General features: G+C 39.9%; 5 protein-coding genes across 6 annotated transcripts; 2 read left to right on the forward strand and 3 right to left on the reverse strand.

Moving 5' to 3' along the window:
- Nucleotides 1–108,297: 108,297 nt before the first annotated feature.
- Nucleotides 108,298–115,185, reverse strand: LSM3 (LSM3 homolog, U6 small nuclear RNA and mRNA degradation associated). The gene is made up of 4 exons (XM_014067077.2): nucleotides 115,038–115,185; nucleotides 112,987–113,097; nucleotides 110,855–110,950; nucleotides 108,298–108,972 (listed from the first exon to the last, which is right to left on the reverse strand). The coding sequence occupies exons 1-4, from the start codon at nucleotides 115,056–115,058 to the stop codon at nucleotides 108,892–108,894; spliced, it is 309 nt and encodes a 102-aa protein (XP_013922552.1). The 5' UTR covers nucleotides 115,059–115,185; the 3' UTR covers nucleotides 108,298–108,891.
- Nucleotides 115,186–116,248: 1,063 nt separating this feature from the next.
- On the forward strand, nucleotides 116,249–137,596 carry XPC (XPC complex subunit, DNA damage recognition and repair factor). Of its 2 annotated transcripts, XM_087708952.1 has the most exons (16): nucleotides 116,251–116,668; nucleotides 117,647–117,839; nucleotides 119,614–119,729; nucleotides 122,047–122,161; nucleotides 123,889–123,973; nucleotides 126,173–126,330; nucleotides 126,570–126,684; nucleotides 128,182–128,271; nucleotides 129,417–130,316; nucleotides 130,928–131,088; nucleotides 131,971–132,052; nucleotides 132,588–132,722; nucleotides 132,831–133,000; nucleotides 134,251–134,344; nucleotides 135,457–135,546; nucleotides 136,281–137,596. In XM_087708952.1, the coding sequence occupies exons 1-16, from the start codon at nucleotides 116,548–116,550 to the stop codon at nucleotides 136,488–136,490; spliced, it is 2,835 nt and encodes a 944-aa protein (XP_087565078.1). In that variant the 5' UTR covers nucleotides 116,251–116,547; the 3' UTR covers nucleotides 136,491–137,596. The 2 variants fall into 2 exon arrangements, with proteins under 2 accessions (XP_087565079.1, XP_087565078.1); XM_087708953.1 differs by lacking the exons at nucleotides 135,457–135,546; nucleotides 136,281–137,596 and having other exon boundaries at nucleotides 116,249–116,668; nucleotides 134,256–134,344.
- Nucleotides 137,597–139,589: 1,993 nt separating this feature from the next.
- Nucleotides 139,590–155,893, reverse strand: TMEM43 (transmembrane protein 43). Its single transcript, XM_087708954.1, has 12 exons — nucleotides 155,736–155,893; nucleotides 152,538–152,690; nucleotides 151,132–151,266; nucleotides 150,385–150,479; nucleotides 147,881–147,930; nucleotides 146,634–146,703; nucleotides 145,851–145,921; nucleotides 144,824–144,945; nucleotides 144,578–144,652; nucleotides 144,373–144,474; nucleotides 143,241–143,358; nucleotides 139,590–142,270 (listed from the first exon to the last, which is right to left on the reverse strand). The coding sequence occupies exons 2-12, from the start codon at nucleotides 152,676–152,678 to the stop codon at nucleotides 142,068–142,070; spliced, it is 1,182 nt and encodes a 393-aa protein (XP_087565080.1). The 5' UTR covers nucleotides 152,679–152,690; nucleotides 155,736–155,893; the 3' UTR covers nucleotides 139,590–142,067.
- Nucleotides 155,894–156,384: 491 nt separating this feature from the next.
- On the forward strand, nucleotides 156,385–170,503 carry CHCHD4 (coiled-coil-helix-coiled-coil-helix domain containing 4). Its single transcript, XM_087708955.1, has 3 exons — nucleotides 156,385–156,535; nucleotides 160,973–161,071; nucleotides 169,457–170,503. The coding sequence occupies exons 1-3, from the start codon at nucleotides 156,514–156,516 to the stop codon at nucleotides 169,750–169,752; spliced, it is 417 nt and encodes a 138-aa protein (XP_087565081.1). The 5' UTR covers nucleotides 156,385–156,513; the 3' UTR covers nucleotides 169,753–170,503.
- A 1,345-nt stretch (nucleotides 170,504–171,848) lies between these two features.
- LOC106552329 (netrin-4) lies at nucleotides 171,849–243,465 on the reverse strand. Its single transcript, XM_087708956.1, has 10 exons — nucleotides 242,832–243,465; nucleotides 231,404–231,936; nucleotides 209,729–209,992; nucleotides 195,535–195,661; nucleotides 194,006–194,194; nucleotides 185,178–185,391; nucleotides 183,399–183,535; nucleotides 181,260–181,328; nucleotides 176,719–176,889; nucleotides 171,849–173,994 (listed from the first exon to the last, which is right to left on the reverse strand). The coding sequence occupies exons 1-10, from the start codon at nucleotides 242,917–242,919 to the stop codon at nucleotides 173,858–173,860; spliced, it is 1,929 nt and encodes a 642-aa protein (XP_087565082.1). The 5' UTR covers nucleotides 242,920–243,465; the 3' UTR covers nucleotides 171,849–173,857.
- Between the last annotated feature and the right edge of the window lie 328 nt (nucleotides 243,466–243,793).

Here is a 243,793-nt window from a genome sequence, read left to right on the forward strand (position 1 = left end):
TATTAGCAGCTAAGGAGGCTACACAAGTGCTCTGAACACGATTCTACTTTGAATTTTAATTTATAATGAATGCTGAAATCAGCATAGTCTACTCTGAATAATAAGAGGAGTTTCCCTTATCCTTTTATGTTAATTCCTCTAGTTGTTCTTGGTTGAAGGGAGGGGAATCACTCAATTCACTATGTCAATTCAAGGGCCAGTAACTACATTTGCACACTAGTCAAAGCTTTGGTTTTAATCTTGTTGGGTCTTTTTGCTTATGCATATCTAGCTTGCTTGGTAAGTTTATGGTTTGGTGTATTTTGGTGTAGAGAGACATGGTGGTGCAGTGGTTAGAATGTAGTACTGCAGGTTGACTCTGCTCACTGTCAAGATTTCGATTCTGAGTGGCTCAAGGTTGACTCAGCCTTCCATCCTTCCAAATTCAGTAAAATAAGGACCCAGATTGTTGGGGGCAATATGCTGACTTTGTAAACCACTTAGAGGGGGCTGTAAAGCACTGTGAAGTGATATATAAGTCTAAGTCAGGAATGTCAAACTCAAGGCCTGGCCTGCCTGAAGGACACCTCTGGAAACAACAAAGGACCAACCTGTGGTGTCTCTGCTGGTGAAAATGGAGCTTGGGTGGCCCTCCTGAGCTCTATTTTTACTGGCAGAGGGTTGCAGGAGGCCATCGCAGCCAAAAACTGAGCTTAGGAGCCCGTTTTCACTGGGAGAGCACTCGAGCCACCAGAGGCACCCCAGACACAAGTGATATCGAGCTGGCCATGCCCACCCTGGCTCCCCAAGGTAAAACAGAACCCTGATGCAGCTCTCAATGAAATTGAGTTTGACACCCCTGGTCTAAGTGCTATTGCTATTGCTGTTTTGAATGCTTAGAATTCAATAGCCAAGTTGAGGCTATTACATGAATGTAGTTTTCTTGAAGACCTGGCAGAGAAGGAGCAGAATAGAACACATTAAAAAATCTGTTGTTGGATGTGTTTTTTCACTGTTACCCTATAGCTGTGATGGCAAATCTATTGCATGCATGCCACAGTTGCCTTTGGAGCCCTCTCTGTGGGCACGTGAGCCATCACCCCAGCTCAGCTCCACCATGCATGCATGCATGCCTCCCGCCAGCCAACTGGTTTTCAGATCTCTGCCACGCATGTGGGGGGGTGCATGTGGGAGATGTGAGCTAATGCGTGGGGCAGAGAGCAAGTGCGCATGCACAGGGTCACGCACATGGATGGGGGATGGGGTGCATAGGGGGTCGGGTGCACATGAGGGGGTGAGGGAGTGTGGGATTGGGGTGCACACGGGGGGGTCACCTGTGCATATGTAGTGGCAGGGCACATGGGGGGGTCACATACATATTGCATTATGGGTGTATGTGTGTGCTATCATACACATGGGCGCTTTCACCATGCCATGACAAAAAGGTTAGTCATCACTGCCCTATAGAGTAATGCACTATTTTCTCCCTCCCCCCCTCTCTCTTTCTCTCTCTCTCTCTCTCACGCACAGACACACACACACACACACACACACACACACACACACACACACACACAGAGTATATTCTATATATATTTGGGGCAGTCACACTCTAACACAGTCCCAAATACCTTGAGTTATTTATAAAAGTAATAAAGATGGAATAATAAATAAATAAGATAATCCCCCCCCCCTGTACTGAACAACATGGAATCTTTAGTCCAGCACACATAAAACACATCGGTTGGCACAGGTTGTTTTAACAGTAATTTATTCAGAGATTATCTTCATCTTAGAGTTCCTGTTCACTAGGACTGTACAGCTTTCACCCCTCCCTCCCCCCTGCCTCCTACGGTGCTTGTTTTTCCAAGAGTCATTTGTGTGAGAGACAAGTATGAGGAGTTTGGTATGTTGAGGTCAGTGCTGGATTTCTTGGTATGAAACAATGATGCTGATAGAGCCTGAAATTCCAACTTGTTTACGTAGAAAAAGCAAATCTCCTGAGCTTTCCTTTATGTCAACACTGAGTTTTCCACCGGGGACTATGCAACACATAAGGTGTTGGCACAAACTGCTTGATAAAAGAGGTGTTAGCACGTGCTGCTCAAGATGACCATATCTCATAAGCCCTTATCCAGAAACATTAGAGATGCCGGTTTTTCACCAACCTACCACCTGTCAGCTCATATTGTTGGATGGCAGGTTTTATCATCCCCTATTAAGTCCGGTCACAATTGTTGGCCTGGATGAGTTGTAATTCAGCTAAATCTAAAAGGTGCCAAAAGACAAACACCCCCTACTTCCAAATTATCCAGAAAGCCTCATCGGTGGTAAACTCTACCCACTATACACAGCTGTCTTGTACCTGGAAAGAATGGAAGGAGGTAGGGGAGGTAGAACTAATGTCCTTACTACTGTATATCTCCCCCCCCCCCGATATATACACTAATTATGCTGAAGAAGATCATATTAATGTGAACTCTTGTATGGTTTTCCCATGTTGCATACAGTCTTTGGATGTAACCTAAGAATTTCTTAAAAGAAATGTTAGAAGAGAAGATCAAGCAACAAAAATGTATCTGAGGAATGTAAATGATTGTGATTGCTCAAACAATTAATATTCCATTTAGTACAGATTATAAAGGGGAAGCGGCGGCTCAGTGGCTAAGACACTGAGCTTGTCAATCAGAAAGATCGGTAATTCGGCAGTCGAATCCCTAGCACTGCATAACAAAGTGAGTTCCTGTTACTTGTCCCAGCTTCTGCCAAACTAGCAGTTCAAAAGCATGATGCAAGTAGGAAAATAGGAATCACCTTTGTTGGGAAGGTAACAGTGTTCCATGCAACTTTGACATTTAGTCATGCTGGCCACATGACCACGGAGATATCTTCAGACAGCGCTGGCTCTTTGGCTTTGAAACAGAGATGAGCACAGCCCCCTAGAGTCGGGAATGATTAGCACACATGTGTGAGGAGAACTTTTATCTTTACCTTACAGATTATAAATTGATACCCGGTTTTGTTTAATGGGGGCAAAACTTCAGATAACGCAAAGCTAGCAGGTGCACAATAGTGGCTAATGTCTAAAGGTCAAAATAACAGTGACATCACCTAATGCTACCACTAATAGCACTAGGCATGCATTTTCCATTGAACACGCCAGGGATTGTACCCAGACAAGGATGTTTGTTTAACAAGGAAAAATTCTTAAAATTAGAATCTGTAGGGAAAAAAACCTGAATCATGGATTTTGTTCTTAATTGTTTGCTCTGTTAATTGTAGTAAACCGATATCCTCAGCTTAAGAACCCAGGGTCTATATAATTGCAATACTTGTATTAGGCCAATGCAAACTTCACAAGATAACATTCAAACTTTCAAATTCTGAGTCATCTGGGAAATAAAGTAAAAGGAAGAACAGGGAAGAGAAACAATCAGCTGAGGAAACCATGCAATCCTCATTTAGGTTTCCACCAGAAAGTTAGGGAAGGTGCAGTGTTGGGATTCAGCCAGTTCATACCTATTCGGGAGAACAGATAGTTAGCTTTCTAAGCAGTTCAGAGAACTGGTTGTTGGAAGAAATCTCATTTTGTTTTGTTTTTTCACTTTACAGGGCTAATTCTGTAAGGAAGGCAGGAAGGAAACATTCTGGTGTTGTTTCTAGCCTAATCTTTATTGCCCTGCTTACAGAAACTGCCTCTCCACTTAATCCTTATTACATTGTAACAGCTAAGGCAAAGCACCCATCGACGTGAGTGATGTTGAGTTGGCCACGCCCATCCAGTCACATGACCACTGAGCCACATCTACCCAGGTGTTCATTAGGGCAGAGAACCAATTGTTAAATGATTTGAATCCCACCACTGGGAAGGTGTATTGCAAACTTAGAAAGATGGTTCTCTTCTCAAGACTGAAGGCAGAGTTTTCAAGTTCAGCATAATTCTTGGTGACTTAGTGGTCACCCACATGTGACTGTCTTGGCAGAGTTACAGTTTGAGAGTTTGCCTTCTGGGTGGGTAGTCCTAGGATATTCTGGCAATTTCCTATCCAAGTACTGATCAGGCCTGGCCTCACTTAACTTTCAGACCTAGATAAGATTGGCCAGGTGCTTTGAAAAGGAGGGTGGGGCAGAAAATGCAAGAAGTTAGGTCCCGTTGCAAGAGGACTGCATCACACACACGCCATCTGTTTGACCATCAGTCTATTTAAACAAGTTAGACTTTATATGCACACTTTTTTTCCCTCCCTCCTACACATACTAAGTGGGAGCAACTTGCAGAAATAGGAAGTACTCCAGCTTGATCTAAATATTGAAATATTTAAGATTCCCTAAAGAAAGCTATGGATAGCTTTAAAAAAGTGTTAATAAGAAATATAAATATTAAGTAATTAATAGGAACACAACTATGTATATATTTAGTTAATATATTTCTACTCTGCTGCAATTATTATTTTTTAAAAAACCTCCTGGCAGCTTATATAGAGTAAATGTTGCAGTTAAAACTTCTGTGGTACAATCTATCAACCTGAAATCATAAGTTTAAAAATATAGCCATAAAAGTAATTAAGCAAAAGCCAAATCGAGGGGAAAAACCCGTACAATGATAACAGCAAATCAGGGAGATGCTCTTTCAAAGGCTCAGTTTTCAGAAATATTAGAAAAATTAACAAGGAGGCAGCCATCCCAATTTCTAAAGAGAGGATATTCCACAACATTGTCATTGTCATGGATAAGCATTCCATAATTTATTTACTTATTTTGTATTTTTCAGAACTAACTCCCTTTTCTGCATTATATCCAATCCTTGTGTGTTTTTTTTCTTTCTCTTCCTTCTTCTGCTGCTTTGCAAGTTACAAAACTCGCCTTATGCATCTTATGAAAATGGCCTCCCTGTTGCTAGGCAGTGTCTGACCTGGGATTTGTTGGTGGAAGCAAGTTGCCTTTGACATTTTGCCCCACTGATAACCCAGAGCTAAAGCAAATTTCATGTCTTTAGGCTCCAATGCATCAACAGTGTTGAGATAGTAGCATTTGAACAGCAACACAATAGCCTATGTCAAACTCGCGGCCTGTGGGCTGGATGCATCATTGGCTGGCTATGGCCTGGTTTAATGAAAGTGGGGGAATTTGCAATATGTGACATGATGTTGCTGTGATGACCTGGGTTTGACACCCTTGGCCTAACACAATGCAATTCCACAAAATCAATCTATTATGCTTCTGTCAGGGATGACTAAGACAAGAAATACTATACAAAAGTAGTATGTAAGAGAGGGTGGAAGGGAGGGAGAGGGAGGGAGGGAGGGAGGGAGGGAGGGAGGGAGAGAGAGAGAGAGAGAGAGAGAGAGAGAGAGAGAGAGAGAGAGAGAGAGAGAGAGAGAGAGAGAGAGAGAGAGAACAAACTTAAATGTCCTAGCAAGTTAATATTTACCAAGCCAGATCGCAGCATGATCATGTCATTAGATCATTTTGTAATGGCTGGAATGAATGCTAGAATTGATTATTCTACCACTATCAGCAATGGTGGGTTTCAATTTTTTTTAGACCCTCTTATGTAGGTGTGGCCTGTTTTGGGGGAGTGGCTTGGTGGTCATGTGACCGGGTGGGGTGACTTGGCAGTCATGTGACTGGGTGGGAGTGATTTGGCAGTCATGTGACTGGATGGGTGTGGCCAACTTGCAAAATGTGGTGAAACTCACTTAACAACGCTCTTGCTTAGCAACCAAAATGTTGGCTCAGGAACTCTGGCATTTGAAGCACGCAATTCTTAAAGCTGTCAAGTTACAAGACCCTTGCACCCCTAACCCTTTAGAAAAAACATCCTAGAGATGTTCAAACTTGACAGCTTTAAGACTTGTGGACTTCAACTCCCAGAATTCCTTAATTAGCATGGCAGGTTGGGGAATTCTGGAAGTTGAAGTCTGTACATCTTAAAGTTGCCAAGGTTGAGAAACACTGCTCTAAATGTAGCCACTTTAAGTGTGAATGTTTGGAGATGGAAGGGATTAGGAGGGCTAACTACTCTGCTATCCCCTCAATTTAATCTTACAAAAGCCTCCAGGTTAAGATAACCTTTCTTGTCATGTGTTTACAGTGAGCACACTGGCTGGCACCTATTAAAATTGAAATGGTGTTGTTTGCTCTCAAGAGAAAGTATACATCTACTTTGAAAGAGCCAAAGCCAAGGTCATTTCCACATTGCTTAAGAGTGAACACACTAATTGTGGAGCCTGATGAAAGAAGCCACGCACACAGGTAAACAAGAAGGAGCGGTGTTAATGAAGGCAGCGAATAGCAATATAGCAATAGCAGTTAGACTTATATACCGCTTCATAGGGCTTTCAGCCCTCTCTAAGCGGTTTACAGAGTCAGCATATTGCCCCCACAGTCTGGGTCCTCATTTTACCCACCTCGGAAGGATGGAAGGCTGAATCAACCTTGAGCCGGTGAGATTTGAACCGCTGAACTGCAGATAGCAGTCAGCTGAAGTGGCCTGCAGTACTGCACCCTAACCACTGCGCCACCTCGGCTCATGTCAGCGAAAAGGCGCAGCCACCAGAACTGAGAAACGGGGAAGGTGGGGACGGATATAAACAAAAGAAAAGGCTTCTTAGTTGCCGTTCACCTTTTCTTCTCAGCCCTCAAGGGGCTTCCATCAAGCAACGACAAGGGGCTGTCCTAAAAATAGGAAATTGACTCTTTCGGTTTGACCCTCGTCATTCACACATCCATGCAGCCCACGGTCACTTCCAAGAGGCTGCGCCCAAGTGAGCCAGAAGGAAAAGCCGCACCTACCCCCAAGCACCCTCGACTCTCACCCACCCCCATTCCCCCTGAGGTTTTCACACCTGTTGCCCCAAGGAAAACCTTTCAGCTCTGGCCAAGCGGTGGCAGGGCCCTCTCCCGGCCGGGCTCTTCCCCCTCTCTCTCTTCATGTTGATGACGTTGCCTCAGCTGCCAGGTGCGGACAGACAGAGATAGCCAGAGCAGCACCGAGGCGGCCCGTGCAGGAGAAAGAGTGAGCGAGCAATGGAAGATCAGACAGCCTGATCCTCCCTCGCTCGCTCGCTTGCTCGCTCACTCACTCGCCGGGAAGTGCGGAGAAGAGCGCGAAGTCCAGCGAATGCAGGAAGGTTCTCTGCATTCTGGGAAGCCTGGGGAGCACTGAGAACCTTCCTGCCTCCGCTGGTCTTCACACTTTTCTCCGTGCATTTCTCGCAATAGACATCCAGAAGCAGCTTTTAATGGGGCTTGGCTTCCAGCCTGACAGCCCCCGCTGCTTCTGGACATCTATTGCAGTCACAAAGAGCGCGTTGAGAAGAGTGCAAAGTCCAGTGGAGGCAGGAAGGTTCTCGGCACTCCCCAGGCTTCTCAGAGCACCGAGAACCTTTCTGCCTCCACTGCACTTCGCACTTTTCTCTGTGCACTCCTTGCGACTGCAATAGACGTCCAGAAGCAGCTTTTGGGGCTAATGGGGCTTGGTTTCCAGCCTGACAGCCCCCGCCTCCCACTGCTGCCCACCCCTTTTCGGCCATGTGGCATATGCCAGCCCACAGCTTTCATGAGGGAAGGCCTGAAGGCCTTCCCACGTGAAGGTCGTGGGCTGGCCTACACTAGCTTCCTGCCTCCGCCGCCCCCACACCCCTTTTGGCCACACAGCATATGCCAGCACATGGCCTGAAGACCTTCCCTCATGAAAGCTGCTGGCTGGCGTACTCTAGCCTCCCGCTGCCATTGCTGCCCCCCCCCCTCACGCTTAGTTGCTTACCTGAGGGAAGCAGCAAGATGCTGGAAGGCGAAGCGAAGCAAAGGGAGGACTCGATCAGCAAGCGCGATGCGACAGCTGCTCCGGAACAAGAAAGACTCTTTTCAAAAGAGGAATGTTGACTGTTGGCGCCACGCTTTTAAGCGGTTGTTAGAGGCAGCCAGGTCGACTTCAGCCAATCAGAGTGCATATAAGCGAGGGAATGAGTGAGCTGCGACGGAACAGGCGGGGCGAGCAAGCGGGCGACTTCCGTGTCTACCGGTGGAACCTCTTCTGACCGGTATGGTAGATTTATGGAAGCTCTTCTACCGAACCGGTTAGAACTGGCAGAAACCCATCCCTGACTATCAGAAGTAGTTCAAAGGGATTAAAGAAAGATAGAACAAACAAGACAAAGGCTGAGGATGCTTTCTTCTAGCTCTGTCACATTCTTTCTTTCAACACTTTGCCTTTACAGAGCTAAAAAAGCTTCTTGAATGAGAAGCAGAACGTCTTCAAAGAAAAATGAGAAAGTCGAGTTGCCTCTTGAAAAAGCACCTTTGGGACAACCATGACCTGGATGACTGAGAATCTCCATAGAAACTTTGCCCAATCACTTCTCACTCCTTCCTTTGAACCATAAAAGAAAATGAGATGCTGGTGCTTTTCCTTGCTTCCCAGTTCCAAACAATGGAGCTCACAGGTCTGATGCACAGTTCTCTGTCATTATCCACTACTAGAAAACCTATGGGAGTTTGTGGACTTTGGCACAATATAGCTGATGTCAGTCACACTGAAGCCCTGGTGAAATCCCACAGGAAGCAAGTGAAGAAGCAGAGTTATGGATGATTTCTGCAGAATAATAATATCTGAGCTCAATGGGCCTTTCTTTCTAGCAACAAGCAAAGGATCTCACAATTAATCACAACATCCTTATATGGCCTTTGTTTCAATGAGAAGCTAGCCTTATTAATTTTTTACTGGCAAATAAACTGCTTTAAGTTGAAATAGGCATGCTCATTATGAGTAATGGAGTTTGCCCAGAACCTCCTCCTATGCCAGAATTTCATTATTGGATGAGAATTCAGAAAAGCTGGACTTGAAATTTTTCAGATAAGGAGATTGAGTTTCTCTAGTTTAATAAAAAGAAGGACTAAGGGTGACATGATAGCAGTGTTCCAATATCTATGGGGTTGCCACAAAGAAGAGGGAGTCAAACTATTCTCCAAGGCACCTGAGGGCAGAACAAGAAGCAATGGGTGGAAATTAATCAGGGAAAGAAGCAACCTAGAACTAAGGAGAAATTTCCTGACAGTTAGAACAATTAATCAGTGGAACAACTTGCCTCCAGAAGTTGTGAATGCTCCAACACTGGAAGTTTGTAAGAAGATGTTGGATAACCATTTGTCTGAAATGATATAGGCTTTCCTGCCTGAGCAGGAGGTTGAACTAGAAGACCTCCAAGGTCCCTTCCAACTCTGTTATTCTGTTCTGTTATTCTGTCATTGTAGCAGACAGGAAGATAATTGCTGAGTAAGAATACCTGTTGCTTGAAACCAACAAGGACTGTAACCATCTAGGCAGGATAGTATCAAAGGTTCCTGAATGTTGTTTATAGATTGCAATGTGTTTCATTTTTCATTATGCTTTTTAAAATGTATTTTTATCTATATATTTATCAAATTTGTTTGCTGCCCATCTCTCCTCCCTTACATAGGCAGGAATAGTTCTTGATCCCAAAGGAATGATGAAAGGAAAAAGAAAACATGACGTGATGGATTGTTTCTTCTAAACTCAGACAGAACATCTTTTCAGGCCTTACCATTGTACAAAATGAGGCATGTTTTTAAAGGCTGTTGTGGTAGCCTCTCCTCTGTTCTCCTTGTTCAACTGCTAGAGTTCCCCCATCAAAACCAGACAGGTGTCTCAAGTTGCTTGGAGAACCTGATCCCATCTCTCTTTTCTTCTTTAATTTCTATCCCTGCCTCTGTCAATATTTAAGAATAATTTCTTTAAGGTAAATCATGAGGAAAAGGTGCATCTGGAAGTTTTTCTCTGGCTTTTTATAACCTCGGAGGTGGGAAGCCAAAATTTAGAAAAGCCCTTTGCTAAAACTAGTTGTAAATTTTATTGAACTCTCAAGTGAAAGTTTTGCCCTTGCTTTTTCAGGCAATACAGCAATATGACAAAGGTTGGCTTGCAAGCATATTATTCTTGAGGCTTGGGGTATTTTCAAAGAAATCTGCCCAGTTACTGATTTACAGAAAAGGAATACATGGGAAAGAGAAAACAAGTAAGTCCTTCAAGGGCACAAATGTGTGCAATCAATGTGATAACCATTCTCTGGTGCTTTCTGTTGTACAATATTCTTCAGCTTGGATTCCTGCAATAAAGATTAATGCGCTGTTTGACACCACTGTAGGACCAGTTCCAGGGACCAATCCATTTCTTTGTGGAGAAGTATAAATATGTTCCTTGAACCCTCCAGACAGAAAGTTGTTGGATTAGTCATAGTTAGTCTTTGTTTAAAAAAAAAAAATAGCCCAAGGCTGTATTGTGGCAGCAAAACATCCAGTACAAAGTAGAGATGACTACAGAAATACAGAGTGACCATATCTGAATTTGTTCCTGAATAAGAAAGAAGCATTGACTCTAATTCTTAGTCTCAAAGACTAAAACAGTGTTTTTCAACCTTGGCTATTTAAAGGTGTATGGACTTTAACTCCCAGACTCCCTCAACCAGACATGTCTGAAGATTTAGAATTAACCTCTTCAGAAAGCTGGCTTGGCCTCTGAGATTATCTTGTGCTGTATGAAAATGATATATTTGGGAGAGAGACAACTGAGATGAGGCAACCAGACTTCTGGAACTACTAGCCATTGAATCTAGCATAATTTTATGTGCAACAACATAGACAGCATTGGTAATATCTGTCTCAACTCAGCCACAAAACCTGATTGGGGTGAGGATAGGGCTTAAGCAACCCACTCGCTCTCTCTGTATCTTCTGCAGCATGTTATTAATAAGCCAAGGTGGCGCAGTGGTTAAATGCAGCACTGCAGGCTACTGCTAGATCAGCAGGTCAGCGGTTCAAATCTCACCGGCTCAGGGTTGACTCAGCCTTCCATCCTTCCGAGGTGGGTAAAATGAGGACCCAGATTGTTGGGGGCAATATGCTGACTCTCTGTAAACCGCTTAGAGAGGCCTGAAAGGCCTATGAAGCGGTATATAAGTCTACTGCTATTGCTATATAATATCGGCCTACTTTGAAAGCTGTCATATTATCTCAGACAGTTTCAGATCCAATTCTTGTTAAAAAGCAAGAGAGCAGGCATAACCTTCTGTTGAAAATCCAGACTCAGAAAATTTTGCTGATAGTAACTGTGAACACATGAGACCAGTCTATAAACATGAGATTACCAACAAACACACAACATATAGTACATTCACCGTTATATTAAATGCTTAGGACTGAAAAAGTGAGTTCAAAATCTGGGAAGAGCTGGAGAAAAAATAATAATAAAGCCACCTCCAGACCAGCAGTCTGAAACAAGCTGGCTTGAACCCATGTTCATTTTAGCAGACCTCAGTGCTGCTATTGGTCTAGAAAGAATGTCCCATTCTCACTGCACAAAAGAAAGGGATAAAATGATGAATAGAATAACAGAGTTGGAAGGGACCTTGGAGGTCTTCTAGTCCAACCCCCTGCTTAGGCAGAAAACTCTACACTACATCAGAAAAATGGTTAACATCTTAAAAACTTAAAAACTTCCAGTGTTGCAGAATTCACAATGTCTTCAAGCAAGTTGTTCCACTGATTAATTGTTCTAACTGTCAGGAAATTTCTCCTTAGTTCTAAGTTGCTTCTCTCCTTGATTAGTTTCCACCCATTGCTTCTTGTTCTGCCCTTAGGTGCCTTGGAGAATAGTTTAACTCCCTCTTCTTTTTAGCAACCCCTGAGATATGGGAACACTGCTATCATGTCTCCCCTAGTCCTTCTTTCTATTAAACTAGACATACCCAGTTCCTGCAACCGTTCTTCATAGGTTTTAGTCTTCAGTCCCCTAATCATCTTTGTTGCTCTTTTCTGCACTCTTTCTAGAGTCTCCATATCTTTTTTACATCACGGTGACCAAAACTGGATGCAGTATTCCAAGTGTGGCCTTACCAAGCCATTATTATAAAGTGGTATTAACACTTCATGTGATCTTGATTCTATAGCTAACTGAGCCACCTGCCCACTGCTCTCCAACATTCACACATATTTCCCAGGATCTATGTTTATACACAACAGTGAGTAGTTTGTGAAAAAGAAAAAGAAAGAAAAAGAAAAAGAAAGAGGAGTGAGGAAAGTGATGCTTTGAGGGAACTGAATGGGGAGGTAGTTTTGAAAATATAAGCCCCCTGTGAATTGTGAAGATGGAATGATCACATATCACCAAATTTAAAATAGCACTTTTTCGAATAGCTCTGAACATGGATATATGTTGCTACCACCTTTGAGTTGGGAAGGAGAATAAAGAGACACAGGAAGAGGGTCTGAACTTATCTGGGATAAAGAAGGAAGCAGCGTGTGATGTCAAGCTTTGCAAGATGGGTATTACTGTGGCATTGCTCTCAAAGATTCACCTTTTGATACATGTGTTAACATTTTATGCCTGAGAAAAGAAATGGGGCTTCAGCCATTATGCTATGCCTGCTATTCTGCAGATTTAGACACTTTGCCTGCAGATGCTACTGAAGGGAAAGGAATGATGAACCAATCAATGCCAATAAAATATTATGGGAATATAGTCCCTTGCTGGATGGATTAAATTTGCCGATAACCTGGTAATGCAGATACTGTTAGACGCAAAGAATCAGGACCATTATTTAATTTGCAGCATAGAGGATTTATTATTCAAACCGATACACAGGTTTGTGTGTATTTAGTTGAATCTATTCAACTAAAGTTCAAATCTGAATCAGTGCTGGATAAGGGGCCACAGACTTCAAGGGGGGCTGGATTTGGATTGTTTATTGTGATGTAAGGACTCTAAGTTGATGACACATTTAACTCCACACCCCTAGCTCTGTTTGCTTTTCTTCTACAGATATCTATCTATCTATCTATCTATCTATCTATCTATCTATCTATCTATCTATCTATCTATCTATCTATCTATCTATCTATCATCTATCTATCTATCTATCTATCTATCTATCTATCATCTATCTACCTACCTACCTACCTACCTACCTACCTACCTACCTACCTACATACATACATACATACATACATACATTCTGTGAATAAACTGGAGTTGTATGTTTGTTATCTTAATTCCCTCTAAAGTGCACACTTTTGAAGGAAGTTGGATTCCTTAGATATTTATGGTACAGTAATAGAATATTCAAATTAGCTTCTTTTAAGCTTTTAACCTCTTTAAATGTTTAGCCTTAAGGAAGTGTTTGACTTATTCTAAAATACACCATCAGATTTTATGCTAAGAAAAAAAAATAGTTCAACAATACTCGAGGTGAAAATTAAGAATTCTCTACAAAGCCTTGGGCCTTTTGGCAGCCGAATCTACTTAGGAAGTTAAATGAACTGATCACAAAAACAGTTCCAGCCTTCAGCAGGAATTCAGAAACTATTACACTACAGGTTCACTGATCAATAGTTCATAATTGTCCATGGTGCTGGATGCTCTGGAAACTGTTAGAGCCTTACATACTATTGGCCAACATTGGGACAAATTCTATGTAAATAAAAGAAATCTTCCACTTTCAATCCATCACACCAATATATTCAGGTGGCAATAGAAAAGAATGTCTGTAGCTCAGGATTGAATTATGGAGTCCTTAGTGCTTCTTTAGTGTTATCTGAGCTTACCTGTTTCCTTGCAGACATTTCACTACCCAACTAGATAATATCCTCAGCGTGATGATAATTTTATCTTCAGTAGTTGCATAATGAAATATCTGCAAGCAAACAAACTCAAGAACTAGCAAGAATTCCACATATTCAAGTGAATGATGTGGGTTTGTTTTTAAAAAAATTATAATGTTAACTTGTCTTTCTAGACACTTGAGGCAGTCAGAGGAAAGCAGAATTTTTTCTGCATGCATAATTCATAGCAAGTAACAGAGAAGGGGTTAAAGAACTACCACATGTTCTTTCTCACTACAAGTCAAAACTCCTCATATACTTTGAGTGCACTTAGAATAACTAGCGAAAGAAAAAAGAGAAAATATACTCTGTTTTGAAACATTGTAGTTTGTGATTGATGTATTTGACAGATTCTTTTTAACCACAATATAAACATTTCTACCTTTAATACGTGGTCTGGCAGTTATTGACCTTGTTTTTTTACAGTTGTGAAACAGAATACAGTCATTGTGTTTGCTGACTTTTGCACACACTGGGGGTAAGAACATTGCTTCGTGACAGAACATTTATAACATCTCAATTTAGCAGATGCTGTCTTCACAAAAGAAAGCAGGGAGCAAGATAGTAAGGATCACTGATTTTGAAATCAACATGATCATATACTCTAGAATTTCAGGATATGGGACTGGTCCTCGGACCTATTAAGAGTTTGCTGTTATTCAACTTTTGTTTCAATAAATTGACTACTGCTGTTACTATGCAAAACATATGAGACATAGAAATAAGTTCAGATACAGATATAGTACCAACAAAATTCAATGTCCATTACAGGAAAAAAAGAATACTTGGGCAATTAACATTAGTTTCTTTCTGTTAACCGTGATTTATAGTCCAATAGTCCAAGACTTTACATAGAATAATGCTAAATCAAGCTGCTTCTGAGATAAAACATAGTACATAAGTGGAATTTAAATGAATCAAATCACAAGGTTCTTGGATTCTCAACTCTTAAAATCTAGTTGTAACAACAGGCATCTTCCATCAGAAACTAAGAACTTCTCTTTGTTATTAGAAGTATGTATGTATAAAGTTCAGGTCAATTGTGAATTGATCACATAGTTCAGAACTACAGGATTACAGAATTACCAAATAACAGAATTGGAAGGAACCTTGGAGGTCTTCTAGTCTTGAGGTCTCCAACCTTGGCAACTTTAAGACTTGTGAACTTCAACTCCCGTGTTGCTGGCTGAGGAATTCTGGGAGTTGAAGTCCACAAGTCTTAAAGTTGCCAAGGTTGGAGACCCCTCTAGTCCAACCCCAGCTTAAGCAGGAAACATGATATGTTTCTGGAGAAATGGCTCCCAATCTGTTCTTAAAATCCTCCAATGATGAAACACAAACCACTCTGGAGGCAAGCCATTCCACTAATTGTTCTCATTGACAGAAAATTCATAGATTCAATAAAACTATGTGGAGTTTAAAGAAAAGCTTATGTAAACAATATGACCCCCCCAAAAATTGGTACAAACCAAAGGTGGGTTGCTGCCAGTTCAGCCTGGATCAGCCGAACCATTAGTAGCAGTGGCAGGAGGCTCCGCTCACCCACCTGGACGCTTCTGCGCATAGCAGAAGGGTTGTGCATGCATGGGAGAGTGCGTGGAAGCACACCCAAACCTGTAGTAAAAAAATTGGCAACCCACTTCTAGTACAAACCTATGTATCATATCTACATGCTCATAATATAAAACATGGAGGAAACGAGAAGTGAAGCATATGGGCTTGTACATTAAATAGCTGGGACCATTGCATCAAAGACTGTATAAATACAAAACTTTCATAAGATCAAGTTTATGCTCTTTGGCAAGAGTAGAATATGCCTTTGTAAAGTAATATTATTAAAGTCCATGCTGACCTGTTATAGAAAGCATTTTGCATGCCAGGAAGAAGCAACCATTAAGCTGTTAACTTGATCAGGGAAAGGTCCCAGAATGCTTTGCAGGCAGAATGCTCAGTCTGAGGAGCTCCAGTTTTGAAAAAAAAGGATTAGGTAGCAGGTAATCAGAGGCGCTTGGCCAGGCAGCAAAAGGGAAATTTAAAGGATCACAGCTCAGTTAATTCTAGTGCATCCCAATCTGAATTTGCACTTCCAGAATTAATGTGAGGATCACACTTAGCTATCTACTGGCTTCTGTGTCCCTCAAATGTTCTGCCAGAGTTCTCTATGCAAAAAAGCAACCAATGCACAATTAAGTATGTATTTTTGGAGCATATATGTCCAAAATACTTATTTTTTAATGTAGATTTTAAAGATTTGGCAATTTAATGTGAAAGGGGGCCAGAAGATACTAGGAGTAAAGCAGGAGTGGGATTCTACCAATTCAGACCGGTTCAGACAAATTGGTAGCTCCAATGATCAGCTAGGAGTGAACTGATTTGCCCTGATGATCAGATGGGGCCACCCACCTGTGCTATTTTCCTACCGTTATCTTCTCAACTGATTTGCGCGGCTGAGCAGATTGCCGCGTGAATCAGCTGTGTTACCCCTCCGAAGCAGGGATGGATTCTGGCAGGCACTACTGCCAGTTTTCTCATGTGCACGCTTGATGCACACTGCATGCACATTATTATTACAATCATTCTGCGCATGTGCAGATGTGAAAAACAAGACGCCAATGATGCCAACCAGGGAACCAGTTCGGGGGTGTGGCAGGCCTGGGTCGCTGCCGGTTCCAGCAACCCAGGCTGCCAAACCACTAGCGGAACTGATCCGAACTGGTAGGAACCCACCACTGCTCCGAAGAAACCTGGAAGTGAAGATTTCTTCAAACTGCACACACGCGTGCACCAAATCACATGATCACTGAACCAGTTGTTAAACCGGGAGGATCCACCACTAGTAAAGACACTAGAAAGTAAAAGGAACCAGAAATAGACTTAAGCAGGGCATCCATATGGGAGGGTGTGGTGTCAAAAAAGTTGGCCCTAACAAAAGGGCATGACTTTGATTGATCACAGCTGTCAGCTTGGTTTTTTTTCCTCACACACATACAGTCATGGACACCTGTGAATTTAAGACAGCAACCCTATTCATGGGGACGTAGGCTTGTGTCCTTTACAATTACACCAATGATCCTTGAAAGAAGTCTTATATTTATAGCACCGAATCGTGAAGAAATATAATTTGGAGGTTACAAAATATTTTGCTGCCAGCTATTACACACTATTTCGTGAGGATGTCCTTGTGCTCCTTCTTGTTTATAATTCATTTCAAGGCTTAAAGTTCTCTGGGGATTTATACAACAGCAAACTCATGAGAAATAGAGAATAGTCAGGAATTTCTCCCAAAAGGAAAAGAAAATTCCAAAGAGCCACAGGCATTAAGTGAGTTTCTGTTGTAAATATGAACAAATCTAAACTACACAGCAAATGGATAATTTCAGGCAAAAAGTGTTGTTTATATTCAACCTTTCCAAGCTGAATATATTAAATTTCACCCCTTTGCTACTTTCTATGAAATTGGATCAGCCTTTTCATATTACAGCCTGTGGCTGAGAATATATTTATAGGAACTGCCCAAATGTAAACATTTCCTAGTTTGAAAAAGAGAGAAGGATCTCCTTTGGAGAAGCTTGTCAGCTTAACACAATCATTCACTCTCAAAGATGGCTTCTCAATAGCTTGTCTTTATTCATTGGTCCCCACTTCAACCAAAACATAATCACACCCTGACAACTCCTACTGGTCCTCCTGAGTCCTTGCTATTGCCCTTGTTTCATCCCCAGATCATGAATGAGATAGGCTTCAGTCATCACTATCAGTACCTGTATAAATACAGCTTCTTATTACAACATTGTCCAACAATGCTTTAAGGTGTTCAAAATCTATTAGAACTTTGCCGTTAATCACTGTGAATTCAAGGTAAGATAAAAAACAGAGGATGTGATCAGAGCAGAGGTGGGTTCCTACCAGTTCGGACTGGTTCAACCGAGTAGGTAGTAACTCGGCCTGCCACGCCCACAAACCAGTTCTATCAGCTGGACGATAAGTGCTGCCATCTTGTTTTTTTTTCCATTACTGTGCATGTGTGCAGGGCGCATCCCACAGCAAACTGGCAGTGGAAGCAACTGAAACCCACCCCTGGATCAGAGGTACATTTTGGGAGGACTAAGAGTTGCAGGCATGCCTCTCCCTTCTGATTACTGGCTAGACCTATTTCTCTCCCAGCATTTTCCCTCTCCTCTACACACACACACACACACACACACACACACACACACACGCACACACACACACACACTTCCATGCCTTACATCTCTTCCGGTACCATCTCCCACCTTCAGGTGTTTTCAACATCAACTTCTCTTTACTTTACCAACAAGGTAGAGGAGAGAAAACCTCATCTTCCATTTGGGGAAGAATAATGATGGGAGTTGTGGGGGCTTGTGCTTATTTGCTTGCTTACCTATATTAGAAATAAGACAACGCTTCCTGATAAGGTTCCACAGGAGTTCACTAATTGCATAAATACTGTCTTCCTCTAATCTCTCTTGGGTTATTTTGTCTCAGGCACATTCCCATGTCTGTGTCCATTTCACTTTATTTTAACTTGATAGACACTCCAAAGGGCCATAGACAAGCTAACTATCCAAGATTAATAAAATCCCAAAGTGAGGTCCTCACCATTTTGGCTTCAATGCCCTGAGTGTCAGATGTGTTCCTCTCTTCCTGGTACTATACAGTATATGTTTGGTACTATATAAGTTTCATGGGGAGCAAAAAGAGAGGAGTAAACCAGCCCCCCTGCTTCTCATGAGGGATAAGTTAGAGCATCATTCAGCAATGGCTTACACGAATGGAGGCACGATAGGCATGAGCAATGGGGACATTACAATTTAAGCCAACATTGTTTTGTGCCAGCCCAAGAAATGGCTAACACTTGATACCCTATCTGAGCCAATCCAAAAACTACTCCCTTCAGATTATATAAATCTTATTTTAGTAATGGGGGTGGAAGCTTAATGAACTTCTTGACTAGAATAATTGGCCTTGAGCTTGAGTGGTTGATGGATTTCCTTTGGTATATTTGTTTTAGGGATGTAGGTGTTCTTTTTCCAGATCTTTATTTTGCAGTATCTTTATATTATGCTATTTTTAATTATATCGTGTCCTACATGGTCCATGGAGTGGAAATAACTATTTATTTTATTTGGTTTTCTGTAGCTGTATAAAATTATTTGTATAAAATTGTAAGACAAGATACAATTATCAAAAAGATCTGTTGTCAGCATTCTGGAAAGACCCAACTCCAATGAAAAACTCAGAGACAGACATTTTCTCAAAGCTCCCATTTATTAGAGTAGGTATAAAGGCATATCTGGGAAAACCCAAATCTGAGATTTCCGGGTTTTTCATCAGTAAATCAAAAGTACAAACCCATCCCCTCCACCCATCAATCAATCACATGGTCCAATCCCAATCCGCCCCAACTCAATACATCACTTTAACCACTCCTCCTCCAGGTGCAAGAATACCATGACCAAAAAGAAGAATGCTATTGTATCTAACTACATCCCCTCTACTATATCCCCCCCTCCTAATTTCCCAAGGACAAGAATGTGGCAGGGTGCTAACTTCCGATGTTAATATGGCTTCCAAAGCTGACATCTATTTCCTAATGGAACTAACTTAGAAAGCTGTACATTTGGCAGAGACTCTACTGGGTGGGGGGGGAGAAGAATATTATTTTACCAGTTCAGTCTTCCAGTATAACCTGTCCCAATTTCATCTTCCACTGTGCCCTGGAGGGTCCACCAGCCTTTCAAAGTGGCTTCTCAGAAAGTATGAGGGGGGGGAGAGAAACGATGCAAATCACCTTCTTTCCAATGGGATTATCCTGTGAATGGAATTCTGGGTGCAATCCATTGGAAGGTACACCTGTCCAATCAATAGGGCATATATGCAAGAAAAATCAAAAGAAGTGAGAGCCAGAAGCCAAACTTCATGGGCTTGAGTAGTTTCTTTGGCCTGGAATAAATTAAACTGATTTATACAAAGTTCAGCATCATTTATTTGTGAAGTGTTTGTCTTCTCAGAGCTTAGCTGCTTGCTTGTAGACATTTCATTATTCAACTAGGTAATGTCCATTTTTCCTGACAACTCCCCCACCTTGTCTCATGGCCAAACAAAATGGAGTGACAAAACAATCTTTTCCCCATCTATCAGTCTGCCCAGTTCATCCAAAGTAACTTTTTCTCAAATTCAGCACTAGAGATTCTCAGGATTACCTGTGGGAGATTTTAGACAGACAATAGCCAATTAGAAGACTAATATAAAAAGCAGCCTTCCCCCTTTTAATAATGCCTCTATAAGGAGATGTGGCCTCTTTTTCAAAAGGCCTTATTTGCACCTCACAAACTGAAATTGAAGTACCCTGTTTCCCTGAAAATAAGACTTTCCCCGGATAATAAGCCCAATTGGGCTTTTGAGCACAAGCACTAAAATAAACCCTCCCCTGAAAATAAGCCCTCCCCTAAAATATTGCAACAGAGCAGCAGCCATGAAGTGACCATGCTCTCTGCGTCCTGATAATAAAATAATAAAAACCTCCCCGAAAATAAGGCCAAGCACTTATTTCGGTGGTCAAAAGAAAACAAAACCCTGTCTTATTTTGGGGAAAACACAGTAGGAACTTCAGTATCTGGTGATTGATCTATGTATATATATTAGGGATCTTTTTGCTGCTTATGGGGGGGGTGAGGTAATATAAGATAAGTAGGAAGAAATAGCAAATAGCAATTACTTGAATGAGTTGAAGATCATGATTATTACAAGTATAAGGAAGGAATACAAGATTGGCTTATTCAATCAAGGTTTGGTAAGATAATCAGTTATCAGTCTACTGGACTTTTGCTGATAATAAAAAAAATGACAAGTTTCTATAGACATTCTCAATCAATTTAGATTCTCAATCATTCAGAGCATGATTGCTAACCTTTTATAGAAATCATCCACCAATTTCCTCTCCATTTTCTCCTTTGCTGTTCTACAGCAGTGACACATGGATAATAGCAAATTATTTAGTTATTTTTGAAAAATGGCATTCAAGAGCTACAGTAGAAACATGTTGTTAACTTTAACCCCCTTATAGTTCCGGTTATTTGGGGGTTCTATGGTTTTAAGGTAACAATCTCAGCAGTGCAATATTTGAGGGATCTGTAGGGTGGAAAAATGGAGCTAAGGGTCATATGATCCCAGAAGTCATTTTTCCCTATCTTTCTTCTTAGTATTAAGATGGCCTTATGCTTCATTTTCCAAAGGTCAATCCTGTCAGGAGGTTAATGGAAGAGAATCTTTTTTTGTCCAAAGGGTTGCCCAGTTTGTAAGTGCTTCTGTATTTGTGTCAATGATAAACCAAATGGCGCCTGACTTGGATTGCCAGATGCTGAAACTGGCTTCAGGAGTATCTTGCATTATTGCCCTTAGTATAGAAGAAAATATCTGCTTTATGATGTGAGCATTGGAGAGAATATATCTCTCACTTCCTACCTTCCCATCCCATTGCAAAAATAACTTAAATGAAGAAAGCCTAAAATTAGCATTCAGTATGATCAGTTAAAAACTTTATTAAAATATGCAGTCTATTTTCCTTAGAGTACTGATGTCTAGTTCCTTAGTTAGTTTCCCCCTCCCCTACATTACAAATGAAATAGGGAAAGAAAAGGAAACTTTATTATTTTTAAAAAAGAAGGAAAAACAGAATCTAAGCAGTGTGCTGAAATGAGAGGGTTTTTTTTAGGAAGTGATATAAATAGAAGAGGAACATATTGATCATTTTTGTAAAAAAAACAAAAACCCTTAATAAACAAAATGCCTTTCCAAGTCCTGAGTATGAGAAAAGTTCAAAAACAGGGAGAAAGTGCAATGGATTCCAAAGCTGATGCTTTCAAAAATCATGTTGTGCTGTTTTATTTATTTATTTACTTGGGCCTTAGAAACTGGAGCATCTGGAAGAACTTAGTTTAAGACTATGGAAGACTTGATTCCAAATCTCTATTTAGCTCTTTTAAATACAGGGGTTGGAAAGAAATTATGCAAGTCTTCCCCCCCCAACTTCTACTCAATGCAAAATCCAACTTTTTTGCCTCTCTGGATTGAGACTTAGTCTATGACACTGGAGAAGGAGAATCAATCACTTCCCAAGAGCTAATTGCTACTTGAAACACTGTTACATAGCTCACACTATTGAAACCTTTCTTCCAATGTTAAGTTAACATCTGTTTCTTTACAATTTTAACCTCTTACTTCTGCTCCCCTTCAGCCACAGCAAATGTGAGGGCCTTCCAGTTGCTCTTTCACCAATATAAGCAAGTTCGGCTGTTTTATATATTCTTCATGGGACTGCATAGTGTTATCACCTGTATGCATGTTGGCCTAAGCTGTCTTATAAAGGAACCAAGGTGGGAACGCATGCTTTCTAAAGCAACAGCTCCCAATCATGGGTGGGTTCCAGAAGGCACTACTGTCGGTTCGCTCGTGTGTGCACCGTACACGCATACACAATGCTATTAAAATTGTTCTGCACATGTGCAGAACTGAAAAACATGATGGTGCCACCTACGGCGCTGCCTGGAGAACCAGTTTGGGGGCATGGCAGGCCTGGATTGCTTCCGGTTCCAGCGATCCAGGCTGCCAAACCATTACCAGTTTGGCTGAACTGGTCTGAACCGGTAAGAACCAGGCTGCCAATCTAGTGAAGATTTTATAGGGCAACTAGCTCACAATTCAAGAGGTATGGACTGAAGTCTTTTAAAAGCTAAAGTGAATTAAATTCCACTGTTTCAATGAGAAACAGATTGACTTATTGAACTTTTCACTGCAGCTGAAATCAGTAAAACTCATTAGTTGTAAAAAAAACACATTTCATAACATGAGTACCAAGTCTAGGTTGAAAAGTCTGGATTAACGTTAGATGGCAGCAAAGAGAAAGAGAAATGTTTATCTTTTGGTTTCTTCTAATAGTCAACTGGATGTTTACAGTGCAGATATGATAACCTTGTTCCAGATTGACTTCAAGAGGACTGAAGAGTGACTGGCTTTTTCTAAAGTCTACCCTATTTCTACACTGACCCTTCAGCCTTGTAGAAACAATGAGAAGTGTCATATAAAGCTTTCTTCTGCAATATTGCTCCATTCTCCCCAAAGGGTTTTGATGTCCCACAGAACATGAATGGAATTCTTGATGTCCCTGAAGGTGGAACCAGAATCTTTTCAAAGTGAAACACTCCACCTGTTTTCTCTCCTCAGAGACTCTTGTCATACTGAGCTGCCACAGGAATGATGAGCTGCTTAAAGGATCGGTTACCCATGGTAACCCTCTTCCTGATATCATAAAGCAGATGCTCTGTGGATCCCACTTAAGAGTTCATGTGACAAATGAATCAAGCGTGCAAGTAGGACAAAACCAGATTCCAGAGAGAGGTGGGGGGATCTCCTTATGTGCCCTCAGCCAAGAGTTCCTGTGATTACAGGAAAAGGCTCTTTATCAGGAGAGGTGGACTACATCTACTCAAGATCCCAGGTGCACAATAACTATTTCCTTACTGCCCAACTCATTGTATTTTCCATGGAGTTAGATTTTTGGTTTTCTATCACAATTGTTGACCAAATGAAAGATACCTACAAGAGAATGGTTTGACAGCCTGTACAGCGGATGCCTTCAGCCTATTCCCTTGACTGACTAATACGCCTACTCACAACAACTTTCCTCCCAGAAGGAAAACAAAACAACAATGTTCTTGCCTTAAGGAGCAAGTGTAGACAGACATCCCATCCGTGAAGGCTGGGGAAAGCTGATGTCTTTGGCAGGAGATTAAAATAACCCATTAAAATAAACTTGTGGGAGTCAGGACCAGAACCATGGAAAAATATCATCTGATGTAGAGGTTTAACTGTGATAACGAAGCTGTCTGTTTAAGCCTTGAGACTCCAGAATGTTATGGCAAAGTACTGTTATCTTCCATATAGCACCTGATTTTATGGACAAGCTAAGTCCCTTTCCTATCTCACAAGCTTCTGTCAGTCACCCATGCATAGCTTATATAGGCTCTTGTCCCTGGCTGGACCAAAAGATGAACCAACTCCTCAAAGAACCAAATATTGAGTAGGAATTTTTACTATTACCTTTAAGCTAATTATGTACCTCCAAGGTATGCTATTTATTCAATGTTCCATTGAATCTTTACTAACTCTCTCTGGGGGCATATGGGAAACTATTCTATTCTTCAAGAGAAAGAGTTTTTCTTTTTCTTTTTTTCCAAAGAAAAAACTCACCAGTAAAATTGATCCAAGCTGTAACACAATCTTTATGAAATGCCAATTATAAGTAACTATTGCTAATAGACTTAATTTGTGGGTCACCTTCGATAACAACAATAATACTCCCAAATGCAAGTAATGTTTTAAGACTTTGTACATGGAAGAGAAGGGAGACTTTTAATACACGTTGCATTCAAGAGCTATTTGCATTAGATACATCCATTGCTCGATAAAAATGGTTGTAAGCATAAGAAATAGACACCGGTCCATCATTTTCCAAATCTATAAGATGACAACTCCCAGAAACCTGAGTTGATTAGACTTTCAATTATGGATCACTTTGTCTGGAACAACTGCAAACTCTACTTGAGCAAAATTACAAGGCTCACAGATTCCTTCCTCTTGATCAACATTTGTCACCAGCAGTGGCTTTTGGGTTTTAGGCAGAAATCTTTGGGGGTGCTAGCCAAGATTTAATTGGAATTATCAGCATTATTTATTAAGAAAGAGCCTGGAAAGGAACCCATTATTAACTCTTCTGCTCTTCTGATGGGTTCAAAGCTGGAGCAATTCAGCTCTGAAAAATTGCATTTATTAACAACATTGCAACAATAATTTAATTCTGGCAACCAAGGCCCAGCATGGGTGTGACTTTCTTTCCCTTTATCTCATCAACACATGAGTCAGCTTGTGATATTGCTGATGGTGACAGGCTGTTTGATATTTTCTGCCAAAGGATTATATTCTTGAGGTGCTTACAAAACATTTTCTAATTATTTTTCCTTCTACCACACTGAACACTATTAATCAAGTGTTATTATTTCCCCAAACACATTGGATTGTAGCAATGGTACACTCTGCAGGAAATATGCTAAAAGGACTGGGCATTTTCCAAATTGAACCTGCAGGTAACTAAAACCAAAAGATTTTTTTTAAAGTATTCTCTTGTTCCTAGTAACAGTTTAAGCATTGATACAGAAAGAAAATTGGTTTTCTCAGCTGATTTATTCATGAGACTTCCATGCTCCTAAAGGTTAAACATCAAAACAACATGTAGGGAAAAACTGATTGACATTTACTGAAGGATTTATTTACCATTCTGCTGTTTAACAAGTGTAAGCATAAAGAAAAATGTAAGGCAATGCACTAGTTGGGTGGTGCACTTCATAAATTTTTAAATGTATTTTAACTTAAACATTTATATAATAATAATGAGCCATGGTGGTGCAGTGGTTAGAGTGCAGTACTGCAGGTTACTTCTGCTGACTGCCGGCTGCCTGCAATTTGGCAGTTCAAATCTCACCAGGTTCAAGGTTTACTCAGCCTTCCATCCTTCAGAGGTGGGTAAAATGAGGACCCAGGTTGTTGGGAGCAATATGCTGACTCTGTAAACTGCTTAGAGAGGGCTATAAAGCACTCTGAAGTGGTATATAAATCTAAGTGCTATTGCTATTGCTAATATATCTTCATACCAAAGTCTGGGTGGTTTCCAGTCAAGAGTCCAATTTCCTTAGGCTCGACCTGGTGCTTGAACGTAAGTGCTTTTATTGATGCAACTGTTTTTTCCCCTTGGTTAACCCACAATCCTGTTAACCTGGTAACTCAGATTGAAGCTGTTTCATTTTCTCTGTAATCAAAAGGATTTTAATTATTAAAGAGTGGCAGAAGTGGATATAGGCTGGCGATATCCATATCTGAACCATTATCCTTTCTATGTTTGTACGTTTATTATTAAAGTAGAAAATAATTCTACTCAAATTAAAGTTGGGTGGCTCTGTTTCAGATTGCCAGTTTTTTTTTTTTTTTGTAAATGTCTCAGTCATATTCAAAAATTTTATTCCTCAGATTTTAAGGGTTATTTTTCAATAGAAACTCTGTCAATACTGTTGAAAATATCAAAGCTCGAACAAACTTAAAAGGATGGTAAATAGCAATCGCAATCCTGCGCAATCGCAAGAGCCAAGGTGGCGCAGTGGTTAAATGCAGCACTGCAGGCTACTGCTAGATCAGCAGTTCAGCGGTTCAAATCCCACCGGCTCAGGGTTGACTCAGCCTTCCATCCTTCCGAGGTGGGTAAAATGAGGACCCAGATTGTTGGGGGCAATATGCTGACTCTCTGTAAACCGCTTAGAGAGGGCTGAAAGCCCTATGAAGCGGTATATAAGTCTACTGCTATTGCTATTGCTATTGCAATAGCAATAGCAATAGCAGTTAGACTTATATACCGCTTCATGGGGCTTTCAGCCCTCTCTAAGCGGTTTACAGAGTCAGCATATCATCCCCACAGTCTGGGTCCCCATTTCACCCACTTCAGAAGGATGGAAGGCTGAGTCAACCTTGAGCCGGTGAGATTAGAACCGCTGAAGTGCAGATAACAGTCAGCTGAAGTGGCCTGCAGTACTGCACCCTAACCACTGCGCCACCTCGGCTCTTCTATATACTATATAACATACCACTGTTCCCTCTAAGGTGCGCGCCTGCGCGGCCGCGCACATAAAAAGAAATCCCCGCGCAGAGGTTTCTAACTGCCGCGCAGAGATTTCCACCAAAGCAAACGTGGGGAAGTCCTTTGCAGGCGGCTAGAACTGGCCGCCCGCAAAGGACCTCCCCAGACTTGTTTTGATGAGCCGCCAGTCCTCTTGCTTCTTCTCCTTCACCAGCAAAGCTCCCGCTGGCTTCCCGGCCCATGGCAGTGGTGCCTCTCCCGAGTCTCCCTCCACGCGGAGCCCCTGAGCTGGCTCCCATGTTATCCCTCCCCCTTCCTCCTCTGCCGTGCTTTTGAGGCCGTGGGAGCTAGTAGGAAAGCGGCCGAGCCCTCCGCCGCTTTCCTACTAGCTCCCGCGGCCTCAAAAGCACGGCAGAGGAGGAAGGGGGAGGGATAACGCAGGAGCCAGCTCAGGGGCTCCGCGTGGAGGGAGAGACGCCAAAGCCATGGGCCGGGAAGCCAGCGGGAGCTTTGCTGGTGAAGGAGAAGAAGCAAGAGGACTGGCGGCTTTGAAATGCAACCCCTGCCTTGGTCCCGCCGGCCGCGGATTTGATTCGGCGTAAGTGGGGGCCGAACACATGTTGAGCCGACTTTGCGCAGTGAGGCGGAGTAATTCAACCCCCCCCCAAAGAACGTGTGTGTGTGTGTGTGTGTTTGTGTGAGAGAGAGAGAGAGAGAGAAACAGAGAGAGAGAGAGAATTGGATCAAAATTGGTGGCCAAAGGAGTGGAGGGAGGGAGGGAAGGAAGGAAGGAAGCCCTCCCCCTGTGAAAAAAACTGAAGATGGAGCAGTGAATGAATAAACCATAAAAGCAACAAACAGTTAATGCGTAAGTAAGCTGAGGAGGAAGTTCTCAACTAAGGAAGAAATATTAGAAAGAAATATAAAAAGCTCAATATGCCAAAACACTTATTTTAGTCTTCATTTAATTACTTGTATTGTAGTCTGATGTAACATCTTTTTAAAGTTAACGTTAGAAAAGATAGGGTACAAAACTTAAATAATAAAAAAATGTACATTCATTTTGAAAAATAAATGCAATACTTGATTAATTTCATATCTTTATTTAAAATAGTTTTGGCATGGCATATGATTTTATTGACTCAGTTGGAAATGATGTGGATGTTGTATCTGACTCTGAGGTATATATATTCTTAAGTAATATAACATATAGCATATTGTCCAAACTTGCTAGACTATTTAATTGATCTTACTACTTTAAAGGGGGAGAGTTTCATGATAAATTATTTTATTACATTTATGTTGCATTTATATATTATATTTATTACATTTATATTTCACATTATATATTTGTATTGTTATTTTAGTGTTTATTGTCAATTTTGATAGATATTATATTGATATATCAATACTGATTTTACTCATACTAAATAACAATTACTGCTATTATTTATCAGCATCAAATATTTACAGTTTTTAATATTGAGTTAGTCGTATTTTAGAATAATAGGATTATCTTTTAATAGGATAATTGGCAAAATCTAATTCACATGTGATGGTTTGCATTCCAAAGAATGTGAGAGGACAAGTTGCCTGCAAAATGCCAGGACCCAGGACCCTGTTGGTGCCATGTCTCTCTCTAGCCAGTCTAACAATGTAAAAGCTGAGCAGAGAGCCTTTTTTTTTTCAGGGTGAGCGGAAAAGTATAGTGTTTGAGTGGCACTTTTCATGTCTGGCATTCATCGGGCTGAAACCTCGCTCGCAATTGGCGCTTGACGCTTGGAATGTTGCGCAAATGTCCAGCAGACGCGACAGCAGTTCAAACTGTGGCTCTCTTAGGTGCTCAGGCATGAAACTGTGCCGCTCACACACTGTACTTTTCCGCTCACACTGAAAAAAAATTAGAGGGAACATTGTAACATACTATACTATATTATATACTATATAACATATCTTATAGTATTTTAGCTCAGAGATTACATACCATTAGTGATTAAGGTTTAAGTGCTGGTTTTTTAAGTTGCAAACAGGTCAGCACAGCTTCCAAGCAGTCAAGAAAAGGGTGGGCATTGGAACAAGGCCCCAGTGGCTCTCCACAAGATGGTGGGTGCTATCATCACTGAATATCAGAGGCCTATCCTTAGACCTTGGGCCCAAGATGGGTAGAGACCTTTCTTCCTGACATGTTTATAACCATGCAAATTGTATTTGTACAGTTTTCTTTTTTTAAGAATGCTTAACAAGAAGAAACTAGGGTGCCAAATTCAAAGCATATCCCAGAGAGGAATAAATGAATCATAGAATTGTTTTCTTTAACTGTACAAGTAAGTCATATATTTTTCTGCATCTAAGCAGAATCAGAATTGAAACAGAGGTCCATGCAATAAATAATACGGCGTATTATCAGCAAAGCCCTTCACTAGAAAGGGACATGTCTTCCTATAAGGTTTACTTACAAGTAAATGCTTTCAAGCAAAACATTGACACACCAGACATTTATCTCTGCAGGTGCTAGATGTTTTTGTATACTTTTTTCTAAGTCATAGCTAGAGGACTAGTGATCAAAGTAGCCTTTATCTTAAGTTATGTCCCCATTAGCACCTGATCAAGGGACAAACACGCTCTGGAAATCTTCTCATGCCGATATAACTTTCTGCACTAGGTAGCCCTATAATTCTGTCATGGAAGAGAAGCTTTTATAGTGCAATGCTATCTACCAAGAAAGCTGAATCTAATCTAAACTTAACCAGACTACCCTAACTTGCTCCAAAAACAGCATTCTTCTCTGGAACATCTCAGCCCAAGAAAAGATGGAATGCCAAGTCCCTAGGTCCCCATTGATTTCACATCTGAATCCAACCCACTGAATACCATGGAACTTCCTCCCACATACTGTAAGTGAGGAAAGGAATTCAGACTTAATTAAGTCAAGGTCTTCCCCCTCCCTCATTCCCACTGTATGAAAGGGGAAAGCAACCACAAACAATTCCTATTTTAGATGACAGTAAAGACAAATAGGAGGAAACTTGTAATTAAACCCCCCCCCATGGGAACAAAAAAATGACATGGGGGGGATTAAGAAATGTTATTGAAGGGGTAACTAAATAAGTATTCATCACTAATCCCTCAACTGTGCAACAGGGAGTAATAAAACAAGCAGGAGTTGCAAACAGGATTAGCAGCTCAGAAATACTAAAAAGACTGGAGAGCATTTGCCAGGTGCTTGGCATGAAACTGCAATTTAATGCAAACATGTGCCACAATATAGGAGTGGGAAAATTACAATAGGACAATATAAAAAACACTGGTTGGCAAAGTTAAGCAGAAGGAAGGGAAAGGGGAAAGAAATGTCCATCTGGTTAAGTTCCAAGCCAGGAGAAAGACACTGGAAACATGGAGGCTGATTGGAAAGATGATTTAATAATGAAGCAGAACCATATTTGGCTCCAGTGCAATTGAGATGGAGTTGAGAGTGGAGGTTTTTTAAATATCTTCTCTTGGGCTTTGCACTTGAGCTTCCTGTTCCTGTTCAAGAACATGTATTCTATTGGTTGTTGTCAGATTCCTATGGGTCATATAGGGGTTATGTAGGGGGCTCTATAGGCAAAAGAGGAAATCATACCAGAAAGATTCTATTTTGATCATCCAATGAGTCAGTCTGCCAATGAAGGCTAGGAAGATAACACCATCCTTCAAAGTTTTGAATAAAGAAAATGTCCCCCCTCATCTTCCATGAAGATCATTACATTTCAATCAACAGCCTGTGTGTGTGTGTAGAATGAGGCTGAGGAAAGGGAACTGGTAAACATAGAATTGTGATAATGTTCAGAAGGATGAGCAATAACTAGTGACAGCTTTTCTCCTCTCTCATATCTGTGTAGGCAGTTGCTGTGGGCATTGATGAGAGAGTCCATGCCCAGCTTGACTCTCTGGCTATTGCAAGCTGTACCATTGTGTGCTACGTGACACACACATTTTGTAAATACCTGTGGTCACTTTTTAGGACAGATCCTGTTCAAAGCAGACTCTAAATACACTCATATTTCCAAAGATGAATCTTGTGCTGTTTTAAAGCTTGCACATCTTTCCAACAAAGTATATTGTCATTATGTTTGCGATTACTTGACTCAACCAGCATCTTGAGGCATATCAAAAGCTGAGGCATCTGATAGTCTGTTCTGCTTCATCTCCTGTCTCACCTATTATAAGCATTTTGTTCTAATGTGCTAGAGGGAGGCAGAATGTTAATAGATTGTCTCCCGCTTTCATCTCTCCTGCACAGGGGAGGTCATTGATGAGCAAGTCATAAATTAAATAAAAGGAAAGAGAGATTGCAAGAGTGTTCAAAACAACTTGTCTGTTCTGATGGTTCACCATGAATCATGATGTTGGTAAAGACTGTTGGTCTCCACACAATTTGTGGTTATCGCAGGGTCAGTCTTCAGTGCTAGACCAAAGTCCCTGACCCCCTTTCAGAACTAAAGCTTCAGCACAAAAGGTTTAAATGACACATGGTCAGCAATGCTTGCTAAGCATGAGGTGGTGAAGAACAAATTTTTAAAAAAGGAAATAAAGAAAAGGCAGAAACTAGAATTCTCCATGGCTGTGAGTGCCTAACACATCATAGAATATGTTGCAGAATTTGGCAGTATATTCAAAATTAGGCAGAATTCAACCACTACATCTGCTAGTTTTATTAAAATATGTCCATATTCCCCAGGCCTTTTGATACATTAATCAACTGTATTATTACATGGCAGACTGGTAAATTAAGTTTCTGGTCTGAGAGTGGAATATCATCAAGGAACTGCTTAGCCGTGAATATTGTACTCAAGTCTATGTGTTTAACTTAATATTTTGCTCATCTCCAAGTCAAGATTAATTTGTACATGTAGTTTGAGCAGTTCAGATGAAAATTCATCCTTGGGCTAGCAACATTTCCAGTTCTTTTTTTCTTCCCAAGGCTCAAATTTCTTTTTGAGCATTTTTTAAAACATTTCATTGCAGTTGCTGCTTACTGGGTCAAAAATGCAGGAAAAGTGAGCATGGCCCTTAGACGTGGGCATGTTTACCAAGACAGATATGAAACTCAGATCAGCAGTTGTCATTTCAGACCCACATGAGAAATTAATGGCTGCTTTGGATTTCTGCTAAATCCTCCTTCCCCTACAAAAAAAAATATATTTTTTGATGCCCCCCTTTGGTCACACCCTTTCCTATTGGAATTTATAGTACAGTTTCAAAAGAATCAAGAAGATAAATACATGCAGGGTGCTTGCTCATCCTTTGACTCACATGCTATTCTTACTACTGGGAAGACCAATAAATGAACAAGGAAGCTCTTGGGTTTCACGCATCTCTTTTGGAAAGTGTTCAACCTTCAAGATCCCTTTCCGTAAGTAGAGCATGCTTAAAGCAGATGGACCGTCATCAATCTGTAAAGGCATTCAACAGAATGCAACCAATCAAAGCCTGAGGCAACTTATAGGGGTATGTCTTTTAGATGCATAATCCATAATGGATGGGTATATCTCAGCTTCTAGGGTTTCCTCTTCCTCAGCAGCTTTAATGTAGCTATGTATCTGAAACTAGGGAACTGTCAATCATCTCAATATTTCTGCACGGCTGTTGCGCTCTCTCATTTTACCCATGGATTTCCGAGCAACAAGATATGTACTAAACATATCTGTATAGTCAGGACCAATTACAGACCTAAGAAGCTAGGGTAAAATATTGAGATTTGCATCATGGACCTGCCTTAATGAGAACTTAGAATAATCTTATCTTGTAGTTTCATCTCTTATCAATAATTAATTTACTTATTGCACTTCCATATTTTCTTGCCTATTCAGGTCAGCCTGACACCAACATTTTAAGAAGCACCATATTTTTTTTTTACCTTCCATATAACTTTACTTAATTTGCATTTCTAACTTGCTCTGTCTTGACAGCAGATTTACACATGAATGATATCAAGATACTTCCTAAATGTGATTAGTATTCTTTCTCCTGCCCTGAAATTATATGCCTGATTTTATGTGACTTAACCATGGCCCCAGCAGCACACCAGATAGACATAACAGCAATTTAAAAAGACATTTAGAGAATAAACTTTACACATAAAAAAACCTACAGGAATTATTCTAAGAAGTAGTGGGCAAATAGCACATCTATAGAGAAACAACAAAGATGTAACAACTCTGGTATCTCTGGTGAATACCCCTGTCCACTGTGATAGATAGATGTGACCTCTGAAACCCTAAACAAAATCTAGGAATTCCTTTGATCCCCAGTGGGAGGACATGGTGCCTGGATAATATTTGTGGTGAAGTTCTCCATCATTTCCCCAGCCTCCTTCACTTTCTTTGGAGTTTAAAGGACTAGGTTCAAGCCTTAGTAGGCCTGATCTCTCCAATAAGGATTCTATTTTTCTCCCCTTGTCGTTTTAAATTAGGGTCTGCTGCAGAGCAAAACTCCTTTATCTTCACCTCCCAGAGTACAAGAGCCACAGTGTTGGATTGTTGTGACAGAAGGAGGGAGGGGGGAGGGAGGGAGGGAGGGAGGAAGGAAGGAAGGAAGGAAGCAAGGAAGCAAGGAAGCAAGGAAGCAAGCAAGGAAGGAAGGAGACATTATGCTCTCTTGGTCACTTGGTTATCACAATCCATCACCAAATATTCTAAGATTAATCAATGATATCAGGAAGCTTGATAGGAATATTAGAGTATGCTACTTTAACTCCACTGCAAATTAGTAGACATTACTACTAGGCAGTGATGATCCTTCTATATAATTCACTTTACTAATATGTTACTATATTAATGATAGGGTTTATTTGTTTGCAACAGGATTGTGGATTTTATACCAGTTTACCAACTAAAATGAAAAAAATAAATAAAACCCTCTAGGTTTTATTTCTTGCCTTTATTTCTTGCCTTTGTTTCTTACCACTGGCAATCAACATGATTGCAACTTCATATAACTTATTATCTGGAGAAGAGCAATCACTTCTTTCCCTGAAGAAAAAAAAAGGCTTCATCACCAAGAGAAGGTAAATGGCTGTGCAAATAATTACTATGACTTCCATTGTTGATTCAGAACATTGAATTGTTACTTTAAAAAAACCAGATTGGTTTTCAATTAAATGGGTTGAGCGGAATGTACATTTTATCTCTTATCTTTGGGTCTACAAAGGTAGAAACCTGTACTTAAATTTAGTAAAGTTAGAACTCCAGGAACTATTTTATTATGCTTTATTCATCTGACCTTCTAATCCAGGGGTATCCAACCTTGGCAACTTTAAGACTTGTGGATGTCAACCACTAGTATTCCTTAGCCTGGAATGCTGGCTGAGGAATTCTGGGAGTTGAAATCCACATGTCTTAAACTTGCCAAGGTTGGAGAGCCTTGTTCTAATCCTTACAGACTGTTTCACATGTGGAGAGAAAAATGGTCTGCCTTGCTTTCTGCTATAGCAAGGGTGCTCTCATGATACTAGCAGGGAAGCAGAGGTGGGTTCCTACCAGTTCGCACCTATTCGGTAAAACCGGTTCATCAAATCTACCAAACCAGTTAGAAGAGGTTCCACCAGTGGACCTGGAAAGCAAACCACACCTACAGAAGAGGTTCCAAAAAATTTTGAAACCCACCACTGGTCCTTGAATATGATTATTCTACACTATCATGCTCATATTTATAAAACTCTCAGTGCCTCTGTGAAAGGTAAGGATGACTACTGCGTTTGTGGTGCAATCAAAACATTGTGTGTGTTGAAGTTGTTTTAATGCAAACCAAAGATGCCTTTTAAAAAACAAGTTTACATCATATTCTTATGCATGCCAGTGCTGTGTGTGAAGTAATTTAAGGTAGTTCTGACAAGTGTTGTCGGCATCTTCATATCCGGTCACATGGGTGGCAAAGGAGGCCACACCCACAGAGTAGGTTTGAACAATTTTTGAAACCCACCACTGCAGGGAAGGCTTCAGAATATATGACTAAAATCCTACTAAAAATACATGGAACAGTCTATAGGGAACATACTTCTCTATTTGAATATACTGAAGGAATAAACTGGCTGGGACACATAGACATACAGTGCAATGGAATGTAGGCCTGCAGAAAACTAATTCTCAGATAGATGCGTAGAGTATTGCAGCCTAAATCACTCATCCGTTTCCCTTGGTATTGACTCAAAAGCCTCAAGATATCAAGGAAAGGGATGAGTCAGAAATTAATATTAGAACTAGCTTTGAACAAAACTTTGTAGATGTCAAAAATCAACAAAACTGGAAGAGTAAAAAAAACTGAATGTAGATTAAAGTATTATGAAATGAATGTAGGTCCTGCAGTTTGTAAATGAACATGAAATTTCCTATTTATCCAAAATAAAATCTAAAGTCAATGTTGCTGCTCCTGTATTCCTGAAAAAGATTATTCATTCAAAGAGGTTTCTATTAATGTGCCATCTTTGCCTCTTTCATCAAGTATACAATTCTTAGAGAAATGCTACAGTGTGATTGTACTGTTTCAAAGTTATGAGGTTAGGACAGAAAGGAGCACACTTTAATTCAGGACTCATTTCCCAAATAAGGAAGCCCAACTGCAAATACAGACCATTAACCCTTTCTCAAGAATTGGCATATACAACACAATATGTTACCATTCTCCACTCAGACCCAAACCTACAAGAAAGCTCCTTTTTCTTTCCCTTTGGTGCATTCAATGGAGCACTTTCAGACTTTTGCTGACCCCAAGCTGCACTGTCTGGGTCACCTTCTATGCTTCACCTCATTGTAGGCAATCACTTCTACTCCGGAGAATGGACAAAGCCCTCCAAGGTGACTTTTGAAACTATTTTTTATTTTTTTAATCAAAAGATGAAATCTGAGGTCCTTTTAAAAAAAATCAGATAGTTGGCCAAAGTTCTGTCAATTTCCACTTTTAGCTTAAGTGACAAGAATAATGGTACAGCTTGATGTTTTCTTTCTTCAAAAGTTCAGTGAAACAGTGGCCCTTCCTTCCTTCCTTCCTTCCTTCCTTCCTTCCTTCCTTCCTCCCTCCCTCCCTCCCTCCCTCTCTTCTCTCTCTCTCTCTCTTTCTCTCTCTCGTAAATGTTCTACTAGCTTACATTTTTGTTAGTCCACATGACAGGAATAACGGTAAAACTGTGGTGGTGTTTTTCATTCATTTCTTTTTTTTACTAGTCCACAACAGACACATCAGGAAGAAAAGAGTCCTGCATGACGCATCAGTAAATAGAGGCTCATTAAAAAAAAATCTATTGACAGAAATAGCATGTTCTCAAAAGCTCTTCCACATAATGGAAAGCAACACTAGTTTTTTATTGGCACAGGTGGGAGAGACAAAGAAGCAGTAATTCTCCCAGTCTATGTCCAGGGGTGGGCTTCAAAAATTTCAGCAATGGGTTCTCTGCCCGGTTGCTGGGTGGGTATGGCCATGGTGGGCATGGCCTAGTTGGCCTCCTGCACCACAACAGGGGAGCCATTTTTGCCTTCCCCGGGCTCTGGAGGCTTTCCTTGAGCCTCTGGAAGGGTGAAAACTGCCTTCCCTGGGCTCCAGAGGACCTCCAGAGGCCAGAAACGGGCACATTTCCAGCCTTCTGGAACTTCCGGGAGACCTGTTTTTCCCTCTCCCTGAGCCTCTGCGCAGGGTCTGCACTTACCTTCCACCCAAAATGGGCCATGTGGAGAGTCCTGGAAAGGGACGGGTGGGCGGGGCCAGCCAGGGGTAGGATTTGGAGATTCTCCGAACTGGCCATAACGTTAGCTACGGGTTCTCCCAAACCCAGACAAACCCATAGCAGCCCACCCCTTTCTATGTCCCTTGGTAGGCCTGGTCTGGACAGAATAGCCAAAGGAGGAGGGGTTAAACTCTACTAAAAGATACCTTAAACCAGATTCATTTCTAGCCAATTTACTTGCAGCTTAAGCCCAAATTCAGAAAAGTCTTAATCTCCATTCAAGGAAATGAATACATCAAGAAATTTGTCTATGAGGAGAACGCATCAGATATTTTTGATATATTTTTCAGCATTCAACCAGGGTGGACTTTTTATCTTTGATGTCAGTGTGAATGATACTGTATATTCATCATTTGTATTTGTACACATCATTTATTTTTAGTGCTTGATAGTTGTTTTGTTTTTTCTTTATTTTGTACTTTAACTTTGGATATAAAATTTAAAAAATGTAAAAAATAAATATGTCTGTGTTATAACTTTTCACACAGTACCAAGATATTTTTTGATACCACACTCTCGTATCTTGTACTCTGTGATCTGTACACAACCCCCAAAGGACACTACTTTAACTTTTTTTTCTGACTGTGTACAGGATAGACTATAAATAAAATCTCAATCAACAAAAATGAATCTGGGCTTAAGTTCACTGAACCTATTATTACCCATTATAATCAAGAGAAAGGCTGATCCTGAGTTAAGGGCGGACTAAGTTTAAATAATTTGGTGGCCATGATCCAACATATTCAGCTCATTTTTCCTGGAAGAAATCTTTTGAAAGACTTAAAACATCTCATTTGCCCATAGAAGACCAGCATTCAGGTTTTGTATAGCTCCAGTTGAAGTATGAGGTTGCGTTGATGGCAAAGCCTTTGTGTAAAAGCCTCCATTTGTTAGAACAAACAATGTAAAATATATAATATAGATGAACTAACTCAGTTTCTCTAAGTTTTATGTAAACAGAATAGCACTGCAAAGGAACGTACCTGTGCATAAAATATAATATGCTGCTAGGTTGATCACCTCTTTTTAATGACATCATTAATTCTATCCAACAATTCTATGACTTTTGCACTTCCTCGTGAAAGTTCACTCTTTCTTCATGTGTGTGTGTGTGTGTGTGTGTGTGTGTGTGTATTACAAAATGTGTGTGTGTGTTTGTTTTGCAACTCAACTCTCAATGTTCATACTGGACACTCCCTTTTTTATGCTGTCCACATTCATCCAGCAGTGATTTATTCTTGATTCTGTTCCAAACTCGATTCCTATTGCCTCTAAAGTACCTTTATGCTTCTCCTGACATACTGTCACTTCACTTTAACAAAATGGACATAAGTGTACACTTAAACATAGCTATTTCGCTATGGAGTCATGACTGATGTTCAGCGACTGAACAATAACAACAAAAAGCTGTTGGAGTCCTAAAAAGAAAAATACGAGCAAAGAGATAAGAAAATTGTGGATACTGACAACAAACTGAGCGTGGTTGGAAATGGCAAGAGCAGAATATGGAAAGGGAAGATAGATGGACTGGAATGATTTCAAAGTATATAAGAAGAAAAGAGGGAAAAATTGATGGTGGTAAGGAGAGAAATCTTGACAGAAGCACCAGTGATAACCAAAGACAAGCTGATAGAAGGAGCAGATAGAGGGTTTCGGGTTTTCATGAGATACGAAATGAACAACAACTTGTGAAGAGAAGTCCATACAAGATTTACCAAGAAAGTAATCAGAATACTAATGCTACAAATGGCAAAAGACATAAGACTGCACTATTACTGGAAAGATATATGTTGATGTAATGAAAGTGTATAATAAAGTTAAATTTAGAGTATTATGTATAAAATGAAATGATAATAGTTATAGTCAAATCAATGATTAATAATGATAATAATGCATATATATATATATATATATATATATATATATATATATATATATATATATATATATATATATATATATGCATTATTATCATTATATGTATAATGTATATATATATATATATATATATATATATATATATATATGTTTTCTGAGGTTTTCACGGGTATTGGTATGTAGGTCTCTAGTTGTTCAGGTTTTCTCCCGCGTAGAATTGGAGATGTCTTGGCAACGTTTCGACGAAGTCTCATTCTACTACTCCTGGAAACACCAAGCCTGAAGTAGCCTGAAGCAGCCTGAAGATGACGAATGAGACTTCGTCGAAACGTCGCCAAGACATCTCCAATTCTACGCGGGAGAAAACCCGAACAACTAGAGACATATGTATATGTATATGTATATGTATATGTATATGTATGTGTATGTGTATGTGTATGTGTATGTGTATGTGTATGTGTATGTGTGTGTGTGTATGTATGTATGTATGTGTATGTGTATATGTATGTATATATATATATATATATATATATATATATATATATATATATATATATATATATATACATTATACATATATATATAAAGTCACACACACACACACACACACACACACATATATATATATATATATATTAGTTTGACTATATGAAATTTTATATAAATTACAAATGGAGACTATAAGAGAAGGTTTAAAAGCTTTGTTATTAAATATAATCAATTTTTATTTAGAACATGTTATAAAGATGTAATGTTATTGGATGTTTTTAGGAAGATCTAGTGGAATGCCATTATATAATTTTACTTTAGATTTAGTATATTTCATATAAAAGGAGGTAAAAGCAACTATAGTCAAATGAAGGTGGAGGTACAATAATAGTAATATATATATCGCTGATAACGGATAAGAGCCTGTGGCCTAATGGCTAAGAAGTCTGCCTAGTATGCAATTTAGCCCAGGTTCAAATCCCAGTAAGGGTATGGCTAGCTGATGAGAGCTAAATAGCTTGAAATAGATCTATACTAGTCTCCCTTTATTTATCAGCACAAATAAAATAAAAACACACACACAGACACACACACACACACAGACACACATTATATATATATATATATATATATATATATATATATATATATATATATATATGTGTGTGTGTGTGTGTGTGTGTGTGTGTGTGTGTGTGTGTGTGTGTGTGTGTGTGTGTGTGTGTGTGTGTATGTGTTTTATATATATGATTTAAAAATATGTGATTTGATATGAATTGCAAGTGATGACTATGGAAGGGATGCACAGAAATTTTGTAACCAACTGACACACTTTCTATAATTTGTAATGGAAGATGCTTTTATGTTTTTTGTTTTTTTCTTCTGTCTGTATTGTTTGTTCAAAAAATAAAAAAAGTTTAAAAACAAAAACAAAAAGCTGTCTTTGCTCTTGAACAGATCACATGCCATCCTCTATCTTCCTACCAACACCTGCACATCTTAAAATTTCTCCATGCATTTTCCATCTTTAGTCAACCTTTTTCCTGTATACTGTATATAAAATCATTTATTTGCTCTAGTTTTTCAATATTGATGTAAAACTTGTGATTATTCACTTTATTTTTTTTGTGTGTTAAATACAATTGCCTTGCGTTTTGTACACTAAATCATTTATATGTTAATTTTCAGATTCCTAATCCTTGCTGCATCATACAATCTACCTAATGTTCACTACAAATCAAGTTGGGTCTGAAACAACAACACGGCATAAACCTGGGTGCAAAAGAAACATGTGCTTTCCCATTCCCAATCAATACATCTTTTTTATATATATAACATATTTTTTAATTTCCATTTTCACAACATACAATCACATGTATACTATACATAGCCAGTATCATATAGTAACAAATAATGATCACATCAGTTCCTCTTGTCATCAACACCCCACAAAAAATAAAAACCCATTATTATCTCTTCTGCTCTCCATACACCTCCCTCTTCTACCTCTCTCCTACTTCCTATCTTCCCTCCATCATCCCTTCCCACTCTACTTCCCCTTCCCCTCTCCCTCTCCTCTCCCTACGTTCCACTCCTCCCTATCCTCATCCTCGTCATCCTCCCCCCTCACCCTCTCTCCTATCCCTCTCTTCCCATCTTTCTCTCTACATTCCACTCCTCCTTATCCTCATCTTCCCCCCTCACCCTCTCCCCTCCCTCTCTTCCCATCTCCCCTCTATTTCCCACTCTTCCTCTCATTGGTGTATTTCCGCTTCTGAGCAAACTCCAATCTATGTTGATAGTATTTATAGTATCCATAACAATATGCTTAACATATCATAGTTTTAAAGAAAAAATAAGAGAAAACAGTATACATGTGCAATCATATTACATTAAAATCTAACACCCCTCGTAAAACCTCCCTCCCTCCTACCCTCCCCCCCAACCCCCCCCAGCCTTTCCTCCCCCGACTTCCCAGAACCCATACACGGTATAAATCTTTAACAAAAACAGTCTAAAATATATTGGAAAAAAGAGTAAAAAAAATTGATAACTTCTTTACATTGAGCTTAGCTCCTCCTTGCTAAACTAACTTTAAACAATTTATATCAGTCGTGGTGTTAATCATAAGCTATCTGGAATTTCTTAGTCCCGTATTTATTTTGAATATAATCAATCCGTTTTTCCCCATCTCGTTTATCCATATTTATTTTGTATATAATCAATCCAATCAATACATCTTTAACCCCACAACAAACATTCCCCTTTACCCATGAGTACATTAAACAATCAAGGGAATATCACAGATCATTTTCTATGCCAAAAGGAAATAATTCACTAGTATTGCCTTCCACTTTTAATGCTCCATGTGTCTGGATGTTATATTTGTGTGCATGGGTTTTTGCAGTGGAGGATGACTGGATGATAAGTGATATTATCTTTATAGACAGGTGTACAGTGTTGCAATGCAAGTGCAAAAGGGTTTGCATTGTAACATTACGGTTCAAGGTTCACCATCCTGGCATCATTGTGGCTTACTTACCCCTATTGTCTACTGATTTGCAAAAAATGTTCCTTTTGAAGAATCGTGCTATGGTAGCAAGCGAAGATAGATTGTAAATAATGTAAGTGGCTACCCTGAAAGGCTTCCCTGGTTGCCATGGCAGTAAGCTTGCCCTTCAAAAGCTTTCACATCCAAAGTTGACCAACTGCATTGGGAAAGACTTGTGTCCGGAAGCCTTGCCTTTCTGAAGGGTTGAGACTGTAGCAGCAGGATATTAAATTGTGGGGAATGAAGGGAGATCTGCTTTAAACAATGCATATGCTAGCACTGTTAGATGATTGCTATTTATGCTTCTACCAGATTCTATATACACAGTGCAGTGGACTGGTAACTCGGAGTATTATCCTGGTGAATTTGAAGAGCATAGATAAATTCCTCCTTTACTAACAGTACAGATTTAAAAAGAAAAAAAATGTGTTTTCTTCCTTATAGAAAATGATGGGGGAAAGGGGGAGAAGAATTGGAAGAGAGAGAGAGAGAGGGAGGGAGGGAGAGAGAGAGGGGGGCGGGTTGTGTTTGTGTACTGGAAATTGCTAGGAGGTTAGGATTTCTGCTGGCAGACTGCAAAGGAAGCTGGGAAAACCCCAGAGTTTCTCAGCTGGACTTGTTTCACCTGATGATTATGAGAAACCTAAAAGAAAAAGAAAGTAGGCACAAGTTTAAACAAATGACTAATTCATGCCACTCTATTGCTGAAGTCAGCTGATGGCTTTGCTTATTTATAAAATTGTTTCATTTGCATCACCTGCCAAGTTCCACCTCCAAAATGGTACTTGGAACTGGTTTCTGAATTGCAATCTTGCCTCCTCTTTCCCACTTCTGGTTGAGATTTAAGTATTAGTAGGATCGGATCAGTTACAATGTATGGCTGTGAAAGCTGGACCATAAGGAAGGCTGAGCGCCAAAGAATTGAGGCCTTTGAACTATGGTGCTAATGAAGACTCCTGCGAGTCCCTTGGAATGCAAGGCGATCAACCGGTCAGTCCTAGAGGAGAACAACCCTGACTGCTCTTTAGAAGGCCAGATCCTGAAGATGAAATTCAAATACTTTGGCCACCTAATGAGAAGAAAGGACTCACTGTAGAAGAGTCTAATGCTGTGAATGACTGAGGGCAAAAGAAAAAGGGGACCACAGACAACAAGGTGGCTGGATAGAGTCACTGAAGCAGTTAGCATGAGTTTAAATGGACTCCGAGGGATAGTAGAGGACAGGAATGCCTGGGGGAATATTGTCCATGGGGTCACGATGGATCGGACCCAACTTCGCAACTAACAACAACAAAGGATCAGATGCTTGAACACGGCAGCATTAACAAAGCATATGAAGTAGTAGACGTAGTTTAAAATAGTAAAGAACGTTTATCATTTCTGAACATTTTCAGAGCAAATCAAATTCAAGAGTCAAAGCAAAAATATTTTGGAAATCAAGCCTTCTGAAAGTTAGCAGCAGATGAGAAGCAAAATAGACTTGATAACAACCCATGCATAAATATTATACATGTAGAAAATTCAGCAAACTTGTTTAGTTCCACCTCATCCGTAAGTAATATGGAGATCTGAAATTAAACCTTTATCCTGCCACAATATCGTGCAAGGCTTTTAGGGGGACAATAACTCTTAGTTTGCCCCTTATGAGATCTCATAAATCCAATAAATGAGAATAATTTTAAGGTTGATTAGTATCTCTCCCTACAAAAGATAGTGGCCATTCAAGGAAGCAGCTGTGATTTCAGACATCCTCTCTGGAAACAATGTGAAGTGATATCCTCTCTTCCCCCCCCTCCCAATTCTGAAGAGTTAATATAGAAGGGCCATGAATAATTTTCTCTAACGTTCCCTTTGGCTGCAGATCAACTACTGTATATTTATGGCTCAGTACTTGGAATGAAGAGTTCCTGTTACCGAACTTTCCAAGGTTATCTAAAAGATACCCAGCTCCATTTTTAAACAGGAAAAACTCTTAACTCACTTAGTGATTCATTATATGAGGTTTATCATTTGACCAGGTTAATAAATGTGGGAAGCCTTTTTACCAAGCTGTTATAGAAATATGGTGAGTCCAGGATTTGGGGTTTATTTAATAGTATTTTTTTCATAGTTCTGCAGAGTTGGACTCAGACAAAACAAAAGAAACAATATGTTCTGTCATTTGTTTTTCTCTTCTTTATTAAACAGCAGTAATAATGAGACCATAACAATAGGGCAAGCAAATTATTATAGATATGAAGTCCATTTTTCAATTATTCACGTGAATTCTTCTTTATCTTGTTAAGTGAATTGAACTTTCCCCCCCAATTATTCCAGGTGATAAAAAAGTAAACCATTTCTTTCGTATTACCCTTCTAATTTTGAATTGTAATCTTTGCCTACACCTAGAAACACAGAAAGCTGCCCTTTATTCCCTTAATATGTTTTCTGCCCTATGTTTCTTTTGGAATTTTGCTGCGGGAGTTAAAAGTTCACCAAAAGTTCTTTATTCAGGAGGTATAAAAGGATTTACTTACCCCTGTGAATAGCTGCAAGTAGCTCCTTCCTTCCAATGTCACTTACCTGATTCCACTTTTCTCGGAAGGCCCAGGTCTACAGAAGGAATGATAGAGGACCTCTAGGCCTAGATACACAACTTTTGCCTGGTTCCATGTAGTCCTCAACTTACAGCCATTCATGTGACCATTCCAAAGTTACGGCACTAAAAAAGAGATCATTTTTCACACTTAACAACCACTGCAGCATGTGATCAAAATTTGGACGCTTGGCAACTGGCATATAATTATGGCAATAATAGTGTCCCTGGGTCGTACGATTAACTTTTGCGATATTTTGACAAGCAGAGTCATTGGGGAAGTTAGATTCATTCAACAACCATGTTACTAACTTAATCACTGCAGTGCTTAATCACTGTGGCAAAAAGGTTGTAAAATGGGGCAAAGTTCACTTAACAGCTGCCTTGCTTAGCAATGGGAATTTGGGGCTCAGTTGTGGTTACAAGTCAAAGACTGCCTCTACAGTCTTCCTATTCTATAGCATAGAGCAAGGGTGTCAAACTTGATTTCATTGAAGACCACATCAGGGTTGTGTTTGAACTCGGGCGGGGGGAGTAAGCATAGCCAGGGTGAGCATGGCCAGTTCGATGTCATTCATGTAATCAAAGGCCACTTTTGCTAGTAGTTTGTTTTGCTAGTATTATGCCAGCAAAAACATAGTTCAGAAGTAGCACATGTGCCCCTCCTGGGCTCCATTTTTGGCTGCAATGGCCTCCTACAGCCCTCTGCCAGGAAAAACATAGCTCGGGAGATGCACATGCGACCCTCCTGGGCTCCGTTTTCAGTTGCAATGACCTCCTGCAGCCCTCTGACAGCAAAAATATAGCTTGGGAGGGGTGTGCGCGGCCCTCATGGATTCTGTTTTCGGCTTTGACAGCCTCCTGCAGCCCTCTGCCAGTGAAAATGAAACTCAGGAGGACCGCGCATGGCCCTCCTGAGCTCCATTTTTGCTGGCAGAGGCACCACATGCCGGTTATTTGTTGTTTCCAGGGTGGCCCCATGAGTCATATCTATGCACCCCACAAACCAGATCTGACCTGCAGGCCTTCAGTTTGACACCCCTAGCATAGAGAACCCAGAAAGCATGGTCTGCAAGCTGTATCTAGCCTAATAATCCACTTACAAAGCCATCCCAAAATGGAAGAAATCCATTAAGCTTTGCAGAAGCTGAAGCACCCTCCTTTTCATTGTTTTAGAAACTTTAGAATATCAATCTCTCTAGCACCCATCCAATGTTTGCAGGTGACTGTCAAGCCAGTGGTGAAATTCAATTTTTTACTGCCGGTTCTGTGGGCGTGGCTTGGTGGGCGTGGCAGGGGAAGGATACTGCAAAATCTCCATCCCCACCACACTCTGGGGCCAGCCAGAGGTGGTATCTGCTGGTCCTCTGAACTACTCAAAATTTCCGCTACCAGTTCTCCAGAACCTGTCAGAACCTGCTGAATTTCACCCCTGCTTCAAGCCAATGAGAATCCTAGTGGATGTTGTGCTTTTTGGTTTTAATACAGCCATTATTTCCTAAAATAAATAGATGTGAGCAAACCTCCCCTTACCATGCATACAGTACACACACTTGGGGTTCATTATCTGCCATTGAGAGGAGCCTAATTTGTAATATGCATGTAGACAGCTGCACATCATTATGTAAACTTTTGATTTACAAATCTGTATTGCTCCGCCATTGCACCGTAGATGCATTTGCAAGGTTTGAAAAAAAAATTGAAATAACTCAAATGGCATTCACAGCTTCTTTTCCAGAAGCTGCAGCATTGTACTTCTGGCATGTGTGCTCCCACTATAAATACAAGTTGCAGGGCACTCATGCCCTTTCAAAGCTCTATTTCTCCCACAGTTATAGCTCTGTGCATTAGTGCGTGACATTTAATCATGTTAAAAACACAGAAACAATTGCACTTTTTTATTTTTAAAAAAAAGTGGCTTGGAAAGAAAGAAACAAGGCTGCTTTCAAATATGATACTATCCTGCATTGTACTTTGTAAATCCATAAGAAAACCCCAGGGGTATTGGCTAATAACTATTTTCTTAAAATTCTAGTGTACAAGTAATTTGACCCTGGGAATGAACTGGAAGGGAGGAAACATATCTTGAGACCCAATTTTAAATATGTAATGTTTAAAGGTAAATGCAAGGTTATCCACTTGATTTTGCTCAGTGCACTGCTTCTTCCAGTTTCTTGAGCAGCAGGAAATCCAGGGATAGTGTCATAATGTCCCATTACATATAGTATTTAGTGATATCCATTTTTATAGAGGAGGATGGGGAAGATGAGGAGGAGGAGGAGAAGGAAGAAGAAGAGGAGGAGGAGGAAGAGGAGGAGGAGGAGGAGAAGATGAAGATGGAGATGGAGGAGAAGGAGGAGGAGGAGAAGAAGAAGAAGAAAGAAGAAAGAAGAAAGAAGAAAGAAGAAGAAGAAGAAGAAGAAGAAGAAGAAGAAGAAGAAGAAGAAGAAGAAGAAGAAGAAGAAGAAGAAGAAGAAGAAGAAGAAGAAGAAGAATTATTCTATGCTGCCTACGTCCTGGGGATTCTGGGAGACACTATAAATATCTTTTATGGAGAAGCAGACAGATGTGAAGACTAACTGATGAAGCATTGTCGGGTTTCTCCCAAGAAAGCAATGTCTACCTGCAATCCCAGAAGATATAGAATTCCATTGAAATAAATGAGAGAAAATGAACCCAAAACATGCACAATCCAAGACAAAGAAATCATTCTTCAGACCCAAGTTCTCCCACTGTTGGCTGAGAGGGCATGGATGGTTCTTCTAGACCACACAATGCGACACGAGATTCCTACAACTAGCAATAAGAAGCCAATACTGGAGCAGAAGCTTTTATTCAGAAAATTGCCCCCCCCTCCCACATTTTTGTTTTTTGCATGGAGCTTTAAGGACCCTGCATTTCCCTCTCCAGCCCTCAGCACTTACATAGCACCCTATAAGCAAGGGCATAGCATCCAAAGGCTGGCTTTAATGTAGTTTTTAAAAATGCAGAAGTAAGTACATCAGGGTCAGCTGAGCAAATATTTTGGAATCAATCCTGTATTTTTTTTCTATAATGTATCAAAAATAACCTAGAGAGGAGTTTAAATATAGCACTTCTGAATTGCTCTTTCCAAGAACTGATGAGCTGTTTGTACATAAGAACTGCACAAGGTTAAGTAGCAAAATTAGCTACTTCTCTTAGGAAAGGTTGCTGCAAAATAAATATATAAAATAACATTCTAAGCGAGACATTAAGACTCACCCCTGGGTTATGGGACTGCTGTTCAGAGCCCTCCATTCTGCAAACAATGGTTTCAGGGAAATACAAGCTTCACTTTCAGAGCACAGGGTCAGAGATCAAGCCAAACAGATTATTTACATGTCTCAATCACTTCTAAAAAGAGTTTATTTCTTAGGAAGGGATGGAAAAGATGGTCCATAGTCTCCCATTAGCCATCTTTTTTTGTTATTGACTTTAGCAAAAGCACAATGACCACATTTATTCAAGCAAAGTTAGATTGCAAACCCATTTATCGGAGAGCAAATTGTGAGGTATATACTTATTTCTGTCAATTAACGGTTGGGTTTTGTGACATGCTATCCAATACATTTTCATCAAACATAATGGAAACATGCAACAAAATGAAAAATAAATTCTGTGGAATACATCAGTTCCTATTAAGCGATCGGAATAGATATGGATGGATCTAGACCGGGATGGATTTGAACTCCCAGAATTCTTAGGCCAACATGGCTGGCTGGGGAATTCTGGGAGTTGAAGTTCACTGGTCTTCTTCAGGACCTTCACAGGAATTGTCAAGTTTGAACACCTGTGATCAAGTCATATAGAAACACACTGGAAAAATAGCATTGAGAGAATAGTTGTAAAAATATTTACCAAGGGATCTCAGAATAACAGAGTTAGAAGGGACCTTCTTAGAAGGGAAGTCTTCAATTCCAACCACCTGCTCAAGCAGGAAACCTTATAATATTTCAGACAAATGGTTTTTCAATCACTTCTTAAAACCTCCAGTGTTCTTAAAACTTACAACTTCTCGGGGTAAGTTGTTTCATTGATTAATTGTTCTGTCAGGAAATTTCTCCTTAATTCTAGATTGCTTCTCTTCTTAATTAGTTTCCATCCATTGCCTCTTTCCTGCCTTCAGGTGCTTTGGAGAATAGGTTGACCTCCTCTTCTTTGTGGCAGCCTCTTAGATACTGGAATACTATCATGTCATTCCTAGTCCTTCTGCTTCATTAAATTAGACATACCCAATTCCTGGAACCTTTATATATTTTAACCTCCAGTCCCCTAATCATCTTTGTTACTCTTCTCTGTACTCTTTCTAGAGCAGGGTGTCAAACTTGCGTTGTCAGGGCATTGTCACATGATGTATTGTGACTTTTGCCCCCTTCATTAAACCGGGCATGGGCGTGGCCAGCACGTGACATTTCTGGCCCATGAGCCATGAGTTTGATAGCCCTGTTCTAGAATCTCACCATATTTTTTTATATTGTGGTGACAAAAACTGGATGCAATATTCCAGTGTGGTCTCACCAGAGCATTATAAAGTGGCACTAACATGTCATGTGATCTTTATTGTAGTACCTCTGTTAGTGCAATCTAGGACTTTTTTGGGTACATTGCTGGCTCATATTTAAATGCTTGTCCGCTAAAACTCCAAGATCTCTCTCACAGTTACTACTATTGAACCAGGTACTTGTGCCTATACTTTTTGGTTTTTCTTGCCTAACTTTAGAACCTTAGTTTTTTTCAGCATTAAGGTTCATTTTGTTAGATAGGGCCCAATGTTCAAGTCTGTCAAGATTCTTCTGCAGCTTGAGCCTATCTTCTAGAGTGTTGGCTATTTCTGCCAGCTTGGTGTCATCTGCAAATCGATGAGTTCCCCTTCTATCCTCTCATCTTTAAATCATCAATTATTTAGGGTATCCACTACATACTCTCCTCCACATAGATGTAGTTCCATTAAGGACTATACGTTGGTCATTTACTGTTGGTCATCCAGTTATGAATCAACCTGGTGGTGATTCTATCTAACCCATATTTTTGTATCTTACCAATTAGTAGGTTATCAAATAGTAGAGTCTATATTATTTATATCACCATTTTCAGTATGGAAACATTCCCTCTAAATCAGCTTCTTCAATCTAGTACCAGCCAGATGCATTGAAGTTAGCTCCCATCATCCCCTAGCCAGCATACCACTGTTCTATCTGGATTGAAGTACTCTGGATACTCTCTCATCCTGTGATTAACTTTGCATGAATCTCCTTAATTAATCACAATTCCACAGCATTTTCTAACCTTTTCTTTTCTCTGAAAATGCTGGGCTTAAATAATTCTACAATGCTGGGAGCTCTGTTTCCCCTGATTTGAGGAAATCATCAGATGGGGAGAGTCTGCAATAGACTATTAAGGCCACATAACATTAGCCCTAAATTATAGAAGATCAACATCTCATCTTAGGAGAGAACACCCCCCCCCCAAGACAACCACACACACTACTGTGAAGTAATGTAACAAAAATTGGAACAGCAGGAACCAACTAATTACCACAAACATACTGAAGGTGTGAAGACCCCACCTATCCATGCATGGCATCTTGGGAGTCCCCAGAAGGAAGATAAGATGTCAGTGTCAATACCAATGTCCTGATGAACAACCTAATAAATAATATTGGGAGCTGCCCAGGACTTTAAAGAAAAGGAGCAATCGTATTCATATGTGCATAAATCAACGTTGCAGCAGGAATAAAGAGAACTATACCAATATTTTTAAAAACACAATCATTTTAATTAATAGAGACATTTGTATACCACTTCCCATAAAAGGTGTTGAGACAAGCTGCAAAAAGAGAAACAATAACAAAATATCATTGTCAAATGAGTTCAGAGGTGAGTTCATGAGTTCATCAGGTCCTGACCAATTCTGAAGGACCAGTAGCAGAAATTTTGAGTAGTTCAGAGAACCAGTAAATACCGCCTCTGACTGGCCCCGTCCCCATCTTTCTCTGCCTTCCAAGTCCCAGCTGATCGGGAGGAAATGGGGATTTTGCAGTAACCTTCCCCTGGAGTGGGAGGGAATAGAGATTTTACAGTATCCTTCCGCTGCCATGCCCACCAAGCCACCCCCACAGAACCGGTAGTAAAAAAAATTGAATCCCACCACTGAATGATTTGAACTGAATCATATATGTTAAATGCAAGCAGAAGGTCTTTGTGAAAAGATAATTCTCCAACCAGTACCTCAATAATATAATGGTAGGTTTGCCTTGGATATCAGCAGAGACAGTCTCCCAATGAAAGCAGGCATATAACTATCCAGAGAATCTGCTGCAAATGATTGCAAAGAATATTCTCATCAGAATCTCACCAGTTCATTGACATGCTTTAAAATGAAACAGATGGGTTTTAGTAGGTACCCCAGTCCCAAATTACATAGAGCTTAATATTTCATTAACAAAATCTTGAACCTGACTTGATAGTGATTGAAAACCCCTATGGTTTCTTCAACAGAAGTGTAAGATGTATATAAAAAGATAAAAATGTGAAGTGAGATGTCATTTATTCTAGAAAGAAAAGCTTTGTGCAGTGTGATTTTCATCTGAGCCAACTGTGAATATCAGCTACAGCCTTCAAAGTGGCAGGTAACAAAAAACATGGGTCATTCCTTCTTTTTCTTGAACTGGATAGTGTATTAATAGCACACTGAGAAACCCTTTTCAAAATCAAGAAGGCTAGTCACGGGAGTATGAAGATAACTCTTCATCAAGGGAGCCTAGTTGCATTTAAAAGGTATGTTGTGATCAGTTCAGAAAAATAAAGTGTAAATTTCAACCTGTGACTTTAGATGACCATGAAAGCAAGGTGGGGTGGAATAATGAAAATAAAATAAAATAAATAAATAAATAAATATGAGGATGGAAGATTCTTCTATTTCTTCTCGAAGGCGCAGAATGAGCTTGATGGCCTGATCTTGAAAGAAACATCTGCCATCTATTGGCAGTGATTCATTCAAAATAAAAATAGAAAGGAAGACTAGCGCTCAAAGTTAATCTGGGAACATTGTCAATAATGCTGAAGTTTTTGCTTGTTTGCTTATTTATTAGATCCATATCTCCTTTGTCATTCAGGAACTCCAGGTTGGATTAAAAGAAAATTATTGGTCCAAAGCAACCAGGACCTTAGCTTCTACAAGTCAGGGTAGAATTTCAGCTGAGCCTCCTGGATGCCAGCCCAATACTGCACATTCACCGCTACACCACATGTGTGTGATTGCCTGATATAAATAGCACACATTGTGGCAATTGCTTTATGCACATGCTTAGAACCACACTTTTGTTGCTAAATTATTTGTGAAGACTCATTTTAACTTAAAGAAGCCAACCAAACCTGTTACCAAGACCAAGTCAAAGATCAAAAAATATGAACCTAATTTTTTATGAATTCACAAGAACCATTTTTAAAAGAAAAACTCAAAGTGCCAGAGTTGATCTCTGATCAATCTGTTTCCCATATTTTTTTAAAAAAAAACCTGTAGAAGCCTGCTAAATTTTCAAAATTGATGGAATACAGCATATATTCAGGTGTTAAAGACTTCCATCACTATCTGAAGAAACATAAAATTAAGAGAAAAATCAGAGATTATGAATATGGTCATCAAATTATAAATTTAATTATAAGGTTAATACCGTAAAAGACTTCATTGCATAAATTATGAAACTTATGATGTTGTAGAGTAGAAAGTGCTTGAAAATTATTTGCTAGTTCTCTTTAAAAAAATTTAGACACCATAGAAAGTTGAAAAGGCAATTGGTTTTAGTAAGAGAGACTACATGTTGTGTCTCTGCCTGTCACAGTTGAGATAAATAAATTTGCTGAATGGATATTCAGCAAACATTCCATCTGCATGCAATAGTATCCTTTTTAAATTCATGAGCAGAGCATCCATTCCTATCAATCACATGTAATTTTCACCTAGGTAATACAGAAATGGGGATATCATAGGCCAGGCATCCATGCCCAGTTAAGTGAAGGGGGGGAAAGTCACAATATGTCATGTGATGCCGCCATGACGACAAAAGTATACATACATACATACATACATACATACATACATACACATACATGTTAATCAAACTGCAGTCTTCATGCATGGCAAGGTATCTCTGCTTCTCAATTTATGGAAGTCTAAATATTTCCAATGGCATGAAATTAATGGGATTTCAGTGTGGCATTCATGACCTGTAACTTTTAATAAGAGATAATTACATCAAGTTTTGGTCATATCTAGATTATGCTAATCATTTTTGTTGGTGTCACCTGGAGGCTATCATGAGACCAACATGACAACTGAGATGTACCAGATAAAAATGTAAGAGCCTTATCAGTGTTTTATGAGATAAGGATATGTAACTATTTGTACTTGTTGAACAGATTTAGAAGAAAACCCATCTTTTTCCACGCGGTCATTATTTGAGATATGTTATCCTATGTAGCATATTATCCCACAGAGAAGGTTAAATAGAGACAGGGGAGACTTTCCCTTGGCTTATTTAATCCCACTTTCTTGCAGATTTGGAAGCATGAAGCAGCTCCACTAAGTCTTCTTACACCTTTTGTTCCTCTATGTGCTGGTCAATTTTTCACATTCAAGACATCTCACTAGACTTATCTGGAGTACAACTTAAAAGCATTTTGGCATACACAGAGTGGGGAGAAATCTTTGCTGCAAATGTTCAAGAGAAAAAGCTGCACCTTCTAATAACTCTTTAACAGGTGCAATGTATTTTTAGCTTTCCAAAGTGTCCCATTTAGATTTAGACTCATGAACAAATCCAGTATCTTAGGAGCAGAAGACAGTAGATCTACCACTAAGGCCAAACGAGAGATAGTTTGTTCTCCAACTCTGGGAAATACAGACAGGAAGATTCTCTAACAGTTTGTACATTCTGCCTGGGCCTTCTTCCAGTTTCTAGTGAAGGAAATTAGCACCCACCCCCCTCCTAGTAGAATGAAATATTCTAGGAAATATTAAAAAGGCAGAATATTATATTTCCTTGGATAACAAAAGGAGAAATATGTTTTAAAGACAAAGCAGCTCCCTGGAGGTCCCTGCCCCCACCTTCAGCTCCAGGGTGATGGGATTAAGACATGGCCCTCGTGATAGGATTAGCCCTCTGCCCATCTCACCATATGGCACCTGGGAAGATTACATCACCCAGCAAGGCTCAACTAAGCCTGGGATACAGACAGCCTACAAAGTTAGGTAAGATACCCACCCCATGGGAGCCTGACAACCAATCAGAATACAAGCTCAAATTCAAAGCCCAACAAAAGGTATAAATCAGTGGTGGGTTCCTAACTGGTTTACTACCGGTTCGCTGAGAGAGGGCATTTTGCGCAGAGAAGAGACCAGGGAACTGGTTCGGGGGTGTGGCAGGCCTGGTTCACTGCCGGTTCCAGCAATCCAGGCCACCAAACCACTACCAGTTCGTCCGAACCAGTCCGAACCAGTAGGAACCCACCACTGGTATAAATCTCTCTCACACACTCACCCTTTTTTGCCCAGGACCTCAAAACCATGTGGTCCTGTCCACCGTTAAACCCATATTTCCAAACAGCCACCATTGTTTCCAGTGTCTTTCTCCCCACTTGGAACTGAATCCAGATGGACATTTCTTCCAACACTAGATTCCCAGAAATCTCATCCAGCATTTAAGTCATTTTCCCAAACAAATCTGCTTTCAGGTTTGTCATGATAAAACCAAAGGATTTATTCCATATACAGAGTTTCCCTCAAATAAAATTACACAGGCGTGGGATTTCTATCAAGTCATCTACAGAAAGTCCTTTTAAAGTTTTGGGTGCTTTTTTTTTAAATTGAACAACAGTGAATGGTGTTATTTTTGTTACTTCAAAAATCAATTTATTTACAAGCTCAGTTCAGAGTCCTAGTTTCACTTAACATTGTCCGTGAAGAAAGCCTTTATTGTTTTCAGCAAGGGTGTGGAATTTATGACCTTTCAGACATGGCTGAGCTACAGTTTCCAGTAACACCAGCTTGCAATGATTAGAGAAGTAGGAAATTTTAGTTCAATAACATCTGGATGGCCATAGATCCTCTATCCCAGCTTAAGATCATAGTAAGTAAAGGGCTACCTCTTTCCATACATTTCTACCCACTCTTGAGAGTCTCCATCATGTGAAACTTCAATAGATGTTTACATATGCATGTACTTCTCTATTGAGAACTATCTCCCCTGATAGATCTACACATGGCTGTCCTTTTTCAATTCCACAAGCCTATTAGTGTGATTAGTTTCTTGTTTGCTACTCAGATGCACCTTGCCATTATAGCTGAGCTATTTTTATCTCCTTTGATTTTATTGCATGTTATTATGCTTTTGTTTTTAATCTGCACAACCTTGAACTGGGCAGCTAGTTACTCTTAATTTGTTTTTATGATACTGCAAATGAATTGGATGTGGGGTGTGTGGGTGTGTGGGTGGAGAGAGAGAGAGAGAGAGAGAGAGAGAGAGAGAGAGAGAGAGAGAGAGAGAGAGAGAGAGAGAGAGAGAGAGAGAGAGAGAGAGAGAGAGAGAATCTATGCTTCAAGAGAGAACATTCAAAATCCTTTCACCCCCTTGTGATAAACATGCCCCATCACACACTTTGCTATGTGATGGGTCATATTCTTAATATCTGCTGGGGACACAAACCCTGTCCATTGCCAATTTAATATTTACTTGTTTGTGAGTTGTGGAAGCCGGACCTTACTCTCTGCTCTAGTTGGAACATCCTCCTTCATGGGAAAGGCCCAGGAATGCTGCTATGCCCATATGAAACTCACAGGGCTTTTAGTTAAGGAAACAAACTCCAGGGCCAAAGCAGATCTGGCACCAAGTAGAAAAGAAACCTTTTCTGGCTTTTTGATAGACCTCCCAATGCTTTCCCAAGAGGTTCTGCTCTTGCAAGCATCCCATGGAAGCAACACCTTCCATTGCAACACATCTGGCAGAACATTTTGCTTTGGGATTTTGCTTTTTTCCCCTTTTCTCTTCTAGGAAGATAAGGAGCAGGTCTGCTTCTTTTATGCTGGAAGTTCTGGGAGGGATCAACTTGTGATTGGCTGGTTTGCATCCCTGGTATTCAACAATTGGTTTCAATTTGACTGTAGTGGAGTGGCTGATACAACTGGCTTTGAGCTACAGAGTCCCAGACGTTTGGGTGGCAATAGCAATAGCAGTAGACTTATATACCGCTTCATAGGCCTTTCAGGCCTCTCTAAGCGGTTTACAGAGAGTCAGCATATTGCCCCCAACAATCTGGGTCCTCATTTTACCCACCTCGGAAGGATGGAAGGCTGAGTCAACCCTGAGCCGGTGAGATTTGAACCGCTGACCTGCTGATCTAGCAGGAGCCTGCAGTGCTGCATTTAACCACTGCGCCACCTTGGCTCTGTAAACAGCATCTGTAAACTGCAGCTGGTGAAGGAACAAGGATGAATTGGAGATGAAACAGAGTATTTGGGAGCAAGTTGGAGATCAAACACATTGGGTGGGGCAGAACATTGCCTAACTTTATTTGCCCATATGTTCTTCCCATTCTGCAAAAGCAAAGCACCTGGAATGCAGGGAGCAGTGGTCCTTAAAGGATTTTCCCTTGGACAATGAGGAGGGAAGGGACATCATTGAGCCAGAAGCCATGTAGACAAGCCGAGGCATGCAGGGCCTTCATGTGACTTCAGTTCCTCTACAATCTGCATACTGTATGTGATTGTGTTAGCAACGTTTATCCTGCAGTTGTAATAGAGTCTGGTTATGTCACCGGGAAGCAACCCAAGCAAGCGTTCCTACTTCCTGACAACCATTCTGTATTTGTCATGACAAATGTGAAAATGTGCCATCATATTTATAACAGTGCATTTCACTTTGATCTCGCCCTACAGAAGGATTTTCTTTTGACATAGATTTCTAGGCCCAGCTGGCAGTAACCGATAGTAAATTAAAAGGATTGACATTTTATAGAGAGCTCCTGTCATCTTAAACTGATTTAAAATGTGACTCTCTCTAAGCATTGGTATATAAATAGGCTGTCCATTCCCTCCCTACTCACTTGTTGATAAATAAGGGCCAAATGTTTCAAGATTACTATCTGAACTGATCCTGATAAGGAACCAGGGTTGGGAAACATACATAATTGAATACAGTTGTCTGTACTTGGATTTTAAATTGCTTTACAATTCACTCCAGATGTATTCACAAAAACCCCAGGTTCTAATTTCCATTATCCCCCTCTTTAGGAAAAAACATTGGAATTTTGCTCTCTGGAGTAAGAGACACTGAAGGAAATGGCCCCCCTTCCTTCTACGGCTTTTATTCATCTGAAAAAACAGAGTAATATCCTCTCTCCTTCTATTTCTTTTACCAAATCTTGATCTCCACCCTTAATCCCATGACCTGGTATATCTTGCCTGTGTCCTAAAGTTCTTATCTTAAGGAATTAATGACCAGTGAATATAGCAACAGACTCCAGTATTAAATAGTTTTTTTAAAAGCTTTCCCTCACAGCATGTACTTGGCCTTAGTTTATCTTGAAAAAGTTAAGGAGGGTCAGATCTGGAAAGTATTTGACTGGGAAACTAACAGGAAATACTAGGGCTGTAAATTGGATTGGAAGAATGAAAAAAAAATCTTATTGGAAAAACAGAACGGAAAACCACTTTCATATTATTGCCCGTGCATCCATCTAGATATGTATCCATATATCCTGCAGGAGTGAAGGCTGCCTTGAAGTTGAGAGAGTCTTCAGCTCTTAGATGGAAGCAGCTTGTCAAAAGTGATGTAGGGAAGCTACATAACTTTTGACAAATTCCGGAGCCTGCTGCAACCGGTGAGGTGCAATGGGGCCGGGCGTCCACCACATGAACGCGCACAGCGTGCGCACATGCGTACTTACCATCTGCGACACTCCGCGATGTCTCCACAACGCTCCAGCTGCTTGGTGGAGCATTGTTCAAGCCCCATATGCTCCATGCGTGTGAGCGGAAGCCCTGAAGAGCTCAAATACAGGTAAGGAGGGTGGGTAGGCCCTCCGGAGCACCGTACCAGAATGGTACGCAGTGCTCCTGGGAGGCACCAGTACGCCCATACCGGGGCGTACCGGTCGTAACCCACCACTGCATTAGGGAGAATGGAAGATTCAGATGGGACCTCAATTGCAGAAATTGGGGGGGGGGAGGATGATGAGAAGCTGAACTGAATGAAATGTTGGTTGACAAAGTTGTGCCTTGAGGCCTGCTGTATGGTATTCTGTTCCTTTGTATAACTAAAAGGAAGTAGGATAATTTATAACCCTGTGTGTGGAATAGAAAGTTACAATTTTAACAATGCTCCTAAATTGTCATCTTCATATTTTTTTATTTCTTAAAAGTGAAATATATCAATGGTCCAAGTCTAAAGAAAATTCATAATTAGCTTACTCAATTTATTTAATTGCAATTTATATACAACTACTTTTGTTTAGATTGGTATTTTTTAATATATTACAAAACATGCATGAATCAGCAATAGAGATGGAAAGTATTTCATACTAAGCAACAATTCATGTAAATCTACATTAGTGTTACATCCTACTACTGTACGTATATGCTGTATAACAGATACCTCTGCTGAGTTGGGTGTTACAGTGAAATTTGATTTGCTTTCCATCATTTGTAAATATGAAAAAGCAAGCCAGACTAGCTCTTTACATAAGAAGGTTCTCTTCTCCTGTTAAAACTACATACTATATATACTATAAAAAGTATAATACTTTTTCAGGCTAAAATATACTGTAGAACAGGGTGTGAAACTTGATTTCATTGAGGGATGCATCAGGGTTGTATTTGACCTTGGGGGGGGCAGATGGGCATGGCTGGGGTGGGCATGGCCAGCTTGATGTTGCTCATGTCAGAAGGCACCTGTGATGGCCTAGGTGGGGCTAGGGGGATCCTCCTGACCTAGGAGGGGTGGATGGGCATGGCCAGGGTGGGAGTGGCCAGCTTGATGTTGCTCATGTCAGACGGTACTTGTGGTGGCCCAGGTGGGGCTATGGGGATCCTCCTGACCTGGGGGGGGTGGATGGGCATGGCCAAGGTGGGAGTGGTCAGCTTGATGTCGCTCATGTCAGAGGGCACCTGTGGTTGTCCAGACGGGCTGGAGGGATCTTCCTGACCTTGGGGCGGATGGGCATGGCTGGAGTGGGTATGGCCAGGTGGGGTAGCCAGCTTGATATCACTCATGTCAGGGGGACCTGTGGTGGCCCAAGCAGGCCTGGTGGAATCCTCCTGCAGCCCTCTGCCAGCAAAAATGGAGACCAGGACGGCTGCACGTGGCCCTCCAGAGCTCCATTTTTACTGGCAGAGGCAGCGCGGGCCAGTACGCTATTTCCAAAGTGGACCCGCGGGCCAGATCCAGCCCACAGGCCTTGAGTTTGATTCTCCTTCCCTAGAACAATGTTTCTCAACCTCAGCAACTTTAAGATGGGTGAATTTCAACATGCTGACTGGGGGAATTCTGGGAATTGAAGTCTACACATCTTAAAAGTTACTGAGATTGAGAAATGCTACTCTAGAATAACAGAGGACACAAAGCTTCTTTTAGGTCCAGGGAGAGCGCTAGATAGTAAAAAGTGGGTAGGATACAAAAATGCGCAGAGCCAGAATAAGCATTGAATTGGGTTTAATGAATTAAAGTTATCTGATTTTCATTTTGATATCATCACTCCTCCATTTAATAGCTTTAAATCATATTTTATGGAAACTTTGGGAGACATTTTGAGGGTCACAGTGAAAGCTGTATATAGTTTCAGGCCTTGAGCTAAAGAACCTCTGGCATAAATTGTATTAAGTTAGTTCTGTTCTATCAGGCTTTATGAACTTTACCATTAGTTGCCCTAGTAACAAGCTTCTAAAAATACATTTCTTACAAGAGTCATTCTTCTCAATTATTGTAGCAGGGTTTCTCGAAACCAGGCAGACAATGGTCGCTCTTAAAAGACAAGAGACCCACAGGAGAGGGTGGGTTTGAGAATTTTGGCACCCACATCCATTTGCTGGTATCCAACACATTCAATCAACTTCCCCAGGCTGATTTCTGAACAACAGGGGGGGAAATTGGCTGCCCTTGTGTAGGCACTGTTTGAATTCTTTGCTCTTTGTTTTCCCAGCCAGAATAGGCAAAACTTTGTGTTTCTAAGGTCCCAACATTGTCCTGTGTTTGGATTATACTGGAACAAACATCTTGCATCAGCCTTGGACAGAGATCATATAGCTTGTCATTGCCCATTGTACTTCCATAAACACAAACAGAAGAACAGAAATCACAAGAAGCCAGTTTAATACAGAGGAATTTTTATGCTCTTACTCAGAAGCGGATGCCATATTCTTGCCATGGAGTGAGATGTAAATCCAAATAAATTAACCCCAGTCCTTCCATCACTAGTCAGTGCCCAAAGAAGTGATTGTTGCACTATTGTCTCCTTTTGAATACAACACTACTGCCACTTTGGAAACTGTTCTTGAGTCTTGTAGTGCTAGGAATACGTTGGTAGTAATAAAAAAATATTAGACATCAGTCACTGCTATTAATTCATCCAATTGCCCAAATGCTTAAATCCAGGGGTGGGCTGTTGGGGCTTCGCAGGGGTTTGGGAGAACCTCTAGTAAGATTCTGTGCACTTCGGAGAACCCCCAATCCCACTCATGACTGTCGCCACCCACCCCTCTCCTCCCATGAGTCCCCATGTGGCCTGTTTTGGATGCAGGTAAGTGCAGGGTGCAGGCGAAGGCTCGGGGAGGGCAAAAAATGGGCCTACCAGAAGTTCAGGAAGGCCAGAAACGGGCCATTTCTGGCCTCCAAAGGGCCTCCAGAGCCTGGGGAAGCCATTTTCGCCCTGCCAGAGGCTTGAAAAAAGCCTCAGAGTCCAGGGGCAACACACACACACACACACACACACACACACACACACACCATGGTGCAGGAGACTGACTAGGCCATGCCCACCATGCCCATGCCCACCCAACAACTGGGCTGAGAACCCCTTGCTAAAATGTTTGAAGCCCACCCCTGCTTAAACCTGTCTTTCAAATGAAGCTCCCGTTCTAACTTACTTTCACTGATTTCAGAAGAAACACCTTTGTTTTGTTTTGCATATGATGAATTTTGTTAAAGGGGAGGGGGGGAATCCAAAGACTTTTTGTAGCAATATTAAATCTGCCAGAAGGATTCTAAGACTTAGGATCTTTACAGATTCTTTTATCCCTGCTTCTCACTGGGAGATAAAGAGGAAACCTTGTCAATGATTTGTTTTATTTAATATATGTGTGTTTGTATATACACTTCTATAAAAGGACTCAAACTAAGATTTTCAGATTATTTCCTATCCACCAGTGACCAAGTATGGATTTGCTTAGCTTCAGCAGTCTGACTTCATCAAACACTGTATCATTAGACCACCCACTGGCATTTTCACACGTTAAGTTCCTGGAGAGTATATGAGCCCTAGTGGCACAGTGGTTAGAGTGCTGTATTTGCAGGCTAATTCTGCCTACAATGTGGAGTTCAATCCTGACCAGCTCAAATGAGTCAGCCTTCCATCCTTCCGAGGTCAGTAAAAATGGGGGCCCAGATTTTGTGGGTGACTGATTCTGTAAACCGCTTAGAGAAGGCTGTAAAGAACTATGAAGTGGTACATAAGTCTTTGTCTTGTTGCTGTTGCTCTATAATTCTACTAAAAGTCGGGGGATGAAAATGGAATTACATGCTGACTTTCAAAATCTTTCTGGTACTTCAGGTACAGAAATGCTAGTTCAAAGGCAGAAGCACCCTTATCTCTAGAGATGCTTATTCTGAATTCTACCTTGAAGGCAAGTGCCTGCAATGGCTTTTTTTCCCCTCATACTATCGCTGTCCATAAATCCTAACACTGGGGGCATTTCCTAACATTGGGGTTTATGGGAAATTGGAATGCTTGCTTCAATCAACATTCACTTGTCACTGATCAGAAATCTGTTACTGGATTACCTGGTTTACTGTATTCAATTCCAAGCTATATTATGATCCTAGTGGATCTCAGGAGTATGTTGAAATATATATTATGTATATTTTGTGGGTAGTTTATTAATATTTGTTTATGTGTCATATGGCAGCTAACTGAACTGATTGCACTGAGTAAATTTTAGCTTAAGAAACATTTGTTCTAGATAATGGGGAAGCACTGACAGTATGTGACACCAAAGCAAACAAAAAGGTTGATTAAAATTTTTTAAAACTAACCAAATTTATTAGGATATAAGCTTTTGTGAGCAGCTGCCATAGAAATGTTGGCTAATCATGAAGGTACTGCCAGCCTGTGTATCTAAACTCTGCTTCAAGAAAACATTGGTTTCTAAATGTCCTTTTTTTATTTTAATGCTCATATGGGATGGTATGCTTTTTATGGCATATCATATAGAATGTGGTGTGAAACAACTAAAGCGATTACAATTACCGTTTCAAGGCTTTATCATTTTCTGGAGTTCAACTACATACTTGGGTGGGCCCAGCTTTGCAAATTCATTGAGAAAGCGCCAGTGTTATTCATCAACTGTTTGCTTGTGGTCTATATTAATTCTTCTGAGGAGTTGCCACTGAATAAAATTTCTGAAATAAATCTTTGGACTTGAAGAAAAACTAAACCAAATGTCCACATGATCATGAACGTGAGTTTTAGCACCACCTGCTGTTCTTTGGAGTGAATCTGGACAATGCCTCTCAGGATCCTATTTGACACTGCAAAAGAACATAGTTCCCTCAGATGTAGTTGTTATGACAGTACATTTTGATCTATGCTAGTTCTGTTTATCTGCTGTGCTAAAGATAAAGGTTTCCGCTGTCTGGTTGTGGATCTTCCACCCACTGGTTTTATTCCAGTGCTTTCTCTGTGTTGCATTCCTTGCAAATCCCATGTTGGTGTAGAGCAGAGGAGTCTTAGAAGGGCACATGTCTCTGCTGAAGCAGAGAGAGTAGAAGACGAGGAAACACCAGAGGAAAAAAATTGTGCTATCAGATTTGTATAATTGAAGTTTATTTCTGAAAGTCACAAGTTCACATGACTTCCCATCTGTTCAAAGATTGGCCAGAAAAGCCATAATAAATATGGCTAGTCACAAGCTCATCAAGTCTGGCAAAAACTTAAATGCAAGCAATACCTCCCCCCTCCCCAATGTCATTTACAAAGGAAGCAAAAGGCTTCATTTTATTTCAATAGTTTAAACTTTTATTGCAGAAACAGATTGAATCCATATTTCCAGTGTCTTTAATTTTTGGACATATGTATTGTAAGACAGCTAATTTATGATGTATCCTTTCACTAAAAACTAAAAGGTTACATCTGCTCCTTTTTGGCACAACTGATATTGAAAGACACATGCTATGATGCTATTCAGTGTAGCTATTGAGGGAAATCTCTATGTGAAATCACAGTAGTGAGCGTTACAGAGTACTTACAGATGTAATTATTACATTGCAGCAGCACATCACTTTCATTGTCCCGGTGAAGAACAAAAGGTAACCAAAGCCATGTCTATCTTGTGCCCAGGTCTGAAGCAAATCTTTCCCCCAAAAAATCTGCTCCTTAGATGGACTTGCAAAATGTCACCCAAATCATCTCACCAAACTCTATCCATCACTGTGCAAATGTAAACTATGTTACTTTTGAACTAGCTATCTGTTTTCTTAAAAGGAATGAGGGTAACACTGAATGACACTACTGAACATGAGTCTGCAGTTGCAATAAGATAGACAAACAAGCACATTTATTTGTAAACTTCCTCCTTAGATCCACAACTGTGATTAGTCACACTCATTCTTTGTTTTCTTCCTCTGTCATTGTAGGAGTGTCTTGGTTTATTTGTCCTGCAGCTCTTCAATTAATGAATATCTCCTCTGGGATCTATGAGGAACAAGAAGTCACTTCTTAATGTCCTCACTGCCTCTTCTGCAAGGAAAAACTCAGGTCTAACATGTGGCAACCACTATATATGTATGTATGTATGTATGTATGTATGTATGAATGTATATATGTGTGTGTGTGTGTGTGTATGTATATATATATGCTGTATTTGTGCTGATATATATATATATATATATATATATATATATATATATATATATATATATATATATATATATATATATATATATATATATATATATATATATATATATATATATATATATATATATATCCCAAGATATCCCTAGACAAACCCATGATCACCAGGGAGACCATGAACGTCTGAACTCCAGCAAACCCCACCTCTCCCCAGGACAATTAAACTGAAATATCCTAAGACTAATAGTGAAGAAGGCTTGTCCAATAACAAGAATTGGGAACTCAGGTAGGGCTATGACTAGGTATACCATATTATTTCTGAGACCCAATACAGGCATTTTCACCAGTTATCTGAGGAGCCAAGGCCTTATAAATGATTATCATCATGCTTCCTCTCTGATCACTTCATCAAAACTACTAGAGTGCCCAGAAACCTGGTAGATTACTCTCAGTCCCATCTTAACCCAATTTCATCATGGTGATGTAAGCTAGATCTCTGAACTCCCCTTTCATCATGATGTGGAAGAACAAAGTGTTATTGCACAGGGATTTGGTATTATTCAACAACAGCTTTAGGCTGTGGCACCTATAAATGCTGTCACCCAGCAAAAGGAATGAGATGTGAGCATCTGCACCAAATTGCTGCCCTCCATTTCCTGGAAGGAATGATGCTCCTTCCCCTGGCTTGCCAATGTGGAAACAAGCTGGTGCTTGTATAAATTCCCTCTATTCAGTCAACACACATCACCTATTATCTTCTACAACTACTGATTCATATACTTCTCTCCTCAACCTGCCTAATGTTTCCTCACTCCAAAGTATTTTAATAGCCCCCCACTTTATACGGATGGTGAGTGATATATATTTTTTAAAAAAAGAGTACGGATTAACCTGACATACAACACAAATTGTGCCGTTTAAAGTAGGAATATTATCCCCGAAAAATGATTTCTCTTATAATGCAAATCTCATCATTCACTCAATAAATTTTGGCATGAATTTTAAGTCCTGTCGTTTAGCATAACTGATAAATGGACAATACTGCAGACCTCAATGGTGTTATCCTGGCATAACATCAGGCATCTCTTTAAAATGCACTGTATAAGCCATCTGTCTTTTGTCTGTCAAAAACATATTCTTCCTTCACGCCCCATTTTCGGCCAACAGAATAACCTGATTTATTGCTTTTCCTGGCAGAGATACAATTTGGTATTATGGTTATAACTTCAGGAAGTCTGTGGCTATGGAAGGAACACTTTAGTGGCAAAACAAAGCAAAGTATGTTGGCCAACAAGAGTGGACATGTTTTTAACAGCTGTACAGTTTGAAAGGGAATGAAAAGAACCAGGGGGGGAAATAGAATGAAACTAAACTCAAGTATGAAATCTGATTCATTCTCAACTTCCTTTTGGCTTTTCTGCACACCATTTTCTCTAGCTACACAGCAGTTGTGACCTTTTCCCCCTGATCCACAGGGAACTTGAGATAAGACAAGTTGATAAACACATGTAAGATACTCTGGTTCATAACACACATTTCCCAAATAAAATAGTCACTGGGAACAGAAGCAGGGCTTGGAAATCTAAAATCTATGCTTTTCTTCTTGTTAAAAAAAGAGCTCTCCTGCTTGTTATCAGGCTCTGTACAAATAAAGCAAACTTGGGAAACAGGCTCCTGTCCCATGTTCTGCTAGTCCATATCAACACCTTCCCTCCCACAACATCCTCACAACTCCTACATTTCTCTCTCTCTCTCCTTCCTTCATCATCTCAGGCTTTGTCAAACAGTTCTTTCAATGCAAGCCAAATAAATATACACAGATGCAAGCTACATCTCCATGGAGAAGGTAGTAGATCAAGTTGACACAAATGATCTTGTGTGATGTCAGGAGTTTGAAAATCCAGCAGAATCCCTTTCCCTGTTTATTTGGCCCATTAGATTTCAGTTTCATCAACTGATTTGGAAGAGTGTAGCACCAAGTTACCTTTCAGATTTATACTTCTTGAACCTATGAACATTTTAACAGAGCAATCAAATTAAAAAGCATTGATTGAATACTTGATAGAAGTTCGACATTTCACCTTACATTTTATTATATGAATGTTTTTCTACAAATGGATAATTGCTTCAACGTAAGCCATTTAAAATATCTTCCATCAGGGAAGAAACTGCATTTTGCTGCCACTGAATTTCCAAACAGCATACATTGGTGAGACACTTTGCAAAGTCAATAACCTTTTTTAGAGGTGGGTTTCAAATTTTTTTTAGAACCTATTCTGTAGGTGTGGCCTGTTTTGTGGGAGTGGGTCAGCAGTCATGTGACTGGGTGGGAGCGGCTTGGCAGTTGTGTAACTGGGTGGGTGTAGCCAATTTGGAAAATGTAGTGAAACTCACTTAATAATGCTCTTGTTTAGCAACCAAATTTTTGGGCTCAATTGTGATCATAAGTTCTCTTTTTCTTTCTTTCTTTCTTTCTTTCTTTCTTTCTTTCCTTCCTTCCTTCTTTCTTTCTTGTGTGTCTCTCTCCCTCTTTCTTTCTTTCCACCCTTCCTTCCTTTCTCTTTCTTTTGTTCTTTTTCTTCTTCCTTCCTTCCTTTCTTCCTTTGTTCTTCCTTTTTTCTTTCTTGTGTCTCTCTTTCCCACTTTCTTTCTCTATCCTTCCTTCTTTTTCTTCCCCCCCCCCCTCAATCTCTCTTTCACACACGCACATCCCTTCCAGTTGGTGAAAATTTATATTTTGACAACTAGGAGGCTGGCAAATAAGCCACACTATTCATTTAAAACTAACCCTATCACCGTATGCACATTTAACTTGAGTGAGTGGGTTGGGGTGATTTTCATGAGGCAGAAGTGGGACTTGGCACTTGGTACCAAAGGCTTCACTCCCAAGACATCCCCGTCTTCTTTACCTATAGCTGTAAGCATTGAAAGCCTGAAAACACCACCCCCGCGCTTTCAGCATAAAAAGTGTAATGGTAGTTCTCAGGTTATGACCATTCATGAGGGCAAGCAGTTCCATGAATTGCATGGGGTATTGGGCCAATGGGCAGTGATGACTGGAAAGGAGAGACGTTTTGCTTTTGGGGCTCCTGCTCCACTCGGCTCCTGGGAGGGCTTAGGTGGTGGCGGCGGCGGCGGCAGCTCCCGGGGAGTGAAGTCATCATGGCCATTGTCTCCCCTGAGCTGTCCGCTGCATCTCTGAGGCACCTGTCACTTGCAGGAGGAGGAGGAGGAGCGTCATAATGCAGTGCCACCTTAAAGCAAAACCTCTGAGTAACTGGGAAAGAAAACCATGCTTGGAACTTGCCGAAAACAGCCAAAGAAGGAACAGGAGAGGAGGATTCGGCTGTTAGAAGAAGCCCACATGTTCTCTTCTCTTTGATAGCTGCCTGGTTTCCAATTGGGGGGGGGGGAAATCCATGCATTTTTCCTCCCTCTCTAATGCATGGATTTCTTCCACGCTCCTTTGGAAACCAGGCGGCTGTCAAAGAGCACACGCTGCGTGGGCTTCTCCCAACCGCCAAATCCTCTGCTCCGGCAAAGGAAGGGGTAGGTGGGGCAAGCCTGGTCCGGACAGGCGGGGCGAGACAGTGAGCTAGCGATGACCGGACAGGTGGGGACAGCGAATGGGAGGGGCAGGCCAGAGGACGGACCGTTCCGGTACAGCGCCTCCGGAAGCCCCGGTATGTGAAGGCATGCTAAATTCTTCGAACTGGTACACGCGTACCGGTGCGTACAAGCTGAAACCCACCTCTGACATTTTTACTATCCACCTACAATTTTAGCAAAAGGGAGAAGAAACAACAACAACAACCAGAACAAACCAAAGTCCAGTTGCTTTTTGAAAAAGCACATTTGGGACAATCATGACCTGGATGACTAAGAATCTCCCCAGGCATGGAGAAGATACTAGATTAAATAGCCACAAGGATCCATCTTGCCCTATTAATTTGGACACTTTTTATCTTGTACACCTATCAGTGGAAAGAATTCAGATGAGTGGAGACATGAAAAGCAGCTTACTAACTTGCATGCTAATGGAAGCTTGTCCCAGTCACCTGGAAAATGCTAAAATGTTTTGTATTGGGGGGTTGAAAAATTCTGGGTGTGCCTGACAGAATTCCTGAGAGTGCAAATCTAGCCTGATCGAAGTTTAACGAGGCATACAGAATAGTTCTTAAACTTATGACTAGTTGCTTAGAAACCATTCAAAGTTATGGTGGGCTGTTTACAACCCAGATTTGAAGCTCTGACAGACACATCTCCTTGCAGTCACATGACTTCAAGTATTTGGCAACACAGCCACACTTACAGCCATTTCCAGCATCCTGCAGCCACATGACTGCTCATCAGCTTATTTCCTGAAAACAGGCACTTCTGTTTTTCCACAGCGAGCCATTTATTCACTTACTGACTAGAGTCTTCATTTAATGACTGATGCAAAAAAATGTCATAAAATCTAGTTGATCATGTTTTATAACCATCAAGACTTACAACCCAGATGGGCAGGTTCCGTTACAGTTGTAATTCAAGGATTACTTGTATTTGATTACTGTAATCTCTCAGTGGATTGGTCAAGAAATCCATCCTTAGCAAGAGACTCCGAAGTGAAATATTCTCTGCACCTATTTAAGGAAAACTATTGTGCAGAAACCACATGTGACTTGGACAGAATAGTTCTTTTAAATCAAAAGGGGACCCAGGAATATATCAACAAGCCGGCATGTGCTTGTACCAAAGCTGGGCAGCAGTCTGGCTCCCTTTATCTCTTCTGCATCTTTCTTGACTAAATATCTCAGACAATCTCCAAATCTGGTCTTTCCTCAGTGGCTTAAGAAAGCTACCTTTCTGATGGGTGCTGACAACAGCATTGGTCATGCCAGGGTTCTTCTGAAAATGTTTGTTGCCAGGGCAACCGTTCTTCCATAATATTGTGCTCTCTCTCAAGAGCAACAGCTTGGTGTTTTTCTCTTGCTCTCACATACATGCGGTCCGCTGACGTAGGTAGTGGAAGCACTCCAAGTTCCATTCAGTGCACATCACCACATAAAAATTTCACACCAGTCTTCTTAAAGGTGCAATGTATGTCCTTTGCAGCAGTCAGGCTCAGCTTTAATTTGTGAGCGCAGTTCTGCACTTTAGTGGCCAGGTAAAAAAAAAAAAAATCGAGATATTTGCTGGTTTACAAGCTCGAATTTAACCCGTAAACTAATTAGTAGTTGTTCCGAGTCAAGCCAGTGCTTGCACAACACCAAAACCTAAATCTGTTTTATTCCAGCTTGTGTGAACTAGAAAAACCACACCCAGCTTGAATTGGCTTTCAGGTGTTTCAGCTTATACCAAGCCAGCTATGTGTGGGGCAGAAGGAGAAGCTGTACTGTACACAAACATCAATTTATTCTGTAAGGATTTTCAGCTTTCTGGCTTCTTGATCAACACATAAAAACCTAAAGATACACTTTCTCTCTCTTACAACTCACACATAAGCATAGGAAAGGGGAGAATGGCACAGGAACATGCCCACTGGTGCTGATATTCACACGTGCACACACACTAACTTCATCAGAGCTCTGTGATTGACATGTGTATAAAAAGGCTGTCGCAACGTAGAATTCTTCCTATCAAAAGGGATTCCATTAAGCAAGACTAGAATTTCTGTATGTCTAGCTTTTCCTCACAAGTACCAAGCATATAGCCACTGGTGGTGAAAAATAAAACATCAGCATAAAAAGTGTAATGGTAGTTCTCAGGTTATGACCATTGATTCAACAACTGTTTAAACTTACATGTGAAATGAATAGGAAGCACCAGGGGTGGGTTTCAAATTATTTTAGAACCGCTTCTGTAGGTGTGGCCTGCTTTGTGGGAGTGGCTTGCCAGCCATGTGACTGAGTGGGAGTGACTTGCCAGCCATGTGACTGTGTGGGCGTGGCCAACTTGTAAAATGTGGTGAAATTCACTTAACAACGTCCTTGCTTAGCAACCAAAATGTTGGCTCAGAAACTCTGGCATTTGAAGCCCGCAGGTCTTAAAGCTGTCAAGTTACAAGACCCTTGCACCCTTAACCCTTTAGAAAAAAACCCAGCGGTGTTCAAACTTGACAGGTTTAAGATTTGTGGACTTCAACTCCCAGAATTCCTCCTCTCGCTCTTCATCTTGATGATGTGCAGACGGGTGGGGGGAGGGAGCTGGAACCGGTTCTAAACGGCACTGTAGATTTGTGGAACCTCTTCTATAGAAGAGGTTAGAACTGGCAGGAACCCAGCCCTGGGAAGCACTATCATAACCAGCTTGGGCTCTGACATGGAATTTGAGAATTAGCATCCAGTTCCAGAGTTGCTGGACAAACTGCTGCCTGAGGAGCTGACGAGTTGTACCATGTGTAACTGGCTAATGAGGAAACACAGCTGCTGCCCATGAAGACAAGGAGACTGAACTACTACTTCTTCCCAGTGCAAGGGCTGGTCATGCAGAGAGGTGAGCAGAGCGAAGGTATTCTACAAGGCTCCTTCTGCATTTGGAAAGGACTTTACCCTTCCAAATAAGCAACACCGGAGAGCATTGAGCTCGAGCATCTCTGTTGACAAGAAGCATTTTGTTACTCAGACTCTGTGTACCTTGACTTCTGAGTTTGAACTATGTGACTCTGACTCTGGGCCTGGACCAGAGCTGACAACCCTGAACAACTTTTGGACACTTGGACTTCCCTTAACTATTCTTGTGCCTGCTGTTTTGGATTTGGAACTTTCTCAAGGCAAGCATGCTGGATTTGGAAGGACTTGAGTTCTCTACTGTGTGCCTTTTGTACTCCTATTTCCTTTACCGCTTGTTTATTTCTTTCACAAGCTCCTCAGTAAATTTGCAACCATAAGCCGGGTCAGATGATTGTGATTTCTGACATTCCCTGCTGGCTTCCCACAAGCAAAGTGGGGAAATCAACAGGAGACCACAAATTGCTTCTGCTCTTGCCATTTCCCCTCTCTCCCCTAAGCTTCATAACATCTGCCCACGAACCAGCCCAGCCTGCTGGCTGAGACTCTGCTTCTTCCTATTTAATGACTTGTGTGGTCCAGGACTATTGGATTGCCTTTGCTAAGCAATGTGGTCACATAATGTCATGTTTTATGATTATATTGCTTTAGCAACAGAAATTCCAGTCATAACTGGAGGACTATTGGAATAACTATCTAGTTCAATTCTGTTCTCCTAATTGATAAGGGGCACCGTTGAAGACTTCTTCAGTAGATGCCTGCTGTATTTATTTCCCCAGGATGAGCACTTATAGCAATGGAGCAACAGGATTCCTGAGTGCCTAGCTGTAGCAATTCCTTAATTCAAAAATCACTTAATACTTGTTGAAAGAGTGACCGCCTCTTTCCCTGTGGTAATGGTGACATTAAAAATATGTATTATTTCCATGAAGTACTAACCAGAAATGTTCCTTGCTTGCTTTCAGGGCTAAATTTATATTTGCTAGCCATCACGAGTGTGCTGTGATAGATTAATGCAAGTGATTGGCAAGTGAGAACTTTCCACTCCTGCATGTGGAATTAGAATTTGACAAACGAAGAAGATACAGCCATGAAATTAGAAAGGTTTAGTTATTTTCAAGGAAGTATAATAAATGTATATGTAACAAAGGTATGTCATTGAGGGAACACATAGAAAATTTCCCTTTAAACCAAATCCCACTGATTTTCTGTCCGCAAATCATCCCTGCTCCCCTCCAGTTATTCTCTAAGATGGGGGGGGGGGACAGAAAACAGTTTTAAGGCTGTTTATACAAGTAACAGCTGTAAACATCACTAGCCTGGATCTAACAGAAAGAGGGAGTGTCCAAATCACTAGAAAAAGTGTGCTAGTTATTCGTATTGTTAGAGAGGTGGAATATTATCAAGAAAATGAGTTGGGGATCTGTATCATTTATCACAAGACAGCAAGAGACCCCAGTACCATATAAAATATTAATGTTCATTCTCCTGCTTCAATTCTAGTTTTACAAAAGTTGTATTTAAGGAGTTATCTTCGGTGTCGTGAGTTTATGAGAGGCAATTTGTGATCTTTTTCTCTCTCTCTCCCTAACATTTCACCTAATTCTTTAGTCTCTTTTAAGTCAACTGTTCATGAAGGGTAGGGTGGTGACAGGGAATTAAATATTCAGTCAGGAAAGGCAATTTATCTTGCAGGTGGCTGATCTCAAAGAGAGATTCAAACCTGGAAATAAGGAGAAATTTTTTGACAGTAATCAACCAATGGAACCGCTTGCCTGCGGAAGTTATGGGAGCTTCATCACTGGAAGCTTTCAAGAAGAGACTAGACTGCCCTCTGTCAGAAATGGTGTAGGGTTTCCTGCTTGAGTGGAGGGTTGGACTAGATGACCTACAAGGTACCTTCCAACTCTGTTAATCTGCATCTGTAGCTCTTCCCCACTTTTTTCTTCCCTGACAATTTTTTTCAGAATAGGCTTGCCTTTGCTTTCTTCCTGCCAGAGAGTGATTGCCTACAGTCGTCCTTTGTGCCTCTGGCAGAGCTAAAGCTCACTGTCTCTCAGTTTCTAGCCTGATGCCCTTAATCATTCCACCCAATTGGCTTTCTTTTCTCCCCTTAGCCAAAAAAGAAAGGGAAAAAAATCTGACACATTCTTACAATTGACTACTGTTAATTATTGTTAATTAACATACTGTTAATGACTACTTTTACTTCAACTGCAATAAGACACGGGCTATCAATAGATACAAACTAAATGTAATCCGTTCTAATCTTGATTGCAGGAAAAACGATTTCGGCAACAGAGTAGGAAATGTGTATGTGGAACACCCTACCTGATCCTGTTGTTCGTTCCTCTAACCCCCCATACCTTTTACCTTAAGCTGTCTACCGTGGACCTTATGCGTTTCTTAAGAGGTCCCTAAGTGGGGCATGCAAAAGTGTAGCAGGATGCCTACTGTCCCTGTCCTACTGTACTCATTTATATGTTCTCCTTTTATGTGTTTATGGGTATGTTTTGCTTATTTATATCCATTTATTTGTGCCACTTTTTCATGTGTTTTTATACTTGTTTCCAAATTGTTGTTGACAAATAAATAAATAAAAACAAATAAATAAATTGCACAGTAACTCTCTTCCCTCTAGTGGCTTCTTGAGAGATATAAGCTGACCATGCAACTATCGGGTAACCAGGTAAGGCTGATCAGATGATGGTTCTGGGATGAAGACCTGGAAACTGGATAGAGTTGAAGACAGGTAAGACACCATCGTCTTCACCTACCTATGAACATTTTTATAGAAATAATTTTACCCTTTGCAAAAGAGGCAGAACAAGTAATGGACTCGCACAGATGTGACAGGAAGAATCTCTTCTGGCTTTCTGTGGGGCTATGCAGTAGAGGTAGTCATCAGCCTACAACCACAATTAAGCCCCAAAATGTATGTTGCTAAGTGAGAAATGTGTTAAATGAGCTTTTGTCCCATTTTACAACTTTTCTTGCCACATTTGTTTAGCGAATCACTGCAATTGTTAAATTAGTAGCACCATTGTTAAGTGAATCTGATTTTCCCATTGGCCTTGCTTGTTAGAAGGTTGCAAAAGATGATCACATGACCCACGGACCCCCCCGCAACCATCATAAATATGAAGCAATTGCGAAGTATCCGAATTTTGATCACATGACCATGGGGATGCTGTAATGGTCATAAGTGTGAAAAATGGTCATAAGTCACTTTTTCCAGTGCCGTTGTAACTTTGAACTGTCACTAAACGAACTGTTTTAAGTCCAGGATTACCTGTAGTTTTGTCTTTATTTTTGATTTTTGAATCTAAGAGCACTCCTAAGAGACAAACAAGTAAGAGGTTTCTCCTTTATAGAGAACAATTCCTTATCCAAAGGCCTATAGAATGTAAAAAGGGATGTGGTGGCTCAGTGGCTAAAATGCTGAGTTTGTTGATCAGAAGGTCAGCAGTTCAGTGGTTCAAATCCCTAGTGCCACATAACAGAGTGAGCTCCTGCTGCTTGTCCCAGCTTCTGCCAACCTAGCAATTCGAAAGCATGTAAAAATGCAAGTACTAAAATATGAACCACCTTTGGTAGGAAGGAAACAGTGTTCCATGCACCTTCAGCATTTAGTCATGCTGGCCTAATGACCATGGATATTTCTTTGGACAACGCTGGCTCTTCAGCTTTGAAACAGAGATGACCACCACCCCCTAGAGTCAGGAATGATTAGCACATATGTGTGAGGGGAACCTTTACCTTTCCTATAGAATGTCTGTTTCTATTGTGGCCGCCAGCGGCCAGAAAATCTGACAGCAGATTCAGACAGTGAGGAGGTTGGGGTGGAACATAGGTCAGTCCTGGGGACTGGGGAAGGCTCTGATGAGGACTCTGTATCAGAAGCAGAGGGGAGGGCTGGAGTCATATGCCAGTATTCAGCTGCCTTCAGAGTCAGACATCAGTGAGGCAGACGAACAGCTGGAGCCTGTTCCCAGTGTGTGCATGCACAGAGTTGCCAGATGAAGAGAACAGCTAAAGAAGAGGGGTCAACTTGGGAGTAAGGCCCCAGGGGAACAATGAATGGCCCCTTCCAGAGGAAATAAAAGAAGAGTGAAAAGGGAGTGGAGTTTTCAGGAGACAATTCACTTAATTGGTTTATGACTCTCCGAGTCTCCTCGCCAAGTTTTGCAGATATCGGCCTGTCAGCTCTCCAAACCTGATAAGGTCTGTGACTGTAAATCCTCCCTCGAAATACTTTGCTGGATGTGAATGAGCAGAATTCACAGCAAATTAATTAAAGGGTTTTTTGTCAGGACAAGAAGTTTGCTTCATGCTCTTGGGAAGCCTAGGTCAGAACAGTTTCTTATATACAAACAGAAAGTAGGGGTCTTGACATTTTCCACTTGACGTTCACATCTCAATAGGACACTGAGCAGGTACAAATCAGCCGCATATCTACATCATAGGTAAGGTGATGCTTATACCAAAGCATGTCCCTCTCAGTGATTTGCTTCGGCTTCCTTTCCTAGCGTCCATGCCCAATTCTAGGCATCCTGTAGCCTGGCAGAATGACCGTCTTCCCTGCTACGAACTTGAAATACTCAGGATGCTTATGTGAGGCTCAGCTTTTGCCAAGGGAGTCAGCAATTCCATTGCATAAGTTCCATAAATAATTTTCATTCATTTCAACCGTCTGGGCAGGGAAGAATGGCTACTACGTCTTTGTTCATTCCACCTGTCTCAGCAGGAAGGAATAGCCAGAATGTCTGGCTAGAAAGAAAAGAGGGCCGAAGGATTTGAAGAGAAGTGAAAGGAGGAGATGGAACGCTTTAGCCTGTGCCAGCTTCTTGCTGGATTTATTGTGCTGAGCTAGTTAGCCTTTGATTTCCTGGCTTCGTATCTTTCCATGACTTCTAGCATCTAGCTTTTCCCAGCAGGAACCTGTGCAAAAAAAAAAAAGAGTATTCATAAGCAGATCCGATCTTATGTTTCAGGGAAGGTGAAGAATAATAAAAGAAGCAATGATGACAAAACGCTGTGATGCAGAAACAGGATCAGAATGTCCCATTCAGAGCTTGGTACCTTATAGGCATGTAGAACTCAATGAACAAGGTAGATAGAAGGCCTCTTCTTTAATACTCCTCACCAAGATGGTGTTACTTCTTCTCTTATGCAAGTGCCAGATGTTGCCATACAAATGGGCTTCTTCTGCAACTAATGAGGGGCCTTTCTACTAGAGGGAGCATAGCAAATACCAGAATATCTCTTTGTGAGCAACCCTATCGCAAAGGTGCTTTTTTTTCAAGAGGCAACTGGACTTTCTTTGAAGATGTTTTGCTTCTCATCCAAGAAGCTTCTTCAGCTTTGACATGATAGTGGGGAATGGAAGGATTTATATCCTTGCAGATAGCTGGTCATTTGCATCTTTTAAGAGGATCGTCGAAGCATTTGCAGGCTTCTCTGCAGAAAATAGTTGCCTTCTGAAAAAGCACCTTTGGGACAACCATGACCTGGATGACTGAGAATCTCTACAGACTTTTTAGCTATACAATTTGAGATGAACACTCTTCGAATGGTGTGGGAGTAGGAATGGGTTTCCAGGAAAAAAAATTGCAAGCTACAGGAAGGAGGAGCACTACTTGGGTGACCCTGAGGGCACAGACAAGCCTCCAAGTGCTTCAATGATGCTAAAAGATTATGCTAAAAGAATGCAAATGACCAGCTGTCTGCAAGGAGTATAAATCCTTCCATTCCCCGCTTTCCTGTCAGAGCTGAAGAAGCTGCTTGGATGAGAAGGGAAACATCTTCAAAGAGAAACCAGAAAGTCCAGTTGCCTCTTGAAAAAAGCACCTTTGGGACAACCATGACCTGCATGACTGAGAATCTCCATCTCACCATTAATTCTCTTGAGGTTCCTATTCCTGTGCTCCCCACATCTAGCACAGGTTTGATAGAATTAAATAGGCGGTCTTAGACTCTCATCTTGGTAGCTTGGAAGGGAATTTCTCTGTATGGGATTTAAATGACAATGTGTCATTTCATTTGCTTATTCCAAGTAGGCAGTTATTTACTTATTTATCTATCAAATTTATGTACCACACCAAAGATGACTCAAGAATCAAAAACAACACAGCATAAACAAAAAAAATGTGCAACATAAAATAACTTATTCATACATTTTATAAATGCAAAAATACACATTATAGGAGAGGGAGGAAAAAAATAGTCGTTTCAACTGTGGAGCCATCTGAGCAGGTACCTGGGAACCTTGGACTCGATCACATAGCCTGGTCTTAAGGACTTTTTAGAATACCAAAAGGAATGGAGATAATTTAATTTCTAAATGAGTCTGCACATTGGATTTGCTCAATTGTGCTGGAAATGATAGTCACAAGTCTTATTCATGTAATGTCCTTGCTGAGAATAATCAGGGTTTGTCCTAATGCTCCTTTTGCAATCTCACACTTCCTAGCTTTTTAATCCTTAATTTTCCCCTTTTCATCACTGTAACATAGTAATGGAATACATACAGTGGTGAAATTCAAATTTTTTTTTACTACCGGTTCTATGGGCTTGACTTGGTGGGCGTGGTGTGGCTTGATGGGTGTAGCTTGGTGGGCGTGACAGGGGAATGATACTGCAAAATCTTCATTCCTACCCCACTCTGGGGTCAGCTAGAGGTGGCATTTGCCGGTTCTCTGAACTACTCAAAATTTCCACTACCGGTTCTCCAGAACCTGTCAGAACCTGCTGGATTTCACCCCTGAATGCGTGGATAACCTTGAGGAAGGGGGAGTGGAGATGCTGCCTAGCAAACAAGAGAGATAGAATCCTGCAATCATTCAATAGTGAAAGAAAGAGGCTTAGGAAAAACTCGACCTAATGGGGTCTAGCAATTAAAAATAGTGGACAGGAAATCTGGACTTTTTCACTTACAAGATTCTGTTAATGTAGCTTTACAATAAAGCAGATTTAGATCATCTAGTCATTTCTGTCTGGTTTACCCAGGAAGGCCAACATCTGCATTACCCAGGAAGAAAAACACATTCTCGGAACATACAAGCAAACACCTGTGTTTGGGTACCAACATTTCAAGCACATCCATGACTCCGCTTAGAGATAACTCTCTCTTGACCAGACTTTATTCTTTATTTTCCTTGGGTCCCCACCCCCTTTTAAATTCATAGATTTTTCAGTGGCTTTCACTCATTATTGGTGTTATTGTATTTCATCAATTTTACTGTGAACCGTTTTGAGTTGTGATTGCATGGCATGGGCATGGTTGTTGCAAGGAAAAATGGGAGAACGGAATGCTGTGTACCCCACTCTGAGCTTCTGAATAAAAGCTGTGATATATATCTGATAGATGGATAAATAGAGAATTTGTAATGTAACTGAACTTTCCACTATGGTTGCCAATGGAATACCAAGTTTCTTAATAATTTTGGGGCATTAATTGCATGCCAGCCCCTGAGGGTAGCTTCCCAAACATTATGTTTATGTAATACTGTGCTTGCTCTTCATCTGGCTTTAGTCTTTTAGACAGTACCCTGAAACTGCATGCATGATACAGTCATCTGGACTTAAACTCCCTTATTTATGTGTTTCAATCCATACCAGTTATACTTTACTACAATTTTTCTTTTAGTTCCCAGCATTCTCCCATCCAGCAACTTTCTCTATACTGTATAAGAAGAGATACTTTGCATCAGCAGTAGAATTAAATCACAAGACTTTCACATTGGGAATGTCTTGGAGAACCCTGCTGACATTTGTCGGTGGAAAGCAATATTTATAAAATTAAAAACAAATTCTGTAGAAAGTTGACTTCTTCCGTGCATATTTTTTTCATAACAAGACTGTCTGCCTCACATATTTCATTCTTGCACACAAAATTGCTATCTCCTTGCTTCGTCTCTCCAAGGACGGCATTGTGTTTTTTAATTTTATTTTCAATACTTTTATTATTTGCTGTAGATAAAAAGCACAATAAAAACATACAAGAATGATAAAGGAAAAGGAAAAGAAAGGAAAAACTTCATCCTCTTTTAGACTATGTAACATTATAAAGTAGCTCATTTTTTGTGCAAGAAATGAACAGTACTTTGACAATATTTATGTTATGTGTTATATGTAGATTAATAAAATCAAGAAACAAATGTTTGGTTGGCTCTGCATTACCGATTGTTTCCTCAAATATAGGACATCCAGCTATGACATAACAATGTTGTGGTGATTTAACATGTGGATGATATATACTCTTTAACACATTTTAGTTTGAAATACTTTTTGAAATAGCCTTGCATTTCCTGACCTTATCTCCTTCAGATGTTTTTATTTTCAACTATTATAATTGCCAGACACTATGCTTATGCTAGTTGGGGTAGATAATAAAATCTATTGTATCTAAAAAGTGCTAGAGTAAAGCAAAATAAAGCTATACGTTTCATAATTATTTCACGGAAGGAATGTTAACACTGAGATGTCCTCCTTCGTTGTCCAAAATGGCTTGTGCCTAATTTGTTCACAAATGTTCTCCATTATTATCATTTCTCAAATCTTCTTTAAACGATTGATTTTTAAACATGCATGTCCATATTTAATCTCTTACTTTCTGTCCAATTCACTTTCCCTAGTAAAATGAGCGCTGAGAACCATTGCAAATTCTGATTGACCCATCCGTAGTATGTGGTATTTATAGAATCCCAAACTTTGAATATGGGAATGGGGTCAGCCTGCACCTTCTGCATGAATCCAAAATAAGCATCCCCAAAAGATGGAGACTCTACTTGTATCCATTCAATGATATGGGGTCCACCACTTCTCTGTGTAATTGGCTCCATTGACAAACAGCTCTTAACATTTATTGAGACGCTATCTTCCCATGTCTTAATGTCATCCTCTTGCTGTTTATTTGTTCCACAACCATTGCCAGAGGCCAAAAATATGGAATAGGGAAATGGAACATTACAACATCAGAATGAGGTGTCAAGAGAGTTTACGTCTTAGTCATTTAATTTGCTTTAAGTGCTCCCAATTTCCCATCTCTCTCTTAATAGGAAAAAAAATAAAAGAATTCAAGCAGTGATTCCCTGAGCATACAGATAATTTACTCTGTATGATTTTATGATGTTGGGAATATGCTGCTTTGTAGCTTACAAACTGGTCTAAACATTGACAACAAAGTGATAAAAATCACTCTGAACGTTACTAAAACATCATTTTTCTTTTAACTTGCCAGGACAATTAATTTAATTACATGTGAACAGAATGGCAATGCTGATACTGATCTGTATAGTTAGCAATGCAGTATATCTTGAAACATTTTGAACATTCAGTTCTTATTCTTACCTTTTCTATTTCAGCAATAATTCATCTCTCTGTCCCTAAGGTCCCAGGACTGAACCTTTCATTACCCTTAGATCATTCAATAACTTGACAGTCAATAAGTAGCTTAACCTCCTGCAGCTGGGCTCCATGACAAAAAAAAATGCAGAATCCTGAGAGATATTTTAGCAAAGCTAATGATGACCATAAAACAACAATTTGTCAGCTCAAAGAGAACTTAATGAGATTTCTCTAGCATGGATTTAGGTTTGTTTTTTTAAAGAACAGAATAATGCAATTTAAGACTAAGTTAAAAGATAGATGGTATGTGTTCAATTGGCTCTTATTATAACTCCTAGATTTACACAGACTGACCAATCTTTGACTCCTAGTGTTGCTAAACGGTAGTCATGGAATCCTTCACCATACACCTTGGTGATATGGGCTGCTGAGAACTATAATTCAATCTTGCCACTGACACTACTGACTGGGAACTATGGAAGTTGTAATCTAATATATTGAAAGTGCTGAAAAAGAGATAGGAAAGGTTAGTCTACATAAAAGGTAGAGCGGAAGAAAGAGATATGTGAGGTTATTATGGTTGGTGGCTAACTTGTGGCTTTTATTATAAGGCTTGTCTCTTTTCATGTGAAATTGATACTCTGCTTGCTGGCTTGTTGTGGTCATCCCAAGTTGAAACTCTCCAATATTGAATGGTCAGATTTTTGCTGTTTATTAATGTTTGTTTTTTTCTAACAAAAGTCAGAGTAAGCATTTTGGATACACAAATCCTATCTTTGTTAAAAAGAACAAAGAAGAACAAAAATGAACAATGATTCTTTTTTGTCACTCCTTCCAAGACAGCACAGGAATGTTTGCATAGTATTCAGGTATTTTAATTATAAAAATGGTACAGATGATTTGCCTGAATAGGCAGCTAGTCTAGGTCAGTTGAATTATTACAAAGTGATGGGGAAGGCAGACAAAGAGGTTACTGAAACTTTACCTGAGTATGGAAGATAAAGAACAAGGGCTAGAGAAATTCTTTAATTTCAAAGTAACATGGGGAAGAGCAACCAACCAACCTGTCTTACATATAGCTTTTAAGATAAAGATAACACAGACACACACAGACAGAGATACACACACAGACACACACACACACACATGTCATACACTAATATTAGTCTCTCTCTCTCTCTCACACACACACACGTATGACTAACTGCCAATAATTTATGGAGGATGGCTAAGGGTACCCCCTCCTCCTCATTAATCTTTTACTCTTGTTCATCTTTTAATTTTGATTTCTTACTTTTAACTTGTAAATGTTAGCCTTATTTAAATTTATTTAAATTTATTCTTGTTTTTTATATTATTTTATTATATTATTTTATTATGTTATTTCCAAGTCACCCGGAGTCTCTTAGGTGAGACAGGCAGTGTAGAAATTTGATATAAATAAACAAACTTGACTGGAGGCTCAGGACCCTTAGAATAGCGCTGGATATTTTGCAGAGAAATTTGTTCTTTCTTGACACATCCTGGAAAGGAAGAAAGAAACTTGCTAACTTGTCTTTCACAGATTTTTTTTTGTAAAGGAAGAACTCTACTTCTAGCTAGCTTTTCTTCTCCTGGAAGAAAACATGTGGAAAAATATAATTAAAAAGCATAAGTGAATTAAGGTAGTTGACAACAGAACTCCCATTAATAGCCAGACTGTGACAATGACTTGGTTCCCTTATAATACTGAACTAAACTTCTCATTCCCATTTAATCTAGCATATTTGCTGGATCCAGCCAGTAACCTTAATGGCTGAGAGAGAATCTAATATGCAGGCCTTCCCATTCCCCCTGTACTTGATATTAGTACAAAATAGTATTATAACTGCTGTGAACCACTGTGAAATCCCCATTGAGATGTTAAGTGAATACTCCAGTCACCTTCATTCACACTCAGTGATGAACATATGACCACAGAGGAATAGGTACTAATCACATACTGAATAGAGGAAGGAGCCTCTTTAAGATGAAATTATGCAGATGAACATATTAGCTAATGAGTTTTTACATTATTCAACAAGGCTCCGCTGGGAATGACAGGCAGCAAAGCATTGGAGAGTTCTTCAAGTCATGTTGAGCATTCAAGAATCTGAGATCTAAATTGTTGCAGTTACAAAGATCATTTCCCACCTTACAGACCAGCACATGATATCGGTTTAGATATCAGCAATGGGACATGCCCAAATATGCCCACGGCAGAGGCATCCACAGGGAGCAGGGCTCAAATGATGTAAGCAACATCACACCATCATAACATAAGATCTTTCCCTTTCGTAGGTGTGTTGTGTTGTGATGACACATGCATGTTTGAAATTGTCAGCTCTTCAAAGTAAACCCAATCTGATAACAGACACCATAAGAAATATAATATTTTATTAACAACATAATTTTGAAGGGCCTACATTTCTCTTTACCTCTCTCCTAAATTAAATAAAATCTTCCTGTTTTTATGGGATGAATTCATATTTTCTTAATGCCTATTGTGTCTTTTCTGCATGGTTATCTTCATACTCCTCCACAGAAAGGGGCAGAGCCTCGTATGTACAAAAATAAAATTTGAATTATAATTAATGTGTAAATATTTTGCATGGAGTGCAACAGGCTTTGACTCAACCCAAGCAAGGATGAGTGGCTTTGGGCCTTCTGGTATCAAGGATGTTGTGTCTTTGGTTCTAGCTGGGCGGCACTGCCTTACTGCCAGTGAGCAATGTACTACTACTCCTAGAGTAACAGCTTCCTTTCTAACAAAACAGATGGCCATGGGTAAGAGGGTCTTTGCACACCTTTGAGTTGTGAACCAATTATGCCCATTCTTAGACTGGAAGGCCTTGCTTTTTGCTACCTCTGCCCTTGTGATACTCCATCTGGACCATGCAATGCTCTGTACATGGGGCTACATGAAGAACATTCAGAAACTTTAACTGATGCAAAATGTGGCAATATGGATCATCAATGGTGCTGTTTACTTGATATATGTTACACCATTACTTTGTGAGTTCTGTTGGTTGTAGTGTGCTTCTGAATGCTGGTTATCACCTTTAAAACTGTTCATGGCTTAGCACCAATCTCTCCCTAGTTGTTTCTTCCTATCTGATTCATTCTGATAGGATGGGATGCTCCAAATCCCATCAGCAATGGATCCCATTAGCCAGTGTCTACATGTCTCCTCCTACGTAGGAGATCTGCCTTTTCTGATGTGGTGCCTGCCCTATGGAATCACCTCCCCCTGGAGATTAGGTTGGTCCTCACCCACCTGGCCTTTTGTAAGGCCCTAAATACTGGAATCTGGGCCTGGGCCTGGGGCCCCAGGTGTGTGAAGAGATCTGTCTCCTGGCTATGTTAGCAACTGTCAATTCTAATGTCTTCCTCCGTTGCTATGTATTTTAATTTTTGTATTTCTGGTTGTAATTGTTTTTAATCTTATTTCAATATTGTCTGCTACCCAGAGTCACTTATTGAAATGGATAACTATACAAATTGATAAAACAAATGAATACATTTTCAACAGTTGTATTCAACTGCTGGAAATTTTCCTAACTTAGTGAAAATTTATGAGCTAGTCACTCTATTGTTCCACACAGCAGTTTGATAGTTGTAAAATGCTCGATCAATTTATGCGTGGAGGGCATAATTTGCTCTATTTTTGGAATGTCATGAAAAACACCAAATAATTGAGGCTTTCAAAATGATAGCTTTCAGCTAAGGTTGGCATATATAGCTGATACATTAAAACTTGAATACATATTTTGAAGGTCCAAGGAACACATCACTGTTTATTATGGTAGAAAGCAAGCATCTATGGCATAGCTCTAGTCTGAATTGGTTTTTGAAAAATTCTAAACTCTTCATTTGTCTCATTGAATCAAAACAGGTATAAACATTGTCCCAGGTTGGAGGTATGGCAAGGGATCCAGAATCTACTAGGGCTGTGATGGCGACTCTATGGCATGCATGCCCAAAATGGCACACAGATCCATGTCTCCTGGCATGCGCGGTGTCACCCATTCCTCTTCCAGGTTTCTTGAGTGCATGTGCACACAATGATCAGCTGCCCGTCGTGCATGCGCCAGTGCCGGAAACTGGAAGAGCTTGTTTGCCTGAGTGAGCATGTGCTCTGGCCAGCAGATTGTTATGCATGCAAGCACACCTGAAACCTGGAAGAATAGCTGGTGCACCAGAAACCAGAAGTTCCTTTTGGGCGTGCGCATGCACCCTGGGAAGCTCCTCTTCTGTGAGCACTCCCTTTTCGGCACTCAGTGCCTAAAAGGTTCGCCATCACTGTACTAGGGTTTTTCAAACTAATGTTTTGCTCAACTCCTCCAATGAAGCTGAAACTCTCCAGATGACACAAATAAAGAAAAATCTGATGAAATGTCCCTTGGGATGCCATCCCCAAAGTCTGAGGATTGCAGACTATGTTACTGTACACACAGAGCAACTGAAGATCATTCTTCTTTCAGAACCTGCCAGTTGCCAAGATGGTGAAGTGCAATCACTAGTTATCTTAGATAGAAAAGAGCTACATCTCATTTATGAGAAAAGGTTTCCTTTATCATTTTCTGGTGCCAAAAGATTTTTACTTTTAGGTACCAAGCCAAAATGGCTCCTTTTCTGAGGTGTCCTTGATGCTCTCTGAGCTTGGATGTTTTCTTGCAGACATTGAGGGAGTTCCCCAGGCAAGTATGAGCAAAGCAGCACAACAGGCAATGGTGTGCGTGTGTGCGGCTGGCGCATGGAACAGGGTGGCGGCACGTTCAAGAAGCAGAGCGGCTCTTCACTGCAAAAAGCCTGCAGCTGCCGCATCTGTCAGCGCAAGAAGCACCTCCGGGCGCATTGGAAAAAGAGGCTGCAGCTGCAGGCATCTCATGACAAGGGGGGGCGAGAGGTGGGCTGGTGGGGAGCCCAACAGCCATGGCTCAGCCATAGCTGGCTGCCAGAGAAGGCAAGCCATGTGAGGAAGGTAAGGACATGTCATGTGGAAAAGGGAGAGCAGGAGGCCTTTGACAGATTAGGCCAATAAGTAGAAGTAGAAATAGAATAGAAATTCATTTTTTTTTCCTTACCGGATTCTGTGGGCGTGGCTTGGTGGGGGGTGTCATGTGACTGAGTAGGTATGGCCATTAGTGACATCAAGTTGGCCACACCCTCTCAGTCACAGCCCCCCCACCAAGCCACGCCCACAGAACCGGTAGGGAAAAATGTGAATTTCTATTCTACTTTCATTATCTACCTGCCTCATCAGTGCTAGTAAGGAATGGGGTTTGTACTCAATTTATAAACTCCTTTTCTCTCCAGGGCTCTGGCAGTTTTGAAAGGCCCTGTTGATTTTACTTATATATTACATGTTTTGCTGTTGTATTACTGGGAATGTTAGCCTTACTTAACCTGGTACACCTTCCTGATGTTTTTGACAAAAACTAACATAATCCCCAGCTGGCGTATACTGGCTGGGAATTATGGAGCTGTGATATCATAGATTTTGGAGTTTGGCCAGAGGCTGATTTAAGCCACCCAACACATTTTGGAGAGCTGCACATATGCCTTTAAGCCTGCTGCAAAGATGAGTCAGCTGTAGGCAATGAGAGGACAGATGGCAATTCCCTAGGGAATAACAAATTTAATCCAGGAGTAATATCACACACATGAACAGCAGCATAAACCTTATGTTCTGGGGCAATGTTCTGTATTAAGATGATCCTCTCTGCCTTAAGCATGGATTTTGATTTTGATTTAGGGAAAAAGAAACACCATGAAAGACTTAAGGTATAAGTCAGAGCAACTCCTCTTTTGGACCTGTGGATTAAAAAAAAATATTGTCATGTTCATTTTGACTTTCTACATAGCAGATCCTATGTAGGAAGGCAGTGACCTATGTAGGATAGCAGTGACCTCTCAGAAGTTGTTGAAGTCCTATTCCTATTAGACAGGGGAATCATAGCTACTAGAAATTGCCGGAAACATCTGGAAGCCATTTAGCATTTCCAACCTGGCAACATACTCAATTCTTGATCAATTTGTTGCATCAATCACAGCATAAAAGGTGTCCCCTTAGAGGTTGGCATCATTAACTGCAAAGTGCTGTGTGCAAGCATGAAGGGGGCTGCCCAGTTCTAGGGTGCCTCACTTCTCCCTTTCTTTCCTTGCACCTTTGCCACTTCTCTACATTCAAGCAGTAACAAGTAAAATTCCATGGAGTAGTATTCTCCCTATGTCCCACAAGTTAGCCATAAAAAAGAATGAGTGCATGGGATGGGATAAGAAGATGGGTAGCCATTGAACCCACTCATCAAGAGGACTGAAATCAACTCAGATCTACTGTAGCCTCAGAAACATAAAGCTTCCTAGGTCCCCAGAGCCTCCTCTTACCATGAAGGCTGAAAATTGACAATGTGGCTGTCTGCAGTTTTGAGGCAGGAACATATTCTTAAAAATCTAAAAAGGTTTTGCAATACCCAACATCAAGACCTCCCAAGAGCCTGATAAACAAAGACAAAAATCCTGCTCATCAGCAGGATTACCTGTAGAGAATGCAACTTGATAGAGATATGCAAGGACTGCTTATTTATTTTATTTTGTATATCATCTGTCTGTCTGTCTGTCTGTCTGTCTGTCTGTCTGTCTGTCTGTCTATCTATCTATCTATCTATCTATCTATATCTACAGTGTCTGTTTGTTTGTTTGTCTATCTATCTATCTATCATCTATCTATCTATCTATCTATCTATCTATCTATCTATCTATCTATCTATCTATCTATCTATCTATCTATCATGTGTATCTACAGTATCTGCCTGTCTATCTATCATGTATCTATATATCTATCTATCATGCATATCTACAGTATCATACTCGCATATGAACTTACTGTAAGTGACATCCCATTCCTAATCCATAGGGTTCAATATGACATCAGTCCAGCTTTTGCAGCTATAACAGCTTCAACTGTTCTGGGAAGGCTGTCCACAAGCTTTAGGAGTGTGTTTATGGGAATTTTTGACCATTCAAACCGAGGAAATTTCATGACTGGATTTGTTGCACAGATGGCATCCTATCACAGTTCCATGTTGGAATTCACTGAGTTCCTGAGAGTGGCCCATTCTTTCACAAATGTTTGTAAAAACAGTCTGCATGCCTAGGTACTTGATTTTATACACCTGTGGCCATGGAAGTGATTGGAATACCTGATTCCGATTATTTGGATGGGTGAGCGAATACTTTTGGCAATATAGTGAATCTATCTATCATCTATCTATCTATCATGTATATCTACAGTATCTATATGTCTGTCTGTCTGTCTGTCTGTCTGTCTGTCTGCCTGCCTCCCTGCCTGCCTGCCTACCTACCTACCTACCTACCTACCTACCTACCTACCTATCTATCTATCTATCTATCTATCTATCTATCTATCTATCTATCTATCATCTATCTATCCTTATATTTCCAATGATGGAACTAGCTAAGAGTATTCAATATAACCAGGAACTCTGTTCTAAAGAAACAAACAATGAGTGGGAGGTCTCATCTACAGCTAAATAAAAAAATCTAGCATTTGAAAAGTGAAACTCAGCCAAAAGGGCTAAGGAAATACCTAACTGTTTGATATTCAAGATACAGTATATCAATTTGTTGATAGCTGCATTATATTATTGCTAACTTGGCATGACCTTGACAATATCTTCACCACCTCCATCTCTCTTATAATTAAAAGCAACCTATTGTTACTATAAATACTATAAATATGGGACAAGTCCCAGAAGTCATGTTGCTATGTAGCTACCAAAACATAAAGCAACTTTTCTCATACAAAGGCCACATAGAGACTTAGAAATGCATGGCTGGGTAAAATCAATAATTAAATACGACATTATTGATATGCAAATATATTTTACATTGAACATCCACATCTAAAAGTTAACATTACTACTGCCATCTATTTAACAGATTTTCCCTTCCATCCTATTTAAAATGATCATTTGCAGGCTGCTGGTGGAAGATTTCTAAGGGCCATGAATTGTTCAAAGATTGACCACCTCTAATGGAAAATTGAAAACAACCTCTCTCTTAACTGCCATGAAAAGTCATGGAGCCAAATTTTGCATGTGGCCCTTTGCCTCTTGTGAGAGAATATAATCTCCCACTTAAACCTTGTTAAAGGAAATATTTTAACAGCTCTTAATGCTAAAGAACATTCCACTTTAACCAAGATCTGAACTTTAAGATGCAGCCTTGTGGAAAATCTGCTTAGTATTAACAGTGGTCAAGGTTGGTGCCAACATTTCCCATGATTGAAAATCAAAGAAGAGAAGTGAATTTGATGTAGAAAAAAAAGGGGCATGTAAGCATTGAGACATTACACAGCACAGTTAGGGCAGGAGAACATTGGCTGTTATCAAACCACCCTATGCCCAGCCTAGGACAGATACACTCCAAATATCTTCCCCCACCCCACTTTTTTGCATCATTGAAATGTTTAGAGAATTAAGAGGCAAAATGAGTACTTTAAGCCTTCTGAATAAGGAGCCTATTCAAATCTAAAAAAAAATCTTGAAACTCTGTCTGAGTTAAAACTCCATCCAGTTTGCAGAGAGATTCTGACATGTTATGCAAAGCCTGAGGCAGCTGTCTTATTGACAGAAGTTGCTAATTGACAGGCGTCTCTTTGGGGTCTATGACAATTTGCCATGGCCAACTCACTGCACGACAACTCACTACGGCTAACTTGCTGCGGGACAAAAGTTACACTAATATCAAAGAAATGGTGGAATAGAATCATTAAAGAAAAAAATGCAAAAGGAGGAACAGAATGAAAAGTGAATGGCAAAAATTAAAATAATTTTTATTTATTTAAAATAATTAAATAGAATTGTTAAATTGTTCCACAGCACGTTGTCCCGCAGCGAGTTGGCTGTGGCGAGTTGGCCATGGTCAGTTGATCATGGTGAGTTGGCTACAGCAAAATGACTGTGGCAAGTTGTCCCATTCCCACCTCTTTGTTATGATTAAGTTGTACCACTTTTTAGTGCAGTGTTTCTCAACCTTGGCAACTCGAAGATGTCTGGACTTCAACTCCCAGAATTCCCCAGCCAGCAAATGCTGGCTGGGGAATTCTGGGAGTTGAAGTCCAGACATCTTCAAGTTGCCAAGGTTGAGAAACACTGTTCTAGTGGGTTGAAAAAAAGACTTTGTCAAAAATAGTTTTGGCATTAATCCGTCTCATTCAGTTTGATAAACAAGAATTCCTTTCTTTATTTTTTTTTTAAAGGCGGAGAACATTTCAATAAAATTCTCCTGAGTGAAATGCTTATATTTCCTTCTCTGTGGTTAAGGAACCTAAACATCCTGTCTTTCTCGTCTTATCATCTCATTAGCACTTTGCACCTCCTTGAACCCCTCATTGTGGCTGTGTCCCATTAAACCCTTTAAAAAGCTAGCCACAGGGAATGTGTCTTGTGAAGCTTTTTCAGGAGGGGCAGCCAGGGAGGCTGAAGGGTGGTAGAGCTTTCTCTGCCATTTTGTACCAATTCATAAGCTCAAGGGTACCATCAAAAGAAAATCTGTGGTGCTGTGGTGGCACAGTGGTTAAAATGCAGTACTGCAGGCTAATGCTGCCGACTGCCAGGGATTCGATTTTCACCAGCTGAAGATTGACTCAGCCTTCCATCCTTCCAAGGTCAGTAAAATGAGGACCCAGATTGTTGGGGGCAATAGGCAGACTATGTAAACTGCTGAAAGTGCACTATAAAGCATTGTGAAGCGGTGTATAAGTGCTGTTGCTAACTATAAACATTTTACAGAATCTAAATATGAGGGTTGTTTTTTTAAAAAAAAAAAAGAATCTAAAACATCAATCAAAGGCTTATTTACAGGGAAAGAAACATTCTAGGAAGCTGCAGGGTGGATTTTGATGCAATCCTTGTTGAAACTGCTCCTGGAAAGAGAAAAAAGCTGATTTTCCCAAGGTTCATGCCAGTCTTCTAGTCACAGTTCAAAGAAAGTCAGTTACATATTTGCAGCAGCCCAAATTTTAAAGTTTAGTCTAGTTGTAATGTAAGCTTTAGTCAACAAATAAAAAAAAATCCACATTGGACTGAAGCGGATAAATCATTAATTATGTGGACTGTAATTAAAGGAGCTACAAAAAGGAAGAAAAGTTAAGCCATGACAGTGAAATGTTAAAGATCTCAAGAATGAAACAGATACTGTGAAAAAAGGGTGAGGAGAGGAGAAGAAATCAAAAGTTCAATCCCAACAAATTGTGGAGCTCGTAAAGCTCTTTCCTACACACATAAATTTCATATTATCTTCATTTAGGCTCAGCCTCTTACATGCTTTTTATTATTATTACAGATAAGGAGGGATTATGTTGGGTCAGATCAGCCGGATGGCTTTGACCTGAAAATACATTTCCACATAAACAAGACCGGAGAAAACCCCTGTGTACACACAACACCCTTGTCAATAACCTCAGTGGCAACTCATTGAGGTCAACAGGGAAAGGCTGCAAACCTTTGGCCTGACAAATACAACCTGACTACAATATCTCTATTCTTTCCAGATATAGAGAGGGAATCACAAAATAAACATGTCACTGTCTGATTAAGCAATGTCTGGAGGTCAGAATTCTGTAAGTCAAATGGTTCTTGAACTTGGAGGCAATGCATGTCTCATCCAAAAGAGGACATTCAAGACTTCAGGACCCACCTGAGTGGAATGGAGAAAGTGGTGCTCCAATTCATTCAGATTTTTCTCCTACACTGTGATTAATTTATTCTAACATGTATATTTGACAATAGGAAGTTAAGATATATAGGCTGTGATCTGATTTTTTCCATAAATTTGGGATGTAGGAAAAGACTCCTGCAAAAAAACTGGATATAAAATGAAGGACAGGAGACTGGCTTTTCCCCATCCCAGAGACTTCAGATTTCATCACTACTAGTTAGGGATGAAAGGGACTGTTCTGTAGTTTAAGAACATTCAGAGAATTACAGATGCCCTCACTATTGCTAGAAAAGATCAAAGTGTAAATTCTATAATTAAAAACCACTGTCAGTGTATTGCAAATTGTCACATATTCTACAATGCAGATCTTATTACGTCTTTGATAATAAATCAGGTCAAGAAACTAGTCTGTAATTGCCACCAATAGTATGAATTTAACAAAAGAAAGGCTTCAATACCCTAGAAATTAAATACCACAAATGAAAGCAGAATTATCTCTCTGACCACATTTATAAAGTTTGAATATCTTTCTTTTTAATCTCTGTCATATTGCAAATATTTCTGTTCTTCCATTCTTGCCCCTTTGGCATCATCGCTCTGTAAAACTTTCCAAATACCATAAAAGAATGAACACTAATCAAGGAATGTAAGCAAAACATTTTCTATCATAGGTTCTACTTGATAATGTTGGCATTTCCCTCATAAGATACTGTCTTTGTTTTGGAAGCACACCTACAAAGTCTTACAACTGTCTTCTATCATGCTGGGATAAAGAAACTGGCTAAATGCCCTTTATTTTCTGAAATGAGGCCTCAAATATCAAGTCATTTTCATTTTCTTTTAAATGGTATTCTACACCATTTCCAGCAGAAATATAGTAAAATGACACCTTCAAAGTACACTGAGAGTTCAAGATCCTTTTGAAGAACTTTTAATTGGGATTTAAGGAGAACATTTTTTTCCTAACAGATTAAAATGTACAGTGGAGGCTGAACTTAAAAACAAAGATACTAAGTCTGCAAAATTTGGCAGAACAAAAGAGTTCCTTTTTTGGAAACCAAGCTCATTTAACACAATATTAAACAATTGTGTTTATCATTCCATGAATATCTAGACTGACAACAATTACAGACGGAGCCAGAGTTTCTGCTTCCTCTCCCCCCCCCTCACCCCCCAGCCTTCTAACTTTAAAGATTAAGTAACATTGTCCAATTTATTGTGGAAACATAAAACTTTAAAGAATCACAAGTCTGCAGAAAAATATTTTATAAGTCTCCTGAGATATGTGAGGCTTGGTGGTGGTGTTTTTTTGAGATCTCACTCTAGTAGCCATGGACAACCCACAGCTTTAAATATATTTTTTTCCTGCTTACTTACTTACATCCAGATTATAATTCTGTTCCATATGGAAATGGCTTGTTTCCATCATTTTCAGGAAGAAACACCAAAAACTGTAGTTAGTTCTAAAATGTAGTCATTACTTTCTAAAAAAATATCTGAAAGCCATTTCACACGCCCAGTTTGCATTCATTAGAGCCGTGATGACGAACCTATGGCACGCGTGCCACAGGTGGCACGTGGAACCATATCGGTGGGCACATGAGCTTAGCTCCAGTTTGCATGCGGGGGCTGGCCAGATGTTTTTCGGGCCTTCTGGGCCTACCAGAAATAAAAAAACAGGCTGGTTTTGGCCTCCAGGGGAGTGGGGAAGGCCGTTTTTGCCCTCCCCAAGCTCCTATAAAGGCTCTGGAGCCTGGGGAGAGCAAAAAACCTGTGTTCTGGTCTGACTGGAAGTCAGAAAATGGGCTGTTTCTTACCTCCAGAGGGCCTCCATGGGGTGAGGCTGTTTTTGCCCTCCCCAGGTTTCAAGAAAGCCATGCGCACATGCACGGGGTAGCAGGGAGGTCACACGTGCATGTGCAGGGGGCACAGCATGGGGGCGCATTAAATTATGGAGTTGGGAATGCACATGCTTTTGGCTCCCGAGGCAAAAAAAGGTTCGCCATCACTGCATTAGAGTCATATATTATAGACTTTGACTCCCCAAAGCTAATACTGTAGCAGTATCCCTGATTACCCATAAGCAACAGTTTTGCATATGATCTTATAGTCAACTTTTTAAAAAATGCTACTTCTGAACGTTGATCTGTTTTGCACTCTGCAAGAGATCATTTAAGCCTCACCATTATGATAAGCTGCTCCCAGTCAGGCTAAACCTCCTAATCTACCTAGCCAGAGAGTTCTTAGCACTTCTCCCTTTAATTCAGGTGTAGGGAAAATGGAAAAGAAAGTGCTTTGTGTTTTCCTTCTCAAAGCTCAGAAACACAGAATTTAACAAAGACTGTGTCTGCTCGTAAACGCACAACTGTTCTGTCTTGCACACAAGGCAGGTTTTATGATGAGTTTCTTGTTGAAGCAATGAAGCCAGATCTTTAGATGTAAAAACTTTACTAGGGAAAAAAAACTCAGAAAAACCAAAGGAAGACAACATTTACACAGAGAGAATTCTATGTAAAGTATGTGCTGTTAATTTAGTTAAAGCATTAACTAATTACTCACTGCCAGCTTGGATAAAATCTTGGGATTCGGCACACGTTCATTTTCATTGCAGAGAGGATTTTTAGAGAGAACATCTGAGTCTTCTGATGGTAAGTTTTTAGGAAGGCCCTTTTTCTTCCTCAATTACATAAAATGTACTTGGAAATTGGAAACCAGCCTCTATGGAGAGAATGAGTCTTGCTTTAGCCAGTCAAATAAAATATTCCACCAAGAAAGTAAGTCAGAAAATCATCTAGCACCTAAACCCTGTGATTGACTGATAAAACAAAATATTAATTCTTTCTGTTTTGGCCTTTCAGCATGATTTCTTTTGCTGTTGGAATAAGCCTCACGGCTTCTTATCAAGAAGTGATTTCACTTCTGGTGAAATCAAATCCCGTCAACTCAAACTGAGTGTTTTTGCAACTAGTTTTGATCACCATGATATAAAAGAGATGCAGAAGGAGACATGATAGCAGTTTCCCAATATCTAAATATCTAAAGGTCTGACATAGAAGAAGAGGCCAACCTATGCTCCAAAGCACCTGAAGGAAGAACAAAAGTCAATGGATGGAAATTAATGGAGAGAAGCAAACTGTAATTAAGGAGAAATTTACTGACTGTGAAAACAATTAATCAGTGGAATATCTTGCCTGCTGAAATTGTGGGTGCTCCATCACTATAAAAAGATGTTGAGAATCTAGAAAGAGTGCAGAGAAGAGCAACCAAGATGATTAGGGGGCTGGAGGCTAAAACATACAATGAACAGTTGTAGAAAACTAGGCATGGCTAGTCTATTGAAGAGAAGGACCATGGGAGACATGATAGCAGTGTTCCAATATTTGAGGGGCTGTCACAGAGAGGAGGGGGTCAAGCTATTCTCCATAATGGATGGAAACTGAACAAGGAGAGATTCAACCTGGAAATAAGGATAAATTTTCTGACAGTGAAAGCAATCAACCAATGGAACAGCTTGCTTTCAGAAGTTGTGGGAGCTTCATTACTGGAAGCTTTCAAGAAGAGACTGGACTGCCATCTGTCAGAAATGGTATATGGTCTGCTTCGGCAGCGGGCTGGACTAGATTACCTACAAGATCCCTTCCAACTCTGTTAATCTGTAAAGGAGGTTTTTAAGAAGAGATTGGACAACCATTTCTCTGAAATGGTTTAGGGTCTCCTGATTGAGCAGGCAATTGGACTAGATGACCTCCAACTCTGTTATTCTGTCTGTGTGTGAGCCAGTGGCCATCAGTAGGCGACCCTTGCTCAGGTCTTAAATGTTACTCTTTCAGAACAGAATACAGATAGGATAGGATTGAAATATTACACAAGGATAAGCCTATTAACTTGCTAACTACAATAAAGAGATAAAGGTACACATATTTAACTTGGAAAGGGTTGAAACAGAGCTTTCTAAATTCTGTACTATGGATCCGGATTAGCAGATTGAAAGAGTAAATACAGTTAGCTATTAAGTAAAATAAACATTCAGACAAAAATTCATTGTATGTGGCATAACATCAGGTAGCACAGCAAAGCCTCAAAACAGTTAACAAGTTTGCAGCAAGTGTCCTTAACTGTTCAGTCTGACTCTTGGTAAAAATTAGCTGTGAGAGTTAATTTCAAGGTATGGTCCTGGTTTCGCCCAACATTCCCCATCAGATATCTGTTCAAGTTTATCCCACCAGGCAGCTTTTTGAAACTGCAGACCGGGGGCATCAAACTCAAGGGCCCAGGCCCAGGGGCTGGATCCAGCATGTGGGGTGCTTAGATCTGGCCTACAGGCCATCCTGGAAACGATGAAGGACTGGCCCATGGTGCAGCCCTCCCAAGCTCCGTTTTCACTGGCAGAGGGTTGGAGGAGGGCCATCCCAGCCAAAAACTGAGCTTGGAAGCCCATTTTCACTGGCAGAGCACTTGGGCCTCTACATGCACCCCCCAGCACGAGTGATAGCATGCTGGCCATGATATCTGGCCACCCTGGCCATGCCCACCTTGGCCCTCTGAGGTCAAACACAACCCTGATGTGGCCCTCAATGAAATCGAGTTTGACACTCCTACTGCAGACTCTTGAGTATAATATCCCGAAGAGGCAGAAGTAGTCCGAAGAATGTCTTCAAGATGGGAGCCATTCATCTACTTCCCTTCCAAATTAAGGGTGTTTTTTTTTCTTCAAACTACCAGATCGTTTTCTGCACAGCTTGGCCTTTGCTATCCTCTCATCTAATGGTTTCCAGGGTGCAAAGGGGTGATGGTGGCAGTAATTCCTATCCCTTTTACTCTGTTTACTTCTCTGTTTACTGATATCTTCTCCATTCTCTCTTTTTTTTCCCTCACTACCTTCCCACAGCCTTCCCTTTTCTCTCTTGGTCAGCTGGTTTTCAGGCTTTACCCCTTCCCCCCAAATTCTCTGTCCTTCACCCTCCTAAATGCAAGACCCTGGGAACCTGTTTCTATATTAAGGAAATTGTATGTAGAACTTCTTTTTCCAATTTTTCCTCAAAAGAGAAGTTGTGTGAGGTAGGATCATGAGCTGGGAGAAAGGAGATTGGCTCAAAATAATAATTGTGAGTTTACAGGGCTGAGAGAACAGCCCTGGGTTGCCCTGGTCTAATATAGTAACTGGTCTAATATAGTAACCGACAAACTCCCCAGTCATATGAGTAATTTCTCCAAAGTCCCAACACTAATTACTTGTTCTAAATATTGAAGAGAAATCTCTCTCTCTAACAACATTAGAGAGAAGAGAATATTGAAGAGAAATCTCTCTCTCTAACAACATTAGACCAATCCTAGGACCCTTGCATAGGTGCCCAATCCGGGCCAGCAACTCTCAGGAGATTGGGAAATGATTCATCTGAAGGGACAAAGAATCATCAGATTCAATGAATAATTTGAATTCCTCACTGATGGCATTTATTTTAAATGTGGGAAGTGATACAGTTGGAAAACACACAGAAACAAAGCCTCATTGTAACCAGAATACATTTCTTATGACTTCGTCTGCTACCTTCCTGAAACTATGTTTACTTTTCTCTCTTGAGACCAACTGGAAGAGTCTGCCATAAATTCTAGCAGTGGTGGCAGTAATAGTCACCTTCAGTGAGACTGACATGTGAGTAGCCTGGAACATTAGCCATGCCACAGTACTTGAGGTTGCCACCAAGGATTTCAGAATGCAGCTGAAACTGGATTCCATTCATGTTTTTCATACTGGAGCTTTCATTCACCTCCTACACAACCCGGGGTGAATTCCAAAGCTATATTTGAAATATATTGGATATAAGTTGTAACCCGCATATCTTGCATGAGTTTTGCCTTGCATTTCAAGGCAACCAAGCCTTGCATTTCAAGGCAATCTTAAAGAAGCTCTCATTGGTTTTTTGCCAACTCTATTCAATATTGCCATCTTGTGGATTAAGCTAGGCACTGCCAAATAACTCAAGTTACTACAAGGTTTAACAAACAGTAGAAGTCTTCCATTGGATTCTACTTAATTCCTTCATCTTCTGAAAACTCAAACTGTTTTCTCAAATGAAGATTATTATTCATATTTGCACAGAGAGGTCATCACTGAACTATGCAGGTCTTAAAATAAAATGTGTAATTCTAGATCATTTCCTGATAAATCTAAATGTAAAATAATCTCAATAGTAAATGCTTAAAATTTCACAAGCTCTTACTTTTATATTATTATAAAAGTAATTTTCTAATTTGTTAAAAACCTACTCTCAGATTCTTCACATGCTGTAATATAATAGCGTAATAGTAGTTTTGTCAAAGATATTTCAAAACTAGTACAGTATTTGGCAAGAAAAACATCTTCCTGTTTTTGAGATGGGATGTTATTGTATCACTATAATCAAACGATTTAGCATGGAAAAGAGAATATTCTTGCAAGCCACAAGTCTGGTTAAAAATGGCACCAAACCAAACATTAATCCTGCAGACCACTTCAGAGAAATATATCATTTCAGAAAACCAGAACATCAGAGAAAAGCTCTATAATTTTAACTTGGGAAATTCATTTAAATCAAAAACAGGGGAAAGTATGCATTTCTGATAAACATTTGTAAAAGTTAGGAAAACTGTAGAAAAATGTATCGTTATAGTAGGATTGTTTAAGAGTACGGGTGATCCTTCACTTATAATTAGTTAGTTTACAAACCACTTAAGGCACAAATGGCCAGTTCAACTTAACATATTTTAGACACTTTATGGAAAGACCCAACTGCCTTAAGATGTCCATAATGCTGAGAAAGATGAGGGAAAGAGAAGAAATGAACATTCAGTAGCATCTAACTCCACTACTTTGAGCAGGTATAAAGCTCATCATCTTGTTCCCAGGATTTCTCCAGGGAAAATCAAGTTTTTTCATGATTATTCACAAGGAGTTTAACCTGTAGATCAGGTGATTCTGACCTTCATTTACCTCTGTGATCCTTCTCATAGTAAATGTTAGCTGGAAAAAAGTTGATTACTGTCTGTACTGTTTATTAATCTAAACTGTGTTGTATAAGGACTGTGGCCCCCTAGAAATGTGGCATGGACCACTGCCTCTGCCCCTAGCCCTGAGTGTTCAGCTGACGTTTGATTTTGGTGAACTGCTGCCTGTGTTACACAAAAACAGGCCAGGAGCTGGATTTCCTCACAGGCCATAGTTTGCTGACCCCTGGTGTAGCAATAGCAATAGCAATAGCAATAGCAATAGCAATAGCAATAGCAATAGCAGTTAGACTTATATACCGCTTCATAGGGCTTTCAGCCCTCTCTAAGCAGTTTACAGAGTCAGCATATTGTCCCCAACAACAATCTGGGTCCTCATTTTACCCACCTCGGAAGGATGGAAGGCTAAGTCAACCTTGAGCCGGTGAGATTTGAACAGCCGAACTGCAGAACTGCAGTCAGCTGAAGTAGCCTGCAGTGCTGCATTTAACCACTGCGCCAACTTGGCTCATGATGATAGATGATAGTGTATATAAAACCTGACACATGAAGGCACGATATAAAGTAACATATTTAACTTCCCAGACAGCCCTTAAGAAAAAGAAGATGGAAGAAGGAAGAAGGTGGACTGTATATATTGTACTGTATATATTACAGGTAGTCCTCAACTTACTATGACAATTGAGCCAAAAATTTCTGTTTGCTAAGTGAGGCAGTTAAGTGACTTTTGCCCCATTTTACCATCTTTCTTTCCACAGTTGTTAAGGGAATCCCTGCAGATAATTTAGTAGAATCTGGCTTCCCGATTGACTTTGCTTGTCAGAAGGTCACAAAATATGACCCCAGGATACTGCAACTGTCATAAATATGAGTCCATTGACAAGCATTTGAATTTTGATCCCATAACCATAGGGATGCTGCAACAGTCATAAGTGCAAAAAATTGTCATGTCACTTTTTTCCCAGTTGTAACAGTTGTAACTTTGAACCATCACTAAATGAACTGTTGTAAGTTGAGGACTACCTGCACTCTAAAAATATTCTTTGGGCATGTGATCTGAGAAGATGAACTAGGAAAAAAGGGGACAAGGTTGAAAGAAGGGGGAAAAGGGATAAAATAAATAAATTTGGTGGATAAGAACAGGATCAAACACTTACTGGACTATCATCCTTGGAAGAACACCAGATGTTTGGTGAGAATGGATGTTCCTTTTCTTCTTTTCCCTAGTCCCCATCTGAGTTTGCTTTCGTTGTCACATTGTTTCTTTTCTGTTTTTTGTTATTTCAATTTTTTAAAACATGTTTAACAATTAGCAGCTAAGACACCGAGCTTGTTGATCAGAAGGTCAGCAGTTCAGTGGTTCGAATCCCAGCGCTGCGTAACGGAGTGAGCTCCCGTTACTTGTCCCAACTTCTGCCAACCTAGCAGTTCAAAAGCATGTAAAAATGCAAGTAGAAAAATAGGGCCCACCTTTGGAAGGTAACAGCGCTCCGTGCACCTTCAGCGTTTAGTCATGCCAGCCACATGACTACGGAGACATCTTCAGACAGCGCTGGCTCTTTGGCTTTGAAACGGAGATGTGCACCACCCCCTAGAGTTGGGAATGACTAGCACATATGTGCGAGGGGAACCTTTACCTTTACCTTAAACCACCCAAAGTGGCTGAGAGTTGGGTACATATAAATTTGATTATTTATTTATTTATTTATTTAACAAATTTATATAGTTGCCCAAATCACACACCATGACTTCTGGCATCTTCAGCATTAAAATTTCGCAATGTAAGGACTCATAAACCCCACCAACACACCCACTCACCTCCAACAGCGACACAATCACACCAGCCAGTTCATCAGTTCCATATTATCTCAATCTCCATATCAAACAATTCAGGCCCATTGATAGAACCACGACTTCTGGTCCTTCCATAAAAGTATCAAGGTGGGCCCATTCTTACTTCTGACAGAATATTATTAAGAAGAGAAGGAGCCACTACAGAAAGGCCCTTTTCCCTTTGTCCCACTACATGTACTTCCCAAAAGATGGTCTGTAGAGCAGTGTTTTTCAATCTTTTTTGTGCAAAGGCACACTTTTTTCATGAAAAAAATCACGAGGCACACCACCATTAGAAAATGTTAAAAAAAATTAACTCTGTGCCTATATTGACTATATATAAAGTAATTTCCCACGGCACACCTTACACTATGTCATGGCACACTAGTGTGCCGCGGCACAGTGGTTGAAAAACACTGCTGTAGAGCACGCTTGTCTTTCTGCTCTGTGGGGCTGAGTAGATGTAAAAGGGGAGATATGATCCTTCAAATAATCTGGCCCCCAAGCAATGTAGGGCTTTAAAGGTGATAACCAGCACCTTGAATTGTACCTGGAAGCAAATTGGTAACCAATGTAACTCTATGCAAGCTGCTGCATTTTGAATCAAATAAAGCTTTATTATTATATTGCAAACAACTGAAGTGTTATTATCACCACATTATAATCAACTGAAACTTATTGTTATTATTATGAGAGGTAGATGACAAGCATCTGACCAACCAGTCACCAGAAATCAAAACTGACTTAATTCCACATAATTATTGCTTAGAATTTGCAGAATAAGATAAGGGTATTTGGATGTTTGTATAGAAAGCGTTCAGAAGCAAGTTCATGGAAGATCAAATAAAGTTTGGTTAGGGACACAAACTTATAATAGCATTAAATTTCCCCATGAGTCTAAACTATTTGAGTATTGTTCCAGTTTTCATCAGCATTCTGAACGCCAGAGTATGCCGGCATACCTATGGGATTAATAGCACTTGCTTTCTATCTGAATGGGGTATTCAAGGGTTAATTGATTTTTGTAAACATGACTCCCAAGAGTTTTACTAACCACTGTTTTGGAATATGCAAAGATTGCTTCCAGGAATCTAAATGAGGCTCCGTGCTGAGTGCGGCACCTGCAATATCATAGCTCTGAAGAAAACTAGGCCATATTCTGCTAATGTCTTTTTTTATAGGATTTTATTTTTTTTTTCTGCAGAGAAAACCCTGAGCTGTTTAACATGGGTGAATAAGTACATAATTTTTTTCAAAAGAGAAAGGCCATGCCAAGGATAATTATAAATTATAATCTCAACACACCCACAAATATTGTATTTGCTACTGGTTGAGCAGTATGTTTTTCATTTTTGGCAAATCCTAGGTAGTTTCAAGACAAGTTCTGGCGTGCAAAGAGGCAGATAATCATCCTGCCATTCATGCTATCTACCTCCTTGGCAACCCCAGGATGAAACCTTATCCCACATATCACAAGACCTTATCTTTTATATAATCTCCATAGGTCCTGCTCATGTGAGTCTGAATATGAGTGAATTTGAGGGATTTTATTAGTGAAATATAACCCTAAAATCTCCTAACAGTCTGTGGGAAGATCTTACTAACTCTAGCTAACCAACAGGGAGAATCATCTTACACAATCTCTTTTGTCATTTTATTTGCTCAATTAGCCCCTTAGAATTGGCAAACAGGAAAATGCCATTTGAGGACAACCTCATCAAGCATCCTAGAGTCTAGACATATCATGGTCCACAATTTTATCAGGGCCACAATGGGACTACCTCCCAGAGCTTGGAAATTCACTTAGATCCATAAGACCTACCGCAATGAGTCTTTTTACCCTACAGGGTTTTGAAACAGGCATTCGCCTCAGGTGAATTGGGGAGTGATCTGACCATGGCAAAGAATTCCTCCATTTTGAGACTGCAAACCAATTGCAGATGAGATGAAGTTTTATGCCTGTTGTGAAATGAATTGCAGATTACCTGCAATAAGCTCATGATTACAAGGAAGGCCATGAATACTGAGATCTCCTGAAGCAGCACTTCAAGACATGGAAATTGAAGTCCGCTAGCATCATAAATTGGAGATATGTTAAATGTAACTTTGTCATGAATTCCAAGAACTCAAGACTCTCTCCTACAACCAGGGAGGAAATATACAAGCTGTATCCCTAGCTCAATATTATATATAGGCACTGAGAAGCCTATAAATACTACAGTAGGACTCCAAATCACCAATGATCTGTCTGGAGACTATTGTTCCAATTTCTGTATAGTTAATGCTTATGTCCTATAGTTACTTGATTCAAAACTTTTAAGTGCATGGTAACAATCTTATCATCCTTCTTGCTGATGTGGGCAGAAATTTATGCTAAGACTTTTTATATTTACTGTCTCTCTGTCTGCAAAATGTATGGCTTTATCACCATCTATATTTATATACAACCCTATGTGTCTCTCATTATGTCCCATCTGGAACTTCCTTAAAGATAGGAGTTACTTCCCCATGGTCACTCAATTTGAGTTTTATAGCCAAAGAGTAACTGAGTAACTCATTTTTCCCCTTTGACACTAACACAATTATTACTCTACAATTGGCTCAGGTGACTATTTTAAACTAATATTAAGGTGTATTTTTTTCAACTAAAAGTAACTGACAGTTTATATATCAACACATTTTCAATGTTGTATATCTAGGCTTAACAAAATCTGTGACAGCATCAAAATTCAGAATAAGGTTTTATTACAGTAGTCAATTCTCTGATTCAATCTACACACGAGCTGAAACTTTAAAAAACTTGAGAATAGCCTTTTCCCCCCTCTGTGGGCATGAGAAAATCTAGCTGTATCTTCATTATAATTTTTGGATGATTCCTCATCCTAAAAATTCAGTGAACACAAACTCATTTGTCTTGATTGTTGCATTCTCAGGCAATTTATAAATATAAATTCTCCCATTTAAAAAAAAGTTAGTGGGTGAGGATTGGGCAGTAACAATGTACCTTTCAAATAAATTCACTTTCAGAATCTTTTTAATGTAAATGTTAAGTTTATTTCTCTAGATCAGTACAACGCCTATAAAGGATACCAGAGAGATAACCGATAAATATTCATTGTAGATGCATTTTCTAGATGCATTTTTGCCTCTTGATGAGAACTGAGATATTGTCAGAGATGTTGTTGCACCAACTGCCTTACATTATACACACACACACACACACACACACACACACACACACACACACACACACACACACACACACACGGATATATATATATATCCAACAAGCACAGCCCTAGCCCTTGGCTAAAACGTTGAGAAAAATTCAGGAAATTTTTGCTTACTTTTCAAATGTTCATTGAATCCTAATCAGATAAGACAGCTCTGGTCTTTGAGATGGGAATCCAGGATCTTTTCTGCTACATTGTACAAATAGCAGCTTAATTTATCCCCACAGGGCAATTCAGTAGGGAACACTGCAATAGAACTGCCTTGTACGGGATACCAATTTAGTCTAGGAAGCAGCAAGTCCAGATCCTGGATTTTAGCAGCATGGAGAGGAATTTCTTGCAGTAGGCAAGCAAAACAGCACCCAATGAAAAGCATAAAGAAGTAAAGCCATGGAACAGTGCAGGGATTTGCTTTGAAAAATCTGTTGTGATAAATCATTGGCGGGCAGGACAAATTCCCAAGACTTGAAATGCAGCAAAAGTTGCAATCTTAAAGCTGTAAGAAAATCTTTCCTGTCAAACAGGAACCACAATTACAAATACATGAAACACAAAGGAAGAGGTTTATTTTATGTGAAGGGGATGGAAAGAAGGCCACTTAAAATACCAGGAGTGATGGAGCAAATATTTGAATAGGTGCTTATGTCACAATTTAGACTAAAGACACCTTTCTTATATCAGAATTGATGCCATCATTGGCTTTACTCAAGCCCCAGGCCAAAATAGTGCCAAAATACTCCTCTTCCATTTCTATACTGAAAGCGTGATATTAGGTAGAACAGTTGAAAGTCCACTGAAAACACTTATATTGCAAGACACCATTCTTCCCTGCAAAGTTCAAAGCCAATCCCTCCTACATATTGTTTTGTATTCCTGATGCATCTCAGTAATATCCTCCAAAAAGTATGAACCATGACATTTGCTGGCAAAAGTCTTCACCCTTTCTAGCAATCCCTTGTGTTTCCTTCATTCACTTCTCCAGCTACTTCTCCACAGCTGTGAATATTTACAGTAACACTATTACAGGGAGGATAGTTAAAAAAACATCAAGTTTTAAGGTTACTCATTATATCTTTCTTGGGAAAGCCACTAGTATTTAGTGACCAAAAAGTAGTGTGTTCATTTAGCATTATTGCACAGAATGCTACAACATTACACTTGAGGCTGCATATCACGGCAGATACACAGACATACAGACACATCCTTTATAACTTTTATAAATAACTCAAGGGGGGAAACATCTCTAATACTCCTTCTTCCTGCTATTTTCCTCATCACAACCACCCTGTGAGGTGAGTTGGACTGAGAGAAAGCAACTGGTCCAAAGTCACAAGGCTGACTTCCATGCCAGAGGGGACTAGAACTCACAATCTCCTAGATTCTAGCTTGGTGCCTTAACCAGCAGCCCAAACTGGTTCTTAATTATGAAATAAAATGAAAATACTTAGCCAGTGGGTTATCTTATGATAAACATCAAGCGGTGTGCACATTTGCTGTGAGCAAAGCAAGCAGCACCATCTAGTGTTCAGGCAAGGGGATCTGTAAAACGGAAGTGAAATGGGGAATTCCTGAATAAATTACAAGGCAAATAGGATGGTCTGGAGAATAAGTTCTCATGGAAAGTTTAACCGGATTATCCCAAAAGCCTGACCAGGACATTTGCATGCTTATACTAAAACTCTAGACCATTCTGTCATTATTCTATCATTCCATCCCAATATACTAAAACAAAAGAATTAACTACTAACCAGTTTTGACTCCTTAGACATTTAATGTAAGGACTGTAAGAAGCCTGATGAAGGCTACTCACACTGGCTCACTTCACTACTTGATCCCCATATACACCTGCCTTTCAATACAAAATCCATGTACGAGTAGCAAGACTGTAGATACATCAGTAGCAGTTTCTGCAAAAAGGTACCGTAATTCCACAGTTACTTGCTCTGAGGTGCCATGTTTAATTTTAGGCACCATGTTTTAAGGCAAGTTGAAGGAATCTGGAACGTTGCTGCAAAGAAAGGCAACATGGATGACCAGGATACAACAAACTAAAATGAGAAACTAAGAATGTTAAGTAAATTTGATGCTGTATTGTGAAAGTGCCCAGGGCTTAAGATGTAATGATCTGAATTTAAGGAAGCCAGGTTTCGGTATTGTATTAGCTACATATCCATCAGAGTAGATAAGGTGGACATGTTCTAATGTTCCTACTCTTAAACATTGACATCTTGTAGGTCCTTGGAAGTGTGCCTCTTCCATGGCAGCCTCTACCCTATGGAACATCCTCCCTCCTGTTATCTGGCAGGCCTCTGCCCATCTATCCTTTCAGAGATGACTTAAAGATTGGCTCTTTCCCTAGGAGTTGAGATAGGGAGAGGCTAGGGTGGGATGAGACTGTGGAATAAGAAAAAACTGTGGGTATGGCTCCAGGTTTTTCTGGTTTTAGTTTTACTGTTGTTGGTTTTATATTGTTTTATTGGTTGCAAGCGGCCCAGAGTTGTTGTAAAACAGGCGGTTATGTGTTTTTAAAAAATTAAATTAAAAAACAACCTCATTTACTTTCAATACTTTACTTTGTTTTTTTCATTTAATTTTCCTTATATATAGCTTTATTATTTTGCTTTCTTTTAACATGTAGATTTTAATTATTTTAGGTAGGAATATATTAGATATTGCTTACATTTATCATTTGTACAGTACTATACATGTGTATATGTGGCACACACACACACACACCAGAATATACATGTATTTTGGATATATTCTGTTCATAAAAGGCAGTCAAGAAAATAGAACCCACCGGGGAGGGCAGAAAAGTAGTTGTCCTTTGCTGGATGGGTATAAGTATATAGCCAAAAATAATACATACGTCTTTAAAGCAGTGACCAATCAGTTACATCAACAATTCTACAGTATTGATCTGAGCCCAACCCTGAGTTAATGTTCTAACTCTTGTGTTGTACTGTATCTTCAAAAGCAAGGCAAAAGTAACCAGTACTGATTAAACATTGTCTGAGGTGGCATATTGTTTTACAGATGGCACGTGGCACCAGTAAGGTTAGCAAAAATCTCAGCAAATACCTCCTCAAAATGTTGGAAATGTGAATCAATACACGGAACATATTATTACTTATGATGGATTTGTGAGGAGGCTAAAAAGTATTGGAAAAGGATTAAAAATTGGCCAGAGTCAATAACAGGAGTCAAAATAGATTGGAAACCAGAAGTTTTTCTACTAGAATGACTGCGAAATATAAAAAAGAAATCCAGTATTTAATTTTACATATAATTACGGCGGTGAGGATTGCCTTTGCTCAGAAATGGAAAAAGAAATTAATACCAAACGAAGATGAAATAATAAGAAAGGTTATGGACTGTTCCGAAATGGACAAATTAACAAAAAAAATCTAGGGAAAAGAAGAATATTACCAGATATGGGATAAATGGTATAGGTGGATGGAGGAAAGAAACAAGGATCAATGAAGGAAGTCAATAAAACCCAAAGATAGTAGTTAAGGAGAATTAACACACACACACATACACACACACAGAGATATATATATATATGCACTCAAGAGAGTTTAAATATACTAGAGGTAATCACCCAATATAGCAGCTAGATGAGTAAAATAAGACGGTTAAAAATGGTGAAATGCAAATGAAAAATACTAGAAGGGGAAATAACATAAGGAGAATTGTATCGATTGGTAATTGTTATTAGAAAGAACAGGAAGTTCCTGTTCGTATTGTATTGTGTAAAAGTAGAGTAGGTCTAAGTTTGTGTGTGTGTGTATTTTGAATCTTTGTAAATAAATAAAAATATTTTTTTAAAAACATTTTCTGAGGTAACCAGAATTTGTGAAACACATTTCAATATTATTTATTACAGTACCTTGTTTTAAAACCATAGGAATCAAATGTTATTTAAAGCAACCAACCTGTGAGACAATAGGATCGAGATTCAAGCTTTTTTATTTTATAGATCTTATAAATAACTAGTATTGGTTCCCCTAGAAATAGTTACTTGTTTAAGAGACACAATTCCTCTGATCCATGGGTTACCAAGTGTTAATGAAAAAAATTGTGCTGATCAGGGTCAAGTTTAGTTTTGAGAGGACTTTGAATCCTATCAGGCTATGTTCAATAAGATTTCCATCACTAGCCTATCATAATCATAATCATAATCATGGTACATTAAAGAAAGAAACAGAGGCCAAAATCGAAAAATTCTCTGATGATGCCAAATGCAAACTTTGCAAAGAAGCTGATGAAACTGTTGATCACATACTCAGCTGCTGTAAAAAAATCACTGACTGATTATAAATTGCGGCACAATTGAGTAGCACAAATAATCCATTGGAATTTGTGCTAAAATTATAATATTAAAACAACAACAAACTGGTGGGAACATAAGCCTGAAAAAGTCACCGAAAATCAGATGGTCAAGATCTTGTGGGATTTCCGTATACAAACGGACAAAATACTGGCGCATAATACACCAGACATCACACTGGTTGAGAAAAATAAGGTCACAATCATAGACATCGCAATACCAGGTGATAGCAGGGTCGCCAAGAAGGAACATGAAAAAATCGCAAAACACCAGGACTTAAAAATCGAAATTCAACGACTATGGCACAAACCAGCAGTGGTAATTCCAGTGGTAATTGGCACACTGGGTGCTATTCCAAAAGCACTGGAATTACATTTAAAACAGTTAAAAATTGACAAAATCACCATCAGTCAAATGCAAAAAGCCACACTGCTTGGATCTGCACGCATATTACAAAAATACGTTACAGCGTCCTAAGCCCCTGTGTGGGGCCCGACTAGTAACCAATGCCAAATCCGGTGAAACAACTGGCCGCTGTGATACAATTGTATAATAATACATAAAAATGTATTATTATAGCAACAGCTGTTGTCTGGCCAAGACCTCCTGCTGAAGCCCACCAAATCATTCTATTCATCTAAATACTGTATATACTCCAGTTTAGAGAAAACAACTGTTAATTACACAAATCAAAGAAATAATGGTTTCTGGCCTACCTAGAAAACATGCCTTTTCGGCAGTTCTCCTTCGGTTAGTCACTGTCAGCTATTAATATATTTGCAGTTAGAAATTGCACATATGTATCCCACTGTACACATGTATGTACATTACTGAAGTAATTCCCCTCTGCGCTTTGGATATGTTCTTGTGGAAGCCTTTACTAACCATTTTCCTTCAATCATCATAAGCAAGTTGAATTCATTAGCAGATGCTGACATCTGTGTTGAGGCCAAATATGGTTATGAACAAATTTAAAGGAACCAATCCTCACACAAGTTGCTATAGATGTGCAAAACTCACCAATCCAGAATCATTCCATTCCCCATCTGGATTATGTTATCTTCCTCCATTGCCCAACCATCCATGCCATTCTGGGGATATTTGGGCAATTTTTGATAGTAAAGTCTAATTCCTCTGAATTAGAAGTGATTTGACATTTCTAACTGAAAACCAGGCTTATTTCATTCAGGATTCCCTGAACTATTTCTGAGGATTTCTGGAACAGTTTGGTTAAAAAGGGAACCAAACACCTCCAGAACATTCTGTTCCTGAAGTAGTAAATTTCACATATTTGTGGAAATGGCACTGCTCCACTTCAAAACTGTAACATTTATTCCTACAATTTTCTGTTCTTTAATTACTCGCCGATCTTAAGATGACTTTTAACATCACTGCTAAATTTGCAGACAATGTAGCAAAACATAATTGAAATTGCAAATAAATGCTAACTAACACCATATAATTATTTAGAATCTCAAAAACTTGAGAATTTAGCAAGATATTGTAGAAAATATCTTCAATTTATATTTCTGCAAGGTACTTCTCAATACCTGATCATTTAAATTGATTTTAAAAAACAAACAGGCAAATAGTCAATTAGTACAGATGACATTAAATTGGTGTATTGTTCGTCGGAGCCAAGGTTGATCCGCCACCCAGAAGAACCCATTTCTTTTCCCCTTAAGCGCGTCGGTCTTTCCCTGGCATGGAGACCGGGCAGAACAGCGTCTGGGTTGTGCCACCCGGCACTCTTCATGCACCTGCCGCTTTAGTAAGCACTCCTGAGCATGGGCGATGCCGGTGGAGGTGGATGGATTTAGGCAACCCTGTGAAAGGGTTGTTCGACTCCCAAAGGGGTCGCGATCCACAGATTGAGAACCGCTGATCTAGAGTCTCTCTTTTCTGTTAGGTAAGCGCAAAGCATACTTTTTTGGAGAAAAATGTTCTGCTTCTCCTCTAAACCATGCTAGGTTGATTATTCCAAGGTGCCTTTAGGTTTTTTAAAAACTGAACCATCTGAACCAGATTGCAGTGTTCTAAATGAAATAAGCCACTTTAGGGTGACCCTATGCCTTGAACACTGCAAATTGCATATATTTATTACTTTCCAGAAAATTGCTGACAATCTGAATGCCAGGACCGGCTTGCTGCAAGGAAATAATTTGCACATCTGTACTTAACACAATCAGAAATTTAATCTTTTGTCATCATTATTCTACTTAGTTTTTCAAATTCCACTTCCTTGGAAATAGAATCTGTTCAAAGCATTCATAATTTTCCTCCACTATCTACAATGAAAGGAGACACAAGTGGCTTATTCAGTTTCTCTATATTCTCATCTTCTTGCTTTTTTTCTGGTTTTTCTGGATCACTACGTGACATTTTAGCTAATTAAATTTACATATTTTGTATTCTTTATAACAACAGGTTCCCTATTTTTTCATTTCATATTTATTTTGTGCAACTTTAATTATTCTTCATTTGGAGACGACTTCCATTTTCTAATGTCAGTTTTATTTTCAAATGTTTCTTTATTAACTATACTGCAATTTCACTAACAATACTTCTTTCCATAATTTTATTAACAATAGATACAAACACATACAAATATTTTGTTCATATGAATATTGAATGGACTGCCTAACTTCTTAAGGTTATACTCTGGACAAAGTGTTACCTTTCTTAACCCAAAGTGTTACTAAGTTTGTTTTTTGTGGCTATTTTCCATTTAAATATAAATCAAATTTGATGGCATTTTATGTTTTTTTTTCCCCAGATGTTTTTAAACTATGAATTTCAACTGACAGGGAGAGTAGCATTTACCCAAACAGACAAAAATATTGATGCGTATGCGCTACATTGAATTGTAACAAGCATGAAGACTATTCATGGATACACGTATACAAAATAAGTGAATTGGTTTATTTAAAAATGTACACAGGGAACACAGGTATTAACTAAACAAGAAAATCCACTGATTTGATGACACTGAATTGCTCCAAGAGGAAGAAAAGAAATCAAATTTGCCAAATAAACATAAACTTTTGGAATACATAATCAGGATTGGGAATTCTCCTGTAAAATATTGGATAGTCCTAATACTTAGAGAGAGTGAGAGTTAATATCTTGGAAGTCCAATAACCCACAGTGACCTGCAGTGTCAGCCAACCCGCAGTGGAGGAGCAACCAATACAACTCCATCTCCTCTGACAAACAGCATTGGAATATTCCTCTTGGTAGACTGTGGAAAGAAAAAGCAACAAGGCTTAGACTACATTCAAGAATACCAAACAACCATTACCATATTCTCCTCTTCTCCTCTCTTTCCTTCCATTCCATTCCTATTAAACAGAACTAGTTCTATTTAAGATGGTCTGGTGCAGTGGTTCTCAACCTTCCCAATGCCGCGACCCTTTAATACAGTTCCTCAAGTTGTGGTGACCCCCAACCATAAAATAATTTTCGTTGCTACTTTGTAGCTGTAATTTTGCTACTGTTATGAATGAGTAATGTAAATATCTGATATGCAGGATGCATTTTCATTATTACAAATTGAACATAATTAAAGCATAGTGATTAATCTGCCAATCTTGGTTTGGGAGATCAGCCAGGCTGGGATTTTCCAGGATAAAACGACCTCCCTGTCTGCCTCCAGCAGCAGTTCGTGGTTTACATGAGTTTTACTTTATTAAGTTTACTTTTTTTATATTCCGTTCTCCCCACCCACCCAGTTCTTTTTCTTTCTTTCTTTTTCTTTCTTTCCTTCCATTCCTCCCTCCCTCCCTTTCTTTTCATTCCTCCCTTTTCTTCTTTCTTACTTTCTTTCCATTCCTCCATCCATTTTCTTCTTTCTTTCTCTTTCTTTCCTTCCATTCCTCCCTCCCTTTTCTTTATCTCTCTCTCTCTCTCTCCCTCTCTCTCTCTCTCTCTCTCTCTCTCTCATCATTACAACCAGGTGTGGGAGCACATAACGGTTAATTTGTGCGAGCAATCTATTTAACAGAAGTTGCCCTTTAAATGAGATTTTAAACAGAGGCTTAAGCTACATCAACCTGTGATTCCATCCCAAGTGGAATTCCTCAGGACGGAAGGAATGGGTGGGCAGGGCCTGTCCTCCCCTCCAGCATCTCCTGCCAACCCTTCCTGGGAGCCAACAGCCTCGGAGCTCAATTTAGCCCGGACAGGACAGGCAGCGGGGGCGGCAAAGTCAGTGTCCAGGCCCAAGGCGGCTCGAATCCCTGGATGCACCTGCCTGGGCGAGAGCCCATCCCGGCGGCTTGAATCCCTGGATGCACCTGCCTGGGCGAGAGCCATCCCGCCGGCTGAAGCAGGTGACCTGACTGCCTCGCCGGTCTCCTGCTCTCCGGGCCCCTTCAAGCCCTGTGCAGGCGGCTGGGCTGAAGCGGCACCACCGACCGCGCTCGCTTCGGACTTCAGTCGGAGCCAAGGCGGATCCGCCACCCAGAAGAACCCGGCTCTCTCCCCCTTAAGCGCCTCAGCCTTTCCCTGGCATGCAGACCAGGCGGGGCGGTGTCTGGGTTGTGCCCAGAGCCGGCTGTTTTGCCACCCGCTCTTCATACACCTGCCGCTTTAGGAAGTGCTCCTGAGCATGGGCGATGCTGATGGAGGTGGATGGTCTTAGGCAACCCCTGTGAAAGGGTTGTTCGACTCCTAAAGAGGTCGTGACCCATAGGTTTAGAACCGCTGGTCTAGTGGTTAAGGCACCAAGCAAGTAGCCTCAGTTCTAGTCCACCTTGGCCATGAAAGCTGAATGGGTGACTTTAGTTAAGTCACTCTCTATCAGCCCAACTCACCTCACAGAGTTGTTGTGGGGAAAATAGAAGGAAGGAATATTGTGTGTGTTTGTCACCTTATTTATTGGGGAAAAAATAAATGCAAGATATAACTAAATACAATTCATAATCTTGGAAACAAGATTCAATTAAAAAATTTTGCACAATGAATACCATGGTAGATATATTTAATTTTTCATTCAACATTGTTTTGAATTGAAATGTATTATACAATGATCTGATTAGTAAAGTGTAAGATAGTGCTTAAATTTATGCACCTTGCCCTTCTAATATTTAAACATTATTATCAGAGATATTAAAAATTCTCACCTTATAAATCTCTTCGTAAGTTTCTTCATCAATTTCTATTGTGGTCACAGTCTCTTCAACATCACCCAAAATCATATTTAAATGCTGGTCATATGCCTTTGAAATTGAAACAAGTTCATAAATATTGTTCTGGTGGCATCATTTATGTGGCACAAATAGAAAAATAATAAAATTCCAGCTTTAACATGTAGTAATTTGTTTTAATTTTCTAGTCTGCTGAACCTAACTCTTTTATCATGCAAATTGATTTCTACAGTTACATTCCATGCATAATTGTTGGAAGTATTATTATAATCAGACTGGATGATTCTTATATATATTGATGGCAATAGTGTAAAATCCAACAATCTTGAAAATTGTTTATTATAGAATGAAACCAATATTAAATGCTGATTTTTCTTTCCTGTCAGCTGTTTTTCTGTTCAATATATTTTATCAAAACTTTGATTTCTAAATCTATTGTAAGATAGCTCTTACATGATAATAGTTGTCAGGACTCTGTCCCTTTAGTGGAAATTATACATAATTCCCTTTAAAAGATGGCAAATTAAGTTATGGGAGTGTGCATCCAAGTCAAACTTAATTTCATATTTAAAAACAAGTTTGGCACAGAATTTTAATTTCAAGTTGGAAACCTTGTTTGGTTTATAATTCTGCATATGGACCTGTATTACATCCAAAATTTGGGTAGCTCTTAGCATAAGGATTTAATATAATAGCTTCTGTTTGAATTGTTAAATAAGCACTTGAATTCTTATTTTTGACAGATACTTTTACTAATATGTTGTTTTGACTCATGACTAATTATATTTAGCACTTTAGTTAATTATGGGATATAGATTTAATCTTAATGGTTTTCAGATCTTAAAAACAAGAGTCTTTAATATGCAGTTCTGATCTAATAATATCTCAAAATTGTAATGTTCATATTGTTGCAGTCTTTTCTATTTTTTGTTTTTCTTATTTTTATACTAGATTTCTCCTCAATATATTAAATATATATTGAAATAAATGTTCTGTGCATATAACACACATAGCCAAACTTTAATGAAAAGTTCACAAGCAGGAAACTAAGTGAACAGCATCCTTTTGTTCAGCCACTGGACAGTTCTGAACAATATTCACTGACCAGTTGCTAATACTATACCAATGAATAGAAAACCTAATGCTATAATTTATATACAATATATAATTTTATATATAATTTTATGCATTCACAAAGATGGATCTTGCTCAGGAGAGGCAGTCTAACTTAACAACCGAGATGAGTCCATACAGAAATATACTTTATGAATGTGATAAAGCTCATTCATTCTTTAATGCATGCATCAAATATAGACAAACCCATTTCAAACACCACTATGTGCCAAAAACATGGATATAAAAAGTTATGCATAATGATGGAGATAGAGGATAATCGCTAACACTTTGCAAAAGGTTTCTCTTGCTATACTGTCTAGATAAAACTGAATATACTTTCAACTCTTTTTCCACTGAAATAATACTGAGGGCCAGCATTTGAACTCCCTAAGTTTTCCTCTATGTCAGATATAATGCTGCTATAACAAAAAAACTTTAAACTTTGAACATCAACTACAACTAGATAAAGTAGTCCAGTTTTTAAAAGAAAAAATATTTTAACTACTGATGCAATTGCCTGAGAAAAGGGTAAAATACCACCCTACTCAATGAAAAACTACATGCTTGTTTTTGATATAGTATGACACATGGACACAGATCATTAATAAGCCATACATTGAATCTCTATTTGTTTTGCGAACTAATTGCAATTGTAGTGCAAGGCTGTGACTTTAAAAATGAAGATTCAAGATCTATGCATGTTTATAACTTGTTGGTACTCATATCAAAAGCTCTAACAAATCCAGAGATAGAACAGAAATAAAGATTTAGAAAGGAAAATAGAAATCAGGAATAGGCTAAACAAACCATAATTACTTTGACTCAGACACAGAGGCATTTCACCCCTTTATAACCACTTGCAAATGGGCCCTGGTTATAGCTATGTTTGGAGTGTGATTCTCAAAAGCCTCTTGCAGTCCTTGAGCTAAAAAATGTACAACTCTACTTTAAAATTTCAGTCCCTCTCCCCACTTCTATGTAATTTTACTTACATGTAACCTGCCTCGAAGTTCTCGGTCATTCCTCATTTTTACATAAATTCGTTCATCAAGACTAAGCCTGATGAGATCCAAAGGCTCTTCTACAGTGTTGGTAGTTTGTTGCTATAAAATATAAAAATTTAGAGATATACTTTAGCAAAGACACTTGAGACAATTTGTTCCAGTAGTTAAGGCTAAAAATGTGAAGATAATGAGAATTTTCACTTTAGGCATCAAAGCCAGCTGTGTGACTTTCAGCTGGTCATTCTCTCTCAGCCCAATCCACCTCATAAGGTTATTGTTGTGAGGAAAATAGGAGGATGGAGTATTAGATTTGTTTGTTACCTTGAATTGTTTATAAAAATCATAAAAGCAGGTTGTATATAAATAAATAGTAAATGTTGGCTACTGATACTCATTTCTTTCCAAAAAATCCTAATCTGAGGACAACTAATGTTTACTGAAATCAAATGGGAAGCAATTAAGTTATAGTTTGTAATATAATGTAGTGAAGTTTCATCAGCTGTCAGAGGGACAAGAATTCACTTGTGATGACTGGATCAATAGGAAAATGTAAGATTAGAGAAAACGTATACTGCTTCCCTCAACTTAATCCACATTAGTAATTGTTCAATATATTCATATTTGCTTTTGAAAAATCTTAGAAAAGACCACCTCTTTTTTAAACAAAAGACTGGATGTAAATTTCACTAGAAAAGACTTAGTCTATCTTGTCAAAGATTATAATAATGTCTATGTTTTGCTGGCAGTTTGAGTCAATGTCCTTCAAATAAAAGTATTACATATAATTGAATTTTTCTTTGACCATAATACTTATCAATCCCAAACAAAAAGAATATAGTGTCATATACTATTTTTCTGCTTTATATTTCAAGTTTATAATCTTATTTTCCAATATTGAAAAAGATCACTAATTTCAAGAGATAAAATAATTAAAAAGTTTCATATCAAGAAATGCTCATACAATTGAGATTTTATAGCCTAAGCTTTCCTACTTATAAACAGCATATCAATATGAACTTGCTACCCCTTCAACAAGTATAAGTTGAATAATTTTACACACAAAAGGCATTCAACAACTACACAAATATGTACACCCAGTTCATAGCAACACATTAGTGGTACACCTGCTTTGAAAAAAGATGCCTGTTAGGTTTAATCCAGGGGTTGCTCAAGATTTAAGGATCAATATAGCAATGGAATGATTAAAGGCAGTATTTCCTTAAACTTTCCCCCCTCAGGATCTCTTGCCACTTTTAAAAATTAGGGTTTGTATGGATTATATTTATCAATATTCACATCAAAAATTAAAACCGACACTTGGATAAGCAGCAAAACGTTTCAAACAAAAAAGAAAATTAGTCCAGTTGTCCTGACTCAGCTTCTAGTCTGGATGGCTGAGAATCCTTCATCAGCTTCTCACTATAGTCTGGTAAGTTTTTTAATATTTCATTATTTTTCTAAACAGAAAATTATTTCGATTTCGCGGACCCTCTGGGACGCCCAATTTTGAGAAAACACCGATTTAAGGCATTTGATCAGAAACCATGAAACAGCATTTCATCCACTGCAAAACCTTAATGTTGTCTTATGTTTGTATCAATTAAGGCTTTGAAAAAGGAAAGCAAAAGCAGATTATATAGTAGGAGTTGTGTCGGTATTTGAGATGAGCGGCCGTATAATCGATTAAATCAGAGGTCTTCAAACTTGGCAACTGTAAGACTTGTGGACTTCAACTCCCAAAATTCTCCAGCCAGCAGAGCCTGCTGGAGAATTCTGGGAGTTGAAGTCCACAAGTCTTACAGTTGCCAAGTTTGGGGACTCCTGAATTAAACAAACCTCAAGAGGCAGGTCGCTGAATGAAACACGAACGCGCACCAGGAACCGTTTACTGGGACTTTGCGAAATTCAAAGCGAGACTGGAAACTGGAGCTCTACTTAACCCCCACCCCCCCAGCTTTCCTACACTTTCCGCCTCAACGGGGTCAAATCCCTAGAAGATTCAGCGGCCGCCCAGCCGCCAAACCGGCCGTTTCACCCACCTGATCCACCTCGTCCGCCATTTTTTCAAAGGGAGACCGCTTTCTTCTCGCGAGATTTTAAATCACGCCCTGATACGGCGCTTCCGAACGTCTATAGCGGAGTATACATAAAGCTACGAAAATAGATGCTCGCGTAAACGTCCAGCTTCCGGGTTAGTTCATCGAAATCGCCGCTCTTTTTCTCTTTCCAGTACTGCATTTTTTTGTAAAAAAAACCAAAACTGCTCGGGTTGGACTGGACCGTATTTATATATCCCCCCCCCCCAACCTGAGCGATTTTAAGATGTCTGAGTTTCAATTCCTGGTCCATTTCAACGTTGCCCAGGTTGAGAAACGCTGGATTAGATTATCCCAAATGTGCTTTTTGTCTTTTTTGTCTTGTCTTTTTATGTACACTGAAAGCATATGCACCAAAAACAAATTCCTTGTATGTCCAATCACACTAGGCCAATAAAGAATTCTATTCTATTCTATTCTTTTTTAAGAGGCAACTGGACAAGCACCTTTGAGATAATACTAACCACGACCTGGATGACTGAGAATCTCCACAGACGCTGGGTTAGATGAACAGGCTGAATTCACACACATAAGCAAGGCTGGTGGAAAGCAAGCCGCCTCCCTCCGCGGTTTTCCTCAGCCCGTTCTTCAACGGGTCTCCCTTTGTTTGAACCGATTCAAAATCGCCCCATTTGAATGAATATTGATACATCAGGCGTGAAATGTGAGCGCTTTTACTCTTCGAGGGAGCCGAGAAATAAGCTTGAAGGAGCTTCCTCCGATTGCAAAGGAAAGACACAAAAACAGTCCCCACCCCACCCCACCCGGAACGCCATCGCTCTGCTAAACAAATAATTCCCTCACCAATGTCAAACCATTCACTAAGGCTGCATTACAATTACTATTAGTCTTCTCATCGTTCCTATCACCCATCTCCTCCCACTTATGGCTGCAGGACTGTAGCTTTGTTGCTTCTGTCCTTACGATTTTTATTGTTTCCTAATATGATTTGATTGCATATTTGTACCCTATGACTATCATTAAGGGTTGCACCTTATGATTCTTGATGAATGTATCTTGTCTTTTTATGTACACTGAGAGCATATGAACCAAAGACAAATTCCTTGTGTGTCCAATCATACTTAGCCAGTAAAGAATCCTACTCTATTCTACGCGAAGCGCAGCCAGTCAGCTGGATCTGGAGTAATACACCGATTCACACACCGGCGCAGCTTCCCCGGAGCCGCCGGCACGGAAGGGACGTCAAGGGAGGAGGCGCCACGGCAAGCCGGGAGCCTCCCGGCGTGGCTCTCTGTCTTGCTTGCCTCCTGCGAGAAGCGGGGAATAAGGAGGCGCGGCCGCCCTGCACTAAGCCCGAAAGCGACGCTTCGCTCTTCTTTGGCATCTTCGGGAGGCCGCCCGGTTTCTACCTCCTTAATTGCTGTTCTCTCCTTCGGGGCTCCGCCGCGCCTGGTGGGGTCGGGGTGTTTTCTGTCGCGGAATAGCGGCCGGGATGGTTGGGAAGCGTAAAGGGGTCTCGCAGGTGCAGCGGTCCTGCAAGAAAGTCAAGGGAGAGGATCCAGCCGCCGCCTCCGCTTCTTCCTCGGGTCTGAAAACTTGTGAGCAGCGAAACGGTAAAAAGACAAGTCAGATTTCGAGCAGGAGTAGGCTGGGAGCATCGGGGGTGATGGTTGGGGAGCTGGGGGGACAGCCTGGAAAGGAGTAAGTGTAATTAAAGGAGTTTTTTTTTCTGCTGTTCCTGGCAGATTCCATGCTTTCTTTCGTCTCTTATGGAATAGTAAGTTTCATTGCTCTTCCTCAGCGTTAGCAACTTGGATCGCTTCGGGCGGAATTCTCCCTTATGCAACACCTTATGTAAAAATGGTTAGAGAAAGTTCCCCAGTACTGTTGCTCAGCCCCTTTAAATCCCCCCCCCCCGCTTAAAATAAGTGTTTCTGCAGTTCCATGTTTAAGAGGCTTTTCTGGGGGTATGCACAATAAACCCAGATAGTAAAGTGTACTGTGGGGTACACAATGAAGTTGTGAATGAAGCTCGAGTTGTGTCACGTGATTAAAGCACACTTTGAATTGCGCTCTCCTTTGTAGTTACTGTTGTAGTTACATAAGTGCACAGTTCTTTGTCCGCCAATATATGTTTAGAAAATACTAAATGTTTCATGGAAAGGACCTTGTGTAATTACTCCCCCCCCCCCCAAGAGTGAAAACAAAGGCTGACTTCAGTTCTTTATTCTATCAGACTGGGATACAGCTTTCTGATTAGGTTATTGAGTTATGATGCCCTTGTTTTGTTAATGCCCCAAGGATATTCAGTAAACTTTAAGGAGAATAAAAGAAAGGTTTTGTCACTAATACAAATTTTTAAAGTTCATTTATAATGCTGAGTGTATTGAATTGAATAAAAAATATCTGCTTGTCTACACACTTAAGCAGAAGCATTTTAAGATAGTTTACAAAACCTTGCAGTTTAATTTTGAAAAGGTAATTGGAAATTGAGTGAGCTTTTTGCTTAAAAATGTTCCATTAAAAATCAATAATCTACTTTCCCCCCAGTAATTTCCCCCCCCCCCAATTTTCTCTATTTTTTGATACAGATCATTTGGAAGATGCAAAACCTGAGAAGAAAACTACGCCCAAATTGTCATCTGGAAAAAAGAGAGAAAAGGAGCAAGTCTCTCAGACACTTCAGAAAAATTCCAATGAAAAAAGACCAAAATCCAAAGTCAAGGAGGAAATGAATAGAAGTATAGAAAGCCAGGGGTTCCTTCCAAAAGCGGGGAAATGCAGGTGAGCAACTTTAAAGTTTTTTGGTAGACATTTTCAATATATACATACAAATTATTAGAATTAGAATTAGAATTAGAATTAGAATTAGAATAGAATAGAATGACAGAGTTGGAAGGAACCTTGGAGGTCTTCTAGTTCTCATGCAAGAAACCCTACACCATTTCAGACAAATGGTTATCCAACATCTTTAAACTTCCAGTGTTGGAGCATTCACAACTTCTGGAGGCAAGTTATTCCACTGATTAATTGTTCTAACTGTCAGGAAATTTCTTCTCAGTTCTAAGTTGCTTCTCTCCTTGGTTAGTTTCCACCCATTGCTTCTTGTCCTACCCTCAGGTGCTTTGGAGAATAGTTTGACTCCCTCTTCTTTGTGGCAACCCCTGAGATACTGGAACTCTGCTATTATCTCTCCCCTAGTCCTTTTTTTCCTTAAACTAGACATACCCAGTTCCTGCGACTGTTTTTCATATGTTTTAGCCTTCAGTCCCCTATTGAAAGAGTCAATTAAAAGTCCATTAAGGATACCTAGTGCAACCCTCTACTTAGTGTGGGAATCCAGAATAAATTTTAGTTTCTGCTTGAATATAGAAAACAGGACCCCAGCAGTGTGTTTTTGTTGTTGTTAAACTGCTTTTACTGTTTTTTTTTGGCATAAAAGTTGCCTAAAATGTAACCAGGATCTCATTTTTTTCTGGAATTATAGACCGCTAGAAAGATAGATAATAAAACAGCACTTGATATTCTGAAGAGGTATAGCATCTCTTCAAATACTTGGAAAGTGCCATTACATCCCCCCCTCAGTTGCCATTTTTCAGGACTAATGTACCTAGTCCCTTCAGTTGCTCCTCATAAGACATAATTTCTTATCACCTTATCATCTTTTCTCCCATTCTAATTTCCCTAAAAAATAGAATAATCCCTTAAAATGTATCCAGAACTGAACAGAGTACTTCAAAGCAGATTCTGACATATGCAAAATATACAGGTAGTCCTCAACCACCACAATTGAGCCCAAAATGTATGTTGTTAAGTGAGAAGTTTGTGAAGTGAGTTTTGTCCCAGTTTACGACTTTTCTTGACACATTTGTTAAGTGAGTCACTGCAGTTGTTAAATTAGTAACAGCTTTGTTAAATGAATCTGGCTGCTCCATTGACTTCACTTGTCAGACATTTGCAGAAGGTGATCACATGACACAGACACTGCAACTATCATAAATATGAATCAGTTCTCAAGCATCTGAATGTAAATCATGTGACCACAGGGATGCTGCTACAGTCATAACTGAAAAATGGTCATAAGTAACTTTTTTCAGAGCTGTTGTAAGTTCGAGTGGTCTTTAAATGAACTGTTGTAAGTTGAGGACTACCTGTATTGGAACTTTTATTTGCCAAAGTTGAAACTGCAGTGGTTTTTCACACTAAATGTTATCAAAGCAGATATCTCCTAATCTTATGCCTGTGAATTAGGTTTGTTTTTCCTAAGTGTAGAATACTGCATTTGTAACTATTAAATTTCATGCGGTTTTCTTCCCACTTAACCTGTGAAGATTCTTTGGAGGTCAGTTTATGTCTCCTGAAGCATTAGCTATCTCATCTGAATTTTGTACCTTTTTCCATTTTGCAATCACTATAAGGAATCTAGAGGTTTTTATTTTTTGCTTTGGTTACACGCACTTTGTTATGTTGTCTAAACTGTGAATCATATCAGGGAAAGCAAAGGAGAGTACACGAGACAAGACAAAAATCATAGTATATTTCTTTTTGAATTCAATAGTGGTTTGCAGAGAACTCCTTTAAAGAAAAAAACAAATGCAAAAAAAGAATTGATTATTACAAAGAAAGAGGAAGAGGAGGATGAGGAAAGTGAGGAAGAATGGGAAGATGTGGAAGGTAACACATTCTTCATTTTCTGCTATATGATCCATTTGTCTCATTTACTGATGGCTATTTTGGCTTCTTGTAGTTTATGCTTATTTTCATACTGAAGCCATCCAAAGATTATCACAGATCTATTGAATGTTGTGTTTCTTTTATGCCTGTCTGAGCCTGATTGACTGTTTTTAACAAAAAAAACCCAACCCTTTCTTCCAGATGTTGCAGAGTAACTAATTCAATAAGTAAACTATAGAGAACTATATTGTGGGATGCGCCATCGCATCCCACAATATAGTTCTCTATAATTTACTTATTGAATTAGTTACTCTGCAACATCTGGAAGAAAGGTTTTTAGTGACTAAAACACTGAGCTTGTCAATCAGAAAGGTCAGCAGTTCAGCAGTTCGAATCCCTAGTGCCACGTAATGGAGTGAGCTCCCGTTAACTTGCCCCAGCTTCTGTCAACCTAGCAGTTTGAAAGCACATTAAAAAAAATGCAAGTAGAAAAATAGGAACCACCTTTGGTTGGAAGGTAACAGCGTTCTGTGCGCCTTCGGCATTTAGTCATGCCGACCACATGACCACGGAGACGTCTTTGGACAGTGCTGGCTCTTCAACTTTAAAACGGAGATGAGCACTGCCCCCTGGAGTCAGGAACGAGTACACATTTGTGCGAGGGGAACCTTTACCTTTACCTATATTGTTTCTCCAGTTGCAAATCAGATGAAGGAACTATCTGGAAGTTGATGTTGCTGAAACTTTCATTTGGCATGTCAACCCTCTCTTTCACAAAGATCATCCTTAGCTACAAGTAATGAAAACATAGCACTGTTTTAAATAATAATTTTAAAGCAATTTTCTTTATTAAATTTAGAATTACGAGAGATGGGCGGTTAAAAAATGTGAAAAAGAAATAAAAATAATTTAGATCCCACCTTTTATTCAGGAGCTCAAGACAATCTGCATAGTGATTCCACCACCCATTTTTTCCCCTTAGAATAACCATTTTTTGATTTGTTTCCACTAGTTGTAGTTTATACGATCTAAGATGGTACAATAAATTGATTAATTAAAAATGAAAAAAGATGATATAAAGGGGAGGAAGCATGAAAAATGCATCAAAGTAGTCCTTAATCTATGACCACAATTGAAACCAGAATTTCCATTGCTAGGCAAGGTGATTGTTAAGCGAGTCGTATCTGATTTTATGACCTTTTTTGTCATAGTTAAGTGACTCAAGCAAATTTGGCTTCCCCCATTGACTTAACAGAAGCCAGCTGGGAAGGTCGCAAATGGTGATCACATGACCCGGGGAGAATGCAACTATTGTAAATAAATGTCATTTGTCAAGCACTCAAATTCTGATGACATGACCAAAGGGATGCTGCAACAGTCACATGTGACTGTAAGAACTGGTCATAAGTCACTATTTTCATGCTATTGCAACTTTGAATAGACAATAAACAAATCAAGGACTACTTATAGTAAGTTCATTCTGATGCTGAACTGTGCTTTAGTTTCTCCTCATAAAAATCCTTAGAAATCTAGAAATAAGTGAAAGATGAACCCATATTTTACGTACAACATTTCTATAATCATTATTTTTCATGCCGAACAATGTTGCTTAATAAAGGATTACCTCATGTAATAATGATTCTTTATGAGCTAGACATGGTTGGTGTTAGAACAGAAGGAAATAGCAATAGCACTTAGACTTATGTACTGCTTCACAGTGCTTTACAGCCCTCTGAAAGTGGTTTACCCATCAGCATATTGCCCACAACAATCTGGGTTCTCATTTTACCAACTTTGGAAGGATGGAAGGCTGAGTCAACCTTGAACTGGTGATAATTGAACCGCTGGCAGTCAGCAGTCAGCAGAATTAGCCTGCAATACTGCATTCTAACCACTGTGCCACCTTGGCTCATATATGCATTAAATACTAGTTTTCCAATGTAACATGGGTTATGTGCCATAACAGACATTTATAAATGTCTTCTCCAATTTGATGTCTTACATATATGTTGGAAATATAGCTTCCATCTAGCAAAGCCAGTAGTGTCCATTAGAGCACCTAGTTGGGGAAGAGTGACTCATAAAAGAATGTGATATTTGCCTGATTGATAGGCAAAATATTTGTTAGATGGATAGGCACACACTATTTAGCTTGTTGCCAAAACATGTGATTCAGAAATACTCATAAATTGTCATATTCTTATGCCTTTGTGTATCTTAATTTTCTGACATTGAAACCATATGGGAAGCAGCCCTGAACTGGAACTGTTCGATTCTGTTTGAAACACATTGGTTAGATTTAAACCTTTGTTTCCAGAAATTTGTGAACCTGAGATCGAGATGCTGAAAGAAGTTAAGGCACCAAAGCTTCCCAGCACAACTGTTGAGATAGAAATTGAAACACCTGAACAATCCAAGAAAAGAGAGAGAAGGTAAGCTAGACATGCATGTGGGGTGAGTCCCAATGGAGTTAGGAGGCCAATCAATTTAAAATAATTATAAATATTTAGGGTTTCACAATTAATTTGGCTTTTAGAGGGAAAGCGTCTATATAAAAAATATTCTGAGATTTTGCTATGATCTCTTTTTCCAATTTGGTCCCCAAGTTTTGTAAATACCTTTGCTATTTATAATTATGAATCTTGTGTGTTACATAGTTTTAAGATTAAGAAAAATTGGTTCTTCTTGCTTAGGATTTTGGTAACCTTCATTGATACTTTTTTTGTGTTGTCCTTATTTTTGGCTATTACAACCATACCTTGTTATATTTTGCTTTGCATTGTCTTGACATTTGACTAGAATTAGGATCGGAATTTTTGTTGCTTAGTGATGCATTTGTTAAGCGAGTCATCATATGGCAAGACCAAATTTTACAACCATTTTTACTGTGGCCATTAAGCAAATTTGGCTTCCCCAATTGATTTTTCTTGTCAGGAGCCAGCTGGGAAGGTCACAAATTATGATCATGTGGATGCAAGATGATGCAACAATTATACATGCGAGATGGTTGCCGAGCACCCAAATGGTGATCATGTGATCATGAGAGTGATGGGATGGTTGTTATTTTGAGGAGAGGTCATAAGTCGGTTTTGCCAAAGCTGTTGTAACTTCCAAGTGTTGTTAAACAGACAATTGTAAATCTAGGACTATCTGTAATTGACTCCTACGTCATTAGGAAGCAATTTACATATTGCCAAATAGAAGAAAGGAATTCACACAACCAGTAGTCACATATAGTGTATGGCAGTGGTGACGAACCTATGGCACGCATGCCAGAGGTTGTGTGCAGAGCCCTCTCTGTGGGAACGTGTGCCATCACCCCAGCCCAGCTCCATCGCATTTCTCCCACAGGGGGGAGAGAGGGAGGGAGGGAGAAAAAGAAAGGGAGGGGAAGAAAGGGGGGGAGGAAAGAGAGAAATAATATTTAAAAAGTTTTTCTTTTTTACTGTTGCTAAATGTAATATTTGAAAAGCAGAAAAAAATGAAGGGGCATAAAAGTGCATTTACCACATTTTTCTTAGAACAATTAGCTGAACTCTGCCTTGTTTATCATTATTTTAGGTAGTAAAACCTCATTATTCAGGTTAAATTGCCGTGTTGGCACTTTGCGATAAATAAGTGGGTTTTGGGTTGCAGTTTGGGCCCTTGGTCTCTAAAAAGTTTGCCATCACTGGTGTATAGCTTCTGACAAATTGTAATACGTTAAGTTATCCTTGCAGTTTCTTGCTATAAATGACTGCTCAAAATCTAGATTAGGGGTGGGGACTGTGCACTTTTAAAAGAATTATAGGAAATAGAGAACTGCTTTATGCACTTAATCAGAACTGTGATTTTTATTTTTCCTGGGGTTTTCTCGTTCTTTTCATGTATTTCTGGTGGATAAGATTCCCAGCAACCATTTTTGAAAGAGCTTCAGGAACAACAAAATGGCACTTATTTTGAAAGAGAGATCCTATATGTCATTATAACTTAGAGTCAGTTTGCTCTGGTGGTTAAGACACTAAGCTAGAAACTCACAGTATTGTTGTTATGGGAAAAAATAGGAGGAAGGAGTATTAAGTATAAGACATCTTGAGTTATTTCTAAAGATAATAAAGGCATGATGTAAATAAAATAATTAAATAGAACTCACTGATTTGGTTTACCTGAAATCTTGCAGAGAGAAACGGCAAGCTGAGTTTGAGATATATCTCCGTCGAATGGTGAAACGCTTCAGCAAAGAAGTCCGTGAAGATACCCATAAGGTTTGAACTTCAGGGTTAAGTTGTCAGAAAATTGGGAGACTTCTAGGGGCAAAGTTCATTATCTGAATTATGACATTTATCAATTTACCCTGGCAATTAAACCAATTGAATTTGAAGGTACTTTAGAGTTAGGACCATCTAACGGTGGTGCTATGGTGACGCAGTGGTTAGAATGCAGTACTCCAGGCTACTTCTGCTGACTGCCGGCTGCCAGCAGTTTGGCAGATCGAATCTCACCGGGCTCAAGGTTGACTCAGCCTTCCATCCTCCCGAGGTGGGTAAAATGAGGACCCAGATTGTTGGGGGCAATATGCTGACTCTGTAAACTGCATAGAGAAGTTTGTAAAGCACTGTAAAGTGGTAGATAAGTCTAAGTGCTATTGCTATTGCTATCTAATCAAGCCCCAGCTCAAGGCAAGACTTACAATGAAGTATGCCGTTAAAATATTCCTGATCAGTAATCTTCCATGCTCAGCATAATCACATTTCTGAAAAGTGATCTTATTGCTGTATGAATGTTTCACAACTATTTCAGCAGTTTTGAGCAGTTTTTACTATTGGAGGAACATTAACAGAGGAACATAAGAGAATCAGTTTGGTCTACTGGTTAAGGCACTAGGCTAGAATGCAGAGACCGTGAGATTAAAAATCTCACCTTAACCATGAAAGACAGCTGGGTGACTTTGAGACTGTCATTCTCTCTCAGCCCATCCCACCTCATAGGGTTGTTGTGGGGAAAATAGAAGGAGGAAGATGTATTGGATATGTTTGCCTCTTTGAGTTATTTGTAAAAATAATAAAGAGGGAATGCAAATAAATAAATAGTACACATCTATTGTATATGCGTTAGTAATGTCCAAAAAGTAATTCAATATATTTTTACCGGGAAAATAGCATCCTGAATTTTGGAAGGAGTTTAAAAAATGTTCCTGTGTATATAACAGTATTTTAAGTTAGCACTCAATAAACATAACTCAAGGGATTAATTACATTTACACATTTTGTAATAAAACTGAATTTTATTTGAAAAAACTGTTTAGTACAGCTGCTTTGCTCAGAGTGGCATATGATTTCTAAATGCAAATTTAAAACCACATTTTTGAATTCAACTGCCACATGCATCTTAAAAATAAACTTAGCAGTTAAAACACTAACAGATGTAAATACAGCCTCAAAAAGAAACCAACTGTCAAACTGATATTCAGTTAAAATTCAGCTATGTGACACTGGAAACATCATAACACTTGAGGCAGAGAATATTAACTTCCTGTAGTCTCTCACAATACATCATGATATAATTAGAAGAACACAGGAAAACCTTTTTTGATCTCAGCGCATACTATAACACTGCAAACTTAACAGGTGGGTTTTTTCCTGGAATATGTATTAGCTAAGAGCTGAGGGTTAAATTACCATCTACTATGCATACTAGAAGTTTATGAAATTGATATAAAAATATAAATGTATATAATCCAAGGAGAGAAGAGAAATAAGGCTATTTCACCCCTTGGTTGAAAACAAAACATTTACTCCAGTTGGTCATGAAAGAACTGTAACTCTACAAATGGTTTCCTAAATATCATTTTTGTGTCCTTTTTTCTTCCTCCTCTTCTTCTCCCTTCTCCTCAGTCTTGGAAAGTAGGGATGTGCAGTGTGAGAATTCAGAGCCACCACCAGGTTCCCAAAACCTTGGCCCTGGGAGCTTCTTCAAATGCTGCCATCCAATTCTAATATTTAATATAAAGGGGATAAGAAGAAATGGTTAAATGTATGAGGAGTAATGATGTTACTTATGATAATTAATTAATTATGTATACAATTGAGGTGTACATCTATTGTTTGCCCTCCCCCTGCCTATTTTGGGAGAGGTTAGCCTCAACATACCATCAAAAGCCCAAATGCGGGTCTTGTTTCATGAAATGATGATGGATGCCTAGACTAAAGAATGGAACAAGATATTTTTTTAACAGGAATTAACCAGTACAGTGCATGGATGATTGGGTGCTTAAAATGTATATTTCTTGTCGCTTCTCTGTCTTCTGTCAACCAGTGAGGAGGTGTGGGGGGAGCAGAGCTAGGCCCAACTGAATGGATCTGGCCTATATTGGCCTGTCCCTTGAATTGTAAAAATCACTTCAGTATCTCTGATGTACCCTAAAGCTGCTTGTTTCTTTAGAATCCATGTCCTTTTCCCAATAGGTTCACTTATTGTGCCTATTGGCCAATGGTTTCCATAGGAACAGGATCTGCCTTCAGCCAGATCTTCAAGCGATTGGCCTTTCTATCATTCCGATTTGCTTCACCAAAGACTCCGTAGATCGCATCAACCGTCTGTTTCTGTCAAATCTTGTGAATTGGTAAGGGTTTTTTTTCTTTTCCATTTCTTTTTTAATTGAATTTTGGGTCCAACAATGGAACATCTGGCTTTCTGTGACTATGATTAGTCCAAGAATAAGGAAGTAAGTGTGATGGAGTCTTCTTTTTAGTTTAACTGTAAGAATGAGATAGCTTCCCTACCGTCTATTCCAGCTCCCATGGGAGAGATAAATGACTGGGCAAATAAATAAATTACGGTTCTTTTGTTTTTAAAATAAAGGTTTTCTGCAACTTTCACTATTAACAATCAGCTCTCTGACAGTGAAGATTGGCAGGTGACTATAGAGAGGCGTTTTGCTGTCTATGCTGCACGAGATGAGGCGGAACTGGTGCAGGTAAGTGATAGAAGGCTTTCCAAAGCATGCTGGATTCCTGCTATGTTGTAATCATAATAAGGATAAAGTAAGGGAGGTAGAGGTTCTATTTTTCACATACAAAAAGAAAGACAGACCTCTGGAGATTTCTATACACATCTTGCTCCTTTAGCCATTGATGTCATCATTGGAAATTCTGTTTTTATGCTGAGTATAGCATACAAGGAATTTATCAGATAATATCTCAGGAGCTGCCACAAACAAGAGGGAGCGAAGCTATTCTCCAAAGTACCTCAGGATTGGACAAGAAGCAATGGGTGGAAACTAATCAACGAAAGAAACAACTTAGAACTGAGGAGAGACATTTCATGTCAGTTAGAACAATTAATCAGTGGAACAACTTTTCTCCAGAAGTTGTGAATGCTCCAACACAGGAAGTTTTTAAGAAGATGTTGGATAGTCATTTGTTTGAAGTGGTGTAGGGTTTCCTGCCTAAGCAGGGGGTTGGACTAGAAGACATCCAATGTCCTTCCCAACTATTATATTATTATATTAATATTATATTATATTAATATTATATTATTATATTATTATATTATTATATTATTATATTATTATATTATTATATTATTATATTATTATATTATTATATTATTATATTATTATATTATTATATTATTATATTATTATATTATTATATTATTATATTATTATATTATTATATTATTATATTATTATATTATTATATTATTATACATGTGTGAACCTGAGTGTATGCCTGTACACAGGTTCACCGACAAAAGGGCGAACGACAAAACCGCGCCCGACTAAACCGTGTCGCTGATGTCATCAACAGGGCAACAACAGCGCGGAAACAGAAGCACGCTGTAAACCCTAACCTAAACTTAACCCCTAAACCTAACCCCCCTAAACCTAAACCTAACCCTAACCCTTAACCTAACCCTAACCCTAAACCTAATCCTAACCCTTAACCTAACCCTAACCCTAACCCTTAACCTAACCCTAACCCTAACCCTAACCCTTAACCTAACCCTAAACCTAACCCTTAACCTAACCCTAAACCTAACCCTAAACCTAACCCTAACCCTAACCCTAAACCTAAACCTAACCGTTACCTTAAGTTGAATCGGCTTTCTTTCAACACGCTATTTAAAGCGCCCTTCTTTCTCCGCGCTGTCTGTTGTCACCGCGTTGATGACGTCAGCGACACGGTTTAGTCGGGCACGATTTTGTCTTTCGCCCTTTTGACGGGTCACGCTGTATACACACATACACAAATACACACACATTTGGCAGTTAGCATTCATGGCACTAGGAAAAAAGATTAAGGCTTCAATTGTTATAATTGTAGGGGAGGGGAACCTGCTTTACATATTATATACAAATTATATATTTGTTTGATTTAAAATGTTTGCAGCAATTGTCCTGTGGGCAAACAGTGTTAACAAGGAGAGGAGAGGTACAAAAATCAGATTCCAAACTTTTTTTCCCTAATAGATATTTTTACTTATTCTTCGAGCTCTGCATCTAATGTGCCGACTTGTATTGTCTTTACAACCCATTCCTCTCAAAGAGCCATCGGGGAAGGTAAGTAGGGCAAAATTGTTGCTATCTGGGTTTTTTTCCAGGAGCAGGTCCTTCGCAAACAACCTGAGACTTACTTTGTAATAAATCTGTTTGGTGTCTATTTTTAATATTTTTGCTTATGTTTATGGGTGGGCTTTGGTTTGTTTTCCTTAATTTCTTCATGTCTTTATTAATTTCTTATTATTCTGGGAATAAAGGAAAATTTCAGGTGTGCCCACCCCAATATATGCATTTAAGTTTATTTTAAAATGAGATAACCACAGTTCATGGAGTAGGCCAGACTATCTATGGTTTGTAAGTCGGATAAGATTGTACTTAGTCATTTCTTCAAATGGTAAACATTATCAAATCCTTGATTTATGACTATAGTGTTTCTAGTGCTTATGATTAAGAGATAGAAAGAACTAAGAGGGTGTCCAGTTTTGTAGGCCTTTATCATCAAGGATGGTGATGGTGGAACTTTGTTACACAGACTCCCTGTGCCAGTGAAAGAAATGGCACCATCCACAGATCTGGCATCTCCACCGATGCATTGGAATTCATGTTGGGTTGTAATAAGTGAATAGCCAATATAAGAGCAACAAAGATGATTAGGGGACTGGAGGCTAAAACATATAAAGAACGGCTGCAGGAACTGGGTGTATCTAGTTTCATGAAAAGAAAGACTAGGGGTGACATGATAGCAGTGCCAATATCTCAAGGGTTGCCACAAATAAGAGGGAGTCAGGCTATTCTCCAAGCCACTTGAGGGTAGAATAAGAAGCAAAGGGTGGAAACTAATCAAGGAAAGAAGCAACTTAGAACTGAGGAGAGACATTTCCTGTCAGTTAGAACAATTAATCAGTGGAACAACTTGCCTCCAGAAGTTGAATTCTCCAACACTGGAAGTTTGTAGGAAGATGTTGGATAACCATTTGTCTGAAGCAGACAAATGTTCTAAAGCAGGGTTTCCTTCTAAGCAGGGGGTTGGACTAGAAGATCTCCAAGGTCCCTTCCAATTCTGTTATTCTGTTCCATTCTAATCTAAGAGCAGGTCATTTTCTAAAGTCAACAACTTGAATTTTAATTCAGTACAGCTATCCATATTTTTTTTTGTTCTGCTTTTGCCTCTCAAAATCTTTCTCTCTCCTTCATATTTGTTTCAGGGAAAATCCTCCAAGAAAAGCTCTCCTTTGGTAGCTTCTGGGACATTGCCCAATTCTGCCAAAAGCTCAAGACAATGCACAAAAGCAGATACTGCTAAGAAGACAAGCCTCTCCAGGGCCAAAAGGCTGAGAAAGAAATCTTCAGCACAGGAAGATATTCAGAAAAATATAAAATCTGAGAATGATGAGAGGAGCTTGAGGGCGGAACAAGGGCTAGGAAGGCCTAAAAATGACCGACGACGGCAAGTGGCATCTAAAGTGTCCTATAAAGAAGAAAGTGGAGACAGTGAGGATAATGATTCTGAATTCTGTCCTACAGAGGAAAATGATGATGGCAGCATATCTGATGAGGATTTTGAAATTCCCCCCAAAAAACTGAAGTCACCACTAGGAACCCCTAAAACAACGCCAGGGACCCTGAAAGCAAAAGCAGTTGTCAACAGGCAACAATCCGTGCCTTCTGTCTCAAAAAGAGACAAGGACTCAGAGATAATTGGTAGTTTGGTAGACAAAACGGTCAGTCCATGTTCTTCAAATTCATCCAAGAAGAAAAACAAAATAATTTCTAGTGATGAAGAAAAAGAGCAGAGGTCAGTTGTATCCAGAGGCACGGACTATTGGGTAGAGGTTTTTCTTGAACGAGAAGACCGGTGGATATGTGTGGATTGCATGCATGGCAATGTTGGACACCCTCTGGAATGTTTCAAGTACGCCTCAAAGCCAGTGTCTTACATCATTGGCATTGACAACAGTGGATTTGTAAAAGATGTAACACAGAGATACGACCCAGCATGGATGACTGCAACGAGGAAGTATCGTGTGGATGCCCAGTGGTGGGAAGATACCTTGGAGCCGTACAAAAGTTCTTTTGTGGAACGAGATGCTAAAGAAGAAAGAGAGGTAAATAAAATGGAACGGGAGGCTTTTTCCCCCAGTAATCAAAATTACACCCAGAAGGACTCAAATATTCTTTATCTTTTTCTAATAGGTTTAGATCCTTAGGTTGCAAAAACATGGAGCTCTCTCCTTTTATCTTGGTCTGCTTTTCATCTAAGATCTTAACTAATCTGTTCCTCTTGGTTTATCCACTAGCTCAGATGTTGTGTGCTTTTATTTAGTTTCTATTCAAGCCATTTCTTGGCTGAATGATAGCAGAGCTTGTGCACATATTTAGGGAGACCAGTCTATAGTCTGAAACCACATAGAAAAAGGTATATCCATACTTGGGCAAGTTCATACCAGAAATAGTTTTAGCTGACTTGGCCTCTCATACTTGTTTGAACCAAAACTCCTTACTGTACTTTCCAGAATATTCAACACAGTGAAAATCCCTTACGGGAAAAGTAGGGTTGCCATGATGCTTAGACAATGTCTATAATACTGGTAGTTATTTAAATGCAAAGCAAGGTTAATATACCAGGACTCAATATTTTGTCTAGTCTTCCAAAAGTTGAATAATATATGTGTAATTGGTTGCCTCTATATTCTACTGGTAATAACATGATTCCCAGTTTGTAGCTAAACTTCAAGATCAGCCTTTGCCACAATCCGTCAGTGAATACAAGAATCATCCGCTTTATGCCTTGAAGAGGCATCTCCTTAAGTATGAGGCCATATATCCTGAGACAGCTGCAATTCTAGGATATTGCCGAGGGGAGGCTGTCTACTCCAGGTGAGATATTTCTCAGGTGTGTATGCCATGAAACAAGGCTTCATCTGGTACACTGGTCTGGGATCATCACAGTGTCCCACTAGCAATACCTTACTGCTACTTATTTTGAACATTTAAACAAGGATCCATATTTGCACTCCCCCACAAATGAATGTTACTCATTTATCAAGGTACTTAGAGTTGACTTCTCTAACTTGGCAAGGGATGCTTATTCCCAAACTTGACTGAACTTCAAGTGTGCAGTTCAGCACAAGAGAAATTTCCATCTGCTCAGTTTCATTGAAAAAAGTAAGATCTGTGTTGACTGTTTGAGGCCCAAGAGGGCCTTGGCTGTCCATCACTAAAAGCCATAGCTTGTTTATACAAGTTACATTGGAAGGACAGATCTGGTGTTTGTGGGTACGAGGCCAGTATCTCTTTCATCCCTTGGCTTTTCCCTCCTAAAATGAATCTGTTTTTTTCTCCCCCCCCCCCCCCCCCAACAAGATTTGAGTTGGATACTAGAGGTAGATGGGCTACTCAGAATGTATCCATGAAACCTGTTTTTCTGCTTGAAAAGTCCACCTAACCCAGTGTTTCTCAATCTTGGTCAATCTTGGTCACCTGAAGAGCTGGCTGGGGAATTCTGGGAGTTGATGTCCACGCATCTTCAGGTGGGCCAAGGTTGAGAAGCACTGATCTAACCAATGCTTATTTTTTCCCAGTCTTTCCCATCCCTGCATTAAACACAGTATGGGGATTTCTTGCAAGTAAGCATTGAGAGGAAAGTGAGCCATTTTGTATATTGTTCTTTATTGTATATTATCTAATACATAGTTCATTGTGAATATTACCTATATGTAGCTATATTATTTACCAAGAATGGTATTTGACTAATTTCAGAGACTGTATCCACACCTTGCACTCCAAAGACACCTGGTTGAAACAAGCTCGAGTGGTGAGGATTGGAGAAGTGCCTTATAAGGTAGAGTGACAGCAACAATATTTTTCAGGCTAATGTCAAAATTTGTGTCAGGAAATATTTATATATAAAACTTTTGAAGCTGAATAACTTTTTTTAAAGTTCTTTGGAGTCAGATTAAAGCATATTTTTTTGCCTGTCATCTGTGTTTTGCTTTTTTTGTGGCTAACTACAGCAGATACTACACAATTCCAACAGGTGGGATGGAAGAGTGATAGTTTTATTCTACTGTTGTTGCCATTAGAGGCATGGTTGTTCAGACCAAAAGGTAGACCAGAGTAAGAAGGGTTTACAGATTTACTAGTACTGACAGTCTCAACACTACCTATTCTGGTTTAATGGATTTTTATGGACAAATTCTGCGAGGGGGATGTTGGAAATTTAAGTCCTTCTTACTCTTAAGGAGATGGACAAACTCCTGATGCACATAGCCAACTCCTACATGTTTCTCCCTGTGGAAGAGGCTGTGATCATTGCTTTGAGAATTATGAGCAAGAAAGAATGATGACGCCACTCTAAACTCATTGTGTTAGCACAGATGGTGAAAGGTTTTTCCAACCAAGCGAGAAAAGCACGAATGGCAGAACCTGCAAATCGGGACAAAATGGATTTGCCATTGTTTGGTCTCTGGCAGACTGAGAAATACCAGCCACCTCTGGCTGTTGATGGAAGGGTAAGCTGGCAATTAGGTAGATTGGGTAGGTTTTAAGCTCTATTCTTCCACAGAGTTTATTTCAGTATAAGTTGTTCCATTTTTTTTCCCATTCCACTTCTCTTTTAGGTTCCTCGGAATGAGTTTGGGAATGTCTATCTCTTCCAACCCTGCATGTTACCAATAGGCTGTGTGCAGCTAAATCTTCCTAGCCTTCATAGAGTGGCCCGTAAACTAGATATTGACTGTGTTCCAGCTGTTACAGGATTTGATTTTCATGGTGGTTACTCTCATCCTGTGTAAGTCATAATAGTCATTTACTATCTGGTCACTTACTATCTGGTTTTACTAGGATATACAATGGTCCTTTGTGCTACTTAGTAATACAGTTGAGTTGTGTTGGATTTACTTAGCATACATGGTTAGGGATAATATTACAGAAAAGCAGAATTAACAACTTAGTTGCTGAATCCGAAATAGTAAGAGCTCAGCACTTGCTCCCTTCCTTACCATCCACTTTCACAAAGGTGGATTAACCTGGTTTTTATTTCTTCATTCATTCATTCATTGAATTTATATTGCACCTATTTGCCCATGGCAACTCAAGGTGGCTAACCATGTTTAAAACAATAAAATTAATAAAAAGAATCAAATAATAAAATCATCCCCTGCCCCAGTAACAGCAGAACACACGAGCCATATAATGGGCTCCATCCTGCTCTGGGTTCCCCAGGCCCACTGGTAGAACTAAGTCTTCAGCGTCTTCCAGAAGAGTATTAGAGTGGGGCCATTCTAATCTCTGGGGAAATGATGTTCTAGAGAGAAGGAGCCACCAGGGGGAAGGCCCTTCTTCTGGGTTCCACCAGGTGTATCTCCCTTGGGGATGGGACCCGCAACATTCCCTGCCTCCCTGCTCTGATAGGTCAGGTGGATGTGACTGGCAAGTGACGGTCTATCAGATAACCTGAGCCATGATAAGATAAGCCATGAAGGACTTTAGAGGTGACAACCAACCTCAAATTGCACCGGGAACCAAATCGGCAGACAATGCAGCTCCCGCAGGAGAGGTGATACATGTGCACAAAACCATGTGGGCCACTGGATTTTGCACCAACTGGAGCTTCCAGATGCTCTTCAAGGGCAGCCCCATGTAGAGTGTGTTTCTCTTTTACCTCTGCTTATTTAATATTTTTATATCTGTATCATTCAGGTGAGGATGCTAAAGCAGTTAACATTCCCTCCTAGCTTTGTTAGCTACTCATTTATGAATACAGTTACATCCCTTCAAAAGTTCCTGGGTACTTTTCATCTAGTTTTCCAAATGTTATTGAATGGACTGATATTTAATCTATTTGAGGGATGGGGAATTTTGAGCCATCCAGATGTTGAAATGTAAGTCTCAGCATCTCTCACTGCTACCCATCCAAGGATAAATTGGAATCCAGCAACATTTGAAAGGCCAAAAGTTGTTGCCCAGCCCTAAGTCCATATAAACACAAATCCCTGAATTGTGTTTTGTTCCAAATGACAACCTGCATCCTTTTCACAGCACAGAAGGCTATGTAATCTGTGAAGAGTACAAAGAAGTGCTTGTTGCAGCCTGGGAGAACGAAGAGTCAGAAAGGGAAAAGAAGGAAAAAGAGGTGGGAATCATTTTGAAATCTTTATTAATGTGAGGGGAGAGCGGTGAATTGTTAACAGTCAGCAGCATTACCAAGCTAAATTAATGGTGCATTTAAATACAGATCTGGTAGACAGTTAATACTTCTGCAGCTTTTGATAGCATTTTCTAGCCTGGTGTCCTTCAAATGTGTAAGGATTACAATGATTTAGAACTAAGGGAGTTGTTCCAGCTCAGCTGGAAAGCATAATAAATTTATATAATTTACCATTTCAATTTTGACAGCCACCCAATCTTATAAGTCTCTTATAAGGCTGTCCTCAATGATTCAGTCTTTGCAACATTTCTCTGTTTACCACCTCTTACCCTGTGCATGTAGAATTCCTCCCTTCTTCCTCAAGAAGGCTCAGAAGATTATTTTATGAAATTTTGATGTAATTTTGTATTCCCATAGATGCTGCCACAGATACTGTAAGGTTACTTTGTTGATTTGAAGCTTGGCGATTTGGTTGCAAACATTTCATCCCCATTTGAGGAGACATCTTCAGTGTGCTTTGGATTGTGCTTGTCTTGGGAACCACTGGCCTAATACCTTTCTGAGTTCTGGTCTGATTTCGGGTTGTGTGATTGACTGGGTGTAGTTGCTGAGTCATAGTCCTTGTTTTTAAGTACTGTCTATGTGATGTAAATTAATGCTGGTGGTGTTTGGATGTCTTCTGATGATGTCATTTGGATGTCCTCTAATGATGTCATGACATCTTCAGAAGACATCCGAACAACAACACCAGCACTAATTTAAATCACACAGACGGTACGTAAAACCAAGGACTATGATTCAGCAACTACACCCAATCAATCACACAACCCGAAATCAGACCAGGACTCAAAAAGGTGTTTAAAGGCCAGTGTTCTGACAGTCAATCCAAAGCAACTGAAGATGTCTCCTCGAATGGGGACGAAATGTTTGCAATCAAATTGCCAAGCTCAGAGCTCAAACCAACAACATAACTACCAACAGGAGCTACTAATATTCAAAGACATTTCAATACTGTAATGTGCAGAGATGCTACTTTGCCAACTGCACTGTTAATTATGTGCCCTTTGGTTTTAATTCTGGGTAAACTTTAAAAACAGAAGCGGGAGAAGAGAGTGCTGGGAAATTGGAAACTGCTGGTGAAGGGACTTCTGATCAAGGAGAGATTAAAGAAGCGCTATTCTACCAAGGTAACAAAACATTTGTGTAATATATGGATCACAAATCTGAAGTTATTTGAGGCCGTCTGGACACTGGAGTTGGTGCCCAGATTGGAGAAAGAACAAAATGTTAATACAGATTTCTTAACATTGAAGATATAAACATACTTTGCATTTGAACAAGTACTTTCTGCATAGAAACAATACATTTTTATTACTTTTGAAATGACAAGTAATGGCATTATTTCTTGATGCATTAATTTTTAAATTGAATGTTTTGTTTGCTTATGTGAAGTTATCTGAAAGAAAGGGATAATTGGGCTTTCAGAGTATACTTGAATAGGATTGTAGGTTTGCTTAACAGTGGGTTCAATTATAAATTCTGTCAACAGTATGAATATCAACAGGATTATATTATGATAATGCTAAGTAGCTTTTGACAATCAATCATATTATTTATTGAAAAAGTATGGTCATCCATTTCAGACAGTGAATTCTTTGGGACTAAAATAATAGAAAAAATAGTTCTCTTTTTTCCTAGCATTTCATGTATCATATTTTTCATTCTGTGCAAATGTAGAATGCAGAGTTTGCATTCTGCTGATTTTTTTTCCCTTGGATGCAGGAGGATTGTTAAAATCTGAAAACAAATTCTGTATATTTGGATTTATACAGCATTTGTAATGTCAATTACTAGTTTTGTTGCAATGGAAGGAGAATTCTTCCACAGCATCAGTGTATTGTTCTAACTCTTTCTCTTCCAGAATGAGACAAGAGCCATGATGGAAGGGGAGTCTGATTTGTCATCTGATGAAGAAGGACCATACTCAGAAACACCTGCTGAAGATGTAGCTGTTTCTTGGCCCCAAAATCGACAAGCTGAGGAGCAGAGTGGGAAAGGAAAAACAACCAAAAAGAACAAGAGAGAAAAAAAAGGAGAAGCAAAATATTTGTTCCCGTTTGAGAAATTGTGACAAGGAGTTTTGGAACTGGCTTAGATTCTTTTGATTTTATGTCCCTCGAGTGTACATTCATACTGAACCTTTCCTGCCAGCAGGAACAGTTAAAACAACTCAGGAAACTTCCAACCTGTTTTCCCAATATTGCATTCCTAGATGTTTATAGGACTTGAAGCAGGAAAATTCATCTGGATTCATTGCTGGATGACTACTATAACTTTATATTGGCCGGTGGCAGCTACTTTTCCTAGATTCTTGATAGATACATTTTCTTTAAGATGCTGCTGATAGGTAAAGCAAGAACATTGATGTTGGAGCAAAGTACCTTCCAATGCCAGATCTTAATACCTGCAAATACATTCCTTGTTTTGGAAATTTTGCATTATTTTATTGCAAAGTTGTTAACAAGCTAGACACATGAGCTTCTAGAAAGAGTTATGAAAGAAACATGTGCATATAGATGTACTCATATACATGTATGTGTACTCAACATACATGTTGCAATAGTAAAGCTGGGCTTAAGTTGTATTATATATGTAAAAAAAAAGTCTGGTGGGAATAAGTGAGGGAATTGATAGGAACTGTCTATAACTTTAACAGCTTCTGTTCAGCTTTACAAAGGAAATCAATGTGAACAGTAAGCTAGTATAATTAATGGGCATAGGTAAGACATTTGAGCAGAAGATACTTAGTTTTTAGCTGAGCTGGATTTATTCCTTTTCCTCTTCTATATCGTCAAGAAAACTGAGTATCACCTCTTAGTATATTGATCATGACAGATTCCAGTTTTGGACATTCTGAATGGTGCACTCTGAAGGGCTTATTACAAAAATAGCTTGCAGTCTGCCACATGTTCAGTCATGTCCAATTACTTAATTGCGTAATGTGCTATTTTGAATATTTTACCTATGCACACTTTTTTGTACAAAAGAAGTAATAACTATAGCAGTTGTCTTACTCAAAGCAATTTTAGAAGCACATTGTTTGGTTTATATTCTGTCATAATGAACTTAATCTACTTGACTTGACCAGAATTAATTTGGACCAGAACTTTAAATATATTCAGATAAAAAATATACTGAATCTTGGGTAAAAAATAAAAACTTAAGTCCTGAGCACCAGTCCTTTTTCTAACATTATTTGCATATTCAGAATTATTAGATTCTCATCCCACAGGAGCAACATAGATATTCACTTGGAAAATGAATATACAAGCCTTCCAGTGTCTCCCTACCAGGGGTTGGTTCCTGCCAGTTCTAACCTCTTCTATAGAAGAGGTTCCACAAATGTACAGTGCCGTTTAGAACCAGTTCCAGCTCCCTCCCCCCACTCGTCTACACATCATCAAGATGAAGAGCGAGAGGAGGAATTCTGGGAGTTGAAGTCCACAAGTCTTAAAGCTGTCAAGTTTGAACACCCCTGGGGTTTTTTTCTAAAGGGTTAGGGGTGCAAGGGTCTTGTAACTTGACAGCTTTAAGATTTGCACACTTCATTGCCAAAGTTCCAGAGCCAACATTTTGGTTGCTAAGCAAGAGCGTTGTTAAGTGAGTTTCACCACATTTTACAAGTTGGCCACACTCACCCAGTCACATGACTGCCAAGCCACTCCCACTCAGTCACATAGCTGGCAAGCCACTCCCACCCGGACACATGGTCGGTAAGCCACTCCCACAAAGCAGGCCACACCTACAGAAGAGGTTCTAAAATAATTTGAAACCCACCACTACAGTCCCTACAAATCAGTGTCTCCCTGAAAAAAAACTGATTTTAAAGATCTTTCAGAATATAAGGGTGGTCAGGCTAGGTGCAGCTCGAGTATGTTCCAAATTGTGAAGGCCATTATACTAAGAAGCCCTATCTTGGGAGCCTGTATTGTCTTTACCTCATAAACAGAGGGAATCTTAACAGGCCCACTCAATGTTTGAATTATGCTTGAGCAAGTTGTCCATGATAGACCCAATCCACTGCTGTGGTGGATTTTTATATAATAATCAGCACTTTTAACTTGTTCTGGAAGTTGAAATGGCAATATATTGAGTTTATTTCAAGTGGGGTTCCTCCCCCCCCCCCCCCAGTAAATGCTAACAACTTACAGAATTATGCACAAGTATAAGAACAAGAATTTATAAAACAAAGCTTTATTTTTAGTTCCTGAAGTAGTGTTTTTAAAGATCTTAACATTTTTAGTGTGTTTTTCCTCTCAAGAACCTCCTTTTCACCTTAAAAACATTTTGACGGTTCCAGTTATTGTGAAATTTTCCCTGGAATTAGCTTTGGTTATACATTGGGTCAGGAAAGTTGAAAAGCTTTCCAAATATTATCTCATAAGCAACAATATTCCTGTCAGATGTCTGTCTCCCGTGCAAGGAATATCTTTATTAAACTAGAATGTTCTAAATCTAGGGTAGATCTTTAAAAAAAAATCTGAAAAATACATGAATAATTTCAGTTTATCCTTCTTTAGTCAGGCCTGTGCCTCAAGGTCCAGTTCTGGATATCACATTTGAAGGATTCACAGTGGAAGAGGAACAGAGAAGACTTTAAAAAGATTAGAAATTACAGTAAGTCTCTTGAACAGACATTGATAGAGGTAGATGTTCGTAAGATAAAAGATTTTGGATTCCCACATTAAACATGAGCTTATACTTGGTGATCTAAATCAATGGTCGACAACTTTTCTTGCATGGGGGAGAGGGGATGGTTCTGTGCGAGTGGCAGGCGTGTGCACGCAGAGCTCCATTTGTGTGAGCAGCAGGCGTGAATAGAGTGTCACGTGAGCACAAGGATCTGCCATTCGTGCGAATGGAATGTCATCTCCCAGTGCATGCACCTGCTGCGCGTGTGAATAGAGCTACACATGCCAGGGCAAGCACCCGCTGCTTGTGCAAGAGGAGCTATGCATGTCAGCACAAGCATCCGCCATTCATGCAGCCCAGTTCTGAACCCAGTGCGGGCTAGTAGTGGGCTATGGCCCAGGAGTTAGAAAGCCCTGACCTAAATGGTACCTTCCAATTTCATTGTATTTAAGTACAATGACAATAAAGATTATACTTATACTTAACTCTCTTACCTTTAATAGTGAACTGTGATTTCAAAACACACATGCAAATCATATATTTTTCTTGAAGTTTTATTCATAAAATAGAAAATAGACACTTCCATCCATAGAAACATTTACAAATGATATTCTAAAAATAAAGAATACAAATTTAGATTTCAGTTGGAAGCAGCCACCATGCTTAATTCTGCACCAGTGATACAACTGACATCTTAACAAAATGATTAATAACTCCATGGCAAATTGTAGTTGAACTTTAGTTAGAAATGATGTTAGATAGCAACAGACCAATGAATGCAAATTTAAGTTTGGAATTCTAAATTCAAGAAAAGGGCAGATTCAGGATGATGCTAATGAACTTTTATTTACTTTTAGAGCTTTGGCTTAGTTGTTTCTTAGACTAATTTGATGTTCCTCTAATAATGAGCTGAGAATACTACTGACTGATAAGAGTATCAGAGCCTATCTTTCTTACCTCGGTAGATTGCATCCATATAAAAGGTTTCTATCTAATTCATGTTTTTGCATCATTTCATTGCTGGCAACAAGGGCTTGCAATGGGGTATACACTGGCTTTTTGTCTGCTTCGGAGTTTTTATAAAATAGTCCAACTGAAGATTGTGTGCAAAATTTACAGTTCTGAAGCCAGAAAAAGCAGCGATTGAAGCTATAGGGGAAAAAAACCTATTCTGGGTATGAATAGTTAAACATAGTCTTTCAGTCCTAGATTTAAGGAAATTCATCCACTTTTATAATTTGTAAGTTAATCATTTTAGCTTAGCATTATATGCAAAGCAAGTAATGTTTGGACAAAATCAACAAAGTTACAAACTGTTGTACCAATTTAAAGCACCCATTTCTAAAGTGTTGCACTCTTGTTTTTTCTTGAAATTGGGCAGGTTTCAAATAAAAATTTTGTCAGAGTACCATTAGTACATTGAGTACCCAACCTTACTCTACATAATTTTTCAGTAAAAAAACAAATATATTAATTTGTCCATGGAGCAAGTTACGTGAACAGCAGAAAGTCTCTTCTCCCTCTGGATATATCTTTTGATTTTGTCTTTAAAAATCAAAATTCTTCATGAAACCATCAGTAAATTTACAGAATTGGTTCAGGAAACAATTCTCAAGTCACAGGTAAAAAAATCCACCTGAGATCATAAATTATTTTATTTATTGAAAAAAAAATTAAGCATGAGATAAGAATAAATCATAAAACTGAGATACAATAATGCTGAATATAGTAATATAAAAATAAACAGCATCACAGCAATACCAGTGTTGTGTAGGATACTTTGATCCACATATAATTCAAGGTGTTACAGATAAGGTAAGTTTACCTACGTGAGAATTCAAACAGGATAGTAAGAACATAAATGAAGTGAACTTCAAAAAGTTGCATGCAGTAAAACATGAAGTTATAGATAAGGAATAGATTAATATTACAACGATTTACCCATTCTCTTCAAAGCCTCATATGGTCCCCATTGAGTCCATATACCTATTTTTCTCCACGAAGATTGAAATACATTTTACATAAATTGCATGGGAAACCTAATTTGCTTAGCCTTGTTATGTTTCATTCCACTTTCTATTTCCAAAAATTGGGGCAGTTGCATATTTTAATTTGATTCCACTTGGTATGAAACCTGTCGATATTTAGATCAGGCCTGCACAGCATTTGACCAGCCAAACAGCTTCATGCCACATTCCAGCATTCTTTAAAAAGTCAATAAAATCACTGCCACTGTGATTTTAGAGACATGCTACCAAGCACCTGCAGGCCTCGCTGCACTTCTAATACTGTCACCAAAGAACTAATTGGCGCATCACAGATTCCTTTGAGTCATTGTGGCACAGTGGGTAGAATGCAGTATTGTGGGCCAGGGGTCGCCAATCCCTGGTCCGTGGCATGCCAACAAGCAAAGCCCCATCCGCAGGATGCAGGCAGCATGAAAAACCACACTCCGTGTGGTCTGTGGAAAAACCTTTCTCTACAGAATTGGTCGCTGGTGCCCAAAAATTTGGGGGCAGCTGTTGTGGGCTAACTCTGCCCACAGTCAAGAGTTCAATCCTGATGGGCTCAAGGTTGATTCAACTTTCCATCCTTCCGAGGATCCAAACTATTCGGGGTGGGGATGGGGGGCAATATTGCTGACTCTAAACTGCCCAGAGATGCTGTAAAGCACTATTGCTATTTGTAGCCTGTACTTATTTTATTTTTATCAATCTGGTCTTTTCTACCAGCTGTGCAGGCCTGGTCTAAATATTTATGGATCTTAGTACCCCTGACCACGGTACCTGTTCCTGGGAGCTATAAATCAGAACTGCTTAGTTCCTTACCCTTGGATTGCATAATGAAAGTACCATACCTAAAACAACTACAAAACACACTGATGTTGCATTTTCTGTGCTGCAATATGAAGAGCAAAAATATTCATGGTGGTATTTTCTTCAAATATGATAAATGCGTTGAATGTATAAAGTTTCCAAATAAATGTGAGTACAAAGAAGGCGCCTCTTCCATGATGTCACTGCTGTTTTTTGGGTTGAACCTGAGATCTTGCAATCAGAATAGGAACCACAGCCAACAAAGCAGTCAATAGTGCCCAGAAGGGCCGATAGAAAAGCCAGCCCACTGAAATGGTCAGCAATGAGAGAGAAGTGGCTAAGCAAAAGGCAAATGCTTTCAAACCAATGTTAACCAGATCCCGGACAACTGGAAACCAATCCACTGCAATAACGAAAAATAAAAATCAATTTAATAAATAAATAAAAATCTCATTGGCAAGCTTATAAAAGCAAACTAAATCTGCTTTAAATCCAACCCAATGCCTACCAAATTCATTGAAATTTCATCTCTACAGACTATGGACCATTAAAGGAAGAAAAAACACACTTTTACCTAAATACGTACTTTGTTTTCATAGCTTATAGAAATACTTCTTTACTGTATCACAGTGATGAAATAATTAATTGCTTTCCATCACATTCCTGTGAGTTATCTCATCTAGATAATAGCCCTGGGGATCAGCACAGGGAGCCTGGCCCACAGAGGGAAAGAGAAGCTGCCCTATGGGCCTTCCCCACCGTTTTAGGGCAGCAAGGACTGTCCTATCTGGGCGCAGCCGAATTTGCTCAATTTAAGCAATTTAGACAATTTAGCATAGCCAATAACACAAATTAAAGCAAGGAATTGTAGAAAACTCACTAATAAAAACGTTTCCTGCCTAGAGAGCCAAATCAACAGTCCTAGGACCAGAAAGAATAAGAGAAAACTGGGAGCCAATGGGATAGCTGAAGGCTAAGAAGTTTTCTCTCAGTCTAACGGACCAATCAGGCTGTGATAAAACCCTGCTGTGACCCCTCCCTCTACATCACCGGAAAAGTATTTCTTTACTGTATCACAGTGATGAAATAATTAATTGCTTTCCGTCACATTCCTATGAGTTATCTCATCTAGATAATAAAGACTCTTCTATTTTATCCCTTGGACTATTCATTTAACACAAGCATGAGAAAGGAAAACCTTTATTTCCTCAGTCAACATTTGAGCCCAGGAACAATATTCAGCTTCATAGTAATTATTACTATTCTTTATTATGTTAGATGACTATGTTTCTTAGACCTGAAGGTACTTCGGTACAATTTTTAATTAATGCTTTATTTATAAATCAAATTAGGGGGATATTGGCGAAACTTACCCAGGGTATAAATAATTCTGGTCATAAGGCTGATGCCTAAAAACATAGACAACCATCCAGCTGCACGTAGGCCCCAGGTTTTCATGCTGTTACTCTCATGTTCTTTCTGAAATACTTCCTAAAAATATTTGATATTTAATTAGCACTTCCAGTCAAATACTGGATATTTTATCACCATCCAAATTATGCTCATTCTTTTGATCAGCAGGATACACGATGCAACTGGACACAATGCCACGGCTTAATCTAACATTACTGGCCAGAACCTATTCCTTGCCCCTCCATAATCTATCATATTCTAGGAGGAATGCTGGTTTCAAATTTATTTGAACAACCCTAGGCTACATTTGAAATTATTTTGACAAACCATGTTTAAAACTATCTAATTTGATTAGTTGAAAACAAAAGAAATATTGTCAACTTTGTTGTCATCAGAGAATTTATGATGATTCTTCAACTGCAGCTGAACTTCAGGTCAATATTTTTAAGACAGTATAAAATGGATGGAAGAATGAGGTACAGGCAAAATCAGTTTATGAGTAGGTAGAATTTTAAGAAAAACAGATTTTAGTTAGAACATACTAATTTTCCTCTTGTTCCGCCCTGCAAGCAATCCCTGATAAGCTCTGCAAGGCCCATGTGCCATTCTTGACATGTAAAACATTATATATTCATGCCTTTTCATTGTCTACAAGCATTACTTTTCTTTGGCAGAAACTGAAAACACTTTTTAATCCATCAAAAGTATCTACGCTACTAAATGAGAAAGCAAGGTTTTGTGTTCATTTTTTTGAACTGGAGAAATGAAACACCTACACTATACTAAGAAAAGTTACCTTTATAGGAAGTTATCCCACACCGATCCACTTACTTAAACTCAAGTTTTGCCTACTAGGGTTGCCAATTTAAGTTAGCCATTTAGGTTTTCAGATAAGAGTCTCACCATCAAGAGCTATATTGGTCAGAAACTGAATCAGAGTTGTTTTATTTGCAATGAAGAGCTTCACCTTTGAGATGCAGAAGTGATAATTGAAGAGGAGGGGGCGGGGAGAATTGTTCTCCTTTATTTAAGCAAACAGGACATGTATAACTCTTCCCTACTATTCTCCCTCTACCGATTTGGAACCCTTACCTCAGCTGTGAGCTCTCCAGGATAGAGAACATTTAAGACATCCCCAGATTTGGTTTGGTATGGAACCAAGTGATCGCCTTGCTGACGAGCAATTATGGTCACCTGAAAAGGAGCCAAAGTGAGAAATTGAAGAAATTTGCACAGCAACATTGGAGAGCTTTATCTAATTACATGAGAAGGTCTTGAGGAGATATGGAACATTTACCATATCTGGTAGAGTCATGCGCGAAAAGTCTTCACTCAAACCTGCATAGAAGAATGAAACACGAAGATCCCCGACCTGAAAAGAGGGGGAAAAACAACAATACAAAAGTGTTGGGACAACAAAAGATTCCCAATTGAAATTTTAGATCCAAGATTCGCGGATTATCTGAGCTCAGCTCAAGTAAAAAAGTGACTGGGGCAGAGGGAAACAATTGTTTATTGTTTATTTTCCTCTTCCATTTCTTACTTCTGGACGTCGTGGATTCTCACTATGAAAGAAGTAATCCCCTGAGCGGATCACATCTGCGTGAGGGTCTTCCAATTTTGACAGGCTCATCTGCTTGAAATTATTAATCTTCTCAATGAGGCCTAAAAGTAGAAGTGGGAATAAGAAATCATTTTTGTTTGAGACTTATAGTCATTTCGGAAACTTCAATGAAGCCATGTTCTTTCAGAGGTAGGGGCCATAGCATAAAATGGGCATGGCCAGAGCTTGGAGCAAATAGGGCCATCCTTCATGGTTTCATGCAAGAAATCTCCTCATTCTATTCCATCTAACAAACTTTCCAAGTTCTTCCTATGAAGAAAATGGGCACCAAGAAGGAATACGATAGCACTCCAAACACACAAATGAATGCCACATATAAAGTTAAGAACGTATTTCTATCATCCGACAGCATCAGATGTGGACTAACTGCCTTAAATTACACAACGACAGATTCTTGGTTAATGTAGTTCAATTGCAGAAACAACCACCCAGATATATAGTGGATTTCCCTTCACTGAATGTGTTCTTGCACAGCCCTAAAAGTTCATTTGTCAGAGATGCTTGATCCCGGATTCCTGCACTGAGCAGAAGTTCAACTCAACAGCTTAAAATTAGCTTTTAATTCTATGATTCCTTAACTCTCCTGTCTCACCATGCAAAATTAAAAGGGAAAAAGCAGGCATGGTGGTAGGGATCAGCATACCTGACCATAAGAACTTACAAGCAGACTTAGCTAACTTTTAGATAAGAATGCCAAATATCTTATGCACAGAATAACTATATTATAGTACTTATTCCAAAGATCAATGAGATGTTTTGATACTGTCTCATTATCTGCTCCATAAAATTTAAACCATGGGAAAATGGAAAGCTATGATTTAAATTAAAATGTATTTAGTTACTCTTCCAAATGTTACAAAGTGGAGATGATTTTCTCATTATCTGCCTTGTTAAATATATATTAGCATGCATATATCTAGACATATCTCAGATACAAGCTTCATACCTCTGGAAAGGAAGAACTTGCCAACCTGAACATCAGAAGCAACTGCAGTGAAAGATTCAACAGCCATGGCACTGCATAGACAAAAAGAATAATCAGATGAATTTAACATGGTGGAAACAAAGTCACAAAAGAATTAGCAAATCTTCTAGCCATCAACCACCACAAAGATATACTCCAGTGTTTCCAAACACAACAACTAGCATAAAAGTATACACACCCACCTAGAAAACCATGTATGTATGTATGTATGTATGTATGTATGTATGTATGTATGTATGTATGTTTGTATGTATAAATATAAATATAAATATAAATATAAATATAAATATAAATATAAATGTAAATGTAAATGTAAATGTAAATGTAAATGTAAATGTAAATGTAAATGTAAATATAAATATAAATATAAATATAAATATAAATATAAATATAAATATAAATATAAATAAAACATTTGTTATCCTGCTACTTTGTTTAACTTCCAGAATACAATCTTGTGAATCAGTTAGAAATCTTACTCAGATTCTTAATTTTAAATCCTAAGGATAGTATTGGAAGAGCCACAGTATAGAATACTACCCTGTTTTCCTGAAAATAAGCCCTCCCCTGAAAATACCTCCCCCCAATATTGCAACGCAGCAGCCATGAGGTGACCACTCTCACCACCTCCTGCACCTCAAAAATAATAAGACCTCCCCGAAAATAAGTCGAAGAGCTTATTTTGGGGGTGAAAAGAAAATAAGATCCTGTCTTATTTTCGGGAAAACACAGTATCACGTTTACCTAGGGTTTTTATGTCCAATTTCTCGATCAAAATTTCTGCTATTCACAACTTCTGATTTCCATTCTGTATCTAAAAAGGGTGTACAGAAATAAGAATATTAAAAATATTATCCTGATTCCTTGAAAACATTCCAGGAGTCACAGATCATGGATATTTCCCACTGTCCCTATAATTTTTCATTCTCCTATATGGGAATGGGTACTGGTGAACATTACAGGCAGAATTCTTCTCTAAGCACATGCTAATTATGTTTTTCCCCCCTCAGAATCTACTATTCATGAAAAGACACAAATACAAGACAAATGCCGTTTTGAGATTTATTAACAGAAGCAAAGACCAGATAATCAACAATAATATTCCCACTCTATATTTCCCAATATTGACTCTGGTTCTGGACACCACGTTTAAAAAGAACAATACAAAGTAGAGAGAAGATGTGGAAAGGATTGGAAACTGAGTCTGGTGAGGAACAATTAAAGGGACTACGGTAAGTAAATGTAGTCTGCAGAAGAGAAGACTGAGAAAAAGTAAAATAGCATATATCTTCTACAGGAAGGCAGCATCTCTTCCATACACCATCATCTTCTAAGGTTATTCTAACATTCCTTTATCCTTGAAGATTTTGAAATAGAGATAACCACTGTTTGAAGCAGGTCCTTCCCAAAGGAAAGGCTTGGGTTGGATGACTATCAAGCCACCTTTCAGCTCTACGATCTTATAAAATCCAATGAAAACTTCCTCTCTGTGTGTTCTGCAAGCACTGAAGTTCAGCTAACCTCATCTTAAGATAAAACGACAGTAAAGTGGATGCAACATCCTGGCTAAAAAGGAAAAAATATGTTTGTTTCCTTTAGCACTTTGCAATCAACTAAAAATATTAACTGCTTATTTCATTTTGAGAATGCAAATGCAATAAAAAAGAATCCAAATGCAATAAAAATAAAAATGTTCTAAGTTCATGCCATACTGTGGTGTCCATAACCAGAGTCAATATTAGGAAATAAAAAGTGGTAATATTATTTTTCATGATCTGGATTTTATACTTCTGTTATAGATAAAATTGGTAACTTTTTAAGTGGTTCTCCCTTGTAACAGCTACATGACAATAGAAATTCAACAGACAACTTTCACTATCATTTTTGTAGCTGCAAGGACAGCTGTTCCCTAGCTGGAGAAGAGGTACCTGATATTAAAGCCATACCCAGTGACTGTTTTATGAGACAAAATTTTCTACTAGCAAACTTACTGTAAGAATATCTTGTTTCTTTCTTTACTTCACCATCTTCTTCATATTCTCTACAAGGGGGGGGGGGAGGAAGCATCATCAGATGAACATAAAGTACTGAAAAGTCCATCATGTTTTACACAATTTTACTATAAATAATAATTTTAGTTAAAATGAGCCAAATTTTTAACATTCATGTGAATGCCCTCATATAGTGCCGCCCTCCCAATTACACTTATTTTAAAAGATTTTGTAGAGCTTTAGTAATGAAAAGAGCTTTAGTTTAATTAAAAGAAGGACTAGGGAAAACATGATAGCAGTGTTCCACTATCTCAGGGGTTGCCACAAAGAAGAGGGAGTCAAACTATTCTCCAAGGCACCTGAGGGTAGAACAAGAAGCAATGGGTGTAAATTAATCAAGGAGAGAAGCAACTTAGAACTGAGGAGAAATTTCCTGACAGTTAGAACAATTAATCAGTGGAACAGCTTGCCTCCAGAAGTTGTGAATGCCCCAACACTGGAAGTCTTTAAGAAGATGTTGGATAGCCATTTGTCTGAAATGGTATAGGGTTTCCTGCCTAGGCAGGGGGTTGGACTAGAAAACCTCCAAGGTTCCTTCCAACTCTGCTATTGTATTGTATTATTGTATTATTAAAACATTTCCAAGGCATTTCCAATGTATCAACTTTTGGAATTTCATATCTCACTGTTCACTAAAAAAACATAGACCGCTTTTCCAGAGAAGGAACTTTATAATTAATTCACTATTTGATGTTTTTTGCTTACCCCTTTATGTTCTTGTATCTTCCTACAGCACAATCTCTCTCTTGTCTAAAGCTTAAATAATAATACTTTCCAAATAAGATAACTAATCCAAATTCATGGGGAAATACTGGGGTTTGAGATTAATGAAATTAGATAAAGAAGATTTATCTAAAAGACAAATTAAATTTATCCTGCCTTTTTTCCTTCCAGGATTTACTAGTTCAAACCTTCACTGCAAATTTCCCTCCTCTATATAGGCCAGTGATGGCGAACCTATGACACGCGTGTCAGTGCTGACACGCGTAGCCATTTGGGGTGACACGCACAGGATTTCATGTGATTCATCCTCGGCTCCTGCACGGCCGCCGAGGATGAAAGAATCTGTGCTGGAGGAACGGGGGGGGGGGGGGGGCGGGACGTGTGATCTCCCCCGCCCACACTCACTTACTGTATCGCCGCCGCCCCTTTCTGAGCACAGGGGCTGCTGGTAAGGCGTGCGTGCCGTGCGCACACACGTCATCAGCACGGCGAGGGAGGACCCGCAGGAGAGGAGCACGGGAACAGTGCGCGCCTCTCTCCAGTCAGGCCGGCACAGAGAGTCTACTCCTGGGACTGTCGGTTACGACCGCACCACAGCAGGGAACAGCGGAGTGCCAACGGGAACTGTGAGCGCCATTAGCAGCAACTATTGGGGTGCCATGGACTTGTAATTGCCCACAATAACTGAGATAAGTGAGGGGGAGGTTGTGTTAGCTTGTTAGGCTAGTTAACCCCTAATTGGCTAGCTATAATTCTATCTGCTGTCACTGGCCCACTGATGGAGCACCCAAAAAATAAAAAACAAAGGTTAAGTAAAGGGAGTGGTAGTGGCAGTGGCCGACCCTTTCAAGAGACATGGAGCGAGATGTATGGCATTATAGAAAAAAATGGCAGATCATTTTGCATTCTATGTACTGAAACGGTAGTAAGCAGAACGTGGAATATAAATAGACATTTTGAAACTAATCATTCCCAGCTCTTGGAAAAAAGTGAGGATGAAAGAAGTTACTAAGCAGGTATGTTAAATAATTTGTTTTTGGTTTATTAAATACAATTATATATTGCAATTATAAATTTTTGTAGTTTAAACTATAAATTGCGCAAAATTATGTTTTTGTCGAAATGACACACAACGCGAGTTATGCTCGATTTTTTGCCGATTTTTGACACACCACGCCAAAAAGGTTGCCCATCACTGATATAGGCTATCAACTAAATATACCTATTCTTGTTAGGCCTGAGAAATTTGAAGGAGAGCCAAAAGTCTAAGTTTCATGCTTCATGCTACTTTGCTGTAGCGCAGTTTGGCATCACACACCCAAGTTGACATGTGGAGGCTGCTGTAGGCATGACAACTGTTGGGTTGTTTTCCTATCACCTCTCATCTGCTCATTCTTTCCAGCCTAGAAGCCAGCTAGAAACAAATGACTCATAGTTCTACATCCATTCACTCTTTATAGCTTTGAATCACTATTGTAGTTGGTATAGGTTGGGAAAAAATAGATACCAGGAGGCTAGATCAAACCATCATTATATTTCACACAGATAGAAAGGAAAGGGCACTTAGTAAAAATAAGAATAAATATGCCAATATTTATCTTAATCCTAAACTGGATTATATAAAATTCAAAAATTCAAACAAACTTGTTCCACTGCCACCATCACTAGAAACAAGCACACAGTTTAAGGCAGAGAAAACATGAGTACTGTAAGTATCTTACTTGGAATCTTCATATTCAACCCACTGATACATCTCCACCTGACGTTTGAGCTTGACTGCCCGGATAGAAAGCCCATAGCTGGGATCATACAGAGGCTAGCAAATGCAAATAAACATCAGTTGGTAAGAGAACTATTATCTTACTTCTGACTTACTTAGATGTTCAGCAAGGCAGGAGGGGAGGGGGGAATACCATTTATTTTTTCCCACAAGTGATTTAACCTAGCAGGGCAGAGAATTGCTTGATTATGTGTTGTTTTTGATTCCTAGCAACCATATTATAGACAGATGACAATCTAGCTTTAACCTGCTCTTTTGCATGTCCCAATGTTGTGCTCATCTCCACTGTGAGTCATCTTTTTCTTGGTTTTAGCATTGCCTTTTCCAGTGTTGTATTAATTGCCATCTATCTCTGGCATTGTTTTATATTGCTACTGTCCATTATAGGCATCATTTTGCTTTAGCTCAGCACCTGGGATGATCTTTGCAGATTGGGTGGCCTTGCTTAAAATATATATATATACACATACACACACATACACTCTTGAAGTACACTCCCAACATCCTTTGCTTATCCCACCAAGAAAAAACACAAACCCCCAACAACACAATGAGTCAGCACAGCAAGGCTTGGGGATTGGGGGGGAAGGTGAGGGGGGGGGGGGAGAGACAGAAAAAGCAATGCATTTTTTAAAAAAAAAACTTTAATGTAAAAAAATGAAACAAGGTTTGGACTAAGGAAATTTACCTTTGATGTTCTAAGGGTACCAGAGAAGTGCACAAGTTTCTTGTCATTCTCAGGGGATATAATCTGGATGTTGTCAAGTGGGACAACTAGAGAAAGCCCCTCAGCCAAAGAGGAGGCTGTTTTCAAAGCTCGCCCCTAGGAATGATGAAATGAGAAATAAAGTGGTTCAAGTAGATCCTTAAAGCAAGGGCTCTGCAGCATCATGTTGAAATCGCCACACAGAACAGGAATTTTCTTTTAATAAAAATTCATTTACACAAGAAAAAAAAATAAAGTACTTGGGATGCTGGAATTCAAGAAGATCAACCATTTCTTCTTTAAATAATCTAATCCATTAATAATATCTAGGAAGACAGGAAGATAGCAGACAGGCTTTATGCACTGTTTGTGCAAAACAGCTTACAAAACCTGTTTTGTAACTGTTTGGCAAAAAGAATTATCGAATTAAAATTCTGAGTTTGATGCCAAATATAAAAATGCAAAGCATCCTGTATATTCAGGATTGTAGAGTTTTCCTTGAAACTGCATTAAAAAGGCTAGAACTATTCATCCCAAAGGTGCTTTTTCAAAAGGCACCTGTGTTTCTTTGTTTTTCCTTGAAGACGTTTTGCTTCTTATCCAAGAAGCTTCTTCAGTTCTCAATGATTCTCAGAACTGGACTTTCTGTTGTTTTTCCTTGAAGATGTTTCGCTTCTCATTCAAGAAGCTTCTTCAGTTCTGAGAATCATTGAGAACTGAAGAAGCTTCTTGGATAAGAAGCAAAACGTCTTCAAGGAAAAACAAAGAAACACAGGTGCCTTTTGAAAAAGCACTTTGGGACAACCATGACCTGGATGACTGAGAGTCACCATAGTCAGAACTATTCATTGGTTCATTCATAAAACAGCATACCGTAGGCATTTTGAAAGACAAGTGTTTCAAGGTTCAAGGTTCATTTTATTTATATGCTGCTCTATTCCCGGCGGGACTCAGGGCGGCGCACAAACCCAAAGGAGGGGAAGGGAAACACAAGAACTACAACAAAAAGTACAGGGAATTTAAAACAACCAACAGCCACACGATTCGAGAGGGGAAGGGAACTCATCGACCCCAGGACTGCCGACACAGCCAGGTTTTAACGGCTTTTTGGAAGGCCTGGAGAGAGGTGAGGGTCCGAATCTCTGCGGGGAGCTTGTTCCAAAGGGCCGGAGCCGCCACAGAGAAGGCCCTCCCCCGGGTAGTAGCCAGATGGCATTGGCCAGTAGACGGAACCCGGAGGAGGCCTAATCTGTGTGATCTAATGGGTCTTTGGGAGGTAATTGGCAGCAGGAGGTCTCTCAAGTACCCAGGTCCAATACCATGAAGGGCTTTATAAGTTTCAAACTTCAAACAGCTGAAATCTGACATTTTGACCCGTTCTCTCTCACCTCGTTGGTAAAAAGAATGTAGAAAGACAGGGCAAAGGTGGCGAGGCCAACAAGCATCCCTCCAGAAGTCTCACTCAGGCGCTCCAGAAACCCAGGCTGGTGCTCAGTTGTGACCTTCACGTGTTCATTCTTTCCACCCATTTCAGAGAACGTCTGAAAAGAACAAAAAGGAAGAGTTATTGAACAGACATCTGCTACCACCTATTGTTATAACTCATATACATGTAGTGCTCGACTTACAACCATTTGTTTAGTAACTGTTTGAAGTTACGATGGCACTGAAAAAAGTGACTTATGACCAGTATTCACACTTACGACCATTGCAGCATCCACACAACCACATGCTCAAAATCTGGGCACTTGGCAATGGGCAGGTATTTATGACAGTTGCACTGACCTGGGATCATGTAATCAACATTCGTAACCTTCCTAGATGGTTTTTGACAAGCAAAGTTATTAGGAAAGCTGGATTTGCTTAATGACTCGCTTAACAACTGCAGCAATTCTCTTCACAACTATGACAAAAAAAGGTCGCAACATGGAGCAAAACGTACTTCACAATTGCCTTGCTTAGCAATGGAAATTTTGGGCTCAGTTGTGGCGTAAGTCAAGGACTACTGTAGAAATTGGCAGGGTACAAGAAATTCTCTAACTAGGAAATCCACTAATAATGAAAAATATAGCTTCACTTACTGGGCTTATTAGTGGCACTAAGGAGGCAATGGTGATTTCTCAAGGACAAGAGCTAGGGGACAGAACATATGGTACATATTCGGATTTCACTTGATGAGCAAAAATATGACAGCATCAACTGGGACCTATTTTGGAGGGCAGAAACTCAGCCATAGTTTCTATTTGATTATCCTTCTATCCACAGATGGGAAAAGACTAACCTCTCTAACTATTTCCTTGGAGATACTCTTTCAATCCAATCCTCCTGCAGCATCACAATTCTGCAACAGCAGAAGAGGAGCAGGACAATATGATAGCACTAATTAGCTTCATCTATGTCACTGATTTAACTGTAAAACCGAATAAACACCATTTCAGAGGCCTTCCAAGTTTCTGTAGCATCTTTGGAAAACATGTCCAAAACTAGTCTACTCTGTTGCTGATTTTTTTGTAGTGTAATCTCAAAATGCTGTATGACACACAACCCAAAGTTATGTTTGTCTACCTCTGATTTAGCACATTGTATGAATCTTGCCATTAATATTTCTTGCTATTATTTAGTTGTGCTAAGATTTCTTCAATAAACCATGAAAAAAACACAAATTCAGCTAACCCAAGAGCCAGATGCCATATGCTTTCACATACCATCTCAAACCAAAAGTGAATAAATTGCATATGCTTATTGTAATACATGACTTTTCAGTATAAAGCCATATTTATGGCAGCTTCTTCTCTAAATTAGTAGATTACAGGTTTACATAGTACAATTTAAAATTTGCATAAATGAATCAATACAAAGACTATACTAATAAATATGTATATTACATATAAATAAATAATAAGGCATGCTGAGGTCTATGGGATCACAAAGACTCAGACACCACTTAGCAACAAAAGCACAACAAAAGCAATAACAAATTTCCTATCATCCAATTTAAAGATACTTGTAGATGTGTCTGTGCTATAATATTTTGTAATAGTTGCTTAGAGCAATATGTATGGAACAAAGATACGTAATTTTTCAGAGAGCAACATGAAAGTAATCTGTGCACAGAAAGTCTGTACAAACTTTAGATTCCATTCAGAAGAGGCTTTTCAGAACTTTCAGAAGTGGAATGCAACATCTACCTACAACTCTTTGAAAAAAAATGCAGATTTGTTCCCAAGAATCTCTTGGTTGCCATGAAAGCCTCTTTATAGCAGTCACAGAATGCTTGTAAAAGACATAGGTGTTTTAATGAGTCATAGTACTCAGGTGTTGCTCCCATGCTTTCTGAAGCCCCTCTTCCAAGATTAATCAGAAGTAATGGTGTTATTGTAGTGATCCATGTATAAATCCTATGTCAAGGTTTCCCAAACTTGGCAACTTTAAGACTTCTAGACTTCAACTGTTCAACTGTTGAAGTCTGCAAGTCTTAAAGTTGCCAAGTTTGAAGACCTCTGTCCTACGCCATGGTTAATAAAACAGGATCAAGGCTAAATATCAAAACACAAAAGAAGAAACAAGTGCAGTCTTCTGCAGGAAGCATATTTTTCTTTTTCTTTCTTTTATTCTCAAATTATGTGCCTTCGGAACTAAATCAGCTAGAAATAAAATTATATTAGTTCTTTATTAGCCAGTTCCTTACTAGCACAAAAACTTTTTAATAGCTTAATGAGAAAACTGCTGCAGATTCTTGATAGTTATTATACTAATCATCACTTTTAACATACTCAGACATGACTTTTTTAGAAAAATAATTTTATGCATGTCTTCTTAGAAATAAGTCTCATTCAGTTCAAGAAGTTACTTTCAGTTAAATGCAGTAATACAACGCTGTAATACAATTGCTGTCCACATAGTCTCAATCATTTGTTTACATCCGCAAAGGGGTGGACATTGTATGGTGAGCAGAAAGTGGAAGGTGAGACACTTCAAAACTTAAGGTAGTAGAGACATCTAAACCCAATCGGAAAAGTTTGTGCCAGAATGCAAACATCAGAATGCATTAGGACTATTTTAAACACTGCAAGTGACAACACTCCAGAACAATTTATAAGACAACGCCCTTTTCCATGGGAATTTATGGGCAGATTGGAAGCAGCATGAAATCAAGCAGAAAATCTTACATGCAAGCTCATTCTATCAAATCATGCAGTGGGCAACTACCTTATCTTTTATGCAGAATTTGGTCCGAAGGGTAAACTATTCACGTCTCATGCTTGCCAACCAAAAAATAGCGAGATCTATCACCACCCCTTGGATAAAGCAAATGTGTTTCTCCTAAAAATAAAAATAAAACCTTGCCTGACAAATCAGCTAGCTACCGACTTTCATTCCTCTGAAATCAGGTGCGGTAGACTGCAGACTTGGCTATCAAAACTCATGAAGGGGTTACCTATTTCTTACTGGTGGTATACATTTTAGTATTTCTATGTTGCAGAATAGCTCGACTCCCTCTTCTTTCCATTGCCGCTGCCCATTGCAAAGTATCTCCAAACTTTTTTTTCTTAATTAAAAAAAGGTAGAAAAAAGCCCATACTTACATATATTGGTGTGCTTTTAGCTTTTTAAATACCGTAAATGCACTAACTCCCCGAGCTATTCTTAAAAGTGGAAGGAAGAGATCTGATGCCCGAAGGAGATGTAACGCCCAAAGAGGAGAAGCGGATCTCTCTCTTTTTCTAGCACTCGCGGCAAACTCCGCCCTCCTTCAGACCTGGGATGGCCCGTGCGCACGCGCGTGCGTATAGAGGAGAAAGGAGGGGGGAATATAACCTGGAGCCCAGAGGGAAATTAAAGTCCCTTAACCCCGCCTATCTTTCGCAAAGCATTGCTGGGAATATCATTGAACTTTCTAGGCGGGAAGGAGAGGCGAAACTGAGAACCAGTCAAGGTCGCAAAGCCTGTCGGGAAAACGCCGGAAGAGCCGGCTCTTTCGCACAGCCTCCTGGAACATGTAGTCCGTTATGAATAACGGCTCTTCTCCGTTTTTTCCCCCCCTCCGTTCGTTTCTTCTCCCTTTTGGACCACCTGGGAGAGGGAAAAAAAGCGCGCTCTATACTGTCCGTGAGGCCTCGCGATTCGTGGGCTTCTTTGCGGATGTGAACAGGCGGTTGGCGGGGAGAGAAGCGCTCAGGCGGCTTCAAGGCTTCTCTTTTTGGGGTCCTTTCTCCTCTGGGAGGTTGAGAGGTGGCCGCGAGGGGGCCCTGCGAGCGCGTGGGGGAAAGGCGCGTGCTTCGCTGGGGCTGCAGCGGGCACCCGCGAAGGATTAAGCCTGTCGTTCAGTGGGTCACTCGGAGTTGCTCCTAGTTCGGCCCAGACATGTCCTACTGCAGGCAAGAAGGTACCGGGGGACGCGGGAGGAAGGGACGGTGGTGACGGTCGGGCCGGCTCCTGGGGCAGCCGAACGGAAGAGAGGGGAGAGCCGGCAAACGGATCTGTTGCCCCAGCTGGGTCTTTATAGGGAGCCCAGCAGAAACGGGGCCGGGCGAAAGTAGCATGAAGGCTGGCATGAGAGCCAGCTGGATGACTTTGGGCCGGTCATTCTCTCTCTGAGCTCAACCCACCTCACAGTTAACTGGGGGGGGGGGGAATAGGAGGAGGGGGAGTATTACAGGTAGTCCTCGACTTATAACAGTCCGTTTAGTGACAAAATTAAAGCAGCACTGAAAAAAGGTGACTTGTGACCGTCTTTTCACAGGGAACCACCTTTTCGCAGCATCCCCATAGTCCTGCAATCAAAATTCAGAGGCTTGGCAACTGGTTTGTGTTTATGACGATTGCTATCTCCTGAGGTGATACAATCCCCTTTTTTGCGACTTTCTGACAAGCAAAATCGATTGATTGCGAAGCCAGCTTCACTTAACAGCCGGATTACTAATTTAAAAACTGTAGTGATTCATTTAAGAACTATGGCAAGAAAGATCGTAAAAAGGGGCATAATTCACTCAACAAATGTCTCACTTAACAATGTTGACCACAATTGTGGTCGTAAATCAAGGACTACCTGTATTACCTATATTACAGGTAGTCTTTGACATATGACCACAATTGAACCCCAGATTTCTGTTGTTAAGTTAAAAATTTGTTAAGTGAATTTTGCCCACTTTACAGCTTTTATTGCCACAGTTGTAAATGAATCACTGCAGTTGTTAAATTAGTAACACAATTGTTAACTGAATTTGAATTCCGCATTGACTTTGCTTATCAGTTCTAAAAGCTGATCACATGAACATTTCAATCGTCATAAATATGAACCACTTGCCAAGTCTCTGAATTTTGATCATGTGACCATGGGGAGGTTGAAATGCTTGTAAGTGTGAAAAACAGTCATAAGTCCCTTTTTTCAGTGTCGTCGTAACTTTGAACAGTCACTAAATGAACTGCTGTAAGTCTATGTCTACCTGTATATATTATCACCGCCTTGAATGGCCCCAGATAGATAAAATGTGGAATGATACAGGTAGTCCTCGACTTACAACAGTTCATTTAGTGACCATTAAAGGTTAAAATGGCACTGAAAAATATGACATGACTGTTTTTCAGTTATGACTTTTGCAACATCCCTATGATCACATGATCAAAAATTCAGAGACTTGGCAACAGACTCATATTTATGATGGTTGCAGTGTCCCAAGGTCATGTGATCCACCTTTTGCGATCTGACAAGCAAAGTCAATGGAGAAGCCAGATTCATTTAACAATCATGTTGCTAATTTAATAACTGCAATGATTCACTTAACTATGGTAAGAAAAATCATAAAATGGGACAAAACTGACCACACATGTCTCATTTAACAACAGAAATTTTGGGCTCAATTGTGGTTGTAAGTCAAGGACTACTGTAATATTAATAAACAATCTACATCCTGCGACGATACCCTTTTACATTATCAGAGAAATAACAACTGCCTATCCCAGGCCTTTGGGAAGGACTCTATAGGTGGATAAAGCTAACCATTCTGTTGGAGCCACTTTGGCACAGTGGTTAGAATGCAAGTACTGCAGGCCACTTCTGCTGGCTACCAGCTGCCTGCAATTTGGCAGTTCAAATCTCACCAGGCTCAAGGTTGACTCAGCCTTCCATCCTTCTGAGGCAGGTAAAATGAGGACCCAGATTGTTGGGGGCAATATGCTGACTCTGTAAACTGCTTAAGCATTGGGAAGCTGTTTATAAGTGCGTTTGCTATTGATATTCCAGTCTGATGGGACGCGGTGGTCGATTAGAAAGGTCGGCAGTTCGAATCCCTAGTGCCGCGTAACAGAATGAGCTTCCATTACTTGTCCCAGCAAGTAACTTATTCCAGCTTCTGCCAACCTAGCAGTTCGAAAGCATGTAAAAAATGCAAGTAGAAAAATAGGGACCACATTTGGTGGGAAGGTAACAGCGTTCTGTGCACCTTCAGCATTTAGTCATGCCAGCCACATGACCACAGAGATGTCATCGGACAGCACTGGCTCTTCAGCTTTGAAACGGAGATGAGCACTGCCCCCTAGAGTCGGGAACGACTAGCACCTATGTGCAAGGGGAATCTTTACCTTTCCTATATAATGTCTGTTTCTGTTGTGGCCCTCCAGCCATAATATCAATTTTCTGGTCAGAAGAAATAAATGAATGTAGGTGTTTCATTAGGACCTTCCTGTAGCAGCAAGTCTGAGAAGTTGGATCTGAATTATCTTCTAGAAATCTTCTGACTCTGCAGGTCCAGGCATTTTCTTCCTGCCTCCTTTTGGGGGTGGCACCATCTATTTTCTAGGGAGATGCTTTTTTTCTTCCACCAACCGTAGCATGTGTGTGAGAGAGATGGTTTTCACAATCTGCACCTTAGCTGTAAACAAAAAAAAAAAAAAAAAATTAAATGAGAATTGGGAAATAAATTCAGAAGTACAGTCTCCTGCCTCAGGATGTGTGACTAGGGAAATTGGCAATAACACACATCCTCTTTGAGGTAGATCATTCTCACAAACTATAAAGATAATTCTTGAATGCAACCACCCATTTAGCAACTGTTCCAAGTTGCAGTGGTGTTTTGAACAACTAGTATTATCACCAATTCCAGAAGTTTTAAGTGTTGCAGTAGCAGCACCCATGGAATCTGGGCTCTTGGCAATTACCGGAAGCTCCCACATATACTAGTTGCAGCTACATGATTGACATTTGTGACCTTCCCTGCCAGTTTCTCACTAGCAAAATCAATGGGGAGGCTGACAGAGAGGGTCACAAAGCATTCCCGTAATTGCTCCTGCAACTTATATTCCTCCCATAGAGCTGTACCATGGATTATGACACCCCCTACTTTCCTGCACCAGCGTGTCCGTCTTCCTAGCATCAAACTGTCTTCCCCTCTGGCCCTTCTGCAGTCCATACCATCCCATCTGTGTTCCTAGCACCCCTTAGCCTGCCTGTATTCCTAGAGCTCACCCATACACTACACCAGCTCACCCTTGCTTCTGGAACCCTCCCCCCACCGTGACACCTGCATACCCCTTGTGATCCTTGTTGGGAGTCCTACTTCTTCCCGCTGAAATGCCTGCACAGTTCTGAGGGTACAATGGAACTGAGGCCTCAGGAATTGTTGTCGTTAGGTGATGTGGTCATATAATACCACTCTTTTGATTGCATTGCTTAGTGACAGTAATCCAATCCCAAAGTGCTGATAGAACCAGAGGACTACCTATAAACATGGTCTTTATTTTAAAAATAATAAAAAAGAACATAAAAGTTCATTTTTGCTTGTCATATTATTTATTTCCTTATCATATTTATATAATCATATAAGGTACTTGATGGCAAAAGAGATAACATGTAGAACTATTCAAATAAAGGGTGAAATTCAAAATGTTTTTCCAATAGAACCTTACATAGAAAAGTGTTCTGACCCCCCTCATCCCACACCAACACACTCTGAGCCAAAGATAAGTTACAGCATTTAATTAACAGACAGACAGGTCCTTGGCAGCAAACCGGCACAGACAACCTTGTGCAGCAATCCAGCACAGATAAATCGTGGCAGCAATCCAGCCTGTCAAGCTCACAATAATGTTCTCCAACATTAGTTCCTGCGTTGACTTCTGCAAGAGGGGTGTGTGCACAAGCAGTCCTTTTATAGTCTGGAGAGGAGCCTAATGACCACCAGCTGAGTGCAGTTACCTCCTTTAACTGCGCAACTGATGCCTATTAGCTCTTCGGTGCCGGGCATCCAGGAACAACTCACTGCTGGTGTCCGGATCACTCTCCCTTGTCTCCTCCCCACTGGTCCAAGGCTTAGGTGCCTCCTGGTGGCCAACCAGCCTCTCTGCGTCCTGCTCGGAGTCGGAACCCTGTCCAGGGTCCTCCAGAGCCGACTCATAGGGCCCCTCCCTGTCTGAGTCTGGTGGCAGCTCCAACGGCTCCTGCTGGGCCACAACAGAAAAGGCTACTAAGTCCTAGGCATAATCGACTCAGATCTGGTAGGAAGTGATACCATCTTACATAAAGGCTGAGTATATATACTGACAATTATCTGCCAAAGTAAACATATGCAGGAAAGAAAATTAAACTTAGCATGTTTCTTTGCCAACTTTCTGTTTTTTCTTCTGGAGAGTAAGCTAAATTAATAATATAATCAATAAACTAGACTGGAGTAGATGTTAATCTGAGCCAGTATTATTATCTGACATCGCATTATGAAGCATCTCCAGGGCCCAGTGTCATCTACTGATGAACTGATTCAGAAGATAATGGCAGTTCAGACATTTACCTGCTCTAATATTGTGTATGCTTTTTCCCTTTAATTTTTAGGAAAGGACAGAATTATATTTGTGACCAAAGAAGACCATGAAACTCCAAGCAATGCTGAATTGGTGGCAGATGATCCCAATGATCCTTATGAAGATCATGGTTAGTGGAATGTAAATAACGTGTTTTGTGTCTTATTGAATAATATTGAGATTTACACTTGACTGCTCAGTGATAATAATCCAGACAGTCCTGGTTGTGTATGTATGGACACAATGGGATCAAGCAGAAAGGGTGCAAGCAGGGGTGAAATGCTACCGGTTCGGGCCGGTTCGCCTGAACCGGTAGTAAAAAATGCTACTGTTCCACCGAACCGGTAGTAAAAAAATGCTTAACAAAGTAAAAAAAAGGTTAGACAATCAGCTGTGCTGTATGATGGTAGGATCTTTTTTAAAACTTTTTTGTTTGCATTTGGGGTCTGTTTTTGTTCCCTTGAAGCTTCTCTTGAAACCTGCTAGGCCAAAAACAGGGGGTGGGGGTGCTGCAAAAGAAAGAAAGAGAGAGGGAGGGAAAAAAGGAGAGGGAGGGAGGACCATAAACCTGGCAGAAGACACAGCTTCAGAGGATACCTTGAAAGAACACAGGGCTGGAAGGGACCTGGCGGTCCATCTAGTCCAACCTCCTGCTCCAGCAGGACATTGTTAAAGTGAGTTTCTGTCTTTGGACCTCCCCCCAATCATATGACTACACAGCCATGCCCACCCGGTCACATGAAGTCACGGCCACAGAACCGGTAGGATTTTTTTTTTAGAGTACGGTGCATATGCATGCATGTGTGCAGTCACAGGGAAGCCAAGGAAAAGGTTCAGTTTAATTTAGTTTATTTTATTGTCATTGCACTTTGTACAACAAAATTAAATGCCATCTTCAGTATATATTATATCTATAAAAATAAAACCTTCACATTGTTTAGAATTGAATTGAAAATCCCTAATATTGTATTAACATTGCACTATACATTAGAATTCAATATTGTTATTGCCCTTGGATAGAAGCTGTTTTTCAGCCTGTTTGTCCTTGTTTTTATTATCCTTTACCATCTGCCAGATGGTAATAGTTTTTTTTTAAAAAGGGAGGGTGCCCAGGATTACATGGATCTTTGAATGTTTTGAACTTTCTTAAGGCCGCGGGAGCTATAAAGCTCTTCCAAAGAGGGGAGACGGTGACCTCTGCGCAATGACATTAACCCTCTGGAGTGCTGTCCTATCTGCCACTGTACAATTGGCAAACCATACACAGATGCAGTAAGTTAAAATACTCTCTATGGTGCAACGGTAGAAGGTCACCAGCAATTTTTCATTCAGTTGTTGTTTCCTAAGAAGTCTCAGGTAGTATAATCTCTGCTGGGCCCTTTTGACCAGTGCTGCAATGTGAGTGCTCCAGGTCAGGTCCTCTTTTATGGTAATGCCCAGAAACTTAAAACTGTCCACTTCTTCCACTCGGCTTCCATTGATAAGCGAGGGCTGGATGTCTGATCTATTCCTTCTATAGTCCACTGTAAGATCCTTGGTCTTATTGGTGTTTAGGACCAAATTATTGTCTCCACACCACGAAAGCAACCGGTCCACCTCATCTCGATAGGCAGATTCATCCCCCCTCCCAGAGAGAAGTCCCGCCATTTTTGTATCATCTGCAAATTTAGTAATAGCATTACTAGTGTGAGTGGGAATGCAGTTATGCACATAAAGAGTATAGAGTAAGGGACTCAAGATGCAATCCTGTGGTATATACCAGTGTTAAGAATAAGGACTGAAAAGATAGGATTACCTAATGTGACCCACTGAGAGCAGCCAGACAGGAAATCCATAATCCAAAGGCATTAGGGAACATGATATACATGTATGATCACAAGGAGGTCAGGGAAAGAGCACACAGTCCATGTGATTATAGGTGCCATTGCAGGGGGGACAAACAAAATGTGTAGTGTGTGTGAGCAATCACAAGGAGGCCAAGGAAAAAAGGTGAGAGTTCATGCGAAAGAAAGAAGGTGCACAAAGAAAGCCCAGTAGAAACAACACTTATCCACTGATTTAGCTTGGAAAAGCCAGCAGGAAATGTCACAAATGATTATGTGACTGCAGGATGCTGCATCTAGTCATAAGTGGGATCTTTTTCCCAGGCCACCTGAATTGTGTTCATGTGACCACAGGAGTACTGTAATAGTGAAACTTCAAATACCAGCTGTAAATCCCTGTGTTCAATACTGTTGTCATTTCAAATGGCCACTGAACGGACGTTATAACTCAAACACTACCTGTATTGCATATCTCTATTATGCAAAAAATAGCAGGCAATCATTTAAATTACTTTTTTAAACGAAGACATAATCTAAATAACTTCTTGGCTATACAGAGTAATCCTTTTGGTATTTTAACTCTTCCATGTTCAATATGAATGTATGCAAACGTTGTGGATGATATTGTTTTTCTTATGTTTTCATAAGAAAACATAATTTCATAATTTGCAATAAATGACTTTCAGCCTATTGAGGTATAACAGCATGTTTCCACTTTGTGAGAACAAATTTTCACTTACATATCCTTGTGTGCTAAGACTATTACCATTTGCTCCAATTTATTCACATTTTATTCAAAACGGGAATTCTGATGAATCTAGAGGCATGAGATACTTCTCATCCTCATTAACCTGGAATAAGATAGAAGTAGGCATTTATAATGTATGGAGAATATTCATTATGGCAAAGTTGGAGAGCCTCTGTTTAGCAGTATTAAAGAAAAACATGCAGATTGTTATTTTGCATTTTCACAGGAAAACAAAAAAAAGTTTGTTTTATCAATTAAGTGAGAAATATACTTAGTGTTTTTTAATTACTTATATTTAACATATGCTCCTATATCCTTGACATATTTCCTACAATCAAACTTACAAAAGTTAGTTTTGAATTGAGTCATTTAGAGTCAGGTGGCACAAAAGTAATATTTCAAAATGTTAGTGAGAAATCTGTATTTTAGTCTTATCTCTAGAGGGCAGCATTTGCTCACTGACAGTTCAAACAGCTATGTTGGCTGTATTCTAGATAAGATCCTGTTTGAACCTTATTTCCCAGCATATACTGTACCTCAGTCACATGGATTTGGCTGGTAATGGACACCATTAATTTTACGTATTGTCTGGAGCAAAGCAGCTTATATTTTAAACTTGTAAATTGGTGTAATGAAGGGTGTACTTATTGGAAAGGAGTATATGGCATTCTTTGCTTTTGTAAATAGAATGAAGCCCCCAAATTAAATATTTCAAACTTTAAAAGCCTAGAAAGTATTTCATAGAAAAACACTGGATTCATTTGAATTAACATTGAACACCAGTTTTTCCTTGACTATATCTCTGAAGCTACATCTCTTTTAATAGCTTTGAGTTTTACAAAAGTACAAAAATAAAAACCTGAATTGAAAACTATGGCTTCTCCTTTCCAGTCATGTCTGACTCTGGGGGTGGTACTCATCTCTTGTTTCTTAACAGAGAGAGGGGGGGGGAGGGAGGGAGCCATAGTTGTCCAAATACACTTCCATGGTCATGTGGTCAGCATGACTATATGCGGAAGCGCACAGAATGCTATTACCTATTCCACTGAAGTGGTACTACTTTATCTACTTGCATTTGCCTGCTTTCAAATTGCTAGGTAGCCAGAATTTGGGGCAAGTAATGAGAGCTTACCCCAGTTCACAGTGCTCAGGCCTTGAACTTGGGCTATCAGCTTTCCACCTGACAAGCTCAGTGTCTTTAACCGCTGAAAACAGCCTAAAAGCAATACAAAAACAGGTAAGAAAACCAGCTAAAAGGCTTGAGAAGAGAAGAGATTTCACAAGCCATCTCTCAGATAGCTCTCTTATGGAACCTCCAGTGATAGTTGGAAGCAATACAGGTAGTCCTCCTTTAATGATTCCTATGCCTTTTGGGGAGACATGACTAATCTAAGTTTTATAAAAATAATATTAGAATAGTGATATCTTGATGCTATAGGAATAATAAGGCATTTATAATGCATTTAATCCAACTCATGCTTAGCACCTTGGCAGGCATAAAAAGAGAGGTTGTAAGAGAGATGAGCCCAAAATGGCCATTTTGAATGAAAAAAGATATGCGCCAGGAGTTTCATTTTGCTGCTGAAACAAGCACACTGGGTTGTGGGATGGTTTTGTTTTTTTTGTACTTAAACAAAGATTTGGGTGATTGTGTTTTGAGAGTTTTGCAGCTAAAAAAACAAACTTAAAATGGGATATTCCACTGTCAGTGTTTGAGTGTTTCAGAGTTGAAATAAAGCATAGTTATGTTCCAAGAATTTTGCTTTAATGTGAGAACAAAACACTTCAAATTTTGTTTTGACAGAAGACAGTGGCATCTGCTCAGACAGACAATATTTAAAGTGGGACTGTTTTGTTTGGAATTCTTAATAAAATACATTTCCTATTTTGTGCATGTATAAGCTGTGGCATATTTTGGAGCAAAATATAAAACTTTTCAATAATTGTTTTTATTGTATCACTTTTATTGTATCACATTTATTTCCTGTGTTTATAAATTTGTTTCATGCTTTCATCATTTTTGTGTTTTGTTATTTCTCATCCGGAGCTCTTTTTCTGATTCGTTAATGATCAAAATATTGTCACATGAAACAATATGTTTAAGTGCTGCCTACTAAATGAGGTGATTGCAAGGGCTGCTACATCAGGAAGATACATCAAAATGATATAAAGTATTAGGGAAGATGTTTAGTCAGAAACGTAATTTCAGTTATATAATTGGAAGCAGCCATTCTTAGAGCATGCTAGCCCATATACTTCACATAAAGACACTGAAAATGACTTTCAGACTTGACGTGATTGAAGTTAACCTTGCACCCTTCTTGAGATGAAAAGAAATCGCTAGTCCCTTTCCCCCAGCTCTTAGACCTTAAGTGCCATCTGTATATTATAGCCAAAGGATGTGTAGAAATCCATCTTTCAGCTTTTCTAATTTCAGACAGGCTGCGTTGCTGGCCAAGAGCCAGGACTGAGCATTTAGAATGGATAGAAATGATCTCTGCTTTGTGACTCCTGCCACAGCTTCTAAAGATTTGAAGCAAAATTGCTTATTGGCCATGAATACACACATAAACACAAAGAATGAATGAAACTTCCCTCCCCACCCTTCTATTTGCCTTAGTGAAAAATGGATCTGTCCAGAGGAAAATCAAGTGAAACCTGAATGCAATTTTTTTTCAAGAAGCAATTCCTTGTTTCCAAATAGAAGTGCCAATTGACTTTATAGAAATGGAAACCAAATTAATCCTATAAATCTACTTGCAGCTGTGTGTCACAAGTGACTGTAAGAACCAATTTTCAGCTTTCCTGGGGCATCATTGCTCTTATGAACCATCTGGTTTTTTTTTCCCCTGTGGGGTTAGTACATTAGAGAATCAAGTAGATTTTATGTTTGTTACTATTTGACTTTTTGCAATGGTAGCTGAGGATTTTTTTGGTTTGTGCTCTTATGAAAAACTAACTTTACATACCAATGTGCAGCCCACTCAACAAGCCAAAATTAGTGATCATTTTTCCTGTAGTTGTGATATGCCTCTTCAATGGCCATACCTATAAAATATGCCAATTTAAAAAAATCTGTACAAAAATTAGAGATCAGGAAAAATGGGTTTTATAACGAACTGAATGTTCATGTAAGTTTTATTGTTATCATATAAGAACAAACTTAAGACTTTAAAAACAAACTATAAAAATGAACAAAACTGCTTATTGAAAGAAAAAAATGTTTTTCCTTGGAATATGTTAATATGCGAATATTACTTGGAAAATTTTATTATTACCTTCACGTAATCTTAATATTTAATATGGAAAAATGTTTATTTAAGTTAACAGAAAGTTGAAACTACAATGAAAACAGCAGAAAAAGAAATAAAGGAGCAAAAAGAAAAGTAATTTGCAAGCTGTATAAAATTGAATACAGTTTTTGAAGTAATGTTAAGTTAGTACTGCAAGTAAAAGTGTCCGTGTTTTTTATAGCACTTCAAATCATTATTAAAATCAAATGAGGATTCAATAATTAACAAATGTAACCAGCATAATAATCAGTTTTAACGAATGATTGATAATACGGTATCTAACCTTTTTGGTAACAAATTAGATAATATCTAATAATTTAAATCTTTATATTAAGACCCTCGAATTGTTCACAAGCAGAGACACAAGCAGGATGGTATATTGGTAGAAATCTTGGCCAACATTTAAAATATGTGTGTCACGGGGAGCCCTTGTTATTTATGGGAATTCTTTTGTAGCCAAACAAAAGAATGGATAACAAAGCTGCAAAAAATGTTTTTTTACATATCATGGTGCAAAGATCTGTCTGCCATTCTGCATATACATAAAATACACAAAAAGCTTGCCAATAACAGATATACTAAACAAATAATGAGGTTTGGTTTATATATTTCAAGCACTATACAAAAAAAAGGATAATAAGGGCCACCTGTCTGTTTCTGTAGCTTGTCTGGCAAGGGGGTGGGGAGAACCATCTCTTCTCCATAGTTTCCCTGACATGACCAACCAGTTTTTTTTCTATTTTGCCATTAAACCAAGATAGTGACTGAACCTCCCCTCTAATGCTAAACTGAAGAGTTGTATTTTCTGAATGAGCTTCATGTTTGTTCATGCTCCCGTTCCCTTTTTTGGCACTGCCACAAGAAAGAAACAAAAAGCTTTTGCTGTCCTTATGTCTGTATCTGAGCAAAATAATGATGATGATGTATAACATCATGTATTGTTATTTTGAAAATAAGCCAATTTAAAATTATGGTTTACAATGCTAGCTGCATTTTATATATATTATTAATCTCCCAAAGGTGCTTTTCTAATAGGCAACTGGACTTTCCTTTCTTTGAAAATATTTTGCTTCTCATCCAAGAATATTCTTCAGTTCTGATGGAGTGGAAGGATTTATATTATCTGCAGTCATCTGGTTATTAGTACTTTAAGGGTTCTTAGCTCTCTGAGAGTCTTGAGCCACTTTGGGCTTTATCTCTATCCCCAGAGTCACCTGAATCAGAATACAAACAGGTGTGGAATCCTCTTGGGCCTAGCAGTCCCAAAAAGATTCCACACCTGTTAAATCTCTCCCTTCCCCTCCAATGGAGTTAGAACTAAGGAAGGTTCTTTGATGAGAATCAAAATGTTTTCAAGGGAAAAAGAAAAGAAAATCACCTTTGGGACAACTATGACCTGGATAATTGAGAATCTACATAGATATATTATTAACCAGTTCCAGATTCAAATAAACAATCAGGGTGGATTTTTATGAAACAATGTTTTTACATAACCAATATAGCAAAATGGATAATTGAAGAAAAAAAACTTCTAATATCTTCTAATACAGATTGCCAAGGGGTGTGAGGCAATAAAAGGTCTGAGTTTATGCATAAGATGCCGAACTATTATTTTTATGTTACATCCAAATCAGCACATGAAACAGGTTTGCATAAAAGTTATGTAAAAATGTAATGTGCAAAAATTTCTATGAATTACACACAATGTCATCAGTTCCTTTTCTCCTTTAGGATCAGTTATGTACATAACAGGATACCGACTTTCGATATTAATAAAATGATCTAGGAAATCCAAATTATTTCTTTTCTCTCTCTCTCTTTGACACAGATTATCTTTCTTTTCGTTTTCATGTATCTGATAAGCCTATTTTTTACAACCATTTATTGCACATTAGTTCTTAAATAATCTTTATCAAGATTTAAAACCATTGATGTCCAGTTTCATCCAAGTTCATGTCAGACAGGCAACAGCAGATTTTAGTGGCTGCATCTGTTGATTTTTGTGATTTTAGTGAGATAAAGGAAGGTTAACTTCTGAAAACTGATATCATGTATATTTTGAGTGCTTACAAAAGATGTGAACAATCAGGGAAATGTTTCTGTAAGTTCTCATTTGTAAAACAAAACACTATTCTTGCTGTCTTGAATAAAAGCCTTTTTTTCATTGGCTCAATATTTTCCATCCTAAATTTGACTTTTTTTTTCTTTTTTTGCTATAAACTTTAAAAACAAAGTTGCTCTTATCTTTTGTTTTCCTATGTGACCACTAAGTTTTTAAGAAAGATCAAAAATATGTTAATCACCAAATACGTTGTTACTCCAAAAATACAGAATTTATCACTTAGGTTCCTATAGACAATGAAGCTTAATGACTTGGATCACATATAATGCTCAGTAAAACGTAATCTGTTTGGTTCTGGGTATGATGAGCATGTCTGCAGAGTGTAGCAGCTTATAAAAACTGAAATTAATAAACATTTCAAGTCAGACACTGTAGTTAATTTTTGGCCTTCCTTATCTGTATTGACTAAACTTTGACTCTGAATAAAGCTAAAGAATCTATGTTGTGCTGTGTGTAAACCCAGCCATTATGTAAGTCCCAATATAAAATAGTTTTGTAATTTACTATCTTTTTTTCCTCTCTTCTTAAGGTTTGATATTGCCTAATGGAGATATCAACTGGAATTGTCCATGCCTTGGTGGAATGGCTAGTGGTCCTTGTGGGGAACAATTCAAGTCAGCATTTTCCTGTTTTCATTATAGCAAGGAAGAAATTAAGGGATCAGATTGTGTGGACCAGTTTCGTGCAATGCAAGAATGTATGCAGAAATACCCGGATCTTTATCCTCAAGAAAATGATGATGATGATGAAGATGAAGAAGATAATCAAAGCAAAGATTTAGAAACTACTCCTTCAGCGGGCAAAGAAAAAGATGGGTCTAGCTAATGAATGAGCATGGAGGCTGTAGTCTCCTTTCCATATTCAGAGACATTTAGATAGGGCAGAGTATCTTCTCTCCTTTCTTTCTTTCCACCCCATTGATCCCACAAGGAATGCACTTCTGTACACTGTATCATGTGAACTCACTCACTGAAGAAGCAGCTTCAGCTCTATGGCTTTAACAAAGAAATATTGCAGTAGAGTCAGTATAGAAGAAATGTAGACACCACCAGTGCTTTATCACTTTACTTCTCCGGTTATGTTCAGTTTATAGGTTGATTTGAAGAACAGCAATGGTTAAAGCTCTTTTAGGAAAGCAAGAATACCGGATCAGCAAAATGTCAGTAGGTAGCTCTCTTCAAGATTTTATATGATGAAAATTAATACAGATTTCTCAGAACAAACAGATTGATTCAGAAATCTGGGTAAAATTTTCAGTTAGTCAGCCTTATGTGCTTAATAGCACAGAAAGTTTGCATGTATAATTAATTTCTAATAATAGAAAATGTTAGTATATTGATTTTCCATTTTAAAATAAATGTTGATCAGGCCTAGCCATAACTGAGCAGTCTAGAGAAAAACATTGGTCACTGGGTTCCTTAATGTTCCTAATAATCCCTGTTTTGAGGGGTTTTCTTTGTTCCCTCTCCCAGCAGGTTGCTGACCCTAATAGGACAATTGCAATGTTACCAGGGGTAATAAACCTCTCCATAGGTATTGTGATTTGACTGTATATTAAAAGTGAATTCCTTTTACCTTATACAAGTCCCTGGGTCTTTTGTTAATGCTAATGACTGGTCTGTGTGACAAGCTACATTGATTTGTTCACAGGCAATCATCACTTAATGACCATTCAGTGACCATTTATAGTTATGACCAGTCTTTAAAATTGAGGCCAAAGCACTATGGTCCCATGATCAAAATGGGCATTTGGCAACTGGCCCACATTTATGACCAGACTATGCACTTCAACTCCCCCCCCCACTTATCTCTACTCCGCCCTTTCAGCTACCCTGTACTTTGCTGTCTGCTCCTACATACACACCCCAAATGATATTTGCTGTCATGTTTAAAGTAGATTTTCTGCTACAAAATATTGCAGGAGTGTAATAAATAGGTTCCTGAGGAATTGGATGGGAGTGCATTTGTGAATAGGACTTAACCAGGCCAGATCAAAAGGAAAATCAGTGGTTGACTATCAAGCTGGTGCCGCCTCCTTTGTTTAAAGATATGTTATATAACCAATTTTGTAGCATTTCGTTAATAAGACATCTCTGACAAGAATGCTATTGGAAACTGCGTTGGGGTAATGCTGTCAGCCATTAAACAGATACATCTGTTCACAATAGGATTCTCACAGGGCCACCTTAGTGTCCAAAAGGCATCACTACTAGGTCTGCATTTGAATATTGTAGCGGACTAAATTTCCTTAAGATGAGTTCATTTGAAATCACTGCAGAAAAGAAGCCATACATTCCTATTGCAAGCAATAGGACTGAAATGCCATCATTTTTAACTTGCCTTTGTAGAAAGTTGTTTTCACCACATTAACATCAGTACTACTTATCTGAATGAGATGTACCTAACTATATCTCAAGATAATATGCTTAGTCTTGTCATGTTTTTGTTTCCATTTCTTGTGCCTAATTGCATATTCTGTTTTTCTTTGGCATTCAAATTAGCGTGCATGAGAGTCCCCCCCCCCCCCCAGTTTTATCCTTGGAACAGTTCTGTGAAATAGGTTGTACTCATTCAGGGAGTTCTCTGGGTAGGTGGGAATTTGAACCAGGGACTCCCTAGTTCCAATCCACATTCATGACCAAACACAATTATTTGAAAATGCTGGTGAAAATGGCACAAACATCATTCCCTAGTTCCCGTTTCTGTTACTTTTCTTCATATCCTATTCTACTATTTTTCCTCTTTAGTCACTTCATTTAAATTTTGGGTATTTGGATTACCTTTTCACTTACAAGCAGCTATAAACGCAGAGCTTCTAACAATATGTTTTATACAAATGAAATCCCTTAGGTTTAGCAATAAACCGTCTAGCTCTATCTGACAGAACACTCATCAGACAAAATATGGAAAAATGCAGGCAGTATAATATAAACATAGTTTATATAGTGTGTCCAAAATGATTTTAGCATTTTAATAGAAACTGTGATGAACTAAATAAAAGTCCTGTGTCCATAAATAACTGACATGCATAACAGATTCTACATTAAAACAGCAGTAAGATTTATAATGCCTTGGCCTATGCTTAAGTAAGACAGTTAACTATATATTCAAACTTAAACTTCTTCCCTTAACCTATTGCCCATATTTTAGGAGATTTTTTTTTTTAGTGCAAACACTTTAGTGCCTTTCAAGAGAAATTCCATAGTCTAGACTCTAGAACAAGAAGTGATATAAACAATTACATCAGTCATATTCCAGCACAAGTTATATGGAAATGCCTGGGTTTTAATGGCTGTCTTAGAATAGAAAACTTCTTTACTCTGCATTGGTATCTAATGTCTCAAACCACAGCTATGTTTTGCTTAGAATATAGCATTAATGAAATACAAATTAATGCTAGGGAGCTGGGGAATCACTCATTCTTCTGCAGCACAGATTGTGTACTTTTCTGACTAGTCTCTGCCTGAGCAAAGGACAGCAATGTTAGTGGTGTTCATTTGTATCTGCCTTGGAGCACTGCTTGCTAGAAGAATCTTGGCTGGTAGTAAAAAATATGAATAGAAGCATCTGTTCTTTGAGATGTCTTGAACACGCATAGAGTATAAAAAAGGCAAGTGACTGAAGCTACAACGTGGTAATACGAAGCATTTCAGGTGAAATGAGCACAACAGAAATCGAAAATCAAATATTAACTTAGAAAACAAAAAAGGACCGTGTGAGGTTTTGAAGAGGAATCAGTCTTTAAATCACCTGTTTGGCATGTCTTCTATGCAATCCAGGAGCAAGACTGATATCCCGAAAGCAAATTCCAATACTTCTGGTGATGTGCGAAACTCTTGAGTTCTTGCCTCATTCGTTCTCCTAAGAGAACTTGCTAGGCTCCTAAAGTCCTCCATAGCAGTGGTCTTTTTGCATTTGTTTTGATGCTAAATGCAGGATAAAACAGGAGAAGGCTGTTGGTGAGAGCAGGTGGGACCAACTTGAAAATCACAACTTTCCGGACTCTTGCATTGGGGGAACAACACTATAGAAAACAGATCTTTGGAATCTGGTGGTAATAAAGATTTGGATAGCCAGCTTGTTTTATTCTAATGTGTAGATTACCAATCATCCTCTTTCCCCATGAATTTTGTCAGGAAGTTTAGGGGACACCTACAGCAGGAACAGGGACCTCCGCTTCCCAGAATCCCTGCAGCTCCAAGTCCTTTCAGGCTGCCTTCCAGATTTCCAATAACTGTTGTTTTCTTCTCTAATGAAGTAGACACAAAGACACTTACATCTACAATATCTTCTCAATTCCAGTGCAAATTCCAATAGAACACAAAGACGTCGTAGAACCCAAAAGCTATGAAGAGTATCTTAAAATAACAGCTTTTTAAACAGGCCACTCAAATATAAGCAAGACTCATATGACAGGCCAACGAATGACATTTTGTAGCCCTTTAACTTAGCGAAATTTTGTTCTTCCTTCATAGTAACTAAAACAAAATCCAGCTCCAGAAAAATAAATAGTGCAGGAATTCTAGTTTTCTGTTAGTAACGACTGTTCATCCATAACATAATATAATCTTGGCTTCAGTTACAAATATGTGTATTGGGGGAATTTGAAAGCTCTAGATACTGTAATCCTAAAACAAGCTATATGCCAGGCTGTGAGCCTAGGTACATAAGGTTAATTCAGCAGTCTTTACATTTATTTATTTTTTACAAACATGTGAAAGAGAGAGAAAAAATTGTTGTGTTGGAAAAAAGAAATCCTGGAACAAGATTCCTGCCTAAAGCACTTAATGGAATGGAGAAAAGAGAGTTTGCTTTTAAATTCTCCTTAATTATAAAAGTTATGATTAACCATTAGAGAACTAACTAGACTTTTCACTGCCATATTATTAATGTGTACACGTTTGTGACTTGACTTGGGAAAATAAATACATTATTTGCATCCGGTTCGTAGTATATCTGCAACAAATTTCCCCCAGTGAGCTTTCCAGGGCTTCACCAGACTGTTCATGTTCACAAGAAGTCTGTTCGTCCGTGCGTCTTCTTGTCCTGCTATTAAGTAGTCTATACCTGGTTTAAAAAAGGATTACATATTGTAAGAATCAATTCTCAATATTAATTAAGTTACAGAATCAAAGATTGCCCAGAAGACTTTACAGCAGAGCAGTGGTGGGTTCTGGATCCCGTTGCAGCCATTACGGTTGAATATGTGCAGTGCGCGCACATGTGCACAGTGTGCGCATGCGTCCTTACCTCTTGTGACGCCTCCGTGACACTCCAACTGCTTGGCGGAGCATCGGCAAGCACCGCATGCTCCCTGTGCATGTGCGGAAGCGCCGAAGAGCTCAAATACAGATAAGGAGCTCAGGTGGGCGGGTGGGCCCTCTGGAGCACCATACTGGAACGGTACCCAGTCCTCCGGCCAGGCACCGGTACGCCTGTACCGGGGCATACTGCCTGCAACCCATCACTGCAGCAAGGGTGTCAAACCCAAGGCCCCAGGGCCTGATCTGGCCCACAGGATGCTTAGATCTGGCCCGCAGATCCTCCCTGGAAACAGTGAAGGACCGGCCCGCAGTGCTCTTCCAGTAGAAACAGAGCTTGGGAGGGCCACACAAAGGCATTCAGTGAAAACAGAGCTCATGCAGCCCTCCTGGGCTCTTGTTCATTGGCAGAGGGCTGCAGGAGGCTGTCCTGGATGGAAACGGAGCCTCGATGAGTGACATTGAGCTGACCACACCCACCCTGACCATGCCCACCCTGAAGTCAAACACAACCCTAATGCGGTCCTCAATGAAATCGAGTTTGGCACCCCTGCTTTACAGGGATAATTTTAATTAAGATCATTCATTAATTTTTCTTCTCCTCTCTTTCCACCTGAACACGGTGCTCAGAATGACTTAAAATGCAAATTTCTTAATTACAAGGTTCTTGAGTTTCCTGGGGTAGCAAGATTTGTACTTAACCTAGACTGGGAAATTTAAAATCCTGGAAGAAAGCAATAGCAAATTGATTTCATGGTATTGGCAAGATGATACTTGGGCGTGTTCATGAAGTTCTCAAGAGTCAAACTGAATACTTTATTTTCAAGTGCATTTGTGGCACCATATGGAGCAGGTAGTTTTAGGTTGGAGAAAACATTTTAAAAAGTGAATGCAAATTAACTAATTTGATATGCAATTCAAAATGATGCAATCCATTGTAAGGATGATTGGCGTTGCCAACTGAATTGTGAAAAAAGCATTAGTTACTGGTTTTCTAAAATAAACATCTGGAGAGAAGTGTGAAATACAATGCAGGAGACTTAATTAGGCCCATGCTATGAAGAATTAAAGAATACGAAGATGGCACAATCTGCTTATCAGTCCATGCACATGTTTAGTAAGTTCTCTAAGGCACTCTTATAACCAATGCCCTTCAGACGACTGGATTTGACTCTCATAATCTCTAGTCAGTATAGCCAGCCTGCAGGTATTAAAATATAACTTATCCAAAGGTACCAGGCTGTGAAGAATGTATCTTTGCTCCTGTATCACACGATATCACATTAATACCCAGTCTTATGGTGGCTCACATTAGGTTAGTTGACATATTGTGCTAAGCTATAATTGGATTAACTATAGTTTACTGACTATACCATGACTGTTGAAGTGCATACAATATAGCAAAGTGTGAACTGCAGTTGAAAAACCACAGTAGATGGGTTCACACAACATACCCAAAAAAACATTCTTGTTTTGCCCATACCAAGCCCTCAAAGGTCAATGATGACGCTATTGAAATTCATTGATATATCAGTAGAATTGTGCTTAATATACCTATGTGACTTTCATGAAAAATATATAAAACAGACAATATACTGTACAAACCCACCCATTGAGGATACCTCTGCTTCACAGCCATGCCATCTGTAACCCTTGTACTCAGTCACCCCCATGGACATAAATAAATTCAGACACCCCCCCACCCCCCAAATGCAGGTAGAAGTTGCCATATAGATGAGCAGAAAAAAAATGTGATCTGTTGATTTGGGCTTAGCAAGTTCTAAGTATGTTTATTCTAATGAAAAGAAGGAGTAGGGAAGACATGATAGCAGTGTTCCAATATTTGAGGGGCTGCCACAAAGATGAGGAGGTCAAACTATTTTCCAAAGCACCAGAAGGCAAGACAAGATGACCTCCAAGGTCCCTTCCAACTGTTATTCTGTGTTGTTCTATGATTGTAGCCATCATGGTTTTTTTTCACTAAGTACAGTGTATTGCACAAACCCTGACTTCAGCAAACCGTTGTTAAACCTGATGAACCATGGTGGCGCAATGGTTAGAGTGCAGTACTGCAGGCTACTTCTGCTGACTGCTGGCTGCCTGCAATTTGGCAATTTTGAATCTCACCAGCTCAAAGTTGACTCAGCCATCCATCCTTCCGAGGTGGGTAAAATGAGGACCCAAATTTTGGGGGCGATATGCTGAATCTATAAACCGCTTAGAGAGGACTGTAAAGCACTGTAAAGCGGTATATAAGTCTAAGTGCTATCGCTATTTAGCACGTGTGAACCCATGAATCTTGGGTTGACAGCAATTCTCTGAGAAAAAAAAACCTTCAAATTGAGCTTTTTAATCATTACAGGTAGAGATGGATCCTACTACATGATAACACTATGCTCCAACAATGAACTAAGTTACTAAGGTATCTCTCCTGTACATATGAGTTGGAAAAAACACAAGTTTCATCATTGTGTGTTAAAGATGTGACAGTAACCCTCAGCTTACTAGAATAGTGGGGCAGAATACTTACCAGGATTTAGAATAGGGCATGTACACCCTCGGTTGGTCCAAGAATCTGGATATATGCTTCGGTTATTCCTGGTGATTTTTACTTTGCCTGATTTCAGAACCTTCTTTATCTTCACAATTACTTCAGCATGGGTTCCTTTGTCATGAGCAGATAGAACTTTTGCTCTTAAAACTGCAAGACAGCATAACACACTTGTAGAATAATTTCAAGTCTTTTTTTGAAGCAAGCTGGAATATATGGATGCTGGGTTTTTTTTTTTTTTTGCAAGAATATGGTCATGACCAGTTTTTGCCTTCTGAGATCCCCCCTCCCCCCCTCTACAGTAGACTGTAGAGTCTACTCTACAGCCCTAGAGTTGCCTACTGGTTTCCTGATTATGCTTCATTGGCCTGATTCTGGTTAGTTTCTATCAAGATTATCCCCAGCTTAGTTAGGATGCTATAGTAGATTTAACCAAAAAGTCTTGCCTATTTTTCCTGGGTTCCCTAGGAGAAACTAAAGAGTATCTCAGCTTTTTAAAGGCCCAATTAGGTTATAAGTGAAACATAAGTTGCATTACAGCAACTGTAAAAGGAACATCAGAACAAAACTGTAATGCAAGGAAAGAAAGTTTATATTGTCCATCACACTGCAATCTCAAATTATTTAAAAAATCTGTCTTCATCCAACTGCCTATTCATACTGCCATCAATATGTATAATCAGTGGTGGGATTCAACCAGTGTAACAACCAGTGTGATTTGTGTGCGCTTCATGCATGCATAGTGCATTTGAAAGCTTACTTTCTACTGCAGCCCTGGTGCAAAACAGCTGAGGCCCAGCAATCCGCCATGCCTATCAGCTGGGCTTCAGAAAAGGGAATATAGTGTATTTTTCAGATTATAAAATGCACCCTTTTCCCTCAAAAAAGAGGGTGAAAATCTGGGTGCGTCTTATACTCTGAATACAGCATTTTTGTCCTCGCAAAACACAACTCCCCTTGCAAAAATAGCCGTGCATAACCTTTAGGAGGCTTCCAGAATGCTCCTGGGGCTAGGGGGGTCAAAACTGAGTGGAAACGGGCCACTCTTTGCTCGTTTCCCCCCTCCAGCCCCCAGGAGCATTCTATAAGCTCCTAAAGGCTATGCATGCCCTTTTTTTTTGACAAAAATGCGCCTGTTTTTGCAAAAATGGGTCATTTTTTGCTCATTTTTGCCCCCAGCCCCAGGAGCACTCTATAAGCCTCCTAAAGGCTATGCATGCCTTCTTTTTTTCTTTTTTTTGACAAAAACGGGCCCATTTTCCTGAAAAACAGACCGTTTTGGGAGGTCTGCAGAGTGCAAAAACTTTTTTTTAATTTGCCTCTTCAAAATCTTGGTGCGTCTTATACTCCTGTGTGTCTTACACTCCAAAAAATACTATAGGTCAGAATAGTGCAGGGGGAAGTGGACAGGCCCACCTGATCATTGGAGCTCTCAGCTGATGATCAGAGCTACCAGTTCGCCTGAACCGGTCCGAACCAGCTGAATCCCACCCCTGTGTATAATTGCTGCCAGGCAGATGGGTGTTATCTCTTTCTATCATTTATCTACTACCAGTGTTGATATCCTTAGAATGAAAACAATGTAAATCAAATGAGGCAACACTGTTTTACTGAAGCTATAGAAGCTTGTTCCCAGCAACTATTTGGGTGCATGATAGTGTTAAGTACTGGAGTCTAACACACCATTGACTTACATTGCTGGCTCCTGATTGGTTGAGACGCGAGCAGCCAACTGGCGGGGGAATTCCGCTATCCTATTGGTTAAGCGTCTGACAGCTCTAGTATAAAAGGGCTGTCAGCTGTCCCTTGCTTTGCTGTTTGCCGGTTCGAGGTTTGCCTTACATTGAGCTGTATGTCACTATAAATAAAGGTTGCGTTAGCTTCAACCTGCCTTGCCTCAGTTCCTGTCTGCCTCATTCTCCCTACAAAATAGTTTAGGAATCACATGGACCAGGGGCAGGAAGCCCCCATTTGTAGATTCCTAGAGGCTCTTTGGGGTAGGAAGGTCTGACCTTTTGAGCCTTTTTACAATGGCTTTTTGACAGACTAGAACGTTGAGAACCCATTTCTTCCTTAAAAGCTCAGAAATTTCAGATTCAAGCTGATTTCCCATATTTTGGAGAGTTGGAAGGAACTAAAGCTATCCTCAGCATCCACGAAGTTCAACCCAATTATTTCACTCCTTATAACCCCAATATAAATCCTTAAAATATAAGTTGGGGTCAAAAGCTTCAGGCCAGTCCACTTGTTAGCAGGTCGGGCACAAGTCAGCATCAGTGGGATGGGCATGTTCAAATAAGCAAAGTGACAGATGTGGCATCATGATTCAAGCTTCACCCCTCCTCTATGAGAGTTAATTTTGCACATACATGTTGACTTGTATGGCTGCCTAACTTATATTCTTTGTCCCTTCGTCTCCCTTTCCTCTCTTCCCAGAATCTTTTTCCTTGCAGAGGGGAAAAAATTGTTTGGACAAGCTTTCTCTTTCTAAACTGTTTTTCTTTGTGTGCTGGCTCTGCTTCCCTGGAAGGTGCTAACTGCAAGCAAGCTCAGCTGTGCAACTTTCATTAGTTAATTAGATTGTCCAGTTTGCATTGCCATCTGAAATTGGCATCCAAACCATTTTAGTCCCAAAGGCTTGCCTTTAAATCCTAAACCAGGGGTGTCAAACGCGGGGTGTTTAAATCTGGCCCATGAGGCCAGCCTAGAAATAGCAAAGCACCAGCCTGTGGTGCCTCTGGCAGCCAAAACGGACATGGGGGACTGCATGTGGCCCTCCTGCATCAGGTTTTTGGCCTGGACAGCTTCCTGCAGCACTCTGGCAGCCAAAACAGAGTGCGGGGGAGTGGCAGGCTGCTGCAGGAGGCTGTCCAGGCCAAAACGGGACACAGGATGGCTGCACACAGCCTCCCACTCTCTGTTTAGGCTGGCAGGGTGCTACAGGAGGCGTTCGTCCCATCTCCCCCCCCCCCCCGGTTGGCCCACGGAGAACTACAATGCTGATTCGGCCTTCGAAGAAATCCAGTTTGACATCTAAGCAGTGGGGCCAGGAACATGCTAAGCTTGCCAGCATGAAGGCATTCCTTTCAATGTGAATTCCCCATTGTGTGCTTGTTTACTGTCTTGTAATCTCTTCCTTTCCACTGAATATAAATACAAATACATTGATTTTCTCTTGCTAATTATCCTAGTACTGAGGTAAGGATTCAAAAGGGTGGGGAGTAGGGAAAAGGGTGTACAATTTCCCCCCTTTTCCGGAGCTACAGTACCTTGTGAGTTGAATTCCAGAACATGAGCCTTTCCTCACTATTAGGGCTCACCTGGCTGATTGAGGTCATATTGTCCTGACATTGTAAATATTTATGGGCAACTTCTTAATACGCTTGTTTTAAGCTTTATTACAGTCTAGGCATCTCCCTCAGTTCTCCTTCTCTGGTATCCAAATAATTCCTGCAAATTCTAAATTCAGTGTCAATGCGCAGATTAACAGAAACACATGTACAAAAAAGGCTGGGTCTTGCATTGCTATGCCACATCAGTCATCTTAACTGCTTTGACCCATCCCGCAGACATTGCTGGCCCAAAGACAAGTTGCAGCACACCCATTCCTGAACGGATGTACAAAGTAAGAAAGATGACCTTTTCACAATAGGCAAGAGCTGTTGCTGAGGCAAAAGGAGGAAAAAAAAAACCTGAGAAACAAGATAACATGGTAAATGGGTCAGGCAGATGCCTTCCTAATCGATTGGGATATAGGAAGATGAGGTATAGCACATTCAGACTTGCAAGATTCTGTTGTTATAGATAATTTCAATAAAACTAGCCTTCCGGCAGAGTTGATTTCCTGTTTCATCAGCCTCTAAAGAAGGTTTCCATCCCAATACTGAAGAAAAGTTGCACCCCCTTTAAGGAGGGCAGGGCATATAATTATGATTGGCCAAATGTGTGCATGGATTAGCCCATTCTGTGCATGTAAAAGGAAATAAATAAATTAAAAGAATAAAATAAATAAATTAAAAGAATAAAATAAATAAATTAAAAGAATAAAATAAATAAATAAAGGTAACCCTCTCCAAACTCAATTGCAGAAAATATGACTTCAGCAACGAAGTGGTCAATGCCTGAAATGCACTACCTGACTCTGTTGTTACATCCTCTAACCCCCATAACTTTAACTTTAAACTGTCTAGCGTGGACCTCACCCCTTCCCTAAGATGTCTGTAAAGGGGGCGTGCATAAACGCACCAGCGTGCCTACTGTCCCTGTCCTATTGTCCCCATTTGTTCGTACCCATTTTCTGTGTTCATGTCCATGTTTATACTGTTATCTTGTACATGTTTGACAAACTAACTAACTAACTAACTAAATTATTTTTTATTTTAAGAGGAAGCCTAGAACCTAAGTTTCTTTGACCCAGAAGCATTCTTATTCAGAGTTCAGATTTTTGGAAGATGGAAAAAGCAACAAGAAAATTATGCTGCATTTCCTTTTTTTTTTAAAAAGTAATTTCTTTCACTTACCGTAGGCGTATTTCATCTGACAAAAATTGCTGACGCTTCCTAGGATCCTCTCTTTGCACACACACTTTTCTAGCCAGGAAATCATAAACCAATGTGTCAAATAAGATTGCATAAAAAAAAGAAGAAGAGGAGGAAGAAGAAGGGAGAGGGAGAAACCAGTCACCCCAATTTTCATAAATGCTTGCAATAAATTAATACTTAGGAAACAGCTGTAGAGTGTTAAGTTCCCAAGCTGAGATAGTGTGTAAATGTTTCAAGTTGTATAAAATAATTAAACGTAAGCATTGACTTTCTCCAATCTGTTTAAATTGTATCGGCTAAAAGAGTGTAGAATAATGGATTATAAATGCCCCCTTCCCATTTTGGAGAACTTTCTCCCAAAATGATTCTTTTTAATTGATATTTTTATACAATTAATAAGATCACACACACACACACACACACACACACACAACCACGAAGAGCCTCAGAAACTGTTGATGCTCACTTGGAATAGAATAGAATAAAATAAGTTTATTTATAGGCCGCCCTTTTCCCTGAGGGGACTCAGGGCGGCTAACAACTTATATGGGAGGGGATACATACAATGACATATAACATAACATGTAATTAAAAAAATAAGCAACATTCATTCAGCATTCGGGTGGGGGTGAATTATAATCTTTACCCCCAGGCCTGGTGGGATAGCCAGATCTTGAGGGCTGCGCGGAAGGTCTGGAGGGTGGTGAGGGTACGAATCTCCACGGGGAGATCGTTCCAGAGGGTCGGAGCTGCTACTGAAAAGGCTCTCCTCCACGTAGTGGCCAGCCGGCACTGGCTGGCGGATGGCACTCGGAGGAGGCCTAATCTATGAGATCTAATGGGTCTCGAGGAGGTAATTGGCAGGAGGCGGTCTCTCAAGTACCCAGAACATGACATTTGGGGATTCCATCAGTTTTTAAAGATGTTAGGTGTTAGACCTGGAAGCCATCCTTTTCCTTTTTGGATTTTGTTGGGGGTGTTTCTTGGAACCCTGACATTAAGCAATATATAGAATATAGAATAGAATATTCTTTATTGGCCAAGTGTGATTGGACACACAAGGAATTTGTCTCCTGTGCATAAGCTCTCAGTGTACATGCAAGCAACAAGTGATAAATCATAAGATGCAATCATAGATCGTAAGATGCAACCAACAAAGTGATAGTCATAAGATAGGAACAGTTAATAGGAAAGTCGATAAGGATAATAGTAATACTGTCCTATTACATGTTAGACATAAGTCAATGCACTGGGAATTATGTGTTTAGCAGAGTGATGGCATGGGAGGGCGGGGACTGTCTTTGTGTCTGGTTGTTTTGATATGCAATGCTCTATAGCGGCATCCTGAGGGAAGAAGTTGAAACTGTTTATGTCCAGGATGTGAGGGGTAAGTAGATATTCTCAGTCCTCTTTCTGGCTCGTATAATATACAGGTCCTCAATCAGAGGTGGTATTCAGCAGGTTCTGACCAGTTCTGGAGAACCGGTAGCGGAAATTTTGAATAGTTCAGAGAACCGGTAAATACCACCTGTGACTGGCCCCACCCTATTCTCTGCCTCCTGAGTCCCAGCTGATCGGGAGGAAATGGGGATTTTTGCAATAACCTTCCCCTGGAGTGGGGTGGGAATAAAGATTTTACAGTATCTTTCCCCTGCTACGCCCACCAAGCCACGCCCACCAAGCCAAGCCACATCCACCATTCCACGTCCACAGAACTGGTAGTAAATTTTTTTTGAATCCCACCACTGTCCTCAATGAAAGACAGGCTGGTTGCAATTGTTTTTTCTGCAGTCTTAACTATCCATTGAAGTCTGTGCCTGTCCTGTTTAGTTGCTGTATCAAAATCAGACAGTTATAAAAGTACAAATGACAGACTCGATAATTTCTCTGTAGAACTGTATCAGCAGCTTCTTCAGTATTCGATAAAGAATATGCTGCCATAAAAGTTCATTTTTAGTTTGATCTAAACTTTTGTACTTTTTAGTCAATGCTTTGTAAGTCATATGATAAATATTTCTAAATAATCCAAAATGTTCTCATAACTTACCAACATTGTAATTTGTCTCAGTCTATTTATTGGGGATGGGGGGGGGGAGAGAAGTGGAGCAGAAATCATACCTGGATATCTTAAAGCTGAAAAACCCTGCTTGCGATCGTTCCATTGCCATTCATTTTCGCTTTCGTTGGCTGGGGTTTGGAGGAAGTGAGGAATCCTCCCACCAATAGGAATATTAAAAAAAGCTGAATTGTCATAGCTGGAAAGAGAAGAGCAGACAGACAAGAACAGGATGAGATTAAAAAATATTTTATTTAGCCATCTGTTTAATCTGTTTCAATAATACAGAAGTAGGGCCAATGAGCCAATTAAACATGGAACGTTTAACCAACTGTTAGCAGTTGCTACCCAAACATATACAATGCTTCTTGGAAAAAAAATTCTTCCATTTCTAACTGCCTGGAAGCTCTGCTGATCCATTGGGGTCTTCTAAGGGCATTCCCTAGAAAACTGAAATAAACTAGAACCAGGATCTTCTCTGTAGTAATCCTAGTGCTATAGAATCTCATTTCCTTCACCCTCTTTCTATTTGTTTTAAAAATAATTTGAAAACTTTTTTTTTAAAAAAACATAATTTTCTTTCTGATGTATATTTTATGTTAGGCACTGAAGGCCACTCTAAGAATCAAATATAATGGTTTATTTATCTTATTGATCTCCCGAAGCTCCACTAATTAATCCCACAGATGGCTGTAATGGTATTCCTTAATTTAGGCAATGGAGCCAATCCGATGCCATTTTGGGCCTGGCCAAGGAAAGCATTAGAGTAGTGATAGGGTCCTCTCATAGTGATTGCCTAAAGGTTTCCTTAGGCCAAAGCTCCCCAACCTTTCCGGCTTTGCGGACCAGCGGGGTGGGGAAGGGGGGAGGAGAGAGGGGATGCTTCTGTGCGAGCAGTGGAAAATTGTGTATGCATGTGCAGGTCACGGATGGGTTGCTGCTCGTTTTACTACTATTTGGCAAATCCCTGCGCGTTCATGCAGTGTTCAATGTAAATTGTTCTGTGTGCATGTGCAGAACAATTTACAGTAAACTGTGCATGCTCAGTCACTAAAATCCAAAATGATGACAGCCGAACGACAGCGAGGGAATCAGTTCGGGGGCATGGCAGGCTTGAGTTGCTGCTTTTCTGCTACCAAACCGGGCCGAACCGGGTTCACTTGCACAAGTGGTGAGGATGTGCACCAGCCACTCCCATAAATGGAGAGTATGCACATCAGCTCACCCACAGCTAATGCAAGTGGGGATGTGTGCGCATGCACATCACTACCACGGCCCCATAATGGGCCATGGGCCGGGGGTTGGGGACCTCTGCTCTAGGCAATATCTTATCAGTTGAACTGCCTATGCTTGATAGCCTGTTGTGTTTGAAATGAAAGGACCAATTTCAATTCCAAAGGTCCTTTCCCAAAAGGCAACAGGACTTTGGTTTTTTTTTTTAAGTGTTTTGCTTTTCATCCAAGAAGCTTCTTCAGTTCATTTCAGAACTGAAGAAGCTTCTTGGATGAAAAGCAAAACATTTTCAAAGAAAAAAACAAACAAAAGAAAGTCCAGTTGCCTTTTGGAAAAATATCTTTGGGATAACCATGAACTGGATGATCGAGACTCTCCATAGACATTTAAAATGACAAGTAACTCATTGGGTGGCCTAGGGGCTCCTGCCAGCAATAGGAAATACTAGCAGGAGCAAGGGCATGATTTGGGGGAAGCAGAAAGAACCAGTTCCAGGTGGGGGCCAAGCAGGATGGGGAAAGCCAAAATGTGTTTTCCTGGGGATCCTTCCCAAAAACTCTCTTAAGTTCCCAAATTCCCTCTGCTTCCACTGCAGAGAGCTGGTTTACCTGGGGAGACATTCTCCAGTATGCTTGTTACAGTCTCTAGCACAGGTACAGGGCTGGCAGCCATTTTCTCCAAAGCCCCAATACCCCAATAGACACCAGTCACATTTGGGTCCTGCAACACCTGGCTTGCAGTAGCAGAAGCCTGTCTTTGGATGACATTTCTGGCCTTGGTTCAGCGTTATATTCAGTGAGCCCATGGGATGGCAGGAGCAAGCTGGAACAGAAAGCGGAAAATAATAGACCTTATGGGGTTTTTCCCCTTGAAAACTTTCAAGTAAGGGCTCTAGGCCAGGAAGTGGTTAAGTCAACTGAGTTTTAAACTTGTGTTGCAATGCTGGTGTGACTATTTATTGCTGTGTAGCCCTGTAATTAGGATGAAATATCATTAGGTTTTCTATACCAAATATTGACCAGATACAGCTGTTACTGATGAATCTCTGCATGCATTTCCTCTTATACATCCGAAAATTCAGAGAATGTGAAAGTTGAAGGATAATTGTATTCTGATTCCTGAAATATGTCAGGAAATATGAATAGGTCAGTTCTGTTTAAATGGAAACCAAATGTCTGTCTCTATCGCTAGCCATAAATAACATGCTCACGAAGTATTTGGATTTCGGTAGGGATTGAACCTTCTGCCTGTTTACTCTTTTGCCTGCTTCTTTAAGATTTTTGATTGCTTTCCTATCCCTTGCATTTTTAGATTTGATTTTACAAATTAAATGTTCTACACTGGCCAAACTGGGAGATGGTAAGCCTAAGCTACAATCCTGTGGAGGTGAATGGAATAAATTGAATTAAAACATAAATTGCAACTCATCTACCTATCAACAGAAACAAATATTTAAGAGGCTGTCACAGAGAAGAGGGAGACAACCTCTTCTCTAAAGCACCTGAGGATAAGACAAGAAATAACGGTTGGAAACTTGTCAAGGAGAGATCCAACCTAGAATTAAGGATAAATTTCCTGACAATGAGAATAATTAATCAGCTTGTCTTCAGAAGTTGTGGGTGCTCTAACACTGGAAGTTTTTAAGAAGCCATTTATCCAGAATGGTATAGGGTCTCTTGCTTGGACATGTGACTGGGCTAGAAGACCTTCAAGATCCCTTCCAACTCTGTTATTCTTTTCTGTTCTACTCTACTCTTCCTTGGTGCCCATTTTCTTCATAGGAAGAACTTGGAAAGTTTTTTAGATGGAATAGAACAAGAAGATGTCTTGCATGAGACAATGAAGTGGGGCCCTATTTGTTCCAAGCTCTGGCCCTGCCCATTTTATGCTATAGCCCTACCTCCTGAAAGAACATGGCTTCATTGAACTTTCCAAAATGACTCCATAGGTTTCAGGCAAAATGATTTCTTATTCCTACTTCTACTTTTGAGAAGATTTGTTTATAATCTACTGGAATAACTGGAAATCTCAAGTATAGCTTCATAGTTAAATATTACATTTTGACTAAGGTATTCCATATATGGAAGGGATGTTTGAGCATTACTAAAAGGAGGTCAGTGAAGGAGGATTTGGCTAATCTTTGGATAGTTGAACTTGCTATCCCCGATGCTGGTGATCAAGTGAGAACATGTTTGATCATGATGACAAAAGCAGAGGGATATCTTCGCATCTGAATCTTGTTCCTTTCTTTTCCCCTGGGACCTTGAGGATTTATCCTTGAAGACAAGCACAAGGGCTAGTCTCTGAATGGAATACTTCTTTTAAACAGGCTCTCAACTAAGGGATTAATGAGATATTTCATTCAGACTTTTCATCTGTCTTCACTCTGAAACTTGCTGCCCACTGGGAGGGTGGGATGGAGGGAGGGAGGATGGTTTTCTCATAAAAGAGCTGAGAACTGTGTTGCTCATCCCACAAACATCTGTGCTATCTGCTGTGACAAATGTGTTGTTTTCCTCTTTGGTATTTCACAGCAATTTTTATCATGGCGTTTTCCCAGTAAAAAGAAGCAGATACAAGAGTCATTCCTGGAACATGATATCAAAGCCTTTAGGCATTTTGCTTAATTAAGACCCAATGGACAAAGTGTGGCACAAATGAAGGCTCAAAAGTTGTGGAGTTGTGTGGAGGATTAGCTACTGACCATGAAATCTGATTAAAGGACAGCTAGTTTGACTGCCAACATGTCATCTTCTGGTTTATCTTCAATGTATATAATGAGGGGAGATAAGATTATCCTCATCCATCAACTTCTTGAGAAGGAGCCTCCATCGATGAAAGAGCCCATCTGTGTAGATAGGCTCAGATTGTATGAGGAGAAACCTTACTCTTCTACAATTTGTTCACAGTCTTTGTCAGAATTATTCTGAGTATACTATCCAGGGATCAGAGAGCCTGAAGTGTAATCTCATCTCCTTCATTACAGTTCTTTGGATGTCAAATCAGGCAAATCAAGTTGGAAATCTGGACTGTTTTCTGGCGTGGTAAATATTAAGATATTTAGTTCATTCAAATGTTGCCGTAGGATTTGATTTCTCTTCAATTCTTCTTTATCCCATCACACCGACCTCTTCAGAATCCAATAAAAATAGTTCTAAAGGTGACTTGCTTGACTTATCATTCCTCTTTAACTTTTAAACTTTAGCCAGTTTCTTTTGTATATCCAATAAAGTAGTGACGGTGAACCTTTTCGGCACCGGGTACCGAAAAGGGAGCACGTGCGTGCACACTTTGCTAGCTCGTCGGAGGAACTGCCCAGGGGGCATGCGCAAGCTGGTTTCCAGCGCATGCATGTGCGCCGACCAGCTAGTCTTCCAGTTACTGGTGTGCATGCGTGCATGATAATCAGCTGGCTGGTGTGCATGCTCACGCTGGAAAACAGAAGACCAGCTCTTCCAGTTTCCAGCACTGCCGCATAAAGGGCAGCTGATCATCATGCGTGCATGCGTACCAGAAACCCACAAGAGGAACGTGTAATGCCACACATTCCAGCTCCCCGTGCCACTTGACTCAGCCTTCCATCCTTCCGAGGTGGGTAAAATGAGGACCCAGATTGTTGGGGGCAATATGCTGACTCTGTAAACCGCTTAGAGAGGGCTGAAAGCCCTATGAAGCGGTATATAAGTCTAACTGCTATTGCTATTGCTATGTGACATAGGTTCGCCATCATGGCAATAAAGCATAGTTTCCCAAATCATCTTTTAGCCTGTCATTTGTAACACAACTTTCAATTCTTTCTCTGTCTTAGTAGACAAAGTTTGCTCTACTTCTGTCATTCCTTTATTCTGTCCATATTTTTTTGACAGAATCTAACCCATAGAATCAGGCAACATTACTGACAAACATGGATAGTACTAATTTCTAGCCGATTCTTCAAAGATCTCCTTTAATATTTCCAAATTATGACATTTGGTGTCAAGTCTCAATTAACCAATACCAGAAGCTGGAAGCTTGTTTGCATTTTTTTCATTTCTATTCAGAATCTTTAATCCTACCTAGAGTCTAGTCTCTAAAATTATGAAGTTGCTTATTTTTATTATGAGCCAATAATAAATAAGTCTGTTTCCCATGAGAAACTGAGAAACTAATCATAAAACCTTTTATCATTAATTCCAAAATCCGATAATAAAAATCAACGTTCCAAGTTCATTTGGAACCTTAATCTGTTTATAACATTCCTACATCTAACTCTTTGTTCAGCTTTTTCTATTTGAATTTGATTTCAAACCCTTTAAGTTCTTAAGCTTGTGATTAATTTTTGTTTTTGTTCAGTTGAAGCTAAACTCTGACTTTTCACACTTGTCATATTGAAGGTTTCTCATAGCTTCTAGATGGTTAATAGGCAACTTCCAAAAGACATTAGAAAGTGGGGCTTATGAACACAGTGTTGTTTAAAAGGCTCTACTGCATTTGCAAGCAAGATGGCTAATACCTTTGTCTCCTAGTGCTCAAACCTGCAGAAGAATGCTGTACTATGGTGCCCCGTGAGGAGCAGCCAACTAGAGCACATGTGGATGATCTCCCAACCTCTCCTTATCAAGGCAGTTCTGAAGAATCAGTCTGCCCATTGGCCCTTCGGTCTTTGCCATGCTTGCCAGCTCTGCTTCCACAGATATTTCTTTAGTTCACCATGCCTTCTCTAGAAGTCCCTAGCTAACAGACTTCACAATGAACATGAAAATAAGTATCAACTCTCCAAAAACACAAATCTGCATTCAGTAACAGCAGTTGTTACATCCTCAAACTACCACAGCTTCAACCTTAAACTGTCTATCGTGGACCTCACCCCATTCCTAAGAGGTCAGTAAAGGGGCCATGCATAAGCGCACCAGCGTACCTACTAACCCTGTACTACTGTCCCCATTTATTTGTACTCATTTCCCTTGTTCATGTCCGTGTTTATACTTATACCTGTTATCTTGTACATGTTTGACAAACTAAATAAACAAATAAATAAAATAAACTTCATAGACTCAACATGACTGGATAAGTAGGTGTATTCCAGATAAGAAAAAAGATACACAGACAAACACGCACAGGCTAACTATATGCATGTATATATAATATATGTTTTTCAGGCAGTAAAACGTTTTTGCTCGTCCTCAAACTAGTTGGGCAATGGGGCTCTTGGGAAATCACCTACCAATAGGGAAAGCAAGAAGCATGAAACACTAATTAAAAACTTCTATTGGTGCTAGACAGATATTTAAAGCAATTTTACAGACACAACACTGGCAACACATGGTATGTTTTCCCAGTATTTTTTTTTACAATAAATACCAAAAGAGAGTTCATGCATTCTGTTCCATTTTCTAATCAACATTCATACCAAGCATATGCAAACATTGCAAGAAAGAAACATCAGGTGTTTTTAGCCTCATGTAGATATTTTCTTAGCATCACCCAAATGATTCATAACATAACTAAACATTACTAGTGACTTCTTTATGCATATGATATATGCATGGTTTCAGGAGAATAAAAGCAAAGTGACAAGGAACCACAAATGTCATTAGCCTTGGTAAAGGAGCCAAAGAGTTGCCAAGAATTTCTCAAGAAAGGCACAGCTGCCGTATTCCAAGCATCTTCAAAGTTTACTGTGATTGGGGTAATGAATCTCTGCCTTTTGTATGTGATGAATGTCAAATCAAAAAACAAAACAAAACCCTATGAATGATTGGATTGGGAAGCACACTTGTACTGAAGGAGCTCCATATAATAATTGGTAATAATAGTTTCAGCATTGTCAGCCTTGCAAGGTAGACCAGATGGGAAACATAGCCAGATAAGCTAATTCTACTTTACTGTAACATTACACTAAGAGAACCTTGCAAGTCTGAAAGGATATCAGTAAAGCCAATTTGGTCTAGTAGTTAAGGTGCTGGCCTAGGAACCAGGAGACCATGAGTTGTAGTCCACCTTAGGCATGAAAAAACACTTGGCTAACTTTCTGCCAGCCTCTCTCTCTCTCTTCTCCCTCTCTCCCTCCATCCCTCTCTCCCTCCCTCTCTCTCTCTTTCTCTCTCCCCCACCCAGCCCATCTCATAGGTTTGTTCTGGGGAAAATGGGAGGGGGAGGAAGAAGAAGTATTAAGTATGTTTGCCACCTTGAGTTACTTATAAAAAATAAAGATGGGATAAAACCAAATACAATAGAACCTCTAATACGATCATAATTCATGCCATAACTTTGGTCACAACCCAATTTAGTCATGACCTGGACCTAAATTTGGAAATTTGTGGCTTACCCCAAAAAAAATGGCATGGAAGAGGAAATCAGCCGCAAAAAACAAAAGTGAATTTTTGGGTCGGAACCCAATTTTGTCGTGGTCAGAAGCGTTCGTGACCAGAAGTTCTACTGTATATCTCCCCCCACATCTCTTACCCAGAAACTAGGGAGGGTCTCTTCTGAGCCTCTAGTCCTGTGCACATTCCCAGGTCAGTTTAAGGTGCCTTTTATCTACCCTTGGCTGCAACTCTTTGCCCAGCCTCCCAAGGTCATTCCCATCTACAGGTAACCATTCCCAGTGACATAGGAATGAATATTGCTTGTCACTCTACATAAGCATATTCAATTCATCTTATGTTACTATCAGTTGGGAAAAAGCATCTCTCTTTATGCAACACAGTTAATTTGCAAATGGGTAACTTTGTGATGCAAGGACTTCATCTCATACCTGAATGACATCTATCATAGTTATGTATTCAGGAGTTGGGCAGTGCAAATGTAGGTCCATAGAAGAAAGGAAACACTGAGTGTTGGGTACCTGAGAGACCGCCTCCTGCCGATTACCTCCCATAGACCGATCAGATCTCACAGGTTAGGTCTCCTCCGGATTCCATCCGCCAGCCAATGTCGGCTGGCGGCCCCCCAGGGGAGAGCCTTCTCTGTTGCAGCTCCAGCCCTCTGGAATGATCTCCCTGTCCAGATCCGGACCCTTACGACCCTCCCGGCTTTCCGCAAAGCCACCAAGTCCTGGCTGCTCCAGCAGGCCGGGGGGCCTGTGAAACATCCAGCCCCGCGGAAATTGTGAATGTTGCGGTTTTGTTTTTAAAGTGTTGTCTTTGTCTAGTCTTCCCCCTTCCCTTGTCTGTTGTGAGCCGCCTGGAGTCCTTCGGGAGTGGGCGGCATACAAGACAAATAAATAATAATAATAAAATAATAATAACTACAAGAGGCACATGACTATAAATCTAGCTGCACTTAAGTTGTGTTCGCATATTTCAAGTAGCCTTCCAATCCTTCCTTGTACTTTCTTTTTGGCCAGATTTTGGCAAAACCAGAACAAAATGTTAAATGTGATGAAGTTTCTGATCATTACAAATGAGGCATGATGACAGTATGTGATGTATATGCAATAGAAGGGCAGGATTGATCCTTAAAAAAGATACGGCAGTTGAAAATTAAACAGAGAATATGAAATATAATTTCAAACATATTTATCTCTTTTAACATGCTTTACACCTTTTTGCATCTAATCTGTTCTGCCATTTACAGTTGGGAATTATGATATCTCATATCCTGTTTACTATTAATTTCCGTATCATACGGCCAATACTATGGGTGGCAAAGGAGAAAGGATTCAAAAGACAAAAGTATCACTGAATACATAGGTAACCAATGCTGTCAAATACAACATTCAATATAGCTTGTAATTTTCAAAGAGGTTTATTTGATGATAATCTGGTGAGCTGCTAATACTCACAAAGGTGAATTTAAAAGCACAGAGTTAGTGGGGAGGGGGAAATTGCCTTCCCTGGTACTGGGCAGTTGCTGGTCAGATCAGATCAAAGCCCTGGAGAAAACTGAGATACAGTTTCATTCATGCAGTCTTTAGTAAAGTTTCCACAGCTTATAATAGTTTTTACTTCTAAGCTGTTCTCATCCAAGTGACTATCTAATAATGCTTCTTTCTGATTAGGGAGTGTTGGCAGCACGACTGGGCTTTAGAACAAGGATGCAAACTCTTTCAACCACCCTAAGTCTTGAAATTTAATCTGGTGCAACAAGGACTTGACAAAGCTTCCTTTTTTATCAACACCTCTGAGAATGGGAGAAAGAGCCACAGGAGAAGTCCTTTAGTGTTGTGCGCTAGGCTGGGCATCCCAGTAGGTTATGTAGATCCATGTGCTTTCACAAAAGGTTACAAATAGGTGAAGGCGGAGGAGGGGGGCAGCAGAATGAAGGCTGAGCCAGCACTAGCATTCAAGAAAGAGCAACACAAAAGAGCATAAACAGAGGAAGTGTTGTGAACTGGAGGTCACTTGAGCAACATCAGAGGCCTGGCAATCCCGGTGTGAAAAGCATATGTAACCTGAGTTTAAAGGCAACCTTGATCTAGTCTATCAAAGCAGCAGGAGAAACCCCAGAAGTCAGTCAGTAACTTGATTCAAGAAATGTTAGAGGGAAAGCAGGTGTAATAGGAAAAAGAGATCCTGGCTTTGGAATAGAAAAGCTTACTTCTAATAACAAGGCAGACTTTAGCCCTGTCTCCCCATGATAGTATTACATATGAAAGGTGCTTTTTCAAGAGGCAACTGGACTTTCTGGTTTTTCTTTGAAGACCTTTTACTTCTCATCCAAGAAGCTTCTTCAGCTCTCAGAAAAACACCTTTGAAAATGCACCTTTGGGACAACCATGACCTGGATGTCTGAGAATCTCCATATACAATTACATACGAAATGAACAGTTCGAACCTGCACAACAAATATTCTCTTTTATCTATACCACATGGCAGGAGTGTCAAACTCGATTTCATTGAGGGCTGCACCAGGGCTGTGTTTCACCACAGGGAGAGGGGGGGCAGAGAGGGTGTGGCCAGCCCAATATCATTCATGTAATCAAATGCCACTTTTGCTAGTAGTTTGTTTTGCTAGCACTCTACCAGTGAAACTGGAGCTCATGAAGGCCATGTGCAGCCCTCCAGGGCTCTTTTCGGCTGCAACGGCCTCCTGCAGCCCTCTGCCAGCGAAAATGGAGCCTGTGAGGGTTGCGTGTGGCCCTCATGAGCTCCGTTTTCACTGGCAGAAGCACTGTGGGGCGGTCCTTCACTGTTTCCAGGGTAGCCCCACGGGCCAGATCTAAGCACCCCGTAGGCCGGATGCAGCCCGCGGGCCTTGAGTTTAACACCCCTGACATATGGATATCAAGCACTTCAGAAAACATGCAAATGGCAGAAATATGCATATAGGTACATTTTCACCATTAGCACTGATGATGTTATCTAGTTTGGTAATGAAATGTCTGCAAGAAAATAACCAAGCTCAGAGAGCACCAAGGAGCCCACATTTCAATCCTGAGCTACAAGTATTTTATTGATAAACGTGTCCTTTGTGCATTTCTCAGAATTATAATTAGCAAAACAAAATCACTTACGTTTGCAAATGTCTGGGGAAGTCATAGATTTGGCTCTGTCTCGGTAAAAACCAGGCTTACACCTTTGACACCGGAAACCCTCAGTGTTGTGCTTGCAGTTATCGCAGATCCCCCCACTCTTCTTCCCAGAGGCCAGCCAGACCCTCTGGTCAAAATGACAGCTATCTGCATGATGGTGACAGCGGCATTCTGTAGTGGGGAGGCAGGAAATTGAGAGAGGGAGAATAAAGAGAAAAAGAAGGCAAAGCACAAGTTGAGTTTCAGGGAAAGAAAAGTATGGCTCTTATTGTTGAAGAAAAGTAAGCCTATGCATGTGTCTGCCTGTCATCCATCTATCTGAAAAAAAAATTATACCTTGAGTAAAGGAATGTAAGATTGATTTCAGTATCTGTTCTAAAAGTAGCTAAGTTTGCACAAAAATAATAATTGAATAATGTAGCATTTCAGTTGATTCTTTTATGTTCTTAATTAAGCTATTAATATGATCTATGAATGAGTTGGCTGCCTTGTTTTTTTTAACTATTAAACAAAAATGAAAGATACAGATTTTTTTCTCCTTTAATTCTTATAAAACCATTGGGATATAAATAAAATTTGTTTATTGCTGCACTTGGCCTTAATAAACATTGTCCAATCTTAGACTATTCCTCTTCTGACTAGTTTCAACTTGATTCTCTTTGAAGGACCAACCACCTGTTTATAAAAAAATTGCCAGCAAAACAAGGTGAAAGCAGAGATGGGTTGTAACATACCTCTAAGACCAAAGGATCCTGATAGTTGGAAATTTTATAAAGAGAAATCATTTACCCCAATGTGAAGAATTTCACTATGGCTAAAGTTTTGTTTTATCCAGCTTATTCTTACCAAAGATTATTCTGGCTTGGTATCCCTACCATATTTTGCCTCATAACAATAAACAACAGCAAACAAGAGTGTTGCCATTTTTTTTATTCTTAATATGTGGAAAATAAATGTTTTCTTCCATATAATGCTAAGAACTGAAACATTTTAAAAATCCTACTGTGTATTGTTACTGGCTTTATTAGAAAACAGCAAAAAGACAAGTCTCTTTAAAACTAGAACATTATTTTATTGTAATATATACAATATAGCAAGTAGGCCAAATGTTATTTATATATAGTTGAATTCATGAATATATGATTCAATGTTCTACATGGAAACACACTTGCTAGTGAATGTAGGATTTATATAACAGCAGCTGAGGGAGTCAAAAACTATTCTGCTTTTAAATGTTAATATTTCTGCCTCGTCCATAATTCCAGTCAATTTATTATTTTGATATTAGCTGAATTTTGCTGAGGTATGGAACATGGCTGCTACATCTCTGTATACAAAGAGCAAAATAGAGGCCGTCTTGAAAGCATTGTCATACATTTTCTTAGACCATTCCCCATCTGCTGCTAAAGCATTATAAATCCAAATTTAGTCACCCTGGGCATTGCTCCTGGGTTGGAAAGATTCATTATTGTGTTGCTCCCTCCTTCCCTCTCTCCCCGAGACCCACATACTTCTGCATTCATTTGCTGCCCCAGTTTTTCCATTGCCCGGCTCCCATGGCTGGTCATTGTATAATGGCGCACACTTCTCACAATGGTGTCCTGCAGTGTTATGTCTGCACATGCACTTCCCATGGATCTATCAAAGGGAAAAAAAAATCATTTTAAAAGTAATACTTGTAAACAGTGGCTTGCAAGCACGAAAAAGAACCGGAGTGATCTGAACAAAAGCTCCAGGCAGGCAAGAACTTTGAAAGAAAGGATCTTATGAGGCTTGGCCATATGTTCCCTGCATTCCCAATAATTGTTCATTTGGATTCTTTGCTTTGACATGCCTCACAAGGAAAGACAAGGAGGAACTCTGCCTTCCCTTTCTGTCTCCCCAGAACTTATATCCTTCTTCCTAGTCACCTTTTCAGCAGTTCCAAGATAATGGCAAGGGTTTGTTTTGACAACAACCCAATGAGTTGCATTGGGAAAGGCTTAAATATGGAAATGATGGGCTGTAAGAATTTTGGGCTTGTAGCTCCTTCTGAGGAGCAACATCAAATACCAGAAGCAGAGCAAATTTTCTGATGAAAACTGGCAGAGAGATGTTAGACCTACCTCACTTTATTTTATTTTTATTATTTATTAATGGGATTTATATGCCGCCCAATCCCGAAGGACTCTTTAATTGGTACAGACTGTAAAACAGTTCCTTAAGCTACCAAGAATTGCTGGAGGATTCCCTTCACTTTCAAAGCCTAGTTGATGTTTGCTTTGCTTTTCTGGATCTCTATAGGGTACATGATAAAGAGCATCTCTAGGTATTCTCTCTTGGAACCTGGTCATGCAAAAATTTGAACTGATTGGAATGAAAGAAGAATGGCCTTTTTTTAGGGGATGGGGTTAGAAAACAATGGAATATTGTGGTTTCAGCCTTTAGCATTTCAGACTCCCTGTTTAACTCACAAAGGGTATATAGACAAGTGCAGAACTGAAAGAAACATTTGATGGGATATAGCAGGGACAGCAATACTCTGTCTTCAAAACTGAAAAGTTGCAGCCTGCGGAAAGGATGGAAACTTCTTTCCATCTTGCATAGTGCCTTTTTCCTCTACTGAGCTGAAGTACTTCTCTCCACTTATCCTTGAGTTGGCAGAAAAATGTGCCAGCATGAAAAGTTGATGCCCCTACTGTCAATCTCTTTCCTGCCTCTACTGCTTTTCTTCCCAGTCACTGCCAATCACCTAACTTCCATCTGAAGTAAAGCCTAATAGACTTTATCCACTTTAAGCCTATTTTAACACTGGAATAGCTGAAGGTAACTAAAATTTGTCACACTTATGGATTGGGGTAAGATGGACCATAAGGACAGAGAAAAAAAAAGCTGCTGGCACATTTATGCTTCAATTAGATCAATGTGAAGGAAAGCTCAAAAAGAAGATGGACATTCATCAGTCGCGGTTGCACAGTGGTCAGAGTGCAGTACTGCAGGCTATTTCTGCTGACTACTGGCTGCCTGCAATTTGGCAGTTCAAATCTCACCAGGTTCAAGGTTGACTCAGGCTTCCATCCTTCTGAGGTGGGTAAAATGAAGACCCAGATTGTTGGAGGCGATATGCTAACTCTGTAAACCACTTAGAGAGAGCTGTAAAGCGATATATAAATCTAAGTGCTATTGCTATTGAGAACTTACACTTCATCATACCACAAGTCAGTGTCAGAAGAAGGGAAAAGCTAGAGGAAAGGATTGTGAAGTTGGTTGTGCTGCTGCTATTCAAGACTGCCAGCTTTCCTTTCCCAAGGAAAGGTCAGCCCTAATACTAGCCCATGAAATTCAAACAGTGTAAGTAAGAGAAGGCAAAGTGGAGAAAGCATTCCAAAACCTGTATAGTTCTCACAGGGAAGCAGCTATGACTTTATTTTCTATTGTGACCCAGCTTTGTACCACCATTTGAATTTCACTTCATCCTTCCTTCCTATTTGTTTACTCCACTCGTCCCCTTTCATCCTCTTGCTGGTAGTTACTGCTGATGATAGTGTTGGCTGTGACTTCCTGGCCATCATCAGTATATTTGGGGAACCAATCTCTCCCCACTCCTGCTCACCCTGTTCGAATGAGGACTTTGGAATTGTTCCAGAATTGGACAACAGTCACTCATTTACCAAAATTATTTCTCTTTGGGGTGCATGTTCACTTTGTAGTAATGCCAAATCCAATTTGGCTTCAAAGAGATTTGCCTGTAATCAGCAAAACCTGCTTGCCCTAGGAAGGGGAAAACGCTTCCTTCTGGGTTTGTTGCAAAATGCATCCCTGAAAAATACATATTCAGGATATATGGAGGAAAATATTTCATACGTTGATTTTTTTTATAATGCAAAGGAATGCATATTCAGGATTCAAATATTAACTAAAAATATGTAAGGATTCAGGGAATGGCGGGACTGGGAGAAGAATAGATTTTTTTTCCTATTTTATGAGTTCCTGTCCTTATACAATCTAAAGCCTCCTTTATTGGGATTTCTTCAAGGATCTTTGAAACAAGATTATAACTCTCCGAAGGAGAGAAGAAAGGAGGGAAGGAAGGAGGGAAGGAAGGAGAGAAGGAGAGAAGAAAGGAGGGAAGGAAGGAGGGAATGTAGGAGAGAAGGAAGGGGGGAAGGAAGGAGGAAAGGAAGGGGGAAAGGAAGGAGAGAAGGAGAGAAGAAAGGAGGGAAGGAAGGAAGGAGGAAAGGAAGGAGGGAAGGAGAGAAGGAGGGAAGGGGAAAGGAGGGAGGGAAGGAAGGAGGGAAGGAAGGAGAGCAGGAGAGAAGAAACGAGGGAAGGAAATAGGGAGGGAGGGAAGAAGAAGTAGGACCGTTGTAAGATAAGATGGATCTATGGGATGGTAAGAAAGCAATCTTCAAGTATATTGTCAACTGTAGGGAAAATATTTTTATAAATACATATTATTAATAACAGTTATGAAATCATATAATTGTGAATGTATATATGAAATTGATAAAAAAAGATTATAACTCTCCTTTTTTTGTGAGTTTTGGGCAGAACAGACAATTTCTATACCATCTAGCTCCTTTCAGATTCAGATCTTGACATCACCTACACAACTCAACAACCTTGGACCATTTGTTTTCTTTCTCTCTCTCTCCCCTCTTCTTATAAAACTCTACATTATGATTATAATTAATAATTAAGTGAACATTGCCATTTATGTTCATTGTCAATTCCAGGTATACGATTATTATTTTAGTTTATGCTTCTGCATTGTATCACCATATCCAAATGTTTAATATATTGAACAGAGAAGAAGCTAAGACATATCTTTTTCTGGCATTATTTTCAGAAAAGGACCACAGACAATTTATTTACTTAAGTTAAAACAGAGGATGAATTAAACCCGAAGTTTCTCCCTTTATATTTTAATACTTTACTAGACTGCTGTACAGCAAAACTTTGCACTTATATTGAAGCATTTCGTGCTGTTCTCACTGTCTTTAAATATGAGCTGGCACTCTAGTTCTTCTCTGTTATTTCTAATTTTCCTCTTCTTTCATGTAAATTGATCTGCTACCTTTATCCCAGTCCCTTTCTCTCCTATAATATTGTTACTAAATTGTATCTACATCTGGTCTATGATGGTAATAAATGATTTAATTTGATTTAAAAGTAAAGAGAAGGTCAGCAACCTGAAGCCTCAGTGACAAATGATACCCCGAAAGTTTTTTCTTCTTCAGATCTTAGAGCCTTCTCAGGTTACAAATGTTAAAAAGCCAAAGACCTAAGTTTCCTAAAATTTTGACGCAAGAGGCACTTGTCCTCAGAAACACTAATTTGTAAGCATGATAGTGTCTTCTACTTGAAAGTTTCACAATCACAAGGAGATAAACATATAGTCATCCAATGTTATACAGGTTTACACCAATGCCACTCATTATATCTCTCTCCTTAGCTTTCTATCCTTGCAAATCTTTCTATCCTTGCTCTGTTTTTATTACGTGCATTCACTATTTTTGTTATCTCAAATTTCTCTCTGTTTTGAGGATTTCAGCTTTAACTTCCTTGATCTCTCCTCTCCTTTCAACTAACTCAGTTCTCCTTCATGTTTATTCTGCAGTCAGTTCCTCATTCGTTCTTTTACTTCCTCATGCATTCTTTTAAACTTTAATGTTCTTTTGTTCTACAGATCAGTCACTTTTGTATTCGAAGCACATTCATTCAACAGACACTCATTCTTGGCCCTTTTACAACACGCACTTAAGTAACCGGTTGCTATCTTATTCAGTTTGTATTTCTCCAATTCTCACAATCATTTCACACAACAGACTGCCACATTCAAAGCAAAGCACTCCTGATATGTTTATACATGAACACTTTAAAGAACTAGGGGACATCACACATCCTTGTCTTACTCCCTTGTTGAACTATTCATTAACATTACTTTATTCTTTTGCATGCTTTACCTTCATCATGTGCCACTCTTCATTCAGCAACTAACCTTCAATTTTAAATGTACCCAAATATCCCTGAGGCTTTTTCAGATCAGGAAGTGGGCAGCCATGAAAGCATGCACCGACCTCCATAAACATTTTAAATCCCCATCAAAAGAAGTTCTAGAGAAAGCCTCCTAAGAATGAGGAATAAGAAAACCCAAGATTTTCATGGATAGGAACGTAGGCACTGCAATAACTTGTATTAATGAAACTATGAAGATCTGATCATTAAAAAATGCTTGGATATGAGATTATCGAGGTATGTTAAGAAAAGTTCCTCTATACATCACCAAAGTTATTCTGCTGTGCAAGTGTCTACAGGATCTGATGCTTTTGTCAAAAACATGAAAGTAGTGTTGAAATGCTATAATACGAGCTCTCAGAATGTATATGTGACAATGCAGGGTTGCTTTTTTCATGTGTACACATGTACACATTTGACCTTAACTATGTATGTCTGTTTTCATCCCCTTCAAATGGCAACTGACTCCTATGAACCTAAATCATACAACTTCCTGAGATTCCTTGAACAGAGAAGAAGCTAAGCCATGCCTTTTTCTGGCATTATATTCAGAAAGGACAGCAGGCAATTTATTTACATCTCCCTTAAATGAAAACAGGGCATGAATTAATCCCAAAGCTCCCCCACCTTTGTATCTTTTCATCACAGGTACTATATCAGTCTAGAGAATACATTAGGTGAATTTTTCTGCTTACATTTGACATTTACCAGCTGTGAAGAAAAGAGGCTATTCATTCAGACATTGGCAGAACATAATGTTTGAATTAAATTTGACAAATGATAGACAGAACCAACCATTAGTTGTCATTGGACAAAAAGAGAAGGAACATACTTTAGAACAATTCTCGTTTGCAGTTGATCAAGTTGATGGTTCCTTTAAAAAGGAATCCAGTAGCATGTGCTTAATAGCAAAATATTATTTTGGGAAAATGTAGTGTTGCTTTGAAGAGTTACTACACACACACACACACACACACACACACACACACACAGATATAATCAAAAGGCTCAGTTGGCATTATATTATCCCTATAGAAATGGTTAGTAAAAGAAAACTAGTAGCTACTAATCTGCAAAAATCCAGGCAAGCACTAGATGACAGCAAAAAGAATGAGAAAAGTCTAAATTGGCTGCCATCTAATGTCTTGAACTTTGCAGCTCACATTTGACATACCTACCACAATTAAAATAAAATTAATTGAGCAAGTGGCTAAACAATTAAAAATTAAATCTGTCTCCTTTTAAATGTCTGTAAGCTTTTCTTCTAAGAAATTTATTTTAATCTATAGGCTCCCAAAGGTAAGTAGAAAAAAAACTGAAATTGAATAAATCGTATAAAAATTTTATTCTGCCCAATTCCTAACAACCCTGGACATTCACAAGGAAAACCATTGAAGAAAAAAAATTAAATATGCAATAAGAAATAAAAATAAAGAACAAAAGATGACAACGATGACAAGGATGTCAAATCTGAATATTCTATAAGTAGTGACGAATTCATTCTATAAGTATGTTGCTAAACTACAATTACCAGCATTCCTCACGACTGGCCTTTTTAGCTAGATTCTGTTGGTAGCTATAATTCACCAATATTTGGATAACAACAGATTTCCCTGGACTTTATTAAACAATACAAGTCTAACTTTATGAGTTGATCTCTGTAGCTTTCAACAATACAAAACACACACAGAAATATACCCCAGCAGTTAGGAAACATAATAAAGTGTGTGCCTTAGTTTTTTCTCTTGAAGCATATATCTCTATATGATACGTGACTATTTCTCTATTCTTCGGCCTGCCTTTTTCCTTGATGGAAAATCCTGATTGGCAGGTCCTCAGACATGCTTGGGAGAAACGTGACCTGGGGACGTTCTGCTACTCCCTACCAAAATCTCTGCAACTATTGGGTTCCTTTTGCAAGGCTGGGACACTTCCAATGATACACCAAAGTGCTGAAATAGCTCTTTCTATTATTTTGTGTGGTCCAGGAGCAAATAATTTTCCTCATTACATTGCCTTCTTTATATTTGAAATAATGCCTTAAGGGTTCTAGCATTATAGCTTCCAAAAATATGAAGTATCTCACAGTCCAAATAGGATACAGATGTTAGCTTTGGTCTGCAGCTGGATTACTAATTTATGACCATTTGTAGCCTAACATACCACATTATAAATTCATCTCTATCACAGCACTGATCTATTAATTGTTGCAGATCTAACCTCAATCTATTCTGGATTTATTCACATCTTATACTAAGGTAGGCAACTGGTGAGTCTCAGGTTATTTTGAATTTCAGCTCCCATTGATTCAATAGCAAAAGGCTGAGGGAGTTGAAGTCCAAAGCTACTGAGGGAACACTCAGATGGGATGCCTGTTTTGGCAATTAGAAACCCTACTAGGTGTTAGCCCAATTCTAGCATGAGATTAGCAGGTTCCTATTGAGAACACTTTCCAGCTGCTGCTTCTCTCCCCACCTCACTCCAGTGTGAAATTCCAGGTGCACTGCACATGTATGAAGTTAAACATAAATCTAACTTCCTGCGGGAGGAAAAATATTTTGCAGACAAAGAAGGGTTAGACGAGCAGAGCAGCAAATAGGGAAGCTGTGCTTTTCTCTCCCCTACTAGCACATCTGCAGCCTAATTTCTACCGTCCGAAGTAGCTGTTCCAGACAATCAAAGCTTCATCGGGATATTTCACGCTAATTTTTCTTTCAACATGAAGTCCTCTCCTCATGAACAAATTCTCCCTAGCAAAAACTGATCAGCTACAGCAAACAACTTTTGGGTTTTTTTGTAGGTTAAGCGGCTTTGTGACTAAGATCATTCTTCTGAAAATAAAATCCTAACAAATTGATTATTAACACAGCTATAGCTGCTGCTGCTACTGCTGCCACAGGTGCTGCTGCTACTAACCGCAATGTGTAGTCTTACTTCCTGTGTGATCTCCCCAGCACACAGTTGAAAGTAGAAGTAATATAGTGCAAAAGTACTTAGGAAAAGGGGTTGGACTAGGTGACCTACGAGGTCCCTTCCAACTCTGTGAATTAATCTGTTATTGTAATAACAGACTTTATCCTACATCATCCAGATTTCTGTGCCTCTTTAGGTTGCTTATGCAATAGCAATAGTTAGACTTATATACCGCTTCATAGGGCTTTCAGCCCTCTCTAAGCGGTTTACAGAGTCAGCATATTGCCCCCAACAACAATCCGGGTCCTCATTTTACCCACCTCGGACGGATGGAAGGCTGAGTCAACCCTGAGCCGGTGAGATTTGAACAGCCGAATTGCAGAACTGCAGTCAGCTGAAGTAGCCTGCAGTGCTGCATTTAACCACTGCGCCACCTCAGCTCTTATGCTCCCCCTCTTCCCATTCCCGATTTTCTGAGAGGGTTACAAAGTTAAAACCTGGCACCAATAGGGCTCAGAAGCTCATGGGAAGTAGGACTGTTCTGGTACTATTTTCCAAATGCAACCAGGGAGCCTTCTGTGCCTGCTGCCGAGCAAGCTTCAAGGTAAAGGAGATCACGGGACTTTGTCCTGAATGCTAAATAACAGCATGAAACAACTGGCAGAATTCAGACCAGGGCAAGACTGATGCAACAGATGGAGCTGATAAACTGTCTTCCTGAAGACTGGTGATAAATTGTGCTCTTGGACAGGATAAAATAGAGTCCAGGAAGATCCACAAGTCTGAAACCTGATCCCAAAGCACCAGGAAGGATTATTTCATCTATCACAAGAAAAAAACATTTCCCCAGAGCATCGCTATTACAAACTAGCATTCTTGCAGATTGTTTAAATATTTTAAAAGAGGCATTAGACTTCTTGGCTTAATAAATGACACATTGCTTGGGAATCAATTGGTGACCAGTGCAGTGTATAACCGTAATAAGAAATGGAATGGAATTAAACGATATGAAATATCTTTGTTTGACTTTCTTTTCTCATTTCTCTTTGATGTCAACAAAACAAAGTGAGAAATAGTGAGAAAACAGTACAGTTTTGTAATAAGAACTGATTATATGAAATGTGATAGTGTTGTTTAGGACTTGGGATATGAATCCCTTTCCTTTTTGTTCTGTCCTTAGTTATCAGGTTCCATTGGGAGATCCTGCACTGAGAACCAAATTTAGCAAATGCATAATACATACTTGATTGTTACTTATTACTATAAGGTTCAGATACCTATCCTATGGATATATTTTCCTGGTGCTCAAACTTCAATACAATGTTTTGAAGAAACTATTATTCCCAGCACTACATTAGTGCCTTCATTAAAATCTGAATATACAATCAACAATCCTGTCTTGTTAACAACAGGAGATTCCTTCTTAAAGGTTCCTTTCTCAAAACATCCAGAGCAAACTCACATGGTTCAAATCAAAATACGCGTATGGTGATGTCATGACAAAAACACTACTCTCACATACTTATCCCTTAACCTTGTGGGTTTTTTAACATGATTATCACGATGCACATTTTATCACGTCCATCCCAGGGCAATCCCTGGATGGCCCTGCACTCCAAGACACATCTTCTGGCAGTCTCCTGCTCTCTGCTCAGCCTATATGATGTGATCTCATGAAAAACTGTGCTTGGATCTCATTTTGTGGTTGTTTAGAAAATGTGTAAAGCCCACATTTCTCCTACAGATCTATAAATAGCTGATTTTAGCATTGGTTTTATTATTGCTATTATTACTATTACCAAACTCTATATTTTTACTTTTAATGTTTTTTTAAAGGAAAACATTTGTTAGCTGCCTTTGAAAGTGCACCAGAACAGAAAGTTTGCAAGTACATCAATAACAAGAATAGAATAACAGAAAAATGGAGAAAGGAATAGTGGCTCAAAGGTGCATGGCTATACATATCAGCAATGAGATTAAAAAGATAGTTGTAGGAACAAGATTCCCATAGAATCCTAGTCTAGGGAAAAAGATTGAACACTCAAGAAGTGTAAACCTATGAGAGGAACAACAAATAAAAGACAATAAAAGCTGGAAGTGTTATATACAGATGTCAGAAATTTGTTGTAGAAAGAAAAAGTTTCCAGAATGACAATGATGGCTACTCTTTCACAAAGAAATGTTGCATTGTTGCATTGACATTTTAATCCAATATTACTAGAACTGAAAGAAGTTTGGGTATTTACAATCTTAAGGTCCCCCAATGGATATTGACTGTGAACAATTATTCTATGTATCAAGCAGCTAAGTTACAGCTTGATTGGTGCTGTACAACTTTGTTCTCCCTCAGTTCCTAATTGATATAGTCCATTAATAGATGCACACCATGTCAGCATAACTTTGTTTTTCCATTTTATTTTATCCCCGCAGCTACTGCTTTGTCATCTTGTCTATCAGTTTCCTGAATCTCATTTGCTTTCACTGCTAATTCAGTCCTGTTGCCTGTGATTGCTTCCAAGATTGTATTTACGTGCCTGTGGCATCTTCGTGTCACCTGCAAAGCCACAGCATCACCCACAAAATCAAATCCGTTACTAAAACATTAATTTACCATGTTTAATGTTTTCAGATGAGGCTTGATAATAAAGGAGGAGGAGGAGAGGAAGCAACCTAAATTAAATTACTCAAAATGGAATGTACTTTTCCACAGTCATAAAACAAACATCTAATGTGAAAAAGGAGGAACGGCCCATCAAGTTTATTCTCAGAAGAATAAAACTCTTGTTAATGTGTCAGTACACATTCCAGGATGCATTCTTCTTTCCATTGAAGTCTGAGAAATGAGTAACATGAATTTTGGTTAAACACAACAATTTAATTTTCTGCTGCTAGATGAAGTCATTTAATGGCACAACAAGCAGTGGAAAACAAATAAAATTAAAAAAAAAGGAAGAAATCTAGCTTTGGTTTACACTCCCTATGCCAACAGTGTGGGGCTTATTATGCTTTTTTCTCTTGTGATGGGCAGTTTATTTATTCTTCTACCAGCTGTATTAATTTAATGTATTATTCATCTGATGAGACCACAAGAATATTTAGCAGTTTATTTTCTTCTTGTGCTGTTTCTTAAGTGGATCCATATTTGTCCTAGGTGGAGTATAACAACATCCTTTGTTGCTGGGATACTATGATTCTACTGTAATTTATTATTTTTTAGCCAATAATTAAGATATGGTAGCCTAGAATTTCACTTAACAATTTTCATGAACTGAGTGCAGTTGTTGAGTCTGTCAAGCTATCAATGAAAGGGAAGTCAGGAATTTCCTTTCAGAGGGAAGCAAATCAAAACGACAAAAATCTAGAGAGATGTGAAATTAGTTTATGAAAAGAGCCTTTGACTTTTTAATGTCAAGCTCTGCCAAGATTAGAGCATTTCAAACTGCTTTGGCTTTTGTATTTCTTTAGCGAGCCAAATAACCAAACAAAGATATTGGCTGCATTCAGTAGTTGACTGGTGTTGCTTGTTTAGAATTGAAAGAGTCAAATTCTGTTTTTAGTCCTGAATCTGGACTCCACAAACATCCCCGATATGGAAACTTCTTCACAGAGGGCAATTTTATTCCATTCTCCCACCCCCCACCCCCCATGCAATGATTCAAAGGCTTTTTGCATCTTTGGTTTTATGTAGCCAAATATTCAATATACTCATCAGGAACCTTATTATAGTGGAATCATACAAAACACTTGTTTCTGAAGTAAAGAACAAAAAAAAAATCCTTGAACCTCCTTACTTTTTTTCTAAATAGAAGACATTGTTCCAGAATAAGATTACTGAGCTTTAAGACAAAAACAGCCAAATCCATTTAGATTTGTCATTGGAATGAAGTCTGTCACAAGCTGCTCTCTAAAATGGAAGTTCTCTACTTTCACAAGCCTTCCCCCCCAGCCCTCTCTACATGGGAACTTCTCTCTTACACAGGAGAATTCCAAAATCGGTCATGCCCCCAAACTACACATGCAAGTCTCTCAAGCAATTGGAAGAAACGAGGACCTGTCTCCGGGAAATCCCTTACAAAGGATTTCATGACAGTTAAACTAGCACTGAGCCTTGCTGAAAAACTCAACACAACTGTGTTTTCTTCTCAAGGTGTTGGAATCTGTGTTAAAGGATCAGTATTTTTCCTACTGGTTTTCATTGCTCCAGGATTGTCTGTACTGTATTAATGTTGTGCTAGCACTTTGTATAGGAAAGGTCTCAACTGTAGGCACACTGGTGTGGTGTGACCTTCTGAGCTTGGTTGCTTTCTTGCAAACTTTCAATGGGGAGTGGGGGGTGCAGTTTTCAGCACACTTCATGACTCCCTTTGTGACTAGACTAGACTAGACTAGACTAGACTAGACTAGAATAGAATAGAATAGAATAGAAAACAAAGAAGAGTTGGAAGGGACCTTGGAGGTCTTCTAGTCCAACCCCCTGCTTAAGCAGGAAACCCAACCTCCCTACCACAAAGTGGCAGGCAGGTCCATGGGTCAATCGTTATTTTGAAACTTTTAGCTATTTTAATGAATGTAAATTTGTTTTGCCTCCTTTTTTCTTTATTTCCTTGAAAAATTATACATCTGTTGTAAAAAAGGAAAATCAGTTAAAGGAGTTTTAGGGAGAATTATAATATCAAAATCAATATTTGTCATAATTTCTCTCTGTTCTGCATTGGTCAACCCAGATATAGATATTATGTCTAGATCTTGTCACCACATTTTAGGAAGGATACTGACAAAGTGCAATGTGTGTGGAGGAAGACAGCTAAGATTTTTTTAAAATCCTAGAAGAAAAAGAAAAATAAGGAGAATAGTTGGAGGTGTTGTATGTCAAGTCAATTTGTTGAAATTGGCATACAAGGCTAAATAAATATACAGTAGTCAATCTATCTTTTTTTCTTTAGGTTGGAGAAGTGGAGAATTAGGGGGAAAAAGTAGTATTTTTAAATATTTGAAGGATTGTTATGTAAAGGATACAATACAATTGTTCAGAGTTGTTTGAGCAAAAATGAGAAGAAGTAAAAAGAAAGAATTAGATCTAAGTTGAAAACCTAGTTTGGTGTTGAATTAAAGGTATTATGGTAGAAACAGAAAAACTAAGTTACAATGCCTTAGAGACCAAGCGAACTGCATGAGGTTTAGCCCTAAGAAGTGGGTTACAATGGCAAATCATTTCTAAAACTATGTTGTGTCAAGAGTTCATGCAGTTGCCAGTAGTAAAACTGACTCAAAAACACACACACAAAAGCAGTTGGTCATTAGGAAAAATATGTGCAATCAATAAAAAAAATATATTCAAAAACATTTTAGGAAGATGATGGACTTTGATGGAGATTCTTAAACAGAAGCTTGAGGATAATATTACAGTAGTATAATCTTCAATTGTGTAATGACTACACTGTTTTGAGTAGAAGAGATCCATATGCCTTTCACTTCTTGCTTTCTGTAATAATACAAAATGTATGGGTTCCTATCATGGATGTGCTAGACCTAGAACTAGGTTTTGACAAAGTCGGGGAAGAATGTCCTTCCATTTTGAAGGATGCTAAGCCAATGTTTGTGTGTACACTAGTGCTCTCATATCTTTTCTGCCCCCCTCCCCCCGTTGACTGGAAATCATGCCATTGAATGTCTGCAATCATAATACCAAAATTTAGGGAAAAAGTAGTTGTGGGTCACTTGAAAATTGGCTCAGAGGTTTCCAAATACTGGTCTATACCTTCAAAAAGTTCATGAATAGTAAAGTTTATTCCCTTGGATCCAACTATATAAAATGGATTTAGATTTTATGATCTTGGGAAAATAAACTGAACACAAAGAATGTGGGGGGGGGGGTAGTCAAGAGAGTTCCTATGTTTTCCCTTCTATTTTATGATCAGCATTTTCCAGATCCTGTCAACATGTGCCAGTCTCTTTCTTTAAATCTCAGTTTATTCCACTGGGAAAGATAAAAGCTAAGTAAAAAAAAAGGTGCACATGGTTTTGTCTACGTATGAATCACAAAATTAAAATGTGTTTGCAGTTTTGCTCCCATTCTGTAATTCTATTTTACATATACTTTTATTTATTTCTTATGAGGACCCATAAGTATGTAATGAAGAATTTGTTCTAGTTATCCTTCTCCCTGAAAAAACTCTAATCAGATTTACTGCAAATATGGATTTTTCAGAAGTCAAACTAAAGTTAGAATTTAAAATGATGACTAATCAGTAGCAGACTTAACTATTAAAACTATTAAGGAAGGAAGACTTGCCATACTCAGGACATCATTCAGTACATATCTTTTGTATTTTTTATATATTTTTATGATGAATGTATTTTTATGATGAATATGATCATGATTTATCACTTATAGCTTTTATGTACACTGAGAGTTTATGCACTGGAGACAAATTCCTTGTGTGTCTAATCACACTTGGCCAATAAAGAATATTCTATTCTATGCACTGTGTGCTGAATAATCGGAATGAATAAACCTTTGTACTGGTCCTCTTAGATTAAAATGGGCAAAAGTGATAGGTAGAATATAAGATCATGCTCATACAGTAATTGTTCTCTCACACAAACAGCATTAATTAAACACCATTAAGCAAAGCCTTTTGGCCTCCAAAACTGAAATAAAATGACATTGAAAGATATAAAATCTAAATAACATTAGCTACATGGATAAGATTAATGCTACTGTGAAGACATTGGTGATTCAGAAGCATTCTTTTTTTATTGCTTAATGTAAGAAAGGGTAGCATTGATACTCACCATACTGGTGCCAACACCTGGCCCATTGGCAAACTGACATTCTTCTGCATGGCCATTACAGAAGCAACTGCCACGGACAATTAGGTCATAGATGGCATAATGGGCAAATCTGTGCGGTTTCTCCAGCAGTCCCGAGCCTTGGCAAGGACACTCTTGCCTCTTTAATAAAAGGAGCCGCAAATTGGTGAGTTTCAAGACAGCTTGTGCTTCAGGACTGTATGGATCTTCAATCTTGTTAGTAGGCGTTAAAGCACGGAAGATCACCTGAAAAGGGAAAGAGAATAGTGTTAAATATACATACGGGTGAGTGTGTGTTTGTGTGTGTGTGAGAGAGAGAGTTTGTGTGTGTGTATATGTAACCCTTCCCTTCAGAGACTGGGCCGCAGGGCAGTATTACAACATGATAATGACCCCATATTCCAAAATGACCACTGCCTTGCTAAAGAAGCTAAAGAGTAAAGGTGATGAACTGGCCAAGCATGTCTAGATCTAAACCCTATTGAGCATCTGTGGGGCATCCTTAAATGGAAGGTGGAGGTGCGCAAGGTCTCTAACATCCACCAGTTCCGTGACATCATCATGGAGGAGTTGAAGAGGACTCCAGTGGCAACCTGTGAAGCTCTGGTGAACTCTATGCCCAAGAGGGTTAAGGCAGTGCTGGAAAATAATGGTGGCCACACAAAGTATTGACATTTTGGGCCCCATTTGGACATTATGACTTAGGGGATGTACTCACCTGTTGCCAGCAATTTAGACATTAATGGCTGTGTGTTGCGTTATTTTGAGGGGACAGCACATTTACACTGTTATACAAGCTGTATAACTCACTACTACATTGTAGTCAAGTGTCATTTCTTCAGTGTTGTCACATGAACAGATATAAATAAATATCTTAAATATTAACAAAATGTGAGGGGGTGTTATCACTTCTGTAATCACACACACATACACATTAGCAATAGCAATAGCAGTTAGACTTATATACCGCTTCATAGGGCTTTCAGCCCTCTCTAAGCGGTTTACAGAGTCAGCATATTGCCCCCAACAACAATCCGGGTCCTCATTTTACCCACCTCGGAAGGATGGAAGGCTGAGTCAACCCTGAGCCGGTGAGATTTGAACAGCCGAACTGCAGAACTGCAGTCAGCTGAAGTAGCCTGCAGTGCTGCATTTAACCACTGCGCCACCTCGGCTCACACATACACACACATATACACATATACACAAACACTCACACAAACACACACACACACACACATATATATATATATATATACGCATATACATATACGTGTATGTATGTATGTATGTATGTATGTATGTATATATATATATATATATATATATATATATATATATATATATATATATATATATATATATATATATATATACATACATACATACATACATACATACATACATACACATACATATTTATAGGCATACACATACATACATACACATACAATACACACACTCACATACACACAAAATCAACTGAGCATAGTTCACTTCAATGTGTTGGGTAAAGTCAGCCTATGATGCACTGTGACAAACCTGGAAAAATGGGCTACTTCTGTAGAAATTTAAAATATGTAACTTGTGCTTCAGACATCCACCACAAACCGTGAAGATGAAAGAAAGATGTAACATTTTGCATGTTATGAAATCACATCTCAAAGTCACCTATTCATACTTGGATCTTGATGTTAGATGCAGGCATGTAATTTCCAGGGCTCCATCCATCACCCCTGCCCACACATAAATACAACAGTGGATTATGAAAACACAGCCAGTGTTTTTATAGCAGTTCGGGTGATATGGTTTCAGAGGATATTCCAGTGAATTCAGTGGGGCTTTATCCCAATATTCAAGATAATCGAATCATAGTCTCCAGACTGAACACCACTCGATGAAGAAATTCATTTCAGAGTGACAAATTTCATGAATTACAATTTGGGACGCCAGCAGAACTACTGTGAGCTCTCTCACTTGCTCTGTATTTTGTGTAGCAGCTATTTCCTATTTCTGCTTGAGCAGTGAGGTTGGAATATTTCTATAAACATTGCAATTTACTCAAGCCATTTTTACAGAATATATATATATATATATATATATATATATATATATATATATATATATATATATATATATATATATATATATATATATACATACACATACATACATACATACATACACACACACACATACACACACATACATACATACATACATACATACATACATACATACATATTATAAACAATCCTCCTTCCCAAATACGCTCTGTTTAAAATTGTCTCCCTGTTTCTTGTTTTACAGATTAAGGAAAAACATTCTGGAATTATACTTGGGGTATACTTCCAGGATGCAGCAATAGGATCCTAGGAGATGAACCTTGTCAAGGAAACACAAGTCAGCTATCTAACTTGAGAACTGCAGAAGCATCCATGCCTGACAAAGAAATGACAGAAAAGCCAACAGTGCACACGTTTCTTCTGCTACTCTGAGTTTAGCTGTGCTCCCTTCCACTTTCTTTCCATTTCTTTCTTTAGGGGACATGGATGCAGATGGCCTAGGGTTCAAACCAGAGATATCTCTTGCTCATGGGAGCAATGGGCAACTTGCCCAGCCTGTGTAAGCAGGGCAGGTGCTTGCACTTTCCCTGATCAATGAAAGCAAGAGAAAACAACCCAGCCTCTTTCCAGCCAGCTGCCTGCATTCCCCTAATGAATGAAACCCTGCGCAAATAGCCCATTCTGTTTAGCACAGGTGCCCAGCATTCCTTCCACCCAGGGAATTAAGGGCCAGTGACCAAGTTTACTCAATGCACATGCCTGCCTTGGTTTGGGTAATGGAAACAAAGACTCACAGACCAGCTTATTCAGTTCAAGATCACACCAATTCACTGTTGATTAAAAAAAAAAGACAGTATATTTAAACATGAATTCAAAACTTCTAAATGACTTTATTTGTGACTGTTTCATTTCACTGAATTCTGAGGTCCAAAGATCTGAATCTGTTAGTTGACTGCTGAATAGGGTGTTTCTGCATAACATCTTTTTCTGTTGATGCTGGTGGTGAATCTAGAGGTCACATGAGTGGCAATATATCTCCTGTTCAGAAGACAAGTCCCTGAATGGACAAACCTGCTCTGAAGGCATCCTCTGTTGGAATGATGTCCAGGTTAAAAACAATCTATCTTTAAAATAATTTTAAGGGGCAAAGATATTGACGATGCACAACAAAGGCAACACCTGGACATTACCTCAAGAAGGGATTTTTTTCCAAGTATTTTTGTTTTCTGTCATGCCTTTAAGTACAATGCATACCTGTTATTAGCAGATAGATATCTTTCACTGCGGGGTGGCTCAGTGGCTAAGACGCTGAGCTTATCGATCAGAAAGGTCGGCAGTTCATTGGTTCAATTCCCTAGTGCCACATAATGGAGTGAGCTCCTGCTACTTGTCCCAGCTTCTGCCAACCTAGCAGTTCGAAAGCATGTAAAAATACAAGTAGAAAAATAGGGACCACCTTTGGTGGGAAGGAAACAGCATTCTGTATGCTTTCGGCATTTAGTCATGCCGGCCACATGACCACGGAGATGTCTTCATACAGCTCTGACTCTTTGGCTTTGAAACGGAGATGATCACCACCCTCTAGAGTCAGGAACTACTAGCACATATGTGGGAGGGGAACCTTCACCTTTATCTATCACTGTATATTTGTCCACTGGCATCAAGCCATCCTGTCTTCATATAAACTCTTACATTCCACCAATCCTATTTCCATCTGGCTTGCACACTTGACTGGTTTTCTTTTTGACAGCAGCCGGAGCACCAGTGCTTCATTCATCTTTCTTCTCATCTTATTTCAATAATTTACAAGAAGGAAATGGAGGGAAAATAAGCACAGAAGGGATGAGGTGAGACCAGCAAATCTTCATCTTGATCTCCTGACCTTCCTACCATTTCTTATATACCACTTTCTTTCCTTATCATAGCCACAGGCATCCAGTATAAACTGGGAAGATGAAAAAAATAGGGAAGCATCCATTGCCACATGGCAATGCAAACCAACCATTCATATTTGCATCTGCACATTTTGTCATTCACCCCTCGGCCTCCCGTGAATACCTCACAGCTTACCAGGAAACACACGTCCAAGAGCTTTGACTGGTGGCATTTACTAGAAGGAAGGTTAAGGATACAACAAAAGAATTCCATCAAGCACCTTATTGTTGAAAGAGACAGAGTCACTCACTCAAATTCTCACACACATACACGGTGGAAAGCAACGTCTTTTGCTAAAGGGGAGGGGACCATGCAGCTGTTGACTGTTTTTGCAACTGCTGGTCTTATCAGGCTGAGAATTAACTCTCACATCAGTTTTAGCAGCAACTTTATCCTCTCTAATAGCAAAGTTGGCCTTATTCCAATGAGATCTTCCTTTCGTTTTTTTTACAGTTCAGTCTTCTGTATCAAAGTGGGGCTTGCTGATTTATTTGTGGCATCTTCCTGAAAGAGAACCAACCTTCGTTGAAAGCAAAAAAACATGCCGAATGTTTCTGGCTGGAAAGGAGCAGTGGTCAACTGTAAAAATGAGTCCTGAAAGGAAAGGCAGGAATGTCAGTGACTCATAACAACCAGAGGCATTGGGTGAGCGCCCAGGGGAATACCATTCAAGGCAGACTAATTTGCTATTATTTGGTTTCTCAGCCTGCTCACTTATAATGTGCATGGCCACTTTTGGTTTTGTGATTTCTCGTGTTTGAGGCAGCTAGACTCACCACATCTTAACTTTCCCTCACCTATTGTTATATGTGGACTTCTGAGTTTCCTCCAGAACAAGTGGGCCAGGTAAAGAGCCCAATCCAGGCAAACTAAAAGCTTAACCTCAGATGCAGTTAGAAGTCCTTTGCAGCTTCAGTTCCATTCTAACTGTAACATTTATTGGTTGCCTCTCTTCATGATTAATAGAACAAAAGCATCTTTCTACATTATTGTGGACATTCCCAGCCTTGTATTAAAAAAGGCCCTCTAAACCCTGTCTGTTATAATCAGAATGATGCTGTGGGGAAGGGTGGGTTATGTTGCTGGAATTTTCATTCTCCTCTCCCAAAAGCTTTTGTTTCCAAACTCATGGCTGAAATTCATAATAAAATAGAATATTGGTATCTCTGTCCCTGACCTTTAACAAACTTAGATAAATCTGGGTGTGCCCCGAAGCTACATAAAAGTTGAAGCTGACAACAATCAAGAAAAGAATGTTCTCTCTCCCCCCAAATTTATTTCCAGCAACTGACATTTTTTCATCCTGTTCTTACTTTATCTTTCTCGGAGAGGTCAGCTTTATCCTAGAGACAATGTATTTTGTATTTCCTGCCGTCCATGGCTTCAGGTTGTGATTCTTTAACCTCAATGCCAAGAATTCTGTTCTTACAATCCGATATCTCAGTCTGAAGTCTGAGATACCTTACGCATCACCTCCTATAGGTCATATGCAACAGGAGAACTGCAGCTTTTTAAAGACATTACTCAGGCATAAGATTAAAGGCGGGGAAATGTGTCCTATATGAACTGATGCGTTTCTTATATCTTCTCCCCATTTTTACATCAGCATGTCCTTGGGGTGATTAATAGAAATCAAAATTCCTTAAAACAGTATCATTTCCCCCCCCCCCCTTTCTAGTATTTTCCCATTGTTTTCACTGGGGTGATTAATGGGAATCAAAATTCCTTAAAACAGAATCATTTTTTTCCCTTTCTAGTATTTTCCCATTGTTTTCACTGGGCATGTAATAGATGGGTGGCATTCTAATTATTAGATGTGCCAATCCCAGTTGCGCTGAATTGTAAATGGACTATGTGTCCATTATATACATATATGAACATATGTTTTTCTTTATTCCGGAAAGGCCACTCCACATGTCTTATCATTACACCATCTGAATGTGCGCAAGTCAAAGACAGAACATGGAAACCTAATTGTTGTGTCCTGCCAGGGGCCAACAGAGCTGGCAGCAGATCCGGACAGTGAGGAGGTTGGGGAGGAACATGGGCCAGTCCTGGAGTCTGGGGAAGGCTCTGATGAGGACTCTGTGTCAGAGGCAGAGAGGGGCCAGAGCCATATGCCAGTTATCAGTTGTCTTCAGAGTCAGACATCAGTGAGGCAGACAAACAGCTGGAGCCTATTCCTAGTGTGTGCATGTGCAGAGTTGCCAGACGAAGGGAACACCTAAAGAACAGGGGTCAACTTGGGAGTAAAGCTATAGGTAGATGATGAATGGCCCCTCCCAGAGGAAATAAAAGAGGAGCAAAAGGGGAGTGGAGTTTGCATGAGACAAATAGTTTGCTTAATTGGTTCATGACTCTCTGAGACTCCTTGCCAAGTTTTGCAGATATCGGCCTGGGAGCTCTCCAAGCCAGATAAGGTCTGTGACTGTAAATCCTCCCTTGAAAGACTTTGCTGGATGTTGATGAGCAGAATTCACAGTAAATTAATAAGAGGTGTTTTTGTCGGGACAAGGAGTTTGCTTCATGCTCTTCGGAAGCCTAGGTCAAAACATTAATCTTTTTCTCCAGCTGTTCTCTGGGTAGGACAGTGTCCCTTAAAGGCATACAAGAAATGGACACAGCATATTGTTAGATATCAGATTTTTTAAATTGTGTTTTTATTATTTTTTATAAATAACTCAAGGCGGTGAACATACATAATGTATCTTCCTCCTCCTATTTTCCCCACAACTATAAAATCATGAGGTAAGTTGGGCTGAGAAAGAATGACCGGCCCTTAGTCACCCAGCCAGCTTTTCATGCCTAAGGCAGGACTAGAATCCACGGTCTCCCAGTTTCTAGGCCAGCACTTTCACCACATCAAACTGGCTCACTTTTTTTGGAAAAAGAACAGACACGTACTCATGAGATGGTGAAAGCCAACTTAAACTCCTAATGTTACTTCCTAAATACATGTTTGAGTTAGCAAATTGTCATGGTCTGCTTATAGTATTAATTCCACCAAACCATAACATATTTGTTTCAGTAACTATTTCTCAACAATAACACATTGAATAATAAACATGTGTTACATATTTATGTTTAATAGTAATTTAATTCAAAATGATCCATTGTGGTTATTATTCCATTCTCTTTTAATTATTGAAAATACTACATTCAAAAACAAACCATAAACTAGCAATGAGCTTCTGAATGAATATAGACAATAATCTCTCAAGAACAAGTCATTATTGGGTGGTTTTAAACTAATTGATATGTCTCTAACAGATTCTTCTAGAGCAGGGTGTCAAACTCAAGGCTTGCAGTCTGGATCCGGTCTGTGGGGTACTTAGATCTGGCTTGCGGAGCTGATTTTGTAACAGCAAAGGATCAGCCCGTGGTATCTCTGCCCCCCCACCCCCGGTGAGCTCCATTTTTACTAGCAGAGGGCTGCAGGAGGCTATTGTGGCCGAAAATGGGGCCTGGGCAGGCTGTGCATGGCCCCCTGATTTCCCTTTTTGCTGGCAGAGGGCTGCAGGAGACCATCGAGGCCGAAAACAGAGCCTTGATGACTTACCGTATTTTTCAGAGTATAAGATGCACCCTTTTCCCTCAAAAAAGAGGCTGAAAATCTGGGTGCATCTTATACACGAATACAGCATTTTTGGCCTCCTGAAACTCCGCCCCTTCAGCAAAATGGCCATGCATAGGTTTTAGAAGGCTTTCAGAGAGCTTCTGGGGGCTGGGGAGGGCAGAAATGAGTGAAAATGGCCCATTTTTTGCCCTCAGCCCCCAGCAATACTCTATAAGCTTCCTAAAGGCTATCCATGCCTTTTTTTTGACAAAAAATGAGTCCGTTTTCACAAAACACTGGCAATTTTTTTGCTCATTTTTGCCCTTCCACCCCACCCCAAGGAACACTCTACAAGCCTCCTAAGGGCTATTCATGCCCTTTTATGAAAGAAAAGTGCCCATTTTCATGAAAAACAGGTCATTTTGGGGAGGTTTGCAGAGTGCAAAAACATTTTTTTAAATTTTCCTCTTCAAAACCTTATACTCCGTGACCCGACAAAAGCACGCATGACAAAAGCGCGCCGACAAAACCGTGTTGCTAAAACCGCGACGTCATCAACACGCCAACAACAGCGCGGCGACAACAGCGCGTTGACAGAAGGGTGCTTTACAACAGCGCGGCGACAGAAAGCCGATTTAAGTTAAGGTAAGGGTTAGGTTTAGGGTTAGGTTTAGGGTTAGTGTTACGTTTAGGGTTAGGGTTACGTTTAGGGCTAGGTTTAGGTTAGGTTTAATTTTACAGCGCGCTTCTGTCGCCGTGCTGTTGGCGCAATTCAGTGCTCATTTGTCGGAGCGCTTTAGAACTCGCGGTTTGTCACCGCCGTTTAGTCGGGCGCGATTTTGTCGTTCGCCCTTTTGTCGGTGAATCCTTATACTCTGGTGTGTCTTATACTCTGAAAAATACAGTATGTCAAACTGACCATGCCCACCCAACAATGCTCCCCCTGATGCGGCCCTCAATGAAATCAGGTTTGACACCCCGGGAAATTTTCACTATATAACCCTAATTCTACACAAGTTCTTTGAGCATTCCAGAATCACCCCAGGACCTTTGTTCTCACACCATGAGGTCAGCAGCAGCAATTTGTTTCTAGCTCAACAAGAATTGTTCTAAAATCTAAATCTAAAATACACAAACAGAGAAACAAATACACAGTGACACCTTTCTATTTTGCCTTCTAAACTTTGGTGGAGATATTTGACTACATCTATACGTGTTTGTGTGTGTGTACATACATACTGTACATACATACATACATACATACACACACACACATACAAATTGCATTTCAAATGCAAATATTGTACAAAAGATTTTTTAAAATTTCTCCTTAGATTACATGTGCATTTTTAAAATGCATTTCTAGATTTTTATCCCACCCATTCAGAGGTGGGTTCCTGCTGGTTTGCCTCGAATCGGGCGAACCAGTAGTGGCAGCGGCAGGAAGCTCCTCCCACCCACCTGGATGCTTCTGCTCATGCGTAGAAGCGTCGTGCGAGTGTGCGCACGTGCACCAGCGAACTGGTAGTAAAATAAATTGAAACCCGTCCCTGCACTCATTGTAGAGGAGCTGAAGGTGGTCTCTCCTCCCATTTTACCCCTTGAAATGGATTTGGGTAGAAGAGGATGATTGGCCCAAAGCCACACAGTGAGGTTCTATGGCTGCATGGGGTTTAAAATTTACCGTAAATCTTTCTGGAGCCAGCTCAACACCTTCACTACTGCACCAAACAAACTAAGTGGGATGTTCATGTTTGTTCGAATGCCCTTTTAATATCTTTGCTTCTAAGTTTTTTTTTTATGTTGATGCTGATCACTGTGCATTTACTTTCTGAAGTTTTTAAAATGCACTAGTATCTATCTTTGTGTCTGTCTAAGTATTTCCACTGTACCTTAACAAAAGTGCTGTGGGAAATTAGCACTTGCCTGGACTGTTTTTAGGCATATTTACATATTTTTCAGATATATTTACCCATTCTTTGGAGAATGGATTTCTCCAATGGATAACAAAACCCAAATGGCAGTATGTAAACAACTAATTGCTCTGCAAATTTGCTTTCGCACAGTAGCAAGTGTATCTTCTGAAGGTCACTGTACTAATCATGTGGCGTGCATAGCTGGGACAGTAAATTATCAAGGTCACTTCACACACAAACACGTGCACGCACACATTGCCACGGCAGAGTAATTCATTACTTTCATGCTTGCCAACTGCGCTGAGATTTGAACTAGTTAACTCAAATGAACTTAGCTGGGATGTGAGGGGGGGAGCTTATACAGTACACCAATAGTCTCTAAGAGATACCCTAAGACAGAGTCCTGAAATAGCTTTGCAAACCTCTGGTACTGTGCATTCTAAGTAGAAGCCCTTCTGATTAATGTTTGCGTGGGAGATCATTGAGGGCTTTATGAATAGCCTCTCCCAGCTTTTCAAAAGCAGATGGAGCCATAAGCCTAGCAACAATAAGCTCTGGAAGAAAAAGAAGGAAGAGGAAGGAGGAGGAGACGGAGAAAGTTCAAGTTCAGTTGAGAACATCTCCATGGTCCTTTTTCTGTTAGAGTTCAACAAATGCAGCCCAGTTGTTAGCTCAGCTACATAAATGCTTTAAATAAATAAAAATGGCAGTAGAACCAGGTGTTTCTATCACAATGCAAGCATGAGGAATCTAATGGAATATCTGCATGTCAGAAAGTGCAGAAATTATGCTAGGGAAAACTAGGACTTGTTCCTGGCTGATTTCAAGTCAAAAGGAAAGTGGGGAAAGGAAAAAGAAAAAAAGCTAGCCTGCTGTTGATGTGGCTCATTAAAATGCTGGTTGAAAGGATCTGATTTTCTTCTGTGTTGGAGCAGCAATAAATCGAGCCTCTGTTCTGTCTTTTCTGCACAAGGCCATATTCTCTGTTTACACTCCCATTCCTTACTACCACTCAAAAGCACATAAGGCACACTCTAAGCCTTTCCTCTGTGGAAGCAGAACCTGGCTGTGCTGGCTGTGGGTTTATTCTGCGGAGGTTAACTGCTTCCCCCACCTCTGCCTCTGTATTTTATCTCTTCTGCAGTTCAGGTTCAGTGACATACTGAACAGGCAACCCTAGTCATAACATTTGGGCACTTGCCTTTCGCAGTGACTAATCCCTGGATTGATCTTTTCCAGCTGGAAGCTGTAATAACTACAGAATTGCAATGAGCTTTCTTTGGCACGAGGTCCAAAGCGGAAATGCTGAGTCAAAGACTTGTTATTCAAGAGCTGACCCTCAAGTTGCAACTTGGACCTCATGGGGGTCTGGCTTAACCTGTTGAGTTTTTCCTAGTCCTGCTTTTCAATGGAAAAATATGCCGCCCTATCCTGTGCATCTATCTATCTATCTATCTATCTATCTATCTATCTATCTATCTATCTATCTATCTATCTATCTATCTATCTATCTATCTCTATCTATCTATCTATCTATCTCTATCTATCTATCTATCTATCTATCTATCTCTATCTATCATATCTATCATATCTATCTATCTATCTATCATCTATCATCTATCATCTATCTATCTATCTATCTATCTATCTATCTATCTATCTATCTATCTATCTATCTATCTATCTATCTATCATCTATCTATCATCTCTATCTATCTATCTATCTATCTATCTATCTATCTATCTATCTATCTATCTATCTATCTATCTATCTATCTATCTATCTATATCTACATACATACATACATACATACATACATACATACATACATACATACATACATACATACCAGCATCAGCACGTGGCAGCAGCTGGATGACATGTTTGGGCTTGGAAACTAAGCAGAGTCTAGCTTGGTTATCTTTTCAAAGGGAATCCACCAGGAAATACTTAGGCTATTGCTAAACTGGAAAGTTGGGGGTGAAAAATCAGAAATCACTGCCATATTATTGCCAAAAAAAAAACCCCAAACCTGAATTTGTTCCTAAAGTCACCAGAAGTCAGGTTTGATCTGTATGGGATGCGATTTCCGGGCTAGTTGTAACTTCTTTCCCATCATTCCAATGGACCTCCAAGGGCTGAAAACATCCTTTATCCTTTTTTTAATCTTCGTCCTCTGCTATGACCCTATACCCAGTTATCCAGTCCAGTTGGGTTTCTGGTGGTTTGTCCCAGATCAGGCGAACTGGTAGCGGCAGTGGTGGGAGGCTCCGCCCACCCACCCAGATGCTTCTGCTCATACATAGAAGCATGAGTGAACCGATAGCAAAATAAATTTAAACCCACCACTGATCCACTCAACATCCCAAAATATGCAATCTAATTGGCCATTTCACTTTGTCACAAGTCACCATCTCAAACCAGTATTTCAGGAGCTTCATAAGCAGAGAAAAATGATATTGTAGCCGTGAAGGCCCTTCCTTCTAGCTCTCAGTATATTTGTCCTTTTAGCTTACATTTTTGTTCTTCCTTATAAACAGGACCCCCTTGAGCCAACATCTTCCCCTGAAGTCATTTCTGGCCTTACCTGTTTGCTGTATCCTGAAGACCAGGTGCCTGCTCCATCTTATGATAAGAACAGTGAATGGAATTTTGACTTTGGGTTTTTTTCTTTTGCAAAACTCATTTTTGTTACATTTTTATAAATATATGGAAAGAACGTTGGTCCTTACCTGAACGTTTCTTTTCTGCAGCAAAGGCGGGAGGGGCTACAAGAGGGTTAAGTCACAGCCTGATTGGTCCAGAGACTGAGGAAATTTTCTTAAAGTCACCATCCTTCCCTATTGGCTCCCAGTTTCCTCGAGGTCGAATGGAAGAGCTGTAATCTTATGTAAGGCAATAACCAGAAACACATACAGACCATACATACATCCTTCCCCCACCCCCACCCCGACTACCCCTCGCCGGGCTTATCTGCACTACCTAGGGCGGGATGTAGCCCCTCCCACCTTTGCTGCAGAAAAGAAACGTTCAGGTAAGGACCAATGTTCTTTTTCCTGCAGCTCGGCAGGAGGGACTACAACAGGGACATACCCAAGCTAATTCCCTGGGTGGGATGGAGACCCTGGGGGAGGGGAGGTCGCCACCTGCTGAAGGACACAATGTCCGAAAGACACGTCCGCCGAAGTGAAATGGTCCAAACAGTAGTGTCGAATAAAGGGTGTCAGGGAGGCCCAGGTGGCCGCCCTACAAATGTCCTCCAGAGGAGCCCTAGTGGCCCACATGGCTGTGGTAGCAGCACTGCGGAATGGGCCATGATCCCTTGAGGAGGGGCGTTACCCGAGGCTAAGTAGGCATGTCTCAACCATCTACCAATGGTGGCAGATGAAACCCTAGCACCCAGTGTGCTGGGCTGAAAGGATAGAAAGAGAACCTCTGACCGGTGGAAAGGGGATGTCCACCTAAGGTAGATACACAAGGCGCATCGTACATCCAGCCGGTGCCATAGGTGCTCCCTCTCATGAGAAGAAGATGGGTAGAAATTGGGAAGTATAATTTCTTGTGATCTATGAAACAGAGTGTTGACCTTCGGGATGAAGGTAGGGTCTAATCTAAGGATGACGCTGTCCTGGTGGAAATGGCAAAGGTCATCCCTGGATGACAAAGCTCCCAACTCTGATATGTGTTGAGCCAAGGTGACTGCGATGAGAAAAACTACCTTCAAAGTGAGGAATCTGAGGTGAACCGTCTTCAGAGGCTCGAAAGGAGCACCCGTGAGGGTCCTGAGTATGGTAGAAAGGTCCCATGTCGGAAAATGATGTATGGGGGGTGGACGCACGTTTGCCGCCCCTTTGAGGAACCGCTTAACTAAGGGAACCTGGGACAAGGAAAAACGACCATCCCCTGCCAGGACGAAGAGGGCCGCCACCTGCCTACGTAGGGTGTTATGGGAAAGGCCGAGATCAAGGCCGTGTTGGAGAAACTCTAGGACCTGGGCAATGGATGCATGGACAGGGGAGAGACGAAGTCTCTCGCACCAGGAGGCGAACGCCGACCACGTGGAATTATATATCTGTGTGGTCAACGGTCGTCTGGCCACTTCGACTGTGGAAATAACTTTAGCTGAGAGGTGGCCTCCCCTTAGGAGGCACCGCTCAAGTGCCAGGCAGTCAGTTGGAGCTCCGGATGCATTAGGACCCCCTGACACAGGGCGATCTCCTCGTGGGGGATCCTCCACAGGGGAGAAATTGACAGCAGCCGGAGGTCTGCAAACCAAGGTTGCCTCGGCCAATATGGGGCTACTAAGATGATGTGTGTCCTCTCTAATATTACCTTCCTCAGGGTCCCTTGGATCAGGGGAAGTGGGGGGAAAGGCATAAAGGAGTCCCGGAGCCCAAGGGCTTCTGAACAATGTTCCCTCTAATTTTTTTTTCAGTGTGAGTGGAAAAGTATAGTGTTTGAACAGCACATTTTCATGCCTGAGCACCTGAATTTTTTTCATAGATGTCACCCAAGACAACAACGAAATCAGTGTTATTTGAAACTCAATTCTACCATGTAAATGTCCATTAAGTAAAGAAATCTCCCTATACAGGTAGTCCTCAATCTATGACCATAATTGAGCCCAGAGTTTCTATTGCTAAGTGAGACATTTGTTAAGTGAGTTTTGCCCCATTTTACAACCTTTCTTGCTACAGTTAAGTGAATCACTGCGGTTAAATCAGTAACCTGGTTGTTAAGTCAATCTGACTTTCCTACTGGCTTTGCTTGGCAGAAGGTTGCAAAAGGTAACCCCAGGACACTGCAACCATCATAAATATGAGGCAGTTGCCAAAGTTCCAAATTCTGATCATGTGGCCATGGGGATGCTGTAATGATTATAAGTGTGAAGAACTGCCGTAAGTCACTTTTTTCAGTGCTGATGTAGCTTTAGTCATTAAGTGAACTGATGTAAGTTGAGGACTACTTGTATTCAAGTTCAATGGATGACTCTCTATGGGAAAAGGATCAAAACTTCCCTCTATCCACATTTTCCATACTATGAATTACTTTATATGCTTTACACTTTCCCCCTTACTATCTAATAGTCTGCAGTGATATTAGCAAGTTATGAATAAATTACCAACTTATGTAAAAGCAATTGGGGCACATAAAGAAACAAACAAAGAGGGGAGAGGAGGGAGGGGAAGGAAGGAAGGAAGGGAGAGAGAGAGAGAGAGAGAGAGAAAAGGAAAGAGGAGAAAGAGAAAAGGGGGAGAGGAGGGAGGATAAGAAAAAGGCAGAAAAAAGAAAGAGAGAGAAAGAAAAAGAGGAAAGGAAGAAGGAAGGAAGGAAGGAAAGAAAAAAGGAAGAAAAAAAGAGGAGAGAAGAGAAGGAACAGAAGCCAAAAAAGCAAACAAGGAAAAGTAGGGAAAAAACTTTCACTGGAAAACACTATTTTTCCATCAGTGCAAAACTTTCCTAAACAAGGTTAATTTTCTAGATTTTGACTTTCCGGTCCAGGTGGACCAAGAAGCCTCTATTTTCTTTATCTTTTCGAGCAATAAAATCAAATAAAATCCGTGGAGCACCAGCTCAACTCCCCCTTCCTACAAAAAAAACTTCGAGCTTCAATGCTCCGAACGCAGAGGCTAGATTCAGACCACATGTGCACACCCTGCGTGGGTTTCCACTTGCTTGCGTGGCGAGCACCTCCCACACACCTGCATCTCGGAAGCAGAGCCAATGGCAGGGAGCCCAGCCATGGGGGCTTAGCCGACAAACCACGACAGAAGCATGCTCTGCACGTCCCGCAAAGAGTTGGCTGTTGCCGCTGCTGCTGCCGCCACTTCCCCCCTCAGTGACTTTGATCCAGGAGGGAACGGCCTTCCTGTCAATCAGCCATGCGCCGGTGGAGGGAGCCCAATCGTAACCCTAGGCAGCCACATTTCTGTTGGCCAAAGGCCCGCCCTCCTCTGGGTGTGTCCAGGTGCTATAATAGCTGTAAAATTTTTGCGTGAGGTGAGCTCCGCTCGCTTATCCTCGGGCTTAAGTTTATCCACTACATCACCGGAGACAACAGTGGAGGCGCTGGCCAGGAGTGCAATGGGAGGATCTACAGTCGGTAACTGAATTGCCTTAGAAAATGCCTGCCCCATATTGTAGAAGCAGCGGTCATTGCTTCCTGGATTGGGCAAGGAAGATGGCCGGGACCATTGGTTCTGAACTACCTCCAGGAAAAGGGGGGGAGCTGGAACCTCCTCCTTATCTGTATTTGGATTAATAAACATAGCGAGGTTGTGGTCCCTCTGTTAAGAGACTGGGAGGGGCCCAGTGCCAATCTGAGTAGTCTTCTTGGCCTTGTGTAAGAGGGGCTTGAAGGCTAGAGGTGTAAAGACGCCTGGGAAGGCCTGAGAATCTGGAGGGATAGCCTCCTCATCGTCTGAGAAGCCTAATTCTGGATGAGCACCCTCCCCCAATGCAGAGGCCTCACTGACCACCGATGGGGAATGAGTCCTGGCCTGGCCTAGGCCCCGGGCCGGGGAAGGAGACCTGTGACGTCTATTATCAGAGACGGATCTGGATCTTCTTTGGGATGACGGGTCCCTTTGGACTAATCTTGATGTGATGCCTCTAGAGATTGCTGAGGCGATAAGCCTCCTGATGCTCTCAGGTAGGAGGTCTAAATCCTCCAGGTCCTCCTCCGAGGGTTGCGTGGCAGATGAACCTTGTGGGGCTAGGAGGGAGGGAGGTAGATAGTCCCCAGATCCTCTATCTGAAGGCTCGCCACCCCCATCCCTAAATGATCTAGGGGAAATAGGAGGAGAAGGGGAGGTCACCTGCCTGCCACGTCTGACTGGGGAGATGGAAGGGGACAAAGGACTGAAACCCCTAGGAAGAGAGGGAAAAGGGGGAGGAATGGGCCTCACTGGAGACCTGGATCAGTCTGGAGAAGTGGATCGGACATGGTGAGCCCTGGCTACTCTCTTCCCCAAAGCCTTCTGTCTGCGGAGCTCATCTCTCCCTGTGGTTCTAGAGGGATGCTGATCAGCAGGTGGCTTAGAAGTCATCGCCCTAGGCCTCAACCTGGCCTGGCCTTCCTCTCTCTCCTCCCCATTGCTCCCTTCAGGGGCCTGCACCACCCCAGTGCTTGTAGAGGCCATGCCTCACTCACATGACTGGTCTGTTTGGCAGTCGAACCAGAGCCCTTTCAGCCTCGATATGCGGTCGCGCTGCCGGTAAGAAGGGCTCTTGCTGCCTCGGAGACTGCTTGCGATGTAGGCCTTGCCCGTGCGGAGGTTGGCACCATGAGGTCTCTCCAAAATGGCCGCCACGCCTCGTGGCGAAAAGAAATAGAGGCCACCTGGTAAGTTGACTTTGAGGTGAAAGCCTTCCAGCGAGTCAATTATTAGCGCTGCTCCAACTTGCTTTGGCCACGTGGCCGTGCTGCTGCACAGGCCTCCAAAGCACTCTTAGGAGTCCCGTTCGGTGAGGCTAGAATGACGCGCCCAATTTCCTCTGCCACGGCAAGGTGTTATGCAGCGGCTTTAGGGCGCGTTTGGGATAATCTCGGTGACACGGCTCACGTTCCGTTGTCTTGCCTACCTCGTCGCCTTAAAGCCTCTAGGAATCTTGGCTGCGAATGAGAGCTCATCACCCCTGCATGCCCAGGAGTCGGACAAGCCCCTTTGGCCCAGAGGCAAGGACCGGGAGTCTTGCTTCCTTATGAGACTGACTAGCAGACTCGATGGCCGGCAGTCCGATAATTTAGAAATTTAGAGTATCCAATTAATCAAATTAAAAGAGCAATTATTAATATCTCAAGAAGCCAAAAATCAGTGCTTGGACCAGGAGACTGAGAGGAAACTGGGAGCCAATAGAGAAGGATGGTGACTTTAAGAAAATGCCCTCAGTCTCTGGATCAATCAGGCTGTGACTTAACCCTGTTGTAGCTCCTTCTGTCGAGCTGCAGGAAAAGGTGTATGTTTACATCCATGCAATTATAGGTCTAGGGGAGTCCACATTTAGTTTTGACAGAAGTCTCTCACTGTGGCTTTGATGCTGGGAGAAGAATGCAACTTCTAGACAATTTTTAATGACGCCATTTTAAAAAGCTAGTCCAAATTAGGTGTTGCCAGTCTTAAATTTGGGAATTTTTCCAAGGACAATTTATATCAGAATCATGTTTACCAGTTCAGGAACAAGATGAACAGAATAGATCTGATCCTCTTTCTGTTTTGAAATATATTTCAAACATTCCAAAAACATATTTGGTTGCATTTTATTTTAACTATCCCCTCCTCCTCCTCCTCCTCCCAGGTTGGGCAGGCTTGAACTGTAGAGCTTAAACTAGTCTGCCAAGCAAGGCATGTTTAACATGCTTCCATAGCAACAGGTTATCTTATTCAAGCAGACACAATTCTTCTTTTCCTAGTGAATTCCAGTAATGGGCTCATTCTAGCACACTTCATTGGTGTCATCTGTCACACAGGCTCTTGTCTAAAATGAATAGCCTTTTGATAGTTTAACTTTCTCTACATTCTAATGGAAGTGTAAATAAACAAGCAAGGAAACAAGCAAGTGTTTGTACTCTTTGTTAGAAGAGTAGTTTGACATATAGCTCCAGTGACATTAAAGTAGAAAGTTGTAATGAGCTGGTTTTCATTGCTCCAAGATCCTCCTTCCAAACAGACTCTTATCATCATTTCCGCATGCTCCGCTTTATTAAAAAATGTGCTTCCAATTTCCCAGATCCCTTGATTGTACAGGTGGACAGGATGAAAAAAGAAACTTCATTTCTATAACTATTTCTTTCCCATTTGGGACCTTAAGCTGAATACATCAGTACCTTAACATAAGTTTCTGCTTTTGATCATAACTTCTGTTCAATGTAGGTGAAGTTAAGAGGATGGCTTGTATTATATCAATATACTAGCAAAAATGAAGCAAACTTCAGAAGTTAAATATGATAGTTTTTATCAGCACCACCATCCACCAGCAGTATTTGCTGTATTAGATGTCCTGGGAAAACCATCCTCTACAAACTGCATTATGATGTAATTTCTCGCATTTTCCATATCATAAGATAAAGGTTATGTTGTGACCGACTCAAGGGACAGTGCTCATCTCCGATTTTCAGTCGAGGGAGCCTGAAGACTTTCCATCATCAAGTGGTCAGCATGAAAATATGGAACACTGTTACCTTCCCACCAAAGTGGTACCTACTGTATTTATCTACTTTCATTTGCATGCTTTTCAACTGCTAGATTGGCAGGAGCTGGGGAAAGTAATGGGAGCTCACCCTGTTATGTGGCACTCAGGTTTCGAACCTGGACTGTTAGCTTTCCAGTTGACAAGCACAGTGTCTTTATTTCCCAATAAGGTACCCTATAGTTATGTTTCATGATGACTCCTTTCTTCTTCAACTACTAAGGTCATGCTTGGCATAGATTATGGTTGTTGTGATGAAGGGGCTTGCATAGCTCAACGAAGCTATGAGCTATGCCGTGCAGGGCCACCCAAGATGGGCAGGTCATAGCAGAGAGCTCTGACAAAATGTGATCCACTGGAGAAGGAAATGGCAACCCACTCCGGTATCTTTGCCATGAAAACCCCATGGACAATACCAAAAGGCAAAAAGATATGACACTGGAAGATGAGCCCCTCAGATTGGAAGGTGTCCAATATGCTACTGGGAAGAGCAGAGGGTGAGTACTAGTAGTGCCAGAAAAAATGAAGCGACTGGGTCAAAGCCAAAAGGACACTCTGTGGATGTATCTGGGGGTGAAAGGAAACTCTGATACTGTAAAGATCTATACTCCATAGGAAACTGGAATGTAAGATCGATGAATCAAGGCAAGCTGGACATGGTCAAACAAGAGATGACAAGACTAAACATTGACATCTTAGGAATCAGCAAACTAAAATGGACAGATATGGGTGAATTTAATTCAGATAACCATCAGGTATACTACTGTGGGCAAGAATCCCTTAGAAAAAAATGGAGTAGCCTTCATTGTCAATAAAAGAATAGGAAAAGCAGTACTGGGATACAACCCCCAAAATGACAAAATGATCTCAATTCAAATCAAGGCAAACCATTCAACATCACAGTAGTCCAAGTCTATGCCCCAACCACTGGTGCTGAAGAGGATGAAATTGATCAGTTCTATGAAGCCCTACAACACCTTCTAGAATTAACACCAGAAAATGATGTCCTTATGGGGGATTGGAATGCTAAAGTAGGAAATCAAAAGATAATTGGAATAACAGGCAAGTTTGGCCTTGGAGTATAAAATGAAGCAGGGCAAGAAATTTGTCAAAAGAATACGATGGTTATAGCAAACAACCCAAGAGATGACTCTACACATAGACATCACCAGACAGTCAACACAGAAATCAGATTGATTATGTGCTTTGCAGCCAAAGTCAGTAAAAACAAGACCTGGAGCCAACGGGGGCTCAGATCATGAGCTTCTCATCACAAAATTTAGGCTTAAATTGAAGAAAGTAGGGAAAAGCACTAGGCCACTTAGGTATGAACTAAATCATATCCCTGATGAATATACAGTAGGTGTAACAAATAGATTTAATGAATTAGATCTGATAGACAGAATGCCTGAAGATCTATGGACAGAGGTTCGCAACATTGTACAAGAGGTAGCAACTAAAACCATCCCAAAGAAAAAGAAAGGTAAGAAAGCAAGAAGCAAGAAGACTGTCTGAGGAAGCTTTACAAATAACTGAGGAAAGAAGGGAAGTAAAAGGCAAGGGAGAAAGAGAAAGATACACCCAATTGAAAGCAGAATCCCAGAGAATAGCTAGAAGAGATAAGAATGCCTTCTTAAATGAACAGTGCAAAGAAATAGAAGAAAGCAATAGAATAGGGAGACCAGAGATCTCTTCAAGAAAATTGGAGATATGAAGGGAACGTCTCATGTAAAGATGGGCATGTTAAAGGACCAAAATGGCAGGGACCTAACAGAGGCAGAAGAGATTAAGAAGAGGTGGCAAAATTACACAGAAGAACTATACAAGAACCAGCTTAACGTCCCTGATAACCATGATGGTATGGTCACTGACCTCGAGCCAGACATCCTAGAATGTGAAGTCAAATGGGCCTTAGGAAATCTGAGCAACAACAAAGCTAAGTGGAAGGGACAGTATTCCAGATGAGTTATTCAAAACCTTACAAGACGATGCAGTAAAAGTGCTACGCTCAATTTGCCAGAAAATTTGGAAAACTCAACAGTGGCCACAGGATTGGAAAAGGTCAGTTTACATTCCAATTCCAAAGAAGGGCAATGCCAAAGAATGTTCAAACTATCGCACCACTGCACTCATTTCACATGCTAGCAAAGTTATGCTCAAAATCCTACATGCTAGGCTCCAGCAGTATGTGGAACAAGAACTACACTCAGATTGTTCACAATCCATTACAAACAAAGAAGCCTGGTTCAACTCCTTTCACATAAAAATAATATATAGAGTTTCAATTTTCTTATTTCCTTGGCAATATTTTCAGGAAGTTTAGAAGAGAATTTTGGCTCAGCATTTTTTGACTAATATGACTTCACTGCCTACCCAAATCTGCTGTCCAGGTGCTGTTGACAGGCAACTTCAAATGCTTGGACTGATTGGCATGCTTTCAAACAGAGAGTTATCCTCTCAAAATCTTTCAAATGAGGGCCATCCTCAATAAAACAGAATACATGTTAACAGTTGTGTGAATGACTGATAATCCAGGGGCAATTCCTTTAGAAGGACTCTCTAATTTTACTAAGCATAAGATTAAAGTAAAGTGACACAGTGGCTCAGTGGCTAAGATGCTGAGCTTGTCAATCAGAAAGGTCGGCAGTTTGGCGGTTTGATTCCCTAGTGCTGCGTAATGGAGTGAGCTACCGTTATTTGTCCCAGCTTCTGCAAACCTAGCAGTTCAAAAGCATGTAAAAATGCAAGTAGAAAAATAGGAACCACCTTTGTTGGGAAGGTAACAGTATTCTGTGCCCCTTTGGCATTTAGTCATGCCAGCCACATGACCACGGAGATGTCTTTGGACAGCACTGGCTCTTTGGTTTTGAAACGTAGTTGAGCACCGCCCCCTAAAGTCGGGAATGACTAGCACATATGTACGAGGGGAACCTTTACCTTGAAGATCAAGGTAGCTTTTGAAAAGTATATCCTTTTTCAATTACCATAGCTTACCTCTCCTCTGGTGCAAGGAACCGCATCAGAATATCTGGAAGTACAAAGAGATCCCTCTTCACTGTTATCATCTGGAAGCCCAAATGTAGCTGTGCAATTGACAGCAAAATATTTGTAAGGTCTCCAGGTCTGCCCATAGTCCTGGGACCTCTCCAGTACCATGGCTGCTGGGCGGGGTGACTTGAAGACTACGATGATGTGGGTCAGATAGAACTCCGTTTCCAGATCCAGCCTGATTTCTTCTCTGTGCACCCCTTGAGCGGACTGCCACCAGGAGCCAGGATGCAGGAAGAAGTCATCAGTCATCTCATCAGGATGGTGAGAGTTGTTCGGCTGGTTGGCATTGCATTTGGTACACTTGGGCATTCCACAGGAGCCATGGTGCAGGTTGTGCTCTGGATAAAAACAGTAGAGTTCTGTGCTGTTCTGTCCACATGTGGTAAGTGTAGTCGGTATCCTGCCTGTTGCTAGATTTCCCACTGCAGGATTGCAGGAATGCCCATCACAACGGAAAGCTCGTGGCTTCATTGAACCTGCAAGAAGAGGAGAGATAACAAACCAATTCACTGCACTGCACTATTCAACCTGCTTCCTCAAATGCTTCCTGAACACTTAAGGTCCTATTATTTCATGGCTCCTTATCTTGCCTTCCTTTTTATCTTTCATATTGATGGGTGGCTATTAAAGAGAGTGGTTGGTTGAGTTTGGATTTTTGAAAATACTAACTTTTAAATCCTTTATTTTAGAAGCAGGCAGGGGTGGGTTCCTGCCAGTTCTAACCTCTTCTATAGAGGAGGTTCCACAAATCTACAGTGCCATTTAGAACAGGTTCCAGCTCCCTCCCCCACCCGTCCGCACATCATCAAGATGAAGAGCGAGAGGAGGAATTCTGGGAGTTGAAGTCCACAAGTCTTAAAGCTGTCAAGTTTGAACACCCCTGGGAGTTTTTTTCTAAAGGGTTAGGGATGCAAGGGTCTTGTAACTTGACAGCTTTAAGACTTGCGTGCTTCAAATGCCAGAGTTTCTGAGCCAACATTTTGGTTGCTAAGCAAGAACGTTGTTAAGTGAATTTCACCACATTTTACAAGTTGGCCACACCCACCAGTCACATGGCTGGCAAGCCACTCCCACCCAGTCACATGGCCAGCAAGCCACTCCCACAAATCAGGCCACACCTACAGAAGAGATTGTAAAAAAATGTGAAACCCACCACTGGAAGCAGGGTATATGATGCGAAATCAGTGAAGATATCTAATAAGAGATAATGAGGAGAAATAATGGAGGTAACAGAATAAAGCAAATGTAAAAATCTGCAAGGTGTGAACAACAACTTTAGAGAAGCGGATAATAAAGTGCTAATCGGGTGCCAGTACTTGGCTTTGGAGGATCCTGGAGGAAGTGAATTATCTGGATCCTTTTCAGTAAGAATTCATGTCATGTTCCAGCATCGAGATAGCATTGGTTCTGCTTGTGGATGACCTGGGGTGAAGGAGATGAATCCACCCTGCCCTCCTGAATCTTTTAGAGGTGTTCAATAGCATCGGCCATGGTTTGGGCTGGCTCTGGGGATTGGGAGTGGAGGATGTGTTTTGTATTGATTCTTCTTCTTCTGGGGCTGATTCCAGTCACTGTTGCTGGGCTGAGGAGAAGTCAAGCCCTAGGTTACTCAGGGCTTGGGTACTTTGTCTTTCCATCTTGGAAAGGAAAGAACCAAAGCAGGGGTGTGATACTAGGGGCCCATGGGTCAGATGCGTCACAGGCAGGCCATGCCCACCCCAGGTCTGTGAAGGAAAAAAACATCATGAAATGTCACGTGACATCAACATGATGGCACGAGTTTGACACCTATGAACTAAAGGGGAAAAAAAGGCAAACCTCAGATTTGATTTTTTATATATCTATCTCTCTGTCTCTCTACCTCTATATAATGAACCGAATCTGTGATCTTTTTCCTTTAGTTTCTGCAAGTGTGTGTGTGAGAGAAAGAGAGGGGGAGGGAGGGGGGAGAGAGAGGGGGGGAGAGAGAGGGAGATGCAGTAAAATGTTTAACCTGGGGGCCAATCGAAATTGGCAGCAATATGTTGATTTTAATTCACATTACTTCTGTTACGTTGTGTTGAACATGAAACAATAGTCAGTTCTATGGTGTTTCTTATTCCTTATATGGAGGAATGGAGAGAGAGAAGAGGTAGCAAATTAGGATACATTACTGATTCCAATAAAGGAGAATATTTGTAGTTCAGGTTCAAAATAAGGGACCCTTGATGTTCTCTGAGCTTGGTTGTTTTCTTGCAGACATTTCATTACCCAAACTAGGGAACGTCATCAGTACTAGTGATTAGACTAAACAGTGCTAGACCAGACTACCTTAGACTAGCACTGATGTTAGTTACCTGGTTTGGGCAATGAAATGTCTGCAAGAAAACAACAAAGCACAGAGAGCACCAAAGATCTCTGATTTAAATCTATGCATTCCCAGAAATCAATGAGAATATTATAATATACAGAAGATTTCTTGAGAAAACATTAAAGACGCACCTTTAGAGTAAAAGGCTGTGGGGAAATGTAAATGGAGAAGAGCATACTTTGGCTTGTGCAAATGGAAATCTTCTTTGTGATCCTCTGACTTAAGGTGTAAAGCTAGGGGTGAGTAAGATGTGTTCCATATGCATAAGGTTCTAACCCAACAGAAACCTTTGCACCAACTTTGTTTCACAAGGGAACCTGCCTACGTATTAATACGAATGATCAGGGAGATGAATGGGGATGAAAATTATGAAGGAAAATTATGAACGGAAGTGAAAAGTATGATAGTACATGTTTCACCTCTTAAAACCAGCAAACCAGCCAGCAAGCAAGCCAACTTTTTTTCAGTTCTTATAGATGAGATCAGTAAATCTTCCCCCCCTCTTAAATTTCCTAGCTTTTTACCTTGTAGAACAGAGTCAGAGTCAGTATGGCTTAGTTAAGGCACCAGGCTAGAAATCAGGAAACTCTGAATTCAGGTCCCTTTCACTTAGCCGTGAAAAGCCATTTGGGTGACCCTGAACCAGTCACTCAAGAAGACAAGGGGCAAAGGACTTCTGAACAAAAGTATTCCAGAAATCTGCAAGGTTTTGTCCTTGCAGTTAGTCCAAGCATCACCAGGAATTGAAAACTGACTTAAAGACACAGGACAGGGCCCAAAAAAAAAAGTCAACAGTTCCTGTTGAACTGTTGTGTGGTTAAGAACAGCAGTAGAACATAAGGCAAATGAACACAGGGAAAAGTTGGTTGTGGGGGAAGGGTTGGTTCAAATGATGGGGTTAAGAGGCTCACATTGGAAAAAAATCAATGTGATTGCTTGGCTTCCCAATCAGGCAGCACATCCATCACTCACTTATTCCCTGAAATGTGGGGTCACAGTCATGGGGCAGTATGGATGAAGGAACAGAAGCAACTTGGGACCTAGCCTGAATACCAAATGAGCCTCTTTGAATAATTCATAGAAAGCATAAACAATCAAGATTGTAGTGCATTTTTCTTCTCTGGGCCCCAGGTGCTGCATGTCATTGAGAATTTGGCTCTTGATTGATGGCTTGTTCAATAATCCCTGCTCCTTGGCTATTTATGTATTTATTCCACAGTCCCCAGAGGGGTTCAGAGGGGTGGCTCCTTGCTGGAGGTGGCTTGATTAAAGAATGGCTCCATTGAGGGTGAGTCACACAGCTGGAAAAGCAAAACTGGGTAACCTCTTCCATGGGTGATGGCTGAAACAGACAATTCCAATGGACATCAAAGTGTTAACTAGTCAATGGGTGATTTGTTATCCTTTTTGAAATCATATGTAGAACTCAAACAAATTGGAAAAGAAATTGAAATGTTTATACGGAATTCAACTGCTGATATGTGCACTCAGAAGAAAGATGTATGCAATCATCATTGGTGTAGGGCCCTACAATTTTTCAGCAGTCATCAAGTGTACTTTGCAACACTTTATTTTTCTTCAGTGAAAAACCATATAGTTTTGTAGGGTTTTTTTCCCTTGTTAAGTACATTTCTCCAGAAGATGCTATTGTCAGGTAAGAAAATGATATATTTTTTTAAAAGGGTGGCCTGACTATTATTGTATGGTCTGTGCTCTTTTGTGTTGATTTTCATGAGAATTTCTACTGTTAATGTGTTTTAAATTTCTAAAATCTTCCAGCTGACTCCAGTTGGGTTTGCACTGTAGGTTTACAACTTGGGCGTTGTTTTAAAAATCCTGCCTTTATAATGTTCTACACTTGTTAGATTTCGGAGAAACTGTTCGACTATATACCGCAATAGCAATAGTACTTAGACTTATATATCACTACATAATGCTTTACAGCACTATGTGAGTGGTTTACAGAGTCAGCATGTTTTCCCCAACAATCTGGCTCCTCATTTTACCGACTTCGGAAGGATGGATCAACCTTGAGCAGGTCAGGATCGAACTGCTGGCAGTGAGCAGTGAGTTAACCTGCAATACTGCATTCTAACCATGTGCCACCGCATATAGGCATGACCGCACAAAGTTAAACATTTCAGAGGATAGTATTGTCTTGAATTATATTATCTAGTAATGGAACTTGATAACTGGACAATATAAATGGTTTCCCTGAACTATTGCTGCAACTAAGACTGATATTGCAACATTAGAAAGATAAATATACATATGTCCCCATTTCCTTAATGGATTGAAAGCTTGATTTTGCTTGCTCCTTATAAGCGAATTGCCTAGAGGTTGACTTTGTATGGATAAATATAATGAAATATGGGATTCATTTATACAAAATACAGTAGGTTTAAAAAAGCATGATAGTTATATAAGTGTACCAAAACTCTGTGTGTGTGTGTGTGTGTGTGTGTGTGTGTGTGTGTGTGTGTGTATACTTGCAGAATGTTTGCATTAATTATATACAGAATGGTAAGTGTATAATTCTGTATATAATTAATAATGTTACAACATGTAGTGTACGCTATATTTTGCTTTTTTCCTGTTATCTTTTTTTTACTTTTTAAGCACCTGTTATGCATTTTCTATTATGTCTATACTTTTGCTTTGTATCTTTTTTCTTTGTTATTACTCTTAAAAGCAATAACATTCATATTAAAAAGTAAGCCCACTTATGAGTACTGTTGTGGTTTAGATGTGCTTCTTAAATTGTTCTGTCTTTGCTATTTGGAATTTAATATATTGCAACTGTATCAATGCACTGAAGTTAATTTAAAATTTAAAAGAATAACCTAAAGGGAACCACATCAGAAGCAAAAGTGGGTAGAATATGAAGGTATTGTAGGTATGATAGGTACTGTGTGTAAAACAGTTTTTGTAAAGGAGAAAAAAATGTCAGGGATCCAATCAGGCAAATGGAAAGGCTGCACTCACTCTCTTGTCCGTCTAGAATGCAAGGTGAGAGGTGGGCAGATTACGATTAACAGATTAACAGAGTTGGAAGGGACCTTGTAGGTCATCTAGCCCAACCCCCCACCCAAGCAGGAGACCCTACACCATTTCTGGCAGATGGCAGTCCAGTCTCTTCTTCTGGAAAGGTTCCAGAGATAAAGCTGGAATTGCCAGTGAGGGAAACAGTGCAGGGTGGGAAGAAGCATGGAACAATGTAGAACCACAATGACACAGAGGTCATTGTTTGGGAGAAGAGCAGAGACAGATGTGACATATAGCTAGAATGCCAATTTTTTAAAATTCTTATCCACTGAAGATGAATGTTTGAGAAAATAAATGTGATACTTCAGAGCTGCTTGTATGGAATTTCAGTCCCTGTGTATAATTATAGCTGCTTGGGATACAGAGAACTCCAGGTCTTCTTATTCAAGTAGAAACTGCTTGTCCTGGATGTGCCATACATACAATTTGGCAAATAAACACCCCCGCCACACAGAGCTAAGCATAATTTTATGGAGCTTTTCCCCTGTAGAACTGGCTCTCCTCAGAAATAAGCAGCACTTGTTAGTGTTTGGAAAATGAGTGAAAACTTTTTATTATGTACAGAAGCATTCAGGATTGAGATGTGGAAGATGTATGTACTTAGGAAGTAGAGGGGTGTTGCTCTTCATGAAATGGTCACATTTATTATTATTTCCTTCATTATGTTAATTAGATATTATGTAGGGTTTGGTTAACGGCACACCACTTATGTAAGCAGCTTCGGTTTTTTTTAAAATTGAAATGGTATAAAAGCACTTGTAATAAAAGGGGACTGGAAAACTTCCTAGAGAATAAGGTTATCAGGGGCTTCTCATCGTGATGGTTTGTTTTTTTATTGTGTAGCAATGTTGGTGGGAAAACATGAGGGACAATTATGTCCTCATGTCCTATCTCTGAGCTTCCTATTGGCAGAGCTTTACAGAAAACAAAATTGTTGGCCTGAACCTGCACTGCTTTGCTTATTTTCTTATGTACTCTGATTAAATCACACTCTCTGCTGCAATCTAATTTACCCTTTGGTTTTCAACCGTGTCCAGCAGAACTTTTCATATATCTCATTGGCCCCCTTCTGTGTTCCTAATTGGGATGGGAGGGTGAATATAAATCACTGTAACTAAACTATTTTGACTACCCTGAGACAGCAATGTGACTTAGCTTTCTGTGAAAAGTTGCAATGTTATACTGGGGCCCCATTAATACCACCCAACTGAATATAATCAACCTCTGTCAAGCAAACCATCAGTGCTTTAGTATTAGTATTCCTCTCTATTATCAACAAATAAACAAACCAAGTTCTCCAACTGAAAATTAGTGAGAGCAGGAAACAGAATCCCATGAAAAGTTAAGTACGGATTTACATAGCATATTAAGCATCACAAACACACACATCATATTTAGAAACATCATGTACTGTCCATTCTACCCTGCACTTGTAGGAAAACATTAGGAAGAGAAAAATGTCCTTTCTATTAAAGCAATAATAATTTCAGCAATAATTTTCAGGATCAGAATGATGTGGAGCTCCAATGAATGAAGTTTATGGCTTAGCATTATATAGAAACCAGTCATCCACAGCTTCATTCAAAATACCATAACATTGTTCTGTATATAAATCCAGCTAATAGATGATGTTACTGGGGCCAGCAGAGACCCCACAGAAATCTATCTCCCTAAATTTTAGCCCAGGATTAAAACTGTCCACCAGCTTTGTCTAGCAAAGAGCCCCTTCCGTACTCCTGCAATCCTCTCTTTATATTTGCTGTTAAACAAATTAGAAGAGCTCAATTTTGCATGATTTTTGCAGGAATGGGACAGTGGGATCCACTTGTCATTTTGTTCTTATTGTACAAGTCTGAGTATCTGGTGAAACACACACACACACACACACACACACACACACACACACACACACACACCAGAGGTGGTATTCAGCCAGTTCTGACCAGTTCTGAAGAACCGGTAGTGGGAATTTTGAGTAGTTTGGAGAACCGGCAAATAGGCTGGCCCCGCTCCCACTGCCTCCCAGCTGATCTTCTTTTGTTGCCCTGAACAGGAGAATGGAACTGAAAAGCAGGTTAGTGGGGTGGGGAGAGAATGGGGATTTTGCAGTATCCTTCCCCCGCCATGCCACAAAGCCACACCCACAAAGCCACACCACACCCACAAAGTCATGCCCACAGAACCGCTAGTAAAAAAATTAAATCCCACCACACACACACACACACACACACACACACACACACACACACACACCAGTAAGGACTCCTGTGTCCACAAATTTGTTTTGAATTACAGACCTGAACAGAGCTTGAGTTTCCTTCATACAAAAACCCATGTAGGTTATTCTGAACTTTTGAGCAATGTAAAATAGTGAGGAGTGGTGGTGTTTTAGTAAAAGAAATACAAGTTGGAAATCTTATCTGCATATCATGTAGGTATCTAGCAAGAGTCCCAGTCTTTGTTATGAGATGATAGGGAGAGATTGCAAACTAATAGCGTGGGTCAATATAACTTGGGCTTCCTGCTTTTTCCAAACCATTCAGCATTACCAAGTAAGATTGATGGGCCACATGAACAATTCTTAAGGATGCTTCAAACTGAAGGCATCAAGGAGAAGGAGGTCTGCTTTATTTTTGCAGAAGCTGTCTGGGATGCATGCAGACTAAACACTGACCTTTGCTCCAAGAGGACCTTGAATGAGGCAAGGGGCTATAAAGGACACCTGTGCTGTCAAAACATGGTCTGCCTCCATTGCCCCTTCATCCACAATATTTTGCTTTTACGACACCTCAGAATCGGGTACCAAGAGGGGAGAAGGAGAAAGGAAAGAATCAACGGCAGATTCTCTCCTTCCTACCTTAGATGCCAGGCCTTCTTGAGTCAGCTCTATGTTGCAATTCATCACAAGATGATTTTACAAGACCTCCAAAGCAAAAGCCAAACGATCAAACATTTAATTTCCTTCCCACCACAAAATGGGAAGTCAGGTCCGTGGGGTTCTTAGTCATGCCAAACAATAAAGCTACATACAGCCAATGAGAGCCTTCCGGTTTTCCATATCGGTGTGGGATAGCTGAACATAGATAGGGCAGAGACAAAACAAGATTCTTCTTTCCTTGCTTGGCATTTTGCAATGCTTTAACAAATAAGAATTTGTGAACATCTGGATTGGCAACAGGAAGAGGGATTTAAAAAAAGAAGCAACAACCTCTTAATTCTGTCATGCCTGTGAGAAATCAAGCTAAATATTATCAAAACTTTATCAAGCTAAAGTTTTTTTTTCTATAGCAGTAATGTCCATACTGCATTATACCACATATCTGTTGTTTTATTGATCAAATGTAAGGGATAGCCAGAGACTATAATTTTCTATAGCTATTGGACCAAAATCTTTATTGAATCTTATTGAGAGCTATCATGCTGGAAAGAACAAAGAGCAAGACACAAACCTGGATTAAACTGTTGAACTGAAATGGAACTTGCATATTACATATTTGCAGTGTGCTATGTAGCCTTTTGGATGCTTATGTAGTCCTTTGGATCTGAGAGTCAACAGTTCCCTCCAGCCATTTTTTCAATGCTTTCATTATTATTTGATTAGTAGGGAATCTTAGCAAATCATATTTGAATCATTAGGCAGGCTCTATGGCTTTCTGGGGTGACAGATCTTTGGCTGCCATTCAAAGGAACTAGTACATTGTACTTGGACTTTTTTTTTTTTTTTTTACAACAGAGCCAGAAAATCCTGGTCTGAAATCTGTGGCACTATCCAGCTATTATTACGTGAAGATTTATCCTGAGAAGGGGTTTTGCTCTGCCAGATGGCAGCAAAAATACCCAGCAGTGCTGATCAGCCTCCATAGCATTCCTCAACAATCTGACCTTACAAAACGGTTTTCTTGTAATCTCAAGGGATCAGAAGTTTAGAGTTGTTGGGTTGTTGTTGTTGGTTTTTTTGCAAAAGTATAGCAATCTTGCATGAGGTCTCACAAGATTTTGGCCACATGGAAGCCCTTGGGCCATTGCGGTCATTCCACAACCACCCCTAAGGCCGGAAAAAAGTTGCTGATTTAGGTATCCAGCTGCCCATCCCTTCACAAACAGGAAGAATGTTGCAGGATGGAGTTCAGGGGTGGGATTCAAATAATTTAACAACCGGTTCTCTGCCCTAATGACCACCTGGGTAGGCGGGGCTCAGTGGTCATGTGATTGGATGAGTGTGGCCAACTCAACATCACTCAGGACGATGGGCGCTTCGCCTTAGCTGTTGCAATGTAATAAGGGTTAACCGGAGAAGCAGTTTCTGTAAGCAGGGCAATAAAGATTACGCTAGGAACATGACCAGAATGTTTCCTTCCTGCCTTCCTTACAGGATTAGCCCTGTAAAGTGGGGAAAAAACAAAAGGAGATTTCTTCCAACAATTGGTTCTCTGAACTGCTTAGAAAGTTAACAACTGGTTCTCCCGAATAGGTGCGAACTGGCTCCACCACTGATGGAGTTCTACAAGGAACATGTCACTGGATGATGTGTTACATCATTGGGAATGGCTGAAGGCAACCCTCAGCCCAATGAAAGCACACACATGTGCAGATTGCAGGGGGGAAAGGTTCTGTGTCTATGGACACGACCTATCTTTGGTTCCCACCCACCTCAGTTTCAATGAATAGCATTACTGGTAAGTTTGGAAAAATCTGTTATCAAAACTGCTGCCAGCCAGCAGAGAAACGGAATGGGTTTTCTATATGACGGTTTGCTTAGGTACATGTTTTCCATGCAGGCAGCCAGGATCCCATTCAGCCCCAATGTTGTAAGCTACACTAGGGAAAGATTCCTATGCAAAATCTGGAAAAGACTTTGCCAGTCAGTTGCTAAACCATAGGTTCACTTGTTTGGTTTGGCTTGATGCAATATGTGAATCCAGCTATCGTGCCTTGTAAACCATAATTTGCAGCTTAGCGTGTTGTATGAACATAGGCAATGATGATTAACTTAATTGTTAGGTAATCCAGGGCCGAACAGTGTCTTTTTAAGCCTTCTAAATTAGTGTCTTCTAAGGCAGTGTTTTTCAACCTTTTTTGTGCAAAGGCACACTTTTTTCATGAAAAAAATCACGAGGCACACCACCATTAGAAAATGTTAAAAATTTTTAACTCTGTGCCTATATTGACTATATATAAGGTGTTTTTCCCACGGCACACCTTACACTATGTCACGGCACACTAGTGTGCCGCGGCACAGTGGTTGAAAAACACTGTTCTAAGGGGAATTTTTTGTCTCAAGAAATGAAGCCTTATGCTTCAGAGACACTAGGGGGCTGTCTAAACACAGAAGGCTTTGCCTCAAACTCCCTCTCTAATTTTTATGCCGGGGATAGTTTTTAGAATATAAAATTGTTCTTCTAAATGTCTTTCTAAAGGTATTTTTGTTGAAAAACCAAGGGGCCACTTTTACATAAGTGAACAACGTTGATTCAGGTTTGGTACCTCCATCCCATTCTTCTATGTTCTTATCATGCCTTATTCCACTTAAACTTTGTGTCAGGTGCTTTGCCGTACCGAAATTTTGAGCATGCAGTTGCATACACATAACCCACCCCAACATTACATTCATATTCAATGCATGAAATAAGGTAAAACTCATTTGCAGAATAGGAAATCTTAACATCCAAACTGGCATTGGCATCATGTATTCTCCCCCCCCCCCCCCCTTGAAAAATTAGGCAAAACTAAACATTCTTCCCTGACACTCTACATTAAATTGTAAGAACGGGAAATTCCTGACTAGCTTTTCTGGTTTTAAAATGAGGACAAGAGCTATTATCATAAGTAAATTCCAACAGATGGTAAAATCTGCAGATCAAAATGAGGGCTGAATGGAGACTTTTTAACTGATTTACCAAACTCAAATTGAATACGAAAAGAGACTCGTCTGAAGCATCTGCAGTTTAAACGCCTTTTCTGCTTATTTCTGCTTACCTGCTCCAAGATGGGCAAAAATAATATACTCCAGGAACACGATCAGCGTTAAGCTTTTATGTTGCGTGACTCCGTCTAGGAAATCCATCTTCGCCACCGACGTGAGGTCGAAAACAGTAATTAAGGCTATTTTACATGTCTGGTGCCCACTCAACCTTTGGCAGGAAAAAGAAAACAAAACTCCAAGCCCTCGTAATTTATTCGGATGGTTCTGGGACTGCCGGGTTTTCGCCCTGTCATTTCTCTTTAAGCTCCCCCTTCCTTTTCCCCAAGGGGTCGCGTTTCCCAAGCCGCCGCGCTCTCTCGCTGCGTGTCAGTCCCGGCCGTCCATCGCCGCCAAGTAGCTCAAGCCCCACTGGCGGGCTTAGAGAGAGGGGGAGACATCCCCCCTTCTCTCCCCCGGCTCGCCCCTCCGGAGACTCGGCGAAAGTCGCGCGGGATTGCCAAAGGCAGCCGTGCAGCGAGCAGGCGCCAAAATCGCTGCTGGTGCTGCTGCTTCTCCTCCACCGCGGACCTTTTGGGTCAAAAACACCAGGCACTGTCAATCGGTCTCAAGGGGCCTGAGCTCCCGATTCCACCCCGGGAATCTCTTATCTTGGGCTGGTTCTTTCGTCTCCCCGTCCTCCACCGCCCACCCGAGTCCTACCTCGGATCTCCTAGCGAGAGTGCATTCCGGGGCAAAGCTGCCTTAGGTGCCACCATACCGGGCTTTCTTTTGGCTCCTTTACTCCGAGGCAGCGGGCCGGGGCACGGGGAGGGGGTTACTCAGAGGGGAGGACGATACCCCAGAATTTCTGGGCGATCCGACCTGCGAAGTCGGGCGCTTGCCTCGCGCAAAATCCGGCGACCGAACTTTCTGACACTTAAGAACAATCAACTAGTGGAACGGGCGTTGCCTTCGGAAGTTGTGGGAGCTTCGTTACTTGAGACATTTTATTGGGCTGCCATTTGTCAGAAACGGT

Source organism: Thamnophis sirtalis, unplaced genomic scaffold, assembly GCF_051295495.1.
Source record: "Thamnophis sirtalis isolate CommonGarterSnake01/CBP01778 unplaced genomic scaffold, rThaSir2_p1.2 scaffold_3, whole genome shotgun sequence".
NCBI lineage: Eukaryota > Metazoa > Chordata > Lepidosauria > Squamata > Natricidae > Thamnophis > Thamnophis sirtalis.

What these genes read in the sequence shown, in the direction of transcription:
- XPC (XM_087708952.1), top strand. Translation starts at nt 116,548, where the DNA reads ATGGTTGGGAAGCGTAAAGGGGTCTCGCAGGTGCAGCGGTCCTGCAAG. An exon ending in CTGTCAAATCTTGTGAATTG is followed by an intron (nt 126,331 to 126,569) that starts GTAAGGGTTTTT and finishes TTTAAAATAAAG; the next exon opens with GTTTTCTGCAACTTTCACTA. An exon ending in CTCTGGCTGTTGATGGAAGG is followed by an intron (nt 132,723 to 132,830) that starts GTAAGCTGGCAA and finishes CTTCTCTTTTAG; the next exon opens with GTTCCTCGGAATGAGTTTGG.
- CHCHD4 (XM_087708955.1), top strand. Translation starts at nt 156,514, where the DNA reads ATGTCCTACTGCAGGCAAGAAG. An exon ending in GTCCTACTGCAGGCAAGAAG is followed by an intron (nt 156,536 to 160,972) that starts GTACCGGGGGAC and finishes TTTAATTTTTAG; the next exon opens with GAAAGGACAGAATTATATTT. An exon ending in TGATCCTTATGAAGATCATG is followed by an intron (nt 161,072 to 169,456) that starts GTTAGTGGAATG and finishes TCTCTTCTTAAG; the next exon opens with GTTTGATATTGCCTAATGGA.
- TMEM43 (XM_087708954.1), bottom strand. Translation starts at nt 152,678, where the DNA reads ATGGGTGGAAAGAATGAACACGTGAAGGTCACAACTGAGCACCAGCCT. An exon ending in GTACCCTTAGAACATCAAAG is followed by an intron (nt 150,480 to 151,131) that starts GTAAATTTCCTT and finishes TGCATTTGCTAG; the next exon opens with CCTCTGTATGATCCCAGCTA. An exon ending in GTTGAATATGAAGATTCCAA is followed by an intron (nt 147,931 to 150,384) that starts GTAAGATACTTA and finishes CCCCCCTTGTAG; the next exon opens with AGAATATGAAGAAGATGGTG.
- LOC106552329 (XM_087708956.1), bottom strand. Translation starts at nt 242,919, where the DNA reads ATGGATTTCCTAGACGGAGTCACGCAACATAAAAGCTTAACGCTGATC. An exon ending in TTTTGCCCATCTTGGAGCAG is followed by an intron (nt 231,937 to 242,831) that starts GTAAGCAGAAAT and finishes CTCTTCTTGCAG; the next exon opens with GTTCAATGAAGCCACGAGCT. An exon ending in ATGCCCTATTCTAAATCCTG is followed by an intron (nt 173,995 to 176,718) that starts GTAAGTATTCTG and finishes TTTTTAAACCAG; the next exon opens with GTATAGACTACTTAATAGCA.
- LSM3 (XM_014067077.2), bottom strand. Translation starts at nt 115,058, where the DNA reads ATGGCGGACGAGGTGGATCAG. An exon ending in TGGCGGACGAGGTGGATCAG is followed by an intron (nt 113,098 to 115,037) that starts GTGGGTGAAACG and finishes TATATTTTATAG; the next exon opens with CAACAAACTACCAACACTGT. An exon ending in CTTACGAAGAGATTTATAAG is followed by an intron (nt 108,973 to 110,854) that starts GTGAGAATTTTT and finishes TTCTTTCCACAG; the next exon opens with TCTACCAAGAGGAATATTCC.